Genomic DNA, 288,358 nt, shown 5'->3' with positions numbered 1-288,358 from the left:
CCCGTCCTTCTTGTACAGGTCCCATCTGTCCCTGAAGAGAGCCCAATGGTCCAGATATCTGAAACCCTCCCTTCCACACCAGCTGCTCAGCCACGTGTTTAGCTGCACTATCTTCCTATTTCTAGCCTCACTGGCACGTCGCACAGGGAGTAATGCAGAGATTACAACCCTAGAGGTCCTGTTTTTTAACTTACTACCTAACTCCCTGCAGGACCTCATCACTCTTCCTGCCTATGTCATTGGTACCGATGTGTCCCACAACCTCTGGCTGTTCACCCTCCCCCTTCAGAATGCCCTCTGTCCGTTCAGAGACATCCTTGACCCTGGCACCAGGGAGGCACCATACCTTCCTGGTGTCTTTCACGTCCACAGAAGCGCCTATCTGTGCCCCTGACTATAGAGTCCCCTATAACTATTGCTCTTCTGTGCTTTGTCCATCCCTGCTGAACAACAGTGCCAACCGTGGTGCCACTGCTCTGGCTGCTGCTGTTTTCCCCTGATAGGCCATCCCCCCCAACAGTATCCAAAACGGTATACTTGTTGGAGAGGGGGATAGCCACAGGGGATTCCTGCACTGACTGCCTGCCCCTTCTAGCGGTCACCCATCTATCTGCCTGCACCTTGGGTGTAAGTGTCTATGACGCTTTCCGCCACCTGCTGTCCAGGGTGTTCAGGAGGTAATTCTCCTCAGTTGCACAAACGAGGTTACTGAGGCTCTCTAATGGTCCTGAAGGGGTTCAGTAGAAATAAGCAATGTATTAGAAAGGCAGCTCAGCAGAATATGATTAAGTCAGGATGAGAAAAGAAACTGACGAGCTGCTGGGGAAAAGGGCAGGATTAGGGAGTGAAGGTTGGAGTTGGAATTGGTCCAGTCTGCAGAATCAGCAAACTGTGGAATGTTTGACTAATGTGAGACAAAGTGATAATGGACCCAGGCTGGAGACATCTACTGTGAGCACTGATAAGACTAGAACAGTGTATTCATTAGAGTGCATGATTAATCATCCATTGTTCGACCATATTTTGTGGCAAGAACAGCATATAAGTTTGTATCTTTGTGTGTGAAATCAGAGTTCCATCTCGATTGCCCGAGATAGTCACTTCCTACATACGCTTGAATAAATGATCAACCTGTACCTGAGTCCCTCGTGTGGTGATTGAGTTGTCCCACAACAGGCCTCTCCAGTTTCTCATTTGCATGCTGCCCTTTGGCGACAACATCTGAAAGCATAGTATTAGTTTTCACATGTATGCTGATGACACTCAGCTCTACTTCACCACCATCTCTCTTGACTCATCCACTGTTGCTATATTATTAGTCTGCTTATCTGACATCCAGTTCTGGATCAGCAGAAATTTCCTTCAATTAAATATTGGGAAGACCAATGTCATTGCCTTCAGTCCCTGTTACAAACTTTGTTCTCTAGCTATTGACTCCATCCCACTCCTTGGCAATTGTCTGAGGCTGAACCAGACTGTTTGCAACCTTGGTGTCACAATTGACATCGAAATGAGTATCTGACCACATATCCTTGCTATCACTGAGATCCATATTTCCACCATCCGTAGCATCGCTCAATTCTACAGCTGCCTCAGCTTATCTGCTGCTGAAAAACTCATCCATGCCTTTGTTCTTTGTTACCTCAAGACTTGATTATTTTAATACACTCCTGGCCTACATTCTACGCTTCGTAAACTTGAGGTCATTCAAAACTCTGTCATTATGGGCACCAAGTGCCATTTACCCAACATGTTGACCTATATTGACTCCTGGTTAAACAACGTCTCGATTTAAAAATTGTCATCCTTGTTTTCAATTCCCTCCATATCTTCAGCCCTCCATAACTCTGTAATCTCTTCCAGGCCCCCAGCCCGTCAAGATATATGCATTCATCTAATTCTGGTCTCTTGACCATTCCCGATTTTAATCACTCCACCATTGATGGCCGTGCCTTCAGCTGCCAAGGCCCAAAACTCTGGAATTCTCTCCTTACCCCCTTACGCCCCCACCTCAATGAATTTCGCGCTCGGCATGACGTTGAGCTCTTCTTCCGTCGCCTCCGCCTCCGGGCTCACTTCTTCGACCAGTAGTCCTCCCCCCGACCAGCAGACCCATTCACCCGCCTCCAGCATTCTCCCTCTACCTGGACCCCTCCCCCTGGCCTCTTACCCGCTCTTGATCTCTTCATTGAAAACTGTCGACGAGACATTGGTCGTCTCAATTTCTCTGCCCCCCTCACTCACTCTAACCTGTCCCCCTCTGAACTTGAGGCACTCCGTTCTCTCAGGTCTTACCCCGACATGGTCATCAAACCTGCAGACAAGGGTGGTGCTGTTGTCATATGGCGTACCGACCTCTACCTTGCAGAAGCTCAACGCCAACTCACAGACACCTCTTCCTACCTCCCTCTGGACCATGACCCCACCACCGAACATCAAGCCACTGTCCAAAGGACTGTCACTGACCTCATCTCCTCTGGAGATCTTCCCTCTACAACTTCCAACCTCATAGGCCCACAACCCCGGACAGTCCGCTTCTACCTCCTTCCCAAAATCCACAAAAGGGACTGTCCCGGCAGACCCATTGTGTCAGCCTGCTCCTGCCCCACTGAACTTATTTCTTCCTATCTAGACTCTATCTTTTCTCCGCTGGTCCAGTCTCTTCCCACCTACATCCGTGACTCTTCTGACGCCCTACGTCATTTTGACAATTTCCAGTTTCCTGGTCCCAACCGCCTCCTCTTCACTATGGACGTCCAATCGCTCTGCACCTCCATCCCCCACCAGGATGGTTTGAGGGCTCTCCGCTTCTTCCTGGAACGGAGGCCCAACCAGTCCCCATCCACCGCCACCCTCCTCCGCCTGGCTGAACTTGTTCTCACATTGAACAACTTCTCCTTCAACTCCATGCACTTCCTTCAAGTAAAAGGTGTCGCTATGGGTACCTGCATGGGTCCTAGTTATGCCTGTCTTTTTGTGGGATATGTCGAGCATTCTTTGTTCCAGTCCTACTCAGGCCCCCTCCCCCAACTCTTTTTCCGGTACATTGATGACTGTATCGGTGCCGTTTCCTGCTCCCGCCCCGAACTAGAAAACTTTATCAACTTTGCTTCCAATTTCCACCCTTCTCTCACCTTTACATGGTCCATCTCTGACACTTCCCTTCCCTTCCTCGACTTCTCTGTCTCCATCTCTGGGGATAGGTTGTCTACCAATATCCATTATAAGCTCACCGACTCCCACAGCTACCTCGACTACACTTCTTCACACCCTACCTCCTGTAAGGACTCCATTCCATTCTCCCAGTTTATCCGTCTCCGACGCATCTGCTCTGATGATGCTACCTTCCATGACGGTGCTTCTGATATGACCTCCTTTTTCCTCAACCGAGGATTTCCCCCCACTGTGGTTGACAGGGCCCTCAACCGTGTCCGACCCATTCCCCGCACCTCTACCCTCACCCCTTCCCCTCCCTCCCAGAACCGTGACAGGGTTCCCCTTGTCCTCACTTTTCATCCCACCAGCCTCCATATCCAAAGGATCATCCTCCGCCATTTTCGCCACCTCCAGCGTGATGCCACTACCAGTCGCATCTTCCCCTCCCTTCCCCTGTCAGCATTCCGAAGGGATCGTTCCCTCCGCGACACCCTGATCCACTCCTCCATTACCCCCACCACCTCGTCCCCGTCCCAGGGCACCTTCCCCTGCAATCGCAGGAGGTGTAATACCTGCCCATTTACCTCCTCTCTCCTCACTATCCCAGGCCCCAAACACTCCTTTCAGGTGAAGCAGCGATTTATTTGTACTTCTTTCAATGTAGTATACTGTGTTCGCTGCTCACAGTGTGGTCTCCTCTACATTGGGGAGACCAAGCGCAGACTGGGTGACCGCTTTGCGGAACATCTCCGCTCAATCCGCAAGCAGGACCCTGAGCTTCCGGTTGCTTGCCATTTCAACACTCCCCCCTGCTCTCATGCTCACATCTCTGTCCTGGGATTGCTGCAGTGTTCCAGTGAACATCAACGCAAGCTCGAGGAACAGCATCTCATCTACCGATTAGGCACACTACAGCCTGCCGGACTGAACATTGAGTTCAATAATTTCAGAGCATGACAGCCCCCCATTTTACTTTCATTTTTAGTTATTTTTTCTTCCTTTTTTTTACATTCCTTTTTACATTTTTTACAATCTTTTTTTGCATTTATTTCATTTCATCTTAGTTTGTTCAGTTTGCTTACCCACTGTTTTTTTCAGGTTGTTTTTCTTCAGGTTTGCACTTGCTGCTGTTCAATATTCAGTGTATTCACACCTAATCTTTACTAATGCTTTGTCTTTCAACACACCATCAACATATTGTTTGCCTTTGCTCCGTGACCTTTTGGTCAGCTATGTGGCCTGGTCCAATCTGCACCTTCTCCTTTGTTATCTCTTGCCCCACCCCCACCTCACTTGTTTATAATCTGTGACTTTTCTAATATTTGTCAGTTCCGAAGAAGGGTCACTGACCCGAAACGTTAACTCTGCTTCTCTTTCCACAGATGCTGCCAGACCTGCTGAGTGACTCCAGCATTTCTTGTTTTTGTTTCTGGAATTCTCTCCCCGCACCTCTCTGCCTTTCTACCTCTCTTTCCTACTTTAAGACACACTTTAAAACTTACCTCCTAGATCAAGTTTTTGGCCATCTGCCCTAATATCCTTCTATGTGGCTCAGTGTCAAGTGTTGCTTTATGACACTCCTGTGAAGCATCTTGGGACTTTTTATTATTTTAAAGGTACTATATAACAAGTTGCTCTTGTCGTTATTCATTGAAAGCTAACTACACTTCACTCTCTCTTGCCAGAGAGAAGCAGGCAGAGAAAGCATGTGACTTTGTTAGGATTGCAGGATACCCCATGGTGCAGGGTGGCATTGGCCGCATGCACATTGCTTTGTGTACGTCACATGTCAACACTGCCCTATACTGGAACCAAGAAGGATTCCTTTCCCTCAGTGTCCAGCTGGTGTGTGACTATAGACAGAGAAACACACAGGTCAATGCCTGAATGCGGGCAGCAGCATGATGCTTTCAATCCACGGCAGTCCGCTGTACCACCTGCATTTGAGCTACCACGGCAAACCAGAGGGTGGCTACTGGGCAATAAAGACTGTCTGCTGACCACATGGCTGATGACTCCCGTGTGTAATCCATGTACATATATGCAGCAAGCATACAATGACTGCCATGTTGATATACCAAATGTGATACAGCAGACTATTCGCATGCTGTAACAACACTTCCACTGCCTGGACCACTCTCAAGGAGCCCTGCAGTACTTGGCACAGCAGTTGTCAAGATTCATGGTGGTCTACTGCATGTGGCACAATCTCACCATCATGAGGGCACAGCCCTTTCCACCAGTTATCCAACAAGCAGCTGAGGAGCAAGAGCAGGATGAGGAGAAAGAGGAAGAGGAAGAGAGGAGGCAACCTAGACAGGCCCTTTCTGCCCAGGCTGTACATGAAGAGCTGACCTGACTGCATACCAATAACTGCAATTCCAACTCCCCATTCACCAACAGTCCCAGTCCTTAAATTCCCTCTGTCACTGACCATCACAGAGTCTGCTCGGCCACAAAGCAGAAATGAAAGCCAACACAAAATGAATATTCCAAGCCAAGTTTATTGGTTAAACCATTCCATATACAAAAGCGAATTAATCACCCTTGTGTGCCTCTCCCTGTCCCAGTGTTCCTATGCAGTGCTTCCCAGTGGAAGGCTGCTGACTTTCAGTGGGGGTGACTGCAGACAGCATTGCAGGACAAACTTGAGCAGCTCTGGGCAATAAAGGCCTGCCTGTGCATTGCACCATCTTAGCATGGGCGGCAGCAGTCTGGGCTGGCTAGCTGACAGGCAACAACAAGGACACCAGCAGAGTGGCAGTAATGGGAGGATCATTCTCCATGGAACCACTGCCACTCCTCTTGGCACATCAATAATTCTAGTAATCTGTCGGAGGACAGATTTCTGTGCTGCTGTGACACCCTGTGGCCCCCCATTCACATGCTAATCCACAGCCATGATGGCAACACTCTGAACTTGCCTGGCAACATGCTGACCTTGCATGACTTCAGCCTGAGCTTCCACTGCAGAGCTCAGATTTCTGCTGGACGTTTCCAGTGCTATAGTGGGTGCTGAGACATCGGCCATTAGAAACTGCATTATGGTTGTTTCCACAGGTGTGCCGGAAAGAATGGGCTCCAAGCTCTGCGCAAAGCCTTGTGCCAGGTTGGTGCCAGACTCCTCCATGCTCCTTGACACTAACACATGCTTACTGGCAGGCTTCCCAAAGCACCAAGCGTTTCATTGTGCACACCCATCAGCCTTCCTTCTTTAAGATGCACCATTGAAATCCTCACCTCAGCCCTCTACAACAGAGCTCGTGTGTGACCTCACCCTCCAATAATGTGGCACTTGTGCTATCCTTGCCCCTGTCCTGACTGCAGGCCACTCGTGCCCGGTGTTTCACTATGTGAAGATCCCTCCAGGTTGCATTTCTTGGGTACCTGAAAGGAAAAAGGCAAAAGGGTAAGGTTGTGGTTCAGGGAGTCAGAGGGGACGGGGCGGGGGGTGCGGGGTGGGGGGAGGGGGGCAGTGGTTGTTGGTGGGGCAAGTAAAAGGTACATGCTTACACCATCTACAGCTTGTGAATCAGAAAAGTGTGTGGGATGAGGGGGAGATGGGATGTGAGAAGGAGGAATAAGTATGAGCATACTGTCATTTTCTTTGGTTTCAGTCCTGCCACTGACCATAGCCTCAGCAATGGACTTCTCAATAATGGTCAGCCCTGTCTCCTCTATGGAGGTCAGGACATGCACCTGCCCGTTTCCAGTTAGCACCTGCTGCCTCTGGTTGAGCGCCACCTTGCCCTGCAAGAGAAAAGGAAGTGTGTTAATGAGTGTGGTGTTTGAGTGATACATCTGCATTGGTTGAATAGCTGGCAGTATGTGCAGGCTCTGAGATATGGATGTGAGACTTGCAGCATTGCTAAGTGGGTGGGGATGTGGTGAAGCATTTGAATGTTAGGTATGTGTCCCAATTGATGGAGATTATTGGAAGGTGAGTGATGGGGTTGTGGTGAATTGAGCAATGTGTGAGGCTAGTGGTTCAGTTAGTAGGATATGGTATGTGAAGCTGCAGTCACTGACCTTGATTATTCGTGTAAGGTCAGTGAACTTCTTTCAGCACTGCATCCAGGTCCTTGGGACTTGACTCCTGGCATTGACCTCTGTGGCTATCTGCTCCCACTACTTGCTGAGCATGTGTCTGGAGAACCTCTTGGCCCCTATGAATGCAGGACATCCCTCCAACTTTCCACCTCATCCACCAAGGCCTCCAGTGCAGTGTCCGAAAACCTTGGAGCATATGCTTTCTCATATTGTGCCATTTTTCAATGTTTCACAGGTCAGAGTCACTTCTTACACGACTGTAGCACCTGATCCAGCCACAATGTATCACCCTTTAACTGGTGCACGCTAGCTTTAAGCAGTGTAGGCTAATCCACTATTGGCCCCTTGCTGAGGCATCCAGACGATCAACAGCACGGCTAGCACTGGCTGGATGCTAAGCTAGCCATCAGTTGTGTCAGCTGTTGCTCAGTTGGTAGCCCCCTTGCCTCTGAGTCAGAAGGTTGAGGTTTCAAGATCCACACCAGAACTTGAGCACAAAATTCCAGCTGTCACTCCAGTGCAGCACAGAGGAAGTGCTCCCTTGTTGGAGGTATCCTCTTTCAGATCAGATGTTAAACAAAGGCTCTGCCTGCCATCTCAGGTGGATGCAAAGGATCCCATGGTGCTACTTTGAAGAAGGGCAAGAGGAGTTATTCCAGTGTCCTGGCCAATGTTTATCCCTCAATCAAAATCACTGAAACAGATTACTGGTTCTAATCACATTGCTGTTTGTGGGATCTTGCTGTGCACAAATTGGCTGCCGCGTTTCCTACAACAGCATCTGCACTTTGAAAGTACTTCATTGGCTGTAGAATGCTTTGGGATATCCTATGGTTGCGAAAGGTGCGAGAAAAATGAAAGCTTTTCTAAAAAATTATTTACAACAGCAAGCAGTGTGAAATTGGCATGCTACCTGCCTTGTAGTGAATGGGTGTGGGTTAATTGGACATTGCAGCCCTCAGTGCCTTTGGTGGTTTCGATTCACTAGCGAGGAAACAACAGAGCTGTGCAGCAAGCTTTCGGAAGATGTGCAGCCCAGTTCCAGGCCAGTTTGTGGATTCACTAATTCCCGACTTGTGCTGGCAGTGAGCATGCTCCTTCCCAGGCGCACCCAATCACAGAATCAACAGTTGACTAGTTCAGTCAGAAGATGCTCAACAAATGCATACCAGATATAAAACATTTGTTAACAAGCCCTCTCTTTTGCTATTTACAATGTACATCAGTATTTCACAATGGGAGGAATTTATGAAAAGAATAGAATTTTCTCGCCAGTTTATGTGCAGACCTTTCACAGGGGTTTACATTATGAAAAGAATATAAGCCATACTGTTACAGTCTGTCAAAAATATTACTTATATATACTTACTTATATAATTACTTATATTAATTATTGTAATTATTTAATGAAATGCAGAGCTTTAAAAATGGTCTGCTGCAAGGAATGCTGATCCTTCATAAATCACCTGTTTTCTCCGACCCCATGCACATATACCCTCTCAATTGGATACTTTATTAACCTTGTTACTTTTTTGAGACAACACATTTTGGAACCTTTTAAAGATCAATAATGATTTTTGATATTGGTTTTGAGACATTGTCCGTTTTCCCTGCAGCCTTTCAGGCGGTTGAAAGTTGAGTTTACAATGTGGAATTAGTGTAATCTTCACAGTTTCCATTTCAAATCCTATTGTAATAACGTGATAGATGCTTATGTTTTTAAAAGGGCAACAGGAGAGCACAGTTCCTAAATACTGTAGTGCACATCCACAGACTGTGATGTACATATGTTTGAGCGATGATGGATTGAAACCTTTATAAGTTGGTACTTCATGATAATTGATCATGTCAATAAATTTTTTTTTGCCGGTAGATGAAAGTCGCAATGAATCTCTCCATGAATGTTCATTGGACAAGTAAATGTTAAAAATTGACACAATCAGTTATTGCAATATTTCCTATTTTAAATGGAAGTGTCTCCTGCTGGGGGCAGGAGTAGCACTAACTGCAGGTGTCTCATCAGGTGTTGAACAATATTACAACTCGGCATAACTCAAAATCCTTGTGTGCAGCTATGGAGATAGGATTAACTCAACCATGTTAGAGCACAGAGTTCCCCTTTGAAACTACCAAAGAATGATGGATCTGTTTAGTAGTTGTAGGTTGCTCTGATATAAGCTCATATTTCACCATTTATTTTCAGAAGATAAAAAACACCATTTTCCTCCAGCAAGGTCATCTGTGATAAAAAAAAAATCATGTTTTCTTTGAATGTCAACACCTGAAATTACATTTCCAGCTGCTGGTTAAATGATGGCCAGACAAAAAAGAAATACTTTGATGAATGCCTATTGAGTAACTTCGAATTACCAAATGAAAGGAGCGCTTTCTGGTTATTGAAAGCTGGAATGTGGCTTTCATGTTTAATGTGAACAGTAGGTGTTTGAGGTTTCAGGAATAGGGTGGAAGCGTAAAGCTCTCAGGCCGGAATATCCATTGACGAGCAATGTTGGCATTCAGGCTGGGTTCATATCCGCTGGTGACCCCTGATGAAGCTGCGGGTCATGGGGTGGAGGAGTGGGTAGGGGGAAGTTACTGAATTTAAATGTACCTGCACCCACCTTCCGCTGGAGGCCACAAAATGAGGCAAAATCGTTCCAGTTCTGGTGGCTGCCTCTTGCCCCCTGAAGGAAATGTACACATCAAATGGGCCGACTTTTTAAGGGGGCTGATGTAAAAAAAATGTGCTCTTCTATCTTCAGGAGTCTAGACTACTGTCCATAGTCTGGATGTTTTACTGCATTAAAGATTTTTAAAGATTTTTTCACGGATGTGGGCGTCGCGGGCTAGGCCAGCATTTATTGCCCATCCCTAATTGCCCTTGAGAAGCTGGTGGTGAGATGTCTTCTTGAACCGCTGCAGTCCATCTGGTGTAGGTACACCCACAGTGCTATTAGAAAGGCAGTTCCAGGATTTTGACCCAACAACAGGGAAGGAACGGTGAGGTGGAAGTCCTGTCTCGGACCAATTAAGGGCCTGGGAACCGTAAAATGCGGTCCAGATCCCCAGGCCAGTTGTGTCTAACTCCTACAAAGCCAATAAGGAATCAAACCGGACAGACCACCCGGCATTGACCTAGGCACCAGAAACAACAATGGCAAACCCAGCCCTGTCGACCCTGCAAAGTGCTCCATACTAACATCTGGGGGCTTGGGCCAAAGTTGGGAGAGCTGTCCCACAGACTAGTCAAGCAACAGCCTGACATAGTCATGCTCACCAAATCATACCTTATAGACAATGTCCCAGACACTGCCATAACCATCCCTGGGTATGTCATGTCTCACTTGGCACAACAGACCCAGCAGAGGTGGCATCACAGTGGTTATACAGTTGGGAGGGAGTTGCCCTGGGAGTCCTCAACATTGACTCCAGACCCCATGAAGTCTCATGGCGTCAGGTCAAACATGGGCAAGGAATTCTCCTGCTGATTACCACCTACCACCCCCCCCAACCCCGTCAGCTGATGAATCAGTACTCCTTCATGTTGAACAGCACTTGGAGGAAGCACTGGGGGTGGCAAGGGCACAGAATGTACTCTGGGTGGGGAACTTCAATGTCCATCACGAAGAGTGGCTCGGCAGCACCACTACTGACAGAACTGGCCGAGTCCTAAAGGACATAGCTACTAGACTGGGTCTGCGGCAGGTGGTGAGGGAACCAACAAGAGGGAAAAACATACTTGACCTTGTTCTCACCAATCTGCCTGCCACAGAAGCACCTGTCCATGACAGCATTGGTAGAAGTAACCACCGCACAGTCCTTATGGAGACAAAGTCCCGTCTTCACATTGAGGATACTCTACATTGTGTTGTGTGGCACTTCCTTTCCTTCCTTTTGGCCTCCTTGTCTCGAGAGGCAATGGGTAAGCGCCTGGAGGTGGTCAGTGGTTTGTGGAGCAGCGCCTAGAGTGGCTATAAAGGCCAATTCTAGAGTGACAGACTCTTCCACAAGTGCTGCAGGTAAAGTTCGTTGTCGGGGCTGTTACACAGTTGGCTCTTTCCTTACACTGCTGTCTCTTTTCCTGTCGACTGCTGAGTCTCTTCGACTCACCTCTCTTCAGCCTCACCTTTATAGCTGTCCACCAGCTCTGGCGATCACTGGCTAAATGGGATGGATTTCGAACAGATCTAGTAATGCAAAACTGGGCATCCATGAGGCGTTGTGGACCATCAGCAGCAGAATTGTATTCAACCACAATCTGTAACCTCATGGCCCAGCATATTCCCCACTCTACAATTACCATCAAGCCAGGAGATCAACCCTGGCTCAATGAAGTGTGCAGGAGGGCATGACAGGACTACTTGCATGCCAAACTGCGTAAGCAGCATGCGATAGAGCTAAGCTATCCCATAACTAACGGATCAGATCTAAGCTGTGCAGTCCTACCACATCCAGTCATGAATGGTGGTGGACAATTAAACAACTATCCCCATCCTCAATGATGGGGGAGCCCAGAACATCAGTGCAAAAGATAAGGCTGAAGCATTTGCAACAATCTTCAGCCAGAAGTGCCGAGTGGATGATCCATCTCGGTCTCCTTCTGTAGTCCCCAGCATCACAGATGCCAGACCTCAGCAAATTCGATTCACTCTGCATGATATCAAGAAACGACTGAAAGTACTGAATACTGCAAAGGCTATGGGCCCTGACAATATTCCGGCAATAGTACTGAAGACCTGTGCTCCAGAACTTGCCACGCCCCTAGCCAAGCTGTTCCAGTACAGCTACAACACTGGCATCTACCCGGCAATGTGGAAAATTGCCCAGGTATGTCCTGTACACAAAAAGCAGGATGAGTCCAACCCGGCCAATTACCGCTCCATTAGTCTACTCTTGATCATCAGTAAAGTGATGGAAGGTGTCATCAACAGTACCATCAAGAGACACATGCTTAGCACTAACCTACTCAATGACGCTCAGTTTGCATTCCACCAGGGTCATTCAGCTCCTGACCTCATTACAGCCTTGGTTCAAACATGGACAAAAGAGCTGAACTCAAGAGGTGAGGTGAGAGTATGGCATCAAGGAGCCCTAGCAAAACTGGAGTCAATGGGTATAGAGGGAAAATACTGCGCTGATTGGAGTCATACCTAGTGAAAAAGAAGATGGTTGTGGTTGTTGGAGGTCAATCATTTCAGCTCCAGGACATTACTGCCAGAGTTCCTCAGGGTAGTATCCTAGGCCCAACCATCTTCAGCTGCTTCATCAATGACCTTCCTTTAATCATAAGGTCAGACGTGGGGATGTTCACAAATGATTGCACGATGTTCAGCACCATTCGTGACTCCTCAGATACTAAAGCAGTCAATGTAGAAATGCAGCAAGACCTGGACAACATCCAGGCTTGGGCTGATAAGTGGCAAGTAATATTCGCACCACATAAGTGCCAGGAAATAACTATCTCAAACAAGAGAGAAACTAACCATCTCCCCTTGACATTCAATGGCATTACAATCGCTGAATCCATTACTATCAACATTCTGGGGGTCACCATTGACCAGAAACTGAACTGGAGTAGCCATATAAATACTGTGGCTACAAGAAGTCAGAGGCTAGGAATCCTGCGGCAAGTAACTCACCTCCTGACTCCTCAAAGCCTGTCCACCATCTGCAAGGCACAAGTCAGGAGTGTGATGGAATACTCTCCACTTGCCTGGATGGGTGCAGCTCCAACAACTCTCAAGAAGCTCGACACCATCCAGGACAAAGCAGCCCGCTTGATTGGCACACCATTCAGAAATATTCACTCCCCCCTACACTGATGCACTGTGGCAGCAGTGTGCACCATCTACAAAATGCACTGCAGCAACTCACCAAGGCTCCTTCGACAGCACCTTCCAAACCCGCAACCTCTACTAATTAGAAGGACAAGGGCAGCAGATGCATGGGAACACCACCACCAACAAGTTCCCCTCCAAGCCACTGACTTGGAACTATATCGCCGTACCTCCACTGTTGCTGGGTCAAAATCCTGGAGCTCCCTTCCTAACAGCACAGTGGGTATACCTACCCCACATGGACTGCAGCGGTTCAAGAAGGCAGCTCACCACCATCTCCTCAAGGGCAATTAGGGATGGGCAATAAATGCTGGCCTTGCCAGCAATGCCCACATCCCATGAATGAATAAAAGAAAATCCCCACATACACACACAGGTTTTTGTCGCTTCTTAACTGGAATGGAAAGTTGTCATTTACAGTGCACTGATCAATGGCTCTCCAACTTTCCATGTGAAATCTGCATTTGGAACTCTCCTCACCAGTCTTACTTGCATGCCGGCCCATCATAACTCCTTCCAGCAGCTAGCCGAAAGCCCCAGAGCTGTCTTAATCTCGACACTGGCATGAATGTCAAGTTTGCTAGCCTGCAGGAACATTGAGCTGGTATCTGTGACTTGGTGAATGCAAGCCTGGATAGCACCCTGGGTCATATGTCTGAAAAGAGGAAACATGTGTTTCTTTATGATTCTTTCAATGCCCATCTTTCCCAACACTGCATTTAAACAACAGCAAAAAATAATTGCCCTTGATTAAGATTAGAATGGGAGCCTCGTCAAATTTTTTTAAGTTCCCTGGCCTACTAACTGGGAGCCATGATTAATTGCATTAAAGTGCAAATAACGAAAATGCCTTTTGCTAAAGGACCAGCTACTGAAATGCAATTCAGGCAGATTTTGTTGCTGCCTCCACTGAGTTAAAAGCACTGTTTGTATGTCTTTGGGTTTGGACATTCGTAGAAATGTTTTGCTTGCTGATGGGTCCAATTTGAGATGAATGGTGACTCTGTGTGTCACGTTTTGTTTTTTAGAATGTATGTGCAATCTGATCGCTCCATCGGCACAGACAAACAGAGAAGAAAGGAAAGTTTTTAATCTTCTGACTGCTCTATAATAAATTCCACAATTGTAAGCTGAATGGAATGAAAAGTAATATCTACAAAATTAAGGGCTGTATGGGTGCTTTATTAAAAACAGTTGGCTCTCTGTCACTCCAACCTATAATCATTCATTTAATCTGTCTAATGCTGAGTATAAACATCGTAATATAAGGATACCTTTCTCTGTGTGTGTGTGACCTGGACCTCTTCTCTTGTGAGTTTTCATTTTAAGAAATTAGAATAATTTCCTTTCAACTTAATTCTACTTCATAGAAGTAATTTTATTTTCATTCATTTTTTCCCTCTCGTTTTCTCCCCACCTCCCCTGAAGGTGATAATTCAAAAATCAATCCTTTCTGGAATGGAAGCAGATCTTCAGCACTTTGATCAAGTGGCCATTCGTCCTCTGTATTGGTAGAAGGTATTCACACGGACCGTCGCCATGACAGTGGGGATGTTTCATTGCCCTTGATTCGGCTTGGTTCAGAGCTCCCATTCCTATACAGAACCAACAACTCCTGCTGGAGAGTGTGCACAAAGGGTGATGATAGGATCGAGCTCACCTCTGATGCCTCCCATAGTCTGATAGCTAATATCTATCACCAGAGGTCATGTATGAACCGTGACCACTTGCTTAAGATGCCATCAAAAAGATCAGTGCACATCAAGCCATTCTCCAGCAAGGCACTTGATGCATTTAAGGGAAAGCTAGATAAACACATGATGGGGAAAGGAATAGAAGGTTATGCTGATAGGGTGAGAGGAAGAGGGCTGGGAAGAGAGGAAACACTAGGTATGGACTGTTTCTGTGCCATCCATTCTGTATAATTCGATGTATTTTAATGTACGGCATCAACGGATTCAGGACAGAAAGGAAGGGGAGAAAATTTACAGAGAAAAGTTGGTGAGCTGATAAACAAATGGCTGTTCAGATGTGATGGGCAACACAGCCTAGTTCTGTAATCCCTCGACACCCACGCAAATGCACCTGCTATCAGGAATCACTGAACAGCAACAGGAATAGGAAACCAGGCTGATTTGTTCCCTTTGCTATCCTAGGGACAATGTGGCAGATTGCCACAGGTAAGATAAACCAACTCACCAAAGATCAAGGATTGAATCTGGGATATTCCAGGTCTATATGGGGGGAGTGGGTCAGTCAGAAAGTTGTGGGAAATCTGAAATTTGGGATTCCACTACGTCACTGATCAGTACTCTACCCGGAGGTCAGTCTGACTGACAGGCTGGGCCTCCAGCCAGGTGGGGAGCCAGTCAGTGAAGGCCACTGCAGCAGGGATGTTTGTGCTGGGGAGTTGGGAGGAGGTTGGGGCGGTTGACTGGAGGGCAGGGGAATAAGGAGGTTGCTTGGAAGGGGGTTTTGAGGAAGGGGTTGATTAGTGGGGATGTTAATTAGAGGGGGGTTCACTTGGTGGGGGAGAGAAGTGGGTCAATCGGAGCAGGCAGGGAGTCGATCAGAGGGGTTTCGTTTTGGGGGGGTCAATAAGAGGGGGGGTTTCCCAATTTCTGATGCTGTCTAGGCAGGTACCTGGATTCATGTCTGTGCCTTTTCATTTACCTGCTAAATCCAGTTTACCTACTTCACCTAACCGCTGTGATCAGATAAGCCCCCCAACTCCTCCAATCTCTCTCCCTCCCCATGTCACTTCCAATCTCCCCAAGGCTCTTCCAATCTCCCCTCCAAGGTCCATCCAATCTTGCTATTGAGTCCCTTCTGATCTCCTCCACCACTCTTTCGATCTCCCACTGAGGCAGGAGATATGGAAGGACTTTTCAAGGAGAGGAGGGTGAAGGGCGGGCTTTTCGAGCAGTGAGTGATAATGGATTTGAAGGTGAGGGAGACAGCAGCTGAGGAGAGGGTAGCATTTACAATATTAGTTAAAATGGGGACCAGGAGGGGAAATTGGGCAGATAGCAAACAGGTGTTTTTCTATTCCTAGTGATACATCTCCATCTTGTAAATTATACACAAAATAAATACAAGATTTCTCAAATACAGAAAAAAATTAGTTATGAAGTGTCAATTACTATTGAACTACACAATATTGGTCAATATTCTGATAAAAAAAACAGTTACTTGCTTACTTAGTTCTATAATACTGTTATTAGTTGTAACAAGGCCCCTGTATAAATACTATCTCTGAGAAAAATAATATTGCGATGTACAGTTTTCCCTAGTTGTCAAAATCAGCCAGTTTGTCAGACCTACAGAAAGCAATATCTTTCAGTGCACATGAAACCAGGTTTCACCCTTCAATACATTCCAGGTTAAGGGGATAACCTTCCAGCCTTTTACTTCCTCAATCATCCTTCATTTTCTTTATTCAACCTCATTATCTTATTTTGGTATTCAAAAATGTTCCTTTACTCACTGCCATGAGTGAATCTCCTTTATACTCTTCACACTATGGAGAGCACCGTGAGCTGAATAAGGTCATAAGGTCTCAAGAACTAGGAGCAGGAGTAGGCAATTCAGCCCCACGAGCCTGCTCTGCCATTCAATACGATCATGGCTGATCTCATCTCGGCCTCAACTCCACTTTCCTGCCCGTTCTCCATAACCCTTCAACCCATTACTAATTAAAACTCTGTCTATCTCCTCCTTAAACTTACTCAATGTCCCGGTATCCACCGCACTCTGGGGTGGTGAATTCCACAGACTCACGACCCTTTGAGAGAAGTAATTTCTCTTCATCTCTGTTTTAAATCTGCTACCCTTTATCCTAAAACTATGACCTCTCGTTCTAGATTGCCCCACAAGAGGAAACATCCTCTCTATGGCTACTTTGTCAATCCCCTTAATCATCTTATATACCTCAATTAGATCGCTCGTTCTTGTAAACTCTAGAGAGTAAAGGCCTAAACTGCTCAATCTCTCTTCATAACACAAACCCCTCATCCCTGGAAGCAATCTAGTGAACCTCCTCTGAACAGCCTCCAATCACTTCCCCCCCAAGCAGCATGGGAGGAATTCGGCCAGCTTGAATGCTGTACCAGAAATTTCTTAGTATAGCGAAAAAGAAAGACTTGCGTTTATATAGCACCTTTCACAGCCATGTCTCAAAGTGCCTTAAAGCCAATGAAGTACGTTTGAAGTGTAGTCACTCTTGTAATGCAGGAAATGTGGCAGTCAATTTGTGCACAACAAGCTCCCACAAACAGGACAATGGCCAGATACTCTGTTTATTTGATGTTGATTAAAGTGATAAATATTGGCCAGGGTTGCTCCCCTGCTCTTCTTCAATACTGAACCTTAGAAGGCAGACAGGACCTCGGTTTAAAGTCTCATCCAAAAGGCAACGTCTCCAACAGTGCTGCACTCCCTCAGAACTGCATTGGAGTGTCAGCCTTGATTCTTGTGCTTAAATCCTAAAGAAGGACTTGAACCTAAAACTTTCCTGATTCAGAAGCAAGAGTGCTCCCCACTGAGCCACAGCAGTAAAAAAAAAAACACCCTATCAGGTTTATAAAGGTCATTCTCTTTAACCGAGAACCATGGATAATGTAATCATTTGCCATAAGCGAAGGCAGGTTCTGCAGACATTGAGAAATTGTGCCAATGTGTATGGGTTTGGCAGTGGGAGGGGAAAATTCTGCATCATGTATTGCTGCAACCTCCAATCTATTCATTTACAATCATGATTTTTAATATTTGGAAGATGAAATGCTAACATATTTTTTGTCCTTTGACCTATAAGAATCTGTTTAAACCTGTTAGCCAAGGTTCCGTGAGTCTGATTCTGACAATGATAAATCTTGACTTCTTATTGTGTACATAAGGTGCACACATACATTAAGTTCTTATTCCATACTACACAAAGAAACATGGAGGGTCGCTGGATGTGTCCAGGCTGCTTTTATCCAATATAAGTGCTTATACTTTAAAGTGCTGCAGTCTAAACATTCTTCCTCTGTGAAGCTCCTGTTAATATTACACTGGAATGGAGTCAAAGCAGCCCGAGGTGATGTTCCTCCCTATCAAACTATGCTCAGCACCTCCCAACTGCAGCTGGCATGCAACTCAAATGATAAGTACACATTGTGCCAGCTAAATATTGTTCGCTTGAGCCCCAAGATTGTTCCTAACAAAACAAACCACTATTACCACACAACGGCTTATGAAACCATGCAAGATTTGAGATTGAAATGACCACGTCAATACTTAAAGGTGGAATTTAGGAACAGGAGTAGGCCATTCTGTTCCTCGAGTCTGTTCCGCCAGTTAATCAGATCATTATTAAAGATGTTATAGCAGGGCATTTAGAAAAATTCAAGGTAATCAGGCAGAGTGAACGTGGTTTTGTGAAAGGGAAATCATATTTAACCAATTCATTGGAGTTCTTTAAGGGAGGTACATGTGCTGTGGATAAAGGGGAACCAGTGGATGTATTGTACTTAGATTTCCAGAAGGCATTTGATAAGGTGCCACATCAAAGGTCATTGCAGAAAATAAAAGCTCATGATGTAAGGGGATAACATATTGACATGCAGAGAAGATTGGTTAGCTAACAGGAAACAGAGTGTAGGCATAAATGGGTCATTTTCTGGTTGTCAAGATGTAACAAGTGGTGTGCCACAGGGATCAGTGCTGGGGCCTCAACCTTTTACAATTTATATAAATGACTTGGATGAAGGGACCGAAGGTATGGTTGCAAAATTTGCTGATGACACAAATATAGGTAGGAAAGTAAGCTGTGAAGAGGACATAAGGAGGCTACAAATGGATAGAGATAGGTTAAGTGAGTGGGCAAAGACCTGGCAAATGGAGTATAATGTGGGAAAGTGGGAAATTGTCCACTTGGCAGAAAGAATAAAAAAGAAGCATATTATCTAAATGGTGAGAGATTGCAGAGCTCTGAGATGCAGAGGGATCTGGGTGTCCTAATGCATGAATCACAAAAGGTTAGTATGCAGGTACAGCAAGTAATTAGGAAAGCTAATAGAATGTCATCATTTATCGCGAGGGGAATTGAATAAAAAAGTAGGGAGGTTATGCTTCAGTTATACAGGGCATTGGTGGGACCACATCTGGAGTACTGTGTACAGTACTGGTCCCCTTATTTAAGGAAGGATGTAAATGTGTTGGAGGCAGTACAGAGAAGGTTGACTAGACTAATACCTGGAATGGGCGGGCTGTCCTACGAGGAAAGATTGGACAGGCTAGGCTTGTATCCGCTGGAATTTAGAAACATAAGAGGCGACTTGATTGAAACATATAAGATCCTGAGGGGTCTTGACAGGGTGGATCTGGAAAGGATGTTTCCCCTTGTGGGAGAATCTCGAACTAAGGATCACTGTTTAAAAATAAGGGGTCGCCCATTTAAGACAGAGATGAGGAGAAATGTTTCCTCTCAGAGGGTCATGAGTCTTTGGAATTCTCTTCCTCAAAAGGCAGTGGAAGCAGAGTCTTTGAATATTTCTAAGGCTCAGGTGGATAGATTCTTGATAAGCAAGGGGGTGAAAGGTTATCGGGGGTAGATGGAAATGTGGAGTAATCAGTTCAGCCATGAACCTATTGAATAGTGGAGCAGGCTCAAGGGGTCGAGTGGCCGACTCCTGCTCCTAATTCATATGTTCGTATGTTCATATTACAGCAGCTGCTCACATGCCAGGTATTGCACAATCTCTAGGAATGAATGAAAATCCCTTTAATTCTTGTGCTAATTTGATGTAACATAATATAATTGTAAAATGAGGGACATTTTTCAAAATTCTTTATTTAACATCACAGTAAATACAGACAACCAGAATTCGAGCCAGACCATGGCAATATACAGTAAAATACTGGGGATTGTAAAGTACGAATAGCCCAAAAGTCAACAGTTACAGAAACAGACTGGACTATTGATCAATGTGATATCCTGGTTTGGTTAAGATCATTGAAGGGATTGGAAAGAAATTTTCCAGATATTTTCCCCCTAATGGCCCTGGGGTTTTTTCTGACTTTTTTTGTTGCTCCTGGGTGATTACATGGCTGCTGCAGGGAGGAAATGTCTGGAAATAATACATAGGTGTGGGGCAGTCTTAATAAACCAGCTCGTCTTTTCCTGCCAATCATTTTCATATGCTTGAATGCCTATAAGTGATTAGGTACCATGCAATGTTCCCATGACAAATGTTGCGGATTTCTACATTTACCACATTGGTGCAATTTTCTTCCTAAGTACCACAATTTGTTGTTAAGGTGGTTCAAAGACTAGTTACTGATCAGACTTGAGGCACAACAGATCACCTGCCTGAATCACAAGGATTGCTATCTAAACTCAGCGGGGGTCATTTTTACTTTTATCGCTGGGTGAAAAATCCTGATAAAGAATTGACCGCCTATTTTCCACCTCTCCCAATTTTCTTTTCCAATGATTTTATTCTCAAACCAAGAGAGGTGTAAAATGACTGGCTGATTCACTCTTACTCACTGTTCACCCACTGATGTAAGTTAAAATTATTTCCAGCAAGTTCAGACGGCAGGCTTGTCCCGATCAAAAGTGAAGTATCCTTCAAAAACATAAGAAGCAAGGACGTGGGGTCAATGGACGCCTAGACTGAACACCCACCATGAATGGATGAAGAAAATATCAGGAAAATAGGCAACATGCTTATCTGGAAAACTACAAGCGTAAACAGGATCTGGAAGATGAAAGAGTTTTCAGCAAGGGAGAAGGGAAAAGCAAAAGAAGAGGGATAGACCGTAACCTAAATGGAGAATGGAGAAGGAAAGATTGGAATCTGCGCCAAAGAATAACAACTGGAGCTGGATTTGCCTTCTGATTACTGTTTATTTTTGGGAAGTATTAGGATGCAAAAAGAAGTATAATGAGGTGGGGTGGCGGGAGGGGATGGGGGAGGGGAGCAGATGGTGGGGATCTCCATAAGGCGACTGCCTCAAATCAGGCAAAAAACACTGTTCCAGATTTGTCCTCTTATAAAGCCGCCATTTATCCTTTGATGCCCACCCATGGTTTGCCCTGACATAGATAATAAGGGTATTTAATGGTTGGCGCAGGTGCGTTGGACTGAAAGGCCTGTTTCTGTGCTGTAATGCTCTATGACTCTATGACTCTATTTCTCTTCCTTCCAGCAATGGTAACCCAATTGGCATCTTTTGTATGAAAAGCGACATTCCAATTTCGGCATCCACTCTATGCCTTTTGGCAGTACAGAGTGAATAGAAGTTATTCCTTCATGGAAGGATTTTAGTGAGCAATGGCTCACAAGATGCTTTGTGGTTCCCCAGAGCCACAAATTGGGCCATCCTTCATCTTCCATTGATGCAGCAGGTGGGTGCAGCGCCCGTGTGAATTCCTGATGTCACTCGCAGTGATCCATAATTTATATGGCACAAGTTGTCGTTACGCCTGGTCCATGATCATTTCCTGATTCCTGACCCCTTTGGTTTCCCACATTCTCTGCCATGCTCCATAAGGAGGAAGTTCCAAGATGTTGAGAGCTATGATCACTAACCGGATGGGGTCCCTGGGCTCAAGGTATCTCAGGAGCTTCTGGAGATCTTCATTAATAGGCAAATGTGATCTTGCTAGGACCCGGTTGTATTCTTTGCCTTCTTTGCTCTAAGGAGAACAATGCCAGCTTCTCCAGTCTCTCCACATAACTGAATTCCTTCTTCCCTGCTATCATTCTAGTAAATCTCCTCTGCACTATCTCTGAGGCCTTGAAGTTATTTCTAAAGTGTGGTGACCAGAATTGGACACATTACTCTGTCTGAGGCCTAACTAATGATTTAAGAAATAAAGACTTGCATTTATATAGCTCCTTTCATGACCTCAGGACATCCCAAAGCACTTTACAGGCAATAAAAGTACTTTCTGAACTGTACTTATTGTTATAACGTAGGAAATGCAGAAGCCAATTTGCACACAGCAATGTCCCACAAGCCACAATGTGAAAGCGGCCAGATAACCTATTTTTGTGATGTTGATTGAGGGATAAATATTGGGCAGGACACTGAGGAGAACTCCCCTGCTCTTTTCAAAATAGCGACATCAGATATTTTACACTGAAAGGGCAGACAGAGCCTCAGTTAAACATTTCACCTGAAAAACAGCACCTCTGACAGTGCAGCACTCTCTCAGGACTGCACAGGAGTGTCAGCCTAGATTTTGTTCTTAAGTCTCTGGCTTGGGACTTCAACCTATAGCTTTCTGACTCAGAGACAAGAGTGCTACCAACTGAGCCTTTATTAAGCCAGTTTTCCAGATCATCAGCTGTTTCCCTTAGTTTCAGGATGGCGATAACCTTTGCCATTACTGGGACATCTGGTCCAATGAGAAGCAGCAGCATTACTGCTCCTTACCACAACCTCAATATCTAATTAGAAACTCCGGAGGAAAAGCAAGCAGGTTACTGGTAGAATTACTTTGCTGGGCAGAAGTCCTCTCCTACCACGGATCCATCAATTGGAGGAAAATCAGTCTTGCAATACATTGATTGATGTGTAATTATTCAGAGCAAGTAGGATGTGGAATACACCCATTAGCCTGAGGAAATTATAGGCCTGAGTCAATTATCTATTTTTACCACAATCTGTTTGAGCTAGCTGTGGTTTGAGAATGTACCCTATGGCGGAGCTGAGTTGTGACAGTGCCAATTCATAGCTCATAGTTTGGGGATTTAAAAGTGACGTACGGAGTTTGAATTCAGCCACGATTGTTTGCTACCACAGATGAGGTGCTCATGTCTAATTTTAATTAAAATTAGGAAACATGAAAGTGTTTGCAATGTCACAATGCGTTATGACTTCAGTGAGATTGTTAATGTGAAAAATACGTGATGTGAACCCCCAGAACAATTTCAAGAATTACACAAGTTTTCATGTTTTAACTGTTTTATTATAACAACTAAACTAAAAGAAATTTCCAATTAATGGAATAGTACTTTGTAACTAGCTGATACCCTAAATTACAAAGAAATGTATTTTCTCTACTTATTAAAATACTTGAAACCTCACACCACGCTTGTATGTTACACAGTCTTTTTTGATTTTGAAATCCTTTGCGGTTAATAGTTCCACACTCCTCCCAGTAGCAATAGGTTGGATCTCCCAGACCTCTTCAAAAATCAATGTCCTAGTCATTTCTCCGAGCACTTCCAACCTGGACGTCTGTAAATAAGGCGATTCCTGGTGATCCTGCTTGTTTTCTGCTTCTCCGCAAGCTTCAACTTTCAAAACAGGTTCAAGTCTTCGCAGCCTTTTACTGTATCAGGTTTCCGAAAGCAGCAGTCCTCTCTCTCTCTCTCTCTCTCTCTCTCTCTCTTGAGGCTGCAACTGCTGGTTTCTTGTCTTACAGCCTGTCTGCCTTCAGAAAGTCTGTTAAATTTACCTGGACTCAAAAGTCAATAGCTTATTGTTCTGTTCCAATATACAGAGTCCAGAAGCCTGGTTTCACTGAGCAACTTGGGCCATCCATTGTTCCCAGGTGGTAACAGCTGCCTGGTACATTTACATCTTCCAAATTACTGACTCCTTGGTTTACGACCTGAAAGTCTGGGAGGGCGAAATCCATTGTTCTTCAGATGTTAGTCATGCAGTCTCTGTTTTTCAATAAAAAGTCTTTGATCTGTGTTGTCTATTGTCCTGGTAACCAAAACTTTAAATCTATGATGTGTGTTTTTGCGACAGGAGGGCTGTTTCCAGTGGCATTTCACAGGGCTCAGTACTGGGTCCCCTTCTTTTTGTGTCGTGTATTAACGATTTGGATGTAAATGTAGGGGGCATGATTAAGAAGTTTGCGGACTACACAAAGGTTGGCTGTGTGGTTGATAGCGAGGAGGAGAGCTGTAGGCTGCAGGAAGATATCGATGGACTGATCAGGTGGGCAGAAAAGTGTCAAATGGAATTCAATCCAGAGAAGTGTGAGGTGATGCATTTGGGGAGGTCAAACAAGGCAAAGGAATACACAATTTATGGGAGAATACTGAGAGGTGTAGAGGAAGTGAGGGACCTTGGAGTGAATGTCCACAGATCCCTGAAAGTAGGAGGACAGGTCGATAAGTGGTTCAGAAGGCATTTCCTTTATTAGCTGAGGTATAGAATATAAGAGCAGGGAGGTTATGCTGGAGCTGTATAAATCATTGGTTAGGCCACAACTTGAGTACTGTGTGCAGTTCTGGTCACCTCATTACAGAAAGGACATATTTGCACTAGAGAGGGTACAGAGGAGATTTATGAGGATGCAGCCGGGACTGGAAAAATGCAGCTATGAGGAAAGATTGGATAGGCTGGGGCTGTACTCCTGGGAACAGAGGAGACTGAGGGGAGATTTGATTGAAATGTACAAAATTGTGAGGGGTCTGGATATAGTGGAGGTAAAGGGTCTATTCACCTTAGCAGAGAGATCAGTGACTAGGGGGCATAGATTTAAAGTGATTGGTAGGAAGATTAGAGGGAAGATGAGGAAAATTCTTCTCACCCAGAGAGTGGTGGGGGTCTTAAACTCACTGCCTGAAAGAGTAGTTGAGTCAGAAACCCTCAACTCATAGAAAAGAAGTCTGGATAAACATCTCAAATGCCACAACCTGCAGGGCTACCAACCAAATGCTGGAAGGTGAGACAAGGCTGGGTGGCTCATTTTTCAGCCGACACAGACACGATGGGCCAAGTGGCCTCTTTCTCTGCCATAAACTTTCTATGATTCTATCATGTTTGAACTCAAGTCCTGGAGTTGGCTTTGAACCCATAAAGTTCTGACTCAGAAGGCAAGAATGGTACCACTGAGTCACAGCAAGCAAGACTAGATCAGACTGGCAAAACTGGGCGAAAAGCATTTGAAAGCACAAGCCATGCTAAACCTATATAAAAACTAGTTCGGCCCCAGTTGAAGTATTGTGCCCATTTCTAGGCAGCACTCTTCAGGAAGAATGTCAAAGCTTTGGAAAAGGTACAGAAGAGATTGACTAGCATGGTTCCAGGGATTAGGGATTACAGTTACGTGGATGGATCGGAGAAGGGGTTATTCTCCTTAGAGCAGAGAAGGCTAAGTGGAGATTTGATAGAGGTGTTTATAATCATGCAGGCTTTCATATTTTTTATATTATATTTTTATTTATTATTATATTATTTTCTTTTTCATAGCGTAAATAAAGCAAAACTGTTTCCAATAGCTGAAGGGTCATTAACGAGAGGGCCCAAATTTAAGGCAGAGTCATATAGTCATTTACAGCAGTGAAGGAGGCCATTCAGCCCATTGAGTCCATGCTGGCTCTCCACGGAGATATGCAGACAGTCCCACTGCCCGGCTCGATCCCCATAGCACTGCAAGTCTATTTCTCTCAGGTGGCCATCCAACTTCCTCTTGAAGTCATTGATCATCTCCACTTCCGTCACCCTTGTGGGCAGCGAGTTCCCGGTCATTACCACCCACTGCGTAAAAAAGTGCTTCCTCATATTCCCCCTGCATATTTTGCCCAAATCCTTCAATATGTGTCCCCTAGTCCTTGTACTGTTTGTTAATAGGAACAGTTTTGCCTTGTCTAACTCATTTAAGCCTGTCATAATCTTGTACACTTCTATTAAATCTCCCCTCAATCTCCTTTGTTCTAAGGAAAACAAGCCCAACTTTTCCAACCTAATCTTGTAATTGAAATCCCCCTGCCGGAACTTTACAGACCCCCACATGAGCAGGCTAATAGCGGAGGGAAGGCCATAAAATTGAATGGGAGATGGGGGATGTCATTCCTGACGCCTTCTCGCCTCTGCTGCAATTTTACATGGGACGGCGGCCTTGGCGAGAAACAGCATGCTTGCCCAAGGCCAATCAAGGCCCTTAAGTGTCCAATTAACTGCCACTTAAGGGCCTCCTCCTGCCACCATTGGTATTTTATCACTGGCTGCTGGGCAGCACCTGGCAGCCTTCTTGCAGGCTGGGCGGTGGCCCTCCTGATTGAGCACCCTGTGGAATGTCCCCTCCATTGCCCAACTCCCCACTGGACAACACTCCCCCCACCCCCACTCCTAAACGATCCCCCTTGACTCATCGGGGCCTGGCCAATAGTCCCTGGCAAGGCCCCAGAAACTTACTTTGGGTCCAGGGCTGGCATCCCTCTTGCTGCCGTTGGCTGGGTGCAGTCCGAGCAGTGGCCACTGCTCCCAGTGGTGCTGCTGGGACTGAGAGCTGCCGGCCTGCTGATTGGTTGGCAGCCCCTTTCGGCAGGATGTCCTGCCTCAAGGAGGTGGAAGTCCTGCCTAAGGCCAATTAAGGGCCTTGGGAACAAAACGTCCCGGTGTGGCTCCCCAGGCCTGGCCAGCCCCCATCCCTGGAACCATTCTGATTAATCACCTGTGTACCCTCTCAAAGGCCTTCACATCCTTCCTAAAAGGTATTTGGAAAAAGATCCAGACGCAACATGAGGACAAAATTTTCTTGCAATGAGTAGTTAGGAATTGGAATGTACAGCCAGATAGGGTGATGGATAAGGATTCACTGGCAGTCTTCAAAAGGGAATTGAATATTTATTTGCAGGAGGAAAAAGTTGTAGGGATATAGGGAAAGAACGGGAGAGTGGGACTAACTGGATTGCTCTTCAAAAGAGCGGGGGCAGACTCGATGGGCTGAACAGCCTCCCTATGTACTGTACTATTCTATGCTTCTGTTGTTACGGTGAGGGTGTTGGGTGATTCCCACTGTTAAACTCCAACCTGACTGCAACAAGTAATTTTTGTTATAAGGGTTTAACCAGCAGGACGCATCGCCTCTGGCTTGCTGGATTTCTCCCGGCCCCTTAGCTGGAAAAGCTGTTTGGTGATGCTTCTTTCTGGGCGTCTCTCTCTCTCTCTCTTTGAGGGCTGCTACCTTTAAGTTCAAAAATGGTTTCACACCTTTGTCTCTCATGGGAAATATGGATCTCTGTGGTGACCAACAATGGAATAAAAGCAAAAAGCGCTGGAAATACTCAGCATCCGTGGAGAGAGAAGCAGAGTTAACGTTTCAGGACAGTGACCCTTCATCAGAACTGGCAAAAGTTAGAAATGTAATAGGTTTTAAGCAAATAAAGTGGGTGTGGGGCAAGAGATTACCAAAGAGAAGGTGTTGATAGGACAAGGTCACAGAATAACTGACCAGAAGGTCATGGAGCAAAGGCAAACGGTATGTTAACGGTGTGGTTGAAAGACAAAGCGTTAGTGTAGAGAGGGTGTTAATTGACAGAAAAATGAACAGCCCTGGCCCAAAGCACAAACATGAAAAATAAACAGTGGGTAATCACAGTAGAAACAAACTAAACAACCTAAAATAAAATAAACAAATAAAAAATAACAAAGAAAAAATAATGAAAAATAAAAATAAAAATAAAAAGGGGGGCCCGTCATGCTCTGAAATTATTGAACTCAATGTTCAGTCTGGCAGGCTGTAGTGTGCCTAATCAGTAAATGAGATGCTGTTCCTCGAGCTTGTATTGATGTTCACTGGAACACTGCAGCAATCCCAGGACAGAGATGTGGGCATGAGAGCAGGGATGGGTGTTGAAATGGCAAGCAACCGGAAGCCCGGGGTTATCTTTTCGGACTGAGTGGAGGTGTTCAGCAAAGCGGTCACCCAATCAGCGTTTGGTCTCCCCAATGTAGAGGAGACCACATTGTAAGCAGTGAATATAGTATACTAAATTGAAAGAAGTACAAGTAAATCGCTGCTTCACCTGAAAGGAGTGTTTGGGGCCTTGGGTAGTGAGGAGAGAGGAGGTAAATGGACAGGTATTACAACTCCTGCGATTGCATGGGAAGGGGACGATGTGGTGGGGGTAATGGAGGAGTGGACCAGGGTGTCTCAGAGGGAACGATCCATTCGGAATGCTGACAGGGAGGGGAGGGGAAGATGCATTTGGTAGTGGCATCTCACTGGAAGTGGCAGAAATGGCAGTGGATGATCCTTTGGATATGTAGGCTCGTGGTGTGGAAAGTGAGGACAAGGGGAACCCTGTCGCAGTTCTGGGAGGGAGGGGGAGGGGTGAGGGTAGAGGTGCGGGAAATAGGCCCAACACAGTTGAGGGCCTTGTCAGTCACATTGGGGGGGGGGGAATTCTCAGTTGAGGAAAAAGGAAGACATATCAGAAGCGCTGTCGTGGAAGGTAGCATCATCAGAGCAGATGCGTCGGAGACGGAGAAACTGGGAGGCAGGGTGTGAAGAAGTGTAGTCGCGGTAGCTGTGGGAGTCGGTGGGCTTATAATGAATATTAGTAGACAGCCTATCCCCAGAAATGGAGACAGAGAAATCGAGGAAGGCAAGGGAAGTGTCGGAGATGGACCATGTAAAGGTGAGCGAAGGGTGGAAATTAGAAGCAAAGTTGATAACGTTTTCCAGTTCTGGGCGGGAGCAGGAAATGGCACTGATACAGTCATCAATGTACCGGAAAAAGAGTTGGGGGAGGGGGCCTGAGTAGGACTGGAACAAGAAATGTTCAACATATCCCACAAAAATACAGGCATAACTAGGACCCATGCAGGTACCCATAGCAACACCTTTTACTTGAAGGAAGTGAGTGGAGTTGAAGGAGAAGTTGTTCAATGTAAGAACAATGTGACCAACAATGGCCTGGGATGTGACTACTTCACACCTTCTTTGTTTCAGAAGGACCCATTCAATTCAAAAGTGTCTCTTGATGAGTTCAACTGACACCTCTCAACCTAGTTAGGCATTCTTTGTTCTAAACAGTGTGACATGTTCAAATACACATGAAGCCATCTTTTACAGCATTTACTTAATACTTAAAGGGATAGACAGATTAGATGCAAGTGAGATGTTTTCCCTGGTTGGGGAGTCTAGAACCAGGGGACAGAATTTCTAAATTGTGGGCGGCACAGTAAATATTTATCTCTCAATCAACATCACTAAAAACAGATTATCTGGTCATTATCACATTGCTATTTGTTGCTTGCTGTGTACAAATTGGCTGCCACATTGCCTATATTACAACAGTGACCACAGATCAAAAGTACTTCATTGGCTGTAAAGTGCTTTGTGACATCCTGTGTCATGAAAGGCACTATATAAATGCAAGCCTTTCTTTCTCTTAAGTAATCTCCCGGGAGAGACAAAATTAACAGGGGAATGCCCAGGGCCAATAAAGGAAAAATGTAATCTGGAAAATTACTCTCCAATCCCTTCAGGCATTCAAAACCATCCAGGAGACCACACAGACTAAGTGTTATCCATAAAGATATTATAGATAATCATCTGTAATTATCCTTTCACCTTATAAATCTGGGGAAAAGTTTGCTTGTTTTGCTATTTGTAGTGAAATCATAAACAGATGTTCAAAACAGGATAAAGGGCAATAGAAATTGCAAAACAGAGCAAATCTTCCTCTGTTGTTCTCAAACAGTACCTTTCTGGTTTTTTTTGCTATTTTGATAAGACGCCTTTTGAAGTAATTGTATAAAAGAAAGGAGAAAACCTGTGGATAACAGGTTTCCATTATGCTCTATGTGTAGAAAAATCATAAAACATTCTTTATAACAAGTTTACAATTTAATTACACATAATGTACAAAGGCAATCTGCCTTCATGGTTTCATAAAATGCTGAATATCCTAAATCAAAGTTAGGCATTGATATACCAAGGTGTCCACACTTGTCATAGTTCAAAGGGATTTTACAAGCCACAGAATCTAGTATGCAAAAGAGCAGAGAATGGTTTCATTGTTTATTCCTGAAAGGAACCTATGAAATTCTGGTTAGACTATAGTTAGGTTGATATGAAGGTCAAATAATTTGGTTTTGTGAAAGCAGTATTTCTCACAATGATAAGATTGCTCTTACAGCTTTATGTATTCATGATTCATCTTCTAATTTGATGGCAAAAATCAGTTGGCCTTATCATTAATTCCCATTTGAAAGGCAATGAAATAGTTTTAACATCTTCTTTGCATTTTGAGTGCCAAAAACACAATTGCCCCCACTCAAGGCATTTGGCCCTGTTGAGCTTTGCTACCAACTTGCAAACTGAATATATGCATTAAGTTCTCTTCAGAACTTTAGAAAATCTGTGGCTTTTTTACAGATGGATGATTTAGGTGCGATCATACTTGTCACATCCTACATGCTAAATGAGGATCAAATGCATTTCCTTCTTGGGTTCAAAGTGGATCATAGCAAACACCAATGTGAAAACTTATTTGGCATGACATTAAACCGAAGAAGACAAGTAAATGTGGTGGTCCATCCACATAGACCCAGAGGAAAGAAAAGATTTTCAGTCTTGATTTGAACCCCGATCCCAGAGGTTTGTAATGCACTGATGACATATCAAAGTCTGTCAAGGCAGGCTTCCTCATATTGCCAACAGAACCAATTTGCTAAAACATGCTGTATCATTTTGTTTTGCTATAGGTTACTTCCTGATATAGTCTTCTTTACAAAGCTGCCATTATCCACTCTGGAGAACAATAGACAGAATCTAGTGTAGTAATTTCCTTGGTGATTCAGCAGAGATGATGCTGTGCTGTGTTGTCTGATTGCCTTAAGAGTAATGTCATTTTAAGATCTCAGTATGCTAATAAGCTAAGTGCTAGGATGTAGACATGCCAGAGTCACTCTGCAACATTCACACCCGGCGGAAGGTTCTGTAAATAATTTGCTCTGTATTGTACATAATAGTTCAGCTGTTAATAAACCTGTCAGAAATCTGCAGCAACCTGGACTCCACACGTCTCATTTATGTTGCATCAGACAACATAAAGAACTCATTACATGCTGAGTGGCTTTTTATACTGGAGTGCTATTCTACAAGGTGACAGGATCTTGGCTTACACCTAAACTTAGTGCTGATGTCTGTGGCTGTTCCTCATCGGAAAAAAAACAGCAATGAAAGTAGAGAAAATTTTAAACTGGGCTTCTCTTCAGGCCCAATAACAGCTAAGAACTATTTTATACGAGGGATATTGACTAACAGTGGGTTGGAGAACTGCATCTGGGTTCAAATTAGGCAATTAAAAGTCTCCTCTTTCTGCTGGTGCTACATGCAGGGCTTAGAGAAGAAAATAGAAAAACAAAACAAAACGAATGTTAAGATTTCAAGAAAAGGAACAAAACATTTCAAAACAACAGAGCAAAAACAACAACTTGTATTTATGTAGCACATAGAATGTAATTAAACATCCCAAGGCGCTTCACAGGAGCTTTATAAAGCAAAATGTGACACCAAGCCACACAAGGCCAAAAGCTTTTTCAAAGGGGTAAGTTTTAAGAAGCATCTTAAATGAAGAAAGAGAGGTAGAGAAATGGAAAGGTTTAGGGAGGGAATTCCAGAGCTAAGGACTCAGGCAGCTAAAGGCATGGCCACCAATGGTAAAGTAATTAAATAAGGGATGCTCAAGAGGCCAGAATTAGATGAGTACAGATATCTCGGAGGGTTGTGGGACTGGATGAGATTATAGTGATAGGGAGGGCCGAGGCCATGGAGGGATTTGAAAACTAGGATGAAAATTTTAAAATTGAGACGATGCTTGACCGTCAGCCAATGTCGGTCAGTGCGCACAGGGGTGCAAGGTGAACGAAACTTGGTGTAAGTAAGGACAAGGACAGCAGAGTTTTGGATTACCTGAAATTTATGGAGGAGTGAATGTGGGAAGCCCGCTAGGAGTGCATTCAAATAGTCAAGTCTAGAGGTAATAAAGGCACGGATGAAGGTTTCAGCAGCCGTTGAGCTGAGGCAGGGCGAAGACAGGTGATGTTACAGAAGTGGAAATATGTGGTTGGAAACTCATTCCAGTGTCAAGTATGACACCAAGGTTGCAAAGGTTTAGCATCAGACAGTTGCCAGGGAGAGGGATGGAGTTGGCAGCTAGGAAACAGAGTTTGTAGGGTGGACCGAAAACGATGGCTTTGGTCTTCCCAAGATTTAATTGGAGGAAATTTCTGCTCATCCAATACTGGATACCAAATAAGCAATCTGATAATTTAGCAACAGTGGAGGAGTCAAGAGAGATTGTGGTGAGGGAGAACTGGCTGCTGTCAGCGTACATGTGGAGACTGATGTGTTTTCAGATGATGTCGCCCGAGGGGCAGCATGTAGGTGAGAAATAGGAGGTGGCCAAGAATAGATCCTTGGGGGACTCCAGAGGTAACAGTATGGGAGTGGGAAGAGAAGCCATTGCAAGTGAGACTCTGACTACAATTAGATAAGAATGGAACCAGGTGACAGCAGCCCCACCCAGCTGGATGATAGTGACGCCACTCCTTCTGATTTGACCCCTTGCCATGTATTCATTATAACCTCTGACCTCCCCCTCTCTGATGCTGAACGTTCTGTACTCAGCAAAGGACTCAGTTTTGTCCCTTTACGCCCCCACCTCAATTAATTTTGCGCTCGGCATGACGTTGAGCTCTTCTTCCGTCACCTCCGCCTCCGGGCTCACTTCTTTGACCAGGAGTCCTCCCCATGACCAGTAGACCCATTCACCTGCCTCCAGCATTCTCCCTCTACCTGGACCCCTCCCTCTGGCCTCTTATCCGCTCTTGATCTTTTCATTGAAAACTGTCAGTGAGACATTGGTCATCTCAATTTCTCTGCTCCCCTCACTCACTCTGTCCCCCTCTGAACTTGCTGCACTCCATGCTCTCATGTCTAACCCCGACATTGTCATCAAACCTGCAGACAAGGGTGGTGCTGTTGTTGTCTGGCGTACCGACCTCTACCTTGTAGAGGCTCAGCGCCAACCCTCAGACACTTCTTCATACTTCCCCCTGGACCATGGCCCCACCACCGAACATCAAGCAAGTGTCCACAGGACTGTCACTAACCTCATCTCCTCTGGAGATCTTCCCTCTACAACTTTGAACCTCATAGTCCCGCAACCCCGGACAGCCCGCTTCTACCTCCTTCCCAAAATCCACAAACGGGACTGTCCCGGCAGACCCATTGTTTCAGCCTGTTCCTGCCCCACTGAGCTTATTTCTTCCTTTCTTGACTCTATCTTTTCTCCGCTGGTCCAGTCTCTTCCCACCTACATCCGTGACTCTTCCGATGTCCTACGTAATTTTGACAATTTCCAGTTTCCTGGCCCTAACCACCTCCTCTTCACTATGGACGTCCAATCTCTCTACACCTCCATCTCCCACCAGGACGGTTTGAGGGCTCTCTGCTTCTTCCTTGAACAAAGGCCCAACCAGTCCCCAACCACCGCCAGCCTCCTCCACCTGGCTGGACTTGTTCTCACATTGAACAACTTCTCCTTCAACTCCACTCACTTCCTTCAAGTAAAAGGTGTTGCTATGGATACCTGCATGGGTCCTAGTTATGCCTGTCTTTTTGTGGGATATGTCGAACATTCCTTGTTCCAGTCCTACTCAGGCCCCCTCCCACAACTCTTTTTCTGGTACATTGATGACTGTATCGGTGCCATTTCCTGCTCCTGCCCCGAACTGGAAAACGTTATCAACTTTGCTTCTCATTTCCACCCTTCTCTCACCTTTACATGGTCCATCTCCGACACTTTCCTCCCCTACCTCGACGTCTCTGTCTCCATCTCTGGGGAGAGGCTGTCCACTAATATTCATTATAAACCCACCGACTCCCACAGCTACCTCGACTACAATTCTTCACACCCTGCCTCCTGTAAGGACTCCATTCCATTCTGCTCTGATGATGCTACCTTCCACGACAGCGCTTCTGATATGTCTTCCTTTTTCCTCAACTGAAGATTCCCCCCCTCCCCCCCCCCCACTGTGGTTGACAGGGCCCTCGACCGTGTCCGGCCCATTTCCCGCACCTCTAACCTCACCCCTTCCCCTCCCCACCAGAACCACGACACCTCACTTTCCACCCCATCAGCCTCCATATCCAAAGGATCATCCTCTGCCATTTCCACCACCTCCAGCGTTATGCCACTATCAAAGGCATCTTCCCCTTCCTTCCCCTGTCAGCATTCCGAAGGGATCGTTCCCTCCCCGACACCCTGGTCCACTCCTCCAATACCCCCACCACCTCATCCCCTTCCCATGGCACCTTCTCTGCAATCGCAGGAGGTGTAATACCTGCCCATTTACCTTCTGTCTCCTCACTATCCCAGGCCCCAAACACTTCTTTCAGGTGAAGCAGCGATTTGCTTGTACTTCTTTCAATGCAGTATACTGTATTCGCTGCTCACAATGTGGTCTCCTCTACATTGGGGAGACCAAACGCAGACTGGGTGAACGCTTTGCAGAACACCTCTGCTCAGTCTGAACGCATGACCCCGAGCTTCCGGTTGCTGGCCATTTGAACACACACCCCTGCTCTCATGCTCACATCTCTGTCCTGGGATCACTGCAGTGTTCCAATGAACATCAACACAAGCTCGAGGAACAGCATCTCATTTACCAATTAGGCACGCTACAGCCTGCTGGACTAAACATTGAGTTCAATAATTTCAGAGCTTGATGGGCTACCCATTTTACTTTACTCTTAGTTATTTTTTCCTTTTTCTTTTTTCTTTTTTGTGTTTATTTTATTTTAGTTTCTTCAGTTTTTTTCTACTGTGCCTACCCACTGTGTTTTGTTTTCATGTTTGTGCTTGTGGCTGTTCAGTTTTCAGTCCATTAACACCCTATCTGTACTAATGCTTTGTCTTTAACATATTGTTTGCCTTTGCTCCATCACTTTCTGGTCAGCTATTCTGCGACCTTGTCCTATCAGCACCTTCTCTTCTATTATCTCTTGCCCCACCCCTGCTTTACGTTTAAAATCTTTTACATTTCTTATATCTGCCAGTTCTGAAGAAGGGTCACTGATCTGAACTGTTAACTCTGCTTCTCGCTACACAGATGTTGCCAGACCTGCTGATTATTTCCAGCGTTTCTTGTTTTTATTTCAGATTTCCAGCATCCGCAGTATTTTGCTTTTATTTGATTATTTTGGACGATTGTGGAGATGCTTTGGCGGATGGATGATGGTGTGGTCAACCATGTCAAAGACTGCAGACAGGTCGAGAAGGATGAAGAGGGATAGTTTACCTTTATAACTGTGACATAGCAAAAAGATGTTCAAAGTGGGAAGACGTTTTCAAGTAGCTACTTACTAATGAAGCAAAGTCACTGAAGAAAGTGTTAGAACATTAACAAGGCACGCAAAGCAGAAGTCTGGCAGTTCACAAAAGTGCTAAGAAGTCTGTTATAGACACATTGGAGGTCATTTTAACTTTGGCCAATAGTATAAAATGGGCAATATCGGATCAGCCACTCATACATCTCTCCTGATTTTCATTCTGATTGAAGCCAATAGAAAGGAAAATCGGGAGAAACCCAAAACGTGTGACTGATCCAATATCACCCGTTTCATACCATCAGCCAAAGCTAAAATTGCACCATTGTTGCTGGCAGTTATCATGACCTCTGCGTGCTGTAATCTGTCTACTCCTGACCCTTTCTCATTCATAAGGGAAGACACTAGGGAGGAAGATATTGAAGGGCCACTCTGATAAAGTTCAATTGGCAACTTTTAGAGTACTATAGACAATAAATTGCACTGGAATTGGGGAAAATAATCCCTAACTGATAGCAGGTAGCATACTACTACCAATTCAGTGATGTGCAGCTCCGTAACAAAGTGAATTAGGTATCATTAATATATGACGGGACTGCACTTCAATCAGAAGTATTTATTGGAATACTGCTTTATTAAGCTGTATGTTGAATTGTACGTATGAGTTTGATTCTTGGTAGGGATGCAACACAATCAACTGCTTTGGCTGATCCTTATTACTAATTTTATTAATGACTTCAAGCTGCGGGCAGGTAAATGTTAGACAGAAGATCTTCTGAGAGACCTGGACCAATGATATGGATATTCTGAGATATGGCAGATTGATTTAATACTCATAAGCAGAGGGCACTAAATGTAGGAAGGGGAAACAGTAAAGATGTATACAACATGAGTATCATGGATTGGGCTAAGCTCAACGCCACTGCAATGAAGCAAGTACTTCTCTACCTAGACTGTTCTAAATCAAATCAAATGTAATTAAAATTTAAATTAAATCAACGAGATAAAATTGGAAGATATCAAAACAAAGATTCCACATGGTGGACACTGGAGTGCTAATGTCTGAGCTGGTGCCCGAGTGGGATGGAGAACCCTGTTCCAAAGTGTTTCCTTCTGCAGGAGCCTTTTGCTGTTGTGAAGGATCTACAAGAAAGAGAAAAAGGAGTTGGGATGGGAGATATAAGATGAATATTAGAAGACAACAGTCTTGAGAATGCAGGTTGAAGCTGCTGAGCTTGCCGGATATTTTCTGAGTTGAATGAAGAGCTGCAAGTAATATGCAGACACTTGGCTTAAGTAGACCACCAGCCTCTCCTTCCTCATTATTCATGAATCTGCATTGGCCAGTAGTGTCCACGGCTTCTTGCTCTGCCGGGGTCACGGCAATGATGTTGGTGGATCCTGCATCTGTCTTGGGCTTTGCCCTGTCAGTATACATAAGGACATAAGAAATAGGAGCAGGAGTAGGCCATATGGGCACTTCAGCCTGATCCGCCATTCAGTAAGATCATGGCTGATCTTATCTTGGCATCAACTCCACTTTCCTGCCTATTCCCCATAACCCTTGTCTCCCTTATAGTTCAAGAATCTTTCTATTTCAGCTTCAAATATATTCAATGATGCAGCCTTTACCCCTGTCTAGGGTAGAGAATTCCAAAGATTCACAACCCTCTGACAGAAGAAATTCCTCCTCATCGTCATCTTAAATGGGTGACCCCTTATTCTGAAACTATGCCCCCCCCCCCCCCACAAACCAGGGTGCACAACACTATCGATACATGATGTGGATGTAGGAGAGATGCCTCCCATAAAACAAAATCCCTATTGCCTAGGTCCCAGAAAACTTACCCAAGTTCAGGAGGAAATTCAGTATATGCTGGAGTACAAGCTGACTGAGCCCAGACAGAGCAATTGGAGTTCCCCAGTTGTCCAAACCCGATGGCTCAATGCATTGATTACAAAAAGATTAATGCAGTGAGCTGACTCCTACCCAATTCATCAGTGAGGGGCGCAGTGAGAAGATACAGTTTCCTGAGTGAGACATTTACTAGCGTGAAGTTGCAAATTTGGTGCATTTGGTAATTTCTGGTAAGTTTTTGTCCAGTTTAAATTTTAGATTAAGAGTCAGGCTTTAAATCTGCTGGTTAGGTAAATAGCCTTGTTAAACAAGAAGCAGCCAGCAGTGGCAGTTATCTGTCAATCGGGTGAAAGTAGTTAGGTTCAATAGGTATTAACTCTCTTTCTTCTCTCTTTGGCCTCCTGTCTCGGAAGACAATGGATAAGTGTCTGGAGGTGATCAGTGGTTTGTAGAGCATTAACTATTGTAGCAGAAAGCTGAGCTAGCTAGTGAGTCAGCAGAAGCCTTATATAAGGTAGTCCAGTTTCTAAGCTGAATGCAGTGAGGGGACACAGTTGCCTCAGTGAGATAGTTGCCAAGGTGAAGTTGGAAATTTGGTGCATGTGGGAATTTGGTGCAGAGGGGGAAATGGGGGGCTCCTTTACCTACCTTTTGTAGCCTCCAGCAGCTGGTGAATCTTTTTCCTTTGCCTCCAAGTTAGGTGAGTGCAACTTTCCATTACTTCAGCTTGAATTATTAACTTTAGTTTAGTTTAGAGATACAGCACTGAAACAGGCCCTTCGGCCCACCGAGTCTGTGCCGACCATCAACCACCCATTTATACTAATCCTACACTAATTCCATATTCTTACCACATCCCCACCTGTCCCTATATTTCCCTACCACCTACCTATACTAGGGGCAATTGCTAATGGCCAATTTACCTATCAACCTGCAAGTCTTTGGTGTGTGGGAGGAAACCGGAGCACCCGGAGGAAACCCACGCAGACACAGGGAGAACTTGCAAACTCCACACAGGCAGTACCCAGAATTGAACCCGGGTCGCTGGAGCTGTGAGGCTGCGGTGCTAACCACTGCGCCACTGTGCCGCCCCACTAATTGACTAATTAAAAAATAAGGTTGTACAGATATGGCAGTGGGAATCTGTGGAATGCACTGCAATCCTGGATAACCATGTCAGGAGTAAATGTCTGCAGCTTGCACAACTTCAGCTCAGAATTGTGGAACGTGGTAGTCATAGGAGACAGTATAGTCAGGGGGGATAGATACTGTTCCCTGTAGCTGCGACTGAGAGCTCCGACGGCTGTGTTGCCTGCCCGGTGCCAGGGTTAAGGACATCTCCTCACGGCTGGAGACGAACCTGGAGTGGGAGGGGGAGAATCCGGTTGTCGTGGTCTATGTGGGAACCAATGACGTAGGTAGAACCAGCAATGATCTTCTGTTTAGAGAATTTGAGGAGTTAGGGTCCAAACTAAAACACAGAACATCAAAGGTAATCATCTCCGGATTGTTACCTGAGCCACCCCAAAATTGGCACAGGGTAAAGCAGATAAGAGAACTAAATGCGTGGCTCAAAGAGGTGGTGTGGGAAGAAGGGATTTCGATTCTTGGGGCACTGGCATCAGTACTCAGGGAAGAGGAAGCTATTCCGTTGGGATAGGCTTCACTTGAACTGGATTGGGACCAGTGTATTGGCCAATTGCATAACTAGGACTGTGGACAGGGCTTTAAACTAACAGGAGTGGGGGGGGCGGGGAGTGCTTGGGTTAAGGGAAATTTAGAAATCCAGAGAGAGGTCGGGACTTCAAAGCAGGATAGTGACGTGGGTAACTCCCAACAGAATGCGACAGGAAGGGACAGAGAGTTTAACAAAAATTGTACATTGGCAAATAAGGTACATTGCAGGGAATAGAGGTAAAACAATGAAATTAAAGTTCCTTTATCTGAATGCATGAAGTATCTCTAATAAGATAGATGAACTCGTGGTATGAATAGAGGTAATGATCTAGATCTAATTACCATTACTGAGACATGGTTACAAGGAGATCAAGGTTAGGAAATGAATATTCCAGGGTACACAATATTTTGGAGAGACAGACAGAATGACAAAGGAGGAGGGGTAGCTATGATAGTAATGGATGACATAAGGACATTAATAAGAAGGGATCTGGCTTCAGAAGGTCATGAAGTAGGATTAGTTTGGGTGGAAATTAGGAATAGCAGGAGTCAGAAAACACTGGTAGGAGTAGTTTAGAGGCCCCTGAGCAGTAGTTATATTATTGGAGAGAACATTTAAGTAAGAAATTATTGGAGCATGCAAAAAAGGTAGTGTATTAATTGTGGGGGAATTTAATCAGCATATAGACTGGGACAATCAAATTGGCAACAGTGGTCTAGAAGATAAATTTGTAGAATGCTTTCGTGACAGTTTCTTGGAGGAATACATTGTAGAACCGACTAGGGATAAAGCTATCTTAGATCTCATATTGTGTAATGAAGCACAGTTAATAAGCAATGTCATTGTAAAAGATCCACTGAGAAATAGTGATCATAATACCATTGAATTTCATGTTAAGTTTGAAAGTGACACACTTCAATCTTAAACAAAGCCAATTACGAAGGCATGAGGGGAGAACTGGCTAAGGTTAATTGGGTAAATAAACTGGAAGGTATGGCGGTAAATGAACAGTGGGAAACATCTAAAGAAACAATTCAAAGGGTTCAACAAAAGTACATTCCATTCAAAAAGAAAAACTTGTCAAGAAAGACCAATCCATGGCTGACTCAGAAAGTTAAGGAGGGTATTAGACTAAAAGAAGAGGCTTACAATGCTGCAAAAAATTGTTGCAAGTCAGCAGATTGGAAGTGTTTTAGAAATCAGCCAAGGGCCACCAAAAAGTTGATTAAAAAGGGAAAAAACAGAATATGAGAGTAAACTAGCCAGCAATATAAACAGATTGTAAGAGCTTTTATAAGTACATAAAAAGGAAGAGAGTAGCTAAAGTAGACATTGATCCCTTAGAGGCAGAGACAGGAGAAATCATCATGGGGAATGAGGAAATGGCAGAGGCATTGAACAAATATTTTGTGTCTGTCTTCACAATAGAAGACACAAGTTGCATACCAGAAATAGGCAGTAACCTAGGGGCTAAAAAGAGTGAGGAAATTAAGGATATTGACATCAGCCAAGAAAAAGTACTGGAGAAACTTGAGGGACTAAAATCTGACGATTCCCCGGGACCAGATGACCTACATCCTAGAGTTCTAAAAGAGATAGCTGCAGAGATAGTCGATGCGCTGGCTATGATTTTTCAGAATTCCTTAGATTCAGGAATGACCCAGTCAGATGGAAGTTGGCAAATGTTACGTCACTTTTCAAGAAAGGAAGTAGAGAGAAAACAGGGGACTACAGGCCAGTTAGCCTAACATCAGTCATTGGGAAGATGCTGGAAACTATTATTAAAGAAGTCTTAACATTGCACTTGGAAAAGCACAGTATGATTAGAACAAGTCAGCATGGTTTTACTAAAGGGAGATCCTGATTGACAAATTTATTCGTGTTTTTTGAGAACGTAACCAGTAGGATAGATAAAGGGGAACCAGTAGATGTTGTATACCTGGATTTTCAAAAGGCATTTGATAAGGTGCCGCATAGAAGATTAATAGGCAAGTGGTTAGCACCGCAGCCTCACAGCTCCAGCGACCCGGGTTCAGTTCTGGGTACTGCCTGTGTGGAGTTTGCACGTTCTCCCTGTGTCTGCGTGGGTTTCTGCCGGGTGCTCCGCTTTCCTCCCACAGCCAAAGACTTGCAGGTTATAGGTAAATTGGCCATTGTAAATTGCCCCTAGTGTAGGTAGGAGAATGGTGGGGATGTGGTAAAGAATATGGGGTTAATGTAGGATTAGTATAAATGGGTGATTGTTGGTCAGCACAGACTCGGTGGGCCGAAGGGCCTGTTTCAGTGCTGTATCTCTAAATAAAATAAATACATAAAGATAAGGACTCATGGTGTTGAGGGTAATATGTTGGTGTGGATAGAGGATAGGTTAAGGGCCAAGAAGCAGAGAGTGGGCATAAATGGTGTATTTTCAAGTTGGCAGGAAGAAAAAGTGGGGTGCCACAAGGATCAGTACTGGGACCTGAGCTATTTACACTCAATATTAATGACTTGGATGAAGAGACTGAGAGTAATGTATCTCAGTTTGCTGATGAAAGGTAAGCTGCAGGGAGGACGTAAAGAGGCTGCAAAGAGATATAGACAGATTAAGTGAGTGGGCAATAAGATGGCAAATGGAGTATAATGTAGGGAAGTGTGAAGTTGTTCACTTTGATTATAAAAATAGAAAAGCAGAATATTTTAAAAATATTTTGTGAAATTGATGAGTGTTGATGTTCAGAGACTTGGGGGTACTCGTACAAGGAATGCACAAAGTTAACATGCAGATGCAGCAGGCTATGAGGAAGTCAAACGGCATTTTGGCCTTTATTGCAAGGGGTTTGGAGTACGGGAATAAAGAAGTCTTATGAAACTTGTACAGGGATTTGGTGAGACCACCCCTGGAACACTGGAGTTTTGGTCTCCACATTTAAGAAAAGAGAGAAAGTGTTCCCACTCGTGAAGGGATTGAGAACGAGAGGGCACAGATTTAAAGAATGTAGTAAAAGAAGCAAAAGTGACACGAGGAGGAACTTTTTCACAGTGAGTGGTTAAGGTCTGGAATGCACTGCCTGAAAATGTGGTGGAGTCAGGTTCAGTTGAGGCATTCAGAAGGGAATTAAACAGTTATATGAAAGGGAAGAATGTGCAGGGTTATGGGGAGAAGGCAGAGGAATGGAACTGAGGGAATTGCTCTTTCAGAGAGCCGGTGCGGACACGATGGACCGAATGGCCACCTTCTGTGTTGTCACGATTCTGTGATTCTGCACTGGAGGCAGTGCAGCAAAGATTTACTGAATTGGTCCCTGGGATGAGGGGGTTGTCCTATGATGAGAGGCTGAGTAAATTGGGCCTATATTCTCTGGAGTTTAGAAGAATGATAGACGATCTAATTGAGACATACAAGATTCTGAAAGGGCTGGATAGGATAGAAGTTGAGAGATTGTTCCCACTGGTCATGGAATCTAGAACACGGGGACACAGTTTCAGGATAAGGGGGCAATCATTCAGGACTGAGATGAGGAGAAATTACTAGACTCAGTTGTGAATCTTTGGAATTCTCTACCCCAGAGGGTGTGGATGCTCCATCATTGAATACATTTAAGGCTGAGATAGATAGATTTTTGGTCTTGCAGGGAATCAAGGGATATGGGGAGCAGGCAGGAAAATGGAATTGAAGCCCAAGTTCAGCCATGATCATATTGATTGGTGGAGCAGGCTCGATGGACCATATGGTCTACTTCTGCTCCTATTTCTTGTGTTCTTGTGTTTAATTTCCCATCTGGAAGACTATAGATAGAGTAGGAAATGCCACCCACATAACCAAAATAGACTTGTTAATACGGTACTGGCAGGTTCCCTTAACTCCCCGAACTAAAGAGAACTCAGCTTTTGTCACCCCAGATGCCTTATTCCAATGCCAGGTGATGCCCTTTCGATTAAGAAATGCCCCAGCCACCTCCCAAAGACAGAGCCAAGTAGTAGCTGGCCTGCCCAGCTGTGTAGTGTACCTGGAATGATCTGTTAGTGTACAGCAACAGCTGGGAGGACCACCTAGACTAGTTAGAAGCACTCTTACGATGGTTACAGTCAGCTGACCTCGTGGTAAATCTTGAAAAGAGCAAGTTCACTAAAGCTCAAGTAAGCTCCCTGGGGCATATTGTGGGTCCAGGGCGAGTGTTGTCCAGAGAAGCAAAGGTACAGGTGCTGTTAGATTTTCCCATCCCCATGACCAAACGGGAAATACGTGGTTCTTGGGGATGAGTGGGTTTTACCATAAGTTTGTCCCAAACCTCAGCACTCCAGCTGCCCCACTGACACACTTATTACAGGAAGAAGAAAAGGTAATGTGGTAAGTGCCAAACAGCTTTCGAGAGGCTGAAAGCCATCTTAACCAAAGAACCGGTGCTGGCAGCTCCAAACTTTAACAAAGCATTTAAACTGGCAGTTGATGCTAGTGACCTAGGGGTAGGTGCTGACCTGCTCCATGATGAGTTAGGCCTTGAGAGACCAGTTGGGTATTTCTCCAAAAAATTAAACAAACATCAAAGGATGTGGAAAAGGAAGCCCTGGGACTGTTGCTGGCTCTCAAACATTTTGAGGTATATGTCCAAAATGGATATAGAGAGACCATAGTTTATATTGACCACAATCCTTTGATCTTTATAGAGAAATTCAAAACCCATAATGCAAAGCTTTTTCGATGGAGCCTGCTTCTGCAACCTTACCACCTAAAGACTGTCCACATTGCAGAAAGAAAACAATGTGATAGCTGACACTTTATTTAGGGTTTAGCTCAGCACAGAATTATCCCGGATAAAAAAAAAACCTTAAGTATGGCTATGACAGTGAGACGGCTGAGTGTGTGTATACAGTTTCTTTTTAATTTGTGACCCCATAATGAAATGTTTCTGTTGTCACATTTCATTTCGCTTGGTGGGGAGGTGTTACGCCAATGTGTTATGTTGAATGATAATTTTCTTTAATCCACTGACTGGAGATCTGAATTTATATATTTTTTAAAAGACATTTTTAAAAAGACAAGCTGTCAGCAAAGTTATCCTTTCAGCTTAAGATGATCACCTAATTTGCAACCCAGCATCCTACAGTGCAATGCTTATGAAGAGAGAGACGAAATGTCTGCTAAGTCCCAAGCAAGAACCATGACCCAGGAAGTTTAAAGGAACTACTTGTTCTCTCAGCAAGAAGAAGAAATAATGCTAAGTGCTATTTTGAATCACTGAGTGACTGTCATGTGACAAGCCCCTCCCCATCTGTGGTTTTAAGATGATGTTTCTCTCTGCAGCAGAGGAGAAGCAGCTGGACTCTGACATGAGCAGATCCTAAGTGGGAGTCCTTCTCTCTCTCCATTCCAGCTTTAAAGCTTTCAAATTATTCTTGTTGACTGACTACCTTTGCATATTCCGGCAACAATCAGAAACCCTGTTGGAGGAAGTCATCTGCATTGCTATCTCCAAGAGACTCACCGAATCAATCATTTACCTCTTCAAACTAAAAGCCTCAGGACCACTGAATTCAGGTAGAAGCCAGCCGAATCACCAAACTCCACAGACTGTAAACCTTATTTTTTGGAGTCTAACTCAAAATATCTACCTTTCCTCACTCTATAACCTATGGGGGTGTGTGAAAGTGAAAGTTGGCGAGTTCTTTATTTTATTAGTTAGGTTTAGGCACAATAAAGTTAATATTTCATTTGTTAACTCAAGAAAACCTGTCAGATTGGTTCTTGTTATGAACATAGCAAGTAAGTAATCAAACACCTATTGCTTTGGTCAGTACACCCATTTCAAGAAATAATTAAACCTGTTGTGGTCTAACGAGGAGAGGGAAAAGAGGGAATCCCTTCAACCCCTCCTCACCTGACTGTAACACTATGCTTAGGGTAGATAAATCACCTGGTCTGGATGGCTTACATCCCAGTCTACTGAAGGAAGTCAGAGTGGAGACGGCGGAAGCACTTGCCATAATATTCCAATCTTCCCTAGATATGGGAAGGTGCCAGAGGATTGGAGAGTGACAAATGTGACGCCCTTATTCAAGAAAGGGTGTAAGGATAGTCAAAGCAACTACAGGCCAGTTAGTTTAACATCAGTGATGGGTATGGTTTTTAGAAACAATAATCAGGGAAAAATTAACAGACGCTTAGAGGTTTGAATTAATTAAGCATAGCCAGCATGGATGTGTAAAAGGGAGATCATGCTTGACTAATCAAATTGAATATTTTGGTGAAGTAACAGAGAAGGATTGATGAAGGGAATGCAGTGCACATTGTTTTTATGGGTTTTAAGAAAGTACTTGATAAGGTATCACATAAAAGGCTGGTTAACAAAATTGAGGCTCATGGAATAGGAGGGTCAGTGTCCAATTGGATAAAAAAAATTGGCCGAAGGACTGAAAACTGCAAGTCGTGGTAAATGGTGGTTTTTCAGACTGGAGGATGGTAGACAATGGTGTTCCTCAAGGGTCAGTGCTCGGACCACTGCTTTTTTTGCTATATATAAATGACTTGGATCTTGGAAGAGAGAGTAGAATTTCAAAATTTGCCAATGACACCAAACTTGGACATATGGGAAACATTGAAGATGATATGAATTGCCTGCAACAGAACATAGATAGGCTAGCAGAATGGGCAGACAAGTGGCAGATGGAATTTAATACAGACAAGTGTGAGGTGATGCATTTTGGCCGAAGAAATAGGGAGTGACAATATATATACTTAATGGCACAGTTCTAAAGAGTGTGCAGGAACAGAGGGACCTAGGGGTGCATGTGCATCGATCTTTGAAGGAAACAGGACCTGTTGAGAGAGTGTTTAGTAAAGCGTATGCCATGTTGGGCTTCATTAAATAGAGGCATTGAGTACAAAAGCAGGGAAGTTATGCTGAACCTTTCTAAAGCTATGGTTAGGTCCCAACCTAGGTGTTATGTCCAGTTCTGGTCACCACTCTAAGAAGGGTGTGAGGGTCTTTGAGAGGGCGCAGAGATTTACGAGAAGGTTCCAGGGATGGGGGAATTTTAGTTACAATGTTAGGTTGGAAAAGCTGAAATTGTTCTCAGAGCAAAGGATATTGAGGGGAGATTTAATAGAGGTTTACAAGATGATGACAGGCATAGCTAAGTTAGACAAGGAAAAACTGTACCCATTAACTAATGATACAAGGACTAAGGGACATAGATTGAAAGTTTTGGGCAAGAGGTGCAGGGGGAATATGAGGAAGAGCTTTTTTACGCAACGGGTGGTAATGACCTGGAACTCGCTGCCCACAAGGGTGGTGGAAGCGGAGACAATCAATGATTTCAAATGGAAAATGGATGGCCACTTGAGGGAAATAAACTTGCAGGGCTACAGGGATAGAACAAGGGAGTGGGACTGACTGGATTGCTGTGTGGAGAGCCGGCACGGACTCGTGGGCCGAATGGCCTCCTTCTGGGCTGTAAAGGACTCTAAATAAATGACTCTAAAACACCAAACCACACTTGACCTGGCAGCAGATTTAAACTGCCATCAGGAAAGGAAATCTGCACCACAGAGATCATTAGATCTTTGTCAGCCTACTTCGAGGTCAGTGGCAACTGCCATTGCTTTGCCACTGTCCATAAAATCCAGACCCTACTGTTACATAGGAGTCATATGTAAAATGCTTTTGGATAGCTTTAAACATTTTTACAGAGGGCCCTCAAAACAGGACTGTTGATATTTAGCATAAATTTACATTTATTTATGTGTGTCTCTCTCCTAGGCCATTCCCTTAGGTATGGGCCTCATCTCCACTCCCATAAGTCCAAGGGACACAGACTAGAAAGGATATGGCGGACAACTAGTTTAGCCATTCATTGCCAGATCTGGCTGGACCACTTAAAATGCTATAGAACTAAAACTGCTCACTATGCCAGGATCATCATGGAATATAAAGATAACCACCGGCTTCTTTTCTCTACTGCAAACAGTCTTCTGAAACCCCTCTCCCCTGTCTCCTCCACCCTCACCTCAAACAATAAATGCCAGGAGCTCACGGACTTCTTTGTCACTAAGATTGAGACGAGGGAAAAAGTGCAACACATGCCTAAAGTGGAATCATTTTGCAGGTTGTCGAAGAAAAAGAATTAATCGGTTCAACACGTGGGGGATTCGCTTCCCCAGAGTGAGGTACAACATGTATTTACCATCACAGAAAGTAAAACACCAGGCACTTTAAAGAGTGCTCAGTCGAGATTGAGGCATCTCAGTGTCACTTCTTATCGATGTTGGTGCGAAGGTATCTATTGTGAGTGACAAACTCAGCCATCAGTATTTTTCTCTCTCACTCCTGATAGACACTCTTCAAGCTTATGACGACTATCATTCCAGTTTCGGGGACAATCTCAGTTCCAGTACGCGACAAAAATGTTACCCTAGACAGGTTCACTTTCTATGTAGTTAAAGGCTGAAGCCTTATGGGGGTAAACCTTTTCAATAGGCTTGTATTCAAACTTGCAGACCCTATCGGAGTACATATTGACGATTTATGATGCAGATTATACACGCCATATCCTTCTTTATTTATTGGATTTGGGAAGATCGAAGGATACTGTCATACTCCTCGCATTGACACATCAATTCAACCAGTTTCACAAAATTTGCGATGGTAGCCATTTGCAATCCGTGCCGAAGTGTCACAGGAGCTGAAAAGACTAGAAGCAGATGAGTGAATCGACTCATTGCCGTGGATATCAAATCTAGTCATTACACGACAAAAAATGGCGAACTTAGTCTATGCCTTGATCTTAAAGCAGTCAACAAAGCTATCATACCAGACAAGTATCCACTTCCTACAATCCAAGGACTGTCAGCATCATTTCATGGCTTCACAGTCTTCTCAAAGCTCAATATGCGAAGGAGTTATCTTCAGATACCTCTAGCAGAACAAAGCCAATATCTTAGAACTTTTGTTGCTCATGAAGGTGTGTTTTAGTACTGCAGAATGCCCCATGGACAAAGTTCAGCACCTAGTAACATTCACGCCACACAAGTGCTAGACAATGACCATCTCCAAAAAGAGAGAATATAACTGTCTCCCCTTGACATTCAACAGCATTACCATCGCTGAATCCCCCACTATCAACATCCTACGGGCTACCATTGAGCAGAAACTGAACTGGAGTAGCCATATAAATACTGTGGCTACAAGAGCAGGTCAGAGGTGAGGAATCCTGAGGCGAGTAACTCACTGCCTGACTCCCCAAAGCCTGTCCACCATCTACAAGGCACAAGTCAGGAGTGTGATGGAATACTCTCCACTTGCCTGGATGGGTGCAGCTCCAACAACACTCAAGAAGCTCAACACCATCCAGGACAAAGCAGCCTGCTTGATTGGCACACCATCTATAAATATTCACTCCCTCTACCACCGACGCACAGTGGCAGAGGTGTACCATCTACAAGATGTACTGCAGCAAATGCACCAAGGCTCCTCAGACAGCACCTTCCAAACCCTTGACCTCTACCCACTAGAAGGACAAGGGCAGTAAATACATGGGAACACCACCACCTGCAAGTTCCCCTCCAAGTCCACACCATCCTGACTTGGAACTATATCGCCGTTCCTTCACTGTCGCTGGGTCAAAATCCTGGAACTCCCTTCCTAACGTCACTGTGGGTATACCTACCCCAAATGGACTGCAGCGGTTCAAGATGGCAGCTCACCACCACCTTCTCAAGGGCAATTAGGGATGGGCAATGAATGCTGACCTGGCCAGCGTCACCCACATCCCATGAACGAATTAAAAAAAAAGTGCATTCCTGAAGGTAGTTTCTTCAGTCTTGTTGGATGTTGAGGGAATGCTCAAACTCTTTGATATCAGTGTCCACAGAAGGGAAAAAGCTGAAAATGATCAACGATTATCAGCAGTGCTCACTCGACTTGCAAAACATAATTTGATGCTCAACAAGGCCAAAAGCATATTTACGGCATCTGAGATTGACTTTCTAGGTTAGAGAGACGGCAGCTGGAGTAAAGCCTACACACGTCAAAGCCCTTCATGCTTCTTATACCATCTATCGTTACTTGGTACTATGAACTTTTATCATAAATTCATTCCTAAGTGTGCAGAGATGGTGGAGCCTCTTTGGAAGCTACTGTGCAAAAATTCTCAATGGGAATGGACAATCGCACAGCAAACAGCATTTGAAATGTTACAGGCGACAATAGCATCTCCACCAGTCCTCGCACATTTCAGCCTACATGCGGAAACATATGTCACAACAGATGCATCCAGAACTGCAATTGGAGATGTACTCTCGCAGTCCATTGCTGGATGCGAACGGTCAATAACTTATGCGTCATGCCTGTTGTCTGAAACTGAATGCAAATACTCTACAGGTGAGTGGGAAGCACTAGCCTGTATCTATGCTTGTGAATATTGACACACATATCTTTATGGTAGAAAGTTTACTCTCCTCCACTGATCACCAAGTGCTGACTACACTGTTAGCTACATCAGGATCAGGTCATCGACCTCTATGCATCTACAGATGGTCAGATCATCATCAGTATAACTTTGAGGACGAGTGCCTTGTAGGTTCACACAACCGAGTAGTTGATATGTTTAGCCATAATACTGTCGTGGACAGCGTTAGCGATTAGATAAGCATACTTTGGCAAAGGTAGAACCACAATTTAAAGTTGGAGATTGGGATTGAATCAAAAGGCCAAACTGCGACCGCAAACTTGCTTCATCAGTATCAGGTCCAAAACCGATCAAGTTGTTGCTAGGTACCAATGCTTATCTGTTGAATGACAACACCAAGTTGAATGCGAGACATAATCACAGAATCGTTACAGCGCAGAAGGAGGCCAGTCGGCCCATCGTGTCCACACTGGCTCTCTGAAAGAATTTCCTCAGTTCCATTCCCCTGCCTTCTCCCCGAACCCTGCACATTCTTCCTTTTCATATAACTGTCTAATTCCCTTTTGAATGCTTCAATTGAACCTGCCTCCACCACGTTCTCAGGCAGCGCATTCCAGACCTTTAACCACTCGCTGTGTGAAAAAGTTTTTCCTCATGTCACTTTTTCTTCTCTTACCAAATACTTTAAATCTGTGCCCTCTTGTTCTCAATCCTTTCACGAGTGGGAACAATTTCGCTCTATCTACTCTGTCCAGACCCCTAATGATTTTGAATATCTCTATCAAATCAAGTCCCAGCCTTCTCTTCCCCAAGGAAAACAGTCCTAACTTCTCCAATCTATCTTCATAACTGAAATTCCTCATCCTTGGAACCATTCTCATGAATCTATTCTGCACCATCTCTAAAACCTTCACATCTTTGCTAAAGTGAGGCGCTGATACAACCAGGTGAGAAGGGGTCTAGGGTTCCCTCGCAGCCTTCACCTGGTCTTACCATAACTGGGTTTAATTTTTAATACATCATGTTTTAGCTCCCTTTTGGTGAATCATTGTCCACTGCTTTCCAATTATGAGGGAAAGAGACCAGCCAAACAAGTTTTCTTAGGTTTAAAGAAGAAAGGTTGAACTTTATTAAACTTAAACTCTAATTCAGTTAACACCTACAGATATGCGACGTGTCCATGCTAGCATGCATACGTAATACAGATATGCAGATTGAGACAGAAAAGAGCAGAAGAAATGAAGTGGAAAACGTTTGAGGCAATATATGAAGATGGTTTTGGTTACTGCTCTTTGAACTTGCTCTAGAGTCCTCGATTTGTAGGTAGGAAGCCGGAAACTACAGGCCAGTTAGCTTAACATGGAAAATGTTAGAAGCTATTATTAAAGACGTTGTAGCAGGGCATTTAGAAAAATTCAAGGTAACCAGGCAGAGTCAACATGGTTTTGTGAAAGGGAAATCATATTTAACCAATGTATTGGAGTTCTTTGAGGGAGTTACATGCGCTGTGGATAAAGGGGAACTAGTGGATGTATTGAACTTAGATTTCCAGAAGGCATTTGATAAGGTGCCACATTAAAGGTTATTGCAGAAAATAAAAGCTCATGGTGTAGGGGGTAACATATTGGCATGGATAGATTAGCGAGCTAACAGGAAACAGAGAGTAGGCATAAATGGGTCATTTCTGGTTGGCAAGATGTAACAAATGGTGTGCCACAGGGATCTGTGCTGGGGCCTCAACTTTTTATAATTTTTATATAAATGACTTGGATGAAGGGACCAAAGGTATGGTTGCTAAATTTGCTGATGACACAAATATAGGTAGGAAAGTAAGTTGTGAAGAGGACACAAGGGGGCTACAAAGTGATATAGATAGGTTAAGTGAGTGGGCAAAGACCTGCCAAATGGAGTATAATGTGGGAAAATATGAAATTGCCCACTTTAACAGGAAGAATAAAAAAGAAGCATATTATCTAAATGGTGAGAGATTGCAGAGCTCTGAGATGCAGAGGGATCTGGGTGTCTAATGCATGAATCACAAAAGGTTAGAATGTAGGTACAGCAAGTAATTAGGAAAGCTAATAGAATGTTATCATTGATCACAAAGGAAATTGAACACAAAAGTAGGGAGGTTGTGCTATACAGGGCATTGGTGAGATCACATCTGGAGTACTGTGTACAGTACTGGTCTCCTTATTTAAGGAAGGATGTAAATGCGTTGGAGGTAGTACAGAGAAGGCTAACTAGACTAATACCTGGAATGGGTGGGCTGTCTTGCAAGGAAAGATTGGACAGGCTAGGCTTGTATCTGCTGGAATTTAGAAGAGTGGCTATGGGCCAAGTGCTGGCAAATGGGATTAGGTAGACAGGTCAGGTGTCTTTAATGCATCGGTGCAGACTTGATGGGCCGAAGGGCCTCTTCTGCGCTGTATTATTCTGTGATTCTGAGTTAAGAGGTGACTTGATTGAAACATATAAGATCCTGAGGGATCTTGACAGGGTAGATGTGGAAAGGATGTTTCCCCTTGTGGGAGAATCTAGAACGGGGCGGCACAGTGGCGCAGTGGTTAGCACCGCAGCCTCACAGCTCCAGCGACCCGGGTTCAATTCTGGGTACTGCCTGTGTGGAGTTTGCAAGTTCTCCCTGTGTCTGCGTGGGTTTCCTCAGGGTGCTCCGGTTTCCTCCCACAGCCAAAAAAGACTTGCAGGTTGATAGGTAAATTGGCCATTATAAATTGCCCCTCGTATAGGTAAGTGGTAGGGGAATATAGGGACAGGTGAGGAGGTGGTAGGAATATGGGATTAGGGTAGGATTAGTATAAATGGGTGGTTAATGGTCGGCACAGACTCAGTGGGCCGAAGGGCCTGTTTCAGTGCTGTATCTCTAAATCAAATCAAAAAAAATAAATCAAAACTAAGGGTCACTGTTTACAAATAAGGCATCGTCCATTTAAGACAGAGATGAGGAGAAATGTTTTCTTTCAGAGGGTCATGAGTCTTTGTAATTCTCTTCCTCAAAAGGTGGTGGAAGCAGGGTCTTTGAATATTTTTAAGGCAGAGGTAGATAGATTCTGGATAAGCAAGGGCGTGGAAGGTTACCGGAGGTAGGTGGAAATGTGGAATAGTCAGTTCAGCCATGAACTTATTGAATGGCGGAGCAGGCTCAAAGGGCCGAGTGGCCGACTCCTGCTCTAATTCGTATGTTCGTAGGTCTTGCTATTCGTTGGGGCCCAGTTTTCTTCTTGAACCTTGTTCGATGTAGGAGACTTTTCTCTCTTGAAGTTCATGTGTCTTCAGTGGGTCCAGAGGCTTATAAGAGATGGGAATAGACAGGAGTCTTCTCAGTCCAGAAGCAAACAGTCTCTCTCAGTTCAAAATCTGTCTGTGCATAATTCAAAAACTCCCAAATTGGCCAGCAGGTTAGTCATGTGACCAACTGGTTTAACCACTTCTGTGTTTGTGGATTCTCTTGTCCCAGCAGACCCTGAAATGTCTCTTCTTACACACAATACCTGGTGATCAAAGTCCATTTTAGGTTAAGTCGATAAGGGATGTAACCTCTCTTGTCTCCATTGGTATGCAAATGTCCTCCATCCAAGTGTCTGGCAGCCCTTGTAACAGGCCTTCTCTTCTTCCCAGCAACAATTTGAAATTTAATGTCCATATGGCAAAATTAATATGCCTCATTTTTGGCAGGTGAGGGCCCAGCATGACAGGTGCCCAGAACTGGACACAATACTGCAGCTGAGGCCGAACTAGTGTCTTATACAAGTTCAACATAACTTGCTTGCTCTTGTAGTCTATGCCTCTATTAATAAAGCCCAGGCTACTGTATCCTTTATCAACTACTTTCTCAACCTGTCCTGCCACCTTCAATGACTTATGCGCATACACACCTAAGTCCCTCTGCTCCTGCACCCTTTTAGAATTATACCCTTTATTTTATATTGTCTCCATGTTCTTCCGACCAAACTGAATCACTTCACATTTCTCTGCATTGAACTTCATCTGCCACCAGTCTGCCCATTCCACCTATTTGTCTATGTCCTTTTGAAGTTCTACACTATCCTCCTCAGTTCACAATTTGATAGGAGCAGACCAGGATATTTTCAAGATAGTGGTTATGAGGATACATTAGGGGGAGGCGGTGGCGTAGTGGTAATGTCACTAGACTAGTAACCCAGAGCCCCAGGCTAATGCTCTGGGGACATGGGTTTGAATTTCACCACGGCAGATGGTAGAATTTGAATTCAATTCATAAATCTCGAATTAAAAAGCTAATCTAGTGGTGATCATCAAACCATTGTTGATTGTTGTAAAAACCCATCTGCTGTCTGAAATGGCCTAGCAAGCCACTCGGTTGTATCAAACTGTTACAGTGTCTAAGAAATAAAACCGGATGGACATCTCGACATTGACCTAGGCACCAGAAACACCAACGGCACAACCCAGCCCTGTTGACCTTGCAAACTCCTCCTTACTAACATCTGGGGGCTTGTGCCAAAATTGGGAGAGCTGTCCCACAGACTAGTCAAGCAACAGCCTGACTTAGTCATAGGGGAGGCGGTGGTGTAGTGGTATTGTCACTGGACGAGTAACCCAGAGACCCAGGGTATTGCTCTGGAGACATGGGTTCGTTTCCCACCACGGCAGAAGGTGGAATTTGAATTCAATTAATTAAAAAGCTAGTCTAATGATGGCCATGAAACCATTGTCGATTGTTGTAAAAACTCATCTCGTTTACTAATGTCCTTTAGGGAAGGAAATCTGCTGTTCTTACCTAGTTTGGCCTACATGTGACTCCAGACCCACACCAATGTGATTGACTCTTGCATGCCCTCTGAAATGGTCTAGCAAGCCACTCAGTTGTATCTAACCGCTACGAAGTCAATAGAAAGGAATGAAACCGAAGGGACCACCCAGCATCGACCTAGGCACTGGAAACGACTATGGCAAACCCAGCCCTGTTGACCGTGCAAACTCCTCCTTACTAACTCTTGTGTCAAAATTGGGAGAGCTGTCCCACAGACTAGTCAAGCAACAGCCTGACATAGTCATACTCATGGAATCATACCTTACAGACAATGTCCCAGACACTGCCATCACTATCCCTGGGTATGTCCTGTCCCACTGGCAGGACAGAGTCAGCAGAGGTGGCAGCAGAGTGGTATACGGGAGGGAGTTGCCCTGGGAGTCCTCAACATCGACTCCAGACCCATGAAGTCTCATGGCATCAGGTCAAACATGGGCAAGGAAACCTCCTGCTGATTACCATCTACCGCCCTCCCTCAGCTGATGAATCAATACTCCTCCATGTTGAACACCACTTGGAGGAAGCACTGAGGGTGGCAAGGGCACAAAATGTACTCTGGGTGGGGGACTTCAATGTTCATCACCAAGAGTGGCTCGGTAGCACTACAGCTGGCTGAATCCTAAAGGACATAGCTGCTAGACTGGGTCTGTGGCAGGTGGTGAGGGAACCAACAAGAGGGAAAAACATACTTGACCTCATCCTCACCAATCTGCCTGCTGCAGATGCCTCTGTCCATGACAGTATTGGTAGGAGTGACCACCACTCAGTCATTGTGGAGACGAAGTCCCACCTTCACACTGAGAATACCGTCCATCGTGTTTATTTATTTATTTAGAGATACAGCACTGAAACAGGCCCTTCGGCCCACCGAGTCTGTGCCGACCAACAACCACCCATTTATACTCACCCTACAGTAATCCCATATTCCCTACCACCTACCTACACTAAGGGAAATTTACAATGGCCAATTTACCTATCACCTGCAAGTCTTTGGCTGTGGGAGGAAACCGGAGCACCCAACGAAAACCCACGTGGTCACAGGGAGAACTTGCAAACTCCGCACAGGCAGTACCCAGTGTTGTGTGGCACTATCACCGTGCTAAATGGGATAGATTTCGAACAGATTCAGCAATGCAAAACTGGGCATCAATGAGGCTCTGTGGGCCATCAGCAGCAGCAGAATTGTATTCAACCACAATCTGTAACCTCATGGCCCAGCATATTCCCCACTCTACAATTACCATCAAGCCAGGAGACCAACCCTGGTTCAATGAAGAGTGCAGGAGAACATGCCAGGAGCAGCACCAGGCATACCTCAAAATGAGGTGTCAACCTGGTGAAGCTACGACAGAGGACTATCTGCGTGCCAAACTGCATAAGCAGCATGCGATAGACAGAGCTAAGCAATCCCATAACCAGCGGATCGGATCGAAGCTCTGCAGTCCTGCCACATCCAGCCGTGAATGGTGGTGGACAATTAAACAAATAACTGGAAGAGGTGGCTCCACAAATATCCCCATCCTCAATGATGGGGGAGCCCAGCACATCTGTGTGAAAGTTCAGGTAGAAGCATTTGCAACAATCTTCAGCCCGAAGTGCCGAGTTGATGATCCATCTCTGCCTCCTCCTGAGGTCCCCAACATCACAGATGCCAGACTTCAGCAAATTCGAATCACTCCACGTGATATCAAGAAACGACTGAAGGCACTGAATACTGCAAAGGCTATGGGCCCTGACAATATTCCGGCAACAGTACTGAAGACCTGTGCTGCAGAACTTGCCGCGCTCCTAGCCAAGATGTTCTAGTACAACTACAACACTGATATCTCCCTGGCAATGTGGAAAATTGCCCAGGAATGTCCTGTACACAAAAAGCAGGACAAGTCCAACCCGGCCAATTACTGCCCCATCAGCCTACTCTCAATCATCAGTAAAGTGATGGAAGGTGTCATCAACAGTGCTATCAAACAGCACTTGCTTAGTAATAACCTGCTCAATTTGGGTTCCGCCAGGGCCACTCAGCTCCTGACTTCATTATAGCCTTGGTTCAAACATGGATAGAAGGGCTGAACTCAAGAGGTGAAGTGAGAGTGACTGTCCTTGACATCAAGGCAGCATTTGACCGAGTATGGCATCAAGGAGCCCAAGCAAAACTGAAGTCAATGGAATCAAGGGGAAAACCCTCCGCTGGTTGGAGTCATACCTAACGCAAAGGAAGATGGTTGTAGTTGTTGGAGGTCAATCATCTCAGTCCCAGGACATCACTGCAGGAGTTCCTCAGGGTAGTATCCTAGGCCCAACCATCTTCAGCTGCTTCGTCAATGACCTTCCTTCAATCATTAGGTCAGAAATGGGGATACCATTGACCAGAAACTGAACTGGAGTAGTCATATAAATACCGTGGCTGCAAGAGCAGGTCAGAGGCAAGGAAACCTGTGGTGAGTAACGCATCTCCTGACTCCCCAAAGCCAGTCCACCATCTACAAGGCACAAGTCAGGAGTGTGATGGAATACTCTCCACTTGCCTGGATGGGTGCAGCTCCAACAACACTCAAGAAGCTCGACACCATCCAGGACAAAGCAGTCTGCTTGATTGGCACCTCATCCACCACTTTCAACATTCACTCCCTCCACCACTGACACACAGTGGCTGCAGTGTGCTCCATCTACAAGATGCACTGCAGCAACTCACCAAGATTCCTTAGACAGGACCTTCCAAACCCGCAGCCTCTACCACCTGGAAGGACAAGGGCAGCAGATGCATGGGAACACTACTACCTGCAAGTTCCCCTCTCAGGCACACACCATCCTGACTTGGAACTATATCACCGTTCTTTCACTGTCGCTGGGTCAAAACCCTGGAACTCCCTCCTAACAGCACCGTGGGTGCACCTACCCAACATGGACTGCAGCGGTTCAAGAAGGCAGCTTACCAGCACTACCTCAACTGCAATTATGGATGGGCAATAAATGCTGGCCTGGCCAGCTACACCGACATCCCCCAAACAAATAAATAAAAATAACATTTCCTTTTTCCTCTGAGTGATGTTATTCATTCGCCTCATCAAGCTGATCACACAGATCCTGAAACTCAAATTTGTAAATCTAATCGCAGACCTAAGAGACCTTCCTATCTCAAAGACTATTTCTATACTTAGAGAAAACAGACAAGTTGAACACTAAGAAATAGCTTGATGTATATATATTTGTTGTTTAGAATACCTTCATTCAAAAATAATGTCTTTAATCGAAAGGGGGAAAGATGTCATGTTCAATGGGTTAATTGATCTTGATTTGATTGTATTAGTCTGTTCTCTGATCAGTGTTCACTGTGTTTGATTGTTTAAGCCTAGTGTTTTGAAACTTAACCTAAAGAGACAGTCTGGAAGGTTCTAATAAATACAAGAGTGTTCTGAAAGATTATTTCAGATTCCCAGCATCCGCAGTATTTTGCTATTATTTTAGTGTTCTGAAAGAAGACATTATACTGAAATCTTGTAAGTGCTGAGATATTTTAAAGTACTGTAAATAAACTAGTTAGTTGATTTAGAATTAGTGTCATATCTGCATTGCTGTGACATAAATCAGATATATTAAATGTCCAGCAAACCGGCGAATATATAACAATCACAAGCAGACATTCTTGTAAAGAAAGAAAGAACTTGCATTTATTTATCACCCTTCATGATCTCGAGTTGTCCCAAAGTGTTGTACAGTTAATAAAGTACCTTCATAGCAAGGTCCTACAAACAGCAATGCGATATGACCAGATAATATGATTTAGTGACGTTGGTTGAGGGATAAATATTAGTTAGAACACTGGGGAGAATTCCCTGCTCTTTTTCAAAATTGTGCCATGGGATCTTTAACATCCACACGAAAAGGCAGATGGGATCTTGCTTTAATGTCTCATCCAAAAGATGGCAGCGCCAACAGTGCAGTAGCTGCTAAGAGTGATGTGGAACCTGTAGAACAGAGCTATGGGACCTGCTCAGTGTAGCTAAGGAAAATAGAGGTCTGCACAGGTTTGCAAGCACGCCAGCATACTAATGTCAAAGTTGAATGTTTGCAAATAGTCAAAGGAACAGATATCTCTCTACTGGCTGAAAAAGATTAAAAATAACTTCTGAAGAGTTTAGTTGGAAGAATAGAATCTTACAGCACAGCAGGAGGCCATTCAGCTCATCATGCCTGTGCCAGCTCTTTGAAAGAACTATCTAATTGGTTCCACTCCCACGCACTTTCCCCATAGCCCTATAAATGTTTCCTTTTCTAGGTGATTCCATGGACAACCTGAGGCACATGTAAAATTCTCTTCACAATGGTTGCAGTTGTGTGTAGCTGAGGGCAAGGTGAAATGCTGTGAGACAAGCTTACTGTTTGCCCAGTCTGGATGAGCCAAAATTCCATTCAATTAAACATTGAGAATACCGAAGCAATTATCTTCAGCCCCCACCACAAACTCTGATCCCTTGCCACTCTTTCCATCTCCCTCCCTATAGGTGTCCTATTTGACCCTGAGCTGAGCTTCTGACCCCATTTCCTCTTGTTACAACCAGGTGAGAAATGTGTCTCGGGGTCTTTACCTGGTCTTATTGTAACAGGGTTTAATTTTAAACACATTATATTTTGAGCTCCACCTTTGTGGAGGTTCACAGCTTTCCAATTATAAGGCAAAGAAATGAGTATAAACAGACTTTCTTCAGTTTAAAGAAAGAAAGTGAAATTTATTAAACCTTAAACTTAAACTCTAATACGGTTAATGCCTACAGATATATGACACACCCACTCTAGCATGCACACACGATACACACAAGCAAATAAGGACAGAAAAGAGCAGAAGAAAAATAAAATGGAGAGGTTTGAGGCAGTCTCTAAAGGGGGTTTCTTGTTAATGTTTTTGTTTCCAGCTCGCTGTAGAGACCTTGATTGTAGACAGTTCTTACTTTTCGTTGGGGCCCAGTATTCTTCTTAAACCTTGTTCACTATAGGAGAATTTTCTCCCTTGGGGTTCATATGTCTTCAATGGTTTCTGAAGTTGGTGAGAGTGAGATGAGAGCAGACAGGAGAGAGGTGTTCTCAGTCCAGGATAAAAGTGCTTTCTGAGTTCAAGTTCCTTGTTGGAAATTCAAATTCAAAAAACTCCACCAGACAGTCAGTCATGTAACTGAAACTGGTCTGACCACTTCTTCTGTGTATTGGGGAAGCAAACGACTGGGTCCCTTTGTTTCAACATTGTGTTACTATGCAAATGTCTTTCCAGTCAGGGGCTTGCAATTTTAAGTTTTAATGTGCATGTGGCAAAATCATGTGTGCCTCAGTCTTGGCAGGTGGGGGGTTTGCCTGACACTCTCCATCACCAAGACCACCTACTTCCACCTCCATAATATTACTTGTCTTCACCCCTGCCTCAGCCCATTTAATGCTGAAACCCTCATTCTTGCTTTTGTTACCTCTAGACTCGACTATTCCAATGCTCTCAAGACCAGCCTGCTATCTCCCATCCTCCATAAGGTTGAGCTTATCCAAAACTCTGCTACCTGTATCCTAACTCACACCAAGTCCCATTCACCTAATTGCCCCTGTACATGCTGACATGCAATAGTTCCCAGTCCACCACTGCCTTTTTTCTTTAATTTTCATCCTTCTGTTCAAATCCTTGCAAGACCTCACCCCTCCCTATCACTGTAACTTTTTCCAGTCCTACAACCCTCTGAGAACCCTGTGTTCCTCCAACTCTGGCTTCTTGTGAATCTTCCTTTGCCCCAACATTAGAGGCCATGCCACTGCCTTCGAGGCCCTAAACTCTAGAATCCCCTCCCCAAACCTCTCTGCCTCTCCGTTTCCCTCTCTTCCTGTAAGATGCTTCTTTTTAATCACCCATCCTATTATCTCCTTCTTTGGCTCAGTGATAATGTTTGCCCACAGCACCTTGTGACATTTTACTACATTACTACATACATGTGAGCCGCATGGAAGATGGCAGGATCCCCAAAGACACATTGTACAGCGAGCTCGCCACTGGTATCAGACCCACCGGCCGTCCATGTCTCCGTTATAAAGACGTCTGCAAACGCGACATGAAATCGTGTGACATTGATCACAAGTCGTGGGAGTCAGTTGCCAGCATTCGCCAGAGCTGGCGGGCAGCCATAAAGACAGGGCTAAATTGTGGCGAGTCGAAGAGACTTAGTAGTTGGCAGGAAAAAAGACAGAGGCGCAAGGGGAGAGCCAACTGTGCAACAGCCCCAACAAACAAATTTCTCTGCAGCACCTGTGGAAGAGCCTGTCACTCCAGAATTGGCCTTTATAGCCACTCCAGGCGCTGCTTCACAAACCACTGACCACCTCCAGGCGCGTATCCATTGTCTCTCGAGATAAGGAGGCCCAAAAGAAAGAACTACATACAGCAGACGTGGTCTCTTCAGACTACTAGAAAAGATCGGATGTCCACCAAAGCTACTAAGTATCATCACCTCATTCCATGACAATATGAAAGGCACAATTCAACATGGTGGCTCCTCATCAGAGCCCTTTCCTATCCTGAGTGGTGTGAAACAGGGCTGTGTTCTCGCACCCACACTTTTTGGGATTTTCTTCTCCCTGCTGCTTTCACATGCGTTCAAATCCTCTGAAGAAGGAATTTTCCTCCACACAAGATCAGGGGGCAGGTTGTTCAACCTTGCCCGTCTAAGAGCGAAGTCCAAAGTACGGAAAGTCCTCATCAGGGAACTCCTCTTTGCTGACGATGCTGCTTTAACATCTCACACTGAAGAATGCCTGCAGAGTCTCATCGACAGGTTTGCGGCTGCCTGCAATGAATTTGGCCTAACCATCAGCCTCAAGAAAACGAACATCATGGGGCAGGACGTCAGAAATGCTCCATCCATCAATATTGGCGACCACGCTCTGGAAGTGGTTCAAGAGTTCACCTACCTAGGCTCAACTATCACCAGTAACCTGTCTCTAGATGCAGAAATCAACAAGCGCATGGGTAAGGCTTCCACTGCTATGTCCAGACTGGCCAAGAGAGTGTGGGAAAATGGCGCACTGACACGGAACACAAAAGTCCAAGTGTATCAGGCCTGTGTCCTCAGTACCTTGCTCTACGGCAGCAAGGCCTGGACAACGTATGCCAGCCAAGAGCGACGTCTCAATTCATTCCATCTTCTCTGCCTTCGGAGAATACTTGGCATCAGGTGGCAGGACTATATCTCCAACACAGAAGTCCTTGAAGTGGCCAACACCCCCAGCTGATACACACTACTGAGTCAGAGGCGCTTGAGATGGCTTGGCCATGTGAGCCGCATGGAAGATGGCAGGATCCCCAAAGACACATTGTACAGCGAGCTCGCCACTGGTATCAGACCCACCGGCCGTCCATGTCTCCGCTATAAAGACGTCTGCAAACGCGACATGAAATCGTGTGACATTGATCACAAGTCGTGGGAGTCAGTTGCCAGCATTCGCCAGAGCTGGCGGGCAGCCATAAAGACAGGGCTAAATTGTGGCGAGTCGAAGAGACTTAGTAGTTGGCAGGAAAAAAGACAGAGGCGCAAGGGGAGAGCCAACTGTGCAACAGCCCCGACAAACAAATTTCTCTGCAGCACCTGTGGAAGAGCCTGTCACTCCAGAATTGGCCTTTATAGCCACTCCAGGCGCTGCTTCACAAACCACTGACCACCTCCAGGCGCGTATCCATTGTCTCTCGAGATAAGGAGGCCCCAAAGAAAGAAAAAGGTGTCAAATAAATATGTTGTTGTTTCTGTAAGTATACAGTATCAAAAGGCATAATTATCCAATTGAGAATAGCAAGGCTTTGTGCTCACAACACAAAAGGCAATGCAAATATTTGATTATGCAGTTAAAGTTAATTATACCTCTCGACTATATGCCCCGGGCATATAGATTAAGTCAGATACTGGAATTGGATAGTTGTTTTTTGGGAAACTGCCAACCAGTTTGAGAGGCTAACGCACTCCGGCTACTGTTATCAGGTGTGCTGTTTTATGTTGGGATGTCTTGATTAACACTGGACAGTTAAGAGATGTTGGAGGTGAAATTGGTTTCAGTAGTAGTGCAGGATAGGCTCATAGTGAATCAGTAGTCAGTTTTACACTGCATCCAATTTCGGGGGATGGTAACATAGTGGTCATGTTACTGGACTAGTAATCGAGAGGCCTGGACTAATACTCTGGAGACATGGGGGAGAATTCTATGCTCTCCCTCGTGTTTGGTTTGGAGGTGGGGAGAGCATATAATCAGGTGGGATGGTGGCAGGGATGACCCCACCACCTTCCTGCCTCTGCCAAAATTAAGTCTAGGGCGGGAAGGCCTATGAATGGCCTTCCCACCCTGCCATCAACTGAGGTTCTTAACTGGATAATTAATGCCCAATTAAGGGCCTCATCCCGCTGTCGCCACAATTAGCCATGCGGTGGGTGGCCCTGTTGCCATAGGGGAAGCACGGCACAAAAAAACCGTGTGAGTTGCTTCCTGGTTCCAGGGGGATGGGGCAATGTCCCTCGTTAAAAGGCAGTTAATGCCTGAACAAGGGTCCCAGCATCGGAAAGGGGGGGCCCGCTGAGAGCCACCCCCTGCACTTGCAAATGACCCCCTACACCCTCCTCCTCCGCAAACCCCACCCCACGAGACCCTTCCCACCCTAACCTACCTGTGGCCTTGTTCCAGTGCCACTCCTGGGCCTCGGGTATGTGCTCCACCGGCAGCAGCCATTGCTTCCATGGTGGCACTGCTCAGTGAAAGAGCTGCTGGCCTCTGATTGGCCAGCAGTTCTCAAAAGGCATGACTTCAAACCTGGGGTGATTGATCCCATGGAAGGCCTGCTGCTGTCCACTAAAATGCCTAATTGGCACTAGATTCGGCGAGTCTCCCACAGAAGCAGTGATGTGGGGTTTTTGCTGTCCAAACGTTGATACCCCCGTCACCAAAATAATATCCCGACTGTGAGCTCAAATCCCAGAACAGCAGCTGTGAGAATTTAAATTAAATTCATTAATAAACACCCTGGGGGTTACCATTGACCAGAAACTGAACTGCACCAGCCAAATCAACATTGTGGCTACAAAAGCAGGTCAGAGGCTGGAAATTCTGCAGCAAGTAACTCATCTCCTGATTCCCCAAAGCCTGTCCACCATCTGCAAGGCACAAGTCAGGAGTGTGATGGAATACTCTCCACTTGCCTGGATAGGTGCAGCTCCAACAACACTCAAGAAGCTCGACACCATCCAGGACAAAGCAGTCCACTTGATTGGCACCCCATCCACCACCTTCAACATTCACTCCCTTCACCACTGACACACAATGGCAGCAGTGTGAACCATCTACAAGATGCACTGAGGCAACTCACCAAGACTCCTTCGACAGCACCTTCTAAACTCGCAACCTCTACCACCTAGAAGGACAAGGGCAGCAGATGCATGGGAACACCACCACCTGCAAGTTCCCCTCTAAGGCACACACCATCCTGACTTGGAACTATGTCACCATTCCTTCACTGTCGCTGGGTCAAAATCCTCGAGCCCCCTAACAGCACTGTGGGTGTATTTACACCCCAAAGACTGCAGTGGTTCAAGAAGGCAGCTCACCACCACCTTCTCAAGGGCAATTAGGGATGGGCAATAAATGCTGGCCTGGCCAGCAATGCCCACATCCCATGAACGAATAAATAAAAAGAAAAATAAATCTAGAATAAAATTCTAGTCTCAGTAATAATGATCATGAAATTATTAAATTGTTGTTTTAAAAACCCACCTGCTTTACTAATGAAATCTACCATCCTTACCCTGTCTGACCTACATGTGACTCCAGACGCAGAGCAATGTGGTTAACCTTTAATTGCCCCGTAGTAACATAGGAAATGTGGTGACCAACTTGCACACAGCAAGATCCCACAAGCAGCCATGAGATAATGATCAAATAATCTGTTTTAGTGGTGTTGGTTGAGAGATAAATATTGGCCAGGACACCAGGTAGAACACCCATGCTCTACTTAGAATTAGTGCGATAGGATATTTTTACATCCACCTGAAAAGGAAGACAGGAGCTCAGCTTAATGGCCATTCTAAAGTTTGCACTCCCAGACAGTGCAGCATTCCATGAGTACTGAACAGAAGTATCAGCCTTGGTTATGTGCTCAAGTCTCTGACGTGAGATTTGAACCCACAACTTCTGACTCAGTGGTGAGTGTGCTGCCAGTGAAGCAATGTGTAGATCGATTTTCCCCTCCATGGTATGAAAGTGTCCATTTTCCAAATCATAAACAATTTGGAATGTTTTTAAAATGCGATTAACAAAGTTGAATTCAAGAAGTGCCAGAGGGACTTATTTTTGCATGATATTTCATCAATAATTGACAGCCACAGGTTGGATCTTGAAATATCAAACCAACAAAACATTTAATTATATATCAGTATACATATTCATGGAATTACTCTAAAGTATATTCTATTACAGGATTGCCCTGGAATCTTCAGGAATGATAGGTTAATCTCTAGAACACAACCTGGGAAAAAAATCATAGAGCCATTAAAAATTGTGTAATTTAAAAAATTTTATTGTAACAATTTTGTTTATTAGTTATAAAAGCAGCAGACATGGGGAAAAGGGGCTGTTTGACAGTCAGGAATGATCTAATTGGGTTTTGAAGAGTCTATTCACTTTCCAATTGGCTATGGGAAGGCAATGTGCTGTGAGTACGAGCATGTTGGGTGAGCAATGGCAGGAGTATAGGGGTGGGATTGTTGACAGCAGAAGGTCATGTGATGACACCTCCAGAAATATGTCCCACCAGAGTTGGTAACCTTAACGACAGTGAGTTCGCAGTTATGCGTGTAGCCTAGCGGGATGGCTATGTCTTGTATTTGTTTCTTCTCCCCACTGCTGTCCTCCACCTTTAATAAGTAAGGTGCACTCAAAGTAAACAAAAATCTAAAAAAGGAGAAAAAGAATTGCAATGGATTTGGCCGATGTCTAATTCTATTTATTGCTGTTTTCTTCCCTCCACATCATGAGGCTCTTTGAAAATTCACTAAGTTTACATGCTGTAGGTTGTCGGCTTGACCCATGACCCTGCCCAGGCATCTCCACATGAGCCTCATATCTGTCATTCCTGAGGTTATGTTACATTGCATCAGCGGATAGTTGCATGCACTTGTTGGTATTCAGTTGCATGCACTTGTTGGTATTCATCTCCCGCACTTACAGGCAGGGACACGTGCTTAGCAATGACCACACTGAACTGGCTATATAGGCAGAGCACCACACACAGAGCTGTGTCATCTGCTGAAAGGACACCTGCGACTGAAATGTGTCAGAGGCCCAGCATTGCCATTTGGCTCAAACAAGCAACTGCACCCTCAATTCCTCTTCCTCTGTCTCCTTCCAGGAAATCTATGATACTGTTCTATGGGGAGGGCGCCTTAGAATAGAAGACATGACCCGTTTCTTCAGCTGTACTTCATTCTACACAACTTCTACTTCACCTGTCAGCTAACTGGGATAGGGAGGTATGCACCATCACATGGGCAATGGCTCGATTTCCTGCAGCCACATTTATTGTGCCAGTGACTGGGTTTTGTCAGGCTTTTCCATTAGCCAAACAAAGGCTAAAATATATATTAGACATATTAACAACCCTCAGAGTTGCTACTATTTTTATCCCATGAATGTAGCCACTCACCTTTATGTGGATCCATTCCTTTAAATTACCCATCATCTCATAAACACAGCCTTTTGAGATAGAGATCAGCCATCATCTAATTGAATGACACAACAGGTTCAAGGGACTGAATACCATAAAATGCTGACATCATGCTGGAGTACTATTCCATAATGATCTTCAACCCCTGGATACCTTGACAAAGGAGTATTTCTTTATGTGAAGCTGGAGACCATCACAAGATTATTCAACAATGTAGCCAAGCCTAATCAGGTCCTCACTCAATCACCATGCAATTTTTTAGCAGGAGTTACTGAATAGTGGTCATATGTAGGATCCTTGGCTGGTTTTACCCTCCCTAGCTTGGGTGCTGAGCTCTGCTTGAGACCAGCTATTTGAACACTGATCAGTTCTCCAGTATCTCTCTGGTTCATGTGGCCCAGTACCTCACCTGACAGGGCATAGATCCAAAGGAGCATTGGGAGTGTTTTATATTTAGGTACTTGGGAGATTTTACTATCTGCTTTGGATTACAAATTATCTGAATTTCAGATCCTTATATGATGACATATATTGAACTCCAAGGATATCTTCCTGATATATTCCACAATCTCTACCATGACTCTATACCCCTGAAAGCAAGAACACGCCTCACACTGTTTGATTTGTTGGAGAACAATAACATCATTATCATAGCTGAGAGGCTGGGCAGGGACATCATGGGCTGAATCATTGCTGACACGATGCTATTTTTAAATGGAAATAAGATAATTGGCTTGGGTGTGAGTCCGTTGCCCAATTTAAGGTGTCAGAAGCAACCCGAGGCCATTCAGTTTTGTCAGAGGCATGGAAAGTTGAGAAAGGCCTTCACATCCAGAGGCCAATTAAGGCCCTTAAGTGGCCAATTAATGGTCACTTAAGGGCCTCTTCCTGCCGCTGCTGATATTTTACCAGCGGCTGGTGGGAGACCTGACACATGGGGAGGCCACCCACTAACACCAGGTGGCCTCCCTCTGTGGGGCACAGGGTGTCCGATCAGGAGGGCCCTCCACCCCTACTCCGCAAGGACTCTGCCAGATATTAGTGGCTGGCCTCCTCAGGTGCTGAGGTGCTCATCTGCTGCTGGTAAAATACTGGCGGCAGCGGGTAAAGGCCTATTAATTGGCCACTTAAGGGCCTCAATTGGCCTAAAGGCGAGCAGGCCTCCTACCACTTCCCCGTCACTGGTGAAATAGCATTGGGGGGGGGGGGGGGAGGGCAAGTAGGCAACAAACATGGCACAGGCGCCATCCCACTGCATTTTATGCCCCCACCTGTCTCCTAGCCCGGGATGTAAAATTCCAGCCTTTGAAGGGGGAAGGAGAAGAGTCAGAAATCATGGTCCATGTGGGAACGAATGTCATAGAAAGCAAAAGGGTTGAGGTCTTGTAGTCAGAGTTTCAGGAGTTTGGGAGGGTATTAAACAGTGTATCTCAAAGGTAGTAATCCATGCTTTGCTTCCAGTGCCATGTGCTAGTGAGTACAGGAATAATAGGATGATAGCTTAATGTGTTGCTGGACAAATGGTGCAGGAGGGAGAGTTTCAGAATCCCGGGACATTGGGACCAATTCTGGGGACAGAGGGATTTGTTCAAGACAGACAGATTGCACCACAACAGGGTGTTGTACTGTTGAGGGGAGGGCTTAATCTGGCAGAAGGTGGCACCAGGAGGAAACATTAGAGAGGAGAAACATAGCACTAGAGCAAAGAATAGAAATCAGAGGATTCGGACAGGGGCAAATGGAAGGAAGTCTAAGATGAGTTTGAAGTGCATGGCCGCAAAATTCGGTGTCATCGCACCCGTTTTTAGGTTCCAAAATGACATCTGTAGCATGCACACACATTTCTGGTGTAGGCTGTGCCAGATGTCATTTTGGTGAGGGTGTTGGTGCGAGCACAGGAAGCGTATGCCGGGGTAGGCAGACAATGATGTCTCATATTACACCCCTGTTTAAAAAAAGTGGAAAGGGCTAAACCTGACAACTACAGGTCAGCCAGCCTTATGTCAGTGATGGGGAAACTTTTAGAGAAAATAATCTGGGACAAAATTTATTGGAAAAGTATGGTTTAATAAATGAAAGCCAGCATGGATTTGTTAAAGGCAAATCATGTTTGACTAACTTGATCATATTCTTTCACGAAATTGGCTAAGGCGTAGAAATCAGAGAGTAGTGGTGAACTGTTGTTATTTCAGACTGGAGCGAAATATACTGTGGTGTTCCCAAGAGATCAGTATTCGGACCACTACTCTTTTAGATTACATTAATGACCTGCATTTGAGCATACGGGGCATAATTTCAACATTTGGTGCACGAAACTCAGAAGTGTAGTAAACCATGAGGACGACAGTAACAGACCTCAGTAGCACAAAGACAGACTGGTGAAATGGACAGATACATTGCAGATGAAATTTAATGCAGAGAAGTGTAAAGTTGATATATTTTGGTTGGAAGAATGAGAAGAGGCAATATAAACTAAATGATACAAGTTTAACGGGGAATGAAGGAATATTGGGGTGTATGTACACAAATCTCTGAAGGCAGCAAGACATGTTGAGAAGGCTCTTTAAAAAGCATATGGGATCCTTGGCTTTATTGATAGAATGTATTAATAAGGAATTATAATAAATCTTTATAAAGCATTGGTTAGGCCTCAGCTGCAGCACTGTGCTCAATTCTGGGCACCACACCTTCGGAAGGATGTCCGAGCAAAGAGAATGTGCGGAAGAGATTTACTAAAATGGTACAGATAAGGGACTTCAGTTATGTGGAGAGACTGGAGAAGCTGGGGTTGTTCTCCTCAGAGCAGAGAAGATTAGGAGATTTGATAGAGGTATTCAAAATCATGAACAGTTTTGATAGAGTAAATAAGGAGAAACTGTTTCCAGTGGCAGAAGGGTCAGTAACCGGAGCACACAGATTTAAAATGATTGGCAAAAGAACTAAAGGCAATATGAGAAAACATTTATTTTACACAGTGACTTGTTATGATCTGAAATTTGCTGCCTGAAAGAATGGTGGAAGCAGATTCAATAGTAACTTTCAAAAGGGAATTGGATAAATATTTGAAGGCAAAGAGTTTAGAGGGCTATGGGGAAAGTGTAACGGAGTGGGATTAATTGGATCGTTCTTTCAAAGAGCTGACACTGTTACATTGGATCAATTGGCCTTCTACTGTGTTGCATGATTCTATATTGCCATATTGGGTTGAATTTTAACTGAAAAAAGGGCAGGTTTGGATTGTGGGGTGGGGGGGGGGGGGGGAGGTTTAAAGCGTCAGAACCCCAGAACCCTAACCCAAACCTGCCTATTTCTGGCTTGAACTGAGCCCGGGTGACCGACAGATTGCGTTGTTGGGTTTGTATTAGTAGCATTGTAGGGCATTCTAGAGAAAGTCTTAGACTTTGATAAAGATTAATTAACAACTCTTTATTATTTACAGTTACTAGATACACTTCCGCAAGCCACCTAAGCTAGCATCCTTCATGCTGCTATTCCTCTTCTTCTCAAGTCTATCTCATGTGACTGTTACATCATCACTCGTACAGTGGGAGGGGTATTAACCCTTTACATCCTTACACTACATCTCCCCCCAAGTCTTTATCCAACATTTTTCCAAACATATATACATTTATGATTTCTCTACTACTCTCTCTCCTCAAGTCTCTGACTTTACAGATTCAGTATCATCGGAGGTTTGCAAACTCTGCCCGATCTGGTTGTAATCTGTCTGGGACGATCAGTAGTCTTCGTAGGAAGTCTGGGTTGCTGACTTCGTTTTTCGTTTCTATGGGTTGTAGTATTCCATTTGGATTGGGTTTGTTCCTCTTCATCTGGATCTTGCACATGAATTATTGGCTGTTGCTTTTGTGGAATAGGAACGACATTTCTCTGATTGCTTCGTATGTTCCCTTCATTCGTTCGTATAACATATGATTGGTGATAGTCCTCATGTTAATGGATTACTGTACCTTCTCGTTCTAGGTCACGCATCCAAACTTTTTGACTATTGTTTAATTTGGGTAAGCTTCTTGCTCGAAATGTCTTATTATAATTCCGGGTTTGTTTCCTTCTTTAGGAATTTTCTCTTTCTCAAACATTCTCGTAGTCTTGAGTCTTCAATCCAGGCATTAATTGTTGAGGAAGCTGTGTTCTTAACTTCCTTCCCATTAGGAATTCTACTGGTGATAATCCACACAGCAGTGGCGTTGAACGACAAACTAGGAGTGAGATAGGAAGATCTTCATTTTTCTTGAGTAAAGATTTTCTGGTTCTCACACCTCGTTCTGCCTCGCCATCGGACTGTGGATACCTCAGTGAGCTCAGAAGATGCTGAAAGCCCATCTTCATGGCAAACTGGGTAAAACATTCGTTTGCGAACTGTGGTCCATTGTCTGATATTTCATCTGGAATCCCATGTGTCGCGAAGATGTCCATAAGGATTCTGATAACTACCTCGGTGGCCGTAGAACGTAATCATCTGACTTCTATCCACCTGGAAAAGTGGTTGATAATGATAGATGACTTCCCTCCAAACATGAATAAATCCATGCCTAGTCTTTGCCAAAGTCTAGTTGGAAATTGGGTAGTCAACAGCGGTTCACGCTGTTCTGGCCTCTGTATCACACATGTCTGACAGTTGTTGATCATGCTCATGATATCCTTAGATATCCCAGGTCACCATACTGAAGACTGTGCCCTCGCTCTGCACTTGGTTATACCCAAATGGCCTTGGTATAATCGATCTGAGATATCGGATCTCATTGAAGTAGGAATAACAATTCTGTCATTGTAAATTAATAAGTCATTAATTATGCTAAAGTATTTCCTATACTCATGGAACATCTTCATTGTTCTCCCTCCTGAACTTTCTTGTGGCCACCCGTGTGTACAATATTGTCTAATGCGAATGCACTCTTCATCATTCTTCTGCGCTCGTTGTATTTCTCACAACTTCTGTGTGCTTGCTGGCCAACTTTGTGCTGTCTGTTGCAAATGTGACCTATGAAATTCACATCTTCCTATGATGGATGATCTATGGTTGATCTCGATAACACATCAGCTGGTGATTGGAAGGAATTGTTCATCTTTGTTTGCTTGACTTGGCTACCTTTTCAATCAACTGCAGTTCCAAGCATGCGTTCCTGCTCAGTAAAGAAAATTCTTGATTGTGTAAGACATATAAGGTCTCTACCAGTTGTCTGCTTCTATGCTGAAGAGTTGCTTGGAGCTTGCTTTTTACTCACAGTTGCCCTGCCTGGACCATGCATCTATATATCTGTCGATTGCGGGTAATACCGTGATGCTAGCCCCTGTGTCAAGTTTAAAATTCATGAGATGTCCATTCACGTAGATGTCTGCTGTCCAGAAACCTTGATCTGGATTACTGATTTCTCCCTAGAACTCTCCTGGTTCTTTCTCTTGTGGGAATTGCTGTACTTGATTCGCTGTTCTTTGCATGAAAGTCTCTATGAATGTAAACTAGTGAGAAACATAAAGGCGGATTGTAAAAGCTTTTTTAGTTATATGAAAAGGAAAAGATTAGCAAGGACAAATGTGGGTCCATTATAGGTGGAGGCAGGAGAATGGAGAATAGGGAAATGGTGGAGAAACTAAATTATTACTTTGTCTGTCTTCATGGAGGAAGATACAGAAAATCTCCCAGAAATACTAGGAAACCAAGGGACTTGTGAAAATGAGGAATTGAAAGAAATTAGTATGAATAAAGAGATAGTACTCAAAAAGATTAACTGGATTAAAGGTTGATAAATCCCCGAGATCAGAGGAGCTACATCCCAGAGTGTTGAAGGAAGTAGCTAAATAGATAATGGATGCATTGGCGGTTATATTTCAAAATTCTATAGATTCTAGAAAGGTTCCTGCAGACTGGAAAGTAGCAAATGCAACCCCAATATTTAAGAAAGGAGGGAGAGAGAAAATGGAGAACTACAGACCTGTTAGTTGGATGTCAGTAGTAGGGACAATGTTAGAATCTATTATAAAGGATGTGATAACTAGACACTTAGAAAATAATGATATGATTGGGCAGAATCAACATGGATTTTTGAGAGGGAAATCATGTTTGACAAATCTGTTGTAGTTTATTGAGGATGTTGCACAGATAAAGGAGAATCAGTGGATGTGGTGTATTTGGATTTTCAGAAGGCTTTTGATAAGGTCCCACACAGGAGGTTAGTAAACAAAATTAGAGCACATAGGATTGGGGTTAATATACTGGTCTGGATTGAGAATTGGTTAACACAGAAACAGAGAGTAGGAGTAAACGGGTAATTCTCAGGATGGTAGGCTGTTACTAGTGGGGTGCCGCAGGATCAGTGCTGGGGTCACAGCTGTTCACAATCTATACAAATGATTTGGATGTGGGGACCAAATGTAATATTTCCACATTTGCTGATGACACAAAACTAGGTGGCAATGTAAGTTGTGAGGAGGATGCAAGGGGACTTGGACAAGCTAAATGAATGGGCAAGAACATGGCAGAGGGAATATAATGTGAAGTATCCACTTTGGTAGAAAAAACAGAAATGCAGAGTATTTCTTAAATGGTGAGAGGTAGGGAAAAGTTGATGTCCAAAGGGATCTAGGTGTCCTTGTTCATGCAGGTGAAGCAAACAATTAGGACAAATAGTATGTTGGCCTTCATTGCAAGAGGATTTGAGTACAAGAGTAAAGAAGTCTTGCTGCAATTGTATAGAGTCTTGGTGAGACAACACCTGGAATAATTTTGTACAGTTTTGGTCTCAACTAAGGAAGGATATACTTGCCATAGAGGGAATGCAACGGCTGTTCTCCAGACTAATTCCTGGGATGGTGGGATTGTCTTATGAGGAGGGATTGAGGAAACTGGGCCTGTATTCTCTAGAGTTTCGAAGAATGAGAGGTGACCTCATTGAAACTTACAAAATTCTTACAGTGCGTGACAGGGTAGATGTGGATAGGATGTTTCCCCTCGCTGGTGACTCTAGAAGCAGGGGATATAATCTCAGACTAAGGGGCAGGCCATTAAGATTGAGATTAAGAGGAATTTCCTTGCTCAGAGGGTGGTAAATCTTTGGAATTCTCTATCCCAGAGGGCTGTGGAAGCTCAATCATTGAGCATGTTCAAAACAGAAATCGATTGCTATCTGGATACTAATGACATAAAGGGATTTGGGGATAACATGGGAAAGTAGAGTTGAAGTAGATCATCAGCCATAATCTAATTGAATGGTGGAGCAGCCTCGATGGCTGAATAGCCTACTCCTGCTCCTATGTTCCTTCCTATGATCTGCTTTGTACCTTTAAGCTCAAAAATTTTGCTGTGGCACATCTTTCCATAGTGTCCAGTTTTTCCACACTTAAAACAATCAGCTATACTTGCTGGGCACTGCTGTCATCTGTGGGTCTTCTTGGCTCCACAATGTTGGCAAGGTTTTCCTATTTCATGTGATTTCTCACCTGTATTTTTTCTGTTCCTCAAAGTGTTTCCCTGGCTTTGGCTTTACCAGTTGGATGGGCGTTGGACTCCTTCTCATCCACAGCTTATCTTCAACTCGTAGGATGTCCCTATTCTGTTTGCAAACTTCAGCCTATCTTACAATTTGAATGACCTTTTCCAGTGTAAGGTCTTCCTTGGATTGCAACAGGTCTGACAAGGATTCATCCGCTTTGCCAATGACTATCCTGTCTCTGATTAATTCTGTCTTTAATTCGCCGTATTCGCAACCTTCTGCCAATCTATAAAGGTCATTTAATATAGGAGTTTACCGATTCACCAGTCATCTGCAGCTGTTTACTAAATTTGTCTCTTTCCAAGATTTTATTGGTGTCGAGATTAAAATATTTATCAAAGGTTGGAAGTACCTCTTCAAATTTATCGGTAGGCTCGTTGATCCCTTGATGGACAATTACATTGTCCACTATCGCTCCTATTGAATACAGGAGGGTGTTCACTTGCTCCACTTCAGATTTGGTGTGGAGTTCAGAAGCAATTGTGAGCCTAAGAACCTTTTTCTCCATACTAGCCAATTTTGGACCTGATTGGGACCTTCGTGATTCTGGAAACTCTCAGGCATTCTCAATTTTGGGCCCATATTGCTTCCTTTTGTTTGCTAGGCTTTGCTAAGGTGTTTAGTCTCGGCTTGAGGAATTTGCGATGTGTTCTAGAGAAAGTCTTAGACTTCAGTAAAGGTTAAGTAACAACTCTATTATTTACAATTACTATATACACTCTTTGCAAGTCACCTAAGCTAGCAACCTTCATGCTGCTATACCTTCATCTTCTCAAGCCTAACTCTTGTGACTCGTACAGTGGGAGGGGTCCTTCTCATTGTCTTCAGTATTAACCATTTACATCCTTATACAACATAACATGATCTAAGGAGATGGGTTCACACTTTAAATATGATAATGAGGCTGCAAGCCTCACTGTCATGCAGGTTTCGACTTTAACTGGTGTCCATCATGTTTCGCATGCTTTGGTAATCCAGAAGCTTCTTCAAGGCCAGGACTTGGTGGACTCGGGAGGTGAGTGCCCTCACACCTACCTCCTGGATCCAGGTGCCCGCTTGAGGTGCCTCCATGATTGGACCTCCCTCCCAACAACCTTCCCCCTGAGGCTTCTGAGCTCCCCCCATTCTAGGCCCCGATCCCCCACCACCACCAGGCCTGGATCCCTCACCACCATCAGGCTCTGTTCCATCATCACCACCAGGCTCCAATATCCCCGCTACCACAGAGGCCTCTGATTCCCCCCAACCATGAGGCCTCCAAGATTTGACCCCTGTTTGCCCCTATCACCCCCAATTGCTCTCATCTTTGGTTACCACCCTCCTGATTACTCCTCCCTACCCCGACCTCTGGTCAACTGCAACACCCTCCTAATCGCTCATCTCCCACCAGTTGACCCTCCTCCCAATCGCGCAGCCCCTCAGATCAACCCTCCTCACCACCACCGACCACACCACCCCCGTCAGGTTGACCCTTCCTCAGCCCAATTGACCTCACTGTTCCTGGCACAGACTTACCTGCTGCTGTGGCAGACAGTGACCAGCTCCCTACGTGACTGGTGGCCCAGCCTGTCAATCAAGCGGATGGGAAACCAATCACTGATGTAAGAGAAACACTGTGGGCAGCATGTGGAGGTTCCTCCAATTTTCTGACTAACCTTCTCCCTGCAGGTAACATCAGTAAATGTTCTGCCTATTGTCAGCCTATATTGTCACAGCCAGCCTATATCGTTACGTAATCTGCCTATATTGTCACGTTGTCAGCCTATAGTGTCAGTTAGCCTGTATTGTTATATTGTCAGTCTATATTGTCAGTTAGCCTGTATTATGTTGTCAGCCTATATTGTCACATGGTCAGTCTATATTGTCACGTTGTTAACCTGTATTATGTTGTCAGCCTATATTGTCACATTGTCAGTCTATATTGTCACTTTGTTAACCTGTATTATGTTGTCAGCCTATATTGTCACATTGTCAGTCTATATTGTCACTTTGTTAACCTGTATTATGTTGTCAGCCTATATTATCACATTGTCAGTCTATATTGTCACTTTGTTAACCTGTATTATGTTGTCAGCCTATATTGTCACATTGTCAGCCTAAATGGACCTTGCCTCATTAATGAAAATGAGAAAATCCCGAATGACATGATTAGTTTGAGAATGCACAGTTTATCTATTGTTGCTGAATTTCCTGGAATATAACTGGATAGAATTACTGCTCTAGAGTAAAGCCTGGTTCGGGTATAAAATTAAAACCCGACCCGGGCCCGTCCCGACCGCAGCTAACCCGATCGTGACCCAAGCCCGAGCCCTTTAATCTTTTTTCACGCCCGACCCGACCCAAATCTCCTTCATCTGTTCCAGCAGCAAGCTATTCCTGCAGTTGGAGTTGTGGGGAATCATGGGTAAGCCTGATCCCATGCCTTCCTGGAAGCAGTGTCCAGCCCGACCCGACCCGACCCGAGCCCGAATGCTGGACTCGGAATTTTGACCTGACCTGACCTGAACCCAACATATGGAGTCGTGTCTAGTCGGATGCTGGTCGGGTAGCCAGGCTTCGCTTTAGAGAAGTTTAACGCTTAAAACAATAACTCTTCAATGTTCGCCAGACATCTTTTTAAGAGGGTGTGACCTCCACAAATTGGATTATCAACCACTCCCTCACAGTCCCCATGCTATTTAAAGATGTGTTATTAGGCTGAAATTCAAAACCAGATGCGACATTCTATACTGTGAAATAATAGGTTACCTCCTGATCCCACTACAGCGGCAGATATTGAAATTGCTGGTTTACACTTAGCAACCAGTATTTGGCACGAGTTCAGATTCTGTCTCGTGCTGTTATGAGTAATCAGCTCCCTACACTGAAAGCAGCTGCACGGATCCACGAGTTACTTCAGCACCATGGCTCATTTGCCAAGTTCCTTGTTTTCCTTGTTGGTATTTGCAATATTCTGCGTATTGTTAGTCTAACACAGAATATCTGAAGAGTTCAATGGGTTAAAAGAAACAGGAGCTTTATTGAAACACGTCTTACTACTACGGCCTACATCTTCCAAGAGCCTGCACGAGATTCATACCACGTGATGTTACATCACTTCCTGTGATAAGGTAAACAGTATGATTAGCATATTAACCCAGTAACAACCTAATATCCAATATATCACATTTCCTCCTAAGTCTCTGATTTCCATTTCTACATGGACAATCGCTGTGGCGACTTCACAAGTCGAGTATCGAGTGCTCTTCTCCTTTGAGTGGTCTCTCTGAATCTGCTGTGCAAGAGTGGAATTGGTAGATGACTCAGGTTCATCATTCAAGTTAGAGAAGCAGAGTTAACGTTTTAGGTCTGTGATCTTCCTGCTTTGTGGAACACCTCTGTACAGTCCGCAAGCAAAGCCCTGAGCTTCTGATTGATTGCCATTTCAATTCTCCCCCTACTCCCATGCCTGCATTTCTGTCCTTGAAATGCTGCAGTGTTCCAGTGTACATCAACGCAAGCTTGAGGAACAGCACTACATTTTCCAATTAGGCATGCTACAGCCTTCCAAACTCAACATTGAATTCAATAATTTCACAGCATGACTGGCTTTTTTATTCTTCTTCATTATTTTTTTATCCATGCCTTAAACTTGCTTAACCTGCCTTAAACTTGTTTTTTTCATATTTGTGCTTTTGAACAGAGCTGTTCATTATTCTGTCATTAACATTCTCTCTCTGGACTAATGCTTTGTCTTTCATCCCAAACATTAGCACTCCCTTTACCTTTGTCCCATGACACCTTTGTCATTTAATCTCTCCTGCCCTCTGTCCTATCACAGACCTTCCCCTTTGTTCTCTTCCCCCACCCCTGCTTCACTTGCTTAAAATCTATTACATTTCTAACCTTTGCCAGTTCTGATGAAAGGTCACTGACCTGAAATGTTAACTCTACTTCTCTCTCCAAAGATGCTGCAAGACTCGTTGAGTATTTCCAGCACTTCCTGTTTTGATTTCAGATTTCTAACATCTGCAGTATTTTGCTTTTATCATCATTTGGGTTGTCTTCTGGATTAGTGGACGAATGCAGGATCTCTGGTCCATTAGCTTTTGGAGATGATTTATTCCCTAGGATAGGAGATTGCTTCGGTACGGCCACCAATGCATGTCTGTTCTGTCTCAGGATCTTGGATGTGGTGTCTGTTCAACCACTTCTCCATAACCATTTTGGTCTCAGGCCCAAACTGGCTTTCCTGGTTGAAGGTCTGGCAGGTTTCTTGCCTTGTGACATTTGTCATAATTCCACATTTGATTATAATGATTTCTAACCTCTTTCTCCCTCATTTTGTCCAAGTCACTGACCTGAAGACAGGGGCGGCGGCTGGCGGACTTGGGTGGAAGCTGATCCAGAGCAGGAACTGAAAAAGTGAGCGCAGGGCTCGAGGCCCTCACTCACCTGAAGACAGGAGCGGCGGCAGGCTCTGTCGCTCTCTCTCTATCTGTGCCAGCGCATGCTGAAACTCGAAAGAGGAAAAAAAGACTTAGTCGACATCATGGGAAATCTGCAAGGTGATTGGTTAGGTAAGTGACAGCTGTTAGTGCATTTAAATAGCTTTAAAAAAAGTGGGAAGTTTTTTTTAAAAAAAACCAAGTGATAAGGTGAGTACTACTAAAGTGTTTTTTTAATTTAGTGTAATTTATTAAGGACTTAGATTGTAGTGGGTAGTGTTTGGAGTAGAACCAGGCCCCTAATGTAATTAGTATTTTTTAATTAAGGGAGTAACTAATTAATCTAAAGGTAAGTCATGACAGGAGAGCTCATCCCCGTGATATGCTCCTCCTGCACTATGTGGGAAATCAGGGATGCTTCCACTGTCCCTGGTGACCATTTATGCAGGTGTATCCTTCTGCAGCTACTGGCTGTCCGCATTATGGAGCTGGAGCTGCGGGTGGATTCAATGTGGAGTATCCGTGATGCTGAGGACGTCGCGGATAGCACGTTTAGCAAGGTGGTCACACCACAGGTAATGGCTGCACAGGCAGAAAAGGGATGGGTGACCACCAGACGGAGTAGTAGGAGCAGGCAGGTAGTGCAGGGGTCCCCTGTGGCCATCCCTCTCTCAAATAGATATATTGCTTTAGATACTGTTGGAGGGGATGGCCTCCCAGGGGAAAGCAGCAACAGCCAAGTTCGTGGCACCACGGATGGCTCTGCTGCACAGCAGGGCAGGAAAAGGGGTAGGAGAGCAATAGTGATAGGGGATTCTATAGTAAGGGGTACAGATAGGCATTTCTGTGGCCACAAACGTGACTCCAGGATGGTATGTTGCCTCCTTGGTGCTAGGGTCAAGGATGTCATGGAGCAGTTGCAGGACATTCTGAAGGGGGAGGGGGAGCAGTCAGAGGTCGTGGTACACATTGGGACCAATGACATAGGTAGAAAGAGGGATGAGGCCCTGCAACAAGAATTTAGGGAGCTAGGTAGCAGATTAAAAAACAGGACCTCAAAGATTGTAATCTCTGGATTACACCTGGTGCCACATGCCAGTGAGTATAGGAATAGAAGGATACAGCAGATGAATGCGTGGCTGAGGAAATGGTGCAGGAAGTAGGGCTTTAGTTTCCTGGATCACTGGGTCTGTTTCTGGCAAAGGTGGGACCTGTACAAGTTGGACGGGTTGCACCTGAACCAGAATGGGACCAACATCCTTGCTGGAAGGTTTGCTAGTGCTGTTGATTGGGGGGGGGGGGGGGGTGGGCGGGGTGGCGGTGGTGTTTAAACTAATTTGGCAGGGGAATGGGATACAGAGTCGAGGTACAGTAGGGGGTGATTCACAGTCAAATATAGAAGAGAAACTGAGTCATTCTGGAAGGCAGAGCAAATACAGACCTGTTAAGGCACAAGTGAAAAATGCAAGGCTGGATTGCATTTATTTTAATGCAAGGAGTCTTACTAATAAGGCAAATGAATTAATGGCATTGATTAGCACATGGGATTATGATATTATTGCTATCACAGAGACATGGTTGAGGGAGGGGCAGAACTGGCAACTTAATATTCCAGGGTATAGAATCTTCAGGTGTGACAGGGGAGGGGATAAAAGAGGAGGTAGCATTGCACTGTTGATCAAGGAGTCAATTACTGCAGTAAGGAGGGATGATATCTGAGAAGGTTCCTCAAATGAGGCCATTGGATAGAACTTAAAAACAAAAAGGGGGTAATCACTTGACTGGGAGTGCACTACAGGCCTCCAAACAGTCAGGAAGAGATAGAGGAGCAGATATGTAGGCAAATCTCAGAGAGGTGTAAAAATAATAGGGTAATAATAGTAAGGAATTCCAACTTACCTAATATCAACTGGGATAGTCTTAGTGCAAAAGGCTTAAAGGGGGAGGAATTCTTAAAATGCATATGGGAGAGCTTTTTGAGCCAGTACGTAGAAAGCCCTACAAGAGAAGGGGCAGTACTAGACCTAATCCTAGGGAATGAAGCTGGACAAGTGGTAGAAGTGTCAGTGGGGGAGCATTTCGGGGATAGTGACCATAACTCCGTAAGATTTAAGATAGTTATGGAAAAGGACACAGACGGGCCAGAAATAGAGGTACTGAATTGGGGGAAGCGATTTCAATCTAGTAAAACAGGATCTGGCCAAAGTGGACTGGGAGCAGCTACTTGTAGGAAAGTCTACATCAGACCAGTGGAAGTCATTCAAAGAGGAAATAGTGAGGGTTCAGAGCCAACATGTACGGTTAAGGTGAAGGGTCGGACCAATAAGTCCAGGGAACCCTGTATGTCAAGGGATATAGACTATTGGATCAGGAAAAAAAAGGAGGCTTATGGCAGATTCGGAGCGCTGAAAACAGCGGCGGCACTGTGTATAGAAAGTGTAGGGGGGTACTTAAAAAATTAATTAGGAGAGCGAAGAGGTGACATGAAAAAACATTGACGGGCAAGATAAAGGAAAATCCTAAGGGGTTTTATAAGTATATTAAGGGCAAGAAGATAACCAGGGAAAGAGTAGGGCCCATTAGGGACCAAAGTGTCAATCTGTGTGTTGAGCCGGAGGACATAGGTGAGGTTTTAAATGATTACTTTTCATCTGTGTTCAGTATGCAGAAGGATGATGTAAGTGTAGCGATCAGAGGAGGATTGCGATATACTTGAACATATTAGCAATGAAAGGGAGTAAGTATTAGATGGTTTGGCAGGCTTAAAAGTGGATAAATCCCCAGGCCCAGATGGGATGTATCCCAGGCTGTTATGTGAGGCAAGGGAGGAGATAGCAGGGGCTCTGACACAAATTTTCAGATCCTCTCTGGCCACGGGAGAGGTGCCAGAGGACTAAAGGACAGCGAATGTGATACCATTATTCAAGAAGGGTAGCAGGGATAAACCAGGTGGTTGGGAAACTATTGGAAAAAATTCTGAGGGACAGGATTAATCTCCACTTGGAGAGGCACGGATTAATCAGGGATAATCAGCACGGCTTTGTCAGGGGGAAATTGTGTCCAACTAACTTGATTGAATTTTTCAAGGAGGTGACTGGATATGTAGATGAGGGTAAAACAGTTGATGTAGTCTACATGGATATTAGAAAGGCTTTTGATAAGGTCCCGCATGGGAGATTGGTTAAGAAGGTAAGAGCCCATGGGATCCAGGGCAATTTGGCAAATTGGATCCAAAATTGACAGTGGCAGGAAACAGAGGGTAATGGTCGAGGGTTGTTTTTGCGAGTGGAAGCCTGTGACCAGTGGTGTACCACAGGGATTGGTCCTGGGACCCTTGTTGTTTGTAATGTACATTAATGATTTAGATGATAAGTAAGTTCGCAGATGACACGAAAATTGGTGGTGTCGTAAATAGTGAGGAGGAAATCCTTAGATTACAGGATGATATAGATGGGCTGGTAAGATGGGCGGAGCAGTGGCAAATGGAATTTAATCCTGAGAAGTGTGAGGTGATGCATTTTGAGAGGACTAACAAGGCAAGGGAATATACAATGGATGGTAGGACCCGAGAAAGTACAGCAGGTCAGAGGGACCTTGGTGTACTTGTCCATAGATCACTGAAGGCAGCAGCACAGCTAGATAAGGTGGTTAGGAAGGCATATGGGATACTTGCCTTTATTAACCGAGGCATAGAATTCAAGAGCAGGGAGGTTATGATGGAGCTGTATAAAATGCTAGTTAGGCCACAGCTGGAGTACTGTGTACAGTTCTGGGCACCACACTATAGGAAGGATGTGATTGCACTCGAGAGGGTGCAGAGGAGATTCACCAGGATGTTGCCTGGGCTGGAGAATTTAAGCTATGAAGAGAGACTGAAAAGGCTAGGGTTGTTTTCCTTAGAGCAGAGAAGGCTGAGGGGGGACATGATTGAGGTATACAAAATTATGAGGGGCATTAATAGGTTAGATAGGAAGAGACTTTTTCCCTTAGCGGAGGGGTCAATAACCAGAGGGCATAGATTTAAGGTAAGGGGAAGGAGTTTTAGAGGGGATTTGAGGGAAAACCTTTTCACCCAGAGGGTGGTTGGAATCTGGAACGCACTGCCTGAAGGGGTGGTAGAGGCAGGAACCCTCCAACATTTAAGAAGTATTTAGATGAGCACTTGAAACATCATGGCATACAAGGCTACAGTCCAAGTGCTGGAAAATGGGATTAGAATGGTTAGGTGATTGATGGTCAGCACAGACACGATGGGCCGAAGGGCCTGTTTCTGTTCTATATACTATGTATAACTCTATGACTGTGATTCTATGACTCATCAACTTGTGCTTGTGGCATGAGTATGTGTGTGAGAGTAGGGAGTTGGGTTTTTAGTTTTCTTCCCATTAGGAGTTCACATGGAGCTGGGCCATTTTGGAGTGGAGTTTAACAATAGCTCAGAAGTCCATGTTGGATGTCATCGTTATATTCTTCAGTGAAGCATTCACTGTCTGCACTCCTCTTTCAGCTTCACCATTGGCTTGAGGGCATCTTGGTGAGATGGTAGTATGAACAAATCCATATACCATGAACTCTTTAAAGTATTTGTCAGCAAACTGTGGTCCATTGTCTGAGATTACAAGGTCTGGGATTCCATGTGTTATAAATATCTCCTTCAATGATTTAATTACAGCTTCAGAAGTGTGACCCTGCAGTTGCTTGACTTCTATCCATCTGGAGTAATAATCTACTACAATCAAGAACATTTTACCTGTGTTTGAAAAGGTCCATCCTAAGACGTTCCCATGGTCTTGATGGAAAGGAAGATGACATCAATGGTTCCCTTATCTCTTGATGAATAACACAAGTAGTGCATTTTGATATCATCTCTTCTAGTGATTTTAACTATCTTGCTCTGGCTCAACATCTTGTGATATCGAAATGCCCTTGGTGCAATCTTTTTCGTATGTCTAGTCTCAGAACTCTTGGAATGACCAATCTCCTGTCATAGATGACACTGAGGTGTCCTCTCTGTTCATAGTACTGTCTGAGAATGGGATTGTGTGGCATGTATGCTGGCCAACCTTTGACCTGGGCACATTCTTCATCAGATTTCTGTGCATCACTGATTTTGTTCAGTCGCTGAGCTATTGCTGGTAGCATTGTGGTCATTGCTGATGCAAAGGTTTCTACCTCTTCGACAAGGGATACATCACCTAGTTCTACCTTGCTACTGGGATATGGCACAAAGTACTTGCTGTGATCTGCTGCTTTCCTGGAACAAACTCTCTTTTTGCATCAAACCTCATCATCCTCAGTGTGAATCTTTGTACTCATGAAGGCATTTTTGCTAACTCCTTCGAGTTTAAGTAAGTCACCAAGGGTTTGTGACCTGTCTCTATCTTGAAGTGAAGACCAAGAACATAAGCTTCAAACTTCTCACAAGCCCAAGCCCAGTTTCATGTTCTGTCTAATTGGATCCATGGATCAGGACATCATCCATCTGACTTATGACTCGATCCAGTCTTTCTAGAATGCTTGACATTGAACTCTGAAAGAGTTCCAGTGCTGATGTGACACCAAAGGGTCGTCTGTGGAAACAAAACTTTCCAAATGGAGTAACGAAGGTTGGGAGCAGTTGCTGTCACCTCTTCTCTGGAATTCAATGCTTTTGCTCATGTTTGAACCAAGGCTGTAATAAGGTCTGGAAACGTGAGGTCCTGGTGAATCCTAAACTGAGTAAGTTATTGGTGAGTAGGTGCCATTTGATAGCATTGTTGACATCCCTTAAAGGTTTACATACTGATTCACTCGTAAGCAACTAATATATACTGATATAAAAACAGAAAGTGCTGGAAATACTCAGCAAGGTTTGCCAGTTTTGATGAAAGGTCACAGACCTGAAATGTTAACTCTGTTTCTCTCTCCACAGATGCTGCCTGACCTGCTGAATATTTCCAGCATTTTCTATTTTTATTTCAGATTTCCAGCATCCGCAGTATTTTGCTTTTATTTTAATATAAACCGATGACAGATTTAATCTTAGTCACGTTTCCAGACCTCACTGCGGCCTTGGTTCAAACATAAGCAAAAGCGCTGAATTCCAGAGAAGAGGTGAGAGCAACTGCTCACAAATGCTTGAAGCTGTGGGGCTTGATTTTTAGGCCCTGCTGGGGCCGGGATCGGAGGTGGGCTAAAAATAGCGCCACCAGCCTGTAGATCGGCTTCTTAGCTCCATCCTGCAGTCGGACCATATTCACGGAGGCAGGATGGGGGGGTGCGGGGGGCGCGGCCAGTAGGGCTACATGCCTGCACACAGTGAGTAGCCGACCCAACTTATCAAGGGCCACTTAAGGCCAATTAAAAGAGGCCGACTGGGACTTTCCAGTTGGCCTCCAGGTTCCCGCAGGCGGCGGCAGCCAGTTTGGAGGCAGCCTCCCAGCAGCAGACTGGCGGGGCTTGCACTCAAGGCAGGCCTCGAGGCTCTCTCTGCCTGCCTGCCTGGTGCTGCAGTGGTCGCAGGCCTCCCTGTAGAGGGGCTCCCCAGCCCTGTCACACCCCCTTCCCACAGTGGTGGCCTAGTTTCAAACCCTATTTTTTATTTTAAACTTTAAAAAACTTGGAGAGATTGCACCTCCGTTTTGGGGCAACCTCTCCCTTACGTTACAACCTGCTGCTCTTTTCAAGCTGGCCTCTGATTGGCCCTCCAGCTTTGAGAGCCTGTCCGCTGTCCTTGATTGGACCCTGAGCCCACCCTCGAGCCATTAAGTGGCCACCCTCGGGAAAATCACAATGAGTGACTGTTTCCCACATAGGGCTGAATTTTCACCACAAAGGCAGGAAATAGGAGCTGGGTTTGTTTTCAGGTCTTTGCCACTAGGCCCATAATCTGACATTCATGCCTGCATTGCCATCTGGAGCTTTCCTTCTGGCCAGGTGGCCAGTCAATTGTCCTTGGCAGATTTGGTCCCTGCTCTTCTGCCCCTGTGATTGCAGAGCTGTGCCACCCCATTTCAAGCCCAGGCACTGTGCCCACTCTCACTGCCACCTGTGCAGCGCCAAAGGCACCCCTTACCAAATGCCAAGTTCCCTTTTGTCCACTGACCCTCTTATGGGGACTCATCATGCCTCCCCACTCTTTATCTGCCTCCCTTCAGCTGGTCAGTTCTGAAGGCACAGGCAACCTGTCTGCCCCTTTCAAAGTTTAAAGCTCAAACCACCAAGCTCTTAATGAGCTTCTAAACATTTCTAATTGGCCTCAACTGGGAGACGATTGGAACTCCTGTCCCGCCCTTCCCCCACCCTCCACCCCCGTCCCCATCTTGATAATTGCTGCTGGTACCAGGAACGACATCTTGAAATTGACATGCCATCCAGCGCCGATATTTTCAGGGCCTCCCCACCTCCATTTCCCACTTCAGGGGAACCCGAAATTTCAGCCCACAGTGGAGATTTTTCACCCACATTTCAGCCTGATGGCGGGGTTTAGAAGCCTAAAGGAAAGTCCTTCAAGTATTTTTGAACAGGAAAATCTTTGGCATTGTGAACTGTTCAAAAAGTCACCACCTCCATTTTCTGATTGATTTTCAAAGCTGCCTGGAACTCAAGTTTTCCTGCTGCAATTGTTTTCAATGAGTCTATCACAGTATAACTTGCTTTTAACATCAAATTCACCTCTCCAAAGAGTGCTGGGTACTTCAATCATTAGGGATTAAACTAAGTGAGGGACTGATAGCCACAGTTTAGAACATCAAGGTTGAAAGAGCTGAAGCAAAGATGTGATATGTCAAACTCAGGTTTAACAAGCCTGTACATTGTACGGGGTGGGGGAGTGGAGGAAGGATTGATGGTTGATAAGGACCCCAAATTTCCTGGATACAAAATGGCAGCAAATCCTTTGTAGGACTCCCACCTGCCCGATATTTGCAAGCCTGATCACAGATCATTTTTCAGAGTGAGCAAAGTTTGCATATTGAAGGCAGGTACCCACACTATCTGGAAATCAGGAACTCTACCCACCCCCCCCCCCCCCCCCCCAAAAAAAGTTGCTGAGGCCAGGTCAACTGAAAATTTCAAGACTGAGATGGATAGATTTTTGTTAAGCAAGATTTATTAAGGGTTACGGAATCAAAGCGGTAAACAGAGTTAAGATATAGATCAGCCTAATCTAATCTAATCTGATCTAATTGAATGGCCAAACTGGTTCAAGGGAAGGTCTACTCCTGTCTTTATGTTCTTATGTATTGACAGAACAGTGCAAGTGGCTGACTGTGATGCGAGACCAATATTTTTTTAAAGCGACCTATTTTTTGATCGGCCGGATTCTGTGCTGCAATCACTCGCTCTACAGTTGACTACAGTAAGGAAACTTGATTTTTAAAGTGTTAGTCCTCAACGCCATTGTCAACAGCTGACACTATGAGAGCCAGAGGTTTTCTTTTCACTGTTTTAGTCACTCGGACAATAGTTTGTAATCGTCATAACTGATGTGATGCTCACATAAAGTGCAGCGATTGAAACTACAAGAACTCAACCTAAAGAGTTATAAATGGACTTTTCTTTCCAAAAGAAAAGTGGGCAATGTGCTCCAAAATGGCCGCTGGAGGTCAAAAGACCCGGCTTTGTATATTCAAACTGTCTACTATCTGGTACGAACAAAAGAATACACCCAAGCTATGAGCTGTCAATTGCACATATCCTAAACATATCAAGAGACATTTTTGAATTGAATGGGTTCTTCTGAAACAAAGAAGGTGTGAAGTAGCCATATCCTGGGCCACTGTTGGTCATTACAGTGGGGGGGAGACCTCTGTCTCCCAACAGAGGCAAAAGTGTGAAACCATTTTTGACCTTAAAAGTAGCTCTCTGAAGAGAAAGAGCTGGGGAGACCCAGGAAGAAGCATCACTAAAACTTGTCCAGCTGAGAGCTGGGAGTAAGTCCAACAAACAAAAAAGAAGGCACCCTGCTGTGAATTCTACATTTTCAATCAGTGCAGCAGAGAATTGGAAGTGATCCTCTGTCTTCAAACTGCACTTTCAACCAACAGAGAAATCTACAAATACCTCAGGCCTGCAACTAAATAGAACTTGACCTCTGAGAGAATTCAACAGTAAACCCTGAAGCTCAACCTCACTTCAAACCTCTTACCTGTTTTCCTCTCTGTCTCTTCTTGTGTGTGTGCGCGCGCGAGTGAATGCGTGAGTGGGTGCAGTTGTGACAATTTCAGGATAAAGCATATTGCTCAATACATTATTACATACAAACATATGAATTAGGAGCAGGTGAAGGCCACTTGGCCCCTTCAGCCTGCTCTGCCATTCAATACGATCATGGCTGAACTGATTACTCCACATTCCCGCCTACCCCCGATAATCTTTCACCCCCTTGCTTATCAAGAATCTATCTACTTCTGCCTTAAAAATATTCAAGACTTTGCATCCACTGCCTTTTGAGGAAGAGAGTTCCAAAGACTCACCACCCTCTGAGAGAAAACATTTCGCCTTATTTCTGTCTTAAATGGGAGACCCCTTATTTTTAAACAGTGACCCCAAGTTCTAGATTCTCTCACAAGGGGGAACATCCTTTCCACATCCACCATATTTCAATCAAGTTGCCTCTTACTCTTCTAAACTCCAGCAGATACAAGCCAAGTCTGTCCAATCATTCCTCATAAGGCAACCCACACATTCCAGGTATTAGTCTAGTCAACCTTCTCTGAACTGCTTCCTATGCATTTGCATCCTTCCTTAAATAAGGAGACCAATACTGTACAGAGTAGATGTGGTCTCACCAATGCCCCGTATAGCTGAAGCATAACCTCCCTACTTTTGTATTCAATTCCCCTCGCAATAAACAATAACATTCTATTAGCTTTCCTAATTACGTGCTGTACCTGCATACTAACCTTTTGAGATTCATGCACTAGGACATCCAGATCCCTCTGCATCTCAGAGCTCTGCAATCTCTCACCATTTAGATAATATGCTTTTTTATTCTTCCTGCCAAAATGGATAATTTCACATTTTACTCCATTTTCCAGATCTTTGCCCACTCACTTAACCTATCTCTAATCCCTTTGTAGCCTCCTTATGTCCTCTTCTTTCCTACCTATCTTTGTGTCATCAGCAAATTTAGCAACCAAACCTTTGGTCCCTTCGTCTAAGTCATTTACATAAATTGTAAAAATTTTAGGCACCAGCACAGATCCCTGTGGCACACCATTTGTTATGATGCCAACCAGAAAATGACCCATTTATGCCTACTCTCTGTTTCCTGTTAGCTAGCCAACCTTTTATCCATGCCAATATGTTAACTCCTACACCATGAGCTTTTATTTTTTGCAATAACCTTTGATGTGGCACCTTATCAAATGCCTTCTGGAAATCTAAGTACAAGTACTGGTTCCCCTTTATCCACAGCACGTGTAACTCCCTCAAAGAACTCCAATAAATTAATCTTCTGTTTTAAACCTACAAGAAAACCTGTCGCTGTCTGTTGATTTGACAAATAAAACACAAAGGGTTAAACCCTAATAACAGAAATTCTTGCTGCAGTCAGGTGGGAGTTGAACAGTGGGAACGACCCACACTCCTCACCATGTGGCTGTAATACTGCGTACTCACCTGATATTACAACAACAGCAACTTTAATTTAAAAAAGCCTTGCATTTATGTAGCGCCTTTCATAGCCTCAGGACATCCTAAAGAGCTTTAAAGTCAATGAAGTATATTTTTGAAATGTAGTTGATGTTGTAATGTAGGAAACATGGCAGCTACTTTGTACACAGTAAGCTCCCATAAGCAGCAACATGATAATAACCAGATAATTTGTTTTTGTAATGTTGTTTGAGGAATAAATATTGGCCAGGACAATGGGATAACTCCCCTGCTCTTCTTCAGAATAGTCCATTGGATCTTTTATGTTCACCTGAGAGGGTAAACTGGGGCCTCAGTTTAACATCTCATCCAAAACACAACACAACACCAGGGCGGCACAGTGGCGCAGTGGTTAGCACCGCAGCCTCACAGCTCCAGGGACCCGGGTTCGATTCCGGGTACTGCCTGTGTGGAGTTTGCAAGTTCTCCCTGTGTCTGCGTGGGTTTTCTCCGGGTGCTCCGGTTTCCTCCCACAAGCCAAAAGACTTGCAGGTTGATAGGTAAATTGGCCATTATAAATTGTCACTAGTATAGGTAGGTGGTAGGGAAATATAGGGACAGGTGGGGATGTTTGGTAGGAATATGGGATTAGTGTAGGATTAGTATAAATGGGTGGTTGATGTTCGGCACAGACTCGGTGGGCCGAAGGGCCTGTTTCAGTGCTGTATCTCTAATCTAATCTAAAAACCTCCAATAGTGCAGTGTTCCCTCGCTATTGCTCGGAAGTGTTAAGCTTTAATTTTGTGCTCAATTCCTAAACTGGGGCTTGAACCCACCTTCAGAAAAAGGGTGCTATGAAATGAGCCACAGGTGACATGCCGTATCTAGTACTTTGTACGTAGTTAAATGTGCTAAAGTGTTTCAAAGGAGCGCAATCAGATAAATATTGACGTTGGTATTTGGACAGATGAACAAAAGCTTGATCAAAGAGGAAGATGTGTTAATCATTTACATTGCCCAGATTTTGTGGTCAATGACAAAGGAACAATGCTCACCTTTCATCACACTTACAGATTTTTCATCGGTTCCTGTGCGGCAACTTACAGTAATTGGAGAACCTTTATCATGCAGTGCCCTCCACAGGGGATATGTGACTTGTGTGAATGGGGCAAGTAACTACGTGTCTCCGCAACCAACCAAATTGAAGAATCCTCATCGAGATGTGCAGTGTCTTAACCAGGAAGTATAAATTAGCATATTTAATTCAATGTAAAATCATGGACAGAAAGCAAAATAAAAAGAGAGGCAAAGAAAGATGTGATTGAGAAAGATAAAAGAGACGGATAGAAAAAGTTAAAAAGAAAATTCTAACTTTTAAATAAATAAAACATCTCCAACAATAATTAAAAACTGAAGGACTGAGACTCCACACTTGTAAAAGTAAATTTTCAATGCCAGAGAGGTTGTTTAGCAGTAATTAAGAGTTGTCATGACATTAAAATTTCACTTACACCTGAATGCACCAACCTTAACTTTTTTTAACATGTATAGTGGGTAACTAGTGGGTCAACACCGCAACTTCACACCCTTCATATATTTCAACGCTGAGTCTCTTGATGAGGTACTGTTATAGTGAAGCTTCTGGGGGAGCAGGGCAAATTGGATAGCAACATCCTGATTTCCACGTTTTACTGCCCACATGCAGAGACCAGAAGTTAGTGTTCGGTTTAACAGTGATGACAGATAGCCTCAACATTATTCCTATTGCAAAATCTAGGCTAATATCTAGGAGGACCAAGTGTTATTAATGTATACCTTTCCTCATTCTTATAATATTTTCCCCTCAGTTGGTGATTCCACTTCCTTGTAGTTCATTTTCCCTTTTCATAGTCAGGCATTGGTCTTCTTAGGAGAAGTGGAAGAACAAGATGGAGGAGCTTCACTGACTTGTCTTCCAGCAGTGAAGGGAGCAGAGTCCTTTGGTTTTCAGATGAGCTTCATGCACATCTTGGTGATGTAAGTTGGGGAGAGGACGGACTCCCTGTTCCCCTTGGTAGATCTGGTCTGACAGAGAGTTGGATAACTGCCTCGACAGTAGATCACCAACAGCAAATTAACCACAGAGAGGAATTTGAATTCTAGTAGCAAGTAGTAACTAAAGCTGCTTACCTTCTGTCCCTCCCATTTATGATGCCAAACAACTTTGGTTGCTACACCAATATCACACACTCTAATTAAATGTTTGGAAAAGCTTATTAACAACACAGGAGCTCCATTCAGTAAACTGCCCATTACAGCTTAATTCAAGGTTGCTGAGCAAATAGTTAACCACAGTGTCACCTTGTTCTATAGATTTCATTTTGTCTCTGAGTGTGAGTGTTATGGGTTCAAGCACCACTCCAGGGTCTTGATTGAAAAAGTATTACCTTTTGGATTACTAGGCTGCATGCAATAGACTGCCGTGTTCGTCGACATAACGACACTTCAAAACTAATTCATTGGCTGTAAAGTGCTTTGAGATATCCTCAAGATGTGAAAGGTACTATATAAATCTTATTTGCTGGTATCTATCCGAACATGTTATCTGGCCGGATATATAAAAGGTAATTTTGTTATCCATATATTTGAGGGGTGACATTCCCCCAGTGATTAAATCATAAACAAATAAATAAATCACCAAAAGGGGCATGAATTAGATTTCCACAGCGTCACTATGTAAGCCGTGTGCCCTCATTGGGTTGCACAACACGCTGCTAGCTGCTTCCGGCATGGCTCATGTGGGCGCCCTTGTGGGCATCCCCTGCAGGCCCCAGAACCAGCTGATTTGGCACTGTCCTGATGTCACAGCCCCACCAGCTGATGTGGTGCAGGACTATCAAATTTGGGTCACATTGAATGAATGTATCCATCTCTCTACAGAACTCTAGCTCTGAGCTGCAAGATAGGCCCTGCACTAGTGTTAGCTACAGAACCAGGCACCCAACTTGCAGGCAATGAAGTTGAAGAACCTCTGCTATTGCAAAGTAATCTGGTGTTTTTTGAGGTGTTGTGGTGATTTTCTGGATTTAGCAGAGAATGTCACAGGCAGACCAGTGGAGTCGACCTGTCCACAAAAGGACTACAACAGATATGGGGATTGTGGTTGCAGCACCTGTGCATGACAGGGAGATGGAGCTGAGACTGTCTGGCCAGGCAATGCACCCAGCAATTTAACGTGCATTCCCAGCAGTGCTCTCCTATATGCTGCCCCATCATGGTCCTCATCCGAGTCCTCTGCAGCAGGACTTGTCTGTGACCTTGCCCTCCGGTGAGCTGGCAAAGAAACCATCCTTTACCTCTGGCGTGGCTGCAGGCCACTCATGCCCGGTGACTTACCACATGCTAATCCCAACCCTATACCATTCTCCAAGGTATGAGCAGTGCCAGTATCTGAGCTGCTGGCTGCAAATGCTCAGATCAAGTGATGTGGCCTCTTTAGATGAGTGAGAGGTGGGTCTGGTGAATTGAACAGTGTGTGAGGTTGGTGGAGAAATGGCTATGAGATGTCATGTGAAGATGCATTCACTTATCTTGACCACCCCCGTGAGGTCAATAGACTTTTCTTGGCACTACTGCCTGGTCATCGGGGCCAGACGCCGGGAACTGACCTCGAACAAAGAACAAAGAACAGTACAGCACAGGAACAGGCTATTCGGCCCTCCAAGCCTGTGCCGATCTTGATACCTGCCGAAACTAACACCTTCTGCACTTCCGGGGCCCATATCCCTCTATTCCCTTCCCATTCATGTATTTGTCAAGATGTCTCTTAAACGTTGCTATCGTATCTGCTTCCACCACTTCCCCTGGCAGCAAGTTCCAGGCACTCACCACCCTCTGTGTAAAAAACTTGCCTCGCACATCCCCTCTAAACTTTGCCCCTCTCACCTTAAACCTATGTCCCCTAGTAACTGACTCTTCCACCCTGGGAAAAAGCTTCTGACTATCCACTCTGTCCATGCCGCTCATAACTTTGTAAACCTCTATCATGTCGCCCCTCCACCTCCATCGTTCCAGTGAAAACAATCCGAGTTTTTCCAACCTCTCCTCATAGCGAATGCCCTCCAGACCAGGCAACATCCTGGTAAACCTCCTCTGTACCCTCTCCAAAGCCTCCACGTCCTTCTGGTAGTGTGGCGACCAGAATTGCACGCAATATTCTAAGTGTGGCCTAACTAAGGTTCTGTTCAGCTGCAACATGACTTGCCAATTTTTATACTCTATGCCCCGACTGATGAAGGCAAGCATGCCGTATGCCTTCTTGACTACCTTATCCACCTGCGTTGCCACTTTCAGTGACCTGTGGACCTGTACGCCCAGATCTCACTGCCTAAGGTTCTGCCATTTACTGTAGACTTCCCACCTGCATTAGACCTTCCAAAATGCATTACCTCACATTTGTCCGGATTAAACTCCATCTGCCATTTCTCCGCCCAAGTCTCCAACCGATCTATATCCTGCTGTATCCTCTGACAATCCTCATCATTATCCGCAACTCCACCAACCTTTGTGTCATCCACAAACTTACTAATCAGACCAGCTACATTTTCCTCCAAATTATTTATATATACTACAAATAGCTAAGGTCCCAGCACTGATCCCTGCGGAACACCACTAGTCACATCCCTCCATTCAGAAAAACACCCATCCACTGATACCCTCTGTCTTCTATGACCGAGCCAGTTCTGTATCCATCTTGCCAGCTCACCTCTGATCCCATGTGACTTCACCTTTGGTACCAGTCTGCCATGCGGGACCTTGTCAAAGGCTTTACTAAAGTTCACATAGATAACATCCACTGCCCTTCCTTCATCAATCATCTTCGTCACTTCCTCAAAAAACTCAATCAAATTAGTAAGACACGACCTCCCCTTCACAAAACCATGCTGTCTCTCGATAATAAGTTTGTTTGTTTCCAAATGGGAGTAAATCCTGTCCCGAATAATCCTCACTAATAGTTTCCCTACCACTGACGTAAGACTCACCGGCCTATAATTTCCTGGATTATCCTTGCCACCCTTCTTAAACAAAGGCACAACATTGGCTATTCTCCAGTCCTCTGGGACCTCACCTGTAGCCAATGAGGATGCAAAGATTTCTGTCAAGGCCCCAGCAATTTCTTCCCTTGCCTCCCTCAGTATTCTAGGGTAGATCCCATCAGGCCCTGGGGACTTATCTACCTTAATGCTTTGCAAGACACCCAACACCTCCTCCTTTTTGATAATGAGATGACTGAGACTATCTGCACTCCCTTCCCTAGGCTCATCATCCACCAAGTCCTTCTCTTTGGTGAATACTGATGCAAAGTACTGGAGTTGGAAGCTTAGCTCGGGTTCAGATAAGATGCTGAGGTTGCCACCAGGATGAGTCATAATTCCTCCAGCTCAACAGTGAGAAAACCAAAACCATCACCTTTGGCCGCCACAAACTCCACTTCCTCGCCACTGATTCCATCACTGGTGGCTCTTTTTATTCGTTCCTGGGATGTGAGCACCGCTGGCAAGACCAGCAAACACCGCCCAATTATCCCCCAATTACCCTTCAGAAGGTGGCCGTGAGCTGCCCTTGTGAACCACTGCATCCCCCTCCCTGGCCTTCTGCTCCCACTCCCTTTTGATGATGGTCCTTGAGGACCTCCTGGCTGCCTGCAGAACTGTGGTGTCTCTCCAACTACCCAGCTCCACCAGTAATGCCTCTCGCACCCCATCTGTCACCCCAGAATCCTCCCTCTGTCCTGGTGTTCCATCTTCCATGTTTTAAATTGCAGCAACAATATTCAGTGCAGTGTCCCTTTCAGAGGGACAGACTACTTTTAAGAGCAGAAGGCTGGCTGCACTACGTAAATATTGGCACAAGGCTGCATGATCCCCTGCAGAGCACAGAGGGAGCCAGCAGAATGGCAGATGCTTGGCTCTACATTGCATTCATGGTAATGAAGTGGCAGCAATAAATTTGCATCCGGCCCACCTCCAACAGAACCAGTAAGAGAAGGCCACAAATTGTGACCCCTGTGCTCAAAAAGCTGGATAAGCTTATTTTATCCCAAAGTGTGCTAAAGTGTTCAGAGAGTCACTGCTGATGTTGAATTAATTGCCAGCAAGGCTTGAAGTATTATTATTTGTGAATGCACAAATGGTACAATATAAATTGGAAAAGTATTCAAAATACAAACTATAAAATAAAGAGAAAAACTATAAAGTCAAAAGCATCTAAATATCAAGGGGTTTAAGTCAACATCATACATTTTTTAGCTGTTCGGTATTTCAGATAGTCTCAGGCTTGGCAAAGTGGGGCTGAATATTCACTTTGGGGGTGGGATATGGGAGTCGGAAGTGTTTCGGGTTCCAAACCCCACCCCCCAGGGGAAATTTGACCGGGGCCCCCCTTTAATTGGCATGAAGACAGATTCTTTGTCCAATTTGGAATGGCAGGTGGGATCTCAAAGCTTGAAGGCCAGTCAGAGGCCTTCCCGCTTTGGAGGAACAGCAGCCTGCAGTAAAGGGTAAGTAACTGAGAGGGCACTTCAATATGAAGGTACCCTCTCACCAATTTTTTTAACGGTTTAAATAAAAAACAGCAACAGCAGCCAGGCCACCACAGTGTGTGTGTCTTTGTGGGTGGCGGCAAGGCGCGAACCGGAGAATCCCTCTAGAGGTTGGCCTTTGGCTGCACCCACACCCAAGTAGGCATGGAGGGCCTCTAGGCCTGACTGGAGCATTGGCAGCCCCAGCCTGACTGGAGCATTGGCAGCCCCAGCCTGCCAATACGTGCCCGCCTCCAGTCCCAATTGGCCTCCTTTAACTCTGCTTAACAAGGCCCTTAATAAGCCTAATTGACTTCCCACCTCATGGGGTTGGGTAGCCCTGCCAGCCCCGAACCACCAGTAAAAATGGACGACGCCACGAATGGGGTTGGGACATGGGCATGCTGGATGGCGCTGATATTTTCAGGCCCCATCCGCCTCTGTTCCTGATATCTGCAGTAAAGCATAGCTACCTGACCCGAACCCGACCAGACCCGACGACATGTGTCTGGTTCGGGTCGGGTTGGGTCTCTCTTCCGGGTCCAGCATTCGGGCTCAGGTTGGGTCGGGCTGGACGTGGACACACTGCTGCCTTGCTCAGGGAGGGAAGTAATCTTCAAAATTTGTACATTCAGCCAGGTGGTCAAGATGGAAAACATGCTGCCGGAGCAGAGGATCACAACATTTGGACAAGGTGGAGCACAATAACCTGTTTGATATAATTAACTTTGTTACGGTAGTTGGGTAGGGTCAGGTCGGATTGGGCACGGGAAAAAAAAATCAAAGGACACGGGCCCAGGTAGGATTCAGGTTGGACGTGGTCGGGTTAGGCTCTGGTCGGGTTTCAATTTCATATCTGAGCAGGCCTTTAATCTGCAGGGCCTGAAAATTCAGCCCTTGGAGTCTGAAAAGTTAACCCGGTCGATCAGCATAAAATGAGCAGCCATTCAGTCAATACACAACATTCTAAACTGCAATGTAACTACGCAGAGCTGCCGTTCCTGAATCTCCAGATGTCACGCTGTACCTCTTACCACCGCATATCTGAAATGGTTGAACTTGTACTGGAGATGTGGTGCCAGGCTAAATGATGAAGGAGCAGTTTCTTACAGATGGAGCAGCTGCTCCCCGTTTGATTCATCGCAATGAACCAGCAACTACTACGGAGTTTGTTGGTGGCATTGTCCAGATTGATCCCTGTTCACAAGTTGGTGGTGAAAAGTGGCATGACTCTCAGATGTGGCATCTCCAAAATTTCCCTCAATGAGATTCCTTGCTGCGCTGTGATGCCTAATGTTAGGAGGCCATATATTTGAGAGGACCAGTAGCCATTCAGGGCTGAAATTTCAGGCAGGAACAGAGGCGGACAGGGCCTTAAAATACCGGCGCTGGACGGCGTGCAGGTTTTGCAATGATGTTCCCAGGGCTGGCAATGTTTACCAGGGCAACAGGATCATGATCCCACCCAATCGCCAGTTAAGACCAATTAAAGTAGTTAAAGAGTTCATTATGAGCTTGTTAAAGGGGGGTGTTGAGATTTTCACAGAGGCGTACGAGTTGCAGGGGCAGACTAGCTGAAGGGAGGCGGGTACACAGTGGGGAGCCAGTTATGGCTGCCCCAGGAATTACCTTGGCCTCATAAAACGGTCAACGGCAGAGGGGAACCCGGCCATTAGGATACAGGTACTCTTTGGTGCTGTGCAAGTGGCGGGGATTGTGGGCAGTCAGTGCTCCGGCAGTACAGCAGATCATCAACCTCCTGACATCGTGGGAGCAGCAGAACAGAAGGCAAGGCAGCCAAGTTCAACTGGGCAACCAGGTGAGCACAGGAAGGCTACAGCTGGCAATGGAGGTATGACTCTCAGATTTTGGGCCAGAGGTGGTGAAGTGCAACAACCTCCACAGGAAGGGCAAACCCAGATCAGCAGGTGGGCACGGGAAAGAGGGGCAGGAAGGCAAAGGAGGCCATAACTCTCGAAATAGGATCTACCCCCAAATTCACTGTGGACTTGAACTTCTTCTTTTCTGGTTCCTTGCAAGGATCAGCTGTGGACTTCAGTGGCATCTCGCAAATGGCTGCACAGCATTACATCTCGCAGGTCACTGATGCCCTCTTTGCCAGAGCTAGACAGTACATTCATTTCACAACAGACGTGGCCTTTCGGGGACAAAGGACAAAGGTTTCTCTGCCATTGCTGGATTTCCCTAGGCGCAGGGCATCATTGATTGCATTCCCTCACCACTCAACTGATCTGTGACCACAGGAGCATTTGTGCAGCTGCCATGACTCCTTCACTCTCCGCCAGTCCAGGCTGCCCCAACTCTTCACTCCAAAATATGTCGATGCATTCTAGAGGAGAAGGGATACCCCTTGAAGATATGGATACTCACCCTTCTACGGGAGCCCCAGACAGAGGCACAGAGGTGATCTAACCAATGCCACCGGCTCACTAGGACAACCATTGAGCAGGCCATCTGACTTCTCGAGATGTTCTTCTGGTGCTTGTCACTATTGGGTGGCACCTTGCAATACCCTGCTGCAAGGGTCTCGGTCATTGTGGTGGTCTGCTGCTCTCTCCATAGCATGGCCCTCCAGAGAGAGATGCAGACCAAGAGGAAGGAGACAGCTCACCGCAGGAAAGAGCTGGAGCAGGAGGTGAGAGAGGAGGAGGAAGAGGGGCAAAGGGAGAGGATGCCATACAGAGAGCTGCCCTGGCTGCACAGGGATGGCCAGGCATGCCTGGCCACCAAGGGTGGAGCACCAAGGATTCATCAGGATGTCATGAATGTTAGGGATCATTTGATTCAGGAACGTTTCACCTGAGTCCCTCTGACTCATTTGAAGGGCATGACATGGAAGTCAGTCTGAGAGACCTGTACTAACACATTATTGAAGACATGTCCTGAAACATCAAACTGCCAATGAAGGAAGCACATCTGCCCAGGGGCTTTGCCCTCACTGTGAAGGAACCCATAATCTCCTTCACCACCTCATACCACTTTTCTGCCATGCCAGCAATAAAAGGAGTCTCAGATGTGTGGCTTAACGTGTCATCATTTATATAGTGCAAAGAAAGGAAAACAGTGACAGAGATAGTAAGAAACCCCGGTGACCCACTCAGTGTGCTGTGCAATGCAGTGGCCTCTGTGCTCAGCCACTGCTACACGGTGTTGCCCTTATGGCCTCAGAGGAGGTAGAAGCAGGCTGCTCCCTTGTCTTGGCTTGCAGCTGAGATGCATGTGGTGGTCGGCCTCGTCGTAGAGGTGCCCAATGGGGCATCTCCAGAGGTTATTGCACCTGCATCATTGCAGGGATAGCCTCTGTCACTTGGGCCTGCTGCACCGACAGCCCCTCAGTCAGAGGAGGCCAATGATGATGGGGGCGCCGTATGAGGGGTGGCACTCATCCTTCTCTGTAACATCCTCAGCCCTTGCCGGGTGCTCCGGATGCCTGGTGGGGACACCAGCTGGGCGCAACTGGCATCCACTCCAAAGATCTGTACTCAGTTCCTCCATGCACTCCAAGTGATGCTTCATGTGGCTCTCCAAGAGGTTGGATATTCTCTCAATGGAGGAGCTCATTCGCTCATAACCCTGATTTATATTGGCGCACACAACTCCTCCATCTTCTGCCTGCTACCCACACTGCCTTAGGGAATTCCAATATGCAGGAGCATATTGCCTGCTGCTGGTCTAGGTAGAGCCTCCTTTGTTGTGGCTCCTGAGGCACTGTCTCCCTGCCCAGCTAAGCAGGGTTGTCTGTCCTTCCTGTTCCGAGGGCAACTAACCACAGATGCCTCTGCCTCTGGCACCTTCTCCTACACACTAGTCCCATGATCATCATCCAGTGCCATCCTAACAACATGTGTGAGGACCTACCGAGGTGAGAGTATCTGCGCTGGTGAAAGGTGCTTCTTCATCAGCTTCTTGCTCCTCTGGGGCCTCAAGGGAAAGGAGAGGGTGCCTTGAGTTGGACACATAAACCTGTGGGAGACACAATGAGATGGTGAGAGCTAGCCTAGGAGAGTAGAAGCCACTGCAGTGCTGACGGTACCCAATATTACTCAGTACCTGACATGCTTTCGGACAGGGTGGAGTGTAATGTACCCCTTTAATGAGCGCATTGCCCTCCGTAATCACCAGGCCCATCATGCACTCCCGTCTCGCCAGGGCTGAATTCTTTCTCATCTGCTATCCTGACTATGTCCATCGCTGCCTCCTCCATTGGCGTAATGTAGTGGAAAAATGGAACCCCTCCTCCCATCTGGGCTCTCTCAGGCATTATGAGCCCGTTTCTCCTGCAAGGACAAGATAGAGCATGATAAAGCACTGCTGTCCTCTGTGTCCAATCTCATCTGCCCCTATCCATTAGGAGCTGCATGTCTGACTGGTGACAAGTCCTCAGCAGTGCTATGGCTCTGAGCCATTCTGAGGGATCAGTAAGTGCTCCAGGCACACATTCCTCCCATGTTCAGGAGCAGCGTGCGCCGAGGCTCCTCAGGTGGTGTGTCTGCTGGAGAGTGAATACCCAGAGGTCTGAGCTGAGGGTTGGGAGTAGCACTCACCTTGCCAGAGAATATCAGGTAATTGAATCTCTTTCAACGCTGGACCCAGATCCTTTTCACCACGCTCTGGCTGCTCACTGTGGCTGCCGCCCTCACCCACTCCCTCCTTGGTCGGGCTGGGTGACCTCCTCCAGCCACCCTCCAGGAAGGGAACCTCCCTCTTCTCCTTTACAGTCTCGAGCATGACATCCAGGTCCGTATCCGAGAAATGAGGCTCAGCCCTGCCCCAGGTGCCAGGCCACCGGCTTTCTTGTGTTACAGAACAGGTGGGAAATGATAGGGATGATTCCCACTTTTCACCTCTCAACTGACCAAAGACAGTGTGTTTTTCTTAGAATTGCATTTTAAACCTTGAGCATTTTAATGGTCAATAAACAGACAAATGATAGGTTTTCTCGTAGATTTAAAGAAAGATAAATGTTTGTAAATCAAAACCCAAAAATATTCGCGATTTCACCCACTCACACACACAAGAAAAGATAGAAATTAAAAGATGGCATGCATTTAGGTCAGATGTTTTTTTTAAAAAGAGCTTGTCATGAAACTTTCTTTGTTTCCCCAGGAAGAAGATTTTAAAATGCACAGGCCAGTTTTTTCTTTTTCCTGGTTCACTGACATCAAAAACTTCAGGTGGACAGATGCTTTATTGCAGACTCCTTTGGTTAAATCTCAGTTACAGTTCAATGGCAAAAGTCCTGTTACAATTTCTCAGGTAGGGAGTTTCAAGGTCACCTTTTGTCACTGCCTGTAGATAGTGTAAAGATGGTATTTTGGCAGGGTCCTTCTCCTTGCTGGGATGAGTCTCTCTTCCTTCTGGTGTCTGGCTTTCTGCCTTTTCTGGAACAGAAGATGTATCTTATTAAAATTCCTTATCAGAGACTTGGTTTCTGTCCAGTGACCCAAGTTTCTCTCCCATTGTTTTTCATAAATGCTGTTCGACAATGGGTTTGGATGTTGCTCATCTCTATGCCATCTTGATAAAGTGGTGTTTTTTCAAACCCATTATCTTGAGTTTGACTGCAAAGTCATTGTTAGCCGAACTTGTTGAAGAGGAGTAGTCACTAACACAGAATGGTCCATTTACATTTCTCATTCTTTCTTCAACACTTGACCAGACATGATGATTGGTTCAGGGTTCCAGCAGTTACCATGTGTATTTGCAGTACAGGAGAGATCACCTGACCTCTTACTCCATCTTGTTCTACAGCAAAACTGTTCTACAGTCCGTTTTGAGTTCAATTCATCAGTTCATTTTATAGTTCATACTTTCTCCTTGCATGAGGGTGGCACGTGCAACATCTGGTTCGATGCCAGTGCTGTCCAAGCTTTTGACAAACTCTCCAGCTTTCTTCCTTCAGTCAAAGAGTGGACTCAGTAATGGCTGCCATGATGAGTTTAAAATCGGTCCCATACTTCATCTGACCCACCTCTTTACCCACCCTCGCGGCCTGTAATTGGACAACAAACCTGTCTCAATACCAATTAAGGGCTCTCGCACCCCTCCTCCACGCCTGAATAGTGTGACGCAAATCTGTTTCCCCTGGGGGCGGGTTTGGGACGCGGAAACAATCCCGACTTCTGTTTCCTATCCCCAACGTGAAAATTCAGTCCTCAGTGTCTGATGGTCTCATAATCCCTGCTCTGTTCATATTATTTGATTTCAATGTACGTCAACTAGAGTTGAGAAGAGTTTTACTAGACATGAGCACAATGTTTTTCAATTCAGCAGCAGAGATTAGGCAGCATTTATGCATTGGCTGCCTAAGTTGAGTCCACAAGCTTATGTAAGGAAGCATTTCTGTTCTTGAGCTGCTGAAGTGGTTCTTGTAGGTAAGTGTGCGATTTAGAGGTGCTTAAAAATCACTGATGGCTGTCATGTGTTGGTTCAAGCTATCCTCAATCTTTTGAAATTTGATTGGCTCCAAGTGCTGGCATGCAGTGCGTCCGCAGCATGTGCCTGTTCATGTGGTCACATTATGCAGAAACAGGTGTGCAGTCAGCATTACCTGTGCAGCTTATTGGCTGCTTGCCTGTTTGGTAGGTGGAAAATCAGGTGTCCGTGATACCATTTAAAGGCAACTTGGATCTCTTAAAGGGGAGGTGCACTGTAGCTGCACACATCAGGAAACATGTTGAAAGCTGAAAAGTGGCTGGAAGAGCTCCAGACGAAGGATATAGCATTGGAGGTTTACGTCAGGGAGATTAGCAAGAGGGGGAAGATGCTGTTTCCCCAGGGGATAGAAGACCCTCCAGTCAATTTTTCCACAGAGACTGGCTCAAGAGGTCAATGTGAGGAACATTATACACAGGACCTGAATGTAATGTAGGAAGTAGTTTAATTACCTTAGCAGGGTCATCAAGCTGATTCCTTACTCTCAGCTCTGACCTGCATCACTTTAGCCCCACAACTCACAAGCCTTCCCTCACCACTTCCTTTTACTTTCCTACAATCACTGCACTGGACTTCATTCCACCTCCTCCTACTCCTACCATCGCACTCTGCAGATCCAACTCTCCTCTGAATTATGCTCCTTCCTTTTCCACATCTTTGGCACCTTTCACACAACTTCCACACTATTCTACATGAAGTTCTGACCTGAAACATTAACTCTGCTTCTCTCTCCACAGATGCTGCCAGCTCTGCTGAGTACTTCCATCACTTTTTGTTTTTATTTCAGATTTCCAGCATCTGCAGGATTTTGCTTTTATTCCACACTATTCTACCTTGGCATTTATATTCTCAAAAGATCTCACAAGGCTGCCTAAAACATTCCCTTCTTTCTTACAGTAGAAGTTGACAAGAAATTTTTAAAAATTCCTTCACGAGATGTGGGTGTCACTGGCTAGGCCAGCATTTATTGCCATCCCTAATTGCCACCTACTTGAACCACTGCAGTCCATCTGGTATAAGTATACCCACAGTGCTGTTAGAAAGGGAGTTCCAGATTTTGATCCACCAACAGTGAAGGAACAGTGATTTAGTTCCAAGTCAGGATGGTGCATGGCTTGGAGGGGAACTTGTGGTGGTGGTGTTCTCATGTATCTGTTGCCCTTGTCCTTCGAGTGGTAGAGGTCGCAGGTTTGGAATGTGCTGCTGTAGGAGACTTTGTGAGTTGCTGCACTGCATCTTGTAGATGGTACACACTGATGCCACTGTGCGTCGGTGGTGGAGGGTGTGAATATTTGTGGATGGGGTCCAATTGAGTGGGATGCTTTGTCCTGGATGATGTCGTACTTCTTGAGTGTTGTTGGAGCTGCACCCATCCATGCAAGTGGAGAGTATTCCTGAGTTCTGCCTTGTAGATGGTGGACAGGCTTCGGGGAGACAGGAGGTGAGTTAGTTGCCATAGAATTCCCAGCCTCTGACCTGCTCTTATAGCCATTGTATTTATGTGGCTGGTCCAGTTCAGTTTCTGGTCAATGGTAACCCCCAGGATGTTCACAGGGGGGGATTCAGCGATGGTAATGCCATTGAATGTCAAGGGGAGATGGCTAGATTCTCTCTAGATGGTCATTGCCTGGCACTTGTGTGGTGCAAATGTTACTTGTCATTTATCAGCCCCAGCCTGAATATTGTCCAGGTCTTGCTGCATATGGACATGGTTTGCTCAGTATCTGAGGAGTCACCAATGGTGCTGAATATTGTGCAATCATCAGCAAACATCACCACTTCTGACATTATGATGGAGGGGAGATCATTGATGAAGCAGTTGGAGATGGTTGGGCCTAGGAGACTACCCTGAAGAACCCGTGCAGTGATGTCCTGGGATTGAGATGATTGACCTCCAACAACCACAACCACATACAGGAGCAGCCGATGACCGGAGGAGGATGAGGCCACATCTGCGTCCTGTTCCCACTCGACATCGTGGGCAGGGGGCACATCATGGCCATGGTGCTCAGACAGGCTGGAAGGGTTGTCCCACAGGGTTTCTTCACAACTTACTCTCTTTTTCCCTTCTCACTTCTCTTTCACCTTACACACTCTGCATGGCAAAGTCTGCCTGCATGATTGCACGTTCTGGGGGACCAAACTGCGCAGCATGCAGTCCATCTCTACAAATTTAGAGATACAGTCACAGGAGTACTGCAGGACTCCACCTAAGTGGTCCAGGAGCAGAAACGTTGTTTGAATATGCTAATGGTGTAATGGTTATGCTCACAATTATGAGCAATTATGAAATATAAAATGAACTGAGAAATTGAACTCAAATGGCCACTTTTCCTGCAAGACATAATGAGTAAGAGGTCAGGTGACCTCTCCTATACTGCAAATGAACATGGTAACTGCTGGAACTCTGAACCAGACGTCATGTCTGGCCAAGTGTTGAAGAAAGCATTAGAAATGCTAATGGCCCGTTCAATGTTAATGGCTACCTTTTTCAACCAGTTGGACTAACAATGTCTTTACAGACATAAAGGGCTGGATTTTACCAGCGCCCTCGACGTCGGGGATCATGGCGGGGGGGCCCTAAAAATACCTCTGGGAGAGTTCCTCCATGGGCCTCGATGCCAGGAAGGCCCTGCCGCATTTTACCAGCGACAGCGAGGTCTTGGGGTGCACCACCCCCCCCACCCCACCCCTGTGGCTCGGCAGCAGAGCCTTTATTTAAATATTTAAATAAATTTAAATAAATGCATAAACACTTATCTTGTCCCGATGGCTATCCCACGCCGATATTCCGGCCAGTGGTTGGAGCTCCCATGCCTTCAGATTTCCATTTGGAGATCCGAGGCATGACACTGGTGGGGAAGGGGGAGGAGTGAATTTTTCAGGGCGTGGGGAGGGGTGGTTGGGGGAGCGGCAAAAACAAACGCGATTGGTTGCGGGGATGGTGGGAAGGGGTTGAGGGTCAAAGGTAATAAAGTTCAGGGTGGAAGTTCGAGATCTGAATAAAAGATACTTGTGGGGGGTGAGGGCAATTTATATATAGATTTCTCATTGGGGGGGGGGGTGGGAGGCAGGATTCAAAGTTGTATTAAAATTTTATTTTTATTTCCTGGTAACCAAGACCTTTAAAAATTCACAGGTCACTGAAGGGTTTGAAGAACTTTAAAAATGGCGCTGGGGCCTGCGCGGTGGTGCCGGACGTCATTGCCGGGGACAGAGCGGCCACCCCCTTTACATCATTGGGGGCGGGCATTCCGCCCCCTCCATATAAATGAGCCATCGTGCAAAATATCGCGGCGGCTCAGCGGTGCACAAGTCACGCGTGCACCGGGCCCTTTTTGATTCAAAATTCAGCCCTGAGTCTCCAAACTCAAACTCATGATTAATAGGTGTGAAAAAGCACCACTATATCAAAATGGCATAGAGATGAGCAACATCAAAAGCCATTGTCTGACAATGGTCACACCATTAAACCATTTATGAAAACACAATGAGAGAGAAACTTTGGTAACCTGACAGAAACCAAGTATCTAATAAAGAGGTTTTAATAAGACACATTGCTGAGCCAGAAAGACAGAAAGTAAGAAGCCAGGAGGCTGAGAGAGACTTATTCTAGAATACCATTTTAAAACTATCTCGAGGCAGAGATGGAAGGTGACCTTGGAAACTCCCTACTTGAGAGATTGTAACAGGATTGTTGCCATCGGACTGTGATTGAGATTTAACCAAAGAAGTCTGCAGCAAATGCATCTGTCCACCTGAAACTTTCCAAGTTTGACTTCAATGAACGAGGAAAAGAAAAACCAGGCCTGCATCGTTAAAATTTTCCTCCTGGGAAAACAAACAAGGTTTCACAACAAACTCTCTTTTTAGAAATACCAGACTTAAATGCATGTCATCTTTTCATCTCTATCGTTCCTTATGTGTGTGCATGAGTGTGCATTTGTAAGTGGGTGAAGTTGTGAATTTTCATGTTTTGGTTAATGAACAGTTATCTTGCTTTAAACCTATGAGAAAACCTGTCATTTGTCTATTTATTAACCATTAAAATGCTCAAGAGTTAAAACACAATTCTAATAAAAACACACTATCTTCAGTCAGTTGAAAGGTGAAAAGGGAAACCACCCCTATCATTTTTCACCTGTCTGTAACAGTGATCCTGGAGGTTTCTTGCGGCGGCATAGCTCTCACTGTAGGGCATCCTGATGTCTGTACCCAGATTTCTAACAGGAGTCACCAGCCATGTGTTGAGGGAATATCTTATCAACAAGACACCAGCCTCTAACCTGACAGTTTAGATGGAATAGTTCTGGGATAGAGGACTGACCAAGGATGGATGCAGCATCCCTGCAGCCAAGAAACCAGACACAGATCTGCATTATCTGCTGCCTGTCATTGTAAACAAGCTGGATGTTGAGGGAGTGATATCCCTTTCTGTTCATATACATGCCAGGCTCCATGTAGGTAATGGGTGGGCAGTCTATCACTCCTTGCACCCTTGGGAAGTGTGCAATCCACATGAAGCCTGCTGCTCTCTAGTCTTGCTTCACTGGGTCAGTGGGGCAGGAGATGTAGCTGTCTGTCCTGGAATCAAGAACCTTGGTCACCTCAATTATGCAACAGTGAACTGTGAGATGTCGCTGATGTCATCCGTTGCAGTCTAGAAGGAGCCCCTGTCACCTTGAGAGCCACAGTCAGTGCTATTCTTGCCCTGGCTTGGGCTTCCAGTTGAGACACAGCTCAGTTACAAAATCCCTGATGAAGTGCAGTTGCCTCATTCAGGTTTTAGAGGCTTTAGAAGAAATGGCTAATATACATTTTATGGCTAAGTGAAGTTGGCCTGTGTTAGTATGTTCAGATGCTCATGTCTTCTAACAGACCTTTCCTCACTCAGCACAGATAAAAGACATACATTCAAGCTAGACAGCAAGAAAATGAGACATAAGACTGAATTGGTGGAAACAGGAAAAGATGTGACTGTCTATGGTTTATCAAAACATAGTGCCATGCAGACCCGCACCTGCCAAGATTGAGGCATATTAATTTTGTCATGTGAACACATGCTGGAGTGAGGAAATGACTTGTTAAACAGATCAGCCGGGGCTGGAAAAACACATTTGCATACGAACAGACAGTGCTTGTGGAGCCAAAGGACCATTCCCTGACACATTCAACCCTCAATGGACTTTGATCACCAGACATTGAAGGTGAGGAAGCTCACATTCCAGGATGACTGCTAAGATGGCCAATTCCACAAACAGATGTGGTCAAACCAGCTAGTCACATGACTAACCTGCTGGGCAACCTGAGTTTTTTGAATTCTACAGACAGTTTGAGAGAGAGAGAGACTGTTTGCTCCTAACCAGCAGTCCTTTAAGGGAACATTGGAGGTCGTCAATGAAAAGACAAGTTAACTATTCTTCTGTACTCACCCTTGTGTGGAGCCAGGATTCTCCTCAACAGCCTCCTTCCAGTGGCTAAAGAACTCCTCCCTGAGTTGCAATCTGGATTTCACCCACTGAGTGGCACTACAGATATGCAGAGTCCTCCTCAAGTTTGGTTGCCCTCAAAAATTTGTCATCATCCTTCATCTACTACATGATGACATGCAAGACATAATCCTTACCAACGGGACCACAGACCCTCTCTCAGTGAAGACTGGCGTCAAACAAGACTGTGTCATCACACCAACCCTCTTCTCCATCTTCCTCACCACAATTTTGCACCTCACCTCCAGCAAGCTCCCCACAGGATTGGAGATGATCTACAGGATGGACGGGAAATTATTCAACCTCCGTCACTTCCACTTCAGAACAAAGGTCACTCCAACTTCAGTAATTGAGCTTCAGCATGTGGGTGCTGTTTGTGTATGTGCTCATTCGGAGACTGAGCTCCAAATCATCGCTGACTCCTTCACTGAAGCATACAAAAAAAAACGGTCTTACTTTAAACATCTGGAAAACTAAGATCCTCTTCCAACCCACTCCCGCAGCACAACATCATCCTCCATCAATCCGGATCCATGGCGAGACCCTGGAAAATGAGCAGCACTCCAGGTCACCTCCCCTCCAGCCCAGGAAGTACTTGCGTCTGAGGTTCACAGATTTTTTCTGAGGGTCTGACCATTTCTGTTACCCGATTAGCATTCTGGGGACTCACTGATTTTATATGGTTGAGGTGTGAGGCCCAACAGCTGGAAAGCCTTAAACTGACCTTTTTGAGTGTATTACCTTCGAAGGGCCCATTTCCCGTGATTTTCTGCCGCTATTCCTACTCCTCAGCTTAAGACTGCACTACCTGGCCCAATTACACACCTGCTAACTATAATTCGTTTGCATGACTTAATTCGATGATTCGTCAGTCAAATAGCCTTTTTCCCAACTCCAATATTTTTATAATGACTGAACAAAAGTGTTTGAAGAAAATGACCAATAAAACCACAATTTTTTTAATGCCACTTGAATTTTTTTCCTGCGTTGTTAGCATCAGTGTCTTGGAGATTAATCTTCCATTCCTGAAGATTTCAGGACAATCCTATCCCACATGCAATGCCACAGGAGATTGACTAATAATATAAGTATCAAGGTATTTCCATAGGAATATCCATGTTTTAAATGTAAATGACACCAGCTAAATATGCCATTGCCAAAACTTTTGGCACAAATGACATGAATAGGGAACTCAGGTTTAAACTAAACAAAGGTCCATTTACAACTGATATTAAGAAATGTATTTTCACGCAAAGTGTAATCAGCACATGGACTGGAAAATAAACAGAAGATGCTGGAAATACTCAGGCGGTCAGGCAACATCCAGAGAGAGAGGTGGCGAGTGCTTTCCACAGATGCCGCCTGACCTGCTGAATGTTTCCAGCATTTTCTGTTTCAGATTTTCGGCATTTGCAGTATTTTGCCTCATGGAACAGAAAACCCTGGAATAACTTAAGAAAAATAATTAGCTGCAGCAAAGGTGGAGTGCAGGTTATTTCTGCTTGATTGAACCAAGAGGGCTAAATGCCTTCCTCATCCACAATAATCTGTGAGATCATGATAAATTCAATTTTGGCTGACTTTGAAAGGCAGATATGACCCCTTGTGGTTCATGAATAAAACATCAGTGAAAGACCGTTTCATTGTCTTAAGGAACCATTGAGATCATAAGTTATGGTAAAACATCTCAGGACTAAACTCCTGTCTTCACCGATTTTGGTTAAAACAAAGTAGACAGAAATTTCACCCAGCAAGTAATGAAAATCCTAAGTTTCATGAGACAGATGGGAAGATATATTTGCTGTAATACGTCTTCTTAGGCAGTCCCTCGGCACAGAGAATTACTTGCTTTTACTCCGGTTCAATGAGTTCTAACAAGTCCGATGCGCGAACTGCAGAATCTATCACGTGGGGTAGGTGGTGTTTGAAGAACTGGAAAGGCGAGTTACTTTGAGGCTGTGAGCTCCTCCCACTGCCTGCACTTGGCTTCCACGTGTTCCCGTTGAAATCTCATGAGGTGCTCAGTACCTTCCCGAATGCACCTTCTCCACTTTGAGCAGCCGAGAGACAGGGACTCCCATCTGTCGATGCATTTGCTGGATTTCTTCAGGGATGCCACGAGAACATCCCTAAAGCATTTTCCATGTCCTCTTGGGAGCCTTTTGCCACTGTGAAGCTCAGAGTAGAGAAATTGCTTCGGAAGCCTGGTGTCAGGCATGTGAATGATATGGCCCGTCCAGCAAAGCTGGTTTTGGGTGATTGGCACCTCAGTACTGGGAATGTTGGCTTGGGAGAGGGTGCTGACATGAAACCGCCTATCCTAACAACAAATGTGAAGGATTTTGCAGAGACAGCATTGGTGGTATTTGTCCAGTGCCTTGAGGGGCCTGCTGTAGATTGTCCAAGTCTCCAAGACATATAGGAGCACAGGGATCACTGCTGTCCAGTATACCATGACCTTAGTCCTGGGTTTGAGGTCCTGGTCCTCAAATACTCTCCTCCTCAGTCGGCTGAAGGCAGAGCTGGCACATTGAAGGTGGTGGTGGAATTCGTCAACTATGTCTGCCTCTGTTAAGACTACCAAGATATGGGAAATGGTCCACGTTTTCCAGGTCTCACCATGGATCTGGATTGATGGAGGATGATGTTGTGCTGCGGGAGTGGGTTGGAAGAGGACCTTAGTTTTCTGGATGTTTAAAGTAAGGCCCATCCTCTGCTTCAGTAAAGGAGTCAGTGATGATTTGGAACTCAGTCTCCAAAGGAGCACATGCTCAAGCACCGTCTGCATACTGAAGCTCAATGATTGAAGTTGGAGTGACCTTTGTTTTGAAGTGGAGGCGACGGAGGTTGAATAATTTCCCATCCATCCTGTAGGTTATATCCACTCCTGTGGGGAGTTTGCTGGAGGTGAGGTGCAAAATTGTGGCGAGGAAGATGGAGAAGAGGGTTGGTGTGATGACACAGCCTTGTTTGATTCCTATTTTCACTGAGAAAGGGTCTGTGGTCCTGTTGGTAAGGATTATGTCTTGCATGTCATCATGCAGTAGACGAAGGATGGTGACAAATTTTTGAGGGCAACCAAACTTGAGGAGGATTCTCCATAAACCCTCATGATGGATGGAGTCAAAGGCTTTTGTGAGGTCAGTAAAGGCTATGTACAAGTGTTGGTGCTGCTCCCTACATTTTTATTGGATTTGCCACGCAGTGAAGATCATATCTGTAGTGCCACTCAGTGGGCAAAATCCACATTGCAACTCAGGGAGGAGTTCTTCAGCCACTGGAAGGAGGCTGTTGAGGGGAATCCTTGTGATGATCTTCCCTGTGGCAGAAAGCAGGGAGACATCATAAATAGCTAAGTTTCCCAATGAATTTGATTAGGATACCTTTGTGATAGAATTACACTGTCCCCAGGCAGTAACAAGAGCAAATTTTAGTAAAATGCATATTCTTAAATTTGATACGTTATCTAAACTTTAAACTAAACAAAACCCATTTCTTTTAAGGGAACAAATGGAATTTTGCTGGCAAAATCTGTTATCTCAATGTGCCCTTTTGAATATTTCCATGGCTGTTTTATCATCAATGATAAACTGTCCTTCGAGATTGTTTTAACTTTGTTCAATTTTTTCCTTCATCTTCCCATTTTCTGATCCTAATAATATGCTTATTCATTTCTTATTTTTTGATTCTAAATAAGGGCACAAGCCCAAAATGTTGACTGCCTGTTCTCTCCTCGGATGCTGATTGTTCTTAGCATGTATCCAGAATTTTCTATTTTTGATGCAGATTTACAGAATTTGTAGTGTGTTGCTTTTTGGAATTGTTTTAGCAGCTTTACCCCACAGGATAATTTCAACCGCAGACAACACATTTCCATTGGGAGCAGCGGGCTGCTCATTTAAATATTCCTTCAATTTCAGGAGTAGAAATTGATGTGCATTGTTTCCATTTTACAAGATTAAAAATGAGCCTGAAGCGCACTAAATTTAGCAGTTTGACTGCCTGTGTCCAACCTGCACAGGTGTTGGCCCACTATCCGAGTGGGTCCCTTTTTTCAGGCATCCTAGGTGGACCCTTCAGAGGCCTTGGGAGCTAAGTTAAAAAATAGTGTGATTGTCTCCTCCATTGCTGCCACCCCCTCCCCTCCTCCTACTCCAATTCGCCTTTCCCCTCCTAGTCTTGTCTGAGGGCCAGCAGTGGCAGGGCAGGTGACCCAACATTAATTTCTTCATTTAGACGAGTTGCCTGTGCAAACACAAACAGCTCCAGCAACTCATGCCAAGTAGAATGATGAGGCTCAAAGAGCAGTTTCCCCGATTCTCAGGCCTTTGGGTTCAGGTGCACTTGTCATGCAGGCCAAGTCTGGATCCAAAAATGGGCCCAGTCCAAAATCTACCTAAAAGTCTGTGAACAACCTGGCTAATGAAATGGCTCGAGCCATGTCCATTAGGAAAGATCATTTAAACATAATGATATATAACTTGGTGCTGCAGTGTTCAACGCGACATCTATTTGTCATATCACTGCTGTTTAGATACAAAAATAAAACATGATAACTACATAACTTGCACGTGCATTGGTGGTGAGTGGAGAATGCAAGTTTGATTGTCCCCAAATATGTTCACTCCCTGATTTGCATTGTATTGAGCAAGGCACAAGCACAGTAACATCCTAGGGTTCAGGAAGGAAAATCTGATAGGAGTTTCTTTACTGGATCTTTATTAGACTCCTCCCATCAGCTGCAGTAGTAGAGTGTTGATGGAGGTCTGGTAAAAGACTTACATTTATATAGCACCTTTCCCAAGCTCAATTATCCCAAAATGCTTTACAACCAATTAAGTACTTTTGGAGTTACTGTTGTAGGAAAGGCAGCAGCCAATTTGCAGACAACAAACAGCAATGTGATAATGAGCAGTCAATCTTTTTTAAATTATGTCAGTTTAGGGATAAACATTGGCCAGGATATCCGGCATAACCCACCTGAAATAGTGCCATGGGATTTTCTACAACCACCTGATGAGGTTTAACACCTCATCTGAAAGATGGCCTTTCTAACTGTGCAGCACTCAGTACTGCAACTAGGGTAACAGTGTGTACTCTGGTCTCTGGAGTGAGACTTAAACCAACAACCTTCAGAGTCAGAAGTGAGAATGCTACCGCTGAGCCACAGCTGATAATTGGGAGAAAGGTGACTCCTCGCCCACCTCCCAGTTCTGGTAGCAAATGCTCAGGCAGTATAAAGTGAATGCTGAAGCTGTGAAATCTTGATGGTAAACAAAAAATGGATTATGCGAAGGCAGAAGTCATGTTTGCTGCAGTTCCTTTCTGTCAGTCGCCATTCCTGCTGGATCTTTTATTTTCAACAATGCCACTCCACGTCACATTGTTTGCTTCTGCGTTTTTAATTGTTTCTATGAGCTAAATTGTGTTTGTTGGATGAACTAATTGATGTCGACCAAACGACCGGAAGAGCACAAGGATTTCTTTTGGTTTTGGTCATGTAAAATAAAAGTCATGTGTATGTAGAGCTGGCAGCCGACTGGAACTTTACAGGCTTCTTGTACATTGTTTAACATAGGAATATAGAGGACTGGGAAAAAAAACCCATTGTGGTTAATCTGGTTGGTCTCAGAGTCTAGGAACCATCATAGAACATAGAACATTACAGCGCAGTACAGGCCCTTCGGCCCTCGATGTTGCACCGACCTGTGAAACCATCTGACCTACACTATTCCATCACATCCAATGATACCTGTTCTACCCTTCTATCAACTTTGGGGGGAATTTTATGCTGGCATCGGGGTCTCAAGCCCGGGGGAAACCGACACCGAGATCCCTGTGTCCCCTCTTTTCCAGAAGCCCTGCTGAATTTAGTGCCAATCAGGCACTTAAGTAGATGGCGGTGGATGTGATTGCAGGAGCTCCCACTGAGGGATCCTGCACTGGATTTGTGGAGTGTGAGGAGTGGTCCAAAGAAATCAATATTTTTCCTTTGGTTTAGTAGACTTGACAGCAGCCAATGGTGGCAGATTAATAAATGATGAGCATGCCTGGCCACCAACACAAAGAAGTCAAGTTGTTTGGCACCACAATATGCCTGGCCTATACCCTCATGAGCGATCTTTTACAAGCTGTTCTCGTTTGTCACTCAGGGGTACTTCTCGGTTTCCCTTCGGCAACTTATCTAGCACCAGTAGGGTTCTCTGAGTAAAAGTACTTTGACGCATATCCTGGTGGATTCTCTTTTATTGGGTCTAATAGCCAAATCAGTTCCTCATCTTGATTAGCTGCCCTTTCTGCCTTAGTGATAACACTTATTTGGCAGGCCTCTTTCGAGGGGGTGTCATGTAGACCCAATATTTCACTTGCCTGTCTGCAAGACTGTTGCCCTTCAAGTGTATTATCCCAGTGATGTCCCTGGTGCATGAATTAACTGAAATTTTGTTTTGCCAGCCTCAAACAGGGAATGTCCTCCCACACTGGGCGGCACAGTGGTTAGCACTGCAGCCTCACAGCTCCAGCGACCCGGGTTCAATTCTGGGTACTGCCTGTGTGGAGTTTGCAAGTTCTCCCTGTGTCTGCGTGGGTTTCCTCCGGGTGCTCCGGTTTCCTCCCACATGCCAAAGACTTGCAGGTTGATAGGTTAATTGGCCATTATAAATTGCCCCTAGTATAGGTAGGTGGTAGGGAAATATAGGGACAGGTGGGGATGTGGTAGGAATATGGAATTAGTGTAGGATTAGTATAAATGGGTGGTTGATGGTCGGCACAGACTCAGTGGGCCGAAGGGCCTGTTTCAGTGCTGTATCTCTAAACTAAAGTAAACTAAACAATGACGAGGGACTGCCTAAGAATACGTATTACAGCAAATATGGGTTTACCTTCATGATTGGTAAATCCTGTTTGTTCCCAGAACACTAGGTCTTAGAACATAAGAAATAGGAGCAGGAATAGGCCATTTAACCCCTCAAGCCTGCCCCGCCATTCAATAAGATCGTGGTTGATCTGTCCCAGTCCTCAACTTCTCTTTCGGGCCTGCTCTACCTAACCCTTGACTCCCCGAGATTTCAAAAATCTATCTACCTCCTTAAATACATTTAGTGACGTAGCCTCCACAACTCTCTGAGGCAGAGAATTCCAGAGATTCACCACCCTCTGATAGAAGAAATTCCTTCACATCTCAGTTTTAAATGTTTGCCCCCTTATTCTGTAACTATGTCCCCTAGTTTGAGAGTCCCCCACTAGCGGAAACATCTTCTCAACATCTACCCTGTCGAGCCCCCTTAAAATCTTATATGTTTCGATAAGATCACTTCTCATTCTTCTGAACTCCAATGAATAAAGGACTAACCTGTTTAGCCATTCTTGATAAGACAGTCCCTTCATCCCAGGAATCAGCGTAGTGAACCTTTTCTGAACTGCCACCAATGCTAGTATATCCTTCTTTAAATACGGAGACCAAAACTGTACGCAGTACTCCAGGTGTGGCCTCACCAACACCCTGTACATTTGTAACAGGACTTCCCTATTTTTAACCTCTAACTCCCTAGCAATAAAGGCCAAAATTCCATTTGCCTTCCTAATTACTTGCTGCACTTGCATGCTAACCTTTTGTGTTTCATGTACAAGAACATCTAGATCCCTCTGTACTGCAGTATTTTGTCGTCTTTCTCCATCTAAATAATAATCAGCCTTTTTATTCTTCCTACCAAAGTGGATTACCTCACACTTTCCCACATTGAACACCATCTGCCAAATTTTTGCCCACTGACTTAACCTATCAATATTTCTTTGCAGATTCTTTGTGTCCTCATCACAACATGCCTTCCCACCTATTTTTGTATTGTCAGCAAATTTACACATTACACACTGTCCCTTCCTCTATGTCATTAATGTAGATAGTAAATAGCTGAGGCCCTACGACCGATCCTTGTGGCACCCCACTAGTTATGGCTTTCCAACCTGAAAAAGACCCATTTATCCTGACTCTCTGTGTGTTAGCCAATCCTCAATCCATGCCAACACATTACCCCCAATACCCTGAGCTCCTATTTTGTGCAATAACCTTTTATGTGGCACCTTATCAAATGCCTTCTGAAAATCCAAATACACAACATCTACTGGTTCACCTTTATCCACTCTGCTTGTTATATCCTCAAAGAACTCTAACAAATTTGTCAAACATGATTTCCCTTTCATAAAACCATGTTGACTCTGTTTGCTTGCATTATGGTTTTCTAAATGACCTGCTATTTCTTCCTTAATAATCGACTCAAGCATTTTCCCAATGACTGATGTTAAGCTAACTGGTCTATAGTTTCCTGCTTTCTGTCTCCCTCCTTTCTTGAATAGAGGTGTCACATTAGCGGTTTTCCAATCCGCTGGTACCCTACTGGAATCCAGTGAGTTTTGGTATATTATGACCAATGCCTCCACTATCTCTGCAGCCATTTCTTTTAAAACCCTTGGATGCAGGACATCAGGTCCTGGCGATTTGTCTGCCTTTAGTCCCATCAGTTTGTCCAGCACCTTTTCCCCCGTGATAGAGATTGTTACAAGTTCCTCTCTCCCATTTACACCTTGTTCATCTATTATTGTTGGGATGTTTATCGTGTCCTCCACCATGAAGACTGATGCAAAATATTGGTTTAAATTATCTGTCATTTCCCTGTTCCCTGTTAATTCCCCATTCTCATCCTCTAAGGGTCCCACACTTACTTTAGCTACTCTCTTCCTTTTAATATACCCTTAGAAGCTCTTACTGTTTGTTTTTATATTTCTTGCCAATTTAATCTCATAATCAATTTTCTCCCGCTTTATTAGTTTTTTATTCATCCGCTGCTGGTTTCTAAAAGCTTCCCAATCCTCTGGCCTACCACTCGTTTTCGCCACATTGTACACCTTTGTTTTTGATTTGATACTCTCCTTAACTTCCTTTGTTATCCACAGGTGGTTCATCATTTTCTTCGAGTCCTTCCTTCTGACCGGAATAAATGTTTGCTGAGTGTTATGAAATATCTGTTTAAACGTCTGCCACTGTTCATCTACTGATTTCCCCTGTAGTCTATCTTCTCAGCCCGCTTTAGACAACTCTTTCTTCATACCTCTGTAATTGCCCTTATTTAAGTTGAAGACACTGGTTTGAGACCCGAGTTGCTCACCCTCAAACTGAATTTAAAATTCTACCATGTTATGATCGCTTCCCCCTAAAGCATCCTTAACTACGAGATCTCTTATTAATCCTACCTCATTACACAATGCCAAATCTAAAATAGCCTGTTCCCTGGTAGGTTCTGCGACATATTGTTCTAAGTAACAATCCCTGAGGCACTCTACAAATTCATCTTCATTGCTACACTTGCCAATTTGATTTGTCCAGTCTATATGCAGATTAAAATCACCCATGATAATTGCAGTGCCCTTCTTACACGCCTCCATTATTTCCTGATTAATATCTTGTCCTAGAGAGAGGCAACTCCTCGGGGGCCTATAGACCACTCCCACCCGTGATTTCTTTTCCTTGCTATTTCTTATTTCCACCCAAACTGATTCCACATCACGATCCATTTCACCTATATCATTACTCATAATTGCACTGATCCCTTTAATAGCAAAGCTACATCACCTGCTTTACCTTTCTGCCTATTCTTCCCGAACATTGAATATCCTTGAACATTTAGATTCCAGTCCTGGTCATTCTGCAACCACGTCTCTGTGATAGCTATCAAATCATATTCATTTATTTCTATCTGTGCCGTCAGCTCATCTATCTTGTTACAAATGCTACGTGCATTCAGATAAAGAGCCTTAAGCTTTGACTTTTTACCATTTTTACCTACTCTGGTTCTAATTTCTGCTGTACTCTTGTGCTTGTATTCTCTGTCCCTTCCTGTCACTCTCTGATTAATGTATGTTCCTTCACTATCCTGCACCTTTGCTTTCTTGTTACAATTTAACTTTTTAAACTTTCCTTCAATTGAACCCTCCCCCCTCCCCCGACTATTTAGTTTAAAGCCTTATCTACAACCCTAGTTATATGATTCGCCAGGACACGGGTCCCAGCATGGTTCAAGTGAAGCCTATTCCAACGGAACAGCTCTCTCTTTCCCCAGTACTGGTGCCAGTGTCCCATGAATTGAAACCCATTTCTCCCACACCAATCTTGAGCCACACATTTACCCCTCTAATCTTATTTACCCTATGCCAATTTGCACGTGGCTCAGATAGTAATCTGGAGATTATTACCTTTGTGGTTCTGCTTTTTAATTTAGACCCGAGCTGCTCATAGTCCCTCAGCAGAACCTCTTTCCTAGTCCTACCTATGTCGTTGGTACCTACATGGATCACGACAACTGGATCTTTTCCCTCCCATTCCAAGTTCCTCTCCAGCCCAGAAGAGATGTCCTTAACCTTGGTACCAGATAGGCAATACAGCCTTCGGGACACTCTATCTTTGCTGCAGAGAACAGTATCTATTCCCCTAACTATGCAATCCCCTATTACTACTACATTTCTCTTTTCTCCCCCCCACTTGAATGGCGCTCTGAACCACGGTGCTGTGGTCAGTTTTCTCATGCTCCCTGCAGCCTGTGCCCTTGTCCACACTGGGAGCAAGAACCTTGTACCTATTGGATAAGGGCACTGGCTGAGGCTGCTCCAAATCTAAATTCTGGATCCCCATACCTGCCTGACTCGCAGTCACACCCTCCTGTCCCTGACCACGGTCCAAATTGGATGTAGTTAATCTAAGGGGTGTTACTGTCTCCTGAAACACAGTGTCCAGGTAACTCTCTCCCTCCCTGATGTGTTGCAGTGTCTGCAGTTCGGACTCCAGCTCATGAACTCGAAGCCGAAGTTCCTCGAGCAGCCAACACTTGCTGCAGATGTGGTCACCGTGGATTGCACTGGTGTTCACCACCTCCTACATACTACAGCTGCAACACATAGCCTGCCCAGCCATCTCTATTTGATTTAATTAATTAATTTGGATCACAGTATTTGAGAAAAAATAACTATTTAAGTGTACTCTTAGCCTGTAATGACATCGCCTGATTTAAATTACTTGGCCAAAACAAAAAAAAAAGAAAAAAACAACACGAAACACGGAAAAAGGAAAGAAATACCCACCAATCACTTACCAGCCCTCCTGTGACGTCACACTTTGATTTTTGCTAGTCAAGCAGGTCCACAAAACAGAACAGAGCGCTCTCACCTCTGCTTCTGGTCTCGGGCCTCGCTCTCCGCTCCTTTTATACCCCGGCTCCTCTCACCACCACTGTAGCTGCTTCTGGTCTCGGGCCTCGCTCTCCGCTCCTTTTATACCCCGACTCCTCTCAACACCACCGCAGCTGCTTCTGGTCTCGGGCCTCGCTCTCCGCTCCTTTTATACCCCGGCTCCTCTCAACACCACCGCAGCTGCTTCTGGTTGTATGCTGTTTTACAATGGTCGCTACAGATGATTGTGGGTTTAATAGGATCTGTCTTTTCTAAAGCATACCATAGTGCTGCTCTTTCAGCATATTGTGCTGTCATATGCCCAAGAGGCATGGATAGTAATTCTTCTGAATAAAACGAATAGGAATCTCAAAAAATTCCCTACTACTATCCCTATCCCAGCTGAGGATTGTTGGGATGTCCCTTTTTAAGTCATCATCAATGAACCATCAGAGTAAATATCATGATGGGATTCTGTAAGCAGCCTCTTAGGCATTTATTTGATTTCCTCCTCCGTATCACCATCCTCCATAATGGGGAGATACTGTAAATCCATGTTAATCCCACATCCATAGGAGAATAACTCTTTTAACCTTACAACCCCTCATTATGGCCAGATTCTTCACAATATTGGAATTAATAGAGGATTGGTAAATGGAAGCAAAGAGTAGGGATAAATGGGGCATTTTCAAGTTGGCAATCTGTGACTAGTGGAGTGCCGCAAGGATCAGTTCTAGGGCCTCAGCTATTTAAACCTATGTTAATGACTTAGACAAAGCGACAGAGAATAATTTATCTAGGTTTGCTGATGGTACATAGCTAGGTGGGAATGTAAGCTGTGAGCACACAAAGAGGCTGCAACGAGATATAGATAGGTTAAGTGAATGGGCAAGAAGATGGCAGATGGAGCATAATGTGGGGAAGTGTAAGGTTATTCACTTTGGTCGTAAGAATAGAAAAGCAGAATATTTTTTTAAAAGCGTGAAACTTGTAAATGTTGACTTCCAAGGGACTTGGATGTACTTGTACAAGGAAAACAGCAGGTACAGTAAGCAATTGGGAAGGCAAATGGCATGTTGGCCTTTATTGCAAGGGGATTGGAATACAAGAATAAAGAAGGCTTGCTATAAATTGCATTGGGCTTTGGCGAAACCATATCTGGAATAGTATGTTCACTTCTGGTCTCCGTATTGAAAGAAGGAGACAGTTAGCTTGGAGGCAGTACAGCAATTGGTCCCTGGGATGACGGGGTTGTCCTATGATGAGAGGCTGAGTAAATTGTATCTACATTCTCTGAAGTTTAGAAGAATGAGAGGTGATTTCATTGAACCATACAGGATATTGAGGGGGCTTGACAGGGTAGACTGAGAGGTTGTTTCCCCTGGCTGTGGAGTCCAGAACACAGGGGCATAGTCCCAGGATCAGGGACTGATCATTTTTAGAACTGAGATGGGTTGAAATTTCTTCAACGGGTTATGAATCTTTGAAATTCTCTACCCTCGAGGGTTGTGAATGTTCCATCATTGAATATATTTAAGGCTGTGATAGACAGAATTTTGGTCAAACAGGAAATCAAGATTATGGGGAGCAGGCATGAAAATGGAATTGAAACCTAACATCAGCCATGATCGTATTGAATGACGAGGCAGAGTCCACAGACCATATGGTCTACCCCTGCTCCTATTTCTTATGATCTTACAGGAGCTCCCACTGAGGGATCCAGCACTGGGCCTGTGCAGGATGAAGGGCGGATTGATTGGTGCAGGAGCTCCCTCTGAGGGATCCAGCCCTGGGCCTGTGCAGGGTGAAGGGCGGATTGATTGCAGCAGGAGCTCCCTCTGAAGGATCCAGCACTGGGCCTGAGCAGGGTGAAAAGTGGATTGATTGGTGCAGGAGCTCCCTCTGAGGGATCCAGCACTAGGCCTGTGCAGGGTGAAGGGCGGATTGATTGCAGCAGGAGCTCCCTCTGAGGGATCCAGCACTGGGCCTGGGCAGGGTGAAGGGCGGATTGATTGGTGCAGGAGCTCCCTCTGAGGGATCCAGCACTGGGCCTGGGCAGGGTGAAGGGTGGATTGATTGGTGCAGGAGCTCCCTCTGAGGGATCCAACACTGGGCCTGGGCAGGGTGAAAGGTGGATTGATTGGTGCAGGAGCTCCCTCTGAGGGATCCAGCACTGGGCCTAGGCAGGGTGAAGGGCGGATTGATTGGTGCAGGAGCTCCCACTGAGGGATCCAGCACTGGGCCTGGGCAGAGTGAAAGGTGGATTGATTGCAGCAGGAGCTCCCACTGAGGGATCCAGCACTGGGCCTGGGCAGAGTGAAAGGTGGATTGATTGGTGCAGGAGCTCCCTCTGAGGGATCCAGCACTGGGCCTGGGCAGGGTGAAAGGTGGATTGATTGGTGCAGGAGCTCCCTCTGAGGGATCCAGCACTGGGCCTGGGCAGGGTGAAGGGCGGATTGATTGGTGCAGGAGCTCCCACTGAGGGATCCAGCACTGGGCCTGGGCAGAGTGAAAGGTGGATTGATTGCAGCAGGAGCTCCCACTGAGGGATCCAGCACTGGGCCTGGGCAGAGTGAAAGGTGGATTGATTGCAGCAGGAGCTCCCACTGAGGGATCCAGCACTGGGCCTGGGCAGAGTGAAAGGTGGATTGATTGCAGCAGGAGCTCCCTCTGAGGGATCCAGCACTGGGCCTGGGCAGAGTGAAAGGTGGATTGATTGGTGCAGGAGCTCCCTCTGAGGGATCCAGCATTGGGTTTAAAATCAGCTGCTCCCAGACTGCCCTGCGAACCAAGATGGCGGCGCCCAGGCCGGGACCGTTGATGGGGTTTCCCTTCCCCGCGGGAAATGGCGGCAATACCGGGAATCCCGGGGACAAGTCAAAAAAACCGTGTCGGGCCTGCGTGGACTTCAAGACGTGGATTCGCGAACAGAAAAAGCAGGGCGTGTCTGCGGTAAGGTGGAGGTGATGGGTAGAGCGGCCGCCGGGGAGGAGGCCCCATGGGGAGAGTCAGCAGTTTCATCCCGTGAGGTCGGGGGTTGGGAGGGAGCGGGGAGGTGGAGGAGCGGAATAGACAACCGTCTGATCGGAGACGGCGGCGTCTGGTCAAAGGTCACAGTTCAGGGGGATTGTAGGAATTGGGATATGGTTCTCTCCAGTTTTGTCCGTTTTCTATCAAAGCTGTAGCCTGTGGCTCCCTGGTGACTTCTTTTTGGATTCTCTCACAATTACAAATATCGTTGAGACATTCAGCATTCCTCAAAGTATTGCTGTAGTCACATCCTGAGATTCACACTCAATGCCATCTCTTTTCAGCAACACTGACTCACTATTTCTAAACTGGCCTGGTCTGCAGTTCCATTTCATCCTTTGATTCATCTGGTGCTTTAACAAAAAGCTTTTTTTCCTCCTCTTTTCAGAAGTTAAGCATCATAATACTCCTTCACTTTACACTGAACCATAGTTTCTTCCAGTCTCCTCTTTGCCATGTTTTCACGATCCCCTTTCTGATCCTGAACGATCTGTCCTTAGCAAAGGATAAACCAAATAATTATAGTCCAGTTAGTCTGGCCTCAGTGGAGGGTAAATTGTTCGAATCAATTCTGAGCGATAGCATAAACTGTCACTTAGACAGGGATTAATCAGGGATAGTCAGCATGGATTTGTTAGGAAAGGTCCTGTCTTACTAACTTAATTGAGTTTTTTGAGGAGGATTGATGAGGGTAGTGCAGTGGATGTGGTTTACGTAGATTTTAGTAAGGCATTTGACAAGGTCCTGCATGGCAGACTGGTCAGTAAAATGAAAGCCCATGGGATACAGGGGAAGGTGGCAGGTTGGATCCAGAATTGGCTCAGTAACAGGAGACAAAGAGTAATAATCGATGAATGTTTTTGCGAATGGAAAGCTGTTTCCAGTGGCGTTCCACAGGGCTCAGTGTTGGGTCCGTTGCTGTTTGTGGTGTATATTAATGATTTGGACTTAAATGTGGGAGGCATGATTGGGAAATTTGCTGATGACACAAAAATTGGCCGTGCAGTTAATAACGAGGAGGAAAGCCGTAGACTCCAGAATATCAATGGTTTGGTTGAGTGGGCGGAAAAGTGGCAAATGGAATTCAATGCAGAGAACTGTGAGGCATTGCATTTTGGGAGGGCAAATAAAGCGAGGGAATGCATAATAAATATATTGAGAGGGGTAGAAGAAGTGAGAGACCTTGGAGTGCATGTCAACAGGTCCCTGAAGGTGGCAGGACAGGTAGTTAGAGTGGTGAAGAAGGCATATGGATTGCATTCCTTTATTGGCCAAGGTAGAGAGTAAAAAAGCAGGGATGTGATGCTGGAACTGTATGAAACACTGGTTCGGCCACAGCTGGGGTTTTGTGTAGAGTTCTGGTCACCACATTACAGAAAGGACATTATTGGTCCGGAGAGAGTACAGAGAATATTTACAAGAATGTTGCCAAGGCTTGAAGGTTGCAGCTATGAAGAAAGATTGGATAGGCTAGGGTTGTTTTCCCTGGAACTGAGGAGGCTGAGGGGTGACTTGACTGGGGTGTACAAAATTATGAGGGGCCTAGATGGAGTGGACAGAAAGGACCTGTTTCCCCTGGCAGGGAGGTCAGTTACCAGGGGACACAGATTTAAGGTGATTGGTAGAAGGATTGGAGGGGAGATGAGGAGAAACTTTTTCACCCAGAGGGTGGAGGGTGTCTGGAATTCGCTGCCAGGAATGGTGGTGGAGGCAGAAATCCTCAATTCTTTTAAAAGGTACCTGGACATGCACCTGAAGTGCTGTAACCGGCAAAGCTATGGATCAGGTGCTGGAAGGTGGGATTAGATTAGGTAACTAGTTTTTTAGTCCGGCAAGGGTGCGATGAGCCAAATGGCCTCCTTCTGTGCTGTAATTTTTCTATGGTTCTAACATGTCTATACTCGCAACGCACCTCCTGCCCATGCCAATTGGGAAACAGGTAGATTCTTAATTACCTAATTCGATGATTCTTCTTGACTGTCAAATAAATCTTGTTCCTATACACAGTATTTTTTATTACGAATAAACAAAAATGTTCAAAAGAATTTTTTTATAAAACAGTTTTTTTGATATCTCAGATTTTTCTCCTGGGTTGTTCACAGCAATGTCCTGGAGATTTGTCTTTAAATCCTGGAGACTTCAGAGCAATCCTGGAAGGTTGGCACCTCGAGTTGGCATGTATGTAAGCTAATAACATAGTGCAGCTTGTGATTTTTGTCCTATAGAATGATACAGCACAGAGGCTGTTCAGCCCATTGTGCCCGTGCAAGCTCTTTGAAAAAGCTATCCTATTATTTTTATTTCCCCTTGGTCTTTCCCCATAGCCCTGCAAATTTTCCCCCTTTGAGTAGTTATCCAAGTTCCTTTTGAAAGTTATTAAAGTCTGCTTCCAACAGCTTTTCAGGCAGTGCATTTCAGATCATCATAACTTGCTGAGTAAAAGAAAAAGTTTTCTCATGTCACCTGTGGTTCTCTTGCCAATTATCTGTAATCTGTGTCCTCTGGTTACTAACCCTCCTGCCACAGGAGACAGATTCTCTTTATTTACTTTATCAAAACTCATGATTTTGAATACTTCCTGCTAAATTTCCCCTGAACTTTCCCTGCTCGAAAGAGGACATCCCCAGCTTCTCCAGTCACTCCACATAACTCGGCGCAGTGGTTAGCACCGCAGCCTCACAGCTCCAGGGACCCGGGTTCAATTCTGGGTACTGTCTGTGTGGAGTTTGCAAGTTCTTCCTGTGTCTGCGTGGGTTTCCTCCGGGTGCTCCGGTTTCCTCCCACTGCCAAAGACTTGCAGGTGATAGGTAAATTGGCTGTCATAAATTGCCCCTAGTGTAGGTAGGTGATAGGGCATATGGGATTACTGTAGGGTTAGTATAAATGGGTGGTTGTTGGTCGGCACGGACTCGGTGGGCCGAAGGGCCTGTTTCAGTGCTGTATCTCTAAATAAAATAACTGAAGTCCCACATTCCTGATACAATTCTAGTAAATCTGTTCTATTGATGGCTTTGGCATCCTTTCTGAAGTGTGCAATTTCTCCCATGTGAGACCTTTACATTTGAATTCACTAACAACATTGATTTGCATTCTCTAAACAGAATCCCCTCAATAGAACCTAATCCAATATATACTCTTGGAAAATATGACTGTTACAATGTAGTGCTTTTTAAAAAAAAAAATGTCATAGCCCAGGTATAGTAGGGTTTGTTATTGCGGGATTTTTTTCATTGATTGCAGTTGTATATAATCTGCAAACGAATGCTTGTGAAATTACTCATGTCCAAATGCAAAATGTTTCATTCGTTCAGTTTAGTTCTGAATCCTGGTGAGTGTGACGGTTCCTCTGGGGAGTGCAGGCAGAACCAAGACAATGGCTTCATAGGTGGCTCAGCTGCACAGGGGGAGGAAGAAGAGTGAAAGAGCAATAGTGGTAGGGGATTCGATAAATTGGGGGAGGGGGGGGAAACAGATAAGTGTTTTTACAACTGCAGACGTGATTGCAGGATGGTACATTGCCTCCGTGGTGTCAGGGTCAAAGGATGTCACAGAGTGGATTCAGGATATTCTGAGGGGTAGAGGGTGAAGAACCAGAGGTCCTCATCCATTCCAGGGACCAGTGACATAGGCAGAAAGAGGGATGAGGTCCTGCAGGCAGAGTTTAGGGAGCCAGGAGAGAGATTGAAAAGCAGGATCTGAAAGGTAGTAATCTCCGGATTGCTCCCACATTGCCACATGCTAGTGTGTACAGAATTAGGAAGTTAGAGCTGATGCATACATGGCTGGAGAGATGGTGCAGGAGAGAGGGCTTTAGATTCCTGAGCCATTGGGACTGCTGCTTCAGGAGGTGAACCTGTACAAGTCAGATGGGTTGCACCTCAACAGAACCGGGACCAATATCCTCACGGGGTTTTGCTAATGCTGTTGGGGAGGGTTTAAATGAGCTTGGCAGGGGGATGGGAGCCTGAGAGTTGATTCAGATGGGAGAGAAGAAAAGTTGGAAATGGAAGGCATAAAATTAGTAAGCGTGTTTGGAAGACAGAGGAAACAAAGGTTAGAAAGTAACAACAAGGGAGTTTGGCAGTGGTAAATGATATATACTTCAATGCAAGTAGTCGAGGGAAAAAGGCAGATGAGCTGAGAGCACAGATTGACATGTGGGAATATGATATAATACCTATTACTGGGACATGGTTGAAAGAAGGGCAGGAATGACAGCTCAACATTCCTGGTTACAGGGTTTTCAGACGAGATAGAGAGGGGGATAAATAAAAAAGGAGGAGGATGAGTTGCAGTATTGATCAAAGAAACAATTATAGCTGTGAAGAGCGATGATATTGGTAGAAGGATCATCAAATGAGGCCAGATGGGTTGAACGGAAGAACAACGAAAGAGCAATCTCACTACTGGGAGTGTATATAGACCTCCAAACAGTAAGGGAGATAAAAGAGCAAATATGCAGGCAAATCTCTGAGAAGTGCAAAAACAATAGGGCATTAATAGTGGATTTTAATTACCCTAATATTAACTGGGATAGAATTAGTGTGAAAAACACAGAGGGAGCAGAATTCTTAAAATGCATTCGGGGGAATTTTTTTAGCCAGTACGTAGCAAACCGAACAAAAGAGGGCCAGTTCTGGATGTAGTTTTAGGGAGTGAAGCTGGGCAGCTAAAGGGGTATTAGTTGGCGAGCACTTTGGTGGAAGTGATCATAATTCAGTTATATTTTAGCATAGTTATGGAAAAGGACAAAGATCGACCAGCAATAAAAGTTTTCAATTGGAGAAAAGCTAATTTTACTAAGCTGAGATGTGATTTAGCTAAAGTGGATGGAAACAGCTACTTGAAGGTAAATCAGTACCAGATCAGTGGGAGACATTCAAGGAAGAGATAGTGAGGGTTTACAGCAAGTATGTTCCCTTAAAGAAAAAGGGTGGGACTAATGAAACTAGAGCCCGCTTGATGTCAAGGGGCTTAAAGGAGAGGATAAAGTAACCTCCCTGTTTTACATGTGCTGTGGATAAAGGGGAACAGGTGGATGTACTGTACTTAGATTTTCAGAAGGCATTTGATAAGGTGCCACATCGAAGGTTTATTGCAGAAAATAAAAGCTCATGGTGTAGGGGGTAATATATTGGCATGGATAGAAGATTGGCTAGCTAACAGGAAACAGAGTCATAGAGAGATACAGCACTGAAACAGGCCCTTCGGCCCACCGAGTCTGCCGACCATCAACCACCCATTTATACTAATCCTACATTAATTCCATATTCCCAACCACATTCCCACCTTCCCTCAATTCTCCTACCACCTACCTACACTAGGGGCAATTTACAATGGCCAATTTACCTATCAACCTGTCATTCACTGTGGGAGGAAACTGGAGCACCCGGCGGAAACCCACACGGTCACAGGGAGAACTTGCAAACTCCGCACAGGCGATACCCAGAACCGAACCCGGGTCGCTGGAGCTGTGAGGCTGCAGTGCTAACCACTGCGCCACTGTGCTGCCCCTAGAGTGTGGGTCATTTTCTGGTTGACAAGATGTAACAAGAGGTGTGCCACAGGGATCTGTGCTGGGCCTCAACTTTTTACCATTTATATAAATGACTTGGATGAAGGGACCGAAGGTATGGTTGCTAAATTTGCTGATGACCCAAAAATAGGTAAGAAAGTAACTTATGAACAGGACATGCGGGTACAAAGGGATATAGATAGGTTAAGTGAGTGGGCAAAAACCTGGCAAATGGAGTATAATGTGGGAAAGTGCGAAATTGTGCACTTTGGCAGGAAGAATAAAAAAGAAGCATATTATCTAAATGGTGAGGGATCTGGGTGTCCTAGTGCATGAATCGCAAAAAGTTAATATACAGGTACAGCACGTAATTAGGAAAGCTAATAGAATGTTATTGTTTATTGCGAGGGGAATTGAATACAAAATTAGGGAGGTTATGCTTCAGCTATACAGGGCATTGGTGAGACCACATCTGGAGTACTGTGTACAGTACTGGTTTTCTTATTTAAGGAAGGATGAAGGCAGTACAGTGAAAGTTTACTAGACTAATACCTTGAATGGGCGGGCTGTCTTTTGAGGTAAGATTGGACAGGCTAGGCTTGTATCCGCTGGAATTAAGAGTAAGAGGTGACTTAATTGAAACATGTAAGATCCTGAGGGGTCTTGACAGGGTGGATGTAGAAAGGATGTTTTCCCTTGTGGGAGAATCTCAAACTAGGGGTCACTGTTTAAAAATAAAGTGTCGCCCATTTAAGACCGAGATGAGGAGAAATCTTTTCTCTGAGGGTGGTGAGTCTTTGGAATTCTCTTCCTCAAAAGGCGGTGGAGCAGAGTCTTTGAATATTTTTAAGGTAGAGGTAGATGGATTCTTGGTAAGCAAGCGGGTCGAAGGTTATCGAGGGTAGATGGAAATGTGGAGTAATCAGTTCAGCCACGAACTTGTTCAGTGGCAGAGCAGGCTTGAAGGGCCGAGTGGCCTACTCCTTCTAATTTGTATGACTGATACGGGGGGGCTCAATACTGCAGAAAACCTAGAGGAATGTAAATAGTGTAGGGATGAAATTAGGAAAGCAAAGAGAGGGCACGAAAAAATATTGGCAAGTAAAATCAAGGAAAGTTGGCAAGTAAAACCCAAAGATTTTTATAAATACATTAAGAGCAAGAGGGTAACTAAAGAAAGGGTAATGCCTATTGGAGAACATAAGGCTAACCTGTGTGTGGAGGCGGAGGACATGGGTATGGTTCTTAATGAGTACTTTGTGTCTGTTTTTACAAACAAGGGATGAAACAGACATTGCAGTCAGGGAGGGATGAAACAGACATTGAAATCAGGGAGCAGGAGTGTGAAATATCAGATGGAATTAACATAGTGAGCGAAGAAGTATTAATTAAGCGTTATAACATCTTTGAAAGTGAATAAGTCTACAGACCCGGATGAAATATATCCTAGGCTGTTGAGGAAAGTAAGAGAAGAAATAGCAGAAATTCAGACCATTTTCCAATCTTCTCTGGCTACAGGCATGATGCCAGAGGACTGGAGGACAGCTAGTGTACCATTGTTTGAAAAGCGAAAAAAGGATAGACCGAGTGATTACAGGCCAGTCAGCCTATCCTTGGTGGTGGGAAAGTTATTGAAAAACATTCTGAGGGACAGGATAAATCTTAATTTAGAAAGACACTGTTATTCTTGGAAGGAGCCGTGATGAAATAAATAATGAACTGCAGGAATTATGGCAATAAAAAAATCAACTGGTAAACTGAATCACAAGAAAATGGGTGCATCAGTATTGCAGACAAAATGAAGTACAGGTCGGGTGACCCCCCCACCCACCCCCCCAGTACTAGCAATCAACAAGCCTGTCTGCAAAGCCGAAACTCATTAACTGTGTCTGAATTAGCTCTGGGGAAAACCCATTGAAATTGAAAAGAACCCACTAAATGTTGATGGCTCCTATTTATGGGAATGGAACTAATAAAGGTTCTGTAAGACAGACTGACTCCACAGCCCAAACCCGGATGAATGGGTAGTGAAGTAGCACCATTGTAACAGAATGGTCCCCATTCAGATGCCAAGGTAGCAATGGTTTCCATATCCTGGACCATTGTGTGGTCACACCAGGGGAGAGAACCTTCTGTCACCTGACAGAGACTCAAAGGTGATGGATTTTTACCTTAAAAGGTAGCCCTATGGAGAGAGAGTGTATGTAAAGAATAGACCACCAAAGGCCAGTTCCAGCCAAAGACTGTGAGATCGGTCCTGCACAAGGAAGAAGTTCTGCTGCTGATATATACTTCAACTTGCTGCATCAGAGAACTTAAAAAGTGACCACTGCCTCTGGTCTGCAGTATTAACCCACCAGAAATCTACAACACCTCAGCAAGTTCATGCAGGCCTGCACCTTTGAAAAGACTTTCCTCCCAAGAAGATTCAACAGGTTTCTTTGAACCATGAACTCTTGCATCACTTTCGACTTTAATTGCATCCTATCCTTTTACTCTCTATTGATTCTTGTGTATTCAAGTATGTGTGAATGCATGAGTGGGTGAAGGTTGCAAACAATTCAGGTTTTGCTGTTCAAATAAAAATTTCGCCTTTTTTTAATTCTACGAGAAAACCTGTTGTTTGTCTGTTTATTTGACCCTAAAAACACTCTGGCTAACGCATCATTTTTAACAAAACACTATTACGGTCAGTTGGGAGGTGAGAAGTGAAAGTTACACACACAACCTACAACCTGTCTGAAGCAGCACAGATTAATCAAAGACATTCAGCATGGATTTGTTAAGGGAAGGTTGTGTTTGACTAACATTGAATTTTTTGAGAAGGTAATAAGGAAGGTCGATGAGGGTAGTGAATTTAATGTAGTCTATATGGATTTTAGCAAGGCTTTTGATGAGGCCTCACGTAGCAGACTGGTCATGAAAGTAAAAGCCCATGGGATCCAAGGCAAAGTGGCAAGTTAGATCCAAAATTGTTTTAATGGCAGGAAGCAAGGGTTGATGGGTGTTTTTGTGACTGGAAGGCTGATTCCGGTGGGGTTCCACAGTGCTAGGCCCCTTGTTTTTTGTGGTATATATCAATGATTTGGACTTGAATGTAGCAGGTTTGATTAAGAAGCTTGTAGATGATACAAAAATTGGCCATGTGGTTGATAATGAAGTAAGCTGTAGACTGCAGGAAGATATAAATGGACTAGTCAAGTGGGCAGAGCAGTGGCAAATGGAGTTCAGTCTGGAGAAGTGTGAGGTAATGCATTTGAGGAAGGCTAATAAGGCAAAGGAATATACAATAATTGGTAGAATATGAAAAGTGTAGAGCAGCAGAGGGACTTTGGACTGCCAATCCACAGATCCCTGAAGATGGCTGCACTGGTAGATAAGGTGGTCAAGGAGGCATACAGGATACTTGCTTTTATTAGCCAAGGCACAGAATATACGTGCATGGATGTTATGCTGGAACAGTATAACACACAAGTTAGGCCACAGCTGGAGTACTACGTGTAGTTATGGTCACCACACTATAGGGAAGATGTGATTACACTAGAGAGGACACAGAGGAGATTTACAAGGATGTTGCCTGGATTGGAGAATTTTAGTTATGAGGAAAGATTGGATAGGTTAGGGTTGTTTTCTTTGGAACAGAGGAGGCTGAGGGGAGACCTGATTGAAGTGTATAAAATTATAAGGGGACTAACTACAGTGGATAGGAAGGCCCTATGCCCTTGGTTGGGGGGTCCACAACCAGAGAGCATAGATTTAGAGTAAGAGGTAGGAAGTTTAGAGGGGATTCAAATGGATATTTTGTCACCCAGAGGGTGGTGGGGATCTAGAACGCACTGCTTGAAAGGTTGGTAGAGGCAGAAACCCACTTAACATTTAAAAAGTACTTAGATAGGCACTTGAAATGTCGTAATGTACAACACTATGGACCAAGAGCCGGAGAGTGGGATTAGGCTGGATGGTTCCTTGCTGGCCGGTGTAGACGTGATGGGCCAAATGGCCTCCTTCCTTACTGTAAATTTCTATAAATCTTAAAGCATTAATCATTTATATCATTTTTAAGATCCACTATTCTTGTTCAACTACAGGATGTTACAGAAGACCTGGATAAAGAACGTCCTGTTGAATGCCCTTTAGACCGTGAAGAACTGGGGAGGAGCACCTGGTCTTTCCTTCATACAATGGCAGCATATTTCCCAGACAAGCCCAGCAATAATCAACAGGAGGACATGAAGCAATTTATTTCTTTGTTTTCAAAGTTCTTTCCCTGTGAGGAGTGTGCAGAAGACTTGAGAGACAGGTCAGCGTGGTATTACTAATTTGTGTGTTTGTTTAGTTAGTTACTGTGAGAATCCTTTGGCCGACTGTTGGAGGCTAATTTCTCTCTGTCTGGGCAGATCAGTCCGGAGTAAAATCACATTAAAGCTACTCAAACAGCAAAGGGAAATCTGGAACTGTATTTTTATAGTTTATGATTAAATCTACAGTGCCAGATTTATTTTTATTTTTATGAGTTTGTTTTTGTAGTTTAGGATTAAACTTAAACACTTGAAAAATAATTTAAAATAACTTAAAGCAATCCCTGCTTTGTCCTGCTATCCATAATTCACTTTATTCTCTTGCCCTTTTTATTAGTTTTAACTGTGATTTTTTTTTTTTTTTTTTTAAATTTGGCTCCCAATGTCTTCCCTCCACCTCCCACCCCCACCTTTTGTCCCAAGTTTAAATTAGGTTAAATTAGCTCTTTTCATTTTATCTCCATGCTTCCGCCGTGCAATTGGGAGATGAAGGCGACTTTGGAAAAACTTGCTTGACTAAAACCTGATTCAATTTTTCAGTCTATGAAATGGAAAAGCAAAGATTGACATGGTTGGCATATCTATTTCCCAGCCTTTTTCTTCCCCGCTCCAGTTTTCACTCATTCCTTCCTTTCATGAAGGGCGTTGACTTGTTGCTGGAATTACAATGCCATGGTTGTGTTCTTGCACCTCACCTAAGGGTCCATCACAGCTGAGCTCATTCTTGACATTCCCTGATGACAACACAGGCATGTCCAGCAGGAGTTGCTGGATAGTGACTAAGAGTCGGATCCCTGGCTGCTTTTCTCTTTCCTTCCTGCAACCAAAGGGGCATTGAAACCCACCGGTTAACACTGCGAGTGCTACTTCAGCTTTGCATACACAGCGATTTGAATCCAGGACCTTTCAGGTCTGTATGGTGCCGTCGGTCACTGTGTAAAATTGTTAAATATATGAAATGCTTACAGTGCATAAGTAAATATAAATGTCTAGTTTGAGGTTGACATATTGGGCTAGAGGCTGGCACTTAGGAAAGGGTCTCAAGGCAATGGGTTGTTTAGGCCACAGTTCAGTCAGATGTAGCTGGACGGGTGACATTTGGTCAGTGGAGCCTGTGCCCTAGAACTGAGTTTTAGGTCAGTTTCCAGGTCAAGGAGGCAGGTTGAGGTCAGGTCAAGAATAGCAGGACATGGGAATAGGCAGTACGTTGGGATGTTAGTGAACTTTGGGTATGGGCTCAAAGGGTTTGAATGGAGGAAGCAAGCTGCATCTGGGACCTTAGTTGAGATCTGGTGTGATTCTCCATAGACTGGTGAGTTGTGCAATAGGGCTGCAGTATTAAGTTTGCCATGGCTGTGGATTTAGGGGGAGACGGTGGCATAGTGGCAATTAGAGCATGGCGACCTGACCCGGACCCGACGACATGTGTCGGGTTCGGGTCGGATCAGGTCGCTCTTCCAGGTCCGGCATTCGGGGTCAGGCCGGGCCGGGCCGGGCTGAGTCGGACACCCCCTATCACCACCTCCGGTATGTGGATCCAATGTTAATGTACTTTTTAAACAACCTTTCAAGTCCAGTTACAGTTTTGGTTGCTTATCTGCATCAGCTTAAAAAATGACAAACGGAAGCTAGGTTAACTGAACATTCCGATTGTCGGGTCGGGCGTGGGAAAAAATGAAAGGACTCGGGCTTGGGTTGGGTTTCATTTGCAAACCCAAGCTGGCCTTTAGTGGCAATATCACTGGACTGGTAATCCAGAGGCCCAGGTTAATGCACTGGGGACACCGATTCAGATCCCCACCATGGCAGCTGGTGGAACTTAAATTCAATTAATTAACAAAAAATTGGAATTGAAAGCTAGTCCCAGTAATGGTGACCATAAAACTACCATCGATTGTCATTAAAACCCATCTGGTTTGCTAATGTTCTTTAAGGAAGGAAATCTGCCATCCTTACCCGGTCTGGCCTACATGTGTCTCCAGACCCACAGCAATGTGGTTGACTCTTAACTGGAATGGCCTAGCAAGCCTCTCCGTTGTCAAGGGCAATTAGGGATGGGCAACAAATGCTGGCCTTGCCGGCAACGCCCAAATCCCACGAAAGAATAAAAATAGGGAGGCTGGCTGCAGAGTTGGGTGGCAGCAGGGAGGCAACTGCTGGATATAACATGCCTGCTTTGTTTTTGATTGAACAGTGTTATGTATCGGATTTAAAAAGTTGTATGTGGTTTTCTCGCCCTGGTAGCAAGCACTGGAGACATTTCCCTCTGCAATGTAGCAATGTCAAGGCATAATAAGATAACATAGAGTTTGCACAGTGAAACATTTGGAAAACTTGGATTCCCTCTCCTGATGCTGATCCTATGCCTTTATTCCACTGTTGTAGACTGACGACAATGCCTCCGGACACGAGCACCAGGTATAAATTTTCACAGTGGATGTGCCTTCTCCATAATGACATTAACAGGCGTGTAGGAAAACCAGAGTTCGATTGCTCCAAGGTGGATGAGCGATGGAGGGATGGATGGAAGGATGGTTCATGTGATTGATTTTTAAACTTCACAGCAGTTTTATTTTGACTGACCTATTCATTATTTTTGTCCTCTCCTTGACAATTTGCAGTTACCTAGTTTTGATTATATGGATATTATAATACATGCTACCTTAATTTTCCCTTTCCCTTTCTACTTCCTTACCTCTCAATTCCCAGCTACTTCACCTGGGAAAGTCGGGAATAGGTAATAGAAACAGTTGCTGTTCTCTAATTATCCTCTAGGGGCTGCAGTTGCTTCAAGATAGTGATTTGTTTGTGTGGTGACCTCCACTTGTTTCTGACTGGCCCTAGCCACAACAGACAGTTGAGGCAAAAGGGGTTTTTATTTTAATCCACAAACCAAATTTGTTTTGGAGGGAAGAACATTTTGCTTCTCCATTTCCCTCCTCAGTGGAGTTGCAAAAAAATTGAGGGTTTTGCCAGGTTTCAATATTTTCAAACTCTCCATCCAGACGAATTAATTTGAAACATCTAATTCTAGTTCCATTTTGATATCAATCCGATAACATGAGCCGCACTAGCATGGGGAAAACCACAATGGACCTTCACCTGGCTGTGAACTAATAAACCAAGTACATGTGAGTTAGCTTTCAGTAAACCCGTCAGAGGGAATTTATAAACTTACAAATTAATCAGTGAATCCATGAAATTGCTAGTGATAAAGTAATTCTGTGCAATGACACTAGTTGTCAGCCAGACTGTTAACAGTGTAATTTTGGGTCCAGTTTGTTTTTGTTTGCCATTGAATAGGGATATGCCTTGCATGTTAACTGATACAGTATCCAAAGAAGGATATTTATCACTTAGCGCTTTTGCACAAGTGCTGATTACAGCTGTGCTAATGTATTTTTAAGTCCGGTACTGGACTGAATGGATTATGCATTGGGGTTAGTGTTGGCATTACAATTAGAAACGTTTGTCACGGTGTTGAGTAGCTGTTTTGTGACGTCGTAATATGTGTATACACTATAATATGTAAAATGTGCAATATACACACTATCAGTGTCACCCATCACACCAACCCCATATTGATAGTTTAGAAACTGTTAATGGAATGGAAAGTCAACACATGTTTAGATCCATTGTAAGCTTTAATAAGGAATTATAACACTTGAAGATTTCTAAAATATGCCTTCTGTTGGAACTGTAGCAGGTTCTTAGTCTCAGACTATGCTGAATACTGCACCTGATCTTCACAGCTGAAGGCCTCTGGAAGCAACAGTGAGAACACAATGGGGTGAAATTTGAACAATGGAATGGAGGACGAAAATAAAACTTGGAATAAGTTGCAATAATTTTTTGCACTAAATGTGTACAAATGCAACCAGATTGGGCAGGTTGTAGGGTATCTGCCAATTTTCAAGAGTTTGAATAACTGCGTTGTCAATCATCATGGAAGGCTTATTTCCTTAAATGGGCACAGTTTATATCTATCCCCAGGCTCCTCAGTGGAGTATTCTACTGCTGCAAAGTTTCATTTCAGGGAGGGAGTGCAAATGGTTGTCATCCCGCAAAAGACTGATTCTTGTCAGCCAATTATGATCACTCAGTTGTGGATGCAGAATAGGAATAAAATTAAAATTAATTTAAAAAAAGAAATACAAACATATGATCTTTTGGCATATTTGGGAACAGAGTTATTTTGTGTTTCAGGTGCTAAGAGGTTGAAAATGTACTTATGGTAACTGTTTTGCTAATTGCTTGGTTAGTATTTTTACTGTGAGCTATGTTGTGCTAAGTTTAGGTATATGTAAAGGGTGATTTTAGCTGAATTGCCCTTATTTAAATCTGAAGACTAAGCACCATTCTGAAACAGTGCATGAAACATGTAGTGAGATGTAAATGTGCTGGTTGATAGTACACTGGATTACAGTTCAGATTACAATCTGCCCATGTTTTGTGAATTCACTAATGGTGCAAATAGTAAGACATGCAGTAGCATTGGGTATTTGATATGGCACTGACTGACCTGGAATGTATCACCATCCCCTTATGAGATTACCATTGGAAATAGTGGTAGAGAAGGAATCTATATATTCTGTGTAATCAATTTAACCATATGAGAGTTTAATATTACCATTTGATAAATCAAAAGGACCCTATAATGTGCAGTAAAATAAAACATACCACCCCTTCATTTCAGCTCAAATGATTAGTCCCTTGGTGTTGGCCATGACAACCCAGGTTAGCTTGGGAAAGAAGAGCTATTCTCTTAAACTCAATTTGTTAGGCTAGAGCTTCCTCTAAGGAGATAACAGGTCTCTGGGTTCAGAGTTGCTAAAATACTGAAAGGTTTGACATTCCTGAACTCCTCATCATGGCACTGTCTGATAGTGGGCTTCAGCCACTGCATTATCTTGCTTTTACTGCATCATCAGTGTAAAATTGATTTTCATCTTTGCATATCTACTGGAGTACACACTTGTGTGAGCATATATTGATCAGTAACCTGTGATTAGAATTTATTACAAGATTTATGTTGTTGCGAGTTGTAAATGTGTATAAGGGGGACCTAGATAAGGTAAACCATATTGCATTAGTTCTGAAGAACTATGAACAAAATCCAAATGGTGGAAGTGAATGCTGATACAGACAACATTCTTGTTGCTGCTACATTACCCAAGATTTTATACACTTAAATATACTGAACCATGTAGATATGATCTACAGAGGTTTGTTTTTTAAAGGGTTCCTTACATGTGTACCTTCTGTCATTTTTGTAAAAGAAAAATCAAGAGTAGCACACCCTCAAATGGCTGCCATAAGAGTCCATATTGTTTCAGGAGCAAATGCAATAATGAACTCATCACATCTGACTCTGTACAGTGTGACGCCAGAGAAACTCGGACTACAATAGTCATTAAATCCACAGCTCCTTGTGTGCCTCAGTTCCAAGATGTCAGTTTTAGCAAATGGAAGATTTTTTTTCTGGATAAGTATGGGGTATATTTGTTCTACTGACAAGTACTTACAATCAAGCTGGGTTTAAATCCTCCGCCATTTTCGCCACCTCCAGCGTGATGCCACTACCAGTCGCATCTTCCCCTCCCTTCCCCTGTTACCATTCCGAAGGGATCGTTCCCTCCGCGACACCCTGGTCCACTCCTCCATTACCCCCACCACCTCGTCCCCGTCCCGGGGCACCTTCCCCTGCAATCGCAGGAGGTGTAATACCTGCCCATTTACCTCCTCTCTCCTCACTATCCCAGGCCCCAAACACTCCTTTCAGGTGAAGCAGCGATTTACTTGTACTACTTTCAATGTAGTATACTGTATTCGCTGCTCACTGTGTGGTCTCCTCTACATTGGGGAGACCAAGCGCAGACTGGGTGACCGCTTTGCGGAACATCTCCGCTCAGTCCGCAAGCAGGACCCTGAGCTTCCGGTTGCTTGCCATTTCAACACTCCCCCCTGCTCTCATGCTCACATCTCTGTCCTGGGATTGCTGCAGTGTTCCAGTGAACATCAACGCAAGCTCGAGGAACAGCATCTCATCTACCGATTAGGCACACTACAGCCTGCCGGACTGAACATTGAGTTCAATAATTTCAGAGCACGACAGCCCCCCATTTTACTTTCATTTTTAGTTATTTTTTCTTTTTTTTTACATTCCTTTTTACATTTTTTACAATCTTTTTTTGCATTTATTTCATTTCATCTTGGTTTGTTCAGTTTGCTTACCCACTGTTTTTTTCAGGTTGTTTTTCTTCAGGTTTGCACTTGCTGCTGTTCAATATTCAGTGTATTTACACCTAATCTGTACTAATGCTTTGTCTTTCAACACACCATCAACATATTGTTTGCCTTTGCTCCATGACCTTTTGGTCAGCTATGTGGCCTGGTCCAATCTGCACCTTCTCCTTTGTTATCTCTTGCCCAACCCCCACCTCACTTGTTTATAATCTGTGACTTTTCTAATATTTGTCAGTTCCGAAGAAGGGTCACTGACCCGAAACGTTAACTCTGCTTCTCTTTCCACAGATGCTGCCAGACCTGCTGAGTGATTCCAGCATTTCTTGTTTTTATTTCAGATTTCCAGCATCCGCAGTATTTTGCTTTTATTTAAATTTTATACATTGGATTATAAACTTCAAATCACAAGGTGGTCAGGTGGACTGCTTTCTTTTGATCTTCTTTTAGAATGCCAACTCTACCATCTTCCTATTATAGTGTCTAGATGATTCTTAAATGAGCCCAACATCTGGGCCTCAACACCAGCTGTTGACCATCTTTTTTATACATTTCTAAATTTTCCCTTCACAACTATGAACCTGTTCTCTCTTGTCCTATTACATGGGTGTATTTGAAAGTATTGTTTGGGTTTATTTACTTTACCCTGTTGGGTATCTTGTATACTTCCTAAGGTCCCCACTGGGACTCCTCCTTTTGAAGTTGAAGATCACCAACTCTTCCCACTGACCTAGGAGATCAGTCTTTTTTTCTCTCCTTTGGGTTGTCCTATTATGTTGTGGCAAGAAGGACTGCATTCACATAAATCCTGACTGGGCTACAGTACAGCTTCAGCATGAGTCTGGATTTCAACTGAAGGGACTCAACAATATAACCCAAAATCCTGTTTGCTTTGTTTATTGTCACCTCGCACTGTTGGACGAGATGAGCGACGAGTTAACAATTCTCCATAGGTATCCTGCAACTTCTCCCTGGGTAAATTTAATCCCGCTCGTAGAGTGTGTCAGCCTCCTGTTCTTTGCATTTTTCAATCTTGCACTGCTTGTCATTCAGCCCAAGTGCAAAACCTACTAGGTTCTCTTGGTAAGATCTTAGCTGTCCTCTGAGTTCACATTGAACCAGCTTGGTGAATACAAAAGTCCGCATGTATCAAGCCTGTGTCCTCAGTACCTTGCTCTACGGCAGCGAGGCCTGGACAACGTATGTCAGCCAAGAGCGACGTCTCAATTCATTCCATCTTCGCTGCCTCCGGAGAATCCTTGGCATCAGTTGCCAGCGATCGCCAGAGCTGGCGGGCAGCCACAAAGGCGGGGCTAAAGTGTGGCAAGTCGAAGAGACTTGGCAGTTGGCAGGAAAAAAGACAGAAGCGCAAGGAGAGAGCCAACTGCGTAACGGCCCCGACAACCAATTTTATCTGCAGCACCTGTGGAAGAGTCTGTCACTCTAGTATTGGCTTTTATAGCTACTCCAGCTGTCCCAGCACAGGCCACGGGGCACCCCACTCAACGCTTGTGATTATTCCAAGCATAAAATTTTGAAATCTTCTTCAAAAAATGAGGTAAAAATTCATTTATATGGCCAAGGGAAAGGAGAATTCCATCCCTATCTCTTCACATTTGTCATGTCTTAGAAGCTGGTAAATGAATTTGACGTTACAGTAAATAGAACTTCTTCCCAAAGACGGTAATAATCTCAGAATTATTTTTATTTCCTGCTTGCTAAAGAAAACAGATGCAATAGATTTGGCAAATTTATCACACATAACCTCAAAGATTTTGAAACAAAATTGGTTCCTCTCTCCACAGCAGCTATTTTTGATTTTATGTTGTCTTGGGCCATGCGAAGTACATTTTCTCATGTTTGGTTCTCAGGGTAGCATAACCTCATGAAAACAAGGCAGGCATTTATTGCCTATTCCTAGTTTCCCTGGAGAAGGTGGTGGTGGGCCTTCTGGAACCACTACAGTCCGTGTGGTGAAGGTTCTCCCTGCTACTATTAGGTAGGGAGTTCTAAGATTTTGACCCAGCAATAATGCAGGAACTTTGATATATGTCTAAGCCTGTGAATTTCTTTCCTTGTTAATGGCAAGAGAATGTTTTGAGTTGGCATCTACTCCTCTTTAGAGGAAGATGAGAGCTCTCATAACTAGCATTAAAAAATCATTCCTAGTAACAGTCTTCATCATAAATGAATAATTAAAAATATTTTTTTCCTCAAATGGAGTACATCAATTGGATTTTTTTTTCAGTGTTGAGAAAACAACTTATTCAGTATGTGAGAGAGCTGGCAATGATAATTTGAAGGTACAATGGGGGAAATCCATGTTGGAAGTTATGTCATGGAGTATATTGTTCACTCATGAAGTATCGCCAATTAAATTAATTTTCTACAGGACTATTTCCATCTCCTGAATGGATGTAACAAAATTTGCTCCATAATTAAGCTATGATTGTATTATGTTTCATCCATGCACTGAGTAGCAAATGTTTCCTCAGCACCCATACCACCACCAATGAACAGGGGACCTAACAAATAATTAAAATGGCCCTGGAAGCCATTAAAGTAATGATGGAAGTGCTTCTTTTATTTTTGCTATTTTTTGAAAGTCATAGTAGGTCTTCTCAATTATGTGTCTTTTTTTGGACATTTTGTTAGTTTTGAAAATAAATAAGGATATTCTTATTTATATCCCATGTTATAAACAGAAGTTATGTTGGAAAGCTGAAATTAAAAACAAGAAATGCTGGAACCACTCAACAGGTCTGGCAGCATCTGTGGAAAGAGGAGCAGAGTTAATGTTTCGGGTCAGTGACCCTTCGGAACTGACAAATATTAGAAATGTCACAGGTTATAAGCAAGTAAGGTGGGGGTGGGGCAAGAGATAACAAAGGAGAAGGTGTAGATTGGACAAGGCCACATAGCTGACCAAAAGGTCATGGAGCAAAGGCAAACAATATGTTAATGGTGAGTTGAAAGACAAAGCATTAGTACAGATAAGGTGTTAACAGACTGAAGATTGAACAGCAGCAAGTGCAAACATGGAAAAAAAACCCCCACTGTTCTTTCATGGGATGTCAGCATCACTGGCAATGCCAGCTGCAGTCATACCTAGCGCAAAGGAAGATGGTTGTGGTTGTTGGAGGTCAATCATCTGAGCTCCAGGACATCACTGCAGAAGTACCTCAGAGTAGTGTCCCAGGCCCAACCATCTTCAGCTGCTTCATCAATGACCTTCCTTCAATCATAAGGTCAGAAGTGGGGATGTTCGCTGATGATTGCACAATGTTCAGCACCATTCGCAACTCCTCAGATACTGAAGCAGTCTGTGTAGAAATGCAGCAAGACCTGGACAATATCCAGGCTTGGGCTGATAAGTGGCAAGTAACATTTGCGCCACACAAGTGCCAGGCAATGACCATCTCCAACAAAAGAGAATCTAACCATCTCCCCTTGACATTCAATGGCATTACCATCGCTGAATCCCCCCCTATCAACACCCTAGGGGCTACTATTGACCGAAAACTGAACTGGAGTAGCCATATAAATACCGTGGCTACAAGAGCAGGTCAGAGGCTAGGAATCCTGAGGCGAGTAACTCACCTCCTGACTCCACAAAGCCTGTCCACAATCTACAAGGCACAAGTCAGGAGTGTGATGGAATACTCTGCACTTGCCTGGATGGGTGCAGCTCCAACAACACTCGAAGCTCAACACCATCCAGGACAAAGCGGCCCGCTTGATTGGCACCCCATCTACAAACATTCACTCCCTCCACCACCGACGCACAGTGGCAGCAGTGTGTACCATCTACAAGATGCACTGCAGCAATGCACCAAGGCTCCTTCGACAGCACCTTCCAAACCCGCGACCTCTACCAACTAGAGGGACAAGGGCAGCAAATACATGGGAACACCACCACCTGCAAGTTCCCCTCCAAGTCACACACCACCCTGACTTGGAACTATATCGCCGTTCCTTCACTGTTGCTGGGTCAAAATCCTGGAACTCCCTTCCTAACAGCACTGTGGGTGTACCTACCCCACATGGACTGCAGCGGTTCAAGAAGGCAGCGCACCACCACCTTCTCAAGGGCAATTAGGGATGGGTAATAAATGCTGGCCTGGCCAGCGACGCCCACATCCCGTGAATGAATAAAAAAAAAATTTGTTGCCCATCCCTACTTGCCCTTGAGAAGGTGGTGGTGAGCTACCTTCTTGAACCATTGTAGTTCATATTGTTCTAGGTACACCCCCAAAGCAGTTAGGGAGGGAGTTCCTGGTTTTTGACCCAGCAACATGAAGGAACGGTGATACAGTTCCAAGTCAAGACGGTGTGTCATGTGGAAGGGAACTTGCAGGTGTTGGTGTTCCTATGTGTCTGCTGCCCTTGTCCTTCTAGGTGGTAGAAGTCCTGGGCTTGGAAAGTGCTGCAGTGTATCTTGTCGATGGTAAACACTGCCGCTGTCGTGCACCGGTGGTGAAAGGAGTGAATGTTTAAAATGGTAGATGGGTTGCCACTGAAGTTGGCTACTTTGTCCTGGATGGTGTTGAGCTTCTTGAGTATTGTTGAAGCTGCACTCATCTAAACAAATGGTGAGTATTCCATCACACTCCTGACTTGTGCTGTGTAGATTGTAGATAGATGTCGGGGAGTCAGGAGGTGAGTTACTCACTGCAGAATTCCCAGCCTCTGACCTATTGCTGCAATATTCCAGTGAATATCAACGCAAACTCGAGGGACAGCATCTCATTTACCGATTAGGCACACTACTGCCTGCCGGACTGAACATTGAGTTCAATAATTTCAGAGCATGACAGGCTCCCCGTTTTACTTTTATTTTTAGTTAATTTTTCTTTTTTATATATATTTTTGTTTGTTTTATTTTATTTCATCTTCGTTTGTTCAGTTTGCTTACCCACTTTTTTCATGTTTGTACTTGCTGCTGTTCAATTTTCTATCCATTAACACCCTATCTGTACTACTGTTTTGTCTTTCAACACACCATTAACATATTGTTTGCCATTGCTCCATGACCTTCTGGTCAGCTATTCTGTGACCTTGTCCTATCTACACCTTCTTTGTTATCTCTTGCCCCACCCTTGCTTTACTTGCTTATAACCTTTCACATTTCTAATATTTGCTAGTTCTGAAGAAGGATCACTGACCTGAAACGTTGACTCTGCTTCTCTCTCCACAGATGCTGCCAGACCTGCTGAGTATTTCCAGCACTTCTTGTTTTTATTTCTGACCTCCCTTGTAGTTACAGTATTTAGATGGCTGGTCCAGCTAAGTTTCTGAACAATTGTAACTGCCAGAATGTTGATGGTGTGGGATTCAGCGATTGTAATGTCATTGAACGTCATGGGGAGATGGTTAGATTCTCATTTGTTGGAGATGGTGAAAATGTTACTTGGCACTTGTCATCCCAAGTCTGGGTCTTGCTGCATACAGGCAGCAACTGCTTCATTATCCGAGAAGTTGTGAGTGGATCGAATTCTGTGCAACCATCGGTGAACATCCCCATTTTTGACCTTATGGTGGAGCGAAGATCATTGATGATACAGCTGAAGATGTTTGTGCCTAGGACACTATCCTGAGGAACTCCTGCATTGATATCCTGTGGCTGAGATGATTGGCCTCCAACAACCACGCCTTCTTCCTTTGCACTAGGTATGAGTCCTGGAGAGGTTTGCCCCTGAGTCCCATTGATTGCAATTTTGCTAGGGCTTCTAGATGTCACTCTCGATCAAATGCTGCCTTGATGTCAAGGGCAGAGACATTCATCTCACCTCTGAAATTCAGCTGTTTTGTCTATGTTTGGACCAAGGCTATAATGAGATCTGGACCCAACTGGTCCTGGCAGAACCGAAACTGAGCATTGGTGAGCAGGTTATTGCTGAGTAAGTGACTGTCAGGCAAACCCCCACCTGCCAAGACTGAGGCACACATTATTTCATCACATGAACAAAAACGTACCATTGCAAGCCCTGACTGGAAGGTCATTTGCACAGTACCAGACAATGTTGAAACAATGGGGACCCAGTGCTTGCTTCCCCAAAACACAGAAATGGTCAAACCAGTTTTAGTCACATGACTAACTGGCTGGAGTTTTTGATTTTGAACTTCCAGCAAAAGGATTTGAACTCAGAACGCCCTGTGCTCATGGACTGAGAACATCTCTCCTGTCTGCCTGCCTCCATCTCTTTCCCATGAAACTCAGAGAGAAAAAATCTCCATCATGAACAAGGTTTACGAAGAATACTGGGCCCCAACGAAATGCAAGACCATATCTTCATTCAAGGACTACAGCGAGCTTGAGAAACAGTAACAAGATATTGCCTCAAACTGTTCTACATATCTTTTCTTCGCTTTTCTGTTCTTATTTGCATGTGTGTATTGCGTGTGCATGCTAGCGTGGGCGTGTCATATATCCATAGGTGTTAACGTATTAGAGTTTAAGATTAAGGTTTAATAAATGTCATCTTCTTTAAACCACAGCCTATTTGTGCTCATTTCTTTGCCTTACAATTGGAAAGTTGTGAACAAGGATTCACAAAGGGGGAGCTCAAAACACAGAGCGTTTAAAATTAAACCCTGTTACAATAAGACCAGGTAAAGACAGCCAAAGAACCCGAGACACATTTCTCATCTGGTCATAACAGTGCCACTTGATAGTACTGTCGATGACCCCTTCCAGCACTTTGCTGATGATTGGGAGTAGGCTGTTCAGGTGGTAATTGGCCAGATTGGACTTGTTCTGCTTTTTGTGGACAGGAACTACCTGGGCAATTTTCTACTTTGTTGGGTAGATGCCAGTGTTGTAGCATAGCTAAAGGCACAGCTCGTGCTTCAGCACTACAGTGGGATGTTGTTGGGGTGCATAGCCTTTGCCATAGCAAGAGACAGCTGAGTGCACTGGATATCACATGAAGTGAATCTAATTGGTTGACAACTGGCATCTGGACTGGCTGATGGGTGATGAGACCTTTCCCCTTAATGAAGCCTTCCTGCCTGTCATGTGGCGGTGTAGCACTTACCACCAAATCACACCTTAGCCTGACCCTTGACTCCTCTGGCATTTTCTCCTGTTTTGATATCTCACCTTGTTCTGCCCCTCTCATTTGAAATTATTCTGTACCACCCTCCCAAGTACCATAAAAAAAATTTCTCACCGAGGTACCTTCACTGCTTTCCTCACTCAGCCTTTGCACTGAATGACTTCTCATTCTTGGTGATTTCAACCTCCATCTCATCACATCATGTCTCTCTCCTCTGAGTTCACTGCCGTCTTATCCTCCCTAAATCTCTCCCTCCATGTAAACTCCCCAACCCATACTCACGGCCACCCCTTCGATCTTGCCATCTCATGTGGTCTCGCTAGTCCCATTGTATCAATTATAGATAAGACCATCTCTGCTCACTTCTTTGTATCACTCTCCACCAACATCCCCTTTCCATGCCCCAACCTACATCCTTCTGTATCCACCTCTGGGAAAAACTATCCCTCAATTCACTTATGATAGCACTTTCAAAATCCCAACTGTCTAGTCTTTGGCTTTCCGTTTGCCACAACATTTCTGTAACTACTGATATGCTCAACTGCACCCTCACCTTTGCCCTGGTCCCTAATAAAACCATTATTCTGTCTCATCCTGGCCATTCTCCAGGTATGATGGACAACTGGTTTAGTCATCCATTGCCTGATCTGTCTGGATTGCACAAAGCGCTATTGGGTCCTTCTCTCGTCTACCTAAACTGCTCATTATTCCAAGATCATCCTGGAATGCAAAGTAACCCCTGGTGTCTTGACTGCAAACCATCTTCTTAAAATCCATCTCCTGTCTCCTCCACCCTCACCTCCAACAATAAATGTAAAGATCTCATGAACTTCTTTGTCACTAAGATCAAGACCATCCGATCAGCTGCCTCTGTCATGCCCCTCCCTTTCTCTAGACCACCGGACCAAACTTCCTCTAAAGTTCCCCCCTGCCCTAGCCCTGAATTTGCATCTTTCTCTAGTTTCTCGCTTATCTCCCCTCATGGCTCCTCCAAGCTCATCTTGTCCAGGAGACCCATCTCCTGTTCCCTCAATCCTATTCTGACTAAACTGCCAACCACCCAGTTTCCCCTCCTGGTCCCCAGGTTAGCCAATTTTGTTAACAGTTCCTTCTGTCCTTTAAATCTGCTATTATTGCCCCTCACTTCATAACACCAACCCTTGACCCCACATCCTTCCAAATTACTGTCCCAACTCCAACCTCTCGTGTCAAAAGTCCTGGAATATGTTGTTGCCTCACAAATTCATGCCCATTTTTCCAAAAACTCCATGTTGGCATCCTCCAATCAGGTTTCTGCCACTGCCATGGTACTGAGACAACTCTTCTCAAAGTCACAACTGACATCTTATGTGACTGTGACAAAGGTAAACTGTTCCTCCTCATCTGTTTTGACCTGTCTGCAGCCTATGACATGGTTGACCACAACACCCTCCTCCAATGCCTCTCCACCATTGTCCAGCTGGGTGGGACTGCACTTACCTGGTTCCATTCTTATCTATCTAATTGTAGCCAGAGTATCACTTGCAATAGTTTCTCTTCCCACTCTTGCACCATTACCTCTTGTCCCCCTCCTATTTCTCATCTAAATCTAACATTTGCGCCACACAAGTGCCAGACAATAACCATCTCCAACAAAAGAGAATCTAACCTCTAACCATCTACCCTTGACATTCAACAGCATTACCGTCACCGAATCTCCCACCATCAACTTCGGGGGGTTTACAATTGACCAGAAACTTAACTGGACCAGCCCATCTAAATACCGTGGCTACAACAACAGATCAGAGGCTGGGAATTCTGCGACGAGAAACTCACCTCCTGACTCCCCAAAGCCTCTCCACCATCCACAAGACACAAGTCAGGAGTGTGATTGAATACTCTCCACTTGTCTGGATGGGCAGCTCCAACAACACTCAAGGCGTTCGATACCATCCAAGAGAAAGCAACCCGCTTGATCAGCACCCCGTCTTAAACATTCACTCCCTCCACCACCCGTGCACAGTGGTAGCAGTGTGTACTATTTATAAAGATAGCAATTCGCCAAGCCTCCTTTGACAGCACGTTCCAATCCTGTGGCCTCTACCACCTAGAAGGATAAGGGTATCAAATAGATGGGAATACCACCACTTGCAAGTTCCCCTCCAAGTCACACACCATCCTGACTTGGAACTATATCGCCATTCCTTCACTGTCACTGGGTCAAAAACCTGGAACTCTCTTCCTAACAGCACGGTGGGTGTACTTAGACCAGATGGACTGCAGCAGTTCAAGAAGGCGGCTCACCACCACCTTCTCAAGGGCAATTAGGGATGGGCAATAAATGATGGCCTAGCTAGTGACACTGACAACCCATGAAAGAATAAAAAAAACATGCTGCCCCTCGATCATCCGAAAGCACAGCGTTAGTTTTCATATATTTGTGCTGACGATACCCAGCTCTACCTCACTACCATCTCCCTTGACTCATTCACTGTTAAAAGTTGTTTAAAGGTTTTCATGGTGAGAGCGGCATACATTGAGACTTTTTGCAGTTTACACCATGTGAATTTGCTCTGAAAACAGTCATTTCTCCAGACGACGGGCAGAGAACATTGAGGCCTACCAATACCTCTGAGAACTTCTCTCATTTATGGTAACAACTGCTCTTTTCACAGCAAGTTCGCATACGAACATTTGAATTTGGAGCAAGAGTAGGCCACTCAGCCCCTCGAGCCTGCTCCGCCATACAATAAGTTCATGGCTGAACTGATTTCTCCACATTACCACCTACCCCCGATAACCTTTCACCCTCTTGCTTGTCAAGAATCTATCTACCTCTGCCTTAAACATATTCAAACACTCTGCTTGCACTGCCTTTTGAGGAAGAGAGTTCCAAAGACTCACGACCCTCTGAGAGAAAACATTTCTCCGCATCTCTGATTTAAATGGGCGACCCCTTATTTTTAAACTGTGACTTCTAGTTCGAGATTCTCCCATAAGGGGAAACATCTTTCCACATCCACTCTGTCAATGGTATAAACCATAAAAAATTGTCTTACTTAACGTAATTCCTCCACTGTTGCTAAATTATCAGACTACATATCTGACATCCAGTACTGGATGAGCAGAAATTTCCTCCAATTAAATATTGGGAAGACTGAAGCCATTGTTTTCAGCCCCTGCTCCAAACTCCATTTTCTCACTCCCAAACTCTATCACTCCCATGGCAATAATCTGAGACTAAACAAGTCTGTTTGACCCCGAGATGAGCTTCCGACCATGTATTTGCATCATCACTAAGACCACCCATTTCCACCTCTGTAACATTGCCCCTGTCTCAACTTACCTGCTGCTGAAATCCTCATTCATGTCTTTGTTACCTTTAGACTTGACCATTCCAACACACTCCTGGCTTGTCTCCCACATTCTACCCTCTGTAAACTTGAGGTAGGAGGAGCCTTCATGAAAGGTTTTTCATATCTTGAGCAAATTGTTCCCACTTATGGATGTCTATTTTGCACTGTTGCAGAGCTGCCTTTCAAGAGTCTTTATATCATTATTGCTGACCACCATAAAATTGATTCCCAGTTTTTAATGCACCGTAAAAGGTCTTCTTTGTGATTCGTTCATCAGGTCTGCACGCCGCATGACTTGACCATCATTGCTGTGCCCTTATGATTAGATCAATTAGACTTGGCATAACAGCTTTTTTAAGAACTTTGGTGTCGGGGATCTTTTTTTTAATTGTTCGTGGGATGGGGGCATCGCTGGCTAGGCCAGTATTTATTGCCTATCCCTAATTGTCCTTGAAAAGGCGGCAGTGAGCCACCTTCTTAAACCGCTGCAGTCCTTGGGGTATAGGTACACCCACAGTGCTGTAAGGAAGGGAGTTCCAGGATTTTGACCCAGCAACAGTGAAGGAACGGCAATATAGTTCTGAGTCAGGATGGTGTGTGGCTTGGAGGGGAACTTGCAGTTGGTGTTCCCATGCAGCTGCTGCCCTTGTCCTTCTAGATGGTAGAGGTCGCGGGTTTGGAAGGTGCTGTCGAAGGAGCCTAGGTGAGTTGCTGCAGTGCATCTTGTAGATGGTACACACTGCTGCCACAGTGCGTCGGTGGTGAAGGGAGCGAATGTTGAAGCTGGTGGATGGGATGCCAATCAAGCAGGTTGCTTTGCCCTGGATGGTGTTGAGCTTCTTGAGTGTTGTTGGAGCTGCACCCATCCAGGCAAGTGGAGAGTACTCCATCACACTCCTGACTTGTGCCTTGTACGTGGTGGACAGGCATTGGGGAAACAGGAGGCGAGTTACTTGCTGCAGAATTCCAGCCTCTGACCTGCTGTTGTAGCATTTATGTGGCTGTTCCAGTTCAGTTTCTGGTCAATGGTAACTGCCAGGATGTTGATGGTGGGGGTTTCAGCTATGGTGATGCCAATGAACATCAAGGGAAAATGGTGAGATTTTCTCTTGTTTGAGATGGTCATTGCCTGGCACTTGTGTGGCATGAATGTAACTTGCCACTTATCAGCTCAAACCTCGATGTTGTCCAAGTCTTGCTGCATTTGGATATGGGCTGCTTCAGCATCTGAGGAGTCTCTAATGGTGCTGATCGTTGAACCAGTGAGCATCCCCACTTCTGACCTTATGATGGAGGGAAGGTCATTGTTGAAGCAGCTGAAGATAGTTGAGCCTAAGACACTACCTTGAGGAACTCCTGCTGTGATGTCCTGGGAGTGAGATGATTGACCTCCAACAACCACAACCATCTTCCTTTGTGCTAGGCATGACTCCAACCAGTGGAGAGTTTTCCCCCTGAGTCCGATTGACTCCAGTTTTGTTTGAGTTCCTTGATGCCATACTAGGTCAAATGGTCCCTTGATGTCAACGGCAGTCGCTCTCACCTCACCTCTGGAGTTCAGCTGTTTTGTCCATTTTGGACAAATGTAATGAGGTCAGGAGCTGAGTGACCCTGGCAGACCCCAAACTGAGTGTCAGTAAGCAGGTTATTGCTGAGTAAGTGCCTCTTGATAGCACTGTCGATGACACCTTCCATCTTGCCAACTGACTTTCATTAGTTATCTCAAATAGCTTAGGTGACAGTAATTCAGTTTTCTTAATGTTGTGTGAATATGTTATTCACATTTTACAGGCATAAAGCAGGATCATCAGAACAGCAGCCCTGTATACTTTGAGGGGTAAGGAAAGATTAAGCAACCAGCGTGTTAGTAGGGCAGTCAAAAATGTTTAAAAAGTGATTGGGTTTTAACTGTTACATGTAACTGTGATGCTTGTTTTCCTGTAATTACAAAGCACAGTGGCTGTCACTATTACTGATAAAACAGTTGTTTGTACAGTAGATGGACATGTATTGTTCAATCCATTGTTTGTAAATTAATCTGTATGGAAAACCTATTGTCTGCCTAAACCAATGTAAGCCCTGCTGTGGGCTGAATATATCTGGTTGTTCACACTTTACCCATTGTATAATGTTTACCAGGTTTATAGCCCAAGTTACACCAGCTCCTCTTTCATTAGTTCTGTTTCTGCAATCTGTCAAATTGCAGTACATTAAATTTAACCACATAAACCATTTCGCCTCAGGCAGTTGTGGATTACAATTCAGGGCATGCAAAAAATTTCAGCATTACATTAGAAATATTTTATAAAGAGTACTGATAAGTCATCCTGAGGCACCTTTGTCAAGGCCTTGCAGAGGAGATTTATCTTAATTTACTAGGGATGAGAAACTTCACTGGTGCAGAAATAGTAGTGAAGTTGGGATTGTTATCCTTAGAGTAGAGAAGGTTAAGGGGAAATTTAATAGACATGTGCCAAATTATGAGGCGTTTTGTTAGAGTAAATAAAGAGATGCTGTTTCTGCTGGTGGATGCATCAGTATCCAGAGGACATCGTTTTGGGATCATCAGCAAAAATTCCAGGGGGAAATGCACAGTGTTGTTAGGGAACGAGTTGTTACGATCTGGAATGCACTGCCTGAAAAATCAGTGGCAACAGATTCAATAACAACTCTGAAAAGGGAACTGGATTATATACTTGGAAAGGGGAAATTTGCAGGGCTATGAGGAAAGAGCTGGGGAGTGGGATTAATCTTTCAAAGAGCCAGCGCAGGTGCTCCTTCTGTACTGTGATATTATGAGGGCATCTGATAGAATAAAAAAGGAGAAACTCTTTCCACTGGTAGATAGGTCGATAACCAAAGAACACAGATTTAAGTAATTGGCAAAAGAGCCAGCTGGAAGCTTAGGGGAATTTTTTTATGTGATGAGTTGTTATGATCTGGAACTTTTTAAGTTTGCCAACCAAGGGGCTTTAACTGGTTGATACCGGCTTTTCTGTGCAGCATTTCAAAATTCTTCAATGGCAAATATTTTACGATTGCTTTGATATTATAGAGCATTGTGGTGCTAGATTGCACATGTCTTGGGCACGAGGGGGTGAAATTTGTCTTCTGAAACAAATCCTGGGACTCCTGAGGCTCAAATAGGGGAGCTGTCATAGGATTACATAGGATATACTGTCCAACCAGTCCATGCCAGCATTTAAGCCCCACTCAAGCCTCCTCCCATCTTTCCTCATCTAATCTACCATCTTAACCCTCTATTCCCTTCTTCTTCATGTGCTTGTCTAGCCTCCCCTTAAATGCTTCGATACTAATTGCTTCAACCACTCCCTGTGATAGTGAATTCCATGTTCTCACCCCTCTTTGGGTAAGAGGTTTCTTATTCCCTATTGGATTTCTTGGTGACTTGCTTATATTGATAGCCTCCAGTTATGCTCTTTCCCACAAGTGAAAACCTTCTCTCTCTATCAAAACCTTTCATAATTTCAAAGACTTCTGTTAGGTCACCTCCAGACTTCTTTTTTCAAGAGAAAAGAGACCCAGCCTGTTCATTCTTTCCTGATACGCTTACCCACGCATTTCTGGTATCATCCTTGTAAATCTTCTCTGCACCCTCTCCAGTGTCTCTATATCCTTTCTATAGTATGTCAACTAGAACTGCATGCAGTAATGTAGGTGTGGTCTAACCAAGGTTCAATACAGGTTTAGCATAACTTCCCTACTTTTCATAAATAAAAACAAGAAATGCTGGAAATACTCAGCAGGTCTGGCAGCATCTGTGGAAAGAGAAGCAGAGTTAACGTTTCGGGTCAGTGACCCATCTTCCCTACTTTTCAATTCTATTCTCTAGAAATAAAGCCTAGTGCTTGTTTTTTTAATGACCTTGCTAACCCGTGGAGCAACTTTCAGGGATTGGTGTATCTGTATTCTGAGATCACTTTGTTCCTCTACTCCACCTGGACTTGCACCTTCCAAGTAATAAGTGACCTCCCTATTCTTCCTACCAAAATGTGCTACCTCACATTTATCAGTGTTAAACGTCATTTGCCAAGTAATTGCCCATTTTGCAAATTTATTAATGTCCTCCTGTAATTTGTAGTAGTCCTCCTCAGTACTGACTATCCCCTGCAAATTTGGTGTCATCCGTGAATTTAGAAATATTGATTTTGATCCCAAAGTCCAAATTGTTAATGCATGTTGTGAACAGCAGTGGTCCCAGCACTGAGCTTTGTGGAACACCACTTCCCACCTTCTGCCACACTGAATAACTACCCTTTACTCCTGCTCTCTGCTTTCTGTCTTGAAGCCAGCTAGCAATCCATTCTGCCACTTGCCTCCTGACTCAGCATTCTCTGACCTTATTAATTAGTCTATTATTAGTTTATTATGGGGCAACGTATCAAGGCCTTTTGAAAATCCAGATAGTTTACATCTACAGTGTAACATTAGCTCCATTGGAATCAAATAATCAGGTAACATGTTTACAGAATCACCCACAGCTACACTATCTTTGGAATATTGAGAGCACTCACCATTTTTGGGATATACAGAATCATAGAATAGTACAACGCAGAAGGAGGCCATTTAGCCCATCGAGACTGCACCAGCTCTTTCAAAGAGCCATCCAGTTAGTCCCACTCCCTTGCTCTTTCCCCATATCTCTGCAATTTTATTCTCCTTCGAGTATTTATCCAATTCCCTTTTGAAAGCTACGATTGAATCTGTATCCGCTCCTCTATCAGGCAGTGTGTTCCAAAACCTAACAACTCATTGCATAGAAAAGTCTAGCTAATGCTATATAATTAAGGAAATAAATAAATCCCTGAGCTAGTATTAAGGAAGTATATGGTCTTCAAAACATGATTGTTTTAGTTTGGAATACAAGTTATTATTCTTTATTTGCACTGACTGCAAAGAATCAATTTCCTCAGACAGGTTCATGCTTTCCATGAGTGGAAACTTGATCTTTTAAGTGAAATATCTGGAATAGCAGGCTGGGCTGCCACGATATGCTCCTGGTGGTTGAATTTTCATGGAATTCTTCCAATTTCCCACCACCCTATGCGGGCCTGTTCATCAAGTGACCTACTGAGTTTGTTGGCTGATGGACATTTACTGACTGATGGTAGGATTTCTCTTCAGTATTTTAGAATTTCTCAACAACAGATGCTTTACAAGCAATGGAAATCCTGCAGAAACAGCGTAAATGATCCCAGGGTTTCTGCTAAGGTTACGATGGAAGACATTGAAATTTCAGGCCCTGAACTCTCAGAATTAGAAGAAAAATGTAACAGACTATATATAGTTCAGGCTGCACTAATTATTTCAGTTTATTGTAAGAAGTAAAATACACAAAAGCAAAAAGTTAAATCAGCAGATAAAAATCAAAGTACATTTTAATTCTTATTGGTACTGCTTTCTAAGATCAACGTAGTGAGGAAGAAAGAGCTTGCATTTATAGCACCTTTCACGTCTTCAGGATGTCCCAAAGCACTTATCTTGCAATTACTTAATTACTTTTGAAGTGTTATTACTTACTATATAAGCAAATGTGACAGCCAAATTATGTGCAACAATGTCTCACTAACAGCAAAGAGATATATGACCAGTTGATCTACTTTTGATGGTGGCTGTGCTTTCAGTTGCCTGGGCACTAAGTTCTGGAATTCCCTCCTTAAACCTCTCTATTTCTCTTTTCTCCTTTAAGATGCTCCTTAAAACCTACCTTTTTGGCCAAGCGTTTGGTTATCTGCTGTGCTATCTCCTTATATGGCTCAGTGTTATATTTTGTTTTCTAATGCCCCTGTGAAGCACCTTGGGAAATTTGCTAGTGTTGTTTGAGGATAAATGTTAGCAAGGACAATGGGAAAAGTGGGATCTTTTACATCCACCTGAGCAAGCACATCATCATCATCGAACGACAAGTAGCGGAGTTCCTGTGACACCTCATTACTCATCTTACAAAATGGTAATTCATCTATGGAAATTTCTGTATCCGGTACCAGATGAGTCCTGTACTTAATTTTAGGCCTTCCCCTCTTTTGTAGGCACATAGGGCCTCAGTTTTAAAAGATGGCAACTCCAACAATGCAATACTCCCTCAGAATGAGTTGAGATGGCAACCTAGAGTATGTACTGAGATCCCGGAGTGGGACTTGAACCCATGACCTACTGCCATAGAGTTGGAAATGCTACCACAGAGCCAGGATTGACAACTTGAGTTCAGAATTTGAAGTTATATATTATCAGCAATGGCTCAGTTGGTAGCACTCTCACCTCTAAGTCACAAGGTTTCGGGTGCAAGTCCCACTGCAGGGCACAAAGGTCAAGGCTGATATTCCAGTGCCGTACTGAGAGAGTGCTGCCTTGTCGAAGGTGCCATCCTTCGGATGAGATGTTAAACCGAGACCCCCATCTGCCTGCTTGGGTGGATGTAAATGATCCCATGGCACAATTTTGAAGAAGAGCAGGGGAGTTATCCTGGTGTCCTGGCTAATATTTATCCCTCAGTCAACATCACAAACACATTAGCTGGTCATTATCATACCAACTGTTTGTGGGAGTTTGTTGTGTACAAATTGGATACTGCGTTTCCTACATTATATCACTGTCTACAAAAGCACTGTTCAAAAGTACATCATTGGCTGTAAAGAGCTTTGAGACGTCCAGTGGTTGTGAAAGCTCTATATAAATGAAAGTCTTTTATTATACATGGGCTTTTAGGCAGCATGGAGTCTCAGCTCACTGTTGTGACACAGAGCTAAATGGGTGAATCATGTAAATGAAGCAATTACCAGCAGAAGTCTTTAATTCTCAGATGGCACTGCCTCTTGATATAAAGATGTCAATCAAATTAGACAAAAAGGCCGTTAAGTGCAGTTACCCAGATTCTCGACTTCAAGCAGATTCTCACATACTCCTCCCCCACCTCCCACCAAACAAACTCAAAGCAAAGTTGAACCCCACCCCTGCTGGTGGGACAGTCATTACAGTTTATGCTGGAAATACTCAGCAGGTCTGGCAGCATCTGTGGAGAGAGAAGCAGAGTTAACGTTTCAGGTCAGTGATCTTTCATCAGGGTTCTGAAACGTTAACTCTGCTTCTCTCTCCACAGATGCTGCCAGACCTGCTGAGTATTTCCAGCATTTCTTGTTTTTATTTCAGATTTCCAGCGTCTGCAGTATTTTGCTTTTATTACAGTTTATGGTCCTGGACTCTTATTCAACACTGGCATACTCACATACATTGTCCATGGAAACAATTATAGTGTTTTCTTTTGACAGGGAATTAGCTACAAGTAACAATATGAGCAGAAGTAAGTATCTTATTTTGAAGCACCTTCTCAAGACAGGGCCTGTTTATTCCTCACTTTCCTCGATGTACAAAAACAGAAATATTCTTTTTAGAAGCCCCGTTCTAAATTCCTTAGCCAGGTTAAAAATTCCAAAAAAGATAAAATATCTATTATTAATTTTTATTAATTGAAACATTTATCATAATGATTAACCAGATGTGAAATAATCACAAAAGGCTTCTAACTTCATGTACAATACTGCATGCCAATATATTGAATAAAAATATTCACTATTGTCTTCAGGAGTGCACATTTCACAAGTTTTAATATACAACAAGAAAACATATAGTTTGCAAATTCAACGAACCTCATTGTTTCTAACTTACATCATAAGAAGATAAGAAATTGGAGCAGTAGTAGCCCATACGGCCCATCGCACCTGCTCTTCCATTCAATATGATCATAGCTGATCTTAGGGGCCTCAACTCCACTCTCCTGCCTGCTCCCCATCTCCGTTGTTTCCCTGAGAGACCAAAAATCTGTCTGTCCCAGCCTTAAATATATTCAATGATGGTGCATCCACAACCTTCTGAGGTAGAGAATTCCAAAGATTCACAACGCTTTAAGTGAAGAAATTTCTCCTCATCTCAGTCCTAAATGATTGGCCCCTTATCCTGAAACTGTGCCTCCTCGTTCCAGATTCCACATGCGGGGAAACAACGTTTCAGTATCTACCCTGTCAAGCCTCTTTATAATCTTAAATGTTTCAATGAGATCACCTCTCATTCTTTTAAACCCCAGAGAATATAGGCCCAATTTACTCAGCCTCTCATCATAGGACAACTCTTTTATCCTAGGGACCAATCTAGTGAACCTTTTCTATACCGCCTCCAACACAATTATATCTTCCTTAAACATGGAGACCAAAAATACACATGGTATTCCAGGTGTGGTCTCATCAAAGCCCTGTGCAATTGTAACAAACCTTCTTTATTCTTGTACTCCAATCCCCTTGCAATAAAGGCCAACTTGCCACTGCTTTCCTAATTGCTTGCTGTACCTGCATGCTAATTTTTAGTGTTCCTTGGGTATGAGTACACCTAAGTCTCTTTGAACATCAACACATACATGTTTCGGGCCTTTTAAAAAATATTCTGCTTGTCTATTCTTACGACCAAAGTGAATGATCCCACACTTCCCCACATTATACTCCATTTGCCACCTTGTTGCCCACTCACTTAACCTGTCTATATCTCTTTACAGCCTCTTTGTGTCCTCCTCACCACTTGCATTCCCTTTAGCTTTGTATCGTCAGCAAACTTAGATACATTACTCCCTGTCTCTTCATCTAAGTCATTAATATAGATTGTAAATAGCTGAGGCCCCAACACTGATCCTTGCGGTACTCCACTAGTAACCTGCCAACTTGAAAATGCCCTATTTATCCCCACTCTCTGCTTCCTATCTGTTAACTAATCCTCTTTCCATGCTAATATATCACCCCCCAACTCCATGAATCTTGTGTATTAACCTCATCGAATGCCTTTTGGAAATCTCAGTATACTAAACCACTGGTTCCCCTTTATCTACCCTACTAGTTACATCCTCAAAAAATTCTAATAAGTTTTTCAAACAGGATTTCCCTTTTGTAAAACCATGTTTACTTGCTCTAATCATACTGTGCTTTTCTAAGTGCATTGTTAAGACTTCCTTAATAATAAATTTCAGGACTTTCCCGACAACTGATGTCAGGCTAACTGGCCTGTAGTTCCCTGTTTTCTCTCCCCCTCATTGCTTGAATAGTCTTGTGACATTTGCTAACTTCCAATCCACCGGACTGTTCCAGAATGTAAGGAATTTTGGAAAATCATAGCGAGCGCATCCACTATCTCTGCAGCTATCTCTTTTAGAAGCCTAGGATGTAGGCCATCAGGTCCTTGGGATTTCATGGATTTTAGTCCTGTGAGTTTCTCCAGTATTTTTCTCTGCTGATATTCATTACCTTAATTTCCTCACTCTTATTAGCCCCGAGGTTACACTCTATTTCTGGTATGAAACTTATGTCTTCTACTTTGAAGACTGAACAAATAATTTGTGTCTATGGGCTGAATTTTGTAAGCCCCCCAACATCAGGTGTCGTTGTGGGGGGGACTGGAAAATCCTTCCGGGAGAGGTCTGCCACAGGCCTTGACGCCAGGAAGGCTCCGCCGCATTTTACTGGTGGCGGCGAGGCCTCAGGACGGCCCGCCCGCTGCTTGGCGCCGGTGCTTTCATTTCAATATTTAAATAAATTTAAATACATTCAAGAACACCTACCTTGTCCCGACAGACGTCCCACGCTGATATTCCGGCCGGTGGCCAGATCTCCTGCGCCTTCGGATTGCCGTACAGGGATCTGAGGCGTGACGCTGGTGGGGAGGGAGGGTGGGGTGGAGTGAAATTTTCAGGGCGGGGCAGGCGTGGCAAAAACTGTTTCTATTGGCTGAGGGGATGGTGGGCAGGGGTTGAAGGGCAAAGGTAATGAAGTTCGAGGGGGAAAGTTCGGGTTGGGAAGAAAGGTTTTATTTGGTGGGATAGGCCCCAAAATAAAGTGTGTGGTCATTGGGGGTGGTGGTGGGAGAGGGGCATCCAGCTTTTATTTAATTTTTTTTATCAAACTGTGAAATAAATTTGTCTTTAAAAATTTAAATTCAACTGAAGGACTTGAAGCCCTTTAAAAATGGCACTGGTGCCTGCGCGGTGGCGCCAAATGTCATTGCCGGGGATGAGGCGCCTGCCCTCCTACGTCATGGGGGCTGGTGTTCCACCCCCCTCTATATTAATGAGCTGCTGTGCATGTCTCGCACATGCGCCGTGCACTTGTGCAAGCTCACCACCGAGAAAGGTGGTGAGCTATTAAAGTTCAGCCCTATGTCTTTGCCATTTCCTCATTCCCCATGATAATTTCTCCTGTTTCTGTTCTAAGGGATCAATGTTTACTTTAGCTACTGTCTTCCTTTTTTATATACTTGTAAAATCTCTTACAATCTGTTCTTATATTCCTGGCCAGTTTACTCTCATTTATTTTTTCCTTTTTTTCGCAACTTTTTGGTGGCCATTTGCTGGTTTCTAAAACACTCCCAATCCTCAGACTCACAACTATTCTTTGCAACAATTTAAGTCTCTTTTTCTAATCTAATACTATCCTTAACCTCCTTAGTAAGCTATGGATGGATCTTTCTTGCTGAGTTTTTGTTTTTCAATGGAATGTATTTTTGTTGAACATTTTGAATTGTTTCTTTAAATATTTCCCACTGTTTATTTACTGCCATATCTTTTAGTCTATTTACCCAATCAACCTTAGCCAGCTCTCCCCAATACCTACATGATTGGCTTTGTTTCAACTCAAGATTCTTGTTTGTAATTGGGGTATGTCATTTTAAAACTTAATGTGGCATTTAATTGTATTATGAGCATTGTTTGCCAGTGGATCTTTTACTATGACAACCCTGCCTCATTGCACAATGCTAGATCTAAAATAGCTTTCCCTAGTTTGTTCCACAATGTATTGCTGCAGAAAACTGTCATGAAAACATTCTACAAACTCATTTCAAAACCACCTTTGCGAATTTGATTGGTCCAGTCTATATGAAGATTTAAGTTCCCCACAATTATTACATTGCCTTTGTTACAAGCTCCATTAATTTTTTGTTTAACTATTGTTGGGGGCTTATAAACTACTCCCACCAGTGTTTCCTGACCCTTGCTATTCCTAATCTCCACCCAAACTGATTCTACTTCCTGATTTTCTGATCCAAGAATCTTTCTCACTAATATCTTTATGTCATCCCCTATGTTAAGGGCTACTCCTCCTTTTCCATTCTGCCTGTCTTTTCGAAATATTGTGCACCCTGGAATATTTATTTCCCAACATTAGTCACTTTCTAACAATGACTTGGCTTCAGAAACTCAATGTAAATAACCAGATTTCAATACAATCATAGCAACAGTGCTTTTAACAGAATTAAACATCCCAAAACGCTTCAAACTGAAGCATTGTAAAACAAAATTTGAAACTGAACCACATAAGGACATAGGGCAGATGACCTAAAGCTTGGTCAAAGAGAGTTTTAAGCAGCAATAGAGGCATCCAAAAATCTATCAAGTTACTTAAATAAAATCTGTAAATGGGCCCAGCAGTAGAAGCTAATATTTGTAAATGCCAAGGGAAATGTGCTGCACATTGACAGTAACCAATGGTTGTGTGTACCGTATGAATGGAGTTGAACCAATGAAGGGTGAAGTTAAAAGGAAGGGTTTTTAACAGACACAGAACTTAAGATGTCCAGTCACTGCAGCAATCGACAAAACAAACCAACTACCAAACTCTGCTGATTTAGCATTATGACATAAAAGATGGGATCGTTTCCTGGAATTGTAGAGTGATGTAGTTGGGTGATACCTTGAATGCTGTGTCCAGCTTGGTCAACAGGATACAAAGGAAATACATATCATCGGAAACATACATCTGGCCTTACTTCTTGTCAGTACCATTAGCCATCTTGTTGTCATGTTTTTGGCACACTTTTTATATTATTTTTATGAATTTATATGTCCACATTTATAAGCATATCACTGAACGCACAATATGCCACTGAGTTCCCACAAATTCTTTCTGAAATTATTTTTCACAGAGTATCTCAAATATAGTTGAACCAAGCTTGTTTAGAAAAATACATATTTCACAATATCATAGTTAATTGTGTCGACTGAGTTGTATTTTGGATCTTTTATTTCGGGTATTTACTTTTGCTTAAAGGCCTCAGGCCTATATCAAAATTCAAGGTTTGGAGATGATGTTTTTGTCTAAATGGTGACACTGAACTGAATTTAGGTTGTGTGGTTTGAACATGTGCAGTGTATTTAATCTCCCAGGATGCATCAGTACCATTCAGTCAGCTATACTGAGGAATATTTTTCAATTTTAGTTCCTAGTAACTTCTGCTCAAAATTATTTGAAGAAAAGCTAAAGGACAAATTTAAAAGTTTCACTGAGGTAAAACTCATATTGAGTGTTTTTTGTAAGAGGCATGCGCTTGTGTAAGAGAGAAAATACCGTGTTGTGATTAGGTACCAGTTGTCACCTTTGTTCTGTGGTCTATAAACTTTAGAAAATGAAGGAGAAAGAGGGATGGGAGCCAAAAGAACTCTATGTGAATTAAAAATACTCATGTAATTAACCTTAATTTTCTAAAAATGCTGAATTTTGAAAGCAGCAAGGTGTCTCACCTGTAGCTTATTGACAACAGCAACAACAATTTATATTGTGCCTTTAATGTAATAAAATGTCACAAAGCGCTTCACATGTACGTTATGAAACAAAATATGACAAAGAGTCAAATACGGAGATATTCAGTCGGATGACCAAAAGCTTGATCAAAGAGGTATATTTTAAGGAGTGTCTTAAAGGAGGAAAATGAGGCAGAGAGGCAGAAAGGTGTAAGAAGGAAATTCTAGGCTTTAGGGCCTAGGCAGCTGAAGGCACAACCACCAATGGTGGAGCGATTAAAATTGGAGATGCTCATGAGGACAGAATTAGAGGAGTGCAGATATCTTGGAGGGTGGTGGGGCTGGAGGAGATTACAGAGTTAAGGAAGGGCAAGGCCATGGAGGGGTTTGAAAACAAGGATGACAATTTTAAAATCAAGGCATTGCTTGACCGGATGCCAATGTAGTCAGTGAGCACAGGGGTGACAGGTGAACGGGACTTGGTGCAGGCAGCAGAGTTTTGGATGATCGTACGTTTACGGAGGATAGAACATGAGAAGTCAGCCAGGAGTGAGTTGAAATTGTCAAGTCTATTGGTAACAAAGACATGAATGAGGGTTTCAGTAGCAGATGAGCTGAGACAGGGTCAAAATCAGGTGATGTTACAGAGGTGGAAATAGGTGTTCTTAGTGATGGCGTAAATATGTAGTCGGAAGCTCATCTCGGGGTCAAATATGGCACCAAGATTGCGAACAGACTGATTTAGTCTCAATATGTTGCCAGGGAGAGGGATGGAGTCGATCGCTAGGTAATGGAGTTTGGAGGGGGTGGGGGGGGGGTTGCTGGAAACAACGGCTACAGTCTTCCTAACATTTAATTGGAAGAACTTTCTGCTTACCCAGTATTGGATGTCAGATAAGCAGTCTGATAATTTAGCAATAGTGGAGGTGTCGCGAGAGGTGGTGGTGAGGTGGAGCTGGGTGTTGTCAGCAAATAACAAGGTTAATGTGAATGCCTTGCACCTGTGAAACAGAGATTAAAATTTCAGAGACAGACAGAGCATGTGAAAGAGAAAGACATAAATAAAGAGAAAATAGTTTCTTTCCTCATTTCAAATTTATTTCTTTTTAAAAATGAGTTTAAATGCCAACAAAGCCTTTATGAAGGAAACATATAGGAAGGCAAGGTGGGAAGGGTATGAGGGAATTTAGTGGATGATGAGGAGGGATCTGGCCTCTCACAAATTACCCTTGGGGGCTTGAGGGGCTGAATGGCCTACTCTTCTTCCTATGTTCCGATGAGGGGAGTTAATTCAGGAGTTACTGTGGGAATTCAGATAAACCCTGAGGTAAGAAACTGATGGAATGGTGGGACATGGTGAGAACTTGTTAGAGGAACTATGTCATATTGGGGGGGGAAGTACTGAGTAAAAGAATGAAAGAAATTGCATTTATAAGAGCCTTTCATGACCTCAGGAATACCAAAACGCTTTGTCGCCAATGAAGAACTTTTGAATGTAGTTCCTGTTGTAAAGTAAGGACAGCAGCGGTGAATTTGCATGTAGCAAGGCCACACACACAGCAATGAGATAATGACCAGTTAATCTGTTTATTAGTGATGTTAGTTGAAACTTAGAAAGATTGGCGGCACAGAAGCATTTCAGCCCATCGTGTCCGTGCCGGCTGATAAAGAGCCATCTAGTCTAATCCAACCTTCTGGCTCTTGGTCTGTAGCCTTGTAGGTTACGGCACTTCAAGTGCATATCCAAGTGTGTATTAAATGTGATGAGGGTTTCTGGCTCTACCACCTTTTCAGGCAATGAATTCCAAACCATCTCCCCCTCTGGGCGAAACAATTACTCCTCAAATCCCCTCTAATCCTTCCACCAATTTCTTTAAATCTCTTCCTCCTGGTTATTGACCTCTCTGCTCATGGAAATAAGTCTTTCCGAGCCACTCTGTCTAGGCCCCTCATAATTCTATGCACCTCCATTAAATCTCTCCTCAGCCTCCTCTGTTTCAAAGAAAACAGCCCCAGCCTATCCAATCTTTCTTCATAGATAAAATTCTCCATTCCTGGCAACATCCTTGTAAATCTCTTCTGTACCCTCTGTAGTGTGATCACATCCCTCCTCTAATGTGATGACCAGAACTGGATAATGAGGTAATTAGCAAGGGTTTTGAATTAGGAATGTGAGAGAACAAAGAGAGTAAGGTGCTAGAATAAGAAGGTGCTTTAAGAATAGAGAAGCCAAGGTAAAACTTGCCAATAAAGGCCATATTGCTAGCATGACAGTTTAGGTGAAATGTCGGATAAGTGGTATGGCTTCTATCATGAGACAAGTTTCTATTATTGCTAAGATGCCCGTTGATTCATCCACAAGATGTGGAAGGTAAGTCTTGTTTGTGAAGGAGCCAACAATGGAGATGCAATGAGGGTTAGTGATTATAGCATAGCAGATGGAGTCACAGGCCAACACTGAAGGTGGCGAGCTAAATGGGAAGGAGGCTTGAGAATTTAACTTCTGAGGAGCACATTGAGATGGCGGTTCAGGGTAAAAGAAGGGATTACTGTTTAGGGAGAACCAAAAACAATGATATCCTGAAGATTATCAAGGGAGATATGGAAGGATGCTGTGGGCCTATTTAAGAGGGGCTTGTGTCTGGGTTGATTAATGGAGAGAAGAGAAGATTGGGATTAGTATATGGGAGAAAGGAATAGGGATGAGGGAGTGGAAAAAGGGCTCGGGTCCAAGGCATCAATCAAATTCATGTGCAAATAGTGGGGGGTGGGTCGGTACCTTACACATGAGCTGTGGAAGAAATTCCACAATTTAGCCCCGATTACATCTTCCCTCCTGACTCCTTGCTCAGTGTGATCCAGGTGGCATGCAACCTGAATATCCTGTAGACTGAGCAGGGTTTCAATCACAATATCCAGTCCATCACTGACTGTTCAAAGTTTTTGTCATCACGAGGCTGTCGACTTGCTTATACTCTTCTTGCCAATGTCCCCAGCTCTAATCTACATAAACGGTGAAAAGTAAATGCTTACCATACTATCTCATATTAAGTAGGTCTTACTTATCCAGCATCCTAGCCTCAATGACCTGCATTAACTCTCCATTTTTCAGCAAAATGACCTTAAAATCCCTACTCATAACCTAACCCATTTCTCCTCACCCTTACCCAAGGGAACCATACCATTCTCTGTTCATCATCATTTACCCATTACCATCTTAATTATACCTTTCATCAACAGATATCTGTACTAAAGTCATTGTCTTCCCCCAAACCTGAACCATTCTCTCTCTCTCTCTCCCCCATATACTAACCATTCTCCTACTCAGTAAAGACTTCTCTCCCCATTCACGAACCATTCTCCCACTCAGTAAGGATCTCTCTCCTCATTCACTAACCATTCTCCCACTCAGTAAGGATCTTTCTCCTCATTCACTAACCATTCCCTCAGTGAAGTATAAATATTGGTGAAGACACTGGGGAGAACTCCCCTGCGCTTCTTTGAATGGATGTTTTACATCCACCTGAGAGAGCAGACAAGTATTGGTTCAACTTCTCATCCGAAGTACAGTGAAGTGCTTCTTCAATACCACATTGAAGCGTCAGCCTAGATTACATGCTGAAGTTTTTACCGTGGAACTCGAACCCACAACCTTGAGCAAGAGTGCTACACTGAGCCAAGGCTGACACTTGGCACTGGAGTAGGGTGCCTCAGCACTCATTACCGCGATCACTATTATTTCTAACTTACACAAATAATCTAGCTAGATTGCTCTGGCAGAGAGCTGGCGTAGACTTGATGGGCCAAATGGCCTCCTTCTGTGCTGTAACCATTCTATGATTGTAAGATTCTAACCTGGATTTAAGAACTCAATCCAAAGTGGCCAAGATGCAGATAACACAAAATGAAGCGTGCTTTGACAAGATATGTAGCTGGACTGATGGAATTTGGTTCTGACAAGTGTAAAGTGCCACAGATAGGGAACAAAAATAGGAGACACATATACTCCATAAATGGTGTTACAATAGCTATGAAAGAGTCTTTGTAGACTCAACACTAAATATGCCCAACTAATGCAGAGCAGTAATCAACAATGCCAATCAGAGGTTAAGCTGCTTACCGAGAAGAGTAGATTGTAAAATGCCAACAATATAAATGAAAAATGCTTGAAATCCTCGGCATCTGTGGAGAGAGAAACAGTTAACCGGCCAAATTTTTAAATGGCGGTCGAGGCGTGATCAGAGGCAGATGGGCCTGCAATTTCCTCTCAGTCTCCCGTCAGGGTCCCACCTCTGGGCCATTTTCGATCCAGGAGGCCAATTAAAGGGCCTTTTAAGGCCAATTTCCACACACCGAGTGGAATTTTCCAGTCGGCATGCAGGCCCCTCACTGAACCTGAAACATGGCCGTGGGATGGAGGCAGCTGCCTGGTGGCAGACTAGGAGGAGTCACCAGTGCTTTGTTCAACTAGGGAACCAACTCCACTCCCGCCCCCCACTCTCGTCATAGCCATCAGGCCACAGCTGTGGCCACTGGCCATTCAGTGGAGGGATTGCTCCTCCATGCTGATGGTCTGGCAGCTGTGGCCTCTGTTATTGTTTAAAAAAAAAATTAAATCACTTCAGAGAGCACCTCCAGCTTGAGGCTCCCTCTCTCCTACCTGCATTGGCAGCGCCTACCTCTGACAGTGGGGCTGCTGATCTTTCAGTGCTGGAGAGGTCCTCCTTTTGTGAAGGAATGTCTTCTCTCAGAGGGTGGTGAACCTCTGGAATTCTCTACCTCAGAGAGTTGTGGAGGCTAACTCACTAAATGTATTTAAGGAGGAGGTAGATAGATTTTCAAAATCTCGGAGTCAAGGGTTATGCGGAGCAGGCCCGAAAGAGGAGTTGATGTCTGGGACCGATCAGCCATGATCTTATTGAATGGTGGGGCAGGCTTGAGGGGCTGAATGGCCTACTCCTGCTCCTATTTTTTATGTTCTTATGTTCCAGCCTTTGGAGCCTGCCCTCCATCCTTAATTGGACAGGACTCCCAGAGGGAGCCGAGTCCTTGAAATCTGCTCTCTGGGTCCTGGCACCAGCAAATGTGGATTCCTGACCTGCATTTCCTCCCAATGACGGGATCGGGACCCACAGGTGAAAATTCAGCCCAATGTTTCAGGTCAATAACCTTTTTGGGCAGCACAGTGGCGCAGTGGTTAGCACCGCAGCCTCACAGCTCCAGCGACCTGGGTTCGATTCTGGGTACTGCCTGTGCAGAGCTTGCAAGTTCTCCCTGTGACCGCGTGGGTTTTCGCCGGGTGCTCCGGTTTCCTCCCACAGCCAAAGACTTGCAGGTTGATAGGTAAATTGCCCATTATATGTTGTCCCTAGTATAGTATATACCTAGTATAGGTAGGTGGTAGGGGAATTGTGGGGATGTGGTTGGAATATGGGATTAATGTAGGATTAGTATAAATGGGTGGTTGATGGTCGGCACAGACTTGGTGGGCCGAAGGGCCTGTTTCAGTGCTGTATCTCTAAATAAATAAACTGGAAAAAGTTAGAGATGTAATAGGTTTTAAGCAAGGACAGAGGCAGGGAAAGAGGGGGAGGGAAGGAAAGAACAAAATTGAAAGTCTGTGTTAGGGTGGGAGGCAAGAGAGATTAAATAACAAAAGGGGATGATGGTGTAAGGCAAAAGGAGATGGTAATGGGACAAGTAAAGGAACAAAAGATGCATCTAGAGAAGCGGTAAATGACAACAGCAGAATCATTACCAGCACCTGCAGTCCAAAAAAATGGGAGCCGTGGTTATGATTAGATATTGTTGAACTCGATGTTGAGTTGGAAGGTTGTAGAGTGCCTAATTGTAAGATGAGGTCCTGTTCCTTGAGCTTACCTTGAGTTTCATTTGGACAGTGTAGGAGACTGAGGACAGAGATATCAGTATGAGAGCAAGGTGGAGAATTAAAATGACAGGCAAACAGAAGTTCAGGGTCATGCCTGCATACTGAACAGAGGTGTACTGCAAAGCGATCACCCAATCTGCGTTTGGTCTCCAGTATAGGGGAGACCACATCATGAACAATGAATACATTATACAAGAGTACAAATAAATTGCTGTTTCACCTGGAAAGAGTTTTTGGGATCCTGGATGGTGGGAAGGGAGGAAGTGAAAGGGCAGGTGTGGCCTCCCTTATACTTGCAAGGGAAGGAGAGTGAATGTTGAGGGTGATTGAGGAGTGGATTAGAGTGTCACAGAGGAATACTGAAAGGGGAGGGGAAGGTGCATTTGTTGGTGGCGTCATGCTGGAGGTAGTGGAAATGATCCACTGAATATGGAGGTTGGTGGGGTGGAAGTTGAGAATAACAGGAACTCTATTATGTTTCTAAGAGGGGGGGACGGGGTGACAACAGAGGTGAGGGAGCTTTTGCTCGTTCTGACGAAAAGTCATCTACCCAAAACGTTATTGGGCGAGATTTTAACTCACTCAAAACCCATTCACTTACACAGAGTTAAAATTGGGCACATTTAATTCTCTCTTTCTCCACAGATGTGGCCTGACTGCCGAGTATTTCCATCATTTTACATTTTTATTTCAGATTTCCAGCATCGACAGAATTTTGCTTTTGTTATAAGATGCCAATCTTAGTTCAGTGAAAGCACTCTTCCATTTCACAAGCCCCACTTGGGAGATCTGAGCATAACATTTACGCTGGCACTCCAGTGCAGTACAGAGGGAATTCCTCACTGATGGAGATGCTGTCTTTTGGATGAGAAGTTAGACCAGGGCCCCAGCTGTACTCTTAGGATGGATATAAAATATCCCCTGGCAATATTCGAAAAAGAACAGGGTTGCTGCATTTCCCTACATTACAACAGTGACTACACTTCAGAAGTACTTCATTGGCACTGAAGTGCTTTGTGACATTCTGAAGTTGTGAAAGGTGCTATATAAATGCAAGTTCTTTCCTTTTATGACTCAGAGGAGGTAATGACCAAACTTTAGAGTACTCTCGTCAGACTGCACTTTGAATACTGCATCCAGTTCTGAACATAGGAATCAAAAGAGACATTCAAACACTGAAGAGACAAGTAGCTAATCTCCATTATCAGGGGTCTGAGTTATGAGAAAAGAATGAAGGAACTCGGAGTTTTCAAGAGCAAATATAGAAGTGATTTCTCGAGAAATATAAGGTTAGTCAGGGTATGGAAACAGTTAACCAGAATAGTACAGTGGGTCTCAGCTTCAAACTAGGGAAGGTTATTTTTAGGACAGATATCAGGAAATTCTTCTTCAAACAAAGAGTGCTCAGCATGTAGATTAATCTTCCAGCTGGAGTAATGCAGATAAAATCCCTGGAATCAATTAAAAAACAACTGGATGATACAATAGAATCTCTGAGATGGATCAATCAAGATAGCCTGAAACAGTTCTCACCAGGTAAACTACAATTTTCTCTAAAATGAGCAAAGGTAGGAATTTCTGCTCTACTGTAACAGAAAAATTACTGTGACATGTGTAATCTCGAATCACCTTTATATGACATAGAATAATAGATATAACATAGGAGACCATTTGGTCCATCATGTCTGTGCCAGCTATTTGGTAGACCTATCCCATTAATCCCACTCTGCTGCTGTTTCCCCGTAGTCCTGTATATTTTTTTCCCTCGAATTCTCTTTTGAATATTACTATTGAATCTGACAGTGCATTCCAGATCACAACTCACTGCGTTACAAAGTATTTCCTCAAGTTGCCTTTGGTTTGTTTGCAAATCACTTTAAATCTGTGTCTTATGTTTACCAAGCCTTCTGCCACTGGAAGCAGTTTCTCCTTGTTTATCAAAACCTTTCATGATTTTGAACACCTCTATTAAATCTCCTCTTAACCTTCTATGCTCTAAGGAGAACAACCCCAGCTTCTCCAGTCTCTTCACATAACTGAAGTCCTCATTCCAGGTACCATTCTAGTAAATAAAAACAAGAAATGCTGGAACCACTCAGCAGGTCGGCAGCATCTGTGGAAAGAGAAGCAAGTGGTTCCAGCATTTCTTGTTTTTATTTCAGATTTCCAGTATCCGCAGTATTTTGCTTTTACCATTCTAGTAAATTTCTTTTGCATCCTCTCTAAAGCCTAAACATTCTTCCTAAAGAGTGGTGCCCAGAATTAACACAATATTCCAGCTGAGGCCTAAACAGTGTTTTATGAAGTATAAAGTTAACATTGCACTTGGAAAAGCATAGTATGATTAGAAAAAGTCAGCATGGTTTTACTAAAAGGAGATCCTGTTTGACACATTTATTAGAGTTTTTTGAGGATGTAACTAGTAGGGTAGATAAAGGGGAACCAGTAGATGTAGTATAACTGGATTTTCAGAGGGTGAAAGGCTGTGCGACTGATAAAAATCATCATAACCAGATGTTCGCTTCTCGGCCTTTTGGCTAAGATCAAGTGTAGTATCTGTTCTTATCAGTGCTTATTTGATTGAGAAGAGACCATGATCATTGCCTTTTGATCCTGGGGAAGCTTTGAGTAAAATGGCTATAACCAATTTTCGAGCTTCGAGCCAGGGAGTGCGCAACACCGTTCGGGTGGTCGTGAAGGACAAGGAAGGAGATGCACCGGTCGATCGCACCTTCTTCATCAAGAAAATTCTCTTCGATTGCTGCGGATTTCAAGCGACGGACGTCTTCTGCCTGCAGGATTTCCCCAGCAGTGGATACTTCGACGTGACGTTCCGGAACGTGGCGGGATGCATCAAGTTCCTGAAGGCGTTCAAGGAGAAAGGGGACCGGGCGCCACTGTCGATCCTCACAGCGGAGCCGCTCTTCACGCTTCCATCTCAACGGGACTGGGTGGTGACGATTCACCTCTACAACCCCCATGTTCCGGTGGTGGATGTACTCACCTTTCTCGCCAGGTACGTCGAGGTGGCCGGCAGCAGCACTGATGTCAAGGACCCCTTTGGGATCTGGACCAGCAAGCGGCAGGTCAAGGTGACCTTGAAGGTAGATCCCAGTGGAGCCATCATCCACCCTCCCTCCAGCTTCGCTATCGGGGGAAGTCGAGGCTTCTTGGTCTACGCTGGGCAGCCCAGAGTTTGCCGCACCTGTGGCAAATCTGGTCACATGGCAGCCAACTGCAGCACGGTTGTTTGCAAGAACTGCAAGGAGGAAGGCCATCAGACCAAGGACTGTAAGCAGACTAAGTGTTGCAACATGTGCGGTGCGGCGCGGCAGGCCATCTCTACAAGACCTGCCCCAAACGTTGCCTCAGCTATGCTCAGGCGGCAAGGTCCAAGGAAAGGCCGGGAGAAGGTTCGACGAAGGCGTCCGCTGCTCGAAAGGAGACCAGCAACCTTCTCCGCAGTGAGGAACTTCAACCTGAGAAGGAAGGGGAGGCAGCTGAAACCAACGACCCAGCACCTACCCAGCGCCCGGAAACCCCTCCTCCACAGACAGAATCAATGGAGGAGGAGGCAGCAGATGGACAAACAGGTCAGTGGCAAGTGGTCCAGAGGAAAACCACAAAGAAAAAACATCCCAAAGCCACCACCCAAACCAGTGGCAAGAGGAGGCTCTCTTCTGAATCCGACTGCAACAACTCCTCTTCACTGGACGGGGAAATGCTGGAACGACAGCCCCTTCAAAAGAGGCGGCAGAACTCCGAGATGGATGATAAAGCATCCCAGCCCCCGGGCACTGGAAGCTGTGATGGGTCCGGCGTGCCCCAACCCCAATGCCCCACACGTAACGACGTGGCCAACGCATCTCAGCTCCGGGACACCGGGAGCAAAGACACGTCTGGCGCAGCTGAGCTCCGGGAGACCGGGAGCTGTGATGTTTTCGAGGAGGAACAGATGGAAGCAGCTGAGGACAACCCAATCCTCTCTGCCTACAAGACCCCCCCCCCCGATGTCACCCGAGCGGCACAAACCCTGCATGAAAAATCAGGAGGGGTTTCTGAGCCCAACCAACGTGAAACTGCTTGCGCACACGATGGGTATGCAGGAACATCCCGAAGGGGAAGGACTGGGACTAGTGAGGACAAATGGTATGGGAAGCAACAACTAATTTTTAGTAAAAAATGGGTGTAAGAATTGCTTCCATTAATGTGCGTAGCATTAAATCGACTACGCGATGTGTTTCAACCTTGGATTACCTTGCCAAGGTCAAAGCTGACCTACTGTTTCTGCAGGAGTGTGGAATACCACACCTCAGCACCTACAGGCAGTGGTCGCGATGGTGGTCCCACGGGCCATCGATCTGGTCGGGGGGGAATGACTGCCGTTCCTCCGGCCTGGGTATTCTGCTGCGGGGAGGTAACTTCACCATCTCCGAAGTTAAGGAGGTGGTGGGCGGCCGCCTCCTCGTAGCAGACGTGATGTACAACAACGCTCCGCTCCGGTTGATCAACGTGTACGCCCCGGTACAACGCAGCGAGCGGCTGACCGTCTTCCAGCAGCTCCCACTGCTGCTGGCGACGTCCAGGCCGGTCATCCTAGGCGGTGACTTCAACTGCATCATCGATGCGGCTGGACGATCCGGCAGTGACGACAGCAAACTGGACGCTACGTCCAGATTCCTAATAGAAACAGTTAAAGATGCCAAACTGCACGACGTCTTCAGCAAACCTGCAGACGGAGCGCAGCACAGATACACATGGTCAAGATCGGACGGGTCTGCCCGTTCCAGGATTGACTTCCTGTTTGCGTCCCGTGCTGTCACGGTCGGATCCACCGACGTCAAGCCGGTGTTCTTCTCCGACCACTGCCTCTTACTGGCCGACTGTCACTTACAGGACGACCAGCGGGTTGGCAGAGGGACGTGGAAGCTCAATGCGACACTGCTGACCCCAGAGAACGTTGAGGAACTCAAAAGGGATTACAAAGGTTGGAGGACCGTGAAACCCCTCTTTGAGTCTCCAGTTCACTGGTGGGAAGCGATCAAGGAGAACATCAAGAGGTTCTTCATCCACAAAGGTGTTCAGAAGGCGAGAGAGAGACAGAGGGAACTCTCCCGACTCCAGAAAATTATGCAAAATCTACTCCAGTTGCAGTCAATGGGGGTCGAGGTCAAGGAGGACCTCCAAGAGGTGAAGAGCCAGCAGGCCTCGCTCTTTGCCAAGGAGGCCTCCAAGATCATCTTCCGTTCCAGAGTCCGCTCCATCGAGCAGGATGAGACGTGCTCGCATTACTTCTTCCAAAAGGTACACAGAGAGAGCTCTGTTATCAGCAGCCTGAAGGAAGAAGATGGCTCGGTAACGTCTTCGCAGTCCGACATACTAAGGATCAGCAAATCCTTTTATGCTGGGCTGTATGACGCGAAGCCCACAGACAGCAGAGCCTCCCAGTCCTTCCTGTCATCTATCACAGAGGTCTTAGATGACAGCAGGAGGGAGGGACTGGACAAGCCGCTAACTCTGGACGAGCTGACAAAGGCCGTCGAGTCTTTCGAGACGAGTAAAACTCCCGGGAGCGACGGCTTACCGGTCGAGTTGTACTCGGCCCTGTGGGACTGGGTCGGCCCGGACCTGCTGGAAGTATACGAGAGTATGCTCCTGGCCGGCAGCATGTCAGAATCCATGAGAAAAGGCATCATCACCCTCATTTACAAGCAGAAGGGGGAGAGGGCAGAAATCAGAAATTGGCGGCCCATCTCACTGCTTAATGTTGATTACAAGATTCTGTCCAAAGTCATAGCCAGTTGAGTCAAGTCTGCTCTGGAGATGGTGATTCACCCCGATCAGACCTGTACTGTACCCGGCAGGAAGATCTCTGATAATCTCGCGCTACTCAGGGATACGATCGCCTACGTACGGGACAGGAGGGTGGACACCTGCCTCATCAGCCTGGACCAGGAGAAGGCTTTTGACAGGATATCGCACACCTACATGATGGACGTGCTTTCCAAAATGGGGTTTGGGGAGGGAATCTGCAATTGGATCCAACTGCTCTACACAAACATCAGTAGCGCAGTCTCAATCAACGGGTGGGAATCGGAAAGTTTCCCGATCAAATCTGGAGTCAGACAGGGCTGTCCTCTGTCCCCGGTCTTGTTTGTTTGCTGTATTGAACCCTTTGCTGAGTCTATTAGGAAGGATGCGAGCATAAGAGGGGTGACAATCCCAGGCAGCGGAGGCACTCAGGTCAAAACCTCCCTGTACATGGATGACGTCGCCGTTTTCTGCTCGGATCCGCTGTCCGTGCGCAGACTGATGAGCATCTGCGACCAGTTCGAACTGGCCTCGGGTGCCAAAGTTAACCACGGCAAGAGCGAGGCCATGTTCTTTGGTAACTGGGCTGACCGATCCTTTGTCCCTTTCACCGTCAGGTCAGATTACCTGAAGGTGCTGGGGATATGGTTCGGAAGGGCCGGGGCGTGCACCAAAACATGGGAGGAGCGAGTAGCCAAGGTACGACAAAAGTTGGGCATGTGGGGGCAGCGATCTCTCTCCATTGTGGGTAAGAACCTGGTCATCAGGTGCGAGGCGCTCACGTTGTTGCTCTACGTGGCGCAGGTCTGGCCCATACCCCACTCCTGCGCCGTGGCAGTCACCCGAGCCATTTTCCGCTTCGTCTGGGGATCTAAAATGGACCGGGTCCGGAGGGACACGATGTTCAAATCTCTGGACAAGGGCGGGAAAAATTTACCCAACGCGGCCCTCATCCTGATGACCACCTTCGTGTGCGGCTGCATCAAGCTGTGTGTAGATCCCCAGTACGCAAACTCCAAGTGTCACTACGTGCTGAGGTTCTATCTGTCCCCGGTGTTGCGAAGGATGGGCCTGGTCACATTGCCGCGGAACGCTCCGTGCAGTTGGGCGGTGCCGTACCACCTATCCTTCGTGGAGCAGTTTCTGCGGGAAAACACCTTTGACCACCGGTTCATCAGGCAGTGGTCTGCACGGAATGTCCTCAAGGCCCTACAGGAAAAGGAAACGGTGGATCCTGTCGGATGGTTCCCCGAGCAGACCGTCAAAGTCATTTGGCGGAATGCCTCATCACCAGAACTTTCAAACAAGCACCAAGACGTAGCTTGGCTGGTGGTGAGAAGGGCCCTCCCCGTCAGATCCTTCATGCACACCCGAAGTCTCGCCCCCTCCGCACAGTGCCCCCGTGTTGGCTGTGGTGGGGAAGAGACGGTCGCCCACCTCCTCCTGGAATGTGCCTTTGCAAAGCAGGTGTGGAAAGAGATGCAGTGGTTTTTGTCAAGGTTCATCCCAAGCAGCTCTGTAACACAGGAGTCTGTGCTCTACGGGCTGTTCCCAGGGACGCACACCGAGACAAACATCAACTGCTGCTGGAGGACTATCAATTCGGTGAAAGACGCCCTTTGGTCTGCCCGAAACTTGCTGGTCTTCCAGCGCAAAGAGTTGTCCACCACCGAATGTTGCAGACTGGCACATTCCAAGGTCCAGGACTACGTGCTGAGGGACGCACTAAAGCTTGGGGCAGCCGCAGCAAAGGCTCAATGGGGAAAGACCACAGTGTAAGGTTCCCCCACCAAGCTGGACTGAGGGGCTGGATCCATGGGAAACCCCTCGAACTGTATCGTTAATATTCTCAATTGCTGTAAATGTAAAACTGTAATTGACATGACAATTGTGAAACAGAAGGGTTGGGAAGGAACTCATGACAGTATTGAAGGAAACTGATCTCCCTTGCAACGTTTGTATTTTTTGGTGCTGTTTGGAAACTGTCTGGCAATGTAATTTTTACAGATGTTTATGAATAAAGTATATTTTGGAAATAAAAAAAATAAAAAAATAACTGGATTTGCAAAAGGCATTCAATAAGGTGCCGCATAAAAGATTAATAAGCAAGATAAGGCCTCATGGTGTTGGGGGTAATATATTAGTGTGGATAGAGGATTGGTTAACAGACAGGAAGTTAGCAGGCAGTGAATAGTGGGGTGCCGCAAGGATCAGTGCTGGGGTCTCAGCTATTTACACTCTATGTTAATGACTTGGATGAAGAGTCAGAGAGTAATCTATCTACGTTTGCTGATGATACAAATGATCGGTGGAAAGGTAAGCTGCGGGGAGGACATAGATAGGCTGCAAAGATATATAAACAGACTAAGTGACTGGGCAACAAGATGGCAAATGGAGTATAATGTAGGAAGTGTGAAGTTGTTCACTTTGGTTATAAAAATAGAAAAGCAGAATATTTTTTAAAAGGTGTGAAACTGGTAACTGTTGATGTTCAGAGAGACTTGGGGGTCCTCGTACAAGGAACACACAAATAAACAATGCAGGTGCAGTGGCTATTAGGAAAGCAAATAACACGTTGGCCTTTATTGCAAGGGGATTGGAGTACAGGATTAAAGAAATCTTACTAAAGTTGTACAGGGCTTTGGTGAGACCGCATCTGGAATATTGTGTGCAGTTTTGGTCCCCACATTTGAGATATACTTGCACTGGAGGCAGTGCAGTGAAGATTTACTAAATTGGTCCCTGGGATGAGGGTGTTGTCCTATGATGAGAGGCTGAGTAAATTGGGCCTATATTCTCTGGAGTTGAGAAGAATGAGGGGCGATCTAATTGAGACATACAAGATTCTGAAAGGGCTGGATAGGATAGAAGCTGAGAGATTGTTTCTGCTGGTCGGGGGATCTAGAAAGTGGGGGCACAGCTTCAGGATAAGGGACCAATCATTCAGGACTGGGATGAGGAGAAATTACTGCACTCAAAGGGTTGTAAATCTTTGGAATTCTCTACCCCAGAGGATTGTGGATGCTCCATCAATGAATACACCTAAGGCTGGGACAGACAGATTTTTGGTCTTGCAGAGAATCATGGGATAAGGGGAGCAGGCAGGAAAGTGGAATTGAAGGTCAAGATCAGCCATGATCATATTGAATGGCGAAACAGGCTCGAAGGACCATATGGTCTACTTTTGCTCCTATTTCTTATGTTACCCCCCACCCTACTCCCCATTTTTCCAATCCCCCTCCCTCCTCTGCACTCCCTGGCTGTGACATTCGATCTCGGCCTAATCCATCCAATCTCCCCCAGGCTTTCCGATCTCTCCATCCTAACTCTTCCCATCTCTGCCCTCCAGCCTTTCCGATCTTCCCCTACCCCCAACCTTTCCTAACTATCCCCCACAGTCCAATCTCCTACTCTATTCTTTCTGATCTCCCCTCTCCCAGCCTTTCCAAAGTGGGAGATGGTGGCATAGTGGTAATGTCACTGAACTAGTAATCCAGAGGCCCAGGCTAATGCCCTGGGGGGATACGTGGTTTCAAATCCCACCATGGAAGCTGGTGGAATTTAAATTCAATTAATTAATAAATATATGGAATTGAAAGCTAGTCTCAGTAATGGTGCCATGAAACTAACATCAATTGTCAAAAAACCCACCTTGTTCACTGATGTCCTTTAGGGAAGGAAATCTGCCGTCCTTACCTGGTCTGGCCTACATCTGACTCCAGCTCCACAGCAATGTGGTTGACTCTTAACTGCTCTCTGACATGGCCGAGCAAGCCAATCGGTTATTAAGGGCAATTAGGGATGGGCAACAAATGTGGGCCTTGCCAGCCACACCCACGGCCCATGAAAGAATAAAAAAACTCTCCCCCAAGACTTTTCCTATTTCTCCACCCTTCCAAGCCTTTCTGATTTCTATCCCCTGCTGACCATTCCGCTGTCAACCACCCCAACCTTTCCTATCTCCCCCTCACCTTACCTACCTTTCCCCCCGCAGCCTTTTCAATTTCTCCCCCGCCACAGCCATTTTGATCTCCCCCTCACCTTTCCAATCTCTCCCCAGTCCTTTCCTACCTCCCCCTCACCCCTGGCCTTTTTCATCTCCCTCTGACCTTTCCAATCTCCCCTCCTGCATCCGATTTCCCCTCCAACCTTCAATCTCCCCACTTGCTCTTCCATCCCTCCCTCTCTTCTATCCACTTACCAGCTGAGGCCTGGCCCTGAAGGCATACCCATCCGACTGCCAGACTTTCAACCTGGCTAGTTGCAGTTGGGAAATGGAGACAAGAATGTTAATCAGGGCCTGCCATTAAATTCATCAGAACCTGATGGAAACCAATGTTTCTCAACTGCAAAATTGCCTCCTCCGCTCCCTCCCCGTGAATGCCAAAACCATTGTCCCTAAAAATTTCCCCACCACTGACATTAGGCTGACTGGCCTGTAGTTGCTGGGTTTATCCCTCTTCCTTTTTTAAAACAGGGGTGACATTTGTAATCTTCCAGTCCTCTGGCACCACTCAATATATCAAAGGAGGATTGGAAGACTGTGGCAGGAGTGTCTGCAATTTGCATCCTTACTTCTCCCAGTAACTGAGGATGCATCCCATCTGGATTGGGTAATTTTTCTGCTATGAGAACTGTCAACCTTTTAGGTGCATCCTCTGTTTTTATCCTATCCAATATACTTACTACTTGCTACAACGGCAGCAACCTCTTTTCTAGTAAAAACAGATGCAAAATACTCATTTATACATCTGCCATGCCCAGCCATGCCCTCAGCTTCCACTAGATCTTTTCAGACTTGAATTGGCACCACCTGGCCTTTGACTACCCTTTTTACTAATTACGTGTTTACAATAGACTTTTTGTTCCTTTTTTATATCTGCTGCTAATCGAGTCTTATTCTCTCTCTCTCTTTGTTCCTCTTATTCCCTTTTTAGATCTCTTCCGTATATTCAGCTTGGTTCTCCACCCTATTATGAGCCTTTGGATTGTCATGAGCCTCCTTGCACGGTCTCATTTTAACCTCTATACCTTTAGTCAGTATATTGCTCAGTCTGGAAAGTTTGACACTCATTCACTGCCAGCAATGCCAGGCCTGCCAAATCTCACTCAATTGGCACACATTTTAGTTGTGTTTAAAGAAATAATATACACACATTTCACTCGAGCAAAAAAAACCCCACGATTATCTCATTCTTGCTGCCCAGAAACACCACCCCTGACTCCCCCCCCAACCCGTGACAACCCCCACCCCTGATTCCCCCCACCCGTGACTCCCCCCCACCACTGACTCCCCTGACTCTCCCTGCCCTAGACACCACCCCAGAAATCCCCCCCCCCAGAACCACCCCCCGAAGATTTCCACCCCCTCAGACTTCCACCCCCTCCCCCGCCCCGACTTCCAAACCCCGCCCCAACCACAACTTCCACCGCTTGCCCCCCCCCACAAGACTTACAACCCCCAAGACTTACACCTCTCCCCGCAGACATCGACCCCACCCAGATTTCGACCCCACCCACACCGACCCACCCAGACTTCGATCCCCCCCAGACTTCGACGCCCCCCCAGACTTCCACCCACCCCAGACATCCACCCCCCTAGATTTCCACCCCCAGACTTCCACACCCCCAGACTTCCACCCCCCCAGACTTCCACACCCCAGACTTCCACCCCCCCCAGACCCACACCCCGAGACTTCCACCCCCCCAGACCCACACCCGACTTCCACCCCCCAGACTTCCACACCCCCAGACTTCGACGCCCCCCCAGACTTCCACTCACCCCAGACTTCCACGCCCACAGACTTCGACCACCCCCAGACTTCCACCCCCCCCAGACTTCCACCCCCCCAGACTTCCACACTCCAGACTTCCACCCCCCCAGACTTCCACACCCCAGACTTCCACCCCCCCAGACCCACACCCCAGACTTCCACCCCCCCAGACCCACACCACAGACTTCCACCCCCCCAGACTTCCACCCCCCCAGACTTCCACCCCCCCAGACTTCCACACCCCAGACTTCCACCCCCCCAGACTTCCACACCCCAGACTTCCACACCCCCAGACTTCCACACCCCAGACTTCCACCCCCCCAGACTTCCACACCACAGACTTCCACCCCCCCAGACTTCCACCCCCCCAGACTTCCACCCCCCCCAGACTTCCACACCCCAAGAATTCCACCCCCCCAGACCCACACCCGACTTCCACACCCCCAGACTTCCACCCCCCAGACTTCCACATTCCCAGACTTCCACACCCCCAGACCCACACCCGACTTCCACACCCCCAGACTTCCACATCCCCAGACTTCCACACCCCCAGACCCACACCTGACTTCCACATCCCCAGACTTCCACACCCCCAGACCCACACCCGACTTCCACCCCCCCAGACTTCCACACCCCCAGACCCACACCCGACTTCCACCCCCCCAGACTTCCACCCCCCCAGACTTCCACCCCCCCAGACTTCCACACCCCAGACTTCCACACCCCCAGACCCACACCCCAGACTTCCACACCACAGACTTCCACCCCCCCAGACTTCCACCCCCCCAGACTTCCACACCCCAGACTTCCACCCCCCCCAGACCCACACCCCGAGACTTCCACCCCCCCAGACCCACACCCGACTTCCACCCCCCAGACTTCCACACCCCCAGACTTCGACGCCCCCCCAGACTTCCACTCACCCCAGACTTCCACGCCCACAGACTTCGACCACCCCCAGACTTCCACCCCCCCCAGACTTCCACCCCCCCAGACTTCCACCCCCCCAGACTTCCACACCCCAGACTTCCACCCCCCCCCAGACCCACACCACAGACTTCCACCCCCCCAGACTTCCACCCCCCCAGACTTCCACCCCCCAGACTTCCACACCCCAGACTTCCACCCCCCCAGACCCACACCACAGACTTCCACCCCCCCCAGACTTCCACCCCCCCAGACTTCCACACCCTAGACTTCCACCCCCCCAGACTTCCACACCCCAGACTTCCACCCCCCCAGACTTCCACACCACAGACTTCCACCCCCCCAGACTTCCACCCCCCCCAGACTTCCACACCCCAAGAATTCCACCCCCCCAGACCCACACCCGACTTCCACACCCCCAGACTTCCACCCCCCAGACTTCCACATCCCCAGACCTCCACACCCCCAGACCCACACCCGACTTCCACACCCCCAGACCCACACCCGACTTCCACACCCCCAGATTTCCACCCCCCAGACTTCCACATCCCCAGACTTCCACCCCCCCCAGACTTCCACACCCCAAGAATTCCACCCCCCCAGACCCACACCCGACTTCCACACCCCCAGATTTCCACCCCCCAGACTTCCACATCCCCAGACTTCCACACCCCCAGACCCACACCCGACTTCCACACCCCCAGACTTCCACACCCCCAGACCCACACCCGACTTCCACATCCCCAGACTTCCACACCCCCAGACCCACACCCGACTTCCACCCCCCCAGACTTCCACCCCCCCAGACTTCCACCCCCCCAGACTTCCACCCCCCCCAGACTTCCACACCCCAGACTTCCACCCCCCCAGACTTCCACACCCCAGACTTCCACCCCCCCAGACCCACACCCCAGACTTCCACCCCCCCAGACTTCCACACCACAGACTTCCACCCCCCTAGACTTCCACCCCCCCCAGACTTCCACCCCCCAGACTTCCACACCACAGACTTCCACCCCCCCAGACTTCCACCCCCCCAGACTTCCACATCCCCAGACTTCCACACCCCCAGACCCACACCCGACTTCCACACCCCCAGACTACCACCACCCAGACTTCGACCCCCCCCCCCCCCGGACTTCCCCCCCAGACTTCCACCCCCCACAGACTTCCACACCACCCCCCCCCCCCGCCCAGACTTCCACCCACGGGGGGGACGTTGCCAGCGAAGTGCACTCCCTGAACTTTTGCGGGCTGGGTGACACCGTGCGTTGGCGCGCTCTGTGCGCGTGCACGCGCGCTGCAAGTGCAGTCCGGAGCGCGCGGGGGCGCGTGCCCGATATTCTTCACAAGCCGGTCGCCGAGCGGGAGACAGAGAGAGAGAGAAAGGCTCAAGATGGAAGGAGGTGCATACGGAGCTGGCAAGGCTGGGTCTGCTGTGGATCCCATCGCTTTCCTCAAACAACCCCAAACCATCCTCCGCATCCTCAGCTGGGTAAGGCAGCGGCGCTTCATGAATGCAGATACTATTTATTTAAAAAAAAATTAAAGGCTGTAAATGCGATGTGATCTTTATCAATTGTGGAATGAGAATTCGAGACATCACCTACCTGGTGGGGATTTCTGAGAAGCCAGGTACTGTCATGATACCTATTCAAAAGGGGACCCATCATTAAAATGTATTCCCCTCCTCTTTTTGTGCCCCTTTGTCGTTCTAGCAGCACATATGTGAAATGTCCAGGTGATCTAATTGTTATTGAAACATGTCAGCCTAAATAGGAACAGAAACCCCAGGTATTGCTGTGATATTAATTCATTGTTCGACGTGGAGGTAGATAACATTTACAAAACGTCGATTTTTTTTTTTTTGCTTGCCTTTTTTGTCACCGGTTTTATTTTCGCAGATGCTGATCATTGCCAAACACATTTACAAATGTTAAGCTAACAGTTTTTAGATGTTTGGGAAGCAGACGATTTCTCAGCCTTCAAAACATGAATAACATCGCTCTTGCTAGTTGCTTTTTTGTTACATTTTGTGTGACAATATTGTGCAGATGTCTCGGTTTATTCTCTTTATTTCCTTCTGTGCGATGGTGGGGGAAATCCAGTTTCACTTTTTTTTTGTAGTTGATGATCTATAACCAGAATTGCTTCATATTATTTAATGCCAGCTGCTTGAGCCTCGTGCTGTTGCTGTATGTTTCGATAAATATATCTTATAATTAAAATGTTGTGGAAAGTCAGAACGATTATGTTGCCAGCCATGGACCTTTTGTGTTGTCCCCTTCCCTTTTGGTATTTCCCCAAATTAACGCACATTAATTCTAACCTCTGCAATACCAGGGAAACATTACAGGAAAGTCCCTAATTTATTAGTCAATGCTTTGGAAAGTTATAAGCTGGTCGATTCAAACAGATGGGCTCCCAGGAATTGGTTACAAGGTTGCTTTCTCAACATGGGGCTCGGCCAGCATCATAAACCGTGAACATAACTGATCAGAAATAAAGTGGCAATCTTCATTCCCCACCCATGTCTGGCTTTTCTTAAACAATATATCGTTTTGGGTGCTTGTACATATGGTATCCATTCATGGGAACTTTTGTGCTATCAATCTGACATTTGATGACGCTTCCATGACCAATAATGTCAACAAAAGGCTATTATTGAGATTCATTGAACGGTAGTTAACCAGGATTTGGCAGACTTTTATTCGATGGTGGTTGGTGCTAAATGTTTTGTTGCGGTTTGCATATTTTAATTGCATCTGGCGTATTCTATTTTTTCTGCGTGCACCGTTGCTTTTATTTTTATAAAAGGGAAGCGTTTCTCGAGATAGGCCGCTTTCAAATGCAGACACTTGTGCTTTCTGTGTGTTGCATATTGTGATATTGTTCAGTCTTTCATGGGTGGGGGGGGGGGGGGGGGCGGTATGCCCAGCACATTCTTAAATAAGACTTCATGCATTATGTGTTTTTATTGGGTGACATGGAGTTATAATCTCTAACTAGAAAATACTAATTGGATGCCAGTTGCTAAGCTTAGAGTGTGCTGTGTACCGGAGCAGGATTGTTTGTTACCCTATGTCTCAAAGGTATACCCTGTGTCTCACCTGCTCACACAGTCACTAAATTCAGACGCAAGTAAGTAGAGTTGAGGCCACCATCAAATCAGCCATCATCTGATTGAATGGCAGAGCAGGCTCGAGTGGCCAAATGGCCTACTCCTGCTCCTATTTCTTGTGTTCTTACATGTGGTACCTTTCTCAGTTGTTTTAATATATTTTTTGTATTATTTCGTTATTATCTAAAATAATCAATCCTACTTTTCATTTATTAGTTAAAGCTTTGCAGGAAGTTGTAGAATAATGGATTTTTAAGAAGTTGGGTGGATGGAGTGGGAAAGGGGGGTGTGGGTTGGTGGAAATAAATTCCATCAAAGATACTGCTTCCAGATTCTGCACTCTTGCTAATGAATTATATCCAATCGAGCGAACAGAAAACTGTACGGATGCTGGGTTGTTCTAAGTCACTGTCACTTTGTGATTAGTTATGGATCCCATCCTACTTCAGAGAGAACACCTTAGCACGGTAACTCACACTGTTGGTGACATTCTCTGCACTACCTCTACAGTAATAGGCAAAACCAACATGTAATAGGAATTACTCACAATGTCTGCTTGTTATCCACGGCTTCTGTGTATTAATTAAATTCTACACATGAGGATTAATTTTGTTATGAAATGTTGCTGCACCGCCCATGGAGATGAACATTTGGTAATGTTGCTGATAAATCCCGTCCCAAAGCGTGTTCTACAGGAAGAATAGAGATCAGTGGAGCTCTCAATCCGGGATTCAATGTGGACTCCGATCTATTTTAATAGTGACACCTGACTAATGATCTCTGCTTTTGAATAGCATCCAGGAATAAGAAGTATGCCGCTCTCAATTCTCCAGGGGACGCGTTTTGCTGCCAAGATCTGTAGGGTGATGTCATTTGAGTGTATTTGCTAATTCGGGTCTTCTGGAGCAGCCTTTCACTGCATTGTTAATCTTCCGAGTACAGAGACGCAAGAGGTGAAGTATTTTACATTGAAAATAATCCCCTTCCCCCCCATTACGTAGGTCAATAATTTTAACTCACAGTGCAAATAAAAGCAATGTTTCACATTGTAAGGGAGTGTCATGTGTTCGTTAAACCTTGATGAAATTGAATCCAAACAAATGTGAATCAAAATTCAAGTTGCAGACTAGTGTTCTGCATGAAACAACAGGAAAGTTCAGTAGACAAACCTTTTATTTTGCTGAAAATTCACCGGACTATGCACCTGATGAATTATTTATAGTTTGGAAACATAACATGAAAGAATCCCAGTCGAACATCAGTTAGTCCAACATCCTGACACATATTTCTTTTTCCATTCCATCATTTCCTATCTCTCTTTCAAACTGTTTGCAGAGACTTTAAAGATTTTCGATGATAAATATTAATTTTTGAATATTTTATAGTCTAGTTACTTTATATTGTTAGTTTAATCCCTTGGTGTGGTGTAATTTTGATTCTTGTTACTGTTTAAATTTTATTTAATTGTTCCCATCAGTATAATTTTGCTAATATCTTGAGCAAGCATAAGTTCATTTTTTTATTCTTTCATGGGATGTGGGCGTTGCCAGCATTTGTTGCCCATCCCTAATTGCACTTGAACTGAGTGGCTTTCTAGGCCATTTCAGAGAGTAGTTAAGAGTCAACCACATTGCTGTGGGTCCGGAGTGACATGTAGGCCGGACCAAGTAAGGATGGCCGATTTCCTTTCCTGAAGGAAATTTGTGAACCAGATGGGTTTTTTGACAATTGATAGTTTCATGGCACCATTACTGATTTCCAGATTTTTATTAATTGAATTTAAATTCCACCAGCTGCTATGGTGAGATTTGAACCCATGTCCCCAGAGACCTTGGGCCTCTGGATTACTAGTCCAATGATATTACCACTGTAGCACCATTTCCACCTTATGACTGCATTCCTGTTTATTTTAATCTTTCTTGTTTTATTCCTGCCCTCTCATTATGTGACCCTGAGCCATACAACGTTATCCTACTGAGAGGTCAAACAACGCACCCTGCTCGCAGGCTTCTGTTAACCAAATTATAAAGAGAGGAACTAGAAAGTCAAAGGATAATGTGCATTCTAAATTTCTCCCACACTCTGTGTAAAGAACAGACTTGAGGTTGGGAATGAGTTGTGGGAAATCAACAGAGGCAAGCCTATGTTCCACTAGTCTGACACAGTCCACTGCACTATGGTGCCCTTTATCACTTCTTATTTTTAGTGAGGTAATGAATGACTCAGCACACAGTACACAGTAGTGTGTCATCCTTGGCTCAGTGGTAGCAGTCTTGTTTTGAGATGACCCATTCTAGGACTAGAGAACATAATTTAGGATGACAATTCATAACACTACTGAAGGAGTGCTGCACTGTCGGAGGTGCTGATGAGATCTCTCAAGTGGATGTAATTTCCAGAAGCCATTTGATAAGGTGCCACACCAAAAGTTACTATGGAAAATAAAAGCTCATGGTATAAGAGGTAACATTTTGGCATGGATAGAAGATTGGTTAGCTAACAGGAAACAGAGAGCAGGCATAAATGGGTCATTTTCTGGTTGGCAAGATGTAATGAGTGGTGTGCCACAGCGCTCAGTGCTGGGGCCTTAACTTCTTACAATTTATATAAAAGATGGATGGAGGGATCAAAGGTATGGTTGCTAAATTTGCTGATGGCACAAAGTTAGGAAAGTAAGTTGTGAAGAGGACATCAGGAGGCAACAAAGAGATATAGATAGGGTAAGTGAGTGGACAAAGATCTGGCAAATGGAGTATAATGTGGGAAAATGTGAAATTGTCCACTTTGGCAGGAAGAATAAAAAAGAAGCACTTAATCTAAATGGTGAGAGATCACAGAGCTCTGAGATGCAGAGGGATCTGGGTTTCCTAGTGCATGAATCACAAAAGGTTAATATGCAGGTATAGCAAATAATTAGGAAAGCTAATAGAATGTTGTTTATTGTGAGGGGAATTGAATACAAAAGTAGGGAGGTTATACTTCAGTTATACAGGGCATTGGTGAGACCACATCTGGAGTACTGTGTACAGTATTGGTCTCCTTATTTAAGGAAGGATGTAAATATGTTGGAAGCAGTTCAGAGAAGGTTTACTAGACCAATACCTGGAATGAGCGGGTTGTCTTATAAGGAAAGGTTGGACAGACTAAGCTTGAATCCGCTGGAGTTTAGAAGAGTAAGAGGCGACTTGATTGAAACATATAAGATCCTGAGGGGTCTTGACAGGTTGGATGCGGAAAGGATGTTTCCCCTTGCGAGAGAATCTAGAACTAGGGGCCACTGTTTAAAAATAAGGGGTCGCCCATTTAAGACAGAGATGAGGAGAAATGTTTTCTCTCAGAGGATCGTGAGTGTTTGGAACTCTTTCTTAAAAGGCGGTGGAAGCAGAGTGTTTGAGTGTTTTTTTAGGCAGCAGTAGATAGATTCTTGATAAGCAAAGGGGTGAAAGGTTATTGGGTGTAGGCGGGAATGTGGAGTTGAGGTTACAGTCAGATCAGCCGTGATCTTGCTGAATGGCAGGACAGGCTCAAGGGGCCGAGTGGCGTACTCCTGCTCCTAATTTGTATGTTCATATGTAATAGATCCTATGGCACGATCAGGGCTTAGTAACATGTCAGTACACGGACACCAGTGTCCGTGGTAAAAGATTTTGAAGTCTGTGACTGGTAATTTTAGGGTTGAAAAATTTCTCAATGGCTTCCTCAGACCAGCTTTTAAAAAGAAATCACAGCCGTCAGTTTCACAGCTGACAGGTGTTTAGAGCAGAGATGGTGGTTTCCAAACCTTGGTTAAGTTTTCCGGCGGGTTCTGATTTATTTTTTAAAAGCTCGCCGAAAACCATGAACTTGTTCGAGGTTCAGAAGCACGGTTTCTGCTCAAGCACCTGTCAACTGTGAAACTGAAGGCTGTGATTTTTTTTTTAAATGGACCAACCACGATGCTGCTCAGCAGAGAGCTCCCTCTCTCTACAACTGCCAGAGAGCGCGAGAGGTGGTGGGGGGGACAGAGAAGGGGGGGAACAGGGAGGGAGAGGGGGGAGAGGGAGAGTAGGGGACAGGGATAGAGGAAAAGGGGGTTACAGGGAGAGAGAGAGAAGTGGGTCTGGGGGGGGAGAGGGGAAGAGAGGTGGGGAGACAGGGAGAGTGGGGGGGGGGAAGAGGGAGAGAAAGTGGGGGGGGAATGGAGAGAGAGAGAGTTGGGGGGGATAGGGAGAGAAGTAGAGGGGACAGGGAGAGAGAGGGGGCAGGGAGAGAGGGGCACAGGGAGAGTGGGGATAGGGAGAGAGAGATGGGAGAGAGGGAGAAGGAGAGCGGGAACAGAGAGGGGGCACAGAGGCAGAGAGGGAGAAAGGGAGAGAGGGAGGGATACGAGAGATGGGGACAGGGAGAGAAGGGCAAAGAGAGAGGGAGGGGGCTGAGAGAGAGAGAAGGGGCAGAGGGGGGAACAACACAGAGGGGGATGACACAGAAAGGGGGGGACGACACAGAAAGGGGGGGACGACACAGAGGGGTGGCGGACACAGAGGTGGAGGGGAACACAGAGAGGGTGACACAGAGAGAGAAGGAGGGAGAGAGCACAATCAGGATCACCCTTGACAGATGGGCATCTATCGCCACAACAAGTGTGTGGGGAAACACTAAGCAAAAAATGCCAAGTATCTCACGAAATCAATGTCCAACATAGTGATGCGAAAGTAAGTCAACAAATTAGTCTTGTAATTTACAACTTTTGACAAAAATGCACATTTGTTGTTTCAATTAATAGTATGATAAATTTTTAATGCCTTTATCTTTCCGAAATTGTCTCACTGGCCCCCTATGTAAGACAAAAATTGTAATGTGGCCCCCCATGCGATAAGGTTGGACACCCCTTCTTCAAGTCTTTAACCTTGTGTTTTAAAATAACCTAGTAGTTGGCTTATTTTGAAACATCAGTTTAAAGGGTTGTGTTATGTAAACTCATTTTAAAATGGCAAAAGTCACTTAGGGAATGTCTCAATTTCAACACTCTGGCATGCATTACTTTCACCTGGGACACAAGCTCAGTGACATGTTGAAAGTTGCTGGACTTTTACTTCTATATAAATGTTGCAATTCTACTGCATTGTTCCAGAACTTGTATTGAGGGGAAAATAGGCAAAAAATCCAAGGAGTCTTCAGAAGTTAGCACTGTAAGTTCATCGTCAACATAACAGTATGGTGATTTGGGGCTGAGTAATATTGGCAAAAACAGGATACTGCTGACCCATATACAATAGTTAGTAAATACAATATAATGGTTAGCTTTAATAAACCTTAATCCATTATTCCTTCACAAAATCTATGCTGCATTTGCAATTTTAAAAACTGTCAGGGAAGACATAGTAAAAATTTATTATGTTTCAATGACCATATTAGAAACAGTCACTAACTAATTTTTTTGCTGCAAATTGGATTAAACGACAAGTTTTACAGTATGTCAAAGATCAGTAACTGCACTGTGCATCATTTACTATCCGAGTTGAGGGCAGATAACCTGAGTGGTCAATGTCATTTGAAAGTTGTCTGTATCATATAATTACATTACATTAAAAGTGCACCTTTGCTAACAGGTAATAGATTTAGCTTGGACATAAATTGGTTAGTCTGGGGATTACAATCTTAAAAATAGTAACTAAACACTTTGTAACTGAATAATACATGCAGTAACAACTGCTCAACTTTTTTTTTGCAGAAAAGCGTTTTGGTAATAATTATCTTGTCAGAGCTGAATCAGAATCAACAGTGATTGACTGAGATATAGACATAAATGAATTTAACAAATTGCTTTATTGGAGGAACTGAAGGGCGCTCTTTATTTGTAATTATGCTTATCTAATGTTGTGGTTGAAGGAGCAGTTAACTCAGATTAAACATCTGAGTTAATGCAAATGAGGTTGTTGGTGACACTTTGGTATGAAGGAGATGATCATTTTCTGGGTTTGGAGCTGGGGAACAGGATTCTGATCTGTGAAATAAGAAGCTGAGGAGCAAGACCGAAAGCCAAGGAGGAAAGTCTGCAGCCAGGGTGTAGTGCGGAGTGATACTTGGAGCCATAGCAACAGGGGACTGGGACCTAGGGCTTGGAATAAAAAGGTGCTGGGAAACAATGAAAATTGAGACCCTAAAAAGGAAAGCAAAAGAGTGGTGAAGAGAGAGAGAGAAATACCTAGAGCCATGGAGGGCAACATTGGGGATTGGGGTATGAAAATGGAATCCAGCTATAGTACAACTGGGGAAACAGTCAGGAGAATGGTAAGCAATTGGAGTGAACTGGGAAACACTAATGGTGCGCCTGAGAACAGAGAATATTCAGGTCAGGCTGGAGGCACTTGGCTGGTCTCACATGAAATTTTGCTTTCCTGCTGTCACTCTAGGTATTGTCCCTGCTGTCAGTTGCCCTTTCTATTAGATTACAGTGTCAGGCCACTGATGAGTGGGATCATGTCTGCTTTTCTTTTCTGGATTTGGAATCTGGTCCCTGATAGCCATTTGTTTCTAGATGCAAACTACAAACCCTGTATTCTGTTACATGATCAAAACTTTATTACACAGTTAGCTCTATATATTTTATGGCATGGTTAGCATGCACTAAAGTCGCAGCATTATAGAACATTTTATTTTTAATGTACATGGATAGATTCTTTTCTTTCTTTAGTTCATCCCCATTCCTTTTCTCTGCTAGGCATCAGTCGCAGGTCAAAAGGCAACCTCTTCAAATGCCTCTAGCAGGTAGTCAAATATTCAGTGACAGAACCTTTAATTGAATACCTTAAGAAGCATTCTCTGTGAGTTTGGTTGCTCAGCTCCTGTTAGTTCAATGGCCTAAATGACCACTTTTATTACTATCTTCTTAAGTTATTATAGAGAAAGTGGAAAGGAGGACCACAAAACTTGAGTATATATTAGGCAAAGGAAAATCTGTTCCTCCCATTGCTTCCCCCCCCACCCCCCCCCAGCCTTCACTGTTGAATTATTTGAAGTTTTTTTGTGTTTCCAGTAACCACAAGGGTCTTGTGAATTATCTCTTGTTAAAATTGTCTTCAATGACACTCTTGTTTTATATCCAAATTGTAAAAAAAAATCTAATAAATCTGTCCATCTGTCTGATTTTATAAGGTTTTGTAAGCAGCTATGAGCATAGAATATGCTCCCCAACCCACACCCCTGCCCTGATAATTTCACTCCTCCCCCCTCCTCACCAGTGTCTTGCCTTGAATCCCCAAACAGGGATCAAAAGGCACGGGACTTCCGGCCACAGGCCGTAATATCGGTGTGGGACGGACAGCCGCCCAGTCCAGGTAAGTTAATGAACATTTTTTTGCAAACGTTTTAGTAGACAACTGAAGGTCCCACGGCTTGGCGGCGGGGGTGGGCCCGATGAATGCTCAATGAATGAGATGAAGAATAGTAATTGTAGATACGGTAGGTGTAAAGATGTTTTCACTTGTGTAGGAGACCAAAACTATATTTGTAATCCCTAGTTTTGGTCTCCCACACAAGTGAAAACATCTTTACATCTACCGTATCAGTAGTTTTCTGAATCTTTAATACCTCTATCAGGTCACCACTCAACCTTCTCTTTTCTGGAGAAAAGAGCTCCAGCCTCTTCAATCTTTCCAGATAGGTATAATCTCAGTTCTGTTATCATATTTGTAAATCTTACTTGCACCTTCTTGAGTGCCTCTATATCCATTTTATATTACGATTTATAATATATTACTTTATGAAAGCTCCTAGTTTCAACAAATTCTATTAATTAAGTATAAATATTGGTTTCAGTGGATTTGTTTTTACTGCAGTTGATTGTCAAATTTTCAAAAGGAAAAATAATGACGGCCATACAATAAAGTGCTAGCTGTGGATAAGTCACTGAGTTCTAAACTTTCATATTCATTAAGGTACTTTAATATTTCTAAATGAATTATGTAACAACCTCTGAGTCAGAAAGTTGTGGATTCAAGCCATGCAGCAGAAACTGGGGTATCTAATCCAGACTGACACTTCAGTGCATAATTGAGGGAGTAAAGCACAGTCACAGGTGGCTTCTTTTCGATGAATCCCGTCTGTTCTCTCAGGTGGACATAAAAATAACATGGTATTATTCATAGAAGAGCAGATATGTAGGCAAAGCTCTGAGAAGTGCAAGAACAATCTGGCAGTAATAGTAGGGGATTTTAACTACCCCAATATTAACTGGGATAGTTTTAGTGTGAAAGGAATTGAGGGAGCAGAATTCTTGAGGTGCATTCAGGAGAACATTTTTGCCCATTATGTAGCAAGTCCAACAAGAGAGGGCGCAGTTTTAAACTTAGTTTTACGAAATAAAGCTGGGTAGGTGGAAGTAGTGGCAGTGGGAGAGCATTTTGGTGGTAGTGATCATAATTCAGTCAGTTTTAACATAATTATGGAAAAGGACAGAGATAGAACAGGAGTTAGAGTTCTCATTTGGGGCAAGGCCAATTTTACTAAACAGAGGAGTGATTTAGCGAAAGTGGACTGGAAACAGCTACTTGAAGGTAATTCAGTGTCAGAGCAGTGGGAGGCATTCAAAGGGGAGATTCCAGGGGTTCACAGTAAACATGTTCCCACAAAGAAAAAGGGTGGGATGGCCAAATCTAAAGCCCCATGGATGTCAAGGAGCTTACAGGGTAAGATAAGGCAGAAAAGGAAAGCTTATGTCTAACATCGAGAACTCAATGTTACAGAAAGCCAAGAGGAGTACAGAAAGGGGCGAAATAAAAATGGAAATTAGGAAATCAAAGAGAGGGCATGAAAGAATATTGACAAGCAAAATCAAGGTGAACCCAAAGATGTCTTATCAATCCATTAAGAGTAAGAGGATAACTAAGGAGAGAGTAAGGCCCATAAAAGACCAAAATGGTAACCTATGTGTATGAGCGGAAGGTGTTGGTATTGTTCTTAATGAATGCTTTGCGTCTGTCTTCACAAAAGAGGGGGACGATGCAAATATTGTAGTTAAGGAAGAGGGGTGTGAAGTATTGGATGTGATAAACATAGGGAGAGAGGAAGTATTATGGGATTAGCATCCTTGAAAGTTGGTAAATCACCAGGGCCAGATGAAATGTACGCCAGGCTGTTAAAAGAAGCAAGAGAGGAAATAGCGGAAGGTCTGACCATCATTTTCCAGTCCTCACTGGATACAGGTATGGTCCCAGAGGATTGGAGAACTGCTAACATTGTGCCTCTGATTAAAAAGGGAGTGAGGGATAGACTGAATAATTACAGGCCAGGTCAGTCTAACCTCAATAGTGGGCAAATTATTGGAATCTATTCTGAGAGACAGGATAAATTGTCACTTAGAAAGGTACAAGTTGATCAAGGATAGTCAGCATGGATTTGTTAAGGGAAGATCTTGTTTGACCACCATGATTCTGGGTACTGCCTGTGCGGAGTTTGCAAGTTCTCCCTGTGACCGCGTGGGTTTTCGCCGGGTGCTCCAGTTTCCTCCCACAGCCAAAGACTTGCAGGTTGATAGGTAAATTGGCCATTATAAATTGCCCCTATTATAGGTAGGTGGTAGGGGAATTGAGGGAAGGTGGGGATGTGAGAGGGTAATGGGATTAATGTAGGATTAGTATAAATGGGTGGTTGATGGTCGCCACAGAAGCGGTGGGCCGAAGGGCCTGTTTCAGTGCTGTATCTCTAAATAAAATAAAAAAAGAAAAAGAAAAAATAAAAATAAGATTCAATTTTTTGAAGAAGTAACAAGGAGGATAGATGAGGATAGTGCAGTTGATGTGGTATGCATGGATTTTAGCAAGGCTTTTGACAAGGTCCCACATGGCAGACTGGTTAAAAAATTAAAAGCTCATGGGATCCAAGGAAATGCAGCAAGGTAGATACAAAATTGACTCAGTGGCAGGAAACAAAGGGTAATTGTTGATGGGTGTTTTTGCGACTGGAGGGCTGTTTCCAGTGGCAATCCGCAGGGTTCAGTACTGGGTCACCTGCTTGTCATGGTATATATGAATGATTTGGACGTAAATGTAGAGGGCATGATCAAGAAGTTTGCAGAAGACACAAAGATTGGCTGTGTGGTAGATAGCGAGGAGGATAGCTGTAGGCTGCAGGAAGATATTGATGGTCCGGTCAGATGGGCAGAAAAGTGGCAAATGGAATTCAACTTGGAGAGGTGCAGGAAAGGGTGCAGAGGAGATTTACTAGGATGTTGCCTGGTATGGAGGGAAGGTCTTACGAGGAAAGGCTGAGGGACTTGAGGTTGTTTTCGTTGGAGAGAAGGAGGAGGAGAGGTGACTTAATAGAGACCTATAAGATAATCAGAGGGTTAGATAGGGTGGATAGTGAGTCTTTTTCCTCGGATGGTGATGGCAAACACGAGGGGACATAGCTTTAAGTTGAGGGGTGATAGATATAGGACAGATGTCAGAGGTAGTTTCTTTACTCAGAGAGTAGTAGGGGTGTGGAACGCCCTGCCTGCAACAGTAGTAGACTCGCCAACTTTAAGGGCATTTAAATGGTCATTGGATAGACATATGGATGAAAGTGGAATAGTGTAGATCAGATGGTTTCACAGGTCGGCACAACATCGAGGGCCGAAGGGCCTGTACTGCACTGTAATGTTCGATGTTCTATGTTCTAGGTGTGAGGTGATGCATTTGGGAGGTCAAACAAGGCAAAGGAATGCATGATTAATGGGAAAATACTTGGAAGTGTAGAGGAAGTGAGGGACCTTGGAGTGAATGTCCACAGATCCCTGAAGGTAGCAGGACCGGTCGATAAGGTGGTTAAGAAGGCATATGGGGTGCTTTCCTTTATTAGCCGAGGTATAGAATACAAGAGTAGGGAGGTTTTGCTGGAACTGTATAAATCATTGGTTAGGCCACAACTTGAGTACTGTTTGCAGTTCTGGTCACCTCATTAAAGAAAGGATGTAATTGCACTAGAGAGGGTACAGAGGAGATTTACGAGGATGTTGCCGGGACTGGAAAAATGCAGCTATGAGGAAAGATTGGATAGGCTGGGGTTGTTCTCCTTGGAACAGAAAAGGCTGAGGCGAGATCTGATTGAAATGTACAACATTTTGAGGGGCCTGGATAGAGTGGATATGAAAGGTCTATTCACCTTAACAGAGAGGTCATGACTAGGCGGCATAGATTTAAAGTGATTGGTAGAAAAATTAGAGAGGAGATGAGGGAAAACTTTGTCACCCAGAGGGTGGTGGGGGTCTGGAACTCACTGCCTGAAAGCGTAGTTGAGGCAGAAACCCTCAACTCATTCAAGAGGAATCTGGATATGCACCTCAAGTGCCATAATCTGCAGGGCTACGGACCAAATGCTGGAAAGTGGGATTTGAATGGGTGGATCGTTTTTCAGCCAGCACAGACACGATGGGCCAAGTGGCCTCTTTCTGTGCCTTAAACTTTCTATGATTTTCTATTTTCTAAAAGCAGAGGAGTTCTCCTGGAGTCCAACATTTATGACTCAGCCAGTATTTCTAAAACAGATGAAATGGCCATATATCTCATTGCTGTTTGTAAAATCTTGCTGTGCTCAAATTGGCAGCTGTGCTAGCCTACATTGCCGGCAATGATCATTTAAAAACAGCTCATTGGCTGTGAAGTTCTGTGAGGTGTTCTGAGATTGTGAAAGGCGCCATATAAGTGCAAGTCTTTTTCTGTATACATCTGAAAGGGAAAATTAGATTAATGACTATGAAAATCCCAGAGCTCAGTGAATGATGACTAAGCAAGTCCATAAGATACTATTGGTCGATACTCCATTAGAGTGTAAGAAAGCATAGAAAGAGGAAAATGCATTCAGCCCAGTTCCTTTCACAGACAAGGTACAATTTGTCCACTAGATTCAATATACTTAGTATCTTGATTGTGCTGAAGTTTCTTCCTGTCTTACCTAAAAGTTGTTTATGATGATCTTTTACACAAAAATTTGGTCTTCCTACCACCTAATCCCTACTCTAATGAAGTGACTATCCAATGTGATGCTCACAATGCTTTAAGTTGGACTGTTTGCTAATTCTATTTTATCATTCTGAAGCAATAAGAGAAATTGCACTTGAACATTAAAATTTCCCTTGGCATTGTTTTGCACTTCATCACACAGACCACATAGAATGAATGGATGGCCATTAGCAAAGGCTTGAATTGGCACTCTTTCTGATTGAAACTACTTGACAGAGACTGTTTTTACAGTACCTTGTAAGCGCTTACTCAAATTTGGTTTGTAAAAGTCAAAATAAAATGTTGCAATTGTCAATGATGATAAACGACAGTTGGGTTTTAATATTATGGGGGCCAATTTCTTGGCCGTTCCTCTTTAAATATTTGCTTCATTTTAAGGTGGAGTTGGTATTTTTAAGATTAGTGTGCATTGAGGTGTTTATAGCTACATTCCATTAAATGTGTAAGTAGTTTAATGAGCTGTTTGGATCAATTATTTCTTGATGGCAATCAATGGGAATGGTACCTCAGAAAACTATTGCTTGGATCAAGTATGCTTATACAGATTAAATTGTATAGTAAACTCATGAACTTAAGGGCCTGAATTTGCATGGCCCTTGTGCATTCCTGTTGCAGGTTGCCAGAGGGTATGACAGACAGCCCGGGAATTAGGTCAGACTTGAATAAGCTAGGTTGCGGACTTGACCATCAGTTTCTGTGAGGCTTTGTTTGGGCTGAACAATGTTTGGCCTAAGACTCACAAAAGACTCGGGCTGCCAAATTTCACAAATCACTAGTAAAGGGGGGCTGGTAGGGCTCAACCACAAGGCTTTCTGTCTGGTTTCAGGGCTACTGAAGTCCTATGAGGCTGTATGCCTAATTTGCTATATCCTTCCCCCAGTCCTGAAAAGGCAGCTAAAATGTGACCCTATTGGTATGACTGCCTGCTAGTAATATTTAAATTCAGGAAGCTCCCCATGACCTCACATCCCCGGTGCAGTCAGGATCCGATTGGGTGGGACTGTCGGCTGGTTCCATTCTTGCCTATCAAATCGTAGTAAGAGAATCAACTGTTCTGGCATCTTTTCTTGCTTCTGCACCATTTCCTCTGGTGTCCGCCTCCTACTTCTCATATACGTGCTGCCTCACAGTGACATCATCCAAAGCACACATTAATGTCCACATGTACGCTGATGACACCCAGCTCTACCTCCCCACGACTTCTCTCCACCCTGTACTGTCTAAATTGTCAGAATTCTTGTCTGACATCTACTGGTTGAGCAGAAATTTCCTCAAATTAAATAGCGGGAGACCAGTGCCAGTGTTTTTCAGACCCCACCACAAACTCTTTTCCCTAGCCATTGACTCCATTCCTCTCCCTGACAACTGTCTGAGGCTGGACCAGACTGTTCACAACCTCGGTGTCATATTTGACCCCGAGATGAGCTTCCGACCACATATCTGTGCCATTATTAAGGCCGCCTATTTCCATCGCTATAATGTTTTCCGACTCCGCCCCGCTTCAGCTCATCTGCTGTTGAAACCCTCATCCATGCCTTTGTTACCTCTAGACTTGACTATTGCAATGCACTCCTAGTGGCCTCCATGTTGTTCTACCTTCCGTATACTTGAGGTCATCCAAAGCCCTACTGTCCATGTTCTAACTGGCACTAAGTCTGATGGTTTTTTTTTATTCATTCATGGAATGTGGGCGTCGCTGCCCTTGAGAAGGTGATGGTGAGCTGCTTTCTTGAACCGCTGCAGTCCATTTGCGGTAGGTATACCCACAGTGCTGTTAGGAAGGGAGTTCCAGGATTTTGACCCAGCAACAGTGAAGGAACAGCGATGTAGTTCCAAGTCAGGATGGTGTGTGGCTTGGAGGGGAACTTGCAGGTGGTGGTGTTCCCATGCATTTGCTGCCCTTGTCCTTCTAGGTGGTAGAGGACGTGGGTTTGGAAGGGGCTAAGGAGCCTTGGTGCGTTGCTGCAGTGCATCTTGTAGATGGTACATACTACTGCCACTGTGCGTCAGTGGTGGAGGGAGTGAAAGTTGTAGATGGGGTGCCAATCAAGTGGGCTGCTTTGTCCTGGATGGTATCGAGCTTCTTGTCGCGTGTTGTTGGAGCTGCACCCATCCAGGCAAGTGGAGAGTATTCCATCACACTCCTGACTTGTCCCTTGTAGATAGTGGACAGGCTTTGGGGAGTCAGGAGATGAGTTACTCGCTGCAGGATTCCTAGCCTCTGACCTGCTCTTGTAGCCATGGTATTTATATGGCTACTCCAGTTCAGTTTCTGGTCAATGGTAGCCCCTAGGATGTTGATAGTGGGGAATTCAGCGATGGTAATGCCATTGAATGTCAAGGGGAGACGGTTAGATTCTCTCTTGTTGGAGATGGTCATTGCCCAGCACTTGTGTGGCGCGAATGTTATTTGCCACTTATCAGCCCAAGCCTGGATATTGTCCAGGTCTTGCTGCGTTTCTACACGGACTGCTTCAGTATCTGAGGAGTCACGAATGGTGTTGAACATTGTGCAATCATCAGCGAACATCCCCACTTCTGACCTTATGATTGAAGGAAGGTCATTAATGAAGCAGCTGAAGATGGTTGGGCCTAGGACACTACTCCTGAGGGACTCCTGCAGTGACGTCCTGGTGCTCCGATGACTGACCTCCAACAAGCACAACTATCTTACTTTGTGCTAGGTATGACTCCAGCCAGTGGAGGATTTTACCCCTGATTCCCATTGAACTAAGTTTTGCTAGGGCTCCTTGATGCCATACTCAGTCAAATGCTGCCTTGATGTCAAGGGCAGTCACTCTCACCTCACCTCTTGAGTTCAGCTCTTTTGTCCATGTTTGAACCACGTCCTATTCACTCATCACCCCTGTTCTCCCTGATCTACTTCAGCTCCTGTTTAAGCAATGCGTCAGTTTTATAATTCTCACCCTTGTTTTCAAATCCCTCCATGGCCTCACCCCCTCCATCTCTATAATCTCCTCCAGCCCCAAACCCTCCAAGATATCTGCTCTCCTCTAATTCTGGCCTCTTGAATATCCCCGAATTTAATCATTGGAACAGAGAAAATAGGAAATAGGAGCAGGAATAGGCCATTCAGCTCCTCGAGCCTGTTCTACCATTCAACCAGATCATGGCTGATCATCTACCTCAACACCATTTTCCCACACTATCCCCACATCCCTTGATGCCTTTAATGTCTAGAAATCGATTGATCAGTCTTGAATATACTCAATGACTGAGCCTTCGCCGGCCTCTGGGTAGAGAATTCCAAAGATTCACCACCCTCTGAGTGAAGAAATTCCCCTTCATCTCAGTCCTAAATGGCCTGCCCCTTATTCTGAGACTGTATCCTCTGGTTCTAGATGCTCCAGCCAGGGGAAACATCCTTCCTGCATCTACTCTGTCAAGCCCAGTAAGAATTTTGTATGTTTCAACGAAATCACCTCTCATTCTTTGAATGTCTAGAGAATATAGGCCCAGTCTCCTCAAATTTTCTTTCATGGTGCAATCCCTCCATCCCAGGAATTAGCCTGGTGAATTGTCATTATGTTCCCTCAATGGTAAGCATATCCTTCCTTAGGTAAGGAGGCCAAAACTGTACACCATACTCCAGGTGTGGTCTCACCAAGGCTGTATATAATTGCTCCACCATTGGCCTTGTCTTCAGCTGCCAAGGCCCTACGTTCTGCACCAAAACATGGGAGGAGCGAGTAGCCAAGGTACGACAAAAGTTGGGCATGTGGGGGCAGCGATCTCTCTCTATTGTGGGTAAGAACCTGGTCATCAGGTGCGAGGCGCTCACGTTGTTGCTCTACGTGGCGCAGGTCTGGCCCATACCCCACTCCTGCGCTGTGGCAGTCACCCGAGCCATTTTCCGCTTCGTCTGGGGATCTAAAATGGACCGGGTCCGGAGGGACACGATGTTCAAATCTCTGGACAAGGGTGGGAAAAATGTACCCAACGTGGCCCTCATCCTGATGACTACCTTCGTGTGCGGCTGCATCAAGCTGTGTGTAGAGCTCCAGTACGCAAACTCCAAGTGTCACTACGTGCTGAGGTTCTATCTGTCCCCGGTGTTGCGAAGGATGGGCCTGGGCACATTGCCGCGGAACGCTCCATGCAGTTGGGCCGTGCCGTACCACCTATCCTTCGTGGAGCAGTTTCTGCGGGAAAACACCTTTGACCACCGGTCCATCAGGCAGTGGTCTGCACGGAATGTCCTCAAGGCCCTACGGGAAAAGGAGACGGTGGATCGTGTCGGATGGTTCCCCGAGCAGACCGTCAAAGTCATTTGGCGGAATGCCTCATCACCAGAACTTTCAAACAAGCACCAAGACGTAGCTTGGCTGGTGGTGTGAGGGGCCCTCCCTGTCAGATCCTCCATGCACACCCGAAGTCTCGCCCCCTCCGCACAGTGCCCCCGCGTTGGCTGTGGTGGGGAAGAGACGGTTGCCCACCTCCTCCTGGAATGTGTCTTTGCAAAGCAGGTGTGGAAAGAGATGCAGTGGTTTTTGTCGCGGTTCATCCCAAGCAGCTCTGTTCCCAGGGACGCACACCGAGACAAACATCAACTGCTGCTGGAGGACTATCAATTCGGTGAAAGACGCCCTTTGGTCTGCCCGAAACTTGCTGGTCTTCCAGCGCAAAGAGTTGTCCACCACCAAATGTTGCAGACTGGCACATTCCAAGGTCCAGGACTACGTGCTGAGGGACGCACTAAAGCTTGGGGCGGACGCACTAAAGCTTGGGGCAGCCGCAGCAAAGGCTCAATGGGGAAAGACCACAGTGTAAGGTCCCCCCACCAAGCTGAACTGAGGGGCTGGATCCATGGGAAACCCTTCGAACTGTATCGTTAATATTTTCATTTGCTGTAAATGTAAAACTGTAATTGGCACGACAATTGTGAAATGGAAGGGTTGTGAAGAAACTCATGATAGTATTGAAGGAAACTGATCTCCCTTGCAATGTTTGTATTTTTTGGTGCTGTTTGACACTGTTTGGCAATGTAATTTTTGCTGATTTTTATGAATAAAGTATATTTTGGAAAAAAAAAAATCAGGTTATTTTGCTGATGGTTTCATGCTGAAGTCCTTATTATTTCACATTCATCATTACAGCTAATTTCAGTATAAAGAAATTTCTACAGGGTTTCGAATAGCTTACAGGATCTTCACCCTTTCAATACTCATTTTGAAGATTGAATAGATTGTCAGTTTTGTAAAACCTATAGAAGTTACTGTAAAACAAAATACTTCACACAGTGAAATATTCCGAATGTTTCTTTTATTGCGTCTACTAATATTTGTACTTCATAGAGATAGAATAACGACAGGCTATTGCAACATTATATTGTAATAGTCAGATTTTGTGCCAGATGTGCCATTTTCAATCTCAACCATGCTGATATAGGGAGATGAAGAGTTGAGGCAGTTTGTGGTAGCAGATAGTTCATGACTTATGGGGAAGGGGAGAAAGTAATAAAATTCATTTCTGGACAATAGTGTAACGTCACTGCAGTTCAAATTCATTTACAAGAGGTTATGAGGAGAGGTGGGGAAATTTAGGATTGTTCTTCTTGGAACAGAGAAGGTCACCTGCTAATGATTTACAAATGATAGGTTTTAATAAAGTAGGTAGCGAAAAACTATTCCCTCTGGCGAGTGGATCAATAACCAGAGATCATAGACTTAAAATCATTGCCAAAAGAGCTAGAGAGGAGACAAAGAGAATTCTTTTCACTGAGAGTTGAATGCTGTACCTGAACAGGTGGTGGAAGCTGACCCCATAAATAATTTTAAAAGGGAGAGGAACTTACAGGGCTACAGCCAAAAAGCAAGGGTGGGGGACTAAGCATGATGGCTGTTTCAAAGAGCCAGCACAAGCACGATGGGTCAAATGACCTGCTTCTGTACTGTAAGTTTCTATGAAGAACCCTGTTTTAAGGAGCTAATTGACTTGGCCTGTCAAGGGATAAAAGTGCATGTGTGTTTTACCTAAGCAAATATGTAGTGGAACAAACTATTAAAGTATATCACCGATATTGCTGTAAGTTGGTTTCCATCAGATTTACAAGGTGTAGTAAAAACCATCAATACCAGAAATTGACTGGGGATCATTCACATATAGTGGACGAATCAGTCACCTGCTCAGGGAATTCTCAAGTAAGCTGTTACAGAAAGTTCCTGCACTGAGATATCTGTTAATAGGTTGTTATATTGCCTGTGGAGAGGGCTTATGTTACAGTAACAAAAACAAGAAATGCTGGATTCACTCAGCAGGTCTGGCAGCATCTGTGGAAAGAGAAGCAGAGTTAACGTTTCGGATCAGTGACCCTCCTTCCGAAGAAGGGTCACTGATCCGAAACGTTAACTCTGCTTCTCTTTCCACAGATGCTGCCAGACCTGCTGAGTGAATCCAGCATTTCTTGTTTTTGTTTCAGATTTCCAGCATCCGCAGTATTTTGCTTTTATCTTATGTTACAGTAGTTGTGTTATGCTTCCATGTGCACTTTTGCGATGTGGTTTTGTATGGCCATGCTAATTTTTAAAATAAACATCCAGAGCATTGCTCAGTGATGTAGACGACTGATATTATTCACATCATGTGTGCACTGACACTGCTGAAGAGATTTGACCAATACTTTTTTTTGAAAGAGATGTCTCTTGAAGTTAGTTTAGAATTATGTAGTATTATTTTGTGTATGTCAACAAGATAAAATCATAATTTACTTGAACAACCCCCTCCTCCCCTATGCTTCACACTTGCATATTAAATGTGGAGAATTTTTAAGTATTCTCCTGAAACACATATTTTACCTCACCAACATCCCATTTCAGTGCCCTGCTCTGGTGTTAGCCTGCAGTTGTTTCTTTTGCCATATATAAATATAAAAGGGAGAATGATTTGATGTTAGGCCAACCAAACCTGTTTTTAAGTGTTGCAATAAAGTTGTTTAGTTATTAGTATTTCTGATTGCATTGTAGCAATAGCACTTTACAGTAAAGTTGCTGCTTTATTTCACTATCATTCTTGCCAGAGGTGAAAAATGCGCACTAAATATACAGTATATCCATGCTTCCTGTTGCAGGCGACGCAGTAAATTCTAATGGTCCAGGGGAGCTGTGAGATATCCAAGTGTGCATCATTTTGATTTGTACATATTGTTGAGCCCAGAGCAATGTGCTATGGAAAAGCAAAATACTGCAGATGCTGGATCTCTGAAATAAAACCAGAAAATGCTAGAAGTGCTCAGCAGGTCAGGCAGCATCTGCAGAGAGAGAAACAGAGTTGACGGGCTGGATTTCATTCTGGGGTTAGGACCCCAACATCAGGTACATTTCTGGGTCCTGACCCCACATTGCATCGTGTTGGCACCTGATGCCCGACATGCTTTTTAATGAGCAGGCCACTTTAGTGGCCAGGGTACGCACTTGCTGTTGGGCTCCTGAGGCTGGAGGGCCAATAAGCCAATGACCTTTGTCAAAACTGGAAAAAGTTAGAAATATGACCTTTTTAAGCAAGTACAGAGGCAGGTAAAAGGGGAGGGGAGGGGAGGACAGAACAGAAGGGAAGATCTGTGATAGGAGGTGTAAATGAGAATCGCAGAATCAATGTGTTATGGATTTGGTCAAACCCTAAGCATAACATGTTTAGTTCTAACTTACTAAAGGAGTTATTTAGGGTTTAAGATAACAGTTCTCTATGCTCAACTTGCTGTTTTACAAAACTGAAGTGATCAGAGGGAATAGAATAATTTTTGTAAAAATATTAGTCTAAAATTTTCATGATGCAAAACTACCAGATGAATGCTCGATAAATATTTTTTCCCACTATTTTAATGGAAGCATTATATTAATGAATATTAATATTTTAATATTTTAATGAATGCTATAAGCAAAGTAACACATCCATGAAACTAGCAAAATAGCTTTTATGAATACATTAAGCATTTTTAGGAGACAGCATAATTTCTAGGCTAAAGTATTAGGATAAAAAATCTTGCTGTATTGTTGCTGGACACACCTAGAAAGTGTATCACAAAAATTGCAAAACCCCAACCCATGATTACCTGCTTATTGACAGTAACAGCTGGTTGGAGTGCGCAATTTTGTGATATGTGTTACTAGAATGATGCTTCTGAACTTTTACCCCATGGTCTCAGCTGCCCTTCTGTTGGGGGAATAAGGAAAAGAACAAATATTTCTTGCCAGAAAACAAAGGAAAATTAAGAGAACAGCCTTAAGTCTCTCTTAAACACCTCAGAAATAAGGGTTTTAGAGTACCACAAGTAATGTGCAGAATGCTTCATCGATGTGGATGGTACAAGATGTGCGGAGAGGGGTTTTTCATTCAACTCTCAATAGAATAAATGTTTAGGAGCATTTTTAAAAATAATTTTGGGTCTTTTCTATCCTTTTTTACTCTAGAACTTTGGCTGTCATATCTTAGATTGCTTTCACAGGTAGATTCCAACACTCTGTGCCTTCAAGAATGCTTTAGTGAGCTTTCCGATCTAGGTGAAATATCTGGTAGTGCTCCCAGGACAACAAACAGAAAACCCTACTCTGTCACTTATTTATAAACTTGAATTATTCCAGGTCCTCCATAGGATCTGCCGCTAGCGCTCAATAGGTCATCACATTATACCCTGTTCTGGTTGGCATCCTTCCTTCTACAAAAGATGATGGACATGCAGCAAACAATCCATTTAGGTGGGGTGCCTTCTCTTGGTGCACCTGTGTTGATGGTTGTGAAGTCAATCCTAGAGAGACAGGTTTTGCCACAAGTGCCGCACGTGAAGCTGCCAAGTGACGCTGAGAGTTGTTGTTCTTGGCATTGGCGCCTGTTGCCAAGCTGCTGTAGCAACTGGTTATCATGGTAGTGCACACTAGTCTACAGGATATTTCCCTCTTTCACCAGCTTATGACTCCCAGGTGCAGTAATCAACATTTTGCTTGCAAGCATCTTCATTCTAGTATTAAATTAGCAAGCAGGCTTTTAAAACTATGAATAATGAAGAAGTGAAAATGTTACAATATAACATTTCAACATATGTTAAATATACCATAGAATTTCCTCATATGTATGTGTATATATCATGTGTCTCCTCAAAAAGCAACAATGATATAGTGTAAGGCCTTTTTAAACACTTATGTATTCTGTTTGACTTAAAAGGACAGCTACCAGACTCAGAGAAGGCAGAACTGCTTCACACTTGTCATATGCAATTTTGAGGATGGGATCAAAGGTGCACCAGAGAAACTGTGTACAATAATTGCAATTTAAATATCACTGTAGATCGCATTACTTTTGTCATTTTTAATACTCTTAATTAGGTTATTATGATACTTGGAGTATTTTTTCCAGTTTTGGGCCCTGAACATATCTGATTGGATTTTACCTGCCCTTTAGGGCTGGGAGATAGGAGGGGGTGGGGGGGAGAATAAAATGGCAAGGGAAGGTGTGGGGGGAGGTGGGGTGGCAAGGAAGGTGGCCTGTCACCATGGAATTTTAGCAGGGTGAGGACGGCCTTCCCACCCAGAGACCAATTGAGGCCTTGTGGCCAATTAAGGGCCACTTAAGGGCCTCTTCTGATCGGGCACCCTGTTGTCGAGGCCAATTAGAGACGGACAACAAATGCTGGCCTTGCCAGCCATGCCCACATCCCACGAAAGGAAAAAAGACCCCCACCACCCCAGCTTCTCACCAGGGCCTGCCTGAGTGGCCTTGGTGCGCCTGACCCCACTTACCTTAATTCCAGAGCCTCCTCCATGGCTGCTGCTCTGGGCCTCCTGCAGAACAAGCAGGGACCACTGCTCCTGTTGACGCTGCTGCAATCGCTGAGCTGCTGCCTTCTGATTGGCCTGCAGCTCTTGGGGTGGGATCTTGTCCCCTAAAGGGGATGGCATCCCGATGGCGGACAGTTAATTGCCTGCCCGCGTTGAATTTGGCTGGAGGTCTGATAAACAGCCGAAGTGGGGTACCCGCCACTCCCCACCGCACCCCCCCCGACCCGCTTTCCAAGCCCTCACTGGGACCCTGCTGAAGTAGCATTCAGCCCATCAAAGCTCTGGAGAGGTGAAGCAGAGGATGACTAGAATAATGCTAGCCTATAGGCTGTTAGTTATGAGAGTAGGGCTCCAAGAGTTGGGGCTATTAAGCAGGAAAATCCATGAGAGCATGGTCCACAGTGTCAGGTGTGAGTTTAAAATGTTAAAGATAAATATTCCCCCCCCCCCCCCCCCCAAGTTTTCAGGCACGGCACAATGACCCTGGCCTAGATCTCTCAGCAGCACTCAGCTCCCGCACCCACCCCCCACAATGTCATTCAGCTACACTTAAAACCATGTGCACCTGTGTTGACCAGACACCAGGTCCTGACTGAGGACCTAGGAGCAGCAACTCCTAATTTAAGGAGTCTCCAGCCTCAATCACTAAAGCCGATAACCTTGTTGGAGCATAATGGTCCATCAACACAAGGTCACAAAGGAAATTCCCACTTTCTGGTGGATTCCTGCCAGACTGAAGATGGGAGTCCACCAGTACATCTCCACAATTACTTTAGAGAGGATATGATATCGGTTCTTAAAGTAATGAAGGGATTGAACTCATTCAGGTTAGGTTAACCCTTCAAGATGGGTTGGGATATTAGGACTAGAGGGCTTGCATATATAATGCATAGGCAAGGAGTTAGGTTAGATTAAAAGCAAAATACTGCGGATGCTGGAAATCTGAAACAAAAACAAGAAATGCTGGAATCACTCAGCAGGTCTGGCAGCATCTGTGGAAAGAGAAGCAGAGTTAACGTTTCGGGTTAGTGACCCTTCTTTGGAACAGTTCCAAAGAAGGGTCACTAACCTGAAACGTTAACTCTGCTTCTCTTTCCACAGATGTTGCCAGACCTGCTGAGTGATTCCAGCATTTCTTGTTTTTGTTGAGTTAGGTTAGATGCTAGATGTTTTTTCTTTTCACAGAAAGTCCCTCTGGAACAGAATATATGAACATGTGATGATTATTAATTCACTACAGTCCTTTAAAGGGGAATTTGACAGTCAGAACTCACCCTCTATAACTTGAACTATGAGAAATCATTCCACCGTGGATTCCTGGAAATGATTGTTGGGGTTTGGAGAAAAATTTTCCAAACTTTGGCTGCAGATTTTTTCTGTGGTTTTTATGCCTTTTGCAGGAGGTTGTGTGGTTAGGAGGTGAGTCAGTGGTGTTAGTGGTGGTATCGGGTCTGGTTAGGTGGATTTGATGAAATTTTTTCCCTACACTTTTTATATGTTCATATATATGTTTGTATATGCTGTGTACAAATTCTTAATTCATTGGAAAAGGACATTTGTAAAGCTAGTTGAACATGATGCAATATGTACTGTTGGCTTACTGATAGTCAACACATAAACGTTCAGCTGTTGTAGGCTAAATATTCCTTCTTTTTGATACTTAATGTTTTATTTCAAGCACTTTTTTCAGTTTGTTACTGACTCATTTCAGTGTAAGCAGTGTGGCAATCAGGTCATATTTTTAAGTCCGGAATAGACCAATATTCATGAAACAAAAATGGTGAAAGAACAAAGCAAGCACAGTATGAGAAGCCTTAAGCAATAGAGATAGGTTTCCAGTTCTTGAAGCTGGGCATATTGGATCTCCTGGATGCAGTGAATAGAGGATAATTGCAGAGGGGAGGAATAGCACATTGTCAGTGAGGGATTGTGCCCAGTTTTCTTTAGAGGCTAAAAAGAGTGAGGAAATTAATATCAGCAGAGAAAAAGTATTGGAGAAACTAAAGGGACTAAAATCCGACCAAAGGTCTACACCCCAGGCTTCTAAAAGAGTTGGCTGCAGGGATAATGGATGCACGAGCTATGACTTTCCAAAATTCCTTGGATTCGGGACGGTCCCATCAGATTGGAAGTTGGCAAATGTTGCACCGCTTTTCAAGAAGGGAGGGAGAGAGAAAACAGGGAACTACAGGCCAGTTTGCCTAATATCAGTCATGGGAAAATGCTGGAATCTATTATTAATGAAATCTTAACACTGCACTTGGAAAAGCACAGTATGATTAGAACAAGTCAACATGATTTTGCTATAGGGAAATCCTGTTTGAGAAATTTATTTGAGTTTTTTGAGGATGTAACTAGCAGGGTAGATAAAGGGTAGATAAAGTATACCTGGATTTCCAAAAGGCTTTCGATAAGGTGCCACACAGAAGATTAATAGCAGGTCTGCCAGCATCTGTGGAGAGAAAGCAGAGTTAACGTTTCAGGTCAGTGACCCTTTATCAGAACTGGCAGAGCCAGAAATGTAAAAGGTTGTAAGCAAGTAAAGCAGGGGGTGGGGCAAGAGATAACAAAAGAGAAGGTGTTAATAGGACAAGGTCACAGATAATAACTGACCAGAAGGAGGAAAGGCAAACGGCATGTTAATGGTGTGGTGAGAGACAAAGCGTTAGTACAGAGAGGGTGTTAATTGACAGAAAAGTGAACAGCCTGGCCCCAAGCACAAACATGAAAAAACAGTGGGTAGGCACAGTAGAAACAAACTAAAATAAAATAAACACAAAAAATAATTTAAAAAAATAACTAAAAATAAACAGGGGGGCCTGTCATGTTGTAAAATTATTGAACTCAATGTTCAGTCCGGCAGACTGTAGTGTGCCTAATCGGTAAATGAGATGTTGTTCCTCGAGCTTGCGTTGATGTTCACTGGAACACTGCAGCAATCCCTGGACAGAGATGTGGGCATGAGCGCAGGAGGGAATATTTGAAATGGCCAGCAACCGGAAGCTCGGGGTCATGCTTTTGGACTGAGCGGAGGTGTTCCACAAAGCGGTCGCCCAATCTGTGTTTGGTCTCCCCAGTGTAGATGAGACCACATTGTGAGCAGCAAATACAGTATACTAAATTGAAAGAAGTACAAGTAAATCACTGCTTCACCTGAAAGGAGCTCATGGATTTGGGGTAATATATTAGCATGGGTAGAGGTTTGGATAATGGACAGGAAACAAAGGCTGGGCATAAATGGGGCATTTTCAAGTTGGCAGGCAGTGAAGAGTGGAGTGCCACAAGGATCAGTGCTGGTGCCTCAACAATTTATAATCTATATTAATGACTGAGATGAAGAGACACAGAGTAATGTATCTAAGTTTGCTAATGATACAAAGGTAGGTAGAAAGGTAAATTGTGGGGAGAGCACAGAGAAGTGACAAAGGGATATATAGACAGGTTAAGTGAGTGGGCAACAAGCTGGCAGATGGAGTATAAGGGAAGTGTGAAGTTATTCACTTCAGTCATAAGAATAGAAAAGCAGAATATTTTTTAAAAGGTGTGAAACTTGTAAGTGTTGATGTTCAAAGAGACTTGGGTTGTGCTGTACAAGGAACACAGAAAGTTAGCAGCAGGTACAGCAAGCAATGAGGAAGGCAAATGGCATGTTGGCCTTTCTTGCAAGGGGAGTGGAGTACAGGAATAAAGAAATCTTGCTACAACTGTACAGGGTTTTGGTGAGACCACATCAGGAATACTCTGTGCAGTTTCGGTCTCCACATTTAAGAAAGGATATACTTTCATTGGAGGTTGTACAGTGAAAGTTCACTAAGTTGGTCCCTGGGATGAGGGGGTTGCCTTAGGATGAGAGGCTGAGTAAATTGGGCTTATGCTGTCTGGAGTTTAGAAGAATGAGGTGATCTCATTGAAACATACAAAATTCTGAAGGGGCTGGATAGGGTAGACACTGAGAGATTGTTTCCGCTGGTCAGGGAAATCTAAAACATGGGGGTACAGTCTCAGGATCAGGAGCCGATCATTTAGGACTGAGATGAGGAGAAATTTCTTCACTCAAAAGGTTGTGAATCTTTGGAATTCTCTATCCTGAGGATTCAGGATGCTCCATTGTTGAATACATTTCAGGCTGGGATGGAGAGATTTTTGGTGTCTCAAGGAATCAAGGGGTATGGCGAGTGGTTGGAAAAGTGGAGTTGAACCCTAAGATCAGCCATGATCGTATTGAATGGCCGAGCAGGCTCAATGGGCTATATAGTCTACTCCTGCTCATATTTGTGTTCTTGTCCATTTAAATTAATGGTTGTAAAACCATTCATGGTTTTGTATGAGCCTGAGCTTCACCCCACCTGCGTTTTCTCTGTGCATTGTGCCCAACCAGTCCAATATGCCCAGGAGCAGCAACAGGAAAACCTGCCCCATACAGCTACCATGGATTTTATTTCACTCAGTCTCCTGAGTAAAATTTTGCCTAAAAGCTTTCTATCTGAAAATAGCTGAGCATAACGTCATATATTTTCATCCTCTCATGTCCACGATTCAACTATAACCTCTTGCCCCAGCCAATGTCTCCTTCTGCCCTGTCTTCAAAGGGACCATTGTATCCCAGGGAATATTTGATCATCTCAACATCAAGTCTGTTCCCTGGCAGCCATTTCATTTGTCCAGCTCCTTTTTAAAGAAGCTATATATTTTATTCATCATTGAACGATAATCGAGAAACACCTATGCAGATTTCTATTTTTATTTTATTTCAATTCATGGGCACAGACCTGTGAGATAAAAGTACATTGTGTGATGCAGAACTATAATTTAAAACAAAAGCTGCAATAACAGAAGGGGAGAATTTTATTTTGAGAAGCAGAAAATGAAGAATTCTGGATTTAGATTAAAGAACAGTGTGATCTGTTTGCCAAATATGTAACATTTGGTCCAGCTGATGGCCAAATTGAAAGGATTAAAACTAAAAAGTCTGCTCAGCAACCAAATCTACGTGGCCGGAGTTGACAAAGAAATTATTTGAAAAAAACCTCGGTCACGCTCATGTTTCCTTCGAGAATGTTGACACTAATTTGTTGAGGGCATATGGACTTATGTCTCAGATTCCATAGCAATTCCAAAGAGGGATGAAAATTAATTCAATATTTATGAAGAAACACAAGGACAAATTAAATGAAAAAGCAAAGCTGGTGAAGAGCAATTGACATCAAGATGTAAATTTAGCTCTCATTAGTTTGCTTGTTACTCAGCCGAGTGACAGGAAATAAGCGGTAACATTGGTTTTTCAGAAGAGTATAAATTAGATTGGCTAGCAGAATTCATCTCTAATATTTACATTTCAGCATTTGACTTTTGAAAAAGATTTCTGGCATAATATATGGAGATTTATAAAGCCAGTTGTACTAATTCAATACACAAATGCTATTTAAGGTAGCAGAATAAAATTGTGCCACAATGTGTATTCTGTTTTTATTGCCTTTTTAAAAGCCACTAAAATAAAGTTTTATTCATTTTGAGGAACTTAGCAACAAGTGTCATAGATTAGTGTTATCGATTAGTTGTAGATTGGCCTTAGGACATGATGGAGTGATGGGGCATTCTCATGTAAGCGTGTGACAAAACATCACTGTTTGTAAATCTTCTGCAAACTTGCTGTCACAGGATCTTGTGCTGCTGGTCTTGCTGTGTTTAAAGTAATTTTCCTTTAATGAAACTTGTGATGATGATGTGGAAAACACCCTTGCCTCTTATTCCCAGGTGTGATAGTCCTGAGCACCATGCAGAATATGGGCATAGTAATGCTAGAGTCTGCTCAAATTACATGATGTAAATGTTTGAATGTGTGCAGACCCACATTGTGACTTAAATTGAATACTGTCCCAGCTCCATTGTGAATGTGATTACAATTGTCATTGGCACTAACACTAATACCGATAACAATATTCTACCATGAGCTTAGCTCTCTTCCCCAGAACTACAGGCACACACTTGTACCATTATTGGAAGAAGTATTCTGTTGTATCTTGTTTCTATGTAGCCTAAATCCCACAGATGTTTAAAGGTCTCTCTTGGAGGTTCGCACTGATGAGCACTGTGCATTTTCAAGCTGCAATGCTGTGCTTTCACATTGACTGTTCAGTTTAAAAGAAAATCCCAGAAAGATCTTTCATGTACCTTGGGCTGACGAGAAAATTGACAATCAGTTGGAATGCCTGTGTGAAACTAAGGCAGCAGAAAGCTTTTGCCTGCCTTTCTGGGCATGAAACCTAGCCTAATAAAATCACATTGTCTTTTGTTTAAGATTCTGAAATGGTTTCATCTCTGTCATTATCATTATGCTGCTTGAATTCATTCCACTCCCCTTGTCACTTATATGAACTGGTACCTTCCTCTTCAAGGGGGAAGAAGTCTTGTTTTGATTAGTTTAGATTTGAGTATATTCTTGATTGGGCTTAATTATAATTTTCAAACTTACAGTTCCGTTGCTATTTGTTATTAGTTTATATCGTGTTTTTCCCACACAGCCGATATTGCATCCCTATCTTTCTACTGGTTGCTATGGAAACAAAAATCTAATATTGTGCCTCTAGAGATACTTCAAGAACTTTTACTGAACCTTGTTCAGCAATATTTTTTACATTAATGTCGTAAGGGGATAGGATTAAATACTATCAAAGCACGATAATTCAATATAAATCAAATGATTTTACCTTACGGTACAAATATAATCTTGATAAATTTAGAATCAAAGAATGTTTACGACATAGAAAGAGGACACTCAACACATTGTATCTGTGCGGGCTGAAAAATGAGCCACCCAGTCTAAATCCACCTTCCAGCATTTGGTCCGTAGCCCTGCAAGTTACGGCACTTGATGTACACATCCAGACTCCTTTTGAATGAGTTGAGGGTTTCTGCCTCGACTATGCTTTCCGGCTGTGAGTTCCAGACGCCACCACCCTCTGGGTGAAAAATCTTTTCCTCTGCCCTCTAATCTTTCTACCAATCACTTTAAATCTATGCCCCAAAGTCACTGATCTCTCTGCTCAGGTAAATAGACCTTTTACATCCACTCTATTCAGGCCCCTCACAGTTTTGTACATTTCAATCAGATCTCCCCTCGACCTTTTCTGTTCCAAGGAGAACAACCCCAGCCTATCCAATCTTTCCTCATAGCTGCATTTTTCCAGTCCCGGCTGCATCCTCGTAAATCTCCTCTGTACCCTCTCTAGTGCAAATACGTCCTTTCTGTAATGAGGTGACCAGAACTGCACACAGTACTCAAGTTGTGGCTTAACCAATGATTTATACAGTTCCAACATAACCTCCCTGCTCTTATATTCTATACCTCGGCTAATAAAGGCAAACATTCCATATGCCTTCTTAACCACCGTATCAACCAGTCCTGCTAACTTCAGGGATCTGTGGACATTCACTCCAAGGTCCCTTGCTTCCTTTACACCTCTCAGTATTCTCCCATTAATTGTGTATTCTTTTGCCTTGTTTGACCTCCCCAAATGCATCATCTCACATTTCTCTGGGTTGAATTCCATTTGCCACTTTTCTGCCCACCTGACCAGTCCATCAAAATCTTCCTGCAGCCTACAGCTATCCTCCTCGCTATCTACCACACAGCCAATCTTTGTTTTGTCTGCAAACTTCTTGATCATGCCCCCTACATTTATGTCCAAATTGTTGATGTATACCACAAAAAGCAGATGACCCAGTACTGAGCCCTGCGGAATGCCATTGGAAACAGCCCTCCAGTCGCAAAAACACCTGTCAACAATTACCCTTTGTTTCCTGCCACTGAGTCAATTTTGTATCTACCTTGCTGCATTTCCTTGGATCCCATGGGCTTTTAATTTTTTAACCAGTCTGCCATGTGGGACCTTGTCAAAAGCCTTGCTAAAATCCATGTAGACCACATCAACTGCACTACCCTCATCTATCCTCCTTGTTACTTCTTCAAAAAATTGGATCGTTGGTCAAACAAGATTTTCCCCTAACAAATCCATGCTGATTATCCTTGATTTAATATGTGCCCTTCTAAGTGATGACAGTTTATCCTGCCTCAGAATGAATTCCAATAATTTGCCCACTACTGAGGTTAGACTGACTGGCCTGTAATTATTCCGTCTATCCCTTGCTCCCTTTTTAAACAGCAGTTCTCCAATCCTCCAGCACCCTGAGGACTGAAAAATTAGAGTCACACCTTCCGTTATTTCCTCTCTTGCTTCTTTTAACAACCTGGGGTACATTTCCTGCGGCTCTGGTGATTTATCAACTTTCAAGGATGCTAATCCCATTAATATTTCCTCTCTCCCTATGTTTACCACATCCAATACTTCACACCCCTCTTGCTTAACTACAATATCTGCATCGTCCCGCTCTTTTGTGAAGACAGACGTAAAGTATTCATTCAGAACAATACCAACATCTTCCGACCCGACACATAGGTTACCTTTTTGGTCTTTTATGGGCCCTACTCTTTATTTATCCTCTTACTCAATGTATTGATAAAACATCTTTGGGTTCGCTTTGATTTTGCTTGCCAATATTCTTTCATGCCCTTTCTTTGATTTCCTAATTTCCTTTTTTATTTTACCCCTCCACTTTCTGTACTCCTCTCTAATGGCCAGCTCAGTTCAAATGAAATCGACCTGAGCCCAGCCTAGCCCAAGTCCTTTCATTTTATCCCGCGCCCGACCCAACCCGATCCGACCTTCAGTTAACCTAGCTTCCATTTTTCACTTTGTTATTAAAAGAACTGTAACTAAACAACCTTTCTAGTCAAAAAAGTACATTAACATTGGAGCTACTTACCGGAGATAGTGATAGGCCCGACCCGAGCCCGAATGCCGGACCTGGAAGAGCGACCCAACCCAACCCGAACCCGACACGTTGTTGGGTCCCGTCGGGTTTGGGTCGGGTAGCCATGCTCTACTCCTCTCGGCTTTCTGTAGTATTGAGTTCTCGGTGTCGGACATCAGCTTTCCTTTTCTGCCTTAACTTACCCTGTAAGCTCCTTGACATCCTTGGGGCTTTAGATCCCATCCTTTTTCTTTGTGAGAACATGTTTACTCTGAACCCCTTGACTCTCCCCTTTGAATGCCTCCCACTGCTCTGACACTGATTTACCTTCAAGTAGCTGTTTCCACTCCACTTTCGCTAAATCACTCCTCAGCTTAGTAAAATTGGCCTTGCCCCAATTGAGAACTCTATCTCCTGTTCTATCTCTGTCCTTTTCCATAATTTATGTTAAAACTGACTGAATTATGATCACTACCACCAAAATGCTCTCCCACTGCCATTACTTCCACCTGCCCATCTTCATTTCCTAAAACTAAGTCCAAAACTGTAACCTCTCTTGTTGGACTTGCTACATACTGGAAAACCATGAATCCATGGAAAACCCCTCGAACTGTATCCAGAGAATATTTGTTTGCTGGGTGGCACAGTGGCGCAGTGGTTAGCACCGCAGCCTCACAGCTCCAGTGACCTGGGCTCAGTTCTGGGTACTGCCTGTGCGGAGTTTGCAAGTTCTCCCTGTGACCGCGTGGGTTTCCGCCAGGTGCTCCGGTTTCCTCCCACAGCCAAAGACTTGCAGGTTGATAGGTAAATTGGCCATTGTAAATTGCCCGTAGTGTAGGTAGGTGGTAGGAGAATGGTGGGGATGTGGTAAGGAATATGGGATTAATGTAGGATTAGTATAAATGGGTGGTTGTTGGTCAGCACAGACTCGGTGGGCCGAAGGGCCTGTTTCAGTGCTGTATCTCTAAATAAATAAAAAATAACAAAATGTACATGGCATGTAAAATGAAATAGAAGGGTTGTGAGGCAACTCACTCCTGTATTGAAGGAAACTGATCTCCTTTACACTCCTTGTATTGTTTGAATTGATGCTTTTTGGAACTTTTGTAATGTATTTTTTACAGATTTTTATGAATAAAGTATATTTTGGAAAAAAAAACTTGCTACATACTGGGCAAAAATGTTCTCCTGAATTCACCTCAAGAATTCTGCTCCCTCAATTCCTGTCACACTAAAGTTATCCCAGTTAATATTGGGGCAACTAAAATCCCATACTGCTACTGCCCTATTGTTTTTGCCCTTCTCAGAGATTTGCCTACATATCTGCTCTTCTATTTCCCTCTGACTGTTTGGGGGTCTATAGTACACGCCCAACAATGTGATTGCCCTTTTTTTGTTCCTTAGCTCGATCCATATGGCCTCATTTGATGAACCTTCCAAAATATCATCCCTCCTCAGAGCTGTAATTGTTTCTTTGACCAAAATTGCCACTCCCCCTCCTTTCTTATCCGGTTCCCTATCACTTCTGAAAACCTTGTAACCAGGAGTGTTGAGCTGCCATTCCTATCCCTCCTTAAGCCGTGTTTCTATAATAGCTATGATATCATACTGCCATGTGTCTATCTATGCCCTCAGCTCATCTGCTTTATTTGCTACACTTCTTCATTGAAATAGATACCCTTGAGCACTGCCAAACTCTTATTTTTTATTTTCTAACCTTTGTTTCCTCTGCCTTCCAGACTCAGCCATTAATTTTCTGCCTTCTATTTTCATTTCTGATTTTGTCCCAACTACGTCTACCCTAAGGTCCACATCCCCCTGCCAAACTAGTTTAAACACTCCCCAACAGCACTAGCAAAACATCCTGCAAGTAATTGAGTCCTGGCTCTGTTCAGGTGCAACCCATCTGGCCTGTACAGGTACCATCTCCCCCAGAGCCAGTCCCAATGTCCTAGGAATCTAAAGCCCTCCTTCCTTCACCAACTTTCCAGCCATGCATTCATCTGTCTTATCCTTTTATTCCTGTATTCACTTGCGCGTGGCACTGGGAGTAATGCAGAGATTACTACTTTTGAGGTCCTGCTTGCTAATTTCTTACCTAGCTCAGTAAACTCTATCTGCAGGACCACATCCCACTTTCGACCTATGTCTTTGGTTCCGATGTGACCACGACTGCTGGCTGTTCACCATCCCCACACAGGATGCTCTGCAGCTGCTCAGTGACAACCTTGACCCGGGCAAGAGGGAGGCAAAACACCATCCTGGATTCACGTCTGTGGCCACAGAAATGCCTGTCTATTCCCATGACTATTGAATCTCCTATCACTATCGCTCTTCCAGTCTTCCTAGTGCTCCCCTGTGCCTCTGAGCCACCTATGAGGCCATGGCCTTGGCTCTGGCTGCACTCCCGAGATGAACCATCACCTTCCTCATTATTCAGAATTGAATACTTGTTGGAGAGTGAGACACAGTCAGAGGTCTCCTGCACTACCTACCTGTTTCTTCTTGACAGTCCGGCATTCACCCATTCCTTCTCTCCCTGCATACTTTTAAACAATGGGGTGACCACATTTATAAACGTGCTATCCACAAAGTTCTCATCCTCACAGATGCACCACAGTGTTGTCAGCTGCTGCTCAAGTTCTAAAAGCCAGAGCTCAAGCTGCTGCAATTGGTGACACTTCCTGCACATATGTTTATCCAGGATATGAGAAGCATCCTGGAGTTGCCACATAGCACAGGATGTGCACTCTAGAGGTTGTTGCAGCCCTGCCATTCTTTTATCTGTTAGTTAATAAACTCGTTATTGCTAATGAACCTTTATCAGTACTAATAAACCTTACAACTATTAATAAATCTTACTAATCTTAAGAAACCTTATTAATACTGATAAACCTTGTTAATACTTAATAAACCTTATTGGTAGTAATAAACATTACCATTAAAAAAAGCAAGCACACACCAGTTTATTTCTTAGTTTAGATAACTAGGAAATACTCACCAGCTAATCACCCACCTGCTTCTCTATGATGTCACACTTCGATTTTTCTTTCTGAACGCTGGCAGACTGGCGGCAGCAGCAGTAGCTAGCCCTGCTTCCCTCTTGCTGTTTCCCCCTCTCTCAGTGAACTGTCGCTGTCTCTCTCTCTGGGCTCTTTATGCCGGCTCTGCGCTCAATGTTTCCCGCTCTCTCAGTGAATTCTCTCTCTCTCTCTCTGGGATTTTTATGCCCCGCTACTCTCTCGCTATTTCCCGCTCTCTCAATGAACTCTCGCTCTGTCTCTCTCTCCTGGGCTCTTTATGCCCCGCTCCTCTCTCGCTATTTCCTGCTCTCTCTCTGGGCTCTTTATGCCGGCCCTGCTCCTCTCCCGCCATTTCCTGCTCTCTCAGGGAACTCTCATTGTCTCTCCTGGGCTCTTTAGGCACCGCTCCTCTCTCGCTGTTTCCAGCTCTCTCAGTGAACTCTTGTGCAGATGTCATGCTCGCTCTCTCTCCTGGGCTTTTTATGCCCTGTTCCACTTTCACTGTTTCCTGCTCCCTCAATGGACTGTTGCTCTCCCTGTCTCTCTCCTGGGCTCTTTATGCCCCACTCCTCTCTCACTGTTTCCTGTTGTCTTGGTGATCTCTCTCTCTCACTCCTGGGCTCTTTATGCCCCACTCCTCTCTCACTGTTTCCTGCTGTCTCGGTGATCTCTCTCTCTCTCCTGGGCTCTTTATGCCCCTCTCCTCTCGCGCTGTTTCTCACTCCTTCAATGAACTCTCGCTCTCTTTCTGGACTTTCTACATGCATTATTGATGAACAGTTAATCTGATCTTTGCATGCATTTTAATACAATGTGCAAGATATAATACAATTTTCAACAAGTAAAGTTCAAATAAATAATGAAAAATAATATATCAAAGTTTAACGTTCTTGTGGAGTGGTCAATTGCCAACAACATGTCAAGCAAGCCCCCCACCTACCAAGAATGAGGAAGGTTAATTTTGCCACATGAACCTTGATTTTAAACTGCTGATGGTGAAGGAAGAACTTGCTTTAAAAAACAATTGGAGACTTTGGCTGGAGAGAGATATTCGCATATCAACAGACAGTACTTCAAAGGACACAGAAGCTATTTCCTGCTCCAATTTTAATCTACAATGGACTTTTGATTACCAGACATTGTAGCATTCCAGGTTAACTACTAAGATGGCCAAATACACAACAAACGTGTACACACCAGTTTATCCACATTAGAGACTGCCTCAAACCTCTTCATTTTATTTTTCTTCTGCTCTTTTCTGTCCCTATTTGCATGTGTGTATTACGTGTGCATACTAGCATGGGTGCGTCGTATATCTGTAGGCTTTAAATGTATTAGAGATTTAGTTTGTTTAATAAATTTCACTTTTCTTCTTTAAAGCTAAAGAAAACCTGGTGTGTTAATTTCTTTGAAGGAGGCTGAGAGGGGACATGATAGAGGTATATAAAATTATGAGAGGCATAGATAGGGTAGATAGCCAGAGTCTGTTTCCGATTGTAGGGGTGACTAAAACTAGAGGGCATAGATTTAAGGTGAGAGGGAGGAGGTTTAAAGGGGATCAAAGGGGTAAGTTTTTCACACAAAAAATAGTGGGTATCTGGAATGAGCTGCCTGAGGAGGTGGTGGAGGCAGGAACAGTAGCAACATTTAAGAGGCATCTGGACAGGTACTTGAATGAGCAAGGCATAGAGGAATATGGAATTAATGCAGGTGGGATTAGAATAGATAGGCATTATGGTCGGCATGGACGCGCTGGGCCGAAGGGCCTATTTCTATGCTGTACGACTCTATGACTCTATAATTGGAAAGCTGTGAACAAGGATTCACAAAGGGGTAGCTCAAAACACGGTCTGTTTAAAATTAAATCCTGTTACAATAAGACCAGGTAAAGACAGCCAAAGAACTCTAGACACATTTCTCACCTGGTCGTAACAATATGCACTGCATTGAATCATTCAGATAGGTCCTATCACAAGTTTGATAAAATTGGAGTTTAACCTTTTTTTGTTGGCAGGAGGATTTGCATGATTTGTAATATTTCCAAAATTAATGCAAATTTATTGAAATTTGACTTGAGACAAACTCCCCATGTTTTCTCACCATTCGGTTCTGAGTGTTGCTCAGCCATTTAAAATGGGCTGTTCTTTTTTTTATTCATTCATGGGATGTGGACGTCGGTGGCTAAGCCACCATTTATTGGCCATCCCTAATTGCCCTTGAGAAGGTGATGGTGAGCTGCCTTCTTGAACCGCTGCAGTCCATGTGAGGTAGGTACACCAACAGTGTTGTTAGGAAGGGAGTTTCAGGATTTTGACCCAGCGACAGTGAAGGAACGGTGATATAGTTCCAAGTCAGGATGGTGTATGACTTGGAGGGGAACTTGCAGGTGGTGGTGTTCCCATGCATTTGCTGCCCTTGTCCTTCTAGGTGGTAGAGGTCGCAGGTTTGGAAGGTGCTGTCTAAGGAGCCTTGGTGCGTTGCTGCAGTGCATCTTGAGAATGGTACATACTGCTGCCACTGTGCATCGGTGGTGGAGGGAGTGAATGTTTGTGGATGGTGTGCCAATCAAGCGGCCTGCTTTGTCCCTGGATGGTTTCGAGCTTCTTGAGTGTTGTTGGAGCTGCACCCATCCAGGCAAGTGGAGAGTATTCCATCACACTCCTGACTTGTGCCTTGTAGATGATGGACAGGCTTTGGGGAGTCAGGAGATGAGTTACTCGCCGCAGGATTCCTAGCCTCTGACTTGCTCTTGTAGCCACGGTATTTATATGGAATGGTAGCCCCTAGGATGTTGATAGTGGGGAATCAGCGATGGTAATGCCACTGAATGTCAAGGGGAGATGGTTGGATTCTCTCTTGTTGGAGATGGTCATTGCCTGGCACTTGTGTGGCATGAATGTTACTTGCCACTTATCAGCCCAAGCCTGGATATTGTCCAGGTCTTGCTGCATTTCTATACGGACTGCTTCAGTATCTGAGGAGTTGCAAATGGTGCTGAACATTGTGCAATCATCAGCTAACATCCCCACTTCTGACCTTATGATTGAAGGAAGGTCATTAATGAAGCAGCTGAAGATGGTTGGGCCCAGGATACTACCCTGAGGAACTCCTGAAGTAATGTCCTGAAGCTCAGAAGATTGACCTCCAACAACCAAAACCATCTTCCTTTGTGCTAGGTATGACTCCAACCAGCGGAGAGTTTTCCCCGATTCCCATTGACTTCAGTTTTGCTAGGGCTCCTTGATGCCATACTCAGTCAAATGCTGCCTTGATGTCAAGGGCAGTCACTCTCACCTCACCTCTTGAGTTCAGCTCTTTTGTCCATGTTTGAACCACGGCTGTAATGAGATCAGGAGCTGAATGGCCCTGGCGGAACCCAAACTGACCGTCACTGAGCAGGTTATTGCTAAGCAAGTGCCGCTTGATGGCACTGTTGATGACACCTTCCATCACTTTACTGATGATTGAGAGTAGATGTTCTGATGAAAGTTCTGTTGAAAGGTCACAGACCTGAAGCATTAACTTTGCTTCTCTCTTCACAGATACTGCCAGACCTGCTGAGTAGTTCCAGCACTTTTTGTTTTCATTTAAAATGGGCACTTGGCTGCCTCCATGATTGTCATTAAAGAATGTCCGTTCTTAAAGCTGAGACTGTCTAGGTTTTTCTGACTGCAATACTGCTGCTTCTGCATCATTGCTTGTACAGTTTTTTTTTTGCTACCTGCTGTTGGTTTTCCACTATACAGACCTCCAAGCACAGTACTTTGTTGCTGCCTTCAGCTGTCAGCTACAGCTCTACCCAAGCTGTTTAACATAAACATTTAATTGGGCCAGGCCAATGTCTGTCATGCATTTGGAGGATGAAGCGGAGTTCAGGGAGACTGATGCGTTTACACCTTAGGTGTGTTGCACATACTTGGAGTCAGCTTTGTTTTCAGACCCTGGTACACCTACTACGCCATATCTGAAGAGGCCAACCTTCACCATCTACACTTCATGAGGGAGGCTGTGCTGGAGTTATGCCATCTACTGGAACCTAACTTGCTGACATGATTAATGCAGGTGAATGTGCAATACCCCAGCAGCAGCCACGATACCAGCACTATTTCGAGATGAGCAGATTTGACAGACAGCCCAAGCACAGCCTTCCACCTGTTGCTGCTCTTCTGCTGCACCTCCTTGCTCCTTCTCAGTTCACCAAGTCATTCCTCCTGACACTGATTCTCCATAAGTGGATGTTTTCTTACTCGTGCTTGCATGCTGAGGAGTGATTTATGGGTGCTTATGTGATGGACCACTTTTCTTGGTGCTAGCTGCATCATGGTGGGAGTGTGCACACAGAGAACACGGGATATGCGTTTCATGACTGTGCATACAAGGCCAGTGTGTGCTGCTGCTGGTTAAAGATTCCATGGGCCTGAATTTTACTGGCGTGTCGCACATTGCAGGGGCGCACTTTGGAATCGGCCGTCCGCCTATGTGCAGCGGCCGCCACTGATCCCCCCGCGATATTTCACACAGGATCTCATTTAAATGGAGGGGGCGGGCAGCCGCCCCCACATCGCAGGCGCCAGCACCATTTTTAAACGGCTTTAGGTCCCTCACTTTCATTTGCGTCTTTAAAGGTGTCGTTTCAGTAGAAAGTTCAGAAAATTGTAAATTATCTTTGATTACCCTCTCCCCCGCCTCCCACTGAGTCCTCATTTCATAAATTAACATTTTCCTCCCAAAAACCACTTTGGAAAATGCCGACCATTAACCCCCCCCCCACCTTCAGAACATTTGACCCTCAACCCCTTCCCACCATCCCCACAACCAATCAGAGCGGTTTTACCCACTCCCACACCCCTTCCGACCTGAAAATTGAGCTCCTCCCCCCTCCCCACCACTGTTTCACTTTGAATCCCCAAACGGGGATCGGAAAACGCAGGACTTCCGGCCACTGGCCGGAATATCGGTGTGCGACGGCTGCCCGGTCCAGGGAAGGTAATTAACATTTATTTGCATAAGCTTTAATAGGCAGATGAAGGCCCCACCACTTTGCGGTTGGGGGGGGCGGTGGGGGTGGTGTGGTGGCTGTGGTGCGCACCGAGGCCTCGTTGCTGCCGGTTAAATGCGGCGGGGCCTTCTCTGCGTTAGGGGTTGTGGTGGGCCTTTCCCGGAAGAATTTTATGGGTCCTCCACCATGACCCCCGACACCAGCAGGCTCATAAAGTTCAGCCCACTGAGTTTGAAGGGTTAGGAAGAAGAAGTAGTTGAAGAGAACTCTTACCTTGATGGAATTCCATGTTCCTGGAGATTAATTAAAATTACTACCATCCAAATCCCATACTACAAAATTTCAAATGGTGTTTACAGTAAATGTCAAATATTAGTTATTAGTCTAATTATAAAGATGACCTACACTTCTACCACACTGCTCCAATCACACTACACTTTGAATACAATGTCCGTTTCTGGTCACAAGACACAGGGCAGACTTTCAAACAATGGAGGAGTGCAGAGAAGAGCCACAAGGCCGATTGCTAGTATTAGAGGCCTGAGTTACAAAGGAAAACTTGGGCTGTTGATCCTGGAAAATGGGCATCAAGAGCTGATCTTACTGAGCTATAATTGCTTTTGTTTAAGGATGGCAGGTTTTCTTCCCTAAAGTAATGAGTGAACCAAATGGGTTTTTGCCACAATCCAGTCGTTACATGGTCATTATTACTGATACCAGCTTTGTAATTCCAGATATGTTTAACTAACTGAATTTAAATTTCCCAGCTGCGATGGTGGGATTTGAACTCATGTCTTCAGATCATTAGTCTCAGCCTCCAGATTACTAGTATAATAACACAACCACCCTGTGAACCATTTGCGTTGCTTTATATGGAAATAGACTGATGATCTTTAGCACAATTAACAATCTGCACTCCTCATTTTAAATAATGTTCCAAAAAGCCTTCCTTCAATTGTAGAATTTACCAGTGTTCTTATCTACTATAATAACATAGAGTCATAGAGTTGTACAGCACAGAAACAGGCCCTTCGGCCCATCGTGTCCGTGCCAGCCATCAAGCACCTATCTATTCTAATCCCGTTTTCCAGCACTTGGCCTGTAGCCTTATATGCTATGGCATTTCAAGTGCTCATCTAAATACTTATTAAATTTTGAGGGTTCCTGCCTCTACCAACCCTACAGGCAGTGTGTTCCAGATTCCAACCACCCTCTGGATGAAAAAGTTTTTCCTCAAATCCCCTCTAAACCTCCTGCCCCTTACCTTAAATCTATGCCCCCTGGTTATTGACACCTCTGCTAAGGGAAAAAGTTTCTTCCTATCTACGCTATCTATGCCTCTCATAATTTTGTATACCTCAATCAGGTCCCCCCTCAGCCTTCTCTGCTCTAAGGAAAACAACCCTAGCCTATCCAGTCTCTCTTCATAGCTGAAATGCTCCAGCCCAGGCAACATTCTGGAGAATCTCCTCTGCACCCTCTCCTGTGCAATCACATCCTTCCTGGCGACCAGAACTGTACACAGTACTCCAGCTGTGGCCTAACTAGCGTTTTATACAGGTCCATCATAACCTCCATGCTCTTATATGCTAAGCCTCGACTAATAAAGGCAAGTATCCCATATGCCTTCCTAACCACCTTATCTACCTGTGCTGCTGTCTTCAGTGATCTATGGACCCTCTGTACTTCCTTGGGTCTGACCATCCATTGTATATTCCCTTGTCTTGTTAGTCCTCCCAAAATGCATCACCTCACACTTCTCAGGATTAAATTCCATTTGCCACTGCTCTGCTCATCTTGCCAGGCCATCTATATCGTCCTGTAATCTAAGGCTTTCCTCCTCACTATTTACGACACCACCAATTTTCGTGTCAGTAGCGAACTTACTGATCATACCTCCTGCATTCACATCTAAATCATTAATGTACACCACAAACAACAAGGATCCCAGCACCGATCCCTGTGGTACACCACTGGCCACAGGCTTCTTGTATATACTTATTGATCTAAGGAAACCTAACAAGTCAGGAGTGTGATGGAATACTCTCCACTTGCCTGGATGGGTGCAGCTCCAACAACACTCAAGAAGCTCGACACCATCCAGATCAAAGCAGCCCGCTTGATTGGCACCCCGTCCACAAACATTCACTCCCTCCAGCCACCAACGCACAGTGGCAGCAGTGTGTAGCATCTACAAGATGCACTGCAGCAACGCACCAAGGCTCCTTCGACAGCACCTTCCAAACCCGCGACCTCTACCACCTCGAAGGACAAGAGCAGTAGATGCATGGGAACATCACCCACCTGCAAGTTCCCATCCAAGTCACGCACCATCCTGACTTGGAACTATATCGCTGTTCCTTCACTGTCGCTGGGTCAAAATTCTGGAACTCCCTTCCTATCAGCACTGTGGGTGTATCTACCTCACATGGACTGTAGGGGTTCAAGAAGGCAACTCACCACCACCTTCTCAAAGGCAATTAAGGATGGGCAATAAATGCTGGCATAGCCAGTGACACCCACATCCCATGAATGAATTTCAAAAAAATGAGCTAAAGTTGAAGTAATACTTCCCATTTAGTTGAATTTACTGAAATCAGTCTCCGATGTTAGCCCATAAAAACCCTTCAATTGTTCTTCCCATTTCACAGTGAATATTCATAATTCATAATTTGCGAACTGCATTTTCCCAGAATGTAATAATTACAGACAAACTGAGTTAAAGCAACTGTACCAGTAAATAAGTTGACAAAGCTCGGATTCTTTGGTTGTTTTATAGACCATATTTATTTTATTAAAGGAACAATGTTTAAAACAAAGAAAAAAGGCTTTCACTTATAGTGCCTTTCACGACTTCTGGGTGTCCCAAAATGGTTTACAGCCATTGAAGTACTTTTGAAGTGTAGTCACTGTTGTAAAGTATGTCACAAGTTTGCAATTGATTATGATATTAACTAGATTAGAGAGGGATTTCACAGCCTAGTATAAAAACACAAACTGCCAGTTTGTGGTCAGTAAAAACAAGTAAAAAGAGATCCCAAGCAATAAGAAGTGCATAAAAAATTGTAATTTGTATTTATTTGGGAGGAGTTGTTTTGCTATAGCTTGCTGCTTGATTATATATCTCTATCACTCCAAGTTTGACAGACTTACCTTTTCATGTAATATTAACATTAGATGTGTTGATTATGTGCTGCAGCTTGTATTTTTGCTTTCCTGATCAATATGTTATCTTTAGAAAGGTGAAACTAAATGCTCATGAACATGGCGATAACATTGTTCAGCAGTTAAGTTCAAGCCATAAACTGGATGCACCAGCTTAGGGTTTTTTTTCTAAAGATCTATGATCCAATTTTAAAAGGGGTTCACGAACAGAGAGGCCTGAAAGTACACAAATCTTTGAGGTGGCAGGACAAGTTGAGAATTTTTTTTTAAAAAGCATACAAGATCCTTGGTTTTATAAGCAGTGACAAAAAGTACAACAGCAAGGAAGTTCTGCTAAACCTTTAGAAATCATTGAAATATTGTGACTAATTCAGGGCACCACATCTTAGGAGGGATATCTAAGCCTTGAGAGGGTGCAGAAGAGATTTACTAGAATGGTATCAGGGTGTGGGACTTCAGTTACGTGGAAACACTGGAGAAGCTGGGGTTGTTCTACTTAGAGTGAAGAAGATTAATGGAATATTTAACAGCGATGTTCAAAATCAGGAATGGTTTTGATAGAGTAAATAAGGAGAATGTGTCTCCAGTAGCAGAAGGATCCGTAACCAGAGGACACATGTTTATGTTAATTGGCAAATGAACCAGAGGTGAGATGAAGGGAAAGTTTTTACGCAGCGTATTACGATCTGGAATGCACTGGCTGAAATGGTGGTGGAAGCAGATTCAATAATAACTTTCAAAACATTTGCAGAGCTATGGGGAAAGAGCAGGTGAGTGGGACTAATTGGATTGTTCTTTCAAAGGGCCGACTCAGACACAGTGAACCCAATGACCTCCTGCTGTGCTGGGTCCTTCAATGATTCTATCTGTCTACCACTCCATTATGTTTAATCATGCTACCTTGTTGGAGCTTGTCTAAGGATTCAATTTTACATTATATTTATTTTATGATTTTAAGGGAAGTCCTGTTTCTATTACCATCTACTTTATTAATAAACAATATAGAATTATAAAAATAAACTTTTATGTGCAACCTGGTGGAAAAGAATCATACTGCACATCAAAATGCTTGAAAATGCCTCCAATAAAGCATCAAAAATCAAAATATCCTGCTGAGCAAGCCCCTAAAATAGCGATGGAAATATATTTTTCATCACTAGAGCTCATTTTTCCTCTTCAAAGGTTTCTGTATCCACCTTGATAAAATTGCACTTTTGTGTACATTAGTTAAACCCCCCCCCATGATACAACTATGAAATATTAGATACAGCTGCAACTTAAATCATGAGGAGTTTACGTCCCACTCCACTTCCTTTGTAACTAATTCTTTTAATGTGTCATATATGAACTCATTGGTTTACATTGTTTGCAGTAAAACAAACTGAATTGCAGAATGTGATTGTAAAACATTAATAAAAATCCTGAAATCCAATTTGGGAAAAATAAATGTAAATTGGTATCCATAGATCTAGTTCACATGTGAAACAGTTCAAAGAAGCTGCTGCCACATTGTGTGCCTCAAATTGGTGACAAAAGACTTTAAAAATAGCAATAAGTAGTCTATTATTGTTATCATGGTCACAGTGGGCACCATACGTTGGGTTGAATATTGACATTAAAAAATAATCTACTTTTCTCAATGTCTTTACGATACTGGAGTCACAATGCAAGAATTACTTATTACCAAAGATAATTGCCCAAACAAAATTGCGAATGATCGAAGGTTAGTTTTCTGATGACGATGTAGACTGCCTATTTTAAACTACTCAACTATGCCTCTGTAGAATATTTAGGTATGCATACTTGAATGAAAGAAACAAAAGCAAAGTTGCTCTTGTTTCTGATTTAGACAATGTTGAGTTTAAGCCCCACTGCAGGACTGAAGCACATAATATAGGCTAACACCTCTGTGCTGTGCAGAGGGAGAGTCGCATTATCGGAAGTGCTATTTTTCAGATGAAACATTAAACTGTGGGTCCGTCTGCCCCCTCAGGTAGACGCAAAAGATTTAATGATACTATTTGAAGAAGAGCAGGGGAGCTCTTCCAGTGTCCTTGCCAACATTTATGACTTAATCAATACCACCAAAAATAGATAACTGGTAATTTATCTCAATGCTGTTTGTGGACCTTACTGTGCGCAAATTGGCTGCCACATTTATCTACATAACAATTGTGACTACACTTGAAAGGGTAATTAATTGACTGAAGTATTTTGGGATATCCTGAGGACAAGCAAAGTGCAATATAAATGCTAGTCTTTCTTTACATAATATGGCATATGCTGTGAATACTGCATGTTAAGGAGGTACATCTTTTGCAGCTCTGTTTGGCACATTTTTGTAAGTTGACTTAATGCTGGTCTGAAGTATGAAGGCATGCTATTTGTAAAGTCAACATATCCATTGCATGTAAATTGATCGTTTTAGGCTTCTCACATCAACTACACTAAGAAACAGCTGCATAGAGGTAGAATTCTCCTGTGACAAATACAATTTTATAGCAGAGCCAATTGATCAGTTGAAGTGCCCTTTAACACACATGCGAGTCGTCAATCCTTTGCTTTTGGCTAGCTTTAAACAAGTTCCTTTAAACACCACTAACATTGTGACTCACAAAAGCTACAGTTTTAAATGCCACTTGTTTTATTTACTTAATTAGGTCTGTGACTCACTTACATCCTGCTCCTTCAGTATCTAATGATTTGGAATATGTTTAGAAGAACTCACCATACCTCGCTCTCAGTTCTTCATTATAATGCTAACACTTAAAAATTTCTACCCCACAATAGAAAACCTATATTGTTAGTATATACTGAGTCTTGAAGAGAAATAAAAGGTCCTAAATTTACTTGCATTTTGCTTGAGGTTTCGGGCATAGGTACAGAGTTGGTATTTTTTAGGGTTCATAGGAACATAGGAAATAGGAGCAGGAGTAGGCCATTTGGCCCTTTGAGCCTGTTCTGCCATTCAACTAGATCATGGTTGATCTTGTACCTCAATACCACTTCCCCCATATCCCTTGATATCTTTAATATCTAGAAATCAATTGATCTCTGCCTGGAGCATCTTCAATGACTGAGCCTCCACAGCCCTTTGGGTAGAGAATTCCAAAGATTCACCACCCTCTGTGTGAAGAAATTACTCCTCATCTCAGTCCTAAATGGCCTACCCCTTATTCTGAGACCCTGATTCTAGATGCCCCCTCCTCCCCCCCAGCCAGGGGAAACATCCTTCCTGCATCAACCCCGTTAAGCCCTGGAAGAATTTTATATGTTTCAATGAGATCACCTCTCATTCTTCTAAACTCTAGAGAATATAGGTCCAATCTGCTCAATTTCTCTCTCATAGGATAATCTCGCCATCCCAGTAATCAGTCTGATGAACCCTTGTTGCACTCCCTCCATGGCCACTATATCCTTCCTTAGGTAAGGAGGTCAAAATTGTACACAATACTCCAGGTACAGTCTCACCAAGGCTCTATACAATTGCAGCAAGACTTCTTTACTCCTGTACTCAAATCCTCTTGCAATAGGGCAGGTATTTCTCTTTGCCTCAGTGTGCATATGCTGATTGTGTGGGAAGATGATCAGACTGTAACATTTTTGCCTCTGAAGCAGAAGGTTGGGGGGTTCAGGCTGCACTTCAGTACTTCATAATCCAGCCTACCGCTTCAGTGCAGTCCTGTGGAGGTGCAACATTGTTGGAGGTGCAGACTTTCAGATGAGATGTTGAACGTAGGCCCTTTTTGCCCACACAGGTGGCTGTAAAAGCTCCCATGGTACTACTTGAAAAAGAGCAGGGGAATTCTGCTGGTGTCGTGACCAATATTTATCATGTAATCTGGTCATTACCACATTGCTGTGTGTGGGACTTTGTTATATGCAAATTGGCTGCTGTATTTCGCTGCATTACAACGGTAACTATATTTCAGAAATGCTACGCTGGTTGTGAAATGATTTGCGACTTCCTGAGGTCATGAAAGGTGCGACAGAAATTCAATTTCTTTTTGTGCATTGACGGTCTTCGCTTCCATGGCTGTAAAGATCCCACTTAGTGAGTTAGCCTAGTGCTTTGTGACCAAAATTGAGTACAAATTAGCAATAAATTGATAATTGACTCAGATGGTTGGTTTGGAAAATTTAACTGTTTGGAGTGGTTAGTAGAGGGTGCTGATATGAGTGTGGTGTCAAAGTGAATACCCATGCCACTCAGTCTCATCCTCTAGGAGAGAGTTACCAGATGTTGTCTTCTTTATAACATTGAGTCATAAAAAGTCAGGGTTATAAATGGAAACTATTTTTTCAATTTGTTTTCTAATTAAATAGTGGCTCATCTGATGACTTATAATTCTGTGAACGTCATTGGCCTATCAATATTTTATTTTTACAATAAACTGACGAAGACTGCAGAAATGTCTGATAAATTTCCAGAAACATAAATTCTTTGTTTCCATTTCAATTATATGACTGCAGTTTACAATCAGTTTATTCGTGCATAATAAAAGCAAAATACTGCGTATGCTGGAAATCTGAAACACAAACCAGAAATGCTGGAAATACTCAGCAGGTCTGGCAGCATCTGTGGAGAGAGAAGCAGAGTTAATGTTTCAGGTCAATGATCCTTCTTCAGAACATTTTTATTTTACACTGCTTAACTTGAGAAGAGTGAATTCTTGGATAATTTGTCTTTGCAAAGAATTAGAGGTATTAGTAAAGCAATAGAATCATGTCCTGTGAAATAGGCAAGGAAAATATAGTTATTTTGTTGTGGAAATAGGACTGTCGTTCTCAAAGAATTAACTGATCTGTGGTATTCCCAGCATTAATGCATATAATGTTGATTAGGGGGAGTTCTCTCACAGTGGAATGATAACAGTGGAATTGAGGTTTTAAACTGTAATTACTGTTCCTTTTCTTGCTACTCTGCCCATTGTGCAACATTGATTGTTGTAATGAGTATTATGCAATTACCCTAGTGGTAGACTTCAATCCCAAGGGGATACATCATGGCCTGTTAGCAGTATATCAATGGGGGAAAAAATTGTAGCAGGAAAATCTGGCAGAAACTGTTTCTGCACCTTTTCCAGCATTCAATCACTTCCCGCAAGTTTGCTTGTGCCTTTTGGGCCCTTTCTGTGATATAGGCACCTTCTCAAATCTGGTAGTCTGGAGGAACTGGATGAGTCCTCCAACCCCCACTCTCAGTTTCTTGCTGCAGCATATGAATCTGAAATAGGCAGAGACTTTTGGAAAATGGCATTGGAAGTAGGCTGACGTCACTTCTCGATCCTTTATACATGGCTGCAGTTTTAAGGTGGGTAAACTCTGCCCCCAGACTGGGAATACCCTGGAAGTTTGAGTGAATCACTAAGGGGTTCGGGATCCAAAATAATTGGGCTCCATCCTATTTATGTCTGGCAGATAAGTGTTCCCCACACCCAAAGCAGGGGATATTCGGCACCTTGAAGTTCTGTGATCAAAATCATTTGTTTTAAATGTGGAGGAAAAGGGTTTTTTTACAATCTTGTTGAACATATAAAGCTAGGTTACAAAACACGGTACCCCATTAGCAAATGGCTGTGCAATCCCTATTGAGATTATAGGTTTCACAGAAATCTTGGTGCTTTGAGTGCTAATTAGACTGGACGTAAGTGATACACAGGAGTGATTTATAATTATAAGCTGAAGAACAGTAACTTACAGAAAGTTAACTGTATATTTTGAAAGCTGCAGACGGCAATTAATGCTCTGAGGATTGTGGTTTACAAAGTATCACTATTTTCTAGGGAAATTGCTTAATTGCTTAATGCCTGTTTGTTTCTTTCCCGGTGCCTCTGGCATACATTATGTAGAGGATCACGTGACTTGCAATAGACTGGAGCCATGGCTTCTCCATTTCATTATGAATGAGTCATACCAGTTTCTGCAAGTGGGGAATTTTAACTCAACCTTATGATACTCACGACTGCCAGCCGCACATGGATAAGTTGCTAAAGAAGCTTTATTTCTTACCCCACTGATGTAATCTGTCCTTTAGAACTGTGTGGGGCAGAATGGTGTGGGCTGTTGGTTTATTAACCTCAGAATGAGCAAGCAGACATGTCAAGCAACTTAAGAATAATCTCCACTAATTAATTTTGGAGTTGGGAAGCAATCCCCTCTTACAGTTCACTGTACTTTTCTCTATCTTGTCTCTGCTTTAGCTGGACTGGCAGATGTGACAGTGAGTTTATGACATTTGTCGTTGTATTGTTGCCTGGGAAACAGGTCTGGACTATTTTAATTGGACCAAAAAAGGTTTTGCTGGGTAACACAGTGTCATCAGGACAGAAATCAGCACCACAAATATCCTCTTCCACTAATAAAACTCATATTTTGAGAGGGTGTTGAGATGCAATTTTTGGAGTTTATTTATTAAAGTGATTTATTTCTTTTGAGTTGTTGTGCTGCAGTTTTACCCTAACAGGACCTGGAACAGATGTCTTTGCTCCCTATCTATCACAGCAGACACTGTACAGACCACTTGATGTGATAAATAGTGAGCACAGAAGACATCAGTTGATTTCCTATGGGCACTTCGTGAAATGGTTGCAAGCAAACTAGAAGATGCTGCTACATGGGGTTCAGCCTTGTCTATGCTTAACAAGTCTGGTTGGAAGTGTTCCTGGACGTTTGATCGTGTGACACTTTAACTGCATGATATCCGACCACATGACATCTGCAAATACTATTGCCTCTCTTTTCCGATCACACTCAGTTTCTATGTGAAGGTAACCAACTCTGAACTGTGAGTCTCAGAGCCAATTTGTACTTCAACCTCACAGGTTAAAACCAAATGAACCAAACCGCGAGGTCACACAAAGGGCAGCAGACTCGGTGTTTGAGGCTTTTCTCACTTGTCACGTTGCCTTAAATGCAGCTCAGCACCAACTCTTTTAAATCACTCCTGGGCCGGACTCGATAAAGGAGAGCTTTCATAGACTGATATTGTGTGACCAGGTGAGGAAGGGATCTCCGGCTTCCCTTTCGCCCCTTCTCTGATTTGACCACAACAGGTTTTATCCTTTTCTTTTAACACAGTGATTGACCTTACCACCTCAGTAAGTGCTTGCTCCTGTTCCTCTAATATAATTGCAAATGAACCAATCAGACAGGTTTTCTTGAATTTAAACAAGAAAGATGTAAGCTTATTATCCTTATCACTCGAAACTGGTTAAAATTACTAAAATACGCGACGCATCCATGCCCACATTCACACAAGAGCCACACACACACAAATAGATTACAGAGGGATACAAACAGAGTTGGGAGGTTGGAGTAGAGTCCATAATAAATGGAATTTAAATACTGAATCTCAGTCTCTGAGTTCTTAGTTGAAATTGTAGTCCTGAAGACCTCGCTGGGCCATGTGCATGGTTGCAGATTTGCTTGTATCCTAGTTGTTGGTTGTAGGCGTCTTTAGACACAGCTTTACCAGCTTGCTGCTGAGGCTCCTCTGGATCTTTACTGGAGAGAGGGTGTGAGGGAGAGCTGTTCCCTTGATTTTCAGTTACTGTCTGTCTCCTGAGTTACAACTCACAAACTCCCAGAGTTGCACAAGCAGTCACATGATGTGACTACCTCTTTGTGTTTTTAAGGTTCTTCTAGGATTTTCTTTGAAGTTCAAGGCTCTCCCCTCGGGCTGCACAGACATGCTTGATGTGGGGCGGGGGGTGTCGGTGGGGGTTGGCTCTTTCAATGTCAATGGGTGTCAATTGCTTTTGACGACCACATTGATAAGGCTATCTCCGATAATTGAATGAGAGAGCACCCCATTGTTCTGGCTTGGTTGGGTCAATCATGTCTGTCTGCAGTCTAATCCTTTGGTGTTTCACATGTAAATGTTTGTGGCCATCTTGGCTGCCAGCTGTTCTTTTTAAAAAGTTATTTGTAACAATTTCCAGTAAAAATCTCAGGCAAAGTTCCACTCGATGAAATTAATATTTTCCATTTGGCATGTGGGGTTTTCATCACCATAGAAATTACAGTATAGGAGGAGGCCATTTGGCCCCAAGTACCTGGTGCTTTCTCCTGTAGCCTTATTCACCCCAGATCCTTTTATATTCCCCCTTTTCAGATATTTTTCCGATTCTGTTTCAAACTATATCTAGTCTCTAATAGCCACTTGTGGTGAGGCATCTTGTGGTCTAATAGTCCTCAGTTGAAGAACCTTCATTCTCCCTTTACCTCATGGTTCTTCCATGGTCTCCTTGGTTATCATTCAGCCACTAGTCAAAGCAATCTTTCACTGTTTAGCCACTGTAATGACTGCAGGTTTCACTCATCCCTTTACTAGTTGCTCCCCTCTCAGCACCACTTCCATGTTGCTGCTGCTGCTGACTCTTCAGAAGGGCCATGGCCATAACATCCCCAAGTTGCTTTTTCTTTAACTCTCCCCAGCTTGAGGCCCAATCCCCCTGACCCCTTTCTCCCCAAGCCCTGAGCCCCTATTCCCCTTCTCTCCCCAACATGCATCTCATTCCTCTCTCCCTAATCCTTCCATCTGGGTGACTGTAGTAAGTGTGTACCTCAGCTTTAGGGAGTTCTGGCTGCTTTTAAGTAGCATCATGGATTAATGATATCCACTCCCACCCTCCCCGAACCCCCCCCCCCCCCCCCCTCCACCAATAGACCCAGCCAATGATAGATGCTGAGTGCATTAAACTCAGCAAGTAGGACAAATTGCACTTGTGTCGACCTTAACTGGCACGTGCATTGCCTGGCCCGTCACACCCCAGTGCCACTATTTTCAGGCGCAGTCAGATTTCTGTCCTATGTTTTCCTCTCTTTCTACAGGAAACCCTCAAGGACCGGCCAAAGCTCCCAATGACACAGAAGAAAGCAGCGTCTCACAACAACCTCCTTCACTTACTGCACCCCTCACAGGTGCCTCTATCCCGGGGAGTTAGTTGGTTTTGAGGGAGCACAGGGTACATCACTGAGCTATAAGTGAGTGGGAGTGTGTACATGCAAAGAAGGAACCTGTTGGTTGTATGACAGACAGAATTGATAGAGAACTGAAACCCCAGTTCTTTTTCCCTTTAATGTCTGTAATCAGTGTGTTTTGAAAAGGAAGATATAAGTGTTTCTTAACCCCTGAGTGTATGGCCAATTTGAATAAACAGCAGCACACTTTTCCTGGGTTTAAATAAAGAGGATTTTTTTATTCACACTTTCACCATGAAAATCTAACACTCACTCACCACACACATACAAACACACTTGAGAAAGAAAGCGGTTAAAAAGGATAGTGCAACACTGTAATGCAGAAGAATTCAGTGTCCTCTCATTCTGCGGCTAGTTTGTCATGTAGAAAGTGATGAAAATGTTCTGCAGGTTGTCTGATGCAGTTTTTCCCCCCAGAGATAGCATGCAAGGAAGTGGAGGCATAAAAGCTTAATGCTGCGATCACCATCATAACCACTGGCAGCGACTTCCCTGCTTCCCTGCTATCAGCATTGTGTGCAGGTCAGATAGTCAGCATAGGTTAGTCACTACCTCCCCTTTAAAGTGGAGACTGGGAATGCAGCTGTCCTTTATATTCCTTGGTAGCGATGCATAGGTCCTTGCATATGGCTACAGGAATAACTGTAGGTATGGGTCGTTCACCTCTGGTGCAAAATGAATCTGCCTCTTATTCATTCTTTCACCCTTTTCTTCCACCTCCAAAAACCTCAAAATGGAGAAGAGCAATCAATCCAATAACCATTTAGGACCCACACCCTGAAAGGCCAATATGTGTCTGATCTTTATGGCTCATTTAAATGGGTGTTCGAAGTGTGAAGTAGGTTCCTGATGGAAAAATTGGAAAAGTTTTCACCTTTAGGTAAGCCTTAAGGACAGTCTGTTCATATTACATGGATGTTCACACTGTTACCATTGAAGCCTTGGCTTCTATATTGGAGTGGGCAGCTTCTTTTGACCTCCAAAGGATTGGAACCTGATTGCAGGCATTTCATTGGCACTATTATATCTACTTTCCCACAGGCCAGTGACAATGCAGATACAGTGCCCACTACTAGTGGCTTGGCAAGCATAAGAATGTATGCTGTTACTCTTTCTCGAGGTGGGAACACATGCAGCCTGTTCCAACAATTCATTATGATGTCTGCATGTGCAGCCTAAAGGCTGTGGGAGTAGGCTGTTCATATAACCCCACAGAGAGTGCAGTCTGCGGCAGGTCCATCACAAGCTACCTCAACCCCAAGAGGAATGAAACAGCCTTCAGTCCTGCCACTCAGGTAACACCTGGGAGAATCACAAAACTAGGTTTTAGAACTCACTCACCACATAATGGCACCAAGTTAAAAACACAGTGGTAAGAAGCACTTGGGGATTTTCATTACAATTGAGGCTGCACTAAAGTTGTTTTCTTGTGAAGATATTGTTCGTTACACGGTTTGTATATGGCTTAAATCAGGTGGTATGAACAGGAGCTGTGTGAATTTGCATGTTCAGATATGGCATATTTGAGGTGGGAAGGGAGATAATGTAGTCAGGATTGTTAACACAGTGGCCAGCTGTGATATTCAACATTAAAATCTCCTCTATCGGATTGGCATTAAATGGATATGTCCCCTACAGCATCTTTAGACTGAATCTGCTGCTCTCTTTGCTGACGTCCTCACTCTCCACGAGGGCCTCTGAGACCTCCATGAGGATAAAGAAATACTTACATTTATATCACACTATTCATGATCTCAGGATGTCCCAAGCACTTTATAGCCAATGAAGTACTTTTGAAATATGCTCACTGTTATAAAGCAGGAAAGGCAGCAGCCAATTTGCTCACAGCAGGCTCCCACAAAAAGGAGAGTTGTTTGTTTCAGTAGAGTTGATTGATGAATAAATATTGGCTTGGACACTGGGCAGAATTACCCTACTCATTTTCTAATAGCTATGGATCTTTTACATCCATCTGAGATAGCAAACAGGGCCTCTGTTTAACGTCTAACCCAAAGGACAGCATCTCTGATAGTGCAGCAGTCCCTCAGTACTGCACTGAATTATGTGCTCAAGTCTCTCGAGTGAGCCTTGAACCCACACCTTCTGACTCAGAGACAACACTGAGCCGCAACTGAAGGGAAATGTATTGTTGTGAGGCTTCTTTATAGGATGAAATGGTGCAGCATGCAGACCATCAGCACAGTCCTTCAGCCCTTTGTCGGTCTGCTCTGCAGAATGGCTCTTGATCAATTCAGGGACTTACCTGGAGGGAGTCAGGAGAGGTGGTGGCAGCGGTGGACTTACAAGGAACCTACTGGGGAGAGAATAAAGCGAGACCCAGGCTCAGGGCCTTCCACTTACCAGGAGGGAGGAGGGAGAGGCAGTGGCGGACACATGAGGAGCCCCTTACCCGAAGGGAGTCGGGAGAGGTGGTGGCGGACACACGAGGAGCCCCTTACCTGAAGGGAGTCGGGAGAGGTGGTGGCAGACACGTGTGGAGCCCCTTACATGGAGGGAGTCGGGAGAGGCGGTGCGGACACGCGTGGAGCCCCTTACCCGAAGGGAGTCGGGAGAGGCGGTGCGGACACACGTGGAGTCAAGAAAATCACTGAACGGCTGCAGAGCACCCTGAAGGGGTGTTAGAGAAACCGCCAAGCCTGATTGTGAAGAATATGCTGAGACTAGGATGCTTTGGTGGAGATTGCTTACCACAGAACTGACTTCACCATTCCTAACAACACCCAGGTAGTGCTGGCTGCCTCTTCTTTATATGTACCCATTTGAATACAATTAATTAATTAACACCCAACACCTGTTCACCCTATTACCTTCAACTATTAGGTACTTAACATCCATTAACAGAACTTAGACACTAACGGGGGGGAGGATGAACAGCCAGCAGTCATGAGCCACATTGGTACGAACGACATAAGCAGAAAGAGAGATGAGGTTCTGCAGTCAGAATTTAGGGAGCTAGATAGGAAATTAGCAGTGGCGCAGTGGTTAGCACCGCAGCCTCACAACTCCAGCGACCTGGGTTTGGTTCTGGGTACTGCCAGTGTGGAGTTTGCAAGTTCTCCCTGTGACCGTCTGGGTTTCTGCTGGGTGCTCCAGTTTCCTCCCACAGCCAAAGACTTGCAGGTTGATAGGTAAATTGCCCCTCGGTGGGCCAAAGGGCCTGTTTCAGTGCTGTATCTCTCTCTAAGAAAAGTAATGATTTTCAGAGTACCTTGCGCAAATGAGCATGGAAGTAGGAGGATAAAGCAGATGAGTATGTGACTGGAAAGATGGTGCAGGAGGGAGGGCTTTAGATTTTTGGGACACTTTTATTTAGAAATACAGTACTGAAACAGGCCCTTCAGCCCACTGAGTCTGTGCCGACCATCAACCACCCATTTATACTAATCCTACATTAATCCCATATTCCTACCACATCCCCACAATTCTCCTACCACCTACCTACACTAGGGGCAATTTATAATGGCCAATTTACCTATCAACCTGCAAGTCTTTGGCTGTGGGAGGAAACCAGAGCACTCGGCAAAAACCGACGTGGTCACAGGGAGAACTTGCAAACTCCGCACAGGCAGTACCCAGAATTGAACCCGGGTCGCTGGAGCTGTGAGGCTGCGGTGCTGGCCACCGTGCCGCCCCAATTGAGACTAGTTCTGGGGAAGATGGCACTTGTACAGGCTAAAGGGGTTGCACCTAAATAGAGCCAGGACTAAGTCCCTTGTGGGGTGATTTGCTAGTGCTATTGGGAGGTTTTAAACAAACTTGGCAGGGGTGTGGGAACCAGGAGGTAATATCAAAGAAGAACACCAAGGTGCGCAGAATACTGAGAGATAGACAGTACTAGAGTATAAAATAGTAAGTTATTAGGTCTGAATCGTGTTACTGTGCATGTATGTGAATGCATAGAGCGTGGTAAATAAGATTGGTGAGTTACAGGTGCAGATTGCCATGTGGAAATAAGATGTTGTGGCGATAGCAGAGATCTGGCTCAAGGGACAGGACTGGGTGTTAAATATTCCTGGATACAAAGTGTTCAGGAAAGTTAGGAAAGGAAGAAAACAGGGAGGTGTGGCGGTATAGATTGGGGAGAACATTGCAGTGCTGGAGAGAGAAAATGTCTCAGAGGAGTCAAGGGCAGAATCTATTTGGCGTGAACTAAGGAACAGAAAAAGGTGCAGTTACATTGTTCGGTGTTGTCTATAGGTCACCAACTAGTGGGAAAGATGTGGAAGAACAAATTTGCATAGAAATTACAGAGAGGTGTAACTATTATAGAGTAGTTATACTTGGGGAGTCTAATTATCCAAATATAGACTGGACTAGTGGTAGTGTAAAGGGCAGAGAGGGGCAAGAGTTCCTAGAGTGTGTTCAGGAAATTTTTCTACAGCAGTATCTTGCCAGTCCAATGAGAAAGAAGGCACTGCTGAACCTGGTTCTTGGGAACGAGGTGGACCAAGTAAATCAAGTTTCAGTAGGAGAACGTTTAAGGGATAGTGATCATTGTGTCATAAGATTTAGGCTGACTATGGAAAAGGACAAAGAGCAATCCAGAGTAAGAATAATTAACTGAGGGAAAGCAAACTTCAAAGGGGTAAGAACAGATCTGGGCTGAATAAATTGGAATCCAGGATTGGCAGGAAAAACAGTAGCTGAACAATAGATTACCTTCAAAGAAGAGATATTTCGGGCACAGTCAAGGAAAAGGTTGGAATAATGAATCCAGAGCTTCTTGGATGATGGAAGAGATACAGATTAAGATAAAGAAGAAGAAATGTGCTCATGACAGATGTCAGATAGATAATACAATGGAGAACCAGACTGAATATAGAAGGTTCAGTGGGGAAGTGAAAAAGCAAATAAGAGAAGCAAAGAGAGAGTATGAAAAGAGACTGGCAGCTAACATAAAAGGGAATCCCAAAGTCTTCTATAGGCATATAAATAGTAAAAGGGTGGCAAAAGGAGGAGTGGGCCTGATTAGGGTCCAAAAAAGGGAGTTATACCGAGAAGTAGGAGGCATAGCTGAGGTATTAAATGAATACTTTGCACCTGTTTTTATCAAGGAAGAAGATGCAACCCAGGCAATGGTGAAAGAGGAGGTAATTCAGACACTTGAAAGGCTTAAAATTGATAAGGAAGAGGTATTGGATAGACTGTCTGTACTTAAAGTTGATAAGGCACCAGGACCAGATGAGATGCAGCCAATGATACTGAGTCAAGTGAGAGTGGAAAGTGTGGAGGCACTAGCCATAATTTTCCAGTCTTCCTTAGAGTCAGAGGTGGTGCCAGAGGACTGGATAATTGCAAATATTACATCCTTGTTCTAAAAAGGTGTAAAGATAAACCCAGCAACTACAAGCCAGTCAGTTTAACTTCAGTGCGGGGGAAGCTTCTAGAAACAATAATTTGGGACAAAATTAATAGTCACTTGGACAAATACGGGTTAATTAAGGAAAGCCAGCACTGATTTGTTACGGTAAAATCATGTTTAACTAATTTGCTGGAGTTTTTTGATGAGGTAACAGAGAAGGTTGATGAGGGCAATGCTGTTAATATGGCAACATGGACTTCCATGGATATGAAATTCTCTGAGTGACAGGAAACAGAGGGTAGTGGTTAATGGATGTTTTTCGGACTGGATGAAGTTTAGTAGTGGAGTTCCCCAGGGGTCAGCCATGGGACCTTTACTCTTACTGATATATAATGACCTAGACTTCGGTGCACAGGACACAATTTCATAATTTGCAGATGATACAAAACTTGGAAGCATTGTGAACTGTGAGGAAGATAGTATGGAATTTCAAAAGGACATAGACAATTTGGTGGGATAGGCAGGGAAGTGGCAGATGAAGTTCGATGCAGAGAAGTGTAAAGTGATTCATTTTGGTAGGAAGAACATGGAGAGACAATATAAAATAAGGGGAGAACTCTAAAGGGGGTGCAGGACCAGAGGGACCTGGGGGTATATGTGCTTAAGTCATTGAAGGTAGCAGGACAGGTTGTGAGCGCGGTTAATAAAAGCATACTGTATCCTGGGCTTTATTAATAGGGGCATAGAGTACAAGAGCGAGGAGGTTATGTTAAACTTGTATAAAACAATGGTCGGCCTCAACTGGAATATTGCGTCCAGTTCTGGGCGTGCATCTAAGGAAAGATGTGGAGGCATTGGAGAGAGTGTGGAAAAGATTCACGAGAATGGTTCCAGGAATGAGAAACTGCATTTACGAAGATAGATTGGAAAAGGTTTCCTTGGAGAAGAGAAAGCTGAGAAGGAATTGAATAGAGATATTCAAAATCATGAGGGGTTTAGACAGAGTAAATAGGGAAGAGCTGTTCCCACTCGTGAAAGGATCATGAATGAGAGGGCACAGATTTAAGATAATTGGCAAAACAAGCAATGACGACATGAGGAAAAACCTTTTCATGCAGCAAGTAGTTAGGATCTGGAATGTACTCCCTGACAGTATGGTGGAGACCGGTTCAACCGAAGCATTCAGAAGGGAATTAGATAGTTATCTGAAAAGGAAGAATGTAAAGGGTCATGGGAAGAAGGTGGGGGACTGGCGCTAAGTTAATTGTTCACTCGGAGAGCCGGTGCAGACGCAATGGGCCAAATGGCCTCCTCCTGTGTGGTAACAATTCTGTGATTCTCAGACCTTAAGCACACTTTCAATACACCTACGGTGTGCTCTATGCTGATTCTGAATGACAAATGGAGCTCATTATAGCACTGCTTAGCTGGAGTGCTGGCATGTCATCTTCATGTCACTAACCATGGCTGCAGAGGTTACCTTTGGTCTCTGAGGATCCACTGTAAGAATTACCTTTCTCTGGTAAAGATTGGAGGCATGATGGATCACCTTAGAAAAAGTCACTGTGGCAGCCCCAGGAGAAACAAGCATTCTCTTGCATGTTGTGCTGCTGGTTGGAAATGAGCTGAGAGGGTGGTATCCTTTCCCATTGATGTGCATTTGGCCATATGGATGCAAAAAATAACTCTAGACTTTGGGGAATCCTGCACCTAGTAAAATTGGCAATGTATCAGATATTCCTGGTGAATCTGATGAAATTGTTAGCTCTAGAAAACAGTGCAACCGTACAACCTGGACCAGCCATATAAATACTGTGACGACAAGAGCAGGTCAGAGCTGGGAATTCTGCAGTGAGTATCTCACCTCCTGAGTGCCCGTAGCATATCCACCATCTGCCACCCACAAGTTAGAAGTGTAATGGAATACTCTCCACTTGCCTGGATGAGTGTAGCTCCAACAACACTCAATAAGAACAACATCATTGAAGCCAAAGCAGCCCGCTTGATTGGCACCCCAACCACTTAAACCTTCATTCCCTTCATCACTGTGGCAGCAGTGTGTACCATCTACAAGAAGCACTGCAACAACTTGCCAAAGCTCCTTCAACAGTACCTTCCAAATCCACAATGTAGCAGCAGGCATGTGGGATTACCACCACCTGCAAGTTCTTCTCCAATTCACACGCTTGGGACTACATTGCCATTCCTTCACTGTCGCTGGGTCAAAATCCTGGAACTTCCTCCCCAGCAGCATTGTAGGTGTACCTACACTGCATGGACTGCAGCAATTCAAAAAGATGACTTTCCACCACCTTCTCAAGGGCAATTAGGGATGGACAATAAATGCTGGTCTTACCAGCGATGCCCACATCCTATGAACGAATAAAGAAATCTCGGTTGGAATATTGGTGTATGGCTGGCTGACTTCTGTTACAGATATCATCTGTGTCTATCTGGATGGACCCCATGGAATAGAAGTTGAGGGCAATTGTGACCCGATTAGACATTGCTGGAGCAGTGCCTTCAGTGCTGCTTACAATGTATGGCATAACTAGCTGACCGCTTCCTTTTTAAAACAAAGCCTGCATAGGTCAAATGCTGATTGCAGAAAATGAATTGTGGTTGTTGATTTTTATAATTATTTTTGTTATCGCATCAAATTTCTGTGGAGTACTCAGTTCTGTGACAACAGCAGACCTGCTCATCTGAATTCTTGTTACAGTCACTTTTTTGATAGGAAACTAGCCAGCTTCATTGTTGCTGATGTTGATACCATAAGGCTGTAATTCCTTACACTTACACATTTTCATTTCTTCCCCCACAGATTTTCTCTATCGTTGTATTTGCCTCTATAGTGAATGAAGGCTATGTCAACAAAGGCAACAACAACCTTTACTGCGTTTTTAATAAAAACAACAGTGCCTGCAATTATGGCATTACAATTGGCGCCATTGCTTTCTTCGGATGCATCATGTTCCTCACCCTGGATTTCTACTTCCCACAGATCAGCAATGTAAAGGACAGGAAACACGTTGTACTTGGAGATCTGGGATTTTCAGGTAGGCATACTTAGAAGACACAAAAGGGAAAGAATTTCGCTCTTTCCTATTTATAATGAAATCATAAGCAGTTCCTTATATATCCAATTACGTTCCTTATACATGCAATTTGTCCTTTATTGTGCACTTATGTATTTTCTATGGTGAACAGCGGAAATCATCCCCCCCCCCAAATGATTTAAATTAGAAATGTTTATGATGGGCAGTCAAACCAGTTAGGAATATTGATGAAAGGTCACAGATCTGAAATGTTAACTCTGTTTATCTCTCTGCAGATGCTGCCTGACCTGCTGAGTAATTCCAGCACTTTGTTTTTATTTCAGATTTCCAGCATCTGCAGTATTTTGCTTTTATTATAGGAATATTGGACTTGTTTAGAAGAACATAATAAAATCTGGTGTGGGAAAAGAACACTGGACTAATAATTCAGAGGTTGTGAGTTCAAGTCTCACCATGCCAAGTTGTGAAACTAAATTCAATAAATCTGTTTTTTTGTGGATTAGGGGGACAAACTGCCAGACTGTCATAAAAATCCTGCTTCATTAATGTCCTTCAGCATAGGAAATGTGCTACCTCTACCTGCTCGGGACTACACACGGCTCCAATTCCACACTATCTGGTTGACTATTAATATCCTCCTGAGGTGGTTTACTAACCCATTCTGCCGTACAACAATTGCTCAAACATGACCATCACTAGTTCTCTTGAAAGCTAAGGATGGGTAATAAGTTTAGTCTTACTAACATCATCCATATTCAGCCTGCCTATCTGTTTCATCTAGAGTTGCTCATTATTCTGTCATGAAGTTTGGAAAACAGTCAGGAGATGAATTATAAAACTTTTCAGTTGATCCATTGAACTGCCTTTGCCAGCAAATGTTTAATAATAAAAAAATTGTGTTGCTTATCACCTTCCTAAATAGACAGCAACACAGATTTTACAATTGCCATCTGTTGTCTAGTGCCCAACAAGAAGCATGTCCTGTTTGAGTGGAACATGTTAGACGTTGTTCAGTCATTCTCTTTCTCCCAAAAAATGGAGCACATTATTTCTCACTGATGCTGCATTTCATGTTCTGGCTGGGGGGGATGTATAAAATACATAATGACCAAGCAAGTGAATGTGAGACTAAAATTCATGGCCTCCTCATTGGGATCCAGTGCACAACCAGTTTCAGCTACTTGCTAATCAGCTGTTTTAAACTGCAGACATTTTTCAAGTCGACCAGTCATAATCTTCATGGTTGCTAAACATGTTTGAGAAATTCTACCTCCGGGCCACTTCGAAACATGCCAGTCCAGAGGTAAAACAGCTACCCGTCTGCAACTAGGCCTATTAAAGGGCCTATAAGGCCTGTCAGCAGGTGGACCCCCCACGGTGCCCGGAACATGGCTGATAAAAGGAGGCTGGTATGTTAAACCACCGCCGCCCCCCCCCCCCCCGACGTCACAACTAATAGATGGCCATATTTGTGGCCACAGGCCATCCTGTGGAGGGGCTCCCGCACCACAGTGGTGCTCTTGCAGCTGTGGCCAGGTTTTATTGGAGAAATTTTATAAGCTTTGAGATGGCTTGAAATGCCCAGAAACATCGGGGTCCCAACCCCAGAACAAAAGTCCAGCCCATTGCCTGCCATGTAAGGGACAATGCTTCTGTTCGTAAGGCCACTGAGATAAAAAGGACAGGGGCTCTGAACCAAAATTCCCATGTCTCCAAACTCACAAATAGCAGGGGTAGGATTGCTAATCACTACAGCTGGTGAGACCAGGGCACTACATGGCGGAAGTTGGACAACATTTCAAGATCCAGGCTGGGATCATGGTCTGGACCCCAAAGATCTGCTTTTAAAAATATTTTTGCATATGGCCTACTTTACATGAGGGGTGGTTCTGGAGAGAACTCTGTGTTCCTACCTTTCTCCAGATGGCCAGTCTTGAACTAAATTTTCAAGCCTTTTTGATGGGTGGAGTGGACATCCTCAAGTACCATGGGATGACACCAGAAACTTTGGCAGGGTCAGCAGGATTTTAGGAGGGTGCACTTCAGCACTTACGCCAATATGTTTATAGAGTAATAGCTATCTTGGAGTACAAGGCTATAATATAACCAATGGAGGTTGAGGAACAGACCACAAAGAGCACAGGTAGTCACCAGAACCTTGTGATTTTGATCCAGTCAGTTCTATACTCATCGTCAAGGGCATAATGTATGACACTTTTTAAAATTTTAGCAGTTGAATAACTTATTCTTTTTATTCTGGCCCCAGCCGTTGCCATCTGAGCTTCATTATCCTGTCCTTGCTATTCAGTTGATGCCTTGGTACCAGTTTTACCATTCAGCATGTATGTTCTGCTTGCGACACAATGGGTTGTTTGGTTTGTATCTTCCAGAAGCTTGCATTTGTTGCCACTATATCTTATTATTTAGGTCAGGTTCCATAGGATGCACAGTTTGATATGAACGGAAGACCTCTTCTGTAGCGAGAGCTTATGTCAGAAAGGATGGTGACACAGGGGGATTATCACGGAATTTTGTTAAGAATACAGTTCTTTATATATTAGCATACACTTTGAAAGCAGAGAATACTTTCATGATAACTGAAGGACTGGAAACTGGATACTAATGACATTGAGGAATATGGGGATGGAGTGGGAAAGTGGAATTGAGGTAGATGATCAGCCATGATTTAATTGAATGGTAGAGCAGGCTTGACAGGCTGAATGGCCTACTCCTGTTCCGATATTCCGATGTTCCTAAGTTCCTATGAAAGATGCCAGGGACAGAACATCCAAACTATTATGTAATGAATATCATTTTGCAGCTTTCAAAGTATATGTTTTTATGACTTACAAAAGAGATTTTTTTGTATGTTATTACTTTTACTATTACAATACAACCAAGGAATGTAAGGGACCAACAAATTTCTCTATAATGTACTCCAATTAAACCAAAAAATATGTAATTGTGCTTTTCTTATTGTATTACAGAAATACTACTGTAAGTCTCAGTGAATTAGACCAGTCTAACAGATTATGATCATGGGCTGGCTCTGTGCCACAGTGAGTCAATGGGTCACAAATGAGTAAAATACTTTGACGTCAAGCAGAATCATGATTAAATACTAGATCCTACACAGTCACTTTCCCAATAAAACATATCCACATTTATTGGAGAAACGTTATGGTACACTCTCACCGTCTCCAGCTTAGAATGCAAGATCTGGGCTATAAAGAAAGTTATTTTTAACATTTATTGGAGAGCTATTTCTTACAGAAATTCAGCACCACAAAAATACAGACTCCCACACACATTAAATTCAAACTTCCACAGAGAAAAATTCAAGCTTCAGTAAACAAAAAAATGCAAAGTCTCAGACACACAGATTTCAAGCTCCAGTGCTCGACATTGCTCTGCCCCATTGCTGTCTATTGTCCTCCCTTGTTTGATCTGTCCTGTTCCAGTGTTCACTCTATCCACTGCCACCATTTAGTGTAATCTTTTCCCCCTTGTTCATTGCCTTCTGTGATCTCTATGGTCATTTGCACAGTTTCCCAAGAGGTGCTACCGGATTTACAGCAGGAAACTTGTAGATCCCCTGTAGAATTTCCAGGCCAATATGCTGTAATTCTGCAATTGGTTGTACCTTAGTGATGCTACGAGCAGCAATATTTTAATTTTCCACCTGGTGGTAATGGTAAATAAGGGTACTATAGATTTGCAACATTTGCAGTGAAATTATAAACATGCTCTTTATAAATATTCTAATATCCCTATATCTCTGAGCAAGACGGAAATGCTCCTGGTATTTCAGTTGAACAAGGAAGATACCTGGATCACTGGAGCCACCATATCCCTCAATAGGGCAAGACTGGAGTCAAATGTTCACAAAAATGTTTACATATCAAAACAATGTCTGAGCCATATAGACCAGGAAGGACCCAAGTTTGATTCCAGTCTGAGCTCTGCTAGTTTATCAGAGCTGAGTATTACAATCTTCTTGGGTTAGGGAGTGGGAAGTTCCACAAAGTTTCCACCCACGACTTCAATGCAGCAAGTGGTGCTGCAAGTGTGCACGTGTGGATCAGGGGTGAGCTTGGCATCAGGATTGGATGTGATGGCTTTCATGACCAAACAGTATGATAATACCCATTGTAAAGACTTACACCTGAATAATGGCCATTTGGGTAAGGTACTGAAGGGCGATCAGAATAGATAGAGCTGTATCCTAACAAGGAGTCAATGCCAATTTGGGGAGTGGGGAAATTCTGAAAAACCTCCCTGGCCAACAATTACTGGAGGGGCTGTAGTCTGATTGATGTGTTCCATGCATTCCACTCATGCCCAAATCTAATTCTTGCAGTAATTTTAATGCCACAAAGGCTTTGCCTCATAATTACCACCACCAGCACCACAGGGAAAGCTTCCTCACTTTTGTATTATATCATTGCCTTCTGAGTTGGATTGCTTGCTGATTATGCACAACTTTTAAAGGAAAATTTTGAAGTCAGATTTTACAAGGAGGTGCAAATGGCATTGACAAAGAATTACAAACTTCATTTTAATACAGAGAATTGTCATTTAATATGAGCTACATAGAGAATAATGACGAGGACTGAATGACAAAGGTATAAGCTATTTGAAATGTTCCATTTAGATCAATGACATAAAGTGAATTGAAAGCAGTTTATGAATATCATTTGACTATTAAGATTATGGTATAGCTTTGAAATCATACACAAGTTTTATTTAGATGTAAACTGGACAATATTTGAATATAATTCAGCTTGGATAATATTTTAACTGAGGTATAACTGTTATGATCCCTTTCTAGATTTGTGAATTAAGTTGACATCTGAATGTCTTATGACGCTCACTCTAAACCTAAATGAGTACTGAAAATAATCAAGCTTGCAAATGATTCATCTTTCACTCGTACAAGATCTACAGAACTGACAATGTAACTTTCTAAAGATAGACCTGTGAAGTTGAATAGTCTGTGATTTGTCAAGGTCCTGATTGATGTACCACACACTTGCTGTCGGGAGAGAAATTTGCTTAAGGGCTCCTGTTCCACCCTTACTATTTATTTTCTCAGCAATGGCATTTACTAGGATGTGGTGTGGGCAGGGTGTGAATGGATGAAACTGGAAAGAGAGAATAAGGATATGTAATGGGGTTAGATAAAGAAGGACAGAGGAGGTTCGTGTGGAGCATAAACACTGATATGGACTTTTCTTTATTCATTCATGGGATATGGGTGTCGCTGGCTAGGCCAGCATTTATTGTGTATCCCTAATTGCCCTTCAGAAGGTGGTGGTGAGCTGCCTTCTTGAACTGCTGCAGTCCTTCGGGTGTAAGTGCATCAACAGTGCTGTTAAGAAGGGAGTTCCAGGATTTTGACCCAGCGACAGTGAAGGAACGGCGATATAGTTCCAAGTCAGGATGGCGTGTGAAATGGAGGGGAACTTGCAGGTGGTGGCATTCCCATGCATCTGCTGCCCTTGTCCTTCCAGGTGGTAGAGGTCATGAGTTTCGTAGGTGCTGTGGAAGGAGCCTTGGTGAGTTGCTGCGGTGCATCTTGTATATAGTACACACTGCTGCCACCGTGCGCTGGTGGTGGAGGGAGCGAATGTTGAAGGTGCTGGATGAGGTGCTAGTCAAGCAGGCCGCTTTGTCCTGGATGGTGTCAAGCTTCTTGCGTGTTTTTGGAGCTTCACTCATCCAGGCAAGTAGAGAGTATTCCATCACACTCCTGACTTGTGCCTTGTAGATGGGGGACAAGCATTAGGGAGACTGGAGGTGAGCTACTTGTTGCAGAATTCCCAGCCTGTGACCTGCTGTTGTAGCCACAGCATTTATGTGCCTGATCCAGTTCAGTTTCTGGTCAATGGTGATCCCCAGGATGTTGATAGTGGGGCATTCAGTGATGGTAATGCCATTGAACATCAAGGAGAAATGGTTAGATTCGCTATTGTTTGATATGGTCATTGCCTGGCACTTGTGTGGTGCAAATGTTACTTGCCACTTATCAGCCCAAGCCTGGATGTTGTCCAGGTCTTGCTGCAAATGGACATGGGCTGCTTCAGTAACTGAGGAGTCCCAAATGGTGCTGAACATTGTGCAATTATCAGCTAACATCCCCACTTCTGACCTTATGATAGAGGGAAGTGCATTGATGAAGCAGCTGAAGATGGTTGGGCCTAGGACACTACCCTGAGGAACTCCTGCAGTGACGTCCTGGGACTGAGATGATTGACCTCCAAAAACCGCAATCATCTTCCTTTGTGTTAGGTATGATTCCAACCAGGGAGAGTTTTCCCCCTGATTCCCATTGACTCTAGTTTTGCTATGACTGCTTGATCCCATACTCCGTCAAATGCTGCCTTGATGTCAAGGGCAGTCACTCTCACCTCACCTCTTGAGTTCAGCTGTTTTGTCCATGTTTGAACCAAGGCTGTAATGAGGTCAGGAGCTGAGTGGCCCTGGCGGAACCCAAACTGAGCATCAATGAGCAGGTTATTGCTGAGAAAATGCCACTTGATAGTACTGTCAATGACCCCTTCCATCGCTTCCCTGATGATCAGGGGTAGACTGATGGGGCGGTAATTGGCTGGGTTGCATTTGTCCTTTTTGTGCACAGGATGTACCTGGGTAATTTTCCACATTGCTGGGTAGATGCCAGTGTTGTCGCTGTACTGGAACAGCTTGCCTAGGAGCACGGCTAGTTCTGAAGCACAGGTCTTCATTACTATTGCCAGAATATTGTCAGGGCCCATAGCCTTTGCAGTATCCAGTGCTTTCAGATGTTTCTTGATATCATGTGGAGTGATCCGGATTGAGTTGCTGAGAACCTCAGGAGGAAGCCAAGATGGATCATCCACTTAGCACTTCTGGCTGAAGATGGATGCAAATGCTTCAGCCTTGTCCTTTGCACTGATGTGTGGGCTAAAAGGCCTGTTTCTGTACTGTAAGTACGATGTATTCAGGAAAAAATTAACACATTTAAAAAAATACTCACTGTATAATCAAACATTTTTTTAATTCATATTGTTCCTTGTTCATAATATAAAATTTATGTCTCACTGCATTTTAGATCTTGGTGTAAAATGCTACTGTAACCCTCAAAACAGATCATTGGTGATATGCTTTCATTACTGCAGATTTATAATTTAGAGATAATTACAGTGAATGTCTATAATTTATGTTTGATGAATTTGACAATAGGAACTGAGTTATCTTCCTGGGGTGTGCATTATTGTAGGTACTGATACAAGTAGCAGCTCTCTGGCAAGTCTCAGGGTGGGGGGAAAGTGAGAAGACCATGAGAGCTTGAGGAACCAAAAATGGCTGAAAGTGGCCAGCAGGAGTACTATTGAATCTGGGGAGCACTTCTGCTCCTTCTGGCTCCACGTTAAAGTACATATTCTCTTTCGAAAAGGGCCTCACGAATTGAGCAGTGGGACCAATGCCTATGTAGATTGGGCTCAAGCCGTCACACTGCTAAGTTTGTATGACATGCCTGTTTTACACCTGAAATGCAAGATCTTATAAATTTTCACTTCCTTTTAAGTAAACTGTGCTTTAATGCACTTCCTTAATTTCAAATCAGACAACTGTAAAGTGGAAAATCCCCAGTCAGATATCTGTGCATAAGAATCACTCCAATTTTGTTTTAACTAGAATCCATAAACACCAGTGCAACTAATCAAACTTTTATGCTCAAAATTAAAGGTGAAGGCAAGGGAACCATCTCTGATGGAACATGACCCCTGCCTACCAATAGGGCTTCAAAATGGCTGACAAAAAAAGCAATAGATTGCTTTCACCAAAGTTTGCAGGTCCTTCTTTTGCAGTAACTTGTCTGCCTCTCCATTTTCTCCCCTTCACCATAGAGGTTCACTACATCGTTCCCATTGGGATAGAGAAGTCAGTCACACCAGTTCATGTTTTGTGCAGACTGTGAGGAATTGAATTGTGGAAAAACTGCCTGTTCTGCCTCATATGCCCCCACCACAATGTGTGCCTGCATGAAACCAGGATTCTGGAAGAAGCAACATTTACAAAGGTTGTATCTCATTGATTGCCACGGCAAGTTCACATTCAGTGAGTTTTGAACCTTCTCAATTTTCAATCAGCACCTTCTTAGAAATCAGCTAGTGATTACTTTCTGTCACAGTGCCCCTTATGCCTTGTCTCTCAATTAAGACATCGGGGCTGCAAATTTTGGCTCAGTAGTGTAGGCAGCACCTCATAACTTCAAAAATTTCATCTGCCCCTATTCCCTTTACAGGGTGTAGCTGAGGGCCTCCTGGCCCCCTGAGGAAACAGTCTCTCCTTTTGACCTCCTGGACTAGGGCCTCCAATGCAGCACCAGAGAACTTGGGAGCCCTCTCGCCGGCCTGTTTCACCATTACCAGTCTTCTTCCTTCCTTTCTGACTGTTCCAGCAGCTCGTTTTTAATGTGTCAAAACCAGCTGCTCTGGGGAATCTCCAAATTTTCCCAGGCCAAATTAGAATGGCTCATAAATCTAAAAGCTGCAAGTGATGGAAATTTGAAACAAAAACAATAAATTTCTGGAAATGTCAGCATGTTGGGCAGCATCTGTGGTTTGGAGTGCAGACCCTTTATCAAAACTCAGGGTGACTCTCGCTTTCTGATTAGCATAGCAGAAGTTTCATTAGTTTCCTGAACAGATAAACAATGATAATCACATACAACTTGTACAAACAATAAGTCTTTTCCATATGTAAGTGGAGAGTGGGATAAAATTCACACCCCCTCACTAGGAACACCCAGGGCAGGATTTTATCCAGACGTAACAAATGTGGCGGGGGGTGGGGGGGGGGGGGGGCAACACAATATGGCAAGGAGTGGCGTCACGCGGTGCGCCTGCCATTGTCCTGACCCACTGCCATTTTGTCTAGGGCAGGTGTAGTGTTGTGCTATGTTCTTAAGTCTTCATTAAATGATAGCCGTAGGCTTTATATTTGGATTCAACACAAACACTATTAATTGTCTTACTTATCTACAATGCATGATTTCAAGTACAGGTCTTTGCTGGTGTATGTCTGTCTGCTCTCTGAAAGGTCATGTGTTGAGTGTGTATCTCAAAATAGTTTCTGCTTATATATGTCTGATGTTGTTAGCAGTGGCCTGGTCTCTTTAAAGGTGAAGTTACCACTATGCTACATTACAATGGGGAAGGCCTTCAACTCCAGGCCACTTGAGGCCTTAAGTGGCCAATTAATGGCCACTTAAGGGCAGCCTCCTGCCTCTGCTCCAGTTTTATTGAAGTCAGAGGGGCCTGCCATTGTGTAGAGACACTGCCAGGTAACACCTGGCAGCCTCCTAGCAGGCTCGGGGGGGGGGGGGGAGGGGTGGTCTCTTTTCAGGAAGTAGTCCATGGCCTCCAGAGGATCCCCCAATGGCAGTGGCTTCCCCTGCAGCAGGACTACCCCCACCACTTCAGCAACCCCGACACCACTTACCTACATCCCGAGGTCTCTGACATCTTGTCCTCTGTAGGCCTCCTGCAGTACCAGCAGCGGCCATTGCACCCAGTGGTGCTGCCGGTACTGCAGAGCTTCCAATTGCCCAGCAGCTTTGGAGGTGGAAGCTCCATCCCTTAAAGGGATGACATCCCCAACGATGGGCAGTTAATTGGCTGTCTGGCTTAAATTGCAATGGGGGTCCGAAACAGGACCAATGCAGGGTTCCCCCAGCCCCCGTCTTCCAGCTCACCCTTGGGACCCTCATCACTGGGATAAAATCCCAGCCTCAATTCTTTTTTAATCTGGAAAGATTCAGCCATTATTCATGTTTATCATAGAAATGAGCCAGTGTTATGATCCTGTAGTTTTTTTGTTCCGGGACGAATGCGGTGTGCCTTTAAGGCTGGAAAGGGAGCAATACTGCTTTAAGGCAACAAGCTCCAGAGACTGAGTCAAAGAATGCATTCTCGTTGCCAGGATACAGCCATTCAGAGACTGTGATTCAAAGAGTGTATTCTGGTTGCCTGGGATACAGCCACTCAGAGTCTGAGGATCGAGAGATATATTGTTGCCAATTTACATTTGAAACTAGTTGAAAAACTGGCTATTGAGAGACAGTTAACAGAGAAACAGACAGACAGCTGGACCAACGTATACTGAAGGAAATGAGAGCTCTCTCTTGGTTTATTTAAACCCTATTTATTATACTCTCAGAATTCTGATGTCAAGCCAGATTAATTTCTTAAAAGAAAATAACCAAATTCCTTTAACTACTGAACGTAATTGTTGAACTCATCGCTGGAAGAAGAGAATCATTTCAACTTCTAAACGAGACTACCGACTATTCTACTGTTGAAGAACTTTTTTTTCCCCATCAGAAAGCTATGAGGACTTCAAGCAATCTTGGATTATTCCACATTGGAAGATTTCACTTTGGCAGGAGCGTTAATATGCAAGGACACTAATGTTTCTGTTTTAAATGTTGTTTATATCTTAGTAGTGTTCAAGAATTTAGTTTTTCTAATTAAGCAGTTAATTTGTTGATCTAAAGACACCTGGTTTGGTTAGCCTCATTCGGGGGTTAATAGATGGTACAATTTGGCTGGGTCTTTCTTTAATTTGGAAAGTTTAAAATGGTATGTTAGGCGATCTGTGGAGGGATGGGATTGAATCAACAGTGCGTTTCTCCCACCACAATCAGAATCGCATATTTTGATCGGGCGCTTTGACAGGAGCGGTCAGTCGTAGCACCAGTTACAAGAGGTCATCAACCTGAAACATTAACTCTGTTTCTCTCTCCACAGATACTGCCAGACCTGCTGAGTATTTCTAGCATTTTCTGTTTTTATTTCAGATTTTCAGCATCTGCAGTACTTTGCTTTTCTAAATGTATCAGTTAGCTACAGTGTAACCAGATATTGATTAATGGGCCCACCATTAGCTCATTGAGACTCTAAGGCATCAATAATTTAAATTAGGAAGCCAAGCTGATTTAGATTCAATAGGCAATCTTAAGTTATGATGGAAAAGAATGAAACATGGCAAAATACTGATGTGACAGCCTGCTCAACAAATAACGGCTAAAAATTACAGCCAATGTGAGCGGATGAATGCTTGATGCATTCTTGTGACACTTTACTATCCTTTCTTTTTGGCATCTTTAATCCTTTCAAACCTGCAACAATTGATATCAAACATACAATGCTGTTTGGTTCTGACTCTCACTAGCTTGGATTGCTCTCCGTCAATATCTAGCATCGATCTATATTATTCCTTTTAGAACTGCTCAGTAACACAAGCAACACCCCTGTCCTACTGTTTGCATTCTGCCTGTCCTAAACAGGGACACTTTCATAAAAGGGGCATTGCTGGGACTGGGAGTTTCTTTGCCCCTGGCTGGTGGAGGCAAGTAGACCAAGTGGGTCCAGACATATTGACTTTGCAAACTCTCCAAATGGGACCCACTTGAGGTTCAGGCCTGGTCAAAGTTTAATTTTGTTCCTAACATTGCTTTGTAAAGAGTATAGATGGACACATTTTCTTGCTCCTTTGGACTATATGGGGGGTTGGTGGGAGGTGGTGGTGAATGGGTTGCTAATGGTAGCTCAGATTGAATTTAGATTTTGGAGGTTGTGTTAATTAATTAGTGAGTGCCGTGAGCCCACGATCCATGGTAATCACTGAAAACAGAAATGTCGTCTTTTCAGTCTGATAAGAGCCTACCATTTTGAGTCTTCTCCCCTTTACAGGGAGCTGCTTGAGCTATGGAGGTTGTGCTACAGTTGACTGCAGAGAATCTCGTATTTTCGCATCCAGACCTGATGCTTATCTGAAGGAGTCTGAGCCAGAAAAAGTCAGCAGATACTGCTGTGTGCTCAGCTGCTACTGATTTTTCCTGGCTGGGATGCCTTCATTACAACATGTAGCACCATGCCAGCTGCTGGGATGCCCGACAGATCTGCTCCCAGGCACGCCAGTAACTGAGGCCATCAGCAGAGTGCAGCAAGGGGAGCTTTGAACAGCGGGTTTCTACAGGACTGAAAAACAAATGAAAACAAGAATAACTCTTTACAGGTAGCAGACAATAGTAGTACTTTGATAGAGAATTACATCACACTGAAAATACTTCCTCATAAGCTCCATGGTTATTAAGGGTGCCCTTTATTCAAGTAACATGCACAGCTATAAGAGGTATATTGAAGGAGAGGTTTTTGAAATGATAGTTTATGGATGTTTGCTGCATGCATTCCCCATGTTGCTGCCTTCAAGTTGACAATGCAGAAAGTTACAAGGCGAACCAATTTACTAGACATTGAAGAAAATATTGTGTCAAAGCATTTAAAACAAAATCTTATTTCAGATTTTCTCCAGTATGTCTTTTATATTCATTCTTAGGGTGCAGGTGTAATTGACAAGGTTATCACTGGCCATTTATTAACCATCCCTAATTGCCCTGAAATAGTGAAAGTGATTTGATAAAAATAAGTGGCTTTGCAGATCACCTCAGAGGGCAATTGAATGTTAACTAGGTTGGTGTGGAATTGGAGCCACATATAGGCCATATGGGGTAAGGAAAGCAGGTTTCCTTCCCTGAAGGACATTAGTGAACGAGTTGTGTTTTTATAACAGTCTAATAGCTTCATGGTCACTTTTACTAAAATGAGCTTTTTAATTCCAGATTTTAAATAAAAGCAAACTCAAATTCTCAAACTCCCATGGTAGGATTTGAACTCATGTTTTGCTCGATTTGTTAATCCAAACCTCTGGATTGCTAATCCAGAAACATACCATTACATTACTGTACTGCACAATATATGGTGGTTTTTAGTGAAGTACAGATTTTTTTCAGATAATTAACAAATAAGGGAAGATTTTTTTGCTTGCCTATTGCAACTACATTTGAAACGCAGCCAAAATGATGACTATTCGTTCATGGGATGTGAGTGTTGCTGGCAAGTTCAACATTGATTTCCCACCCTTAATTGCCCTTCATAAGGTGTTCGTGAGTCACCTTCTTGAACTGCTTCAGTCCATTGGGTGTAAGTACGATCAAAGTGCTGTTCAGGAGGGAGTTCCATGATTTTCATCCAGCAACGATGAAGTAACATTGATATTTTCCAATCAGGATGGTGTGTGACTTGGAGGGGAACTTGCAGGTGGTGATGTTCCCCATGAGCATGTTGTCCTCTCCCTTCTTGGTGGTAAAGGTAATAGGCTTGGAAGGTGCTGTCGAAGGAGCTTGGTGATTTGCTGCAGTGCATTTTGTAGATGGTACAGACTGCTGCCACTGTGCACAAGTGGTGAAGGGATTGAATGTTTAAGGTGGTAGATGAAGTGCCCATCAAACAGTTTGCTTTCTCCTGGATGATTTTGAGCTTCTTGAGTGTTGTTGGAGCTGCACTGATCCAGGCAAGTGGAGAGTATTCCATAACACCAGACTTGTGCCTTGTAGACGGTGGACAGGCTTTGGGGAGTCCAGAAGTTGGTTAGTCGCTGCAGAAATCCCAGTCTCTGACCTGTTCTTGTGGTTTCTAGCCAATGGTAACCCTAAGGATAATGTTGATGGGGGACGGTAATGCCATTGAACGTCAAGGTGAGATGATTAGATTCACTCTTGTTGGAGATGGTCATTGCCTGGCACTTGCGTGGCATGACTAATGCTTGCCACTTTTCAGCCCAGACCTGAATGTTGTCCAGGTCTTGCTGCATGTAGGCATGGACTGCTTCAGTATCTGAGGAGTGGGGAATGGTATTGAACACTGCAATCATTAGTGAGCATTCCCACTTCTGGCTTTATGACAGAAGGAAGGTCAACTACCTCAATATCAATCGGGGTACAAACAGTGTGAAGGGCACAGAGGGGACAAAATTCTTGAACTGCGTTCAAGAGAACTTTTTTAGCCAGCACACAACAAGCCCAATGAGAGGGGGTGCAATTCTGGATTTAGTCTTCGGTAATGAAACTGGGCAATTGGATGAAGTAACAGTGTGTGACCATTTTGGAGATAATGACCATAATACAGTTTTAGCATAATCATAGAAGAGGACAAAGATAAAACAGGAGCAAAGGCTCTAAATTGGGGGAAGGCAAATTTTACAAAACTGAGAGGTGACCTGGCGAAAGTGGACTGGATACAGCTACTTGAAAGAAAATCAGTGGCAAGCCAGTGGGAGGCATTCAAGAACGAGATACTACGGGCACAATGTAGGCATGTCCCCACAAAGATTAAGGGTGGTACTGCCAAATCTAGAGCCCCCTGGATATCTAAAAGCTTACAGGGTAAGGTAAAGCAAAAAAGAAGCTTATGACGATCACAAATACTTAAGAAAGTTTAGAGAAGTATAGAAAGTGCAGAGGTGAAGTGAAAAAAGGAAATTAGAAAAGCAAAGAGAGGACATAAAAAATTATTGGCAGGTAAAATTAAGGAAAGCCCGAAAATGTTTTATCAGTACATTAAGACCAAGAGGATCACTAAGGAAAGGGTAGGGGCTATCAGAGATGTACAGGGGAACTTATGCGTGGATGCAGAAGACATGGGCAAGGTTCTTAATGAGTTTTTTGTCTCTGTCTTCACAAGGGAGAGGGCTGATGCAGACATTGTAGTTAAAGAGAAGGAGTGTGAAATATTAAGTACGATGAGCATAATGAGAGAGGAAGTGCTTGAAGGTCAGACATCCCTGAAAGTGGATAAATCGCCAGGATTGGATGGGTTGCATTCCAGGTTGTTAAAGGATGCCAGGAAGGAAATAGCGGATGCACTGAGGATCATCATCAAATCCTCACTAGATACAGGCGAGGTACCAGATGATTGGAGGTCTGCGAATGTTGTACCATTGTTTAAAAAGGGTGTGAGGGATAAGCCAGGTAATTATAGACCAGTCAGTCTGACCTAGGTGGTGGGTAAATTGTTAGAATCTATTCTGAGAAATAGGATAAACTGTCACTTAGAAAGGCACGGATTAATCAGGGATAGTCAGCATGGATTTGTTAGGGAAAGGTCATGACTTACTAAATTAATTGAGTTTTTTGAGGAAGTAACAAGGAGGAGTGATGAGGGTAGTGCAGTGGATGTGGTTTACATGGATTTTAGTAAGGCATTTGTCAAGGTCCCACATGGCAGACTGGTCAGTAAAATGAAAGCCCATGGGATACAGGGGAAGGTGGCAGGTTGGATCCAGAACTGGCTCAGTGACAGGAAACAAAGTGGAGTAATCGACGGATATTTTTGCGAAAGGAAAGCGGTTTCCAGTGGCGTTCCACAGGGCTCAGTGTTGGGTCCCTTGCTGTTTGTGGTATATATCAATGATTTGGACTTAAATGTGGGAGGCATGATTGGGAAATTTGCTGATGGCACAAAAATTGACCGTGTAGTTAATAGTGAGGAGGAAAGCCGTGGACTCCAAAATGATATCAATGGTTTGGTTGAGCGTGCGGAAAAGTGGCAAATGGAATTCAATTCAGAGAAATGTGAGGTATTGGATTTTGGGAGGGCAAATAAAGCGAGGGAATACACAATAAATGGGAGGATACTGAAAGGGGTAGAAGAAGTGAGAGATCTTGGAGTACATGTCCACAGGTCCCTGAAGGTGGCAGGACAGGTAATTAGAGTGGTGAAGAAGTCATATGCATTGCTTTCTTTTATTGGCCGAGGTATAGAATACAAAAGCAGGGATGTGATCCTGGGACTGTATTCTTCTTTGGCCTCCTTATCTCGAGAGACAATGGGTAAGCGCCTGGAGGAGGTCAGTGGTGTGTGGAGCAGCGCCTGGAGTGGCCATAAAGGCCAATTCTAGAGTGACAGGCTCTTCCACAGGTGCTGCAGAAAAATTTGTTTGTCAGGGCTGTTACACAGTTGGCTCTCCCCTTGCGCCTCTGTCTTTTTTCCTGCCAACTGCTAAGTCTCTTCGACTCGCCACACTTTAGCCCCGCCTTTATGGCTGCCCACCAGCTCTGGCGAACGCTGGCAACTGACTCCCACAACTTGTGATCAATGTCACAGGACTTCATGTCGCGTTTGCAGACGTCTTTAAAGCGGAGACATGGACGGCCGGTGGGTCTGATACCAGTGGCAAGCTCGCTGTATCTTTGGGGATCCTGCCATCTTCCATGCGGCTCACATGGCCAAGCCATCTCAAGCGCCGCTGACTCAGTAGTGTGTATAAGCTGGGGATGTTGGCCGCCTCGAGGACTTCTGTGTTGGAGATACGGTCCTGCCACCTGATGCCAAATATTCTCCGGAGGCAGCAAAGATTATTTTTATTTTTTTTATTTAGAGATACAGCACTGAAACAGGCCCTTTGGCCCACCGAGTCTGTGCCGACCATCAACCACCCATTTATACTAATCCTACATTAATCCCATATTTCCCTACCACATCCCCAACTTCCCTCAATTCTCCTACCACCTACCTACACTAGGGGCAATTTACAATGGCCAATTTACCTATCAACCTGCAAGTCTTTGGCTGTGGGAGGAAACCAGAGCACCCGGCGGAAACCCACGCGGTCACAGGGAGAACTTGTAAACTCCGCACAGGCAGTACCCAGAACCAAACCCGGGTCGCTGGAGCTGTGAGGCTGCGGTGCTAACCACTGCGCCACTGGGCACAATAACCACAACCATCTTCCTTTGTGTTAGGTATGACTCCAAGCAGTGGAGAGTTTCCCCCTGGTTCCCACTGATAACAATTTTACTAGGGCTCCTTGATGCCTCACTCGGTCAAATGTTGCCTTAATGTCAAGAGCAGCCACTCACCTGACTTCTGGAATTCAGCTCTATTGTCCACGTTTGGACCAAGGCTGTAATGAAGTCTGGAGCTGAGTTGCCCTGGTGAAATCCAAACTGAGCATCGGTGAGTAGGTTATGGCTAAGCAAGTGCCGCTTAATAGCATAGTCGACGACACCTTCCATCACTTTGCTGATAATTGAGAGTAGATTCATGGGACGGCAATTGGCCGGATTGGATTTGTCCTGCTTTTAGTGGACAGAACATTCCTAGGCAATTTTTCACATTGTCAGGTAGATGCCAGTGTTGTAGCTGTACTAGAACAGCTTGGTTATGGGTGCGGCTAGTTCTGCAGCACAAGTTTTCAGAAATACAGCCAGGATGTTGTCAGGCCCATAGCCTTTGCTGTATCCAGTGCCTTCATCCATTTCTTGATATCATGTGGAGTGAATCAAATTGGTTGAAGACTGGCATCTATGATGCCTGGGACCTCGGGAGGAGGCAGAGATGGATCATCCACTCAACCCTTCTGGCTGAAGATGATTGCAAGTATTTCAGCTTTGTCTTTTGCTCTAATGTAATGGGCTCCCCCATCATTGAGGATGGGGATGTTTGTGAAGGCTTCTCCTCCAGTTAGTTGCTTAATTGTCGACCATCATTCATGACTGGATCTGGCAGAGCTTTGATCTGATCCATTGGTTGTAGAATTGCTTAGTTCTGTCTATAGCAATGCACTTCTGCTGTTTAGCATGCATATAGTCCTGTGTTGCAGCTTCATCAGGTTGGCACCTCATTTTTAGGTATGCCTGGTGCTACTCCTGACATGCTGTCCTGCACTCCTCATTGAACAAGGTTCGTTCCCTGGCTTGATGGTAATGGTCAAGTGAGGGATATGATGGACCATGAGGTTACAGATTGTGTTTGAATACAATTCTGCTTCTGCTGATGGCCCACAGTGCCTCATGGATGCCCAGTTTTGAGCTGCTAGATCTGTTTTGAAACTACCCCATTTAGCACAGTGGTGGTGGAGGGTGAAGACAGGACTTCGTATTTACAAGGACTGAGCAGTGGTCACTCCTGCCAATACTGTCATGGACAGATGCATCTGCGACTGGTGCATTGGTGAGGACAAAGTCAAGTAGGTTTTTCCCTCTCGTTAGTTCTCTCAGCGTGGACCTTCAGCAGGCCCAATCTGGCAGATATGTCCTTAAGGACTCTGCCAGCTCGGTCAGTAGTGGTGCTACCGAACCACCTTTGGCTCACACAAACAGTAATGTGACATTGAAATCCCCCACCCAAAGTACATTCTGTACCCCTGCTATCCACGGTGCTTCTTGCATGCGAACATAAGAAGATATGAACTAGGAGCAGAAGTAGGCCATTTGGCCCCTCTAACCTCCTCTGCCATTCAATAAGATCATGGTTGATATGTTTGTGTCTTGAATTCCACACTCCCATCTACCCCTGATAACGTTTGATTCCCTTGCCTAGCAAGAATCTATCTACCCCTGCCTTAAAATTATTCAATGACCCTGCCTCCACCACCTTTTGAGGCAGAGTTCCAAAGTCTCACAACGTTCTGAGAGAAAAAAAATTCTCCTCATCTCACTCCTAAAAGGCCAACGCCTAATTTTAAACCCGTACTCCCTAGTTCTGAACTCCCTCACAAGAGGAAACATCCTTTCCACATCCACCTTGTCAAGACTGTTCAGGATCTTATATACTTCAATCAAGTCTCCCCTCACTCTTCTAAACTCCAGTGAAAATAAGCCCAACCTTGCCTCATAAGACAACCCACTCATTCCAGGTATCAATCTAGTAAACATTCCAAGTGGTGTACAACATCAAGGAGCACTGATACATCAGCTGTGGGATGGTAATCAGCAAGAGGTTTCCTTGCCCATGTTGGACTTGATACCATGGCAATTCATAGGGTTCGGAATCAATGTTGAGGTCTCTCAGGGCCACTCCCTCCCAACTATTTACCACTGTGCCACCATCTATGGTGGGTCTATCCTTCCGGTGACACAGGAGATACCCTGGGATAATGATGGAGGAATCTGGGACATAGGCTGAAAGGTATGGCTATCAGGCGGTTGCTTGACTAGTCTGTGGGACAGCTCCTGCAATTTCAACACAAGTCCCCAGATGTTAGGGAGCAGGACTTTGCACAGTCAACTGGGCAGGTGTTGCCCTTGCCATTTCCGGTGTCTAGGTCAATGCTGGGTGGTCCATCTGGTTTTACTCTTTGACTTTTTTATAATGATTTGTGGCTTGTTGGACCTTTTCAGAGAGCAGTTAATATTCAACCACATTGCTGTGGATCTGGAGTCACATGTAGGCCAGAACGGGTAAGGACAGCAGATTTCCTTCCCTGAAGGACATTAGTGAATCAGATATGTTTTTATGGCAATTCGGTACTTTTGTGATCATCATCACTGAGACTAGCTTTTTATTCTATTTTTATTTTAATGTGTTACCATGAGCATTTTGATCATATTCTTTCTAAACACATTTACGACTTTGCTGCAAACAGCATACAGAGAAACTCTTCCCCCAAGGTATTTTTCTTCAGCGAAGTTTTGTCTTTTTCTTTTCTCACAAACCCATGCTGCGGTACAGTTTCACAGGCACCACTGACCTTCCAGTGGCTAATCTTCATATGTCGGCCTGGACAGCAAGAACTGGCAGATAATCAGCTGCAGGAGGATATCAGAGTTGAACCCATTCCTCTCCTGCCCTATGTCAATGGATGACATTTCCAGCCAGGGTTATCAAAAAGTGATCAGGGGTGGGAACCCTGGTTCATAAAGCTAAAGAAAAAGCTTTTTCCACATGTAACCACATTCAATACATTTATCACATGGCATCTGTGCAAATCTTGTCCCACAGCAATAACTGTTCTGTTTGTGTAGGTGGTTAAGAGTTGCTAATGTTTCAGTTTAACATGTGCTTGTGGTTAGTATTTTGAACACAGCTGTTGTTACAATAACTCTGTTTATTCAGAAACATATATCTGTGAGTGAGCCTATAATTGTGATTTGTTTTTGTCCTTATTCTGAAAGCACATTTGTGCAGTAATTAGTCAGTTAAGGTTGACAAAAAATAACCTCACGAATGTATTACTACTATAATTATTGGCAAGTAATTACAGAATTTTAAGTTTGTGTTGATAAGTATGCAGTGACAATCATTGATGGGGGAAAAAGCTTGCATTTTGACAAATGATTAAGGTAGTCACAATTTCTCTTTTATGAGACTTTAGAAATTCCCTGCACAAAACCTTCAGTTGTCATTAATTCTAAGAGAAATTAAAGTAAGGTTGGGGACGGTGCAGGAGGTTGGTTGGATGTCCGAGGAAGGTGCATGCTCCTTAAGGGAGAAGTTCTACAGATTGTGAATGGAACAATCAAACCTGAAAGCACTGTATTGTACATGACGTTTCAAAGCTGCAAATAACTGCAGTTTCTAAACATAAGAGCATAGGACAAGTCAATGAATAGCTCAATTAGAAAATCGGCTATAAAAATAAAGAATGCAGCAGTTCTTCTAATTATGAAAATTAAATTTGCTATATTTTATCTTGAATTCAGCATGAATGAGACTATGCCAAATTAAAAAAGAAAGTGAAGACTGGCATTTACCCAGCATTTTGGAAGTGTGTTCACTGTTGTAATGTAGGAAATGCAGTAGCCAATTTGCACCCAGCAAGCTCTCACAAACAGTAATGTGATGGTGATTAGACAATCTGTTTCTTTTAATTGAGGGATATATATTGCCAGGACCCTGGGGATAACACCTTTGCTGTTCTTCAAGATAGTGCTATGGGATCTTTTACATCCATCTAAGAGAGCAGATAGGGACTTGCTTCATCTGAAAGACAACACCTCCAACAATGCTGCACTCCTTCTGTGCTGCAGTGGAGTGTCAACCTAGATTTTTGTACTGCAGTCTCTGGTGCAGGACCTGAACCCATAAACCTCTGACTCCGAGATAAGAGTGCTACCACTGAACCATGCTGACACCATGCATATACTAAAATGACATGTTAGTGAATGAAATTTCTGTGGCTGCATTTAACAACAGTGACCCAACAACCTGACACACTAAAAGTCACGTCAACACTGAACTACTTATTAACTTGATGTTCCTTTTAAATGTGTTTCAGGAGTGTGGACATTCTTGTGGTTTGTAAGCTTCTGTTTTTTGGAAAATCAGTGGCAGATGACTTCATCAGACGACCTTCCTCTCAATCAAGGTGCTGATGCTGCTCGAGCTGCCATTGCCTTCTCCTTCTTTTCCATTTTGTCCTGGGTAAGTACTGACAAGTATTTCTAGCACCATGTATTCTGTGAGTGAGTTAAAATTGAGGCTCAAGCTCCTGCTAATCCTGTTCAAAAATACCAAAGAGAAATCCGAATTTTCCATTCCATTTTTATGGCATGGAATAAACATACTGTTCTGATTTTTATATCCCATAAGTTCTACAAGTGTCTTTGGAAACTTATTAAAAGTTATCGATCCTGTTACCAGATCTTGATTTTGAAGTGCTCATGAGAAAAGCACGGCTAACACAGAATATATAGCTAATTACAAATTGGAATCTGACCTAGAGTATCATGGTACAACACAGTGTGCACAGCAATGTGCTATATAGAGACTTTGAGCCTTTCCGAAATAAGACTGTCCTATGACACATTTTAATTATATATTTAACATAACCAATCCTATTAAAATCATATTTCTACAGCGAGTTAAGAAGTATAATGTCCTACAAACTTCAGAGCCCTTTTTATTTAATGAATCTTTTAATATAAATCTTATTTTTTGAAAAAGACACTGAAGAAATGAGGCTGGTACAATATTTTATTTCCCTTTGTCAAATCTTTTTTCCCCCTTCTCTCCTCTGCACTCACTTAGACTCATGCTGACGATAGGTTTTTAATCATTTAGTGTGTTTTTTTAAAAATTGAGCTTTCATTTTTTTCCCCCCAATTTTCCTCCTTCCTCTCCTGACAGCATTGACTCTTTCAGTGTATAGTTTCATGAGGCATTGGCAGTCCTCCAACATGGGAGATGATGGCGTAGTGATAATGTCACTGGATTAGTAATCCAGAGAGCCAGGCTAATACTCTGGGAACATGGGTTCAAATCCCACCATGGCAGCTGGTGGATTTTAAATTCAATTAATAAAAAATTTAATTAATCAATAAAAATCTGGAATTGAAAGCTAGTCTCAGTAATGATGACCATGAAACTACCAGAAATTGTTGTAAAAACCCATCTGGTCACCAATGTCCTTTAGGGAAGGAAATCTGCTGTCCGTATCTAGTCTGGCCTACATGTGACTCGGAACTGCCCTCTGAAATGGCCTAGCAAGCCACTTAGTTGCACAAAATGCTACACAAAACTTGAAAAGGAATAAAACTGGACGGACCAACAGGCATCGGCCTAGGCACCAGAAATGGCAACGGCAAAGCCAGCTGTGTCGACCCTGTAAAGTTCCTCCTGACTAACATCTGGGGGCTTGTGCCAAAATTGGGAGAGCTGTCCCACAGACTAGTCAAGCAACAGTCTGACACAGTCATATTCACAGAAACATACCTTAGATTCAATGTCCCAGCCGTCACGATCGCCATGCCTGGATATGTCCTGTCTCACCCAGCAGGACAGTCTCACCCAGCAGGACAGACTCACCAGAGGTGGCAGCACAGTGGTACACAGTCGGGAGGGAGTTGCCCTGGGAGTCCTCAACATCGGCTCCAGACCCAACAAAGCCTCATGGCATCAGGTTAAACATGGGCAAAGAAACCTCCTGCTGATTACCACCTACTGCCCTCCCTCAGCTGCTGAATCAGTGCTCCTCCATGTTGAACACCACTTGGAAGAATCACAAAGGGTGGCAAGGGCACAAAATGTACTTTGGGTGGGGGACTTCAATGTCCATCACTGAGTGGCTCGGTAGCACCACTACTGACCGAGCTGGCCGAGTCCTGAAGGACTTAGCTGCTAGACTGTGGCAGGTGGTGAGGGAACTAACAAAAGGGAAAAACCTATTGGACCTTGTCCTCATCAATCTACTAGTTGCAGATGCATCTGTCGACGATGGTATTGGTAGGAGTGACCAATGCACAATCCTTGTGAAAACAAAGTCCTGTCTTCACACTGAGAATAACCTCCATCGTGTTGTGTCTCACTACCACCGTGCTAAATGGGATAGATTCAGAACAGATCTAGCAGCTGAAAACTGGGCATCGATGAGGCGCTGTAGACCATCAGCAGCAGCAGAATTTTATTCACCCACAATGTGTAACCTAATGACCTGGCATATCCCTCTCTCGACCATTACCATCAAGCCAAGGGATCAACCCTTGTTCAATAAAGAGGGTGGGAGAGCATGCCAGGAGCAGCACCAGGCATACCTAAAAATGAGGTGTCAGCCTGGTGAAGCTACAACACAGGACTACTTGAATGTCAAACAGCGGAAGCAGCATGCAATAGACAGAGCTAAGTGATACCACGACCAACGGATCAGATCAAAGCTTTGCAGTCCTGCCACATCCAGTCATGAATGTTGCGGACAATTAAACAACTAACCAGAGGAGGAGGCTCCACAAATATCCCCATCCTCAGTGATGGAGGAGCCAAGCACATCAGTGCAAAAGATAAGGCTGAAGCATTTGCAACCATCTTCAGCCAGAAGTGCCGAGTGGCCGATCCATATCGGCCTCCGCCTGAGGTCCCCAGCATCACAGAACACAAGAAATAGGAGCAGGAGTGGACAATATAGCCCATGGAACCTCCTCCGCTATTCAATACGATCATGGCTGATCTTAGGTTTCAACTCCACTTTCCCACCCACTCGCCATATCCCTTGATTTCTTGAGAGACCAAAAATCTGTCGATCCCAGCTTTAAATGTGTTCAATGATGGAGTATCCACCACCCTCTGGGGTACAGAATTCCAAAGATTCACATTCCTTTGAGTGAAGTAATTTCTCCTCATCTCAGTTCTAAATGATCAGCTCTTATCCTTAGACCATGCCCCCATGTTTTAGATTCCTCGACCAGTGGAAACAAACACTGTCTACCCTATCCAACCACTTCAGAATCTGTATGTTTCAATGAGATCACCTCTCATTCTTCTAAACTCCAGAAAGTATAGGCCCAATCTACGCAGCCTCTCATCATAGGTCAACCCCCTAATCCCAGGGACCAATTTAATGAACCTTCACTGTACTGTTTTATAGAATCATAGAATGATTACAGCACAGAAGGAGGCCATTCAGCCCGTCATGTCCATGCCAGCTCTCTGCAAGAACAACTCACCTAGTTCCACTCTCCTGCCTTTTCCCCATAGCCCTGCAAATTTTTTCGCTTCAGCTAATTATCCAGTTCTCTTCTGAAGTCCTTGATTGAATCTGCCTCCACCACACCTTCGGGCAAACCATTCCAGATCCTAACTGCATGCTGCATAAAAATGTTTTTTTCTCATGTCACTGTTGCTTCTTTTGTTAATCACCTCAAATCAGCGACCTCTGGTTCTCTACCTTCCGCCAACGGGAAGAGTTTCTCCTTATTGACTCTGTCTGGACCCCTCATGATTTTGAACACCTCTATCAAATTGCCTGATAATCTTCTCTCTTCTAAGGAGAACAGCCCCATCTTCTCCAATCTATCCATGTAACTGAAGTTCCTCATCCCTGGAACCAATGCTGTGCAACCTTTCTGCACCCTCTCTAATGCCTTACTAAAGTGCGCTGCCCAGAACTGGACACAAACTCCAGTTGAGGCCAAACCAGGGCCCCACACAGGCTCATAACAACTTCCTTGATTCTGTACTGTATGCTCCCAATTATAAAGCCCAGGATCCCGTATGCTTTATTAACCGCTTTCTCAACCTGCCCTGCCATCTTCAATGATTTGTGTATATATACCCCCAGGTCCCTCTGCTCCTGCACCTCGTTAGAATTGTACCCTTTATTTTATATCGCATCTCCTCATTTTTACTACCAAAATGAATCACTTCACACTTCTCTGCATTAAATTTAATCTGCCACTTGTCTACCCATTCCACCAGTTTATCGCTATCCTCCTCACAGTTCGCAATACTTCCAAGTTTTGTGTCATCCACAAATTTTGAAATTGTGCCCTGTACACCAAAGTCTAGGTCATTAATATAAATCAAGAAAAGCAGTGGTTCTAACACCATCCCCAGGGGAAGCCCACTATATACCTTCCTCCAGTCTGAAAAACAACAGTCACCACTACTCTCTATTTCCTGTCACTCAGCCAACTTCATATCCATGCTGCCACTGTCCTGTTTATTCCTTGAGCTTTAAGTTGGCTGACAAGCCTGTTATGTAGCACTTTATCAACTGCCTGGAAGTCTATGTACACCACATCAACCGGATGACTCATGAACCCTGTTATCTTTTTTTTTAGAGATACAGCACTGAAACAGGCCCTTCGGCCCACTGAGTCTGTGCCGACCATTAACCACCCATTTATACTAATCCCATATTCCTACCACATCCTCACCTGTCCCGATATTCCCCTACCTATACTAGGGGCAGTTTATAATGGCCAATTTACCTATCAACCTGCAAGTCTTTTGGCTGTGGGAGGAAACCGGAGCACACGGAGGAAACCCACGCAGACACAGGGAGAACTTGCAAACTCCACACAGGCAGTACCCAGAATTGAACCCGGGTCGCTGGAGCTGTGAGGCTGCGGTGCTAACCACTGCGCCACTGTGCCGCCCATCAAAGAACTCAAGCATGTGAGTTAAACATGATTTTCCCTGAACAAATCCATGCTGGTTTTCTTTAATTAATCCATATTTGTCCAAGTGACTGTTAATTTTATCCCAAATTATCATTTCTAAATGCTTTCCCACCACTGAGGTTAAACTGACTGGCCTTTAGTTGCTGGGCTTATCGTTACAACCTTTTTTGAACAAGGGTGTAACATTTGCAATTCTCCAGTTCTCTGGTATCACCCATGTATCTAAGAGGGATTGGAAGATTATAGCCAGTTTCTCCACAATTTCCACCCTTACTTCCCTCAGTAGCCTTGGATACATCTCATCCGGCCCTGGTGACTTATCAACTTTAAGCACAGCCAGCCAATCCAAGACCTCCTCTTTATCAATTTTTAGCCCATCCAACTACCTCCTCTTTCACTATGACTTGGACAGCATCTTCTTACTTGGTAAAGACAGATGTAAAGTACTCATTTAGTACCTCACCCATGCCCCCGCCTCCATGCATTAATCCCCTTTTTGGTGCCTAATTGTCCCAACTCCTTCTTTTACCACCCTTTTTACTATTTATATTCCTATAGAAGACATTTGAATTCCCTTTTATGTTAGCTGCCAGTCTCTTCTCATACTCTCTCTTTGTTTCTCTTATTTCTTGTCTCCGCTACTCCTCTGAACTTTCTGCATTCAGCCTCGTTCTCAGTTGTATTATTCACCTGACATCTGTCATATGCACCTTTTTTCTGCTTTATCTTACTCTCTATCACTGTCGACATCCAGGGAGCTCTGGATTTGTTTGGCCTACCTTTCCCCTCATGGGAATGTAACTCGACTGAACCAAAATTATCTCCTCTTTAAAGATAGCCTATTATTCCGTTACAGTTTTACCGGACAATGTTTGATTCCAATTTAAACAGAAATAGGTGGAAATACTCAGCAGGTCAGGCAGCATCCGCGGAGAGAGAAGCAGAGCCAACGCTAGTGTATCCTTTCTTAAATGTGGAGACCAAAACTGCACACAGTATTCCAGATGCGGTCTCACCAAAACCCTGTACAATTGTAGAAAGACGTCTTTATTCCTGTGCTCCAATCCCCTTGCAATAAAGGCCAACATGCCATTTGCGTTGCTAATTGCTTTCTGTACCTGCATGTTAGTTTTCTGCATTCCTTGTACAAGCACACCAAAGTCTCTTTGAACATTGACACTTACAAGCTTCACATCTTTTAAAAAATATTCTGCTTTTCTATTCTCATGAACAAAGTGAATAAGTTCATGCTTCCCTACATTGCACTCCATCTGCCATCTTGTTGCCCACTCACTTAACCTGTCTATATCTCTTTGCAGCCTCTCTGTATCCTCCCTGTAGTTTACCTTTCCACCTACCTTTGTGTCATCAGCAAATGTAGATACATTACCCTCTGTCTCTTCATCTAATATAGATTGTAAATAGCTGAGTCCCTAGCACTGTTCCTTATGGCACTCCACTATTCACTGCCGGCCAACTTGAAAATGCCCCATTTATGCACACTGTTTGCTTCCTGTCCATTAACCAATCATCTATCCATGCTAATATATTACCCCCAACTCCATGAGCACTTATCTTGCCTTTTGTGTGGCACCTTATCGAATGCCTTTTGCAAATCTAGATATACTACATCTACTGGTTCCCCTTTATCATCCTCAAAAAACTCTAATAAATTTGTCAAACAGGATTTCCCTTTAGTAAAACCAAGTTGACTTGTTCTAATCATACTGTGATTTTCTAAGTGCATTGTTAAGACTTCCTTAATAATAGATTCCAGCATTTTGTTAACGACTGATGTTAGGCTAACTGGCCTGTAGTTCCCTGTTTTCTCTCTCTCTCTCTCTCTCTCTCTCTCCTTTCTCGAAAAGCGGTGTAACATTTGCCAACATCCAGTCTGATGGGACCATTCCCGAATCTAAGGAATTTTGGAAAATCAAAGCTAGCACATCCACTATCTCTGCACCTATCTCTTTTAGAACCCTAGAGTGTAAGTCATCAGGTCCCAGGGATTTGTCGGACTTTAGTCCCATGAGTTTCTCCAATACTTTTTTTCTGCTGATATTAATTTCTTTAATTTCCTCACTCTTTTTAGCCCCTAGGTTACCATCTATTTCTGGTATGAAACTGGTGTCTTCTACTGTGAAAACAAACACAAACTATTTGTACAATGCCTCTGCCATTTCCTCATTCCCTATGATAATTTCTCCTGTCTCTGCTTTTAAAGGATGAACGTTTACTTTAGTTCTCTCTCTTCCTTTTCATATATCTATCAAATCTGTTTTTCAATTACTGGCTAGTTTACTTTCATTCTATTTTTCCTTTTTTATGGCTTTTTGCTGGTTTCTAAAGTTTCCAATTCTCAGACTTGCTACAGTTTTTTGCAACATTGTAAGCCTCTTCTTTTAATCTAATACTATCCTTAACTTCCTGAGTGAGGCACGGATGGGTCTTTCTTGCTTTGTTGAACATTTTGAATTGTTTCTTTAAAGGTTTCCCACTGTTCATTTACTGCCATATCTTTTAGCTTTTTGTTTGTGATTGCAATATGTCACTTTCAAACTTAACATGCAATTCAATGGTATTATGATCACTATTTCCCAGTGGATCTTTTATTATGACATTACTAAGTAACCCCACTTTATTAAACAATACTAGATCTAAGATAGCTTTATCCCTAGTCAGTTCCACAATGTATTCTCCAAGAAACTGTCCTGAAAAAATTCTACAAACTCATTTTCTAGACCACTCTTGCCAATTTCATTGTCCCAGTCTATATGAAGCCACAATTATTACATTACCTTTGTTACAAGCTCCAATAATTTCTTCTTTAATGCTCTGTCCAACAGTTTAACTGTTTGGTGGGAGTAACTTTTAGGCCCTTTGTGTTTTCTGATTCTTGCTATTCTGAAATTCCACCAATACTGATTCTATTTCATGATCTTCTGAGGTCAGATCCTTTCTCACTAATGTCCTTATGTCATTCTTTATTATCAAGGCTACCCTTCCTCCTTTGCCATTCTGTCTGTCTTTCCAAAATATTGTGCACCCTGGAATATTTATTTCCCAACCTTGATCATCTTGTAACCATGTCTCTGTAATGGCAATTAGTTCTAAATCATTTACCTTATTTGTGCCACTAGTTCATCTATCATATTGCAGATGCTTTGCGCATTCAAATAAAGATCTGCCAATTTGATTCTCCCCATGTGATATCAAGAAACATCTGAAGGCACTGGATACTGCAAAGGCTATGGGTTCTGACGACAACCCGGCTTTAGTACTGAAGACTTGTACTGCAGAATTAGCAGCACCCCCAAGCCAAGCTATTCCAGTACAGCTACAAAACTGGCATCTACCTGACAATGTGGAAAATTGCCCAGGTATATCCTGTTCAAAAAAAACAGGACAAATCCAACCCAGCCAATTACTGCCCCATCTGTCTACTCTTGATCATCAGCAAAGTGATGGAAGGTATCATCAACAGTGCTATCATGCAGCACTTAAACAGCAACAAGCTGCTTGCTGCTCAGTTTGGGTTCTGCCAGGGCCACTCGGCTCCTGACCTTTAAAGAATTAAACTCGAGGTGAGGTGAGAGCACTTGTCTTTGTTATCAAGGCAACATTTGACCAAGTGTGGCATCAAGGAGTCCTAGCCAAATTGACATCAAATTGTGGTTGTTGGAGGTCAATCATCTCAGCCCCAGGACATTGCTGCAGGAATTCCGCAGGCAGTGTCCTTGGCCCATCGTCAGCTGCTTCATCAATGACCTTCCCTCCATCATAAGGTCAGGAATGGGGATGCTCACTGATGATTTTACGATGTTCAGTACCATTCGCAACTCCTCAGCTACTGAAGCAGTCCATGTCCATATGGAGCAAGACCTCGACGACATTCAGACTTGGGCTGATAAGTGGCATGTAACATTCGTGCCATACAAGTGCCAGGCAATGACCATCTCCAACAAGAAATAATCTAACCATCTCCTCTTGACAATGCAATGGCATCACCATTGCTGAATCCTCCACTATCAACATCCTGGGGGTTACCATTGACCAGAAACTGAACTGGACCAGCCATATAAAAACTGTGGCTACAAGAGCAGGTCAAAGGCTGGGAATTCTGTGGTGAGTAACTTACCTCCTGACTCCCCGAATCCTGTCCACCATCAACAAGGCACAAGTCAACAGTGTGATGAAATATGCTCCACTTGCCTGGATCAGTATGGCTCCAACAACACAGAAAGCTTGACATCACCCAGGGCAAAGCAGCCCGCCTGATTGACACCTCATCCACCACCTTAAACATTCACTCCCTCCACCTTCAACGTACAGTGGCAGCAGTGTGTACCATCTACAAGATGCACTGCAGCAACTCACCATGCCTGCCTTGACAGCACCTTCCAAACCCGTGACCTCTTCCACCTAGAAGGACAAGGACAGCATACACATGGGAACACCACCATCTGCAGGTTCTCCTCCTAGCCACACACCATCCTGACTTGGCAATATATTGCCATTCCTTCACTGTCGCTGGGTCAAAATCCTAAAACTTCCTAACAGCACTGTGGGTGTGCTTACACCAGATGGACTTCAGCATTTCAAGAGGGTAGCTCACCATCACCTTCTCAAGGGCAATTAGGGATGTGCAACAAATTCTGGCCTTGCCAGCGACATCCACATCCCATGAAAACAAACAAAAAAATCCTGTTCAAGCAGGTCCAAACTGTGAATGTCTACAGGCACTTCACCCATTGGGCATCACAGTCAAATACAGTTTTGCCTTGATCTGAAATCATTACTCATGCAATTTCCAACTGAGTAACTGGATAGCACAAGTCCCTCCCTAACTCAGGTTGCTGAAGCTGATTGCTGTGCTTTTTATTGTGGTCCAGACTAGGATGAGTCAACTTAGTGTAGGCTGGGAAACAAAACTGGGACTTTCCTAATGCTTGTAACTAAATATGACATTGGACAGTGCAAGCACTGACTGATTTACCAGAAGAGTTCATTGCAGAATACTTAATGCCATACCAATGGGCCTGGCCTAGACTCAGTATATTGTATAAAATGAATTAGATAAAGTTCAGCCCTTTAAAACTGACATATTCTCAGTCATTTTGCTTTGGAACAGAGTTCATATACAGAAGGTGAAATGCACAGCCATTCTGAAAACTGAAAAATGGAACATAAAGACCAAACTGAGGCTCCATGAACATTTGTGGCACGGAATCAGGCAGTCATAATAAACAAATCAGCTTATGTAATATCTGTATATGTTTAAAAAGAATTTATATTAACTGGAATTGCTATCTATCCTTCATCACATTTTGTTTTTTCAGGGTTACTTGACTCTCTTTGCCTTCAACAAATTTAAAAATATAGGATTTGTAGAAGATGTCCAAAAACTTGTACCCCAGCCTTCATCGTCTCCATAAGTATAGACCAGTCTTTGTGCCTGATAACAAACTGACTCACTCACTATCTCTGTCACCATTCAGTTTTAACATCATTAACAGAGGAGATAGTAATAACTAAATGATTAATAACTTCTTATTTCATTCAGTGCTCTAATGAGACCAGGTAATTTAGCTGTTCGGTGCATGATATCATGCCTAATACAGACACTTAAAATTAATTGTCTCTACAGCATGTTTTTAATTGCACTTTACAGTATGTCAACTTAATTTCCTGTGTGCAGAAACACAAAGTAAACCACATCAGGCTTTCAATGTATAGTTCGGAATTTGGAATTTATTTTAGTTTGTGAAAAAAATGAGAAAAATAATTATTTTCAAAGGAGTTTCATAGTTTTCTGTTAATAACACCCACAAAACTGGAACAATGTCAAGCACAATGGATGAAAATCTTCAGTGTAACTAAAATCACATATAATAGATTACAATAAGTTACATAAATTAGCTGGTTGGGTTGAGCAAATCACCTATTACCTTGTAATGAAATCTGAAATATTCAAATAACCATTTCCACTTTTTGCATTTTGCCAAAATGAAAAGTTGGTTGGTTCCTGGTTTCTAATTTTCAGCAGTTTGTTTTAAATAGTTGAAGCCTGAAACTGGAACAGTTTAGCTTAGGTTTGGTTCAGTACAGTTTTTCTTTATTCATTCATGGGGTGTGGGTGTCGCTGGTAAGGACAGCATTTATTGTCCATCCTTAATTGCCCTTGAGAAGGTGGTGGTGAGACGCCTTCTCAAACCACTACAGTCTATGTGATTTAGGTACACCCAGAGTGCGGTTAGAGAAGGAGTGCCAGGTTTTTTAACCCAGCGCAAATATAATTCCAAATCAGATCAGATTCCAACCAGATCTTGGAGGGGAACTTGGAGGTCGTGGTGTTCCCATGTGCCTGCTACCTTGTCCTGCTTAGGTTGTAGAAGTCATGGGGTTGGGAGGTGCTATCGAAGAAGCATTGGCAAGTGGCTCCAGAGCATCTTGTAGATGGTACAAACTGCAGCCACTGTGCATTGGTGGTGGAGGGAGTGAATGTTTAAGGTGGTATGGATGGGGTGCCAATCAAGGGGGCTGCTTTGTCTTGAATAGTGTCATGCTTCCTGAGTGTTGTTGGAGCTGCAGCCATCAAGGCAAGTGGAGCATATTCCATCACACTCCTGACTTGTGCCTTGTAGATGGTGAAGAGGCTTTGGGGAGCCAAAGTGAGTTACTCGCCACAGAATTCCCAGCCTCTGACCTGTACTTATAGTCACAGTATTTGTGACTGGCCCAGTTACGCTTCTGGTCAATGATGACCCCCAAGGATGTTGATTGTGGGGGGGTTCTGTGATGGTAATGCCAATAAATGTCAAGGAGAAGTGGTTAAATTGTCTCTTGTTGAAGATAGCCATTGTCCGGCACTTGTGTGGTGCGAATGTTACTTGCCACTTATCAGCCCAACCCTGAATATTATCCAGGGCTTCCTGCATGTGGGCAGGGACTGCTTCATTAGCTGAGGAGTTGTGAGTGGAACTGAACACTGCAATCATCGGTGAACATCCCCACTTTTGCCTTTATGGTGGAGGGATGGTCATTGATGAAGCAGCTGAAGATGGTTGGGCCTACGACACTACCTTAAGGAACTCCTGCAGTGATATCCTGGACCTGAGATGATTGGCCTCCAACAACCACAATCATCTTCCTTTCTTGCCAAGTATGACTCCAGCTAGTGGAGAGTTTCCCCCTGATTCCCATTGACTTCAATTTGACTAGGTCTTCTTGATGCCACACTCAGTCAAATACTGCCTTGATATCAAGGGCTGTCACTTACAGCTCACCTCTGGAATTTAGTTCTTTTGTCCATGTTTGGACAAAGGCTGTTTTCTGGTCTAGAGGTGAATGGTCCTGGCAGACCGCAAACTGAGCATCAGTGAGCAAGTTATTGGTGAATATGTGCTGCTTGATAGCACAGTCAATGACACCTTCCATCACTTTACTGATGATCAAGAGTAGACTGATGGGACGGTAATTGGCCAGATTGGACTTGTCCTGCTTTTTGTGTACAGGACATTCCTGGTTAGTTTTCCACTTTGCTGGGTAGATACCAGTCTTGTAGCAGTAACTGGAACAGCTTGGGTAGAGGTATGACTAGTTCTGGAGCACAGTTCTTCAGCATTGTAGCCAGGATGTTGTTAGGGCCCATAGCCTTTGCTGTATCTAGTGCGCTCAGCCATTTCTTGATATCACATGGAGTGAATCCAATTGGCTGAAGACTGGCATCTGTGATAGTGGAGACCTCAGGAGAGGCTGAGATTGATCATCCACTCAACATTTCTGGCTAAAGATGGTTGCCAAACCTTCAGCCTGCTCTTTTGCACTGATGTGATGGGCTCCCCCCGAACATTGAGGATGGGGATATTCATGGACCCTCCTCCTCCGGTTAGTTGTTTAATTGTCCACCACCATTCATGACTAGATGTGCCAGGACTGCAGAGCTTTGATCTTATTCATTAGTTGTGGGTTCACTTGGCTCTGCTGCTTCCGCCGTTTAGTTCTGTGTTGTAACTTCACTAGATTGCACCTCAATTTTAGGTATGCCTGCCATGATCTCCTACACTACCTATTGAGTCAGGATTGTTCCTGTGGCTTGATGCTAATGGTAGAGTGAGGGATATGCCAGGCCATGAGGCTACAGATTGTGATGGAACACATTGCTGCCACTACTGATTGCCCACAGAGCCTCATGAATGCCCGGTTTTGAGCTGCTAGATCTGTTCGGAATCTATCTCATTTAACATAGTGGTCTTGCCACACGACACAATGAAGGGTGTCCTCAGTATGAAGACAGACCTTTGTCTCCACAAGAACTGTGCTGTGGTCACTCCCACCAATACTATGGACAGATACATCTGTGACAGGTAGATTGGTGAGGATGAGGTCAGGTAGGTTTTGTCCCTCTTGTTGGTTCTCTCACTGCATGCCACAAGCCCAATCTGGTGCATATATCCTTCAGGACTTGGCCAGCTCAGTCAGTAGTGTTGCTACCGAGCCACTCTTGGTGATGGACATTGAGGTCCCTCACCCAGAGTACATTCTGTACCCTTGCTGTCTCTGTGCTTCTATGAAGTAGTGTTCAATGTGGAGGAGTGAACATAAGAACATGAGAAATAGGAGCAGGAGTAGGCTGTTTGACCCTTCGAGCCTGCTCCACCATTCAACAAGATCATCGCTGATGTTCTACCTTAACTCCAGTGTCCTGCACTATCCAAATATCTGTTAATTCCCTTAGTAACCAAAAGCCTATCAACCTCTGTCTTGAATATTCTGAACAACTGAGCATCCTCAGCTCTCTGGGTTAGAGAATTCCAAAGATTCACGACCCTTTGAGTGAAGTTCTCCTCATCCCAGTCCTAAATGGCCGATTGCTGTATCTGAGACTGTGATTCATCAGCTGAGGGAGAGCAGTAGGTGATAATCAGCAGGAGGTTTCCTTGTTCATGTTTAACCTGCTGCCATGGGACTTCATGGGTTCCAGAGTCAATGATGAGGTCTCCCAGGGTCACTCCCTCCCTCCAGTATACCACTGTGCTAACACCTCTGTTGGATTTGTCCTGGGCCAGGCCATAGTGAAGGATAGTAATGGAGGAGTCTGGGATGTTAGCTGTAAGGTATGATTTGGTGAGTATGACTATGTCAGTCTGTTGCTTGACTAGCCTGCGAGACACCTTTCCCAATTTTGGCACATGTTCCCAGATTTGAGCGAGGAGCACTTGGGGTCGACTGGGCTGGATGTGCCTTTTTCATGGATACAAAATAGTATGTATTTTAACTTAGTAATTTCTGCATGTCATCCATGAATGGTGTTGATCTGACCTGTCTTATCTAGCAATGGTGGAATGACAACTAATCAAATATCCCTCATGGAACAAATGTATTAATCTGGCAGTTTTTTTTTAATGTTTAAAAATTAGTTATTGTTAAATTCTCACTGTTTGAAAATTGTGGTTATTTGAATATTCCATATCCATGAGGTCATAGAACACATTTGGTAAACAATGCATTTTAATGGGGTACTAATAGGCTATGTCTTGGTCAGGAATAAAATATAACAAGAGCTTCCATATATGAGAAGAACTGAAATTTACTTGTGTTTGTGGATTATCAAATCTACCTGATTGCTCGATTTATTTTCAATGCAGGCGATGACCCATCTTCACATAAAATACAATTTTTTCTGCAATTCACTGTATATATAAAGAAATTGTCATGACTTGACTATCTTATCCATTAAAAAAATGACAGATCTTTACAAACCAACGTATCTTGAGTTCTGTGTTGTAAAATCGATGTATCCTCAGGTCGAGCAATATGTTCGAATTAAAATCGACTTGCACTAACGCAGCAATGAGTAAAAAACAATTCAACGATGTTCATTAGCATGTGAATGTAATATCTAATAGCAAACATCTTTCAGTGAATTTAGACAATAACCAAATCTTGAAACATAGATGATGAAAATAAATGACCAGTTTTTACTTCTAATGTTTATGAAATTATCCAAATCTCATTTGGATCACTGCATTGATATTGTGTATGATCTCACAATAATTGCTCATATAAATTAATCTATGTACACCCAAAACAAGATTGAATACCTAAAATAAAAACAGCTAAGGAATTGCTGAACACTATAATCTCCACAAGATCAGTGCCTGTGGAATAATGATGTACTGCAACATGCAATGGGACTTGACTAACGGAATCATTATGCCTGTTCATTTCTAGTTATAGTACACTAACAAGCATAACTAAGTCCTTACTTTAATTAATCTCATTAAAGGCTGGCCTAACCCTGAAGGCATGGCAAAGATACCGGCTGGGAGCTGACTCATCTCTCTTCTCCCAAGATCACATGGACACTGGTCATCCTCCATACAGTACTGGAATTGAGAACACAGAAACCTTTCAGAGCCCACCGTTTGCTGAAAACCTGGATACAAGCTCTGCAGGATATCAAATGCCCCCATATTAAAGACCAAAGGTCCTCCTCGTCATTTCCCTTTTGTTGGCCTAGATAGTTTTCTAATCCAGCCTATCAAAAATCAAATCTACTCAAAGCCTCTGTATTCTCCCAGCCCCTCTACATTGCTCAAGCTACTAGATGTAAAGTCAGTCAAAAAGTACTTCATCCAGATCGTCTGTGTGAGCTTAAAAAAAACTAACATTTTTCGGTACTTGCAGGCAATTTTCACAGAGATCAAGTAAAACTTTTCAATGGCTGAAAAATTTTGTAAGGAAGCATTGGAGATTTGATATTTGACTTATTAAAGTGAAACCTATGTGGGCCAATGGAAAAGGGATACCGTAATACAGATATTTTATCTGTGGTGCAGTGTAGTTCACTGGTTGGTTAGCTGCAAGAGTACTAAAAGTGCTGTCTAAGATCATTAGGCTTTTCATGTGCTAAACTGATGTTGGGTAACCTTTCTTTAGCTAATAGTGCAGTGTACTCACTATATTAGTGGTATTGTCATTCTTGTATTAATATGTAGTATGCAAGTTGGAAAGACAGCCTCTTCCAGCAACAAAGCATCTATTTAGTGTTTTTAGGAACTCTGTTCTATTTGTTTGGGATATCTGTGAACTCATGATTAACTGTTCTACATGATGTGCCAGGTTTTCTAGTCGTGTGTAACTGTATAAAGCTTTAACTTGTTGATGTTCAGAACTAAGTGGGGATGTGAATTTAGTCTGTATTCCTGCTTCAGTTTAATTGTATAGATGCAAAACATATAAACATGAATAGAACAACTTAGAAACAAGTCAGCTGAACATTTGAATTGGTACCATTGAAATATTTTAAAATACTGTTTTATACATGTGATTGCAGATGTCTAATGATATGAATGAATAGGATATTACTCAAAAGTAGTATTGGTTGTAACCTTAGTACAGCTTTGCTGTTTCTCGCTCTATAATCCATGGTTTATTGTGTGGCTTTTATATAGTAATCTCATTCTTATTGTAGGTTTGTTTATGGAATTGGACATAAGAAAACTTAGAATAAATTCTGAATAACATGAAGGGGGAAAATCACTGCACACCACAGAGGAGGGTCTTTTAAACTTTTCCAGCCTATGTGCACCAAAACTGTTTATTGAACCTACTGGTCCATGGCATCCAAGTATGCTTGATCAGAATGTAATTATGTACAAGTCAAAACAATCAAAAGCATCCCATATCTTTTTGCGCTGTATGTATTTGCTACCAGTCACTTAAGTCTAGACTTACTAATTGAACCTTAACCTTTTCACCAGCATAAAACCTTTGTATAAGTTTAACAAAATAGTGCCAGGGCAACAGGAAGTGCAATTCTGTATTATTTTCATTTTGTAGGCAATCAATTACATTTCACAGCCTTGTAAGATTAATAGATAGATTGATACAAAATTACTTTAAGAAACACTGACTATTATATGGGCTTTTGAACTTAATTTTGTACCACAAAGAGGTATGGCAACCATTTTTAACAATAGTTAAGTAAATATTTGGGCTGGTAAAGTGGAAATGGTTTAATCAGCTGGAGCATTTATGCAGAGATGAAATGGCTTGGAGTGGAAAGGGAGATGGATGACAATTACCATACACATTAGATAACTGTCTTGTATTTGAATTGACTAGTTCCTGGAATCCTACCTGACAATGTCTACTTAAATATTTGTACATTGCCATAAAGATTGCTTATCCAAACTGACCACATATCTAGGGAATATCTATGTCTGTTAGTAGAAGAGATATGTGGGTTCTTACTGTATTGTAAAATTTTTTCATGTAAAGAAATTAATATGTGTGCTACCTATTTTAACCAACTATCATACATTTCATGACTAGATTTATTACAGTTTCTAAATAACCCAATAAGAAAGACCTTTACAATGAATCACAAAACTGTTGGCAACTGACACAATATTAAAGCAGTTTTGTCCCTGAATCTTCATCCTTAAGGTTAATTTTGTTCTTGTGAAAGTTAATTTAACTGGGCTGAACTAACTAACTCAAAATCCATTCCCAGACATACTACAAAGTTTTTGTTCCGTTGATACAGTTCCTTTTATTTACTTTATCAAAGCCAAACTTAGTAAATATCCTCTGACTGCATTAATGTTTTACTAAGGGAAGAAAATCACCACTGAACTAGTGGATAAAGCTTAATGTTTTTGTGAAAATATTCTTAAGAACATGGTTTGCATGAATTGGTAGCTGTAGCTGTTAATACATGTATAGCCATAATGTCGGTTATCCATTAGAAGCTACAAAGTGGTGTATCACTCTCTCCAATGCCTGTAATCCAAATCCCAGAGGGAAATAAAATACAGGTAAAAAACAGCACTAATTTCAGGAAACATTCGAGGAGATTTCACCCAGACTCTATAAGGCATTCAAGTGAGCTTGAGGAGTAATTGGTTATGGATAACGCATCACCAACATACTTAAATGAAGCCATACCCTTTCCTATACAACACAGTTTGTTTTGGAACAGGGGATGTAGTAAAGCCTGAAAGCCCTTTTCCATCCTTCCCAATGATCACAGACTTCTTACCCCTGCTTCAGTGTGTAGTACCTTTCATTTTTCTTTAAGGCCAAAATTTTGTTCATCACTCTCTTAAAATTTAGACACCCTTTGCTTCCACTGCCCTCCTGCGTAAGCTTTTCCACATGTTTACCATTCACTGCATGAATAAGTTATATTTTAACTGTGTTTATACCTTATCTTAATTGTGCATTCACTTTTTCGCATCTAATTTGAATCCATGCCCCCCACATGGCAAGTTCAAGAGACAGTATGCTTCCCTGCAGGGAGGGAAGACCTTTATAAAAGTTGATGTGGCAGATTAGATTTGCAGTAAGCATCGATATTTTCCAGTAGCTGCTTCCACTCGTAAATTTACTAAACCTTCTATCTGATTATATACTGACAAATTAGAAAAACATGCAGCACTCTAGCAGTGATACCATTTATTGATGAATACCTTGTGTGAACACAAACTAAGTAGTTCTGCTTGACGTATAATGAGCAATTATGTGTAATTACATTTGATTTTTGTAGTTTCAGAAACTGGGGAAAAAATAGTCTCCAACAATAGTAGCGGATATGCTTATTCAAACAGAATGTTACTGACTGTGAAGTAAGCAGAAAGTTTAATAAGAAACCAATATAGAAACTGCTACTATATTAAACTATTTTAAGATTGCAGCTGGAAAATGCCAGTAACAATTTGTAAGGTTTTCTTTTAAACAAAGCAGCAAATTAGCATCATAGTGAGATTTTTTGCTTGCTGAAATGAATAGTGGTTATTATCATGCCACAGCATATATCCTTTAGTTTCATTACCTCACTTAAATGTGTGTTTTTTGCACTACTTTTTTTTCATTGATGGGATGTGGGCATCGCTGGCCAGGCCAGCATTTATTGCCCATCCCTAATTGCCCTTCAGAAGATGTGGTGAGCTGCCTTCTTGAACTGCTGCACTCCTTTGGGTGTAGGTACACCCAAAGTGCTGTTAGGAAGGGAGTCCAGGATTTTGACTCAGCGACAGGGAAGGAATGACAATATAGTTTCAAGTCAGGATGGTGTGGGGCTTGGAGGGGAACTTGCAGGTGGTGGTGCTCCCACTTTATTCACATATGTAGAGGTAGCAGTCTTTGTCAGTTGAACAACACAACCTGTGACTTAATGCCGTAAATTATGCTATTTGGTGTCCCAATCATCCTGTTGTGAGCTCACTCCAAAATTCCCTGGAACATAATCTGAAGATGCTGCAGCGAGTGTAATGGTAATTCAGGGACCTCAGAAGCAGCATAGTTAATGACTTATCTCATCTCTATCAATTAAGCAGATCAATATTGGCATGAGCCAAGTCATAGAATTTTGAATGTCAGATCCTCTGAATTTTGATCGCATACAGAAAATTAAGTTATGGAGGCACTCAGCTGCTATATTCAGTTTTCAGGAACATTCTAAGTTACAGATTTTTTTTTTAGCAATTTATTTAGAAGATAAGAGTAGTAATGACCAAAAAAGTCTCCAATTAAACAAAAAGGGAATGAAATTAGACATCGTTTGCCCATTTCTTGGATGTGAAGTGGGAACAAAAAAGGTCCAATTTCTGGCATTATGTCCCACACCTCAAGGATGTCTGAAATATGCCCAATAGCACATTGGTTCAGGCGATAGTCAGGCAACCATGTCAACTGCCATAAACAGGTATTAGGCTCTTTACATATACTAATGAGGCCCTAATACCTGTTTCAGGATTCCTTTCAAAATTGGTCAGAAACTGGGCAGAGCATGTTTTCCAATTCCTTCTATGGCCTAACCAGCTTCTCAAAAGGGATTGCTAGGGACCATTAACATAAACACAAGTTTTATTATTTTTAAATTAGCTTAATGTGGAGCCAGGATGAGCAGGGGTGCTCCTTCTGGCTCCATAGCATAAATATGGGCCACAGCCAGCCTATCATTGCCTCCCCCTCCCAGGACCTACCTGAGGAGCATTGTGGCAGTGCCACTGGCAAAATTGATACAGAGGAGGGTTTTGTGGGGTTTAACAAAGAATTAAAAATATCAAGAAAGAGCAGAGATATTATTTTACTTTAATCAATTATTTTTAACTTCATGTATTTAAATACATACACCTGCACCATAATTTTTCAGTCTTAAGTAGTTACAATGCCAGGAAATTTGCAGTCGCCACTGCCTTAACCAGGAGTGGCACTATGATCACTTTTGCCTGGTTTTTCCAAGGATATTAGTGGTTCGGTGCAAGATTCCTACGAAATTATGATGCAGCAAAATAGTGGCATAACTCACTTACGCCATAATTTCCTGGGACTTTTACAATGTGAAACAAAACCAAGGCCGAGAAATTCTGGGCCTTTTAATATGGCAAAATTAATTTGCTCCAGAGTCTGCCTACAAATGAAAATAAAACTGTGTTCTCAGGTTGGGCCACATTAGGGGAGATTCAGTTTGTCACAGTTAAACTGATTCACTGTAAAGATTAATTTGGCTTACCTACCTCCATTGACTCCCTGCTTCCAGGTATATTGAATTCAAAATCCTTATCCTTGCTTACAAATCCTTATCCTTGCTTACAAATCCTTCCACAAACTCTTTCCATTCCATCCCTGCAATCTTCTCCATTTTCTTTTTCAATTCTGACACGCTGGATGCTGCACTGTTCCTCTACCGCATAATCTGTGACAGATGACTGAACTCTGAAACACTCCCTAAGTTCCTCCTGTTTGCCATTTTCAGAAAACCCCTCTCAAACTCTAACTCCTTGATGCCTTTGGTCACTACCATAAATTTCCTACTGCTTCCCAGTGTCTTATTTTTCCCCATTCTGCTCCATCAAGCGCCTTTGAACATGTACTATAAGTGCTATATAAGAGAAAATTGTTGATGGCTACTTGAAGTTTCTTTTGCTTGTCTTTAAATTTCATGTAAGCAGTTTACAGTAGTGCCAAAAATAATCAATGCACCAACAGGCATCTTTGAGTGAACAAATTCTTGTGAGTAAAAATTCCGCTGTGTGTTACTCTTATCCCATGGACAGAGTCATTGCAGGATTGAGACTGCCCATTGGATAATTGTAACAAAAGGACAATTTTTTTCCTTGATGTCCTCTCATTTGTACAGTAGTGCTTCTTTAGGGATAATGTGTTTTTGTATTGCATTTTCTGAACTCTTTGTTATGTTTCTTAGGTAGATGACTGACACAGGTCATTAACCAAATATTGCTGCCAAACTCATACACTTGTCAGTATTTTACATCAGAGTCCACCTATGGATGAGTGCAAACTGTGTTAGTTTTTTATATCCTGCACAATTGCTTTTCAAACAGCAATAATGTACGAACAACTTTGTAGCTTCAGTTTTTACTTGTATTGGACCGTTCTCGTTCTTTTAAAAATTGTTTTGGGCAGCACAGTGGCGCAGTGGTTAGCACCGCAGCCTCACAGCTCCAGCGACCCGGGTTCAATTCTGGGTACTGCCTGTGTGGAGTTTGCAAGTTCTCCCTGTGTCTGCGTGGGTTTCCTCCGGATGCTCCAGTTTCCTCCCACAAGCCAAAAGACTTGCAGGTTGGTAGGTAAATCGGCCATTATAAATTGCCCTTAGTATAGGTAGGTGGTAGGGAAATATAGGGACAGGTGGAGATGTGGTAGGAATATGGGATTAGTGTAGGATTAGTATAAAATGGGTGGTTGATGGTCGGCACAGACTCGGTGGGCCGAAGGGCCTGTTTCAGTGCTGTATCTCTAAACTAAACTAAAAACTAAATTAAGGGTTTCTATTTTCAAAGGATCAAACTGAACTTACAATCTTGCAAAGTACCATCAGTCTAATTAAACATCTGTTGAAATTGTGTGTTAAATATTCCCACTGAGAATTCAGTTTAAAAAATTTTAAATTGTGGTCTATTTGTTAAAGCACAGCTAAATAGTCATTTCATAAGTGGAAGAAATATGTTAAACAATGAAAACACAAAAGGCGATTCCAATGAGGTAAAATGGTGCACTTTGTAGTAAATCCATCTTCAGTAACGTTCAGTCATTAAAGTATGGTACGGTAACAGTGGTGTTTATACTGTGTTAAAATAATGTATAAAATGAGTGATATATGGGAAAAAAGTATAAAAATTTAAAAGTGAATCTACCGTATTTACATCTTTGTTTATTTGTTCTTAAAGAACAATGCTTTGTTATTGTGATTGTCAGTAACCTTGTGCCTGTGTACAATAAATTCTCAATAAAGATGTGTAAGTGCACATAAACTATGGATGTTGGCCTCCATTTATTGTAGATTGCTTGTGATATTCCTAATGTATAGTCTCTAGTTTGAAGCATGGTTATAATTAGCTGCTAACCTAGCGCATCCCTTTGAGTTCACAGCTCCAAATAGGCAAATCCATGTAGTTGTAGTTACTTATAACCTCCTGAAATCAATGAGAGGACCATTGGAACTGTATGTAAATTTCAGGCTCCAGGTCAATGACTGTATTTCTTATCCACAGAAACAAAAAAGGAGGCCGTTTAGCCCATCATGTATGTGCTAGCCATAAAAGAGCGATCCAGTCTAATCGCACTTTCCAGCTCTTGGCCCTATAGGTTACAGCACTACAAGTGCACAGCCAAGTATTTTTTAAATGCAATGAAGGTTTCTGCCGCTACCCACCCTTTCAGGCAGAGAGTTCCAGACCCTCACCATCCTCTATGTGAAACAAATTCTCCTCAACTCCCCTCCAATCCTTCTGCCAATTACTTTAAATCTATGCCCCCTGGTTGTTGACCTCCGCTAAGGGAGATAGGTCCTTCTTATCCATTCTATCTAGGCCCCTCATAATTTTGTAAACCTCAATTAAAACTCCCCTAAGCATCATCTGTTTCAATGAAAACAAACCCAGCTGATCCAATCTTTTCTCAGTTAAAATTCCCCATTCCTGGCAACATCCTCATAAATCTCCTCTGTACCCTCTTTTGTACATCCTTCCTGTAATGCAGTGACCAGAACTGAACACAGTACTCTAGCTGTGGCCTAACTAATGTTTTATACAGTTCTAGCCCTTATATTCTGTGCCTCGGCAAATAAAGGAAAGTATCCCATATGCCACCTTAACTGCCTTATCTATCTGTCTTCAGGGAGCTGTGGACATGTGATCCAAGGTCCCTTTGTTCCTCTACACGTCTCAGTATCCTACCATTTATTGTGTATTTCCTTGCCTTGTTTGCCCTCCCCAAATACACTACCACACATCTGGATTAAATTACATTTGCCACTTTTCTGCCTACTGACGAGTCCATTGATATCTTCTGCAGTCTACAGCTTTCTTCCTCACTATCAACTACACAGCCAATTTTTGTATCATCTGCAAACTTCTTAATCATGCCGCCTATATTAAAGTCTAAATCATTAATCTATACAGCAGAAGAAGCAAGGGATCTGGTACCGAGGCCAGTGGGACCCCAGTGAAAACAGCCTTCTCACAAAAACACCCATCGACCACAATCCTTTCCTTCCTGCCACTGAGCCAAATTTGGATCGAACTTGCCCTTGGATCCCATGGGCTCTTTTCTAACCAGTTTGCTATGTGAGACCATGTCAAACGCCTTGCTAAAATCTATGTAGACTACATCAAACATGCTACCCTCATGACCCTCCTTGTTACCTCCTCAAAAAATTAAATCAATTTAGTCAGACACAACCTTCCCTTAACAAATCCATGCTGACTGTCCTTGATTAATCTGTGCCTTTCTAAATGACGATTTATACCGTCCCCTCAGAAATTGTTCCAGTGATTAGCCCACCATTGAGGTTAGGCTGACTGACCTGTAATTACTCAGTCTATCCCAGTACATTTAAAGTACAGTCCCGTCGCAGAGCAGCGGAGATGCCGCCGCGGAACTTCGCCGTCTCCGCGAAAATCGGAACCCAGAATTACGGCATTGGGTGCCGTGTTAGGCGATTTTGCTCTGATTGGCCACCACCCCCCCTTCCACCCCCGCCACCACCACGAAACCTGCCTTCAAGCTGAGCACAAGATCCAGACCTATTACATACTTCTCAGCAATTTGCCCCTACATATTTGCTCTTCTATCTCCCTCTATTTATTTGGGGGTCTATAGTATATGCCCAACTGTGTGACTGCCCATTTTTTGTTCCTCAGTTCAACCCTATGGCCTCATTTGATGATCCTTCCTGTATGTTATCCCTCCTCACAGCTGTGATTGTTTCTTTAACCAATACTGTGCCTCCCCTTCCTTTTTGACCCCCCCTCTCTTTCTGAAAGTCCTGTAACCAGGAATGTTAAGTTGCCATTCCTGCCTTCTTTTGTTCTATTAATAGCTATGATATCATACTTCCAAATGTTTATCTCTGTCCTCAGCTCATCTGCCTTATTTACTAGACTCCTTGCATTGAAGTATATACACATTAAAATCTGAAAAACTCCTTTGTTGTCTATTTTCTAGCCTTTGTTTTCTCTGCTCTCCATATTTTCTTACTAATTTCATACCTTCCATTTCCAGCTTTGCTTCTTTTCCTTTTGAATCTATCCTTAAGTTCCCATTCCCACTGCCAAGCTACTTTAAGCCCACCCCAACAGCAAGAGCAAACCTCCCTGCCACAATATTGGCCCTAGCCCTGTTGAGATGTAACCCCTCCAGTTTATATGGGTACCATCCCTCCCAGAACTAGTCCCGATGTCTCAGGCATCTAAGGCCCTCCATCCTGCACCATCTCTGCAACCACATATTCATCTGTGTCACCTGCCTATTTCTGTACTCACTCGTGTGGTACCATGAGTTATCCAAAGTTTACGAACTTTGAGGTCCTACTTTTTAATTTCATTCTTAGCTCCCTACAATTTGCCTGCAGGACCTCATCCCTCTTTCTGCCTATGTCATTTATACTGATATGGACCACGACCTCTGGCTATTCACCATCCCCCTTCAGAATGCCCTGCTCAGTGACATCTTTGGCCCTGGCACCAGGGAAACAACATACCATCCTGGAGTCACATCTGCAGCTGCAGAAATACCTGCCTGTTCCCCTAACTATTGAATCCCCTATCACTATTGCTTTTCTGACCTCCCTCTTCCCACCCTATACAGCTGAGTTACCAATGGTGCTGTGAACTTGGCTCTGGCTGGCCTCCCCAAAGGAACCATCACCCTCACCAGTATTCAAAACAGAATCTCGGTTAGACAGCAAGATGCACTCAGACTCCTGCTCCACCTATGAGATCCACCTTCTCTGTCTGGCAGTCACCCATTCTTTCTCTACCTGCACACTCTTAAGCTGCAGGGTGACCACCTCCAGAAACATACCACATACATAGCTCTCAGCTTCATGGATGCACCGCAGTGATGCCAGCTACTGCTCAAGCTCCAAAACCCAGAGTTCGAGCTCTTCCAGCTGACAACACTTCCTGCATATGCGGTTTTCCAAGACGCAAGACGTGTCCGGGAGTTCCCTCATGGAACAGGATATGCATTCAACAGGACTGGGGTGCCCTGTCATGCCTCTATTTATTAGATGACTAGCAAATTAAACTTGAGACTTATCCCTGATCAGGACAAAAACATTTTTTAAAAACTCACCAGCTACTCACCAATCACTTTGTGCTGCCTTATCTCTGGGTTCTCTGGTTGAAGACTGAAACTTACTGAAATAAAACTTAGGATTTAAAACATAAATCTTTAAATGTCAAAACATAAAACCTCACATTTTTTAAACTGTGTTAATTATTCTAGCTGTTTATCTTAGATCCTTACCTCAATACTTACCCTTGATACTGAGCTTATTGCCCACAAGTTCTGCTGTTCCTTCCTCCTCCGCATTTACTGTGACATCACTTTCTCAAACTCCCCCGGTGGTTGTTTTCTGTGCTCTGCCAATCCTGCTGCCATTGTTCAGTTTAAGCCTCAAGCCTCTTAAAACTTAAGATTGTTTTGTATCTGTAACAAGATGCAAGGCTGGGTTTGTGACTGATGCATGCTGGACTTTTTTTATGCAGTTAGATGTAGATGCTAAATGATAAAACAATCTACAAAAATTCCTGAAGCGGGAGGTGGGGTTACTCATGTTACTCAACTTCCCTCTGGTACTGGCCTTCCTCTGCTATTTGGTAGTCATTCTTCATTTGTGAGCCTGAACAGCAAGCATCAGCTAGCCACTCAAATGCAAGTAGCAACTGAGCCAAGCTCATGGGTTGGGATCTTCCTATGCTTGGGCAGTAGGGACTTAGCACTAACAGGAAGCTGTTACCACTTCCCTCCTGTCACAGGTATTTGTCACTTCCAGGTGAATATCCATTGTTTTACCATTCAATTCTTTTGCTATTAGCTTAAGGTGGTAATATTTGGGCCAGTAGTGTAATACAGGACAGATGAAAAAAGAACCCTTGTTTTTCCTATACCTGTTTGATTGCTACGAGACACATGTCCGACCTCAATGATGGCACAACTCCAGTTATGCCCACACCAGACAATCCAACAGAAAGAAGTGTTGTGGCAATGAAGCTTAATTTGTCTTTCCCTTCAAATCACTAAACATGTTTAATGGTCCAAATCAGAGAGGACAGAAATTCTGCAGAGCTGTCCTTATTAACATAGTCTGTTCACATGGATAGTTAGGCCTTGTTGCCATGGATTTATCTGGTGAAGGTTAGGCTAATGGGTTGCAAAGCAGGTCAGTAACATAACCGTCTCAGTAGCATGTCCAATTGTGGATTTTGTTTCAGCCAATGGTCAAGTAGAAAAAGGTAATATTGTACAGTTCAGTAAGGATCCGAGTCCTCGCCAGTTACACTATTTTATGTTGCATATAAATTCTGCATTGTAGTATTTTGTGAAACATTTCAAATCACACTTCTGCTGTACAGATTTGACGAAATCTGATTTTTTTTCTCTAAGTTTCAATTACTAGAACAAAAATTTACAAGATAGCTTTTTTAAATCAACGATATATCTATAAGCATTAAAAATTCCCCACTTTTATCTGGAGAGGGGAATCCAACATTTTGTTGATAAACTCTTGTGCTTTGATAAAATGCTACAGTAACACATTCCAAAATTTAATTTGAATAATTAGACATTTAAGTAAAGAAATTTTCTTACTGATTTGAGAATAATTGATAATTAATAGGAGCAAATTAACAAACTTAATCTTGTTTTTCTGAGGTTAACCTCACTTAGTGTTTACTCATAAATCAGAGAATTTTTGAAAGGATTTTTATGGCCTATGAGTAGAATGGATTTATATTCTCTGAGGTTTGGAAGAATGAGAGGTGATCTCATTGAAATGTATGAGAGGGCTTGACAGGATAGAGGCTGAGA

The 288,358-nt window shown here is 44.0% G+C and overlaps 2 protein-coding genes and 1 pseudogene across 3 annotated transcripts; all 3 read left to right on the top strand.

The window, feature by feature from the left end:
- The first annotated feature begins 120,594 nt into the window (after positions 1-120,594).
- Positions 120,595-136,618, top strand: gfer (growth factor, augmenter of liver regeneration (ERV1 homolog, S. cerevisiae)). 2 transcript variants are annotated; one of them, XM_068056806.1, is made up of 4 exons: positions 120,595-120,761; positions 130,443-130,654; positions 133,038-133,070; positions 134,356-136,618. In XM_068056806.1, the coding sequence occupies exons 1-4, from the start codon at positions 120,603-120,605 to the stop codon at positions 134,393-134,395; spliced, it is 444 nt and encodes a 147-aa protein (XP_067912907.1). In that variant the 5' UTR covers positions 120,595-120,602; the 3' UTR covers positions 134,396-136,618. The 2 variants fall into 2 exon arrangements, with proteins under 2 accessions (XP_067912907.1, XP_067912905.1); XM_068056804.1 differs by having other exon boundaries at positions 133,038-136,616.
- A 31,642-nt stretch (positions 136,619-168,260) lies between these two features.
- LOC137383720 (U2 spliceosomal RNA) lies at positions 168,261-168,369 on the top strand (annotated as a pseudogene).
- Positions 168,370-179,596: 11,227 nt separating this feature from the next.
- syngr3a (synaptogyrin 3a) lies at positions 179,597-283,296 on the top strand. Its single transcript, XM_068055757.1, has 4 exons — positions 179,597-179,750; positions 240,273-240,507; positions 261,394-261,539; positions 276,300-283,296. The coding sequence occupies exons 1-4, from the start codon at positions 179,652-179,654 to the stop codon at positions 276,489-276,491; spliced, it is 672 nt and encodes a 223-aa protein (XP_067911858.1). The 5' UTR covers positions 179,597-179,651; the 3' UTR covers positions 276,492-283,296.
- The last annotated feature ends 5,062 nt before the right edge of the window (positions 283,297-288,358 follow it).

The sequence above is a fragment of the Heterodontus francisci genome, chromosome 24 (assembly GCF_036365525.1).
Source record: "Heterodontus francisci isolate sHetFra1 chromosome 24, sHetFra1.hap1, whole genome shotgun sequence".
NCBI classification, from domain to species: domain Eukaryota; kingdom Metazoa; phylum Chordata; class Chondrichthyes; order Heterodontiformes; family Heterodontidae; genus Heterodontus; species Heterodontus francisci.
The sequence above is the reverse complement of the archived record's forward strand: the minus strand, read 5'-3'. Positions and strand labels throughout refer to the sequence as shown.

Coding starts and splice junctions, on each gene's coding strand:
- gfer (XM_068056804.1), top strand. CDS start 120,603: ATGGCGGCGCCCAGGCCGGGACCGTTGATGGGGTTTCCCTTCCCCGCG. Junction 120,762..130,442: donor AAAAGCAGGGCGTGTCTGCG/GTAAGGTGGAGG, acceptor GTTCAACTACAG/GATGTTACAGAAGACCTGGA. Junction 130,655..133,037: donor GCAGAAGACTTGAGAGACAG/GTCAGCGTGGTA, acceptor CCACTGTTGTAG/ACTGACGACAATGCCTCCGG.
- syngr3a (XM_068055757.1), top strand. CDS start 179,652: ATGGAAGGAGGTGCATACGGAGCTGGCAAGGCTGGGTCTGCTGTGGAT. Junction 240,508..261,393: donor TGGAGATCTGGGATTTTCAG/GTAGGCATACTT, acceptor AATGTGTTTCAG/GAGTGTGGACATTCTTGTGG. Junction 261,540..276,299: donor TCTTTTCCATTTTGTCCTGG/GTAAGTACTGAC, acceptor ATCTCATTAAAG/GCTGGCCTAACCCTGAAGGC.